This window comes from Thamnophis sirtalis, unplaced genomic scaffold (genome assembly GCF_051295495.1).
Source record: "Thamnophis sirtalis isolate CommonGarterSnake01/CBP01778 unplaced genomic scaffold, rThaSir2_p1.2 scaffold_1, whole genome shotgun sequence".
NCBI lineage: Eukaryota > Metazoa > Chordata > Lepidosauria > Squamata > Natricidae > Thamnophis > Thamnophis sirtalis.
This window is the reverse complement of record NW_028261381.1, coordinates 146,586,546-146,862,824: the sequence shown is the minus strand read 5'-3', so window position 1 is coordinate 146,862,824 and position 276,279 is coordinate 146,586,546. Positions and strand designations below refer to the sequence as shown.

At 40.0% G+C, this 276,279-nt stretch overlaps 3 protein-coding genes across 8 annotated transcripts; 2 read left to right on the top strand and 1 right to left on the bottom strand.

The window, feature by feature from the left end:
• The first annotated feature begins 15,052 nt into the window (after window positions 1-15,052).
• On the top strand, window positions 15,053-35,380 carry ZBTB42 (zinc finger and BTB domain containing 42). 2 transcript variants are annotated; one of them, XR_001312934.2, is made up of 5 exons: window positions 15,053-15,290; window positions 23,329-23,584; window positions 24,342-24,638; window positions 33,156-33,418; window positions 35,090-35,380. XR_001312934.2 is itself a non-coding variant. In XM_014056353.2 (2 exons), the coding sequence occupies exon 2, from the start codon at window positions 17,029-17,031 to the stop codon at window positions 18,457-18,459; it is 1,431 nt and encodes a 476-aa protein (XP_013911828.1). In that variant the 5' UTR covers window positions 15,062-15,290; window positions 17,015-17,028; the 3' UTR covers window positions 18,460-23,171. The 2 variants fall into 2 exon arrangements, 1 of the variants encoding a protein (XP_013911828.1); XM_014056353.2 differs by lacking the exons at window positions 23,329-23,584; window positions 24,342-24,638; window positions 33,156-33,418; window positions 35,090-35,380 and adding an exon at window positions 17,015-23,171 and having other exon boundaries at window positions 15,062-15,290.
• Window positions 35,381-58,111: 22,731 nt separating this feature from the next.
• CEP170B (centrosomal protein 170B) lies at window positions 58,112-130,478 on the top strand. 5 transcript variants are annotated; one of them, XM_087727062.1, is made up of 19 exons: window positions 58,112-58,385; window positions 64,977-65,117; window positions 71,457-71,546; window positions 78,643-78,723; window positions 85,284-85,340; window positions 87,919-88,057; window positions 98,598-98,714; window positions 100,337-100,813; window positions 101,861-102,630; window positions 104,574-104,759; window positions 105,608-105,740; window positions 107,485-109,257; window positions 113,798-114,044; window positions 116,508-116,667; window positions 119,876-120,019; window positions 120,201-120,289; window positions 120,995-121,088; window positions 121,569-121,620; window positions 124,357-130,478. In XM_087727062.1, the coding sequence occupies exons 2-19, from the start codon at window positions 64,998-65,000 to the stop codon at window positions 124,590-124,592; spliced, it is 4,965 nt and encodes a 1,654-aa protein (XP_087583188.1). In that variant the 5' UTR covers window positions 58,112-58,385; window positions 64,977-64,997; the 3' UTR covers window positions 124,593-130,478. The 5 variants fall into 5 exon arrangements, with proteins under 5 accessions (XP_087583188.1, XP_087583181.1, XP_087583211.1 ...); XM_087727055.1 differs by lacking the exon at window positions 58,112-58,385 and adding an exon at window positions 58,835-58,950; XM_087727085.1 differs by lacking the exon at window positions 58,112-58,385 and adding an exon at window positions 118,218-118,256 and having other exon boundaries at window positions 62,120-65,117.
• A 5,996-nt stretch (window positions 130,479-136,474) lies between these two features.
• Window positions 136,475-231,704, bottom strand: AHNAK2 (AHNAK nucleoprotein 2). Its single transcript, XM_087727049.1, has 8 exons — window positions 231,286-231,704; window positions 166,567-166,634; window positions 165,438-165,533; window positions 163,615-163,677; window positions 161,049-161,190; window positions 160,250-160,431; window positions 141,981-157,611; window positions 136,475-141,196 (listed from the first exon to the last, which is right to left on the bottom strand). The coding sequence occupies exons 1-8, from the start codon at window positions 231,338-231,340 to the stop codon at window positions 137,598-137,600; spliced, it is 19,836 nt and encodes a 6,611-aa protein (XP_087583175.1). The 5' UTR covers window positions 231,341-231,704; the 3' UTR covers window positions 136,475-137,597.
• Between the last annotated feature and the right edge of the window lie 44,575 nt (window positions 231,705-276,279).

Sequence of the window (276,279 nt, the reverse complement as noted above, 5' to 3'; positions counted from 1 at the left end):
TCTTCATTCTAATCTATCTCTTAATGTGGTGTCGGATGAATGCTGAACCTGCTGGCCCAATCATATCCTTTGTTAGGAAAAAAAAGATTAATGGCTCAGCATTGGCAGTCAATTATCAGAATATGAAAGTTATCAGATCTGAGAAAGAAACTCCGGAGTAAAGAGAGGGGCGTAATACTTGTTTTGCTATAATTATATCTCATATTTTCTCCAGGCTCAAAATGGCGTAAATTGCTCTTCCTGTTCCAATACTTCCCCTCAACAATAAACCCTGAAAGCAGGTTTATCTGAGAGCATATGACTGGTAGTCGATGGCAAACCTCAAATCTAGAAAGTAGGCTTGTCTGAGAGCATTTGACTGGGAATGGGTAGCTCATTTATCTTGGTTGCTGAATTTATCCCTGGCACATTACGGTCAGAGATGGGTTCCTACCGGTTTGGACAGGTTCGGCCAAATAGGTAATAACTTGGCAGCCTGAGTCGCAGGAATTGGCAGCAACCCAGGCCTGCCACGCCCCCGAACCGGTTCTCTTGGCACCATAGGTGCTGCCATCTTATTTTTGGCTTCTGCACATGCGCAGAAGCATTTTTAGTACTGTGCATGCCCCTATAGCACGCATCATGATTACAGTTAAGCAGCCCAAAGTTCGTTGTTGCTAGCAATCCACCCCAAGATAGGTCAGAAAGAGTTCTAAATACTCAGGAAAAACAACAAAAGCATCCTAATTTCAGAACCATCAAGGAAGAAACCACACCTCCACTAGAATTGGCAGAGCAAGCTTCTATGTGTAGGCATTCAGCAAACTTCATTCTCCCATGTACTGATGATGTTAGGTAGTAAAATGTCTGCAGCAAAATAGCCAAATCAAGAGAACACCACAAACTTAACAATTCAACCCTGACCTCCATATATTCTCTACTCTTGGAACCACATATGGGTGTCAAATGCTTTAGAAGGCAGGGGAGGAATTTGCATGCAGGCAAATCTCCACTAAGGTACACAATATATAGAGAAAGCGAACCCTGCAAGGACAAAGAACTTTACAAACCCCTAAACACATACCTTAAATAGAAAGGGGAGAATGCTAATCAATCCAGCCGAGAAAGGACAAACTAGAAAAAGGAGGAATGATAGTCAAAATGCTATGGATGTGTTCTCCCAAACTTCTCTGAATACCATAGTTTTTGTGATACTTTATGATACTATTTTGTACTGATGAAATTATAGTTTATTGGTATATCAGTGAACTATGGTCTAGGTATTAATGCAGCATCTAATATAGAAGACTAGCAAGTTTTTCCCCTCCTTGTTTTTCTTTTTGTTTGGGATTGGGATTTCAGTTTGTTTTGGTTACTATTGTTATTATTTATTTGAATGGAAAGATTGTATTAATTGTGGATGTGAACATGTAAAATAATAAAGTGATTAAGAGTGGATTAAAGTAAACACGAAAGTGAAATGATGACTTCATCTGATGCTACAATACTCTTCACACCCATAGATCCAGAACTAACTAAAGACTCCATTGCAACATTTCTATACAACACACAGCCTAACATACAAAAATTGAGATACTTGGATTCATAGAAGTTATGGACCCTTGCAGACATTTCTGATCCAGGATTTTATCTGGATGCCTCTTTCTTCTCTTAACCTTTTGATCATGTTTTCCAGCTGATATGGTACTTATTTTCTCTATACTGTGCTAATGATTTCATTTTCAACCTTTTTAAAAATATTCACCTACACTTAGTTGCTGCAACTGGTGCTTTGAGAGAGCTGTCTCACTTGTAGTGAGGATTTGAATCTTGATATCACCTCAGCTTTCATCCATGATGTATTTTTCTCTACAGGGGTCAAAAAATGACTTGAGACCTTGCAGCTTTTCTCCTGGCAGGGGAATTAGCTTAAAAGAAGTCATGATGGCAGTTTTGACAGTGTAATTGAAGCCCTAACCCTGTTTCACATGCATTGTGCTGGTGACACACATAAAAAGTGGGGCGGAGGGTGCAGTTTGATCATGCAATCACGCTTGCCATCTAACAATCCCTTGGTGTTCCCACTTCTGGCACTCCCAACTCCATGACCTCTGCAGTGATGTCATGAGTTGAGCATCCGAAGGAATGGGTAAGGTTGATATACTGTAGGCAGGGCCATTTATGCTCATAAACAAGGTTTGGGTCTTCTTGAGGGTGACGTGAGGGTTTCTTCATTTTTCTTCTTTTTAACTACATCATTCATATTTTAGAGCTTAAGCTGTAATGTATCTGTATCTCACACTTCAAAGTGTTGGTAAGTCATGCTGCAGTTTGGGGAGCAACATGACAGAGAGGCTGAAGAAAACAGATTGGGGACTATGTCCATCTTGATATCACAGGTTGCTCTTCTTGGATTAAGCCATAATGTGGTTTGTTTGAATTTGGCCTAGTATGAAGTGTGAATTTGACCACAGTGTGTTGTAAACTGTAATTTATGATTTTGCATTATTCATTAACCTGGCCCTTTCTGCTCTATTCAATAAATGGGGACTTACAGCAATGCGTGAAAACAGCTAGAATGTCTTATGACTGTCGTTGTTCCCTATTTTGGGCTTGATGGCTGCTTAGCAAAATCTGTCTTTATCTACCATAAGTGGGGTCTGAATATCTGTCAAAGAAGACTGTATGTGCCATCTTCAGATGTCCTGCCTTTCTAAGTCTATTCACAATTATGAAAAGTCTTCTTACTCTTTGAGTATTCTGCTCTAAACCAGTGGAAGGGAAGGAAAAGGTATTTTGGGACTGACATCTGTACATCTGGGACTAAAAAGAGAGGGGAGCTTCGCAGTTCCATTCTATGCACGTTATGGTGATAAAAGTGTATGATTTTCTTGATCTCCACGGTGGTACCTGATCATACAGTAATTAAAAACACAATTACTATCACTAGCGCAATAAATCATTTGAACCCTGCCTAAAGTCACTTGTTGAGATGGTCAGCTATAGAATCAAAGAATAGAATAGAATTAGGAATAGGAATAGACCTTTCAGATTTTGGTTACCATATCTCTTGATTTATTAGATGGAGCTAGCCATCTAAAAATAATCTGTCAAAAGAGCAGGCTTATATTAGGAAATTACATGGTAGAACTGAAAATGTCCATAAAATGAGCATGACTTCACTCAGCTAATACGTTAACGGAGATTGTATAGAGGTGATTGATATGATATGGAGATACTTCTGGCCCCTAGATTCACCAAGATTTGGCCTTGACTGAATAGATCATCATCATCTATATCATTTTAGAAGTACATTAAGGCTGTGCTGACAAACTCCCTAGCGCAATTTTAGCCTAGCATGGTGTGTGAACTCAGCCTGTGTACTCGGTTTGTCAGCTAATGTGTTATGTGAACACTGCAGCTGGGTTATTTATTTATTTTTTCTTATTTACATACCAGCCATCTCATTCTCAAAGTGGCTGAATTGTAGAAATTTTCAGTTCTGTTGGCCACTTCATTGTTTAGCATGTTTTAAATTCTTTTATTTTATTGTATATTCTATATACTATTATAAACTTTTATTCATTAAACAGGAAGCCATGCCCATGTAAGGTTGTCATCACATTTTCCTTCAATGTTTTTCAAGTGTTGTCCATGCAAAACTTTGGTTTTCCATCTATTTAATCTGTCATCCAGCTGTTTTTCTTTATATTCTGCCTTTGTTTCTGTTGTTTTTATAATGGTTCTCCATTTTCACAGGCTGCAGCAATTTTTCTGTATTTTGGTTCACATAATCATTCAAACTTCATTTTTCGTCTTCTACAGTTTGATGGATTTGCAATAGCCCTCTGCCCCCTATTTTTCTTGCAGGTACAACTTGTCAATGTCACTTCATGGGTATAAAGCGTCGTACATATTCAAATGTTTGCGTGTTTTCTAGTCCAAGTTTTCCAATTCAGACAAAGTTCAGTTGATGATTCCAGCTGATTAGTGTATCACTGGAACTGCCCATAATGGCTATAATTATGCATTTAGTTTTGATTTTTATATTTTGTGGACCCTTCTGATGTATTCCTTTTGTGTTGACTCTTTGACTTTTCATTCAAGATGTTGTCTGCTTCTAATATGCCTAGGTATTTATAACTATCATCCTTTGGTAATGCTTTCATTAGGTTTCCATTTCCCAGTTCTATTCCTTCTGTTTTTTTCCATTTTTCCTTGCCGCATGGATATTATTATTATTGTTGTTGTTGTTGTTGTTGTTGTTATGTATCTATGCTTTTTTAGCATAAATGGGGGGTTATGTAAATGCATAAATAAACAAATAAATAAAATTGCAGGTGAGTCATCCAAAAACCATCTGAAATTACTTTCCTGCAATGGCAATGACATTACAACTAAAGTTGTAAGCCGCCCAGAATCGCCTGTGGTGATGCGGGCATCAAATAAATTTAATAAATAAATAATTTACCTACTTTTCGTTACAATTATGACTGTTCTAAAGCAAAGTGTAAATAAAATAAGTTACATCAGTGTCAAACCATAGCATTATAACATTTGAGAATCAAATGTTAAATCTTATTTAGAGGTAAAAGCAAAATACGTATTACACTAAAATATGGTTTGTTTAATAATATATTACCAAATTCATTATTTCACACTCGGGTGTGTATTTGTGTCTGCTATAAACAGAGCCAGTGTTTATCATGATGCTGCAAACGGTTTCAGCTTTGGTTGTTCTCCTTCTACCAGAGACAAAAACAGAGGAACGTTTATACACACCGCTTTATCTCCTCCCCCACTGAATAACTGTCAGGTTGTCTTTAAAAACACAGATGCAAAGCCAAACAAAAAAGAAAAAGAAAAAAAAATGTGATACGTTCCTTGTTGTCAAATTTGACCTTGGAAAATCTGATACCTGCCTTTCTAACTAGTATTTACTTCTCTAAAGGGGTTGTACTTTTTTAATCTTTGAAACCAAACAACTAAATAACAAAAACAAAGGCAGGGCAGTAGAGACGTTACTGTAACACCCAGTGAAAAAGCTCAACAAAACAGAAATTCATCACCAACATAGTGGAAAAACAAGGAAGAGAACTTCAGTTCCTGGCAGATGGTTCTCAAGAGGAGGAACATTGTGTGACCACTCCTCTGTTTTTAATACTTTGAATACTTTATCCACAAAGGGAAGGGCTTTTGATCAGTAATAAAACAGAGGCTTTGCATTCAAAAAGTCCCAAGTCCAATCCTTCACATTCCAGTTCTATGATGATTTTTAAGTATCAGACTAAAAGACCAAGATGTGGAAACTGGAGAAAACAATGAGATACCATGGACAGTGAGCAGGAATTCAATTTGGCTTCAGCTTAGTCTAATGTATGAAGCCAGTCATTGTGCCTTATTCAACAAATCATCATTTAGCAATATGTACATACTAAGGCAGTTGTTGCGCAATGTGATTAACAATTTTTAGCATCAGTGAGGCAACAGTAATCTTTTAAACCAAAGGTGAAAAAACAGGCCTAAACCTTTTAGCTATTGTTTGGCCTAATCACATTATATCAGTGCTTCTTGGAGATCATATATTTTCTAAAAATGGATCTCTCCAAGTCTGAACTTATTCTATGATAACTTGTGTGTGATATCTTAGTGGTGACCAGTTGGGCCATTCTGTTAATGTCATACTGTTGAATGCTGTTATATCTGTTTGTACTATGGACAAACTAGGCCTTCTACTGATATACTGTGCAGCATCTTGCCCTGCAGGAGCTCTTCTTCAGCTTTTGGATCTTATTGTTAGATTCATGGAAGAGCCCCCTGAGCAGGAATTCAATTCAGTCTTGTGGATTGGGTTATGTGCCATTTAGAACTTTTGTCGCCTCCAGGCAAACATGTTGTCTTGATTCTACTCATGTTAGTGGTCACATGCCAGATCTAGATTTGAATTAGAAGGAAACAGCACATGTTCACATACACTAAACATGAGAACATTGCCACCAATCCTCTGCAATGAGCAGGTCACTGTCTGTCCAAGCCTGCCCCTCCCCCCCAATGTTTATGTGAAGCTGTTAAGAAAGTTTGTCTGGGGTGAGATATCATCCTTATGCTGTACTTTGTTACCAATGTGGAAATATGTGGAGTATGGATTATGTGAGGCTCTTGAAGGCTTGGAATAAGTTCAAATAATATTAGCAAAACAGAATTGCTGTTTGTCTAGATACACTTTGACACTCAGATGATCTCTCTGTTAGCTCTGGGTGGGTTTGCTATTGTTGAAGGAACATGGAGTCACAGCTTCTGCTTAACAAGCTGGTAAAGTCATGATGGTCTTTTGTCCAGCCAAGGCTGGTGGAGGAGCTGCTTGTAGATTACTATATTCTCTATAAAGGACTTATAGAAGTGCTTTCTGGCATATTCCTCTGTATTATATTGCCAAATAATACAGTATTTTCCCAACAAGGTGCCCCACAGATGCATTGGGCTGCAATTTTCATTATCCCCAGCCAGCATGACTAAGCCAACTGAATTCAATGAAATAGACATCTGTCAATGACACTGTAAATCTACCAAGTCACCTTGAAAACTAAACGATAGAGAGGCAGAGGAGAAATGTTTTTAAAAAATGTGTGCACAAATGATTTTCTCACTTCAAAATTCTGATAGGAAGAAAGAAGCTGTATTGCGGGGGGGGGGAAGGTTTGTGGAGAAGCTGCATCAACAGAGAGATAATATCAAGATCATGTGAAGTGTTGCTACATCCATTTTGTTTTGCCAGCCATTATGTCTCCTGCATGGTCTAGCACATGACACAGGTAAAGAATAGGAAGTACCTGACTCAACTGAGCGGGATCTAGGTGTCCTAGAAGGCAACCACTTAACTATGGGGCAGCAGTTTGCTGCACCTGTCACAAAAGCTAATGCAGACCTAGGTTGCATCAAGGGAAAGCTTCAAAATCATGTGAATTGATAGTACCACTTTATATTGTATTGGTAAGACCACATTTGGAATATTACATCCAGTTCTGGTCACCATGAAACAAAAAAGATATTGAGAATATGGAGACTCTATAAAAAGTCTAGAGAAGAACAATGAAGATGATTAGGGAATTGGAGGCTAAAACATATGATGAACAGTTGCATGAACTAGGTATGTCTACTCTAACAAAGACAAATACAAGGTGTGGCATGATAGCAGACTTCCAATATTTGAGGGATTGTCACAGAGAAGAAGGGTCAACCCATTCTCTAAAGCACCTGAGAGCAGAACAAGAAGTAATGGATGTAAGCTTATCAAAAAGACATCCAATGTAGAATTAAGGAGAAATTTCCTGAAAGTGATAACAATTAATCAGTGGAATGGCTTGCCTCCAGAAGCTGTGAATGGTCCATCACTGGAGATTTTAAAGAAGAGATTAGACAACCATTTGTCTAAAATGGTATAGGGAAGTGATGGCTAACCTTTTTGTTGTTGGGTGCCAAAAATGCGAGCATGCACAATAGCACACACGCGTGATAGCACAAGTGCGTGCTAGCATCCATAATGCATAGCACACTCACACATGTGCATGCGTGCACAACTCCCCCCTATGCTCTGCACCGCTCTTCTCCAAGCTGAGCTTGGTATTTCCTCTGGGGGCAGGGGAGCAGGAAAGCCTCCGGAGCCTGGGGAGGGCAAAAAGATAAACTTCTGGTAGGCCCGTTGGGCCTGTTTTTCATCCCCCACAAGCTCCAGAGGCTTTCCTGAAGCCTGGGGAAGGTGAAAATAGCCCCCCCCCCCCGAGACCAGAAATGGATCGTTTCCAAACTTCCAGTAGGCCCGTTGGGCCCATTTTTCACCCTCCCCAGGCTCCGGAAGCTTTCCTGAAGCCTGGGGAGGGTGAAACGGCCAACAATAAGCTGGCTGGCATGCGCATGCACATTGGAGCTTATGGCTCACATGCCGGCAGATATGGGTCCATGTGCCACCTGTGCCATACATGCCATAGGTTCGCCATCACGGGTATAGGATCGCCTGCTCGTGTGAATTAGAAGACTGCCACGGTCACTTCCAATTCTGTTAGTCTGTATTCTGTGTTCTCTAAGATCAAACTAATGACAAATAAAGCATTTAGCCTTATAATTGACAATGAAGATACTGAAGTGGTGGGTCCCTTCTATCTTTTAGGATTGAGAACAGCAAAGTAGTCAAGAAACATGCCATGGTCTAACACCTGGTAAGGTAGCAATGAAGGCTGGAACACATATTCAGATGCTGGGATGTATCTAGACTTTGTCTGCTACTAAGAGCAGAATTATGCAGACAATATTTTTTCCTGTGTCACTCTATGGAAGGAAAAGTTAGACTTTAAAGAAGCAGATGGGAAGCAGTATTGGTGATTTTGAAGTTTGATGTTGGAGAAGATCCTGAAAATCCGTGGATAATCAAGATAACAATGGATCAAAGAAAAATTCAATCCTGAACTTTCATTTTATACCCAAACAAACAGGCCTAAATTCTTCTATTTTACGTAAAGCCCCAGCTCCTTTGAAATGTATAGAAGGAAAAGAAGATGATCAACAACAAGGTGGATGGATTTGATTACAACAGTGATAGGTCCATCATTGGAAGACATGAAGAGCTACCTAAGGACAAATTATCCTGAAGGACATCCATCTATTTAGTTATTAAGATTTGATACGGAGTTGAAATCATTAATCAAAACTATGGTTTAATGTGTTGCCCTAGCAGTTTAGATATAGTTAGTCAATAAAGTTAAATAGGTTAGTATGATGTGATGAATAAGTCACATGTCAAAAAAGTTGCTAAAATTATGCTGCAGTTATTATTGAAATTAGTTTTGGAGTAGTCAATTTTTTACCACTGAGCTCTCAGATTGGTTGGAGTCCAAATATGTTGCTGTTTTGGTTGGATGGATGGATAGTTTATCACAGCTCTCCCAACAGATGTGCATTATTCATTCATTAATGTTCAAGTTATTATATTTTATTATCTACTAATTTGCATGTTCCCTGATGTTTAAATTACTTTTATTTCTTTTTTAACTGTTTCTTTTTTAACCTAAGTTCCATGATGAAGGGTAAATAAACAAAAAATCAATTTCCAACCCGGTGGAGCTTAAAAACTGTTAGATTAATGGTATGTTAATGAATTTATAGAATATCTATCCCATAATTTTCAATGGCAATTATTAAACTAATCCTGCATACAACAACAAAGGGGAAAAAAACTGTGGGGAAAACAAACTAATACATTACTGTTGACATGGGTAAGTTTCTGAGATGAGAAAAATCCAATTATTGTATGTGAGAGAGGAAGGTTCTATAGTCGCTTAGTTCAAACTCTGAAACAAGTCTGTTTCTTTCACCCTAAACCTACTTCATAAGGTTGTGAAGAGGATATAGTGCAAGAAAGAAGAAGAAATTCCACATGCCACTCTGAGATAAACTATCTTGGATATTATGAGTTCAGACTGCATTTATACTTCTAATTAAGGTGTGTTTAAAAATGGGTTCATAAATAAACCTCAAATGGCTGGATTCACAAGCATAACAAGCAAATCACTTGGCTGAGTTTACTGTGTCTTTGCTGGATGAATGTAGAAGAACTTGTGCAGTTTGTATGAAGCTAAAATAGGGTTTGGTTGTTTGCAGCTCAGGCTGTAATGCAAAAGAACCGTTTTGGCTTAACATAGTATATCACAGAAGTGAGTACACCGCTCCACATTTTGTAAATATTTAAGTATATCTTGCCAGCAGTTTAGACATTAATGGCTGTGCGCTGCATTATTTTGAGGGGACAGCATGTTTACACTGTTATACAAGCTGTATACTCACTACTTTACATTGTAGCCATTGTCATTTCTTCAGTGTTGTCACATGAAAATATATCCTTAAATATTTACAAAATGTGAGGGTATAAATGGGAATAGGTTTCATGTAGGAGCATACTGTATAGGCCATTGATTTTCAGCACTTTTTAATGATAATTTTTATTCCCCCCCCCAAAAAAAACATTATTAGTTAGACTCCGGTGGTCTCTAGCTCTACAATCTAGAGCTAGCATCTCTTATGTAGTATCCAGCTTTTCAAGACAGAAACATAATATATCTTACACATTAAGTCAGACTAGGAGTTAAATTATGATTTGGATGAGTGCCTGAACAAATGTTCCTGCATTGTCCAAATAAGTCATAATTAGTCTGGGATAAACCATACATTGAACACAACCAAACAGAATATTTTATTGCCTTAAAGTTTTAATTTTGATCAAAATATGTTTTCAGTGCTGTGGACCTCTTAGTCATCCCTCAGAAACCAGGTCTTCAGAGATGTCTTATGACCCAGCCATTTCTCTCTGGAGAGCTGCCAAAACATGAGCCTAAGTAGTTACAGCAGGACAGTGAGATTTTTATTTTATATTTTTAATCTGGGATGAGATTTGGTAGCTGGAATAAAGCCAGCAGGCAGAGTGGGGTTTTAGCATCTGTTATGTTTTAATTCAGATTTTAATTAGGTACTTTACATTTTTAAAGAAATTGCTATTCAAGCAGGACTTTATTTTCTAACATCAGCTCATCACCAAAAAGATATCTCCAGCATGGTAGTTGAGTAAACCTCAATTTAATTGACTAGTGAAGGAAATGCTACCCATTAAAGCAAAATGTTGAATGGGATTTTATATAGGAATAAAAGATATAGTATATGACATATTTTGTTTGTTGTGTTATCAGTCTGTTAAACAAAGATCTATTAAATTTGAGGGTTTACTCTGTAGAGGAATCTATTTTCCCTGAGTTGCCCATCTATATGCTTTCTAATAGAAAATTAGAGAATATACTTTGTCCACATTATTTGCAGCATATTAGTTTTCTTATGAAATAAAGGCATCTGATAGCCCTTCACCATAATGAAAACTTCAGAATGCTCAAGGTACTTTTTGCCCACTGTAACTCCAAAATCAAGGGTCTTGCTTATAGTTGCTAAAAACAAGCCAAATCATAATTAAGGGATTCTGATCACCTCACTGTCCTCCTTAATTATCTCAAGCCAAGTATAATAACTTTGTGCATTCTGCTACAAATCTTGGTTTCATTAAGTACACTGAATAACTTAGAATGGGATAGATTCACACATTTTGCTAAGCCATAAATTATACATATGGTTGGATTCATACAAGAAGCTAGGTCAGAATGAAACAAACCTTATTAGTGCAATGCATGATGTGATGACCCAGGGCAAGGCAGCCAGCTGATAGTTCAAACTCCCCTTTATTGCTCCAACTTTCCCCCAAACACCCCCACGTTTATGGCAAGCCCCTGAGCAAAGCGCTTACACACAGCTCCAGCGGCCTCTGGCTGCAAGTAGTTCAGCAAAACGCTGTTAGCACGGTTGCTACAAGGCAAGAAGTCCAGCGAGGCAAAAGAACAAGGCAGCAATAAGGCAATGAGTCTAACAAGGCAAAGGAACAAAGGCAGCAATAAGGCAAGAAGTCCAACAAACTCCAGACATCAGCAATTGCACACAAAACTCCACAAATTCAGCACTTATTCCCGACAAGCACCCCTCCCCATGGTATCTCCTTAAGTCTCAGTCCCTTGTGAATAGGGACGGGACGCTCTCCTCCTGAGTTGTTGGGTTGGCCTGCGTTGCTCCAGCCTCCTCTCCACTCTCCGTGTTCGGGGCTCAGGAGGGGGTGCTCCTTGCTTGTTGCCTGGGCTCCATTGCTCCTCATCTCCACTGCCTGCCCTGTCTTTCCCCTCTCTCAGTTGTCCTTCCCCAGTTTTTCCCTGCTGGCAAGCCGTCCCAGGTCTGAGGGACCTGGGGCTGCCTCATCCTGATCCTTCCTGCATTCTTCCGGAGCCAATGAGGCCACCCCTTCAACCTTTGTCAGCCCCAGCTCGTCCTCCGTAGACTCAGGCTCCGACAGGGCCATGACATAAGAATTCATTCAATCAATTACAAACTGTTGGTCCCAATCCCTATATAATTGTAGCTAAAATGTAAATATTGCATAGCTTGTCCCTAGTTAAATATTTGACATCTACTGCTTGATACCTGTAAGCTGCAATTACTCATAAACACTACACAATATGAGCTCAGAAATGTTGAATAAAATACATTTTGCAATGAAACTACAAATGCTATAATATGCCCCTAGTTCAAAATAAACCTAAAGGATTTTAACCTACGTATAGCTTTATGCTTACATTTTGCCTTAGGCAGAAACTGTGATGAACAAATTCTGCATGGACTGGTACATATTTTGTATGTACAAATTCTGAATATAGAGGTTAATACATGGATTAAGAACAGTACTGGCCCATGGAAATATAATATAAAGATATTTATGTGACCAGGGTCTTGTTTAAATTGGAAACATAGGTCAGTGGTATAGCATATATTTTTCACTTAAAATATTTATTCATGCAATATTAAACACGGCTTTTTTCTACCACTGGAATCTCACACATCTGCATAGATTCCAGTGCCAGTGAGTTATCTATAGAAAATATATTGATATATTGCTTTAGCCTTTATTTAGTTATCAGGTAGCCAAAAACTATGTGTGGCTATTCAGTTCTTTCTGTTGCAGATTACAGCTTTCCTTGCATTTATTGCAACCCGAGAGGTCTTAACAAAGGAGCCAATTGGATTCCCCCCCCCGATTTATTATCACCACCACCTTAATACCATGAAGACACATTTGAGAAAACATAAAATATCCTGAAAAGGTAGAAAAATAAAAGTCTTTTTTTTGCCAGGGAAGCAAACACTTGAGAAATTGTAGGACAGTTATTTTAATATTGTCAGAGTTTTTAATATGAGATGGGTTGCCATGCAAGATAAGTTTGCAAACAAACCAGCAATCACACTCCACAAAAATACGTTCCCCAACCCACAACTCATTGGCCAGTTAAGCCTACTCGATGACAGTCACATGGCGTAATGCCAACCACGTGGTCCGGTTTGCAAACTCACGTACGCGCGTCTTTCCGGCAAAGGCGCCCTCAGTTTCCTTTACTATACAGGACTGCAACGAAGACCAACTACTAAGACATTTGTAAGCGAGCATTTTGAAAGGAGCCAATAGTAGCGGTAGTTCGCTACTAGCTCCGCCCTCCCGGGCAAACTGACCAAATTGGGCACGTGTAAAAGTTGTTGAGGGCGGGGAAGTTCAGAATCCTTCCAGTTTATCCGTTGTGCTGCGATTAGCGGAGCTTTGGGATTTATAGAAACCCAAAACATTTTGTATGGTGGTGGAAATCTCTTTAGGATGCAAGTAAAGCAAGTTATCATCCTTTAGGATGCTGCGGGATTATTAACATTATGTTTTAAGAGTTAGTAAATCTTAAATGTGCGCAAGCATACCGCTAAGCGTCCAGACCTAATGCGACCAAGTAAAGGTGCAAGCGAACCTTTTCTTTTTAGGGAAAAGTCTCATCAAATGCTTCGAAATTTGAGCTCATTCCTTCCCAGGTAAATTGATGCAGCCCTTGACCGTGTAGGTAGGATTGCGTATTTACGTTGGTTTTAAGACCAGTTGTCAAATAGACAATGGGAAGACACACTAATTTTGCTTGAAATTCTTGTGGCAATTGCGTTTTAGGATAATTTTGAATTTGAAGAAATGTGCTATTTTTTTTAAAGCAACCCAGAATAAGACACGTAAGTCATCCGAAAGAATAATGTTCTGTGTGCTCAATTGCAGCCCATCAATTCTGTGCTAATTTACTTAAATGTTATCCTTCTCTTAAGTAATCTGGGATTGCGCTCAATGTCGTTCCTTAGTTCCAAGCGATTCCTTTACAAGGTGGTATTTCTGTCTATTGTACTTAAAACACAGGTTGCACCAATCATGTATGACATCTCATCCTTGCAGCCGATTTGTGTGTAAATCACTAAACTGGAAGGCTTGCTTTTCGGTAATCTTGCAACACTGCAGCGCAGTAGCTCAATACACATACTTGGAACTGTTATGCAGTGTTCCCATTGATGATTTTTGTTAGGATATAGGATTGCAGCCTTCCTGATTTCAATTATATAAATGTCCCCGCACTGTGTAATACTATTTCAAAACCTGAATTAGGACCCATAGCAAATGACGTTGGGCAATAGCGTTACTCCGCGCACTTGTGAGGGGTCAGTTTAAAAAAAAAAAGTCCGCGCGATTTTGCACGTGTCTGTCAATGGGCTCTTGTGTAAAAGCGCTGAGTGTTATTGAGCCCCACTACCGAGGCGGGTCTCGAACAGAAACACTGCACCGGTCGGGAGTTTCAGCAACTGCCAAGGGGGCAACGAACCGCTGCCAGTTGTCGAGAAAAGTACAGGAAAGCACAAGCCCGAACCCAACACAAACTCCTTGAATTAAATTCGCTATTTTGCTTCTCGTCTTTAGCAGCGGGTTTCTTTACTTTAGGAGGGAGGGTTCGGGGGGGGGGCGAGAAGGAAGAATTCATCCTTCACTTTTCCGTCTGAAAACAAAACACAGGCTATTTTCTTTCCGAGGTCTTGAGAGTGAAACATTGCGTACAGATGCTTGCATACATTTTTTTTTCATATATATAGTCCCTTTTTGCTCAAAACGCGGGTCCTTTTTGCAAACCTACAACCCGTTTCCTAAGCGCAAACACCCCTGGCCACGAACGCCTCCCTCCTCGTAGCCTTTTAAGCTGCCAGCGAGTTGGGACTGGGACGGAGGGAGCCCCCCCTTTCCCAGGGTTGAGTTAAGAGGAGGGAGAGAAAAAAAAAACCGAGCAGGATTTACAAATGCAAAGAAGCAGCTGAGGACCCACAGCAGCTGCTGTTGCCGCCGCTGCCCAGAACAGAAGCCCTGGCAGGCTGGCTGGCGGCGGAAGGGAGGAGGGACTTGTGTATGTGTGTGTGGTGTGCTTTTTTTTTTAAGCGGGGGGTTGCTAGCAGCAGCAACAGCAGTCAGACGACAGTGCCTACAACCGGCCGCAGGCGCGTCAGGAGCAGCGCCTGGAGCTCGGCTGGGATCGCTATTGTGTGCGGACCGAGAAGCGAAAAGAAAGCCCGCGCGCACTCTCTCTCTCTCTCTCCCCCACCCCGGGCCTGGAAAGTATCGCGAGAGCGCCCTGGCTAACAACCTGCTTCGCAACACACACAGGAGCGCTGCCGCTGGGTTACCAGCAACAAGGAGCAGCTACACGGAGCAGCCGAGGGAGGGGGAAGCACATCTGGGGAAGGCGTAGAGTTTGAGGCAGGGAAGTGGAGGAGAGAGAGAGAGAGAGAAAAGACTCGAGCACATGCCGTGCTCCAGCGGCACCTCTGAGCAGCGCCCGGCCAAGCGGGTGAGTAGCCGAGCAGCATTTTTCCAAGCTGCAGGTTTCCCCCATCCCTCACCGAGCCCTCCGTGGAGGGTGGGTGCGGAAAGGCCTTTCGGTTCCCCCAGCAGAGATCCTATTCGCTGCTCCTCCGGAGTGTTCGGCTTCCGCGCTATTTTGGGCCGTTTGCTGGATGCGTTTGGCTCCGCCGGGCACCGAGCACAAAGGGGGAAGCTGAACGGATTGCCTTACAAAGTTAGAAAGAACTGGCGGTGTGACTGTGTGTGTGTGTGCTGTGGCTACAGCAGAGCAGTCGTGGGATAGATCATCCAAAGGCATCTTAGCCCTAGAGGGCGATGTGCTTTTTTAAAATTGAGGGGGGTGCGGGGGTGTTAGAGAAGAAGGATCCTTAAAAGTTTGCAAACTGCAAATCCCGAACTTTGTTTTATTTTCCTCTCTTCCTTCCCACCCTCCCTCTCCCTTCTGCTGCTGCTGCTCTTCCGCGCACCTCTCCAAAGGTCAAGCTGTGTGTCCTCCATTAAGAGTAACTAGTAATAAGATTGTTATTTAAGCAACTTTCCTGGGGTGGTGTGGAAAGAGGGGGGTGGGGGAGGCGGCGACAGGATTTAGATTGAGGGAAGGACTCTGTTTAAGTTTGAGATGTAATAGATGGCTATAAATGGGGGGGGGTTGTTGCTGGAACTTTAAAAGGCAGCAAGCTGTGGTTGGCTGGTAGCTAGATTTGAAGTAACATATGGCATTAAAAGGGGCACAGCTGGAGGTAGCATTTCCATCGCAGTGAAGTCAGAGCAGCTGACTCTCCAGCTTGCGGTGTAATTAGCAAACGGAGCACTCCTCCCATCCCTCTCCTCCCTCCCAGACGCTCTTTCCTTTCTTTTTTTTCCCCCTCTCCCCCCCTTTTTTTTCACACACACACACAAGCATTCTTCCGTTACTGGCTAGCGAAAGCCTCTTCTCTTCCCAAACATTTGGGTGATGGGGGGAGGGGAGACCCGAAGCAAAACGCTTAGGCTGTTCTAGAACTTTTGGGAGGGGGATTCATTTTCCTCCCCGTGAACCCTTCGCTCTGTCTTCCCCCGCTATTCAAGGTAAGGTCCCTGAAAATGTTATGTTCTCCCCAGAGGAGCCTTAATTACAGGCAGCTGAGGAGGAACTGCAAAATATTGGGAAGGGGTTTTTTGTGTGTGTTTTTGCTTTTAATAACTTTTCAGAATTGCCTCTTAGTTTTATGCCTCCTTATATAACTGCGATTTCTGTTTTGAAGGGCAAGTGATGGTTTCAAAGAACAAAGCCAATGTGGTTATGCTTTTTCTTGGATTAATAATATTTTGAAGTGTGGGGTGCAAAATGCATTTTTTTAAATCAAGCAGTTATGGTGATCCCTTGGAGTTAAGACTTCCAGGAATGCATAAAACTCCGAAGTCAATCTCCTCCTCTTCCCCCCCCCCTCCGTTTTAAAGCCTTGAGTGGCAAAGGTTGGAGGCGTTACTTCCTTAGAAGCTTTGGTTTACTTAAGAGTCAAGTTTTTCCTGTTTTTCAAGCAGGTGTTCTGATGTGGGGAGGCATTTTTTTTGGTGGGGGGGGAGGTAAAATTTGCAATCAGTTAACAGGTGAACTGTTATCCTCAAGGTTCCAGTTATCCCCTCCCCAGCCAATCTGTTTGTTTATTAATAGCTGGTTTGAAGCCCTGTGGTTTAGAGTAGCATTCAAGTTTTTCCTGTTTTGAACAGGTTATGAAGGAAGAATGGAGTTCCCAGACCATAGCCGGCAGTTACTGCAGTGTCTGAGTCAGCAGCGTCACCAGGGCTTCCTGTGTGACTGTACTGTTTTAGTTGGAGACGCTCAGTTCCGAGCCCACAGAGCCGTTCTCGCTTCTTGCAGCATGTACTTCCATCTTTTCTACAGGGACCAGCTAGACAAAAGGGACATTGTGCATCTGAACAGTGACATTGTGACAGCCCCAGCCTTTGGCTTGCTGCTTGAATTCATGTACGAAGGCAAGCTGGAGTTCAACAGCCTCCCGGTTGAAGATGTGCTGGCTGCAGCCAGCTACCTTCACATGTACGACATTGTGAAAGTCTGCAAGGGCAAGCTGAAAGATAAGGAGTTGTGTGGGGATGAAAAAATGAACGGCAGTGGGATCTCTTTGGAAAGAGACATGCGGGTCCTTGATGAAGGAGTGCCCTTGGGGCGTGAGCTCAGCCCCGGGAATAAACAAAAATTGATTGCTTCAGAATATGAAAGATCAGCTGGAAAAGAAAAGGACAGTAGCTATCTGGGCTGGTCCTCTGAATTTGTAAGTATCAACTCTGCATTAGCAGAAGCAGAATTGGACACCGTGGCAGCTGAGAAAACAAGAGCCAATGTCTGTAGTTCAGTGGGACCTTTGTCCCAAAGATCTCTTAACCACTCCTTGGCTTCATCTGGCATAGAATGCGCTTTAGACCTGTCTTTCAAGTCTGTGGCCGGGAAGGATTCCTTCCACCCCTCCTATGTCTTTGGACAGCTGGCTTCCAGTGGTCAGCAGCAGAGTAGCAAACCCCTGATTAAGGATGAGCCAGAATCTTTATCAGATGGAGAAGAAAGTGAGGTAAGGTGCCTAGAAAATCAGCATTTGGGGAATTCTGCCAAGAGCCTGATGACCGGATTGGGAAATGTGTTTGCAGGGAATGGCAATTCCCAAGAGCCAGAGGAAGACTTAGATCACGAGCGGGAGGTGAGTGAAGATGACATGGATTCCTCTGACATTCCATCCTTGGGGGTCTTGGTTCCTCCAGGTCACATCTGTATTTGCCCGCTCTGCAGCAAAGTCTTTCCTAGCCCGCATGTCCTCCAGCTGCATCTCAGCTCTCATTTTCGCGATAAGGATGTTTCAAGAACCAGGCTTTCCCCTGATGGTTCGGTGCCTACTTGTACCCTTTGTGGCAAGACTTTCTCCTGTATGTACACCTTGAAAAGACACGAGAGAACTCACTCGGGTGAGAAACCGTACACCTGTGGTCAGTGCGGGAAGAGCTTCCAGTATTCTCACAACCTGAGCCGCCATGCAGTGGTGCACACGAGGGAGAAGCCCCATGGCTGCAAGTGGTGCGAGAGACGATTCACCCAATCAGGCGATTTATACAGACACATCCGTAAATTTCACTGTGGCCTTGTAAAGTCACTGGTGGTTTGAGAGAAGTTGCCAAAAGGCACCATTTATTGGATTTCTTTACTTTGTTGATTCACTTCGGGCAAATTATATTTTGAGGGGTTGGGAGAATGTAATTCTACATTTCATAGAGGGAAGGCTTCAATTGGGCATTTTCCCTATCTTTAGGCCTACTGTAGGCCTGCAATTACCCTTAATATTCTGTTTGTTTTTGGAGTAACAAGCTGAATCTCAATCTGAATTTTTGGATAGAAGCTGATTTAATCTCTGGTTTACTGTAATTGGTATGCTTCTGTCTTGGTGGATGTGCTTCTGATAAGTTGGAAACATGGTGAGGAAAATAGAAACCTTGATCAAAAGTGCTCCTTGGATGAGATGTACTAGATTTGCCTGCATAACAGCTCCCCCCTTCCTTCCAGTTTAGCACTCGTATCTGCAGTGCAGATGCCTCAAGTAGGCAATTTCAGAGTTCTAATGGCCCCAGTTCCTTTCCTGCTTTGGATGTAGCTTTTTTTTTTAGTCAGTGTTTTTAATCTATTCCAGACAAGCAAAAATTCAAAGGGGAGGGGGAGGGATAGACTTTTTATTTATGAAGTGTGTGAGAGAGAAGAAATCTGAGTTCATGTGCCTCATGGGGACTCTCTAGAATTCTTATAATTTTCATTATAGTTTGAAGAGGCCTTGAAATCAATTTAAGGTGAGGCTGAAAATTCCCCCTTTATCAGCAGGTGATAGTTTTATTCTTTTGAAACTCTTCCTGCCAAATCATCAGCCTCACTGGTGCTGCTACTCTTTTGCCTTTGCCAGTACTTTGGAATTTCTCTCTGAATTTACATTTCTTGTGAATTGTAGTGAAACACTTGTTCTCCACTTTGGTTAATATTGTTGCAGCTCTGATTCATCGGTGGCCCTGATTGTGTGTCGTTTTCTTCCCTCTTAGCTATCATGTATAGAATTGTGGATGTGAACTTTGGCTTTTGTATATGGAAAGCCAGAGTGGTTACTCATACCCTAATATGAATTACCTGCTGTGAAATGGATCACGGGTGGAATGAAATGAGCTTACCTGTGCATTCATACCTGGATTAATGCTGAAGGAAACGTAGGCGAGAACCTTTCAAGGTGAATCTTGAAATAGTGTAGGAGAGAATCAAAATGCAGGCATTATAACTCAGTGAAACACATTCATACTTCCTAGTGTAGACCTCTAGTTTTCCTTATAACAAAAGCACTTTTTTTCAGGTAAATGATGGGGGTGAAATTGGAATTTTAAAATTTTAAATTTTCTTTGCCTATTGAGGCTGTTGAGAGTTCCTGATTCCCAAAAGAGCCCTTCCTTCTTTAAATTACTCGACAGGCATGGTTTTTAGGATTGGGGTGGATGCGTGGGATTTCACAGTCAACAAGGTACTGCAGATCATTCAGTGGTGGAAGCATACTGTAATAGTTTTACTTTGACAATGAAAATAAGTGGTAGTATTTGAAGCCTTGTTGCCTTTTTAGTCCTTATTTTGCTACATGTAAAAATCCAGCCCTCACCATCTACTATAAAGTTATTTTTGGTCTTAGATTGCCAACTGTGATTAATCCTTCCCATACCATTGTTGTTTGATTGCAGTCATTAGGAAATGGTGATTCCTAGGCTGACTTTTATATGTCAAAATTCTGCTAAAAGTGCAAGTTCAGACTACACTATTCTCCCTCCCCCACTAAATAATTCAAATTGAATCTCATAGGCCTGTTTTTATTTGAACCAGGCCAATGAAGACATTTCTGTATGAAGCATTCATAGTTGCGGTGCCCATCCATCTGTTCATACATAAACAGATAATTTGTGTATTAAGGATGAATGTTCTTCCTTACGCATTCACACATGCTTTACTCCCATTAGCAGCGACTTAGACCTATCTCTAAAACATCTGGCTGCTGCAGGAAGTCAATTGATTGGAGGGGGGAGGGGATGCTATTTCTTGGAAACTGAAGAATCAGCCTTTGCCTGACCCTTAAAGCACATTTGGCTGGAACAGCTGATGGGCATAGGGTTTGAAGAAGAAAAATGGATTCAAATGAATGGGGCCTTGAAAAGTTATGAGAGAATCAGATGAGCATGTTGGAAGTGCAGATGGCAGTTGCATTAATGCATAATTTCCTTCTGAGGGGGAAAAACTTTGTTATTATATGCACATGGCTTTTTTTCATTTTCAAAAAGATAGTTTTTTGAAAAGATCTCTTCTGCATTTCAAATTATAGGGGAATCTGTTGGTCTCCAGAAAACACAGTGCCATTTCGTGGCAATGAACATTGTTAAGGCTAAATTAGTGTGAGTTGTTCCATAGGACTGCAAGAGAGCAGGAACTGTTCTCTTGGAAGCAGATGTGCCAGCAAAGAAATTCAGTTTACCTCTGAAGCCTCCCCACAGCTGCCTTTGCTGTAGAATACTTTGTATTCTTATTGGTATATTAGTTCATTTTCATAGATCAAATCTTGTAAAATGCTACTGATTCATAGATGGGGAAGGCTTGTTACTGATTTGCATAATTAACTCCTTATAAGCAAAGCATTACTGCATGGCTTTCGGTTTTGTGGTATTTTGGAGAGATTAAAACAGATTGAAATGTTGTGGTAACTTTGGAACAAATTTGGGATGTTCACTTATTTCTATCTAATTCCAGTATTCTGTTGCCTGTCATGTTATTAAACATGCCTTCAGATATCCACAAAATATATTTTTGCATATGTGAAATATTTATTAAAAGAAAGAGTATAACTGATTAGATTTCTGAGAAGTTTGAATGGGACTAGAGAAGGATTGCCAAAACAAATTTACTGTCATTTTGGATGCACTGAAATGTTTTTTTTAAAGGCAGGTAATATTGTTGCAGAAAATATTATTCAGCACTTCCCTTTTAATTATTAGAATTCCCCAAAAGGGAGGTTGCATACGTTGCCGCAGGGGATTGTTATATGCTCAGCCAAAATTGTGATTGTGGGTAGTTGTTGGGATTTTTTTTTTACAATAATATATCCCACTGCTGAAAAGGCATGTAAACAATAACATCTCTTTATAGCTAGAGTTAATGTAAAGCAGTGTCTCAGTTTTAATTTTTTTCCTTCCTGATTTTATACATTTCCCTTTGAATTGTAGCCAAAATATTTAGGAAATAGTGCTATGAAAAAGGATAACTGCTACATTAACTGCAACATAGCTGTTTTGCAGGGGGAGATGTTATGATAAGTGACTCCTTTTTATTCAGATAAAAACTTATGGTGCAAGCTTTTTTAACTCCTATTTTAAATGATAGCGGCCATAGTGTGTGAAATTTGACATTTATGGAATGTTTGGTTGTAGGTAATTGATGACTGTATAAACATTCTTACTAACAAGGTGCATGGTAGAGCACCATATTCCTAAAACACGTGACAACAGTACTGTGTCCTTTCTTCATATCTTTCTTTACCTGACCCCTTGGCCCTGATTGGAAATAGCACTGAACAAAACCTTCAAGTTAAGTTATTTCTTTTCTTTTTAAAATTTTAAGTTATATATCTATATATATTTTTCTCCTGATGATACTTGATATAGTATTTATTAGATTTTTTTTTTAAATTAAGGAATGCTTGCTGTGGAGCTTTTTCAGAATAACAGGTGTGAAATTGGTGATTTTAATTTTATTTCTGTACATGTTTTACAAAGTGAATGTGTGAACATGTGAACCAGTACACAGAATGTAGTGCTCTTTATATGCTGATCCTATGTTGGGTGGAAAGGTGAAAGAATACCCATCTCTATGGAGCCTTGATTGTTTGCAAAGAGCTCTCATTTCTTGACTGCAGGGGAGAAGGATGAAGAGATGCTTTTTCCCAGGCACAATACAAGGGGCACTACAAGGAAGGATTTAAGTACCTGGGTCCCTGAACCTATTTGCCTCTTATCTTGGTACTTGTTGAAGGATTTAAAATTAAGTGCCATAGGATACCAGTGGGTTGGATTTAAGGTTTTTTGTTTCTTAGCCAAGTTTAATTTTTTGGCGATGCTCTCTTGCTGCAGTTAAAAAAGAACAAGTGGCAGATGCATACAGCTAAGGGATTTGTTGAAGTGTTGTATTTTTATTATTCTTTCCCAAAATTTCTGGGTTAATCACTTCTTTTTTTTAAAAAAACGATTGCACTTTTATTTAAATATCTTTTTCATTCTTTGGATTTTTTTTAAATCGTTGCAATAGTTCTGAGCATGTTTTGTTTGGATTTTTTTTATGTTTCTTTACTCCACAGAAAATTACTAAGCACTGTATACTTAGGTTTGTTCCTTAATATTCAGCAGCTAGTCTGATTTGCAGAGAGCATAACTGGAAATTTGGGGGCTCTGTTCTGATTTTATTCATTGGAGTCCAAATTTTATCATAGTATGGCTTTACTTAAAACACTGAATTTGTCTTCTACTTCAAACCAATACTGTGAAGTTAATGTTTGAAAGAAAAAATCTGCTATTTTAAATTGCTTTTAATCTTGGTGCAGTTCAGATTCAAATATGTATATTTAAAGACACTAATTTTTGTGGGAGAGTTTTTATAGTGTATAGTATGTAGAAAAGCTATTGGATTGAACTATATTTTATTAAAAAAAGTTCTTTCACTGTTTTATAGTGAATTATTGCCCACATCCTCTCATTGTTGGTTCTATGCTGTATTTTAGGCTAGGTTCGACAATCGCATAAAAATGACTTTGACAAACTTTAATGTCTAGTTTCTGTGTGGTTTTGTTCCTTTTTTAAAAAAAATAGTGTGTTGGTATGTGCTTTTTTTAAAAAGGAAAAAACTGTGACAATCGTGATTAGAATGTCTTTACTGAATAAAACACACTAGAGTTATAAGTGAAGTCTCTTATTTATTTCAGAATATTTATATTGTTCAGAATGAAACCTTCAAAAAGTGATGTTTCCAGAGAAATGATATAGAAGATTCAATACAAGAGGCAAGCGGAGAAAAACAGTTTTCAGTCATTCAAACTGAAGAACATGTGCAAGTCAAGAAATAAATGTTCAAGGTTATACTAAAAAGGCTAAATGTAGGTGAAGCTTGCAAAAAAAAATCATTTGATGAAGTGTGGGGTCGGTGGTCACTAAAACGTCCTGCATCTCATGGCCATGAAGGTAATTAGTTTTACCTGTGGATACACTAGAACTAAGTAGGAGATGGAGATTGAAGCTGCTTTCTAAATTGGGCTGATCTCAAGCCACTTAGGGCTTGAAAAGTTTACGTCAACAAACTCTTAGCCTCAGGTAGACAGGAAAGGTAAGCCTTTCACACTTAACACACAAAGAAATAAGAATTTGTCCTGCAATACACTCTACATGCTTCAGAAATCTGCAGCCAGTCACAGATGTCTGCTTGTTTCCCTATATGATATACATGCTTATGAATACTCACTTGAAATATGCTAAAAATATACAAAGTGGCGACTTATATGAGAATACCATTCACCTAAAATTTCCTGCTTCGTGAATATTCATAGAACACTCGTGGGAAAATTCTCTGCAAATGTATATGAAAACTTGCATGGTTGCTGTTCAATCAATAATAGGCTTCGATCACAATTGCGAGAATTGATGCAACACTTTTGTGATATGATCCATGCTTCATAAATTGCACAACTGAGTCACCTACAAGGCTGTCAATCCATCCCTATTGCGATTCACTGTAATGTATGAAAGTGGTCACCCTCTGATATGAAATTGGATCACATCCATCACAGACTCTTTGGCTGTTGAATAACTATCTGTGTGATAAAAAGTCTTAAGAAATAGGCCCAGAAAATGATTAAAAGTGGTTTGCAGGAGAGAAAAATGGATATACACGAAGTTGGGAGGGTTAAATTTTATTCCCTGCTAATTGTCCTCTGTGCTACAGGATTTGCCTTAGGAGAAAAACACGGTGTTCTGTTTTCCATGTGACTTGTAATCCAGTCCTCCCAAGCATTCCTGAATTAACAAGGCTGGGTAGGTCTCCATAGAAAGAAGCCACAAGAGAACTAAACAAAATGAGCATCTCCAAGGACTGAAATTAAGCTGTCCACTTCCACCACCACTACAATTTCCAGTTATCTTGTTCAAGAAGTATTACTGAAATAAAGGGCGAGGTAGATGTATGGGATTAAGGAAACCATCAGAAAGTGCCTGGCAAAGTCGCAGTGGATTGGTTGAAATGGTGAGTATCTGTCCAGTCACCAGGGTTTGGAGGCAATTTGATGATACCTCATTGTCATAAATCAGGGCTGAAGAAAAAAGTGCTCTATAAAACAGCATTTCTCAACTTTGGCAACTTTAAAATGTGTGGATTTCAACTCCCAGAATTCTCAACCCTGTATGCTGAGAGAGAATTGAAGTCCACTTGTTAAGGTTGTGAAACACTGTTGTACACATTCAGTATGGCTTTTTTTTTACTGCAATGGCATTTTATCAAAAGCAACAGCAATAGCAGTTAGACTTATATACTGCTTCATAGGGCTTTCAGCCCTCTCTAAGCGGTTTATGGAGTCAGCATATTGCCCCCACAGTCTGGGTCCTCATTTCACCCACCTCGGAAGGATGGAAGACTGAGTCAAACTTGAACAGGTGAGATTAGAACTGCTGAACTGCAGATAACAGTCAGCTGAAGTGGCCTGGAGTATTGCACCCTAACCACTGTGCCACCTCGGCTCTCTTCTGCAATCTCTGCAGAAGTATAGATCTAAGGTCCAGAGCTAAATCTCAAAATGTTGCCTGAATTGGTTCAAGTTCTGGAACCATAAAACTTGTTTTTACTGCTCAGAATGGCAGGACAGTCCAGCGTTGACCCTTCAAAGACTGAGAACTCTGCCATTCTCGACACTGCAGACAAAGGTATCCTCATGCTATTGGGAAGTTCCTTTTATCTCTCGTTATTTTTTTAAAAAACTTACCTTGTTTTAACTGAGGGAACGAATTTGTTTATTGTAACTCTACCCTGCCCCCCCCCCCAAATCTTTGATTTTATATCACTTCTTCAGCACAGCTGCACACTTCTGTACACACATCTGGCACTTGTGTCCCTTCAGAATGATTTACCCTAGAAAATTAAGACTTGCCAACCTGGTTTGAACGAAATAACAAAGAAGTCCATTAATATTCTTGGCCATTTATGTGCTTCAAAGTGACAGCTTCTGCAGTATCTCTGTAAGAAAAGGCTGGCACAAGTTATAGTGGGAGGAAAATCTGATGTAGCAGCAGATTCCTAGCCAAAAACAATTTATGCTGGCCAGAACTGACAGCCTTTCCAAAGGCTAAGGGGTCATTGGCGGAAAGCTGGCATTTAAGCCACCTGCTTGCATTCATGCTAAGCCTCCTGCTGTTGCCCTCTGCTGGGTGCCTCCTCCAGTAGCTTCCTCCAGCTCATCAAGCAACTTCAGTTCATGACACAAACTAGAGTGAGTTCCTTTCCTCCAGGACTTTCTCCTATTGATTTTCTGTTCTTTGCAAATGGTTGTTAGGGCTGTCAGATGATGAGTCAGCTAAGTCTCACTGCGCTGCCAAAATGCAGCAAGGTCACAGGAGCCAAGGAGCTTCTTTGTGTGATGTTTGGGTTCCTTTACATTATTTCAGCTTTCCTACCACTCTTGCAGGTGTTTGAACATGACAGGTTTCACATGTTGCATCAAGCCATACTGTCGTATATTTGATTCAGAGTAAGATGTGTGCCATGGTTTTTATTTTATTTTTATTTAACATAATATGTTCAGGTCTGTGTTCTACTAAATTTTGTTCTGGTTTGTTTTAGCATGTTCTCTGCACTCAGATAAAAACCCAGATTATAACAAAGGTATTTTGCCTTGGCTATAATCTGTAACTGTGGATTGCTTAGTTCAATTTAACTGTGTCTTTGCATATCAAGTTAACCAAGACTTAGAGCTAACATATGGTTACGGAGACATAAATCCTGTTGTGTCCTCTGATTGGCTACTGCGTGCATGCCGGCTCGAGGGAAGAGCCTCGTGTTCCTATTGGTTGTCTGTCTGACAGGTCGGATATAAAGAGCTGTCAGACTGGAGAGTTCGTTGATTCCGTTACTTGTTTCAGTTGGGTTAATAAATAGTTACCAGTTATTGTCGGCTCCTCTGTTCATTGAATCTCGAAGTGAGAGACATAAAAAATCCTCCCCCCCCCAAAAAAAACCACACAGAATGCACATGTGGTCACAACGCTCATCTCCTCCTGCAGCAAGAGCTCCACTTCTCCCAGGGCTCTCATCCCAGCAAAGATGTCAAGTCAGGAATATGGTGAGAGTGGGAGAAGACTCAGCCTACCCTCTTCCCACCCAGGTCCTCCAACTCAATTGGAAATGTAAGCTTTTCTGTGATTTACAAAGTGTCCCCTCTTGCACCAACTGATCCCATCAAAATTCCTGAGATACCAAGGAAAGAGAAGCCGGGCTGTGCAGCCCACAGTCTGACATATGTTTGCTGACTATGTAGTTGGATAATGATTCATGTCAATTGATTAGGCAAGGTCACACAACATTTAAAAAAAGAGCCATAATGTGGTTTGTTTGGATGTGGCATAACATGAACCCAGTTACTAAAGACCTGTTGGTTATACAAACACACATTCACATTTCACTCCTGCCATTTTAGAATAAGAGTATTGCATGAAGTACAGGAAAGGAATAAGACATCGTAACTAAAGAACTGAAAGAGGGAAAAGAAGAAATAAATTGACTTGACTTTAACTTCATTCAATTTCTCTCATGTTTTCCTGTCTCTAAAAACTACTCTTAGCTATGTTCGTAACTGCTTTCCATGTTGCCTTAGGTTCTTTTAATTCTCACCTCTTGTCTTTTTCAGGATCTCATTTATTCCATCCATCACTTTCCTATTCTTAGTTTTTATCTCAACCCAATTCTTCTTCCTTCATGTATTGTTTTTTTCACTTTGATACTCTATCTCAATGGCCTCCAATCTTTTTGGCACCAGGAACCAGTTTTGTGGAAGACAATTTTTCCATGGATTGAGGGGGTGGATGGTTTCAATTTCACTTGCTCATCCCACCACTCACTTCCAGCTATGCGGCCCAGTTCCCAATAGGCCATGGAATGGTACCAGTCCGTGGCCTGGGGGGTTGGGGACCCCTGCTCTATCTGCCCAAAGCAGCACATCCACCTATTCCTTTTCTACTGGATGCATTATTTTGAACCATACCTGCATGACCTGACTTCTAGTTTTACTACATGCACTTTTCATAGAAACACAACTTTTATGTTTTTCCTGATACCATTTCATTTCCACATGAGGGAGGGGGCAAAAGGGCTCTTATTTGTACTTATTTTGACCTACCTTCCTCCTAACTGATCATGTGCTGCCCATTTTCTACCAGAATTTGCATGTTATAACGTGTGCATCTATTATCTTTAGGAAATATTTTACCAATATTCACACATTCATCAACTTCCTATAGTTTTCTGTTTTCATTAACTTGCAGTAATGCTATTTATTTAGCTGTTGTAGCCCAGTGGTTAGAATGCAGTATTGCAGGATAATTATGCCAACTGCCAGCAGTTTGATTCTTACCGGCTCAAGGTTGACTCTGCCTTCCATCCTTCTGAGGTTGGTAAAATGAGGACCCAGATCGTTGGGGGCAATATGCTGACTCTAAATCGCTTAGAGAGGTATGTAAAGCAGTATATAAGTCTAAGTGCTATTGCTATTTAATTTTTCCTCTCCATGATTATCTTTGGTTTTGGTGCATTCATTTTCAGGTCCACACTTTATTGAATCATATAAACTTTCTAAAATTTCTTGGAAATCATTCAACTGCTTAGCAACAAGATATCTGCATATAAAGGCACACCCCACATTTACATTGTCAACCAATACACTTCAAGTACTAGTACAGTCATTGTATGTTTATCCCAAAAACAACCAAAGGAATGCCACTTATCCTTGTCTCATTTCATGCTCAGTGTTGGTTGCTAAGCATTCCATTTATTCTCTGACATGCTTTACTTTCATCATACATCTCTTGCAAATTCAATAACCAAGTTCTGTATTTGATCAATTCAATAATTCAAGGCTGTTCATTTTATCCCTCAGATTCTGGAAATAAAGCACAGTGTAGTGAACTTTATTTCTCAATTTGTACATTACTGCTAAACAGGAAAAATCTGGTCTCTGCATTCCTTATTTGCATAAAGGTACACTGCACTGTTTGTTCACTCTCCCCTTTCAATCAAAATTATGCTAAACAGCTATCCAGGCACATTTACAAATTTAATCTCCCTTTGGTTTTTTTGCATTCAATGCTTTCCTTACGAGACCAAGACTGGGAATCCTTGCAAGCAAATCACATTTATATCTTAACATTCCTTCACCTAACATCACCTAACTGAAGCTTTGCTTTTTTTTATGATTCTCACGGCATTTATGAGGCCTATCATTACTTTCCCCTGGGCACTTACAGCGTTCGTTTTATTATACTCATGAACATAATACTATATACAGTACATCTCTTTTTCCTTTTCCATTCCATCTCATTTAACAGTTGTTTTTAATCAGCTTCACTTTTCAGAAGGTGCCTTATTTAACCTTTGTCATTCACTTCCAAAATTATTTGTTTTTGTTTCCTTCAAAATTGCTCTGCATTTTTTTTCTGTCTGATAATTGCCATCATTCTTGATACTACCAAAAATGATCTATCCTGTATTTAGACCTCTCACCATCTTAATATATCTCACTAATTCTACTGCATTTTCATCATAAACAATCACTTATTTTTTCAGATTTATATTTGTTCTTCTATTACAGTCACATATGAATAGATTTATTAATCACTGTAACTTTGAAAAAAGACGCTCTTCTAAGCAGATATTCACCAATAATCTTCATTCTCATTTATTCATACATCACCACATCTCTTCTGTTTTTGTCCTCCAGCTTTCACAATTTTCTCAAAGCAAATGGCTCGTTTTTCTTTAACCACCAATCATTGGTGGATTATGTGCAACTATCACTAAACTGCAGATTTCTGCTTTCATTCATACGCACAATAAGATTTTTCAATGACTTCCATCTCTTTCAAGTCTGAACATTTTTCTTTTACTAATGTCCACAATTTCCCTTCTATACTTATTTTCCTATCACAATTGTCATATTGCTTTTTTAATCCTTCTTTAGCTTGAGTTCCAGACATTTACCAGAAAATGACAAAAGAAAACTGAAGTGTTTGGAAGAACAATGGGACTTAGGAAGACAGGAAGAACTCTATTCAGATCTCCAGCTAGACAAAAAATAAAAGTTTATTGTGTAATTTGGACCACTTGTTATTTCTTTTCTATTTACCTTTCAAGATTGTTTTGAGAATCAGTGTTGAGGAGGGTAAGTAAGGGGGTTAACCAACATTGTTCTGAGCTGCTTTACAAAAAAGTAAGTATTTTAAAAATATTCTGTTCCTATGTTCCTTATTTAATACTACTCTACAGCAATGTATTCACCGAATATAAATTTCTGGTTTGGTACTTCTTAAATCATAGCCCAAAGCCAAGATGTTTCAGGAGTTCAATAATTATGTAGCTGGAGCATCGTTTAAAAGGGAGGGATGAAAAAGCTGAATGCTTCTGACCTATTTGGAAAATGCTCAGTAAGCTAAGTTGATATAAATTCAACTGCTTTTGTGGGAATGCTGAGCAACAATTCACAAGCTTTAATATCTTATATTAGAAAGCAGAGTTCAGAATTCTCCCACTGGGGGAGAAGAGAGAGGAAAAAGATTGAGATGAAATCACAGAGGGAGCTTCTTTTTAAAATAGAAATTAAAAGTAAATTTCTGAAATGCACTTCAATCGCATATAAAACATTTAAACTTTTAGGGGATTTTTCCCCCCAAATCAGCTTTTTTTGGATTAACCTTATTAATGAGACTACAGTATATTGTTTAGTGTGCATCTCTTGCTGAAATTCAAGTTACAGTCTTAAATTCTTACAATAATATAATGAATCCTACACTTCTACACCACAAGATTGCATTATCTATTGAATTTTAGACTAGTTCATATATTAAAGCATAATACCTGCTATACTGAATTTACCTACATATGTCTATTAGGAGGGGCTAAATACAGATTCAATCATCAAACTGGGGCTGTGAAAATTAGAGCAGGTCATTCTTCAACTTAACCCCCTCCAGATTAGTTATGTTAAGAAATTAGCTTCCAAAATTCCCAGCCAGCATTACAGTCTTAACTCATCTGGAGCTTTCAGAAGAATAGGATACATAGTAGAGGAGAGGGTAATTCAGTCTGTCTGTGCAATTGGTTGACTTTGATCCTGTTTCTTGTTCACTTTTTGCACATGAAATACCCCCAAATTAGCTTCCTAACATTTTCAAGTTAAAATGGGCTAGGTATCTTGTAGTAGGAAGAAACTGTCTTAAAGATCTGAACATCCATTGCAAATCATAGCAGCCAATGGTAAGCTTGATAGACAAAACAGCTTAATATTGTATAAGGTATTTTTCTAGTTTCACTACCCATGTGATCCTGCTGACTACCAAGACAGCCTTAAGGATCCCCTGTGTTTTCCTACTTCTTCCTAACTCTCTCTTTAATGAATAAGCTCTTTAAACTGCCCTATTCCTGTTTCCTAAGAAGTGCTGGCATCTGGACAGATTGCATTCCTTTGGACCCTGTGATGGAAAGAATGAGCTCAAAAACAAAGAGTCAAATGCTTAGATTTGTACCCAGAAATCTGATATTCCAAAAAGGGTTTTATAGGTTAGCTGGGTGCTTGGCATTAAATAGGAAAGAAGCTAAATATGAACACACCTAGTGTTCATATTTACCACTAACTCATTGGTTTAAGCATCTGTCGGATGACCAAAGGTTTTGGCCACATTTGTTATTTTGATTAATTCAGTTAAAAATAGAAATCTGGATATTTTCCAATTTTATTGTTTATGGAAAAAGTTGACAGTTTTGCCCAGGTTTCTAAATTATCTATTTAGGTAATCCTATTTAATCAGAGGTCAGTTATTAAACACAGTGACATCAGAACATTACATGGCTCACCAATTTTTAACTGATCTGTAATGTCAGGAAGAATTGGAATATGTAAACCATAGATATGTAGCAAATCAAAGGACGAGTTTTACTTTTGTAACATCTAGAAAATTGACAATTTTGAATAATGCTGGAAATTACCGAGAACAGCACGTAGTGGCAGTATTTTAAATGCCTAGTTCCTACCATGAGATCTGTTACTAACATAAAACCATTTAAATGTATGAATAATAGTTAAGAATAAATATATGCAATGTTAGTGGAAGATTTCATAAATAGGTTTAATGATTATTAAGCCTGGCTTAAGGGTGTAGTAAAAAAAAGTTACAATTAGATTCTGAGAGGGCTGCTTTGTTGTTTCTTAGGCAGAGAATTCTATAGGTAGGAGGCATCCATTAAGATCAACTTTCGAGGTGCAAACTTCCTATACAAGAGATAAGCCCACATATTTTACATTAAGCTACAACATGCCTTATTCAGCTTTATTATGGATTTGCTACACTTACATTCCATTTCATAAACGAATAATTTGTGAACTCAGCTTTACATTGTATTTACTTGGCACACTAAACTGCAAACTAGACATATTTAACCTCAAGTGTTGTGTGAACACAGCACGTATACTTATCATGACTTAGTGCCATATGGATTCAGAAACCTGGGCTGAATTAATGAATCCCAATCCAATTAATTTATCACAGCTACTGCAGCTTACTTACCAAACCATATCTAAAATAATGGCTGAGCATGATTTGTCAATCCAGCTTTTATTAACTCTTAATTATATAAGAGATACATAGGAACTGAATACTACATAGGTAGTATTCAGCGGGTTCTCTCCAGTTTGGGTGAACCGGTAGCAGTGGCTGCAGGAGGCTCTGCCCATCCGCCCCAACGTAATGTGCTAGTACTTCACATGTGCAGAAGGTGTGCACACTCACATTTGCGAACTGGGGGGGGGAAGGTAAATGAATCCCACCGCTGATAGGAACATATACATTTACCTTGCCTAAATCTATCCATTTGGGTTTATTTGGTAGCAATAACACGAAACGTTTATGTACAATCATTGTTAAGAACTAATTAATTGACACCTCAGCATCTGTTCAGATGACAAGCCTACTGGACATGTTTCCAGCAGAACTTCAGGGCAAGTGGTTTTCTATTAGCAGGAATCCCACCCATTATTTCCCAGGTACTTAAAAGAATGAGTTTGTCACTTTCCCCTACAATGGCCATTCCCTCAGTTTTTCTTGCTGTGAAAAGCAAACCTGGTAAAGAGGAATGTGGATAGTGGATGGAGTGCCTGCTGGCTGCTGCTCTTTCAGCCCTCTTTGGCCAGCTGGAAGGAATGGTGGTCCTTGAGACAAGAGTATGGTAGAATGACTGCTGCCAACTAGGAAAGGAGTGAAAATAGTGGTTGTGTAAGTGCCCTTAATTCCAGCTCTTGGAATAAATAATTAAATGCTTCAGTCAATGCATTAATCAAGAAGTTACCAAAGTTACCAGCTGTGTGTGTGATTCAATTTAAGCCAAGGAGAGTGAAGATCATAGTTAGTCTCACTCCTTTTGTGAGCTATTAAAAAAGAAGTAAGATAAAACAGAAAAATCACATGCTCGTTCAGCAGCTATGATTAATTTATTTATTCACATTTGTTATAGCCATTCAACTCCAATGGACTCTGGATTTATAATGGTGAATAATAATATTTTTCCAATGATACTTCAAAGATTTGGGAAAGGACAAAGTGCATCAGGGAGTCAAAGAAAGTAATCTACAGAGTGAATTATAACAATTTCTCATTCAAATCAAATTCACCTTCGGCCACAGAAACTAGTCAACCTCCTTCACAAGGTTGCTGTTATGGGGATCAAATGAAGGAAATCGCCATTAAGCCATCTTAACCTCCTGGAGGAAAGTCAAGGTATGAATCTAATAAAGTCAAGTCATTCTGTCACGTACACAAAAATACAATATGAAGCACAATCATGACAAACACAAAAATTACATATCTTCTTTGTCATCCAGGATTCTGCTGGATGAGCCTACAAGCCAACAGCGGTGTGGACTTGTTTATATATATGATACATTTGGAATGCCTGATTTATTTGGTAATAAAGGCGAATCAAGATCATGCAGGCTTCCTTTCTTGCAATTAATTGCCTGTACTTTGTTGCTCCATGAAGAATCTTGATGCTTTAAAGAGGGAGCAAGCAAGAGACTTTTATTATTTTTTATGGCATCAGTGGAACAGTCTGGCAACCCCAGTTTTACTCCCCAGCCCTTCATTTACACACCTTTATTCTGTTTTCTCTATTAACAAACAGCCACAAAACTCAGAGCAAAGAACATGAGACAATGCATCATTGTGCCAACAATTCTTTCTCTTGCTACTATAAGGATTGGATTCTGCTATAATTTTCTATTATGGAAATGATCCAAGAAGCAGCAGCAACGAGGGAAAAAAACTGCAGCAGCTCTTTTAAAAAGGAAAATATGGCCTAGTGTTGAGCTCTGCTCCCAGTGACAGACTTGCAAAGATGTTGGCAAGAATATGGAAGATGTTTACCATTGTGTCCTTCCAGAATGTTTTGATTTGGCTTGTCCATCCAGACAGGCCAACTGCCCTGAAATTAACTGGTGGCCTCCTATCCAAGTACTAAACAGGCCCAACCCTGATTCATTTCCCAGGCCAAGCCAGGCCAGGCAGCTGCTACTACCATCTGGCTTCAGAGGGAACAAAAAAAAAATTACAGGATTTCAATTTACATCATTCCTCACCATGGATTCTGTCTGCTAGAATTCATGAGTTGGAGGAGCATTGATGCAACACACCCAGGTATCTGCAGTGTTAATCATTGTTAAGAGACTTAATCATAGATATTGTGCCAGATGACCTGGCAGAATATTACCAGCAATCTTGGTAGTACTGACTGCCAGACATTTTTGTTAAAGTAGACAAAAGACATTTTTGTTATCCTAATTAAGATCACAGCCATTTCATGGGGGGTAGGAGTGGCTAAACCAGGGGTGTCAAACTCACGGCCAGTGGGCCGGATGTGTGCTGGCCACCCCCACCCCCAGTTTAGCAAAGGGGAAAAAAGTCCCAAAACGTCATATGACAATGTGACAATGTGAGTTTGACACTCCTGGGCTAAACCTTTCCTCAGTTTCCTCCCATAGCCCCAGTACCTGTAGGAGATATGCACCTTTCTAATATACCTGAGTGATCCAGAAAGTGAAGCGAAGTAACATTTAATACATATACTCCCCTTTTCACTTGAAATGAGAAGCCATGATTCGGACAAAAATCCATAAGGCAGACCTTGGATTTAGAGTATAATTAACATTCTTCTCTCGCCTCACCATAGAACCATTTCTCAATTTGGTTTGTCATAACAGTGTATATGCAGTATTCTTGAAGTTCAGGAATAACTGGAAGACCACATATTGCCCATCACTGGTGTAAATAAAAAACGGATGCATGAGGCAACACAAAGGCAAGTTGCATAAAATCTAGTGAGTTGCACTTTCCTTCAGAAAGCATAAATTTCATTTCCTTGTACGTAAACTGAATTCTTTTTCTGTTCTGCAGATGGAGACCAAAGAGGCTTCTTGAAGACTTGTTTATCCTTAAACAAAGCAACATCTGGGAGTAACATATTGCTATTTGTTTTCTTTCTACGGTGATACTCCCCCCCCCTTTTTTTACCTTTAAAAGTTTAACAGAGTTGGAAGGGACCTTATAGGTCAACTAGGGTTCCACCACAAATCCGCGAAGCCCTTATCCGTGGAGACATAAGCGCGAAGACTAATTCGTGCCGTTTGAAGCGCTAAGGAAAAATGCGACCCTACCGCGATGACATAATCGCGGAGGGCAAATCCACGCATTCCCAAGCACTCAGCATCCTAAACCTAACCCTAAACCTAACCTTAAACCTAACCCTAAACCTAACCCTAAACCTAACCCTAAACCTAACCCTAAACCTAACCCTAACCCTAAAATAAACCCCTAAACCTAATCCTAACCCTTACCTTAATTTAAATCCGCTTTCTGCCGCTGCGCTGTTTTAAAGCGCCCTTCTGTCGCCGCGCTGTTGTCACGGCGGTGATGACGCGCGGTGATGACGTCGCGGCTTTAGCGACGTGATTTTATCACCGCTATTTTGATGAGCGCGGTTTTGTCGTGCCACAGTCATCTAGTAGTCAACCCTCCCCCTCAAGCAGGAGACCTTACACCATTTCTGACAAATGGCAGTCCAATCTCTTCTTGAAATACTTTGGTTAAGGTTCTTGAAAACCTTAACTACCATTGCATGATATTTGACATGGCACTTAAAGCTATTCTTACTAAGACTTCTACTTATTTTTGTGGTTTCGGACCTCATTAGAAAATCAGTCAAAGTGGGCTAAGCCTACATAGTGTTGAGATAACAACAGTAACAATTTTGACTGTAACTTTGCAGCAAGTTATGCATTAACCACTGGAGGGTGCATGAGTATTGGGTAGCAAAAAAGTAAACTACAATATCTATAGGTGTGTATGCAAAGGAAGCCTTTATTAATGTGAATGTCCCCATATAAATAATAATTTCCTTCTGTCTTTTAAGAAAATGCAATTGAGCAGCAACTTTTGTGGCACCAGTTGCATGCAACTTTGGAATGCAAGTCCTTTTATTTTCTAGTTTCTGAGTTCTTTAAAACAAATTATATATTATAAAAATAAAACATTATTGAATATATGCTCATCTGGAAATGAAAATCAGATAATACACTTTGTAAGGGTTTCTACAATAGCACCATGATAAAAGCTTTTTTGTGGGGGCAGGAATAATCTGCAAATGGAATGGATGATGATGTGGCTGAAGTAATTCAATCAGACCATTGGTTTCATTTTTCTCTGTTAAGTACAATAGAAATGTCCCCGCCTCAAAGCCACGGACCCCAAGATTTCCCAGGATTCCCTAAGGAAATGATTAAATTGTACAGAATATAATATTAATTGCATTAATAAATTAAATGAATTTATATTCAACTTTTGGGAACGTGTTCCCTCCAACCCACCTGCATATTATTTAAAGGCCAATTGTTGCACTGATTCCAAAAATGTTGTGCATCTTTTTTCTACAATTAGTAATAGAATTTTTTCCAGATCTTTCTGAATATGCCTGCAAGTAAATTAAATGTGGAGTTTTCTGCAGATAAATGGCAGATGATATACCACTGAACTTAAAAATAGCCTTGACTCTTATGAGAACAGAGCACTTGTATTCTCTTAATCTGGCATTAGGAGTTATTGCATTGTGTGAATTCAACCATGCCATGGTCCTGATCTTAATTGTCCTCCAAGTGTTCCTTTTTAAAAGAATGACATTGACCAATATTTAGCCACAAACCTTCAGCACAACATTTTCATCTTCAGCCTTATATCAGGTGGATCCTTCACTCACGTTGACATAAGAAAAGGTATGAAGTCATTTAACCTTGAGTTATAACTAACAGTTAAAGCAATTAAATCCAAAGGGTGAGTTAATGGGCAGCATCAAACATCCTGAGAAACATCTGGTATAATAAAAGTCTGCATTTTCACTTAATGAATAATTGATTCACATTCTTTGAAGCAAGGTTAGCTCACAAGTGGAGATAGGATATTGGCATCCCTCAGAATATTGAGCATTCTTTCTCTCTGTTCTTTTCTACTTTCATAGCCCTCTGAAGGGAGACAAATTTAGTTTAAGTATAAAATCAGAAGCAGAAAGAAAAGCTGGCTTATTGCATTGGAATAAAATCTAAAAGTAAGTTGTTGAGAATTGGTCACTTCAGTTTAGTACTGTCAACATGGAGTCTTACAAATACTGACAATAGAGTCTTTCCTGACCTGATTTAAAGGTTTCTATGGAGATTCTCAGTCATACAAGTCATTGTCCCAAAGATGCTTTTTTCAAGAGACAATGGGACTGTCATTGTTTTTCCTTGAAGATGTTTCGCTTCTCACCCAAGAAGCCTCAGAACTAAAGAAGCTTCTTGGACGAGAAAGCATCTTGTATGAGAAATGAAACATTTTCAAGGGGGAAAAAAGCCCAGTTGCCTCTTGAAAAAAGCACCTTTGTGTTTAAAGGTGGTGAAAATTTGGTCTACAATTATCTACATGTAAAGTCTATACAGTATTGCTGAGCTACAGTCTTTACAAGAGCAAGTGCTGCCATCTTTGTGTTTTAAAATACAGTCACCTACATGCATACTTGAAAGGTAAAATCACCAAGCCTGACTTTATTGAATGAGACTAAGTTCTGGTTTGATCCTAAAGTTTTGCAGGTGTTTTAAGCTGGAAAGAAGACAATGACTATAGGTGAGATGCATACACAGTGAGGATAGGAATATGTTTCTTCTACTTAGTTGGCAGTGAATTTGGACTGTGCACAAGGAATTTCTTTATTCCACAATGCATAATCAACTTATGAAAATCATAAATGTAGAATTAGCAGCATACGGCTTTAAAGAAAGGGTTAAAAAATTAAAAGCCATAGCATCCTATATGACTGATATGACTGACGATATGGAACTGTCTTTTTCAAAGATTTTTAGTCCATAACATTCACTGGATGGGTTTCTCAGGAGCATCTGTTTGACTAGGAGAGAGGATGCTACACTAGGGTCTTTGGTCCAGTAGAGCTTTTCTCATGTTACTATACAGATTTCAGGGAGGAATGTGGGTTGGTTGGCTTTGAAATCAGCATAGGGAAAAGCATGATACGCTTTTATCTGAACAGTGCTAGAAATGGCTACAATTTTATTTTAAGTAGAGTTGTTGATGCATTCTGGCTACTGAATGCCAGATCACGCTCATGACTCAAATCACGGAGCATAATGAACTGGGCAGAATCTTTGGCTGCCAGCCATTGATGTGAATGAGGAGATTCTGTAATGCACTGAAAGGACACTAGTAAATATTGACAGGAAGTGACTCAGGGATTCAGTGAGACAATAAAGAAATAATTTGTCCAAGGTCTGGAAAAGCTGACAGTGAAAGCTAAGCTTAAACAGTTTGCTTTGTTTTAAAACAAATCTGCCCCATTATATCAGATGAGGCATTAACCTTATCATTCCTAGGATGCCATGGCACTTGATAAACTGAGCGACACATATGAGCTTTCAGGAAGATGTTTCGGCATTCCATGTGAAATTATCAGCCGAGCAGAATGTGCATTATTCATTTATTTGTTAAACATATACAAGATAGCAGGTATGTATGAACATGAACTTGAACAAAGGAAATGGGAACAGGTGGACAGGGACAGTACAGTAGGCACGCTGGCGCGCTTATGCACGCCCCCTTTACGGACCTCTTAGGAATGGTGTGAGGTCCACTGTAGATGGTTTAAGGTTGAAGCTGTGGGGGTTTGAGGATGTAACAATGGAGTCAGGTAGAGCATTCCAGGCGTTGACCACTTTGTTTCTGAAGTCGTGTTTTCTGCAATCGAGTTTGGAGCGGTTTATCTTGAATTTGTATCAATTGTTTCTTCGTGCATATTGTTTGCCCATGCATTATTGTGGTTGAAGCTGAAATAGTCATTGACAGGTAGGACATTGTAGCAGACAATTTTGTGTACTATGCTTAGGTCCGAATATATATATATATATATATATATATATATATATATATATATATATATATATATATATATATATATATATATATATATATATATATATATATATATATATATATATATATATATATATATATACACACACACACACACACACACACATATATACACATATATACATATATACATACATACACACACACACACACACACATAATTCTGATTTACTATGACATAATTAGGTAGCATCCACACTGACTCGCTCAGCCCATCAAGAAAAATACAAAACCTAGATATGTTTCTAAGTTATCTTTACAGAAACCTTCATTTGCCAGAATGGTCTGTATGATTGTGACTAGAACAATAATGAGCTCTCTGCCATAATTGAGATTGGTCAGGAAGGCAGAGTCTCCCTTTACTTGACCAACTAAGATAATTCTAAGAATGATGTATGTTCCCCAAAACATATGGAAAAACTCTGAAGTGGTGCATATTTTATCAATGGCCAGAATTGCCTCTCCCTCTTGTATTCTAAAGTGAGTGGTGTAAATTATGCGACAAAAACAGCTACATTCATGTGAAGAACAAAGCTGGTAATCCCACGGTCATTGAACCAGTTTTTGGTGCTTTTGCCAAAAGTTGCTCTCATCAGAAAAGAGGACTTTGGACCAAGGAGCAACAGGACTTTGGACCACTGTGCTTCATTAAGACGCAGCCATCTACCAGGAGATTTTGGAGCACTTCATGCTTTCTTCCGCAGATGAGCTTTATGGGGATGCTGACTTCATTTTTTAGCTGCCCACACTGCCAAAAGCACCAAAATCTGGTTCAATGACTGTGGGATTACTGTGCTTGATTGGTCAGTAAACTCACCTGACCTGAACCCCATAGAGAATCTGGGGGGCATTGCCAAGAGAAAGATGAGAGACATGAGACCGAACAATGCAGGAGCTGAAGGGCTCTATTGAAGCATTCTGGTCTTCCATAACACCTCAGCAGTGCCACAGGCTTCCATGCCACGCTGCATTGAGGCAGTAATTGCTGCAAAAGGGGCCCAAACCAAGTACTGAGTACATATGCATGCTTATATTTTTCAGGGGTCCGATATTGTTCTATGTACAATCCTTGTTTTATTGATTGAATGTTTTCTGAGATGGTGGATTTGGGGTTTTCATGAGCTGTAAGCCCTTCATGGTATTGGACCTGGGTACTTGAGAGACCGCCTGCTGCCAATTACCTCCAATAGACTGATCAGATCCCACAGATTAGGCCTCCTCCGAATTCCATCCGCCGGCCAATGCCGACTGGCGACTACCCGGAGGAGAGCCTTCTCTGTGGCTGCTCCGACCCTCTGGAACGAGCTCCCCGTGGAGATTCGAATCCTCACCACCCTCCAGGCCTTCCGCAAAGCCCTTAAAACCTGGCTGTTCCGACAGGCCTGGGGCTAAAGAGTTTTTGCCCCCCTTCTCGAATGGTATGGTTGTTGTGTGTTTTTAAATTTTGTATTGTTATGTCTCGTCTTTTTTATCCCCCTGTCTGTACCTCCTTCCCTGATTGAATTGTGAGCCGCCCTGAGTCCCCTTCGGGGAAAAGGGCGGCATATAAATGTAATCAATCAATCAATCAATCAATCAATAATCATCACAATTATGACAAATCATGGCTTGAACTATCTTGCTTTGTATGTAATGAGTCTTATCTCATATATTAGTTTCACCTTTTAAGTTGCATTACTGAAATAAATGAACTTTTGCACGATATTCTAATTTTTCAAGTTTCACCTGTAAATGTTTACATTTTTTAAAATTTAAAATTTAAATGTTTACATTTTTCTATTCTATCATAAACATTATTAGATCAAGGCACTTAGTTACAGTTTTTCTCAAGTATTGCCTAGTGCTATCATATCTGGATTGTACAATTCCAGATTAGCACTACAACGCAGAAAAAGAGTTACTGTTTTCTGTGTCTCGTTGCTGCCATTTGTAGCCTGGAATGTTAAGGCTACATACAGCAATTCTGGTCCTGTCATTCTGGTCTTAAGCAATGTCTATTATGCTGTAGGGACTTCATGATAAGAAGAGGATTCATATTGCTGATCTGGAAATCTATTGCTTTATCAGCAACTTTGATGTCTGCTGTAAAAACCAACTTGCTTGTACTCTTTCAAAGAAATTTAAAAAATGCAAAGGTCTCTGGTGCTCTCTCATTCAAAGGACATTGAAGGTCACCACACATGTGAAAGTCAGCAATACTACTATGTGAGAACATCAAATATCACATTCACAAAGCCAAAAAGGGAGAGACAGGGATACTAAATACTCTATGTGCAAGTCACTTATTCCTCTAACTCTTCCTCAAATGTTGATAGTTCATTTCTGCCTTCAAGCATGGCTTAAAGTCAAAAGGATCTAGAGTCAACTGATCCTCCATCTTTTATATATTACATAAAATACAACATACTAAGGTAACAAGTGGATTGTTATGGTAAATGTGCTTTGTGAATTCAACTTCTGCCATTTTTAAACTATGGTGTATCATTTAGCATGATTTATACTGGAGTCAAATTTATTTAGTAAACCATGTTTTAATGTATTGTGCAAAAACAGCTTTAAAATATTTTACTTATTTATGAATGTGTGCCTCACCCATTTTAATCAAATATCATCAGTTTATATTTATTATTTATTTATTCTAAAAGTGTTTTTTTAACCTATGGTGGATTCCAGAGTGGAAAGTACGTAAATAAACATACAAGTCAATATATCAAGCATCAGTAACAATGAGGCTGAAAATAGCAGAGCCATACAATTATAGGGAAGAACAGAATGAAGAAAGTGAATTTAAAATGTTGAGGCAGATCTTGACTTGTCACCCTAAAATTTTTAGTGTTAGATCTCCTTCAGCTTTAGTGGAACACCAAAGAAAAGGTTCTTTCCTTTGATATGCATAATTTTAGACCTGTAGCTAGTGCTACTTGAAAGGGGATTCATCTGAAAAATCTGTTCAGAAGGAAGGTTCGGCCAAGGAATTACTGTACTTGAAGTATTTATTGATTTATGGTTTCTAAAAATGAACAACAGCACCTTGAGCTGGGCTGGCAGCCAAAATAATTCATGCAAGATCGGTGCAATGTGTTTCGATCTAATAAACACAGTTAGAAATCAATTGCCCAATTTTTACACTAGTTGAAAATTCCGAATCACTTACAAAAGCAGCTCCACGTGGACTATTACAATATTTCAACCAGCAGTTTACCAGCTGATGAATCTCTGCAGTGAAAAATCACTTTTAGAAACCGTGGTCTAAATTCTAACTAGTTCTTTAATTGGCAACAGGAGCAGCCGCTTAAGCAAGGGCTCATATCCATTCCATTGTTTTTAATTGTTAATTTAAAGGATCAGGACAAAATAGGTCACTTAAATACACACAAACACAAGCTGTATTTTATTAAAGTCACAGAAATATACATATGAATATGTATATTCGTTCTCCTCTTCCAATTTGATGTCCTCCAGATAAATTACAGACCAGGGAGGCTTAGTCTGCTGGGAATATTGGGAAGCTAATGAAAGTCAAGCAACGAAGGCAACCTATTGATGCCTACTTCTGTGGTGCTTATGGTGGTTCTCCAGAACTATCCTCGGCATTCTGTCTGGAAATGACTTTTTCGGCTTTTAAAAGTTTTTTCTGTTATACACTTGACTACCCCTACAAGAATATGCCACAACACTAAGACTTTCTGGGTACAGAACTCTAAAAATGAGTAAATATAACACCACAACTGTAACATGGAGGAGCAGCAGCCAAGAGGCAAGGTGGATTATTTCACTTGTCACTAGATCAGTATCATTTACTTCTACAGCTACTTATTTAAAAAATTACAAAAATATATGTATAAAAAGGTTTCTCACACACACACATTATGAAATTTTATACTACAGTTTCAATAAAGTTTCATAGATACCCAAAATCCATATCTACAAGCAGCCTATTTGTAAGTCACGAGTTACATCAGATCTTCAATCCATTAAATAATTGGAGAATACATTTATCTTTCCTCATTTGAAGAGTAATTTCTTGGCAATAAGAGGGCACAGATCATCTATTGTAGTGATAAATTTCTATGCAATGAAGTATGAAATTCAAAAGAATATGAACTTTGAAAAAAATATTAAACTTGCAGTTGTATTAGTATACAGTATATCTGAAGGAGAATGTTTGACTGAGTATTTTAAATCTTTATCTGATTTCACATCTATCACTCCCATTATCTTTAGAGAGCCAGTATTGTGTAGTGGTAAGACACCTTGGCTAGAAACTGGGAGTCTGTGATTTCTAGCCCTGCCTTAGGGACAAAGTGGGTGATCTTGGGCCAGTCACTTTCCCTCAGCTCTAGGTAATGGCAAATCACTTCCAAAATCTTGTCAAGAAAACTGCATGGATGTTTTCCATGCAGTCACCAAGAGTCAACACTGACTTCGAGGCACAGACAAATTTTCATTGTCCTTGGTCCCTTGTATTTTTATTGGTCTATTTTTTGTTTGTTTGTTCTATTTCTGTCTTGTTATTTTCCCCCACTGGGAAATTTACATTATAGATTCAGTATTCTTAGCTACTTACAGCTTTTTTCAAACTCCTCTTCCATATGTTATGTTCCCTTTTCACTCTAGCTCAGAATTAAAGTAGCCATATATTTTTCTGTCTCACATATAAAACGTTAACCCATATTAGTTTGTACAAGTATTCCTGTGAGGTATGCTTGACATATAAAAAACCCCAATCTGTTTGGGGCCAGGATACAATATAATTGTCATTATTCTTATAGCATGTATTTAGTTTCTCTACTAGTGTCATCTTAGAATTACAATTGGGTAACAGTTTTTGAGGTCTCTACTGGGCTGCTTCCAAGTCCTTTGAAGGGTGACCTTGAGACTACAAGTTGAGCACATTTGGCTTAATACATATTAGAATGTATTTAGCTTCCATTAAATCTACTTAAAAGCACTGCTAACTGCTATTTTCACCTAACCATACAACTCAATCAGTTAATTGGTCAGATTTCCATCAAGTCAGGCAGAAACTGTTATTCAAGAAAGTATGCCCTTTCTAAGCCATATTTAAATGAATTGCAGGTTAGAATGAGTGGTGGACACCACTCGGTGATATGACCCAATTTAATTGATAGTTGTTTTTTCTCCATATTTTCTTTGTGGCATTCATTCATTCATTCATTCACTGTTGCATCCTATAAACCACCTAGGATTCTACTGACTGGGGTAACCTGTTAATTAAATAAGATGAATACATAATACATTCAAGAAACAAATCAAACTTTGCCTCAGGTTGAAGATAAATTAGTGGATCAAATTGATTCAGTGTGACTAATAAGTGAGTGGAGATTTGAACCTGCATCTACCAATCCCTAATCTACAGCTCTTAATCACTAAACTGCAATGACATAGACTCCGAATTAGAGAATGACAGTTCCTTGGTACAATGGCTAAGAAAATGGCATGACCTCTATGTGCCAATTTCAAAATGGAATATATTTTCACTGGTCTTGGTTCATACAGAAGGAGCTATTTTTATCAAGACTCTGGACTCTTGGCCATTTATGGATTTAAAATGTTAGTATCAGCACTTTGAATTGAATTGATCCTCTATTTGTATCAGTGTGATACATATTGTAAAATTAGGGCAGGATGCTCCAAGCAGTTAACTATGCAACTTCCAATAACCTTTCGAAGAGATTAGATGATAAGTTTACAATAGGAACTCCTTTATGATACAGAAATTCTGTTCTCCACTGTAATTCCTACCCTTATCTCAAGTCTGAAAACCAGCTTGTTATATGACTTGGATGCCAATAAGATAGCTGCTCTTTTAAGCTCGTTTTGTTTTGCTTGTGGTGGAGCAGGTTCTATGTGCTTATAGATCTTTCCTTATGCATGTCTAGATAGTACAACATTTCAAATTGTAATTTTAAAAAATGTGGCTTAGCAAGATATGGAAATTTATCCATTGTATGGCCTCTGGCACTGCAGGTTTCTTGTCTATTTTAAAACCTCTTTTTGGGGCCATTTGCAGTGCAGGATCAGGATCCTAAGTTGTGCAACAATATATACAAAGGACTCTAATTACAAGACAAGTCATAGCAGGATTAAGATGCTTAGGCATCCATGGAGACAACAGGTCTCTCCCTCTTTGCATGGTATTGGTCTAAACTGCATCAAGCTTAGGCAGGTTACAACATGCCATCATGAGCTCCTGCCCACTTTAAGGGTGTAGAAATGGTTGGAGAATTCCTCATTCCCTTGAAGACATATGGAGAATTCATTCACAAATTGGAAAATTTTAAAAGGCCATTGGTATCTACTGTAACTGCAAGGTTTGTTAAGATGAGAGGAAGGCCGAATGATGTTATACTTAAGAGATGCAATATCAGGAGCAGCCCAACCTAGAATAAAGACCTTGCTGTCTAATTTATTTATCTAAACATCTGTAACCTCCTTTAATCACCAAGGCAGCTCTAGGTGACATACAACTATACAGTATAGACCACTGATGGTGAACCTTTTTCGCCTCGGGTGCCAAAAGTGTGCGCACTAACACACACGCATGTGCCCACCCCCATAATTTAATGCCCCCTTGTACCATGCCCCCAGTGCATGCACACATGATGCCCCCCCCCGCTGCCCCACGGACAGCTTTTTTGCAGCCTGTGGAAGGCAAGAATGGCCTCCCCCGCCTTCCGGAGGCCCTCTGGAGGCTGAAAACGGCCCGTTTTCCGACTTCCAGTGGGCCCAGTAGGTCCATTTTTCACCCTCCCCAGGCTCCAGAGGCAAATCCAGAGGCAAACAGGCAAATCCGAAGTTTGGAAATGGACTTTCGGGTTGCCCATTGGGCTGTTTTTCTACTTCTGGAGGCTTCAGTCTATTCCTGAACTTCTGGTTTGTGCGCTGGGTGGTTTTTCGCCCTCCAGAGGCTTCAGTGAAGTGGGCCAAAAATGGCCAAAAATCAAGGCCGAAAATCAGCTGGCCAGTGCACGCATGCGCATTGGAGCTGACAAGGCAACACCTCACATACCCTCAGAAATGGCTCCATGTGCCACCTGTGGCACGCATGCCATAGGTTCACCATCACAGGTATAGACGGTACTCACCGAGGACCATTTGCAAATGGACACTAAATGAGGCAGTTTCTCAGTGAGGACTACCTATACTATATAAGTGTATGTCACCTAGAGATGAAAAAGGAACTTTGTGACCAATCCTTGCAACAATCACATTTGCAGGTCTATAAAATGAAGGAAAGCTGAAATAAAACCATTAAGCACAATCATGATTTCACTTAGCAAACTCTTCTCTTTTAACAGCTGAGTTGTTGGCTCCAGTGATGGTCACTAGATAAGAATTACCTGTACCTACATTTTCTCCTCACTGCAACCATTTTCTGAAGTGTGACATGAAGCCTAAGGCTAAGGCTATATTTCCCACCAAAAATTTCTTCCTTTCTTCCTAAAAGTCAGGTGGGCATTTTTTACATCTTCCCTGCAGGAAATGCAATATGAACTTTACTCCCATGAAGTCATCATACTATCTTAACAACCTCCTCATATAACCAGAGCCTACTAAACTTCTGGAAAAGCAAATTCTTCTTCTTGTTGTTGTTAGTTGCGAAGTCGTGTCCGACCCATTGTGACCCCATGGACAAAATTCCTCCAGGCCTTCCTGTCCTCTACCATCCTCTGGAGTCCATTTAAGCTCACGCCAACTGCTTCAGTGACTCCATTCAGCCACCTCATTCTCTGTCGTCCACTTCTTCTTTTTCCTCTCAATCTTTCCCAGCATTATGCTCTTCTCCAGTGAGTCCTTCCTTAGGTGGCCAAAGTATTTGAGTATCATCTTCAGAATCTGGCCTTCTAAAGAGCAGTCAGGGTTGATCTCCTCTAGGACTGACTAGTTTGATCGCCTTGAAGTCCAAGGGATTCGCAGGAGTCTTCTCCAGCATCATGGTTCAAAGGCAAATTCTAAAGAGCAGCTAATTTTTTATTTTCACAAATATCAAATTAAAAGTATTTAATTTATAAGAATATGGTAACTGGAATCTTTCATTTGTCTTTTGCGATGCACTTGCATTAATGTAAATGCATCTAATTTCATAAAAATACATGTAAATTGAAACAGCTCAGACATAGGTATACTTTTGCTTAATAATGAGTCAAGAGCACCCTCTTGTGTATTTCTATAGTAATATAAAGATATACTCTGCTTTGCCAAGAGTGTATATTCATGATTTCACATTACTTTATATTCTGAAAGTCACATAGGCCATTCCTTGGAATCTACTTTATCCCACGCCAAATATTTTATGTAGCCCAGGAAAATAACACAACAGGAGCAATTTTCTACTTTTGTAGATCTTAGGCTGAGAAGACTTTTTCGACCCTGTCAGGAATGGATTTTTCAACCTTCTGCATGAAACATAAAAATCCTTCCCCCCAAAATCACAAAATCAGAGTATCATCTAAATATACTGTATAACTCCTGAAATCCAGAAAGCTATTTTCCATTTCTAAGAGCTTTTACCCACATACATAACTGTTAACTTGATTTGAGCAAACCACACGCACTTTTATAAAAATATGTTGCTAGATTTTGAGAAGCAGCTATATCTGGAAAAGAGGAAGAACAGATTGGTCTTCTATACATTGACTCACCTGTAAACATGAACATGTTCTAGTTTTCTTGAGTGTGGAAGATTTAAAGGCAATATTATCCACCTGGCATAAATGTGATTTTATCACCTTCCTTGGTGTGTACTAGGCTTACTGTACACAAAAGTCCTGTTTAGCCAACATATTTTCAATTTTCTGGCTACATTTAGGATGCCAAAATGGAGACTTTGATTAGAAAGGCCAGGATTGCTTTGCTCAAAGAGGCTGTTTTCAGCTATATTCTAAATTCCATAAAACCAAGGATAGTGTGTGTTTGTGTGGGGAGAAGCAAGGACTCGGATGGGGAATAAATAATGAATTACCCAGGCTGGCTATACCAATTTGGTTTGAAATTGTATGTCTCTATATAGTTCTTCCTTTCACTTTCCTATATTTTCCATTTCCTCATAAACTGCTTTTCACATGTGGAAAATTTGCTTGAATGTTCACATTCACTTTCTTTACATTTACAGCAGGGGTGGGTGCTCGCCAGTTCTAGCCTCTTCTATAGAAGAGGTTCCACAAATCTACAGTGCCGTTTTGAACCTGTTCCAGCTCCCTCCCCCCACCCGTCCACACATCAAGTTGAAGAGCAAGAGGAGGAATTCTGGGAGTTGAAGTCCACAAGTCTTAAAGCTGTCAAGTTTGAACACCCCTGGGGTTTTTTTTCTAAAGGGTTAGGGATGCAAGGGTCTTGTAACTTGACAGCTTTAAGACTTGCACACTTCAATGCCAGAGTTTCTGAGCCAACATTTTGGTTGCTAAGCAAGAGCGTTGTTAAGTGAGATTCACCACATTTTACAAGTTGGCCATGTCCACCCAGTCACATGGCCAGCAAGCCACTCCCACAAAGCAGGCCACACCTACAGAAGAGGTTCTAAAAAAATTGAAACCCACCCCTGATTTACAGTGAAGCTTCTGCACAGGCAAAATCCTTTTACTTGGACGAATCTACCAATGAGGCCAATATTTTATATATTCTCCTAGTTTGCAACAGGGTTTAGAGTGAAGTTGTGGAAATGTTCAGTAAATGAGTATAGTTTAAGCTGCCTCTCCCCAACATCCATTCTAATTCAATTGGAGAACAAGCAGCATCTGTTTAAATTTTTAAAATAATGTATAAAATAGGCCTGAGCTTTTTTTTAGTATTGTACATATTTCCTAAGTATATAGGTACTTAGCCTGCTAGGCAGGCCCAGAAATTGATTTTAACAGATGGACACACAAACTGAAAAGTTAAAGATTTTTCCACAGGGAGAATATCTAAGAAGGTCAAATTACTGTCATCAAAAAAATCAAACTATTTTTCTTTGCCATTTAGAAAAAAGATAAATATTTAATATCCTGTAGATTTATAGATCATCTATGCAAAAAGGTGAAGGCCAAACAATACAACACTTTAAACAATACAACAATAAAACAATACAATGCTTTAAAAAGCAGTGTACACTGCTTTTAAAAATAAATAAATTCCCTTCTGCTTCTTCTTTGTGCTTAATATTGCCAATCACTTAATTATCTAAAACCCCAAACCAAACCAAAGCACCAAAAGATCTGTCCTATCAAAGCAAAATTAAAATGAGAAACACTCACTTCTATTTTAGAGAAATTTGTTATCTATGACTGATAGCTGTGCCTGGTAGATAATAAATAATAATAATTATTCAGTAGCCTTTCCCCAGTTTGTAGTCTGTCTTTCTTATACCAAGATGACCTTTGGATGCTATCTGTAATAATCTCTTTCCCTGGAAATAATTTTAATAGAAAACACGATCAAACTCTTCTGCAACAAACCCTGATGATACAACATCTTCATGATATGTTGTATGATAGAGTCTTCAGCTTTATCAAACCATAGTCTTTCCAACTGAATTTTTATGGGATTTCTTTAAAAGATGGGAAAACATGACATTATTTGTAAACAGAATACCTTGTGATTAAGTAAAGAAACATTGCTTATGTATGTGCAGCACCTTAAATGAAACTGTGTTGAACTATTTTTTTTTCCAGGTTTAGGATTGCATGTTTGCCTTTTGTAGCATGCTAGAAGGATACCCAGGATGAAAATGGACAGAGTTGGACCTAAATTTGATTTTATCTAATTTAACTGCAATTATGTTAGATTAAATATGATTAAATCCCAATTATTATTCCCTTTTTCTTTCCCATCATATTAACAATCTTAATTACTAGCCTCCAAGGCCAGTTCCAAGATCATGGTTCATAATATTAATTATTGCCTTCCTCCTTTCAAATGGCTAGGGATTTCAGGTAGTATGACATAAAATTAGCTACTTTTGAGGAATAGTGACCGAAAGCCTAGGGTTTGACTGCATTTGATTTAAATATGTAGAAATAGCACATTAAAGTAAACAATAGCTAATTCCCTACACAGAGATGCTATCTTATATTTTTGGCAGTGATGAGTAGCTCAATTTTTCTTCTCTTTTCCCAAACTACAGAAAGTTTCCAACTTCCTCCATCACCAGCAGAGAAAATATAAACTTCTCCATACATTGATAGCTAACCCCGTGACCTGTCAAAACCGCGCTAGACTAAACTGCGCCCGATTAAACCGCGTCGCTGATGTCATCAACAGGGCGATAACAGCCAGCGCGGAGAAAGAAGGGCGCTTTAAATAGCGCTTTGAAAGCAAGCCGATTCAACTTAAGGTAAGGGTTAGGTTTAGGTTTAGGGTTAGGTTTAGGTTAAGGGTTAGGGTTAGGTTTAGGGTTAGGTTAAGGGTTAGGTTTAGGGGGGTTGGGCTTAGGTTTAGGGGTTAATTTTAGGTTTAGGGTTTACAGCGTGCTTCTGTCTCCGCGCTGTTGTCGCCCTGTTGATGACGTCAGCGGCGCGGTTTAGTCGAGTGCGGTTTTGTGGTGGAACCAACTAACCCTTATTGTGTATCCAATCACCAGCTTTTAAGTTTCTATTAATCAGTCTTGCTGGACTGTTAACAAATAATCTCCCTTACAAAGATTGTTCTTGACCAATTAATTTAAAAATAATTTTGAAAAAAAAGTCCTACACATGACAGACATGTGCAGTTCAATAAAAACTGCTCTGCGCATGCGCAGAACCGAAAAACAAGATGGTGGCACCTATGATGCCGCCCAGAGAAATGGTTCAGGGGCGTGGCAGGCCTTGGTCGCTGCCGGTTCCAGTAGGAACACACCACTGCTAACACTACCAGATAAGGTAGTAATGGTCTGACTTTTCATACATCTATAACTAGGTGTAGAAACTTCAAACACAACACCAAGAAACAAAAAGAACATCATTTCACAATCCATTTTAAAATCATTATTAAAATACACAGCCTTAGTAGTTCAAAAGATGGTTACCATTTAAAACAATTGTTAAAAGCTATTGACAAAGGGCCATAAAAAAGAAGTGTTTATTGTTTTTTAAACTTTTTGAAAGATCAGGTTGCTGACTTAAATCTGGCAGAAACTGGTTCTTTAAGATTGATTGACAGTAGGTGAGAAAAAGCTGTCAGCCATGTTTGTGACTTTTTCAGTAGGAAGAATTACTGATGGCCCAAACCCTGATCAATTTGGGCAGACAGACACATGAACTACAAGTAGCTTCTACAAAGAGCAAGGCCAGTAGAGTCAGCACCAGCAAAGCAGGTGTTTGCATCAGAAGCAGAGGGAAATAATTTGTTTAGAATTCTTTATTTTATTTTTTTATTTATTGTATGCCACCTGGAGTTATGATTGAGCTGGGCAGACAAAATTCAATAAATAAATAAATACTTTTCAATAAATTATCTGGGGACACATAACATATCTAATCTGGTTACTGGGGGATCTGGATTCAAACAAACACAGTAAATCTAAAACAAACCAAATAGGGTAGGTCAATTCTATGCCAGTAGAAAAATTAAAACATTTAAATCATGTGAATGTATTGCTTTATGTTAATAGAACTGCTAAGTCTTTAACTGATCTGGTTAAGTGTGTTGTGCAAACATACCAATTAATTCACTATCTTACTGATCTCTATTAATAAATTCCCTGCCACTCTGACATATGATTATTAGGGGAAAAAAGGAAGTTTAGCTTGCTTGGCTAATTCTTGTGTATGGACAATGACTGGGAATAACACGGCCCTTTAATTAGCTGAAAATTATCAGAATTGCCTGCCTGGCTGCATCAGGGCAATAGAGAATGCTGGTGATAGCAAAACTCTACTAATGACTTTTTTAAATGCAAAGGTGATGTGAAAATACCCCATTTCCCCTAAGAGCAATTCTTAATAGAACAGCGAATTACCTAACAATCTGAGTTAGATATAGCTTATAACAAGTTATTACAAAATTTCAATATTTTCATCTCGTATTCTCATTTTGGGGATTTTCAGGCAGAGTAAAATAGTGTACTCTTCTGAACCTCAGAAATAATGGCCCTATTAGTTTTTCTGCGGGTTGAAGTGCATACATTTGGAAAGCACCCACATTGGAAATGTTGATATTAAGAGATTTTGAAAGGGTATGCTGGTTAGGAGTCTACATTTTGTGTCAACGGAATCTTTAGGAGTACATAGAACATATTGCATCATCCACTAACAACAAACAAACCAAGATACAGAGAGCTGCAGTCAAACTGGAAAATACAATGCTGGTAAACATCAGGATCTCCATTTTTTTAAAAAAAAACTTTCAGATTACAGAAGATGAAAGAAAATTAGATTGCTTTCCCCAAAAGAAGTGCCTTCTGGGAATCACCTGCCCAAGGAAGCACTCTTGTCATTATGTGTCTTGCAGGGAGGTTCAGGTCTTATTTCCCACTATCACAAAAGTCAAAAAGTAAAAATCAAGTGAGATATTTTTAACAATTTTGCTGAATCCTCCAAAGAACGTAGAACTGAATGGACTATCACACATGAAGGCAAAGCAATGGCTTTAGAGTGCTGCTGAGACAACACCCACATTTTGTGGTCCTATGTAACACGTGAGCTTCCGCTGACACAATCTGGCGCTATCCAAGGTCCTGCTTCCTGCTGTCCTCTTCAGATAGGGTCTCATCTTTGTCAGTTGAGTCTTCTGTGCCACTTGAGGACCTCTGACTTATCATTAGCTTTCCTGTCCAAATTTAACTAATCCACTTTGATGAGATTTTCTTGATTATGTCTGACACCACTGGCTTCCCTGAAAGCATCATAAACTGTTGTTTAAATGCTTCACTGCTATAGCTGCACTTTGAAAATAAATGCCAGGGATGTGGGCCAGAAATGTTCTATTTTAGGCAAGGCTTTGTAGTTTCAAAGTTTTTTTATGTTTGTTTTTCAAGTGACTGTTCTAAAATACCGATAAGCTAAATGTACACTGCTAACACTGATAAGCTACTATTCTCTGTTCCGCAATCCTGTTTACAACATTCCAATACCAGTATTTTGTCTCCATCAAAATTTGAAGTTCCTTTAATATAATGTCCTAACCTCATAAAATATATCAGGTTTAATTTTTTTTGCATTAAAAATAGAATTCAAATATTTATTCGACTATAAATAATGAAAAAATGTCATATTTCAAAACATGTTTTTACGGGAATTTTTTTTCTCATTCAATTTTTCTCAGAAAAACCACATCTTGAAACGTACACTAAAAGTTCAAAGAGTATTTTCAAATGTTTAGTGTGATACTTAGGGAAAGGTACCGTATTTTTCGGAGTATAAGACGCACCGAGCATAAGACACAGCAAAGTTTGAAGAGGGAAAAAAAAACAGTTTTTGCACTCTGCAAACCTACCAAAAACGGCCCGTTTCCCCCCCCCCCCCAAGGCATGAATAGCCTTTAGGGAACTTGCAGAGTGCTCGGGGGAGGGGGAACAAGCAAAAAGGGCCCATTTTTTTTGATAAAAAAGGGCATGAATAGCCTTTAGGAAGCTTATGGAGTGCTCCTGGGGGCTGAGGTAAAATTGAGCATAAAATGGGCCGTTTTTTGCTCATTTCTGCTCTCCCCATCCCCCAGGAACTCTCTAAAAGCTTCCTAGAAGCTATGCACGGCCATTTTGGTGAAGAGAGCAGGGTTTGGGGAGGCAAAAAATGCTGTATTCAGTGTATAAGATGCACCCAGATTCTCAGCCTCTTTTTGAGGCTCTTATACTCTGAAAAATATGGTAATTCCTTACAGAAATCTTCATCTTCAAGAAGAATTTATATTGACCAAATGTACCTTCATATTGATTAGTTTTTATTTATGTTGCTTGACTTCCTCCAGCCGAATTACTCACTTTGAATAACCTTCAACCAAAGCAACCATTTTCTTTAAATATCAGCTGTCACAAAGCAAATACTAAAAATAAAATAACATTCAAGATCTGGGGCCAAACTGGACTAATTTAAAATAGTTTTGAATTAAGGTGATTTAAACCAGCAGGATGACAATACTTTAATCGAGTGTTTTTCAAACTTGTGATCCTTAATTATGAAGACCTTTGAAAGACTACTGCTCGGCCACCTGAGAACCACCACAGATCCGCTGTTAGACCCCTTGCATTGCCTGAGCATATAGATTGACAGATGCTGCTGTTAATATAATTCTGCACTACATCCTACAATATCTTGAAGACCTATGCAAGGTTCATCTTTGTAGACTTCAACTCAGCATTCAATACCATAATTCCAGATATTCTTCTATCTAAACTAAATCAGCTAGCTGTACCTGACCCTACTAATAAATGAATCAAAAACTTCCTAACAGACAGGAAGCAGCAGGTGAAGCTAAGCAAAATCACATCAGATACCTGTACAATTGGCACCGGAGCCCCCCAGAGCTCTGTGCTCTCTCCACTTCTCTCTATACACCAATGACTGCATCTCAAAAGATCCCTCTGTTAAAATACTGAAATTTGCAGATGATACAACAGTGATTGGCCTCATTCAAGACAAGGATGAATCTGCATACAGACGGGAGATTGAACAACTAGCCTTGTGCTGCAACCAGAACAATCTTGAATTCAAAACCCTAACCTAACTCAAAACCATAAAAATGGTGGTGGATTTTAGAAGAAAACCTCCTATACTACCACCTCTTACAATACTAGACAACACTGTATCAGCAGTGGATATCTTCCAGTTTCTAGGTTCTATCATATTTCAAGACTTAAAATGGACACCTAACATCAAAAACGTCATCAAAAAAGCACAACAAAGAATGTTCTTTCAGAAATCTCAAACTGCCCAAGAGCTGCTGATTCAGTTCTACAGAGGAATTCTGTAGTTTGTCATCTGCACCTCCATAATTCTCTGGTTTGGTTCTGCAAATAAACAAGACAAACATAGACTTCAACAGATAATTAGAACTTCAGAAAAAACAATTGCTACCAATCTGCCTTCCATTGAGGACCTGTATACTACACGAATCAAAAAGAGGGCTGTGAAAATATCTACGGACCCCTCACATCCTGGATATAATTTGTTTCAACTTCTACCCTCAAAACGGCACTATAGGGCACTGCACACCAGCGCAACTAGACACAAGGACAGTTTCCCCCCCGAATGCCATCACTCTGCTTAACAACTAATTCCCACAACACTGTCAATAATTTACTAAGAATGTATTACTATTATTCTTCCTTCCTAGTATCCATCTCTCCCCACTTATGACTATAACCATGTTGCTTGTATCTTTCAATTTATAGTTTCTATTTGTTTCCTAGTACAATTTGATAGCTTATTAGTAACCTTCACTATCACTAAATGTTGTATCTTTTTATTCTTGATGAATGTATTATTCTCCTTATGTACACTGAGAGCATATGCACCAAAGACAAATTCCTTATGTGTCCAATCACACTTGGCCAATAAAGAATTCTATTCTGTTCTATTCTATTGTATTCTATTCTATAAAAAAGATGTATGGACTAACTTTAAACCATGCTGGGGAATTATGGGAATTGATGTCCACATATCTTAAAGTTCTCAAGGTTGAGAAACACTGCCTTAATCAAATGTATCACTTCATATATTTCTTAAATTTAAAAAAATTCTGGAAGTAAATGGGTATCCTCGAGCAGCTTATTGGCCATCTTGAGTTATACAGTGATAGCTGAACAGCATGATTCCTTCCCATTTATGAACATTTTTATAGCCATCCATCTCACAAGCAGTGATTCTGGGTGGTGTACAAAGATATAAAAGAAATGTAAAAAAAGGAGCAAATGGAGCTGTACAGTTGTGCAGAATCATCTCCTCTCCCCTCCCTCAGCCAGTCCACAAAGCCCAAATGTTTGGGAAACTCTGGATTAGATTAGCAAAGGAGCAGCCTCAAGATCTCAATAGTACCCTCAGACCCTCATGCCTGATGACAATAATAGCAATAGCAGTAGACTTATATACCGCTTCATAGGCCTTTCAGGCCTCTCTAAGCGGTTTACAGAGAGTCAGCATATTGCCCCCAACAATCTGGGTCCTCATTTTACCCACCTCGGAAGGATGGAAGGCTGAGTCAACCCTGAGCCGGTGAGATTTGAACCGCTGACCTGCTGATCTAGCAGTAGCCTGCAGTGCTGCATTTAACCACTGAGCATGACAAAGGAGTTCTGGACAAGCTCAACCTTATTTCCATAATGTGGGTGCCTTTGCAGGGGAGCCCCATCTTTTTGAGCCTGCCAAGTGTAATTCTCTAAAAGCTGGGACGTTCAGCATGCTGCTGGATCTGATTGGGATGGGAAGATGTAACTGGGAAGAAGTGGTCCTTCAGAGAACTTGGCCCTTGCCATGAAAGGCTTCAAAGGTCAAAGCCAGCACCCTCAACTGGATGCAGAAGCTGGCTGGTGACCTATGGTGCTCACAGTGCAAAAGTGTCACCTGTGGTATTCTAGACACACACATAACTGATCATGCTATCCTTGAAGAGTATCAAGAAGCTTCAGGCTGGTGAAAAATGTTTCACCAGCCTGAAGCTTCTTGATACTCTTCAAGGGTCCTATGTAGAGCACATTGTAGTAATCCAATTGGGAGGTGACCAGGGCATGAGTAACTATGAGCTGAGCTTTCCAATACAGGAACACAACAGGTGCACAACCAGTGGTGGATTAAGGCTCACTGGTGCCCTAAGCACTGACAAATCTTGGTGCCCCCCCTCTTTTGTACATACTGTACAAATCTTCATTGGTTTTTTTTTCCTTTCTCAACTTTGTGGTACCCCCTTGGGCCTCGTGCCCGAAACAGGTGCTTAATCTGCTTAATGGTTAATATACCACTGTCCACAACCTGAAAGCATGCAAAAGCCCTTACAGGCACATCTACTCATCAGAAGGAGTTGTGAGCCCAAAGCAGTGGTGGGTTTCAAAATTTTTAGAACCTCTTCTATAGGTGTGACCTGCTTTGTGGGAGTGGCTTACCGGCCATGTGACTGGTTGGGAATGGCTTGCCAGCCATGCGACTGGGTGGGCGTGGCTAACTTGAAAATGTGGTGAAACTCACTTAACAACGCTCTTGCTTAGCAACCAAAATGTTGGCTCAGAAACTCTGGCATTTGAAGCAATCAAGTCTTAAAGCTGTCAAGTTGCAAGACCCTTGCACCCCTAACCCTTTAGGGGAAAAAACCCAGGGGTGTTCAAACTTGACAGCTTTAAGATTTGTGGACTTCAACTCCCAGAATTCCTCCTCTCACTCTTCATCTTGATGTGCAGACGGGCAGGGGGGAGGGAGCTGGAACCGGTTCTAAATGGCACTGTAGATTTGTGGAACCTCATCTATAAAAGAGGTTAGAATTGGCAGGAACCCACCCCTGGTCCAAAAGGACTCTCACGTTGCACACCAGGTCTGTCTGAGGCACTGCAACTCTATCCACCACCAAAAGACTGCATAATTCTGGAAAAGGGCCGAACATCTAAAGCCCTTTAGCCTTGCCACGATTCATCTGAGGTCTGATGCTTTCCACCTCCTCCAACTGCGCCCCCCTCCAATTATTTGCCGCCTGTAAAGCCCCCACCCAGCTTTTCTTTTTCTTTTTTCTTTTCCCACTAGGACGCCGCGTGCTCCTCAAGGAATATCCCGCCCCCGGGGCTGTTCCAATCCGTCGGTCTCGCAGTCGCAAGCAAGTCCCGGAGCAGCTCCGGCCAAAGCGGGGAAAGCAAACCGGTCCCGCACATCCCGCCTCTCGCATCGGCGCGCCCCAGTCTGGCGGGACGAGGTTTCGCCCCGCCGTCACCTGACCTAACCTGGCGGTTTGCTGCCGGAGCTGCCCGGAAGGGAGAATTAGGCTGAGCAGAAGGCGCAGAAAGGCGAGGGCGGGGAAGGGGGAGGAGAGAGGGAGAGAGAGAGAGAAGGCGAGAGCCGCCCCTTGGCGTCTGGAACCTGCTGTGCAAGTCAAGGCGGGGAGGCGGCGCTGCCTGCTTGGTTCGTGCCTGGGCAGCGAGAACGATCCGGGCGCCGAGGAGAAAGGGGAGAGAACCCGAAAACCAAATGTGGGCAAAGGCATAATGGCAGCGCCTAGTCGAGGAGGCTGAAGGGGGGAGACTCGAGGCTGCTGCCGCCGCCACGCTGGGCTGGGCCGCTCTCACCTGGCGCAGCGCTGAAGGCAGGAAGTCGGAGCCGCTGGTGCGAGCAGGGTAAGGTGGACAGGTAACCGGGAGGAGCCTGACTTTTCGGGAAGAAGCAGCCCTCGTCTCTCCCTGCCGAAGGAAGTCCAGGCCGGCTCCTCTCCTCCGGCAGGAAACAGCTGATCCTGCCTTGGGGTTTTTGCCCGAGGCCTCCGCCCGCTGAAGCAGCAGCACCTGGTCGCTTTGCGGAGCGCATACCCAGGCGGAGGCCTCCCTGCGGGGATGAGCAGCCGGGCCCGGGATTGCGGATAGAGAGGGGAAGGGAAAGCGAAGGTGGGGGGGGGGAGGACGCCGTAGCCTTGCTGCAGAATCGGACCGCGGGGGGGTGGGGGTGCGGCGCGGGTGGAGCTGGTGATGTGAGAGAGGCAGACGGCGCGGGGGGTGGTGAGGGGAGAACTATCCCTGCCGGATTTGGGGGTTGGGGGGGGGGGAGGAAGCAGATGTGAATACAACAAAGAGTCTCGTGATGCCGTCAGAGGCTCTGGCTGGGAGAGGATCTGATAGCGGGCAAGGCAGGTGTGGCAGAGAGGAGACTGCGGGTGCAGCCGTGTGAGTCCTGGCCAGGTAAACGGAGGTAATACATCCACTTCCCCTGCTGGGATGCGGAGCTGTGGGTGTCGCTGGGCGTGCCTGTGTGGAAAGAACAAGGAAGAGGTGTGCAAGTTGCAGGATGAGGGGGAGGGGGGATCTTAGTATTTCAGTGACTACAGGTAGGGCATTGTTTTCCATGAAAGCAGGTGTAAGAAAAAGGTGTAAATCTCCTGCCAGGTTTATAATTTGGGATTAGTGATACTTTGGAGTCCCTGTTTGCTTTCTTCCTTTCTAGTTCTTCTGCCACCTGCTCTGCCGCCACCTAGCATAATTTTCCTTGAACTAATCCCCTCTGCCCCTTCTTTGAGGCGATGCTTGCTACTGCCTCAGTCTTCTTTCTAAACAAAGAGCTCATGGTGCTCCAACCTAGGTTTTGGAAATGCGAAGGTTAAAGGTGCTTCATCTTTCTCCTCTGTTCCCATCGCCCTCCCACTGATTTGCCAAAGGTTTTCTGAAAGAAAGGCAGTTTAAGCTGGCTGGCAATTTTTTGTGGTCACACCTTGGCTTGACTGTTGGCGTGGCTTTTTCCTCCACCCTTTTTCTCTTAAGGTGTGGATAGCTGCTGGCAGTGGCTTCATAATGGTGAAAGATCTGGGATGAACCCTGGCCTAGCTAGCTGAGTTGGCATTTGGTGGCTGCCAACCAGGCAATCTCCCTTGAGCATGTTCTTTTGATCTAAGATCCTTCCTGTCCTTCTGTTATTAAGCTTTTCTAGTAATTTTTCATTTACGCCATTCCACAGCTGCTCTTTCTTGCATTTTGCTTTATTCTTATTAAACTCTTTCCCCCCTTTCCCCTTCTATCAGATGGATTATTGAGGCCTGCCTGCCTGCCTGTGTTTTCCTTTAAATCTTCCCCTCCTTTTCAGAAAATGTCCACAATAAGCACTCTTGGCTGCTGAATTTGCCACCTCTGAGGTTTAGCGAGATGATTAAAGATACAGCCACTGAAGGGGGGCAGGGAGGAGATAAAATAAGCATTGCAAGCTTTGATTACTGCCCTGACTTGTGTCTGCATTGTGGGGCCAATAAGAGCCTGCTTAGCATGTTTATTCCCTTCCTTCTAGTAACAGATGCAAACATGTCTTTGCAGTTAGTTGCATATATTAGAAGAGCAAGCAGATTGAGAAAGAGAGATGCTGTGTTAAAAAGAATAAAAACCAAACCTCCTTTTATTATTTCAAGTTGGATTTTTAGGAAGCATCTTGTGAAGCATTTACAGTAACACAGCTGGTATTTTCATAATCCTTTCAGGGATACATCAGGTTCTTATCTTTATAATGGCAGGACTAAGGGAGAATGAACAGACAGATTTCCACCTTGATGCTTTTCAGTTGTGTTGAATAACAGCCTCTAATAACTCCAGCCTCTTGGGTTGTGTTGTGTAAGTACCAATAAGACCATTGAATATATAAGCTGGGGAAGATGACAGTTCTAATTCACACAATTGGAGGGTACTAAGTTCAATTTTTTAATTTCTATATGGAATGTTGGAATACTATATGGCATTCTATATGGAACACTGGAATTTCCTGCCTAGGCAGGGGGTTGGACTAAAAGACTTTCAAGGTCCCTTCCAACTCTGCTATTGTATTGTATTACTACCTGGTTAATATTACAACAATGACAGCCACATGAGTTGCTACTCCTCTATTTTGTGTGGTAGAGTACACCTATTTCATGAGTGCCAGTTTTGTACATTTTTCTTTGAGAAGCTGCTGTGAAATTGGCAACATAGAATGCTTGTGTTGTGGGATGTGAGTTACAGTTCTAGTCTTTCTCCTTATGAATTTGCAACCACTTTGAATCTGACTTGTTCTAGAGCTGAATCTCATAGAATACAATCAAAATATATTTAAATGGGAGAAAGTTCATTGAGGCTTAGTCCTGCTTCAATGTTTCATTGGTGACCTTACAATCTCTTTCTTCATACTATGCTTACATTCTAAAATTGTATGTAGTTCTTGCGTTCTGTGCTTAACTTCTTCAAATGTGTCTTTTCATAGGTCACCAATGAAACAGGTACTAAAGTTATAGGTTAATGGGCTTGCTTTTAGCAATTTGCTGCATTAAGTTTGTGCCACAGAGAATAAATTTATTTCCATGGAAACACTATAAATTCTTTTAGTGTTCCAGCCCCCAATGCTTTTTAAATCAACCTATGGAATGATCACAGTTATTTGAAAAAATGTTAACAAAGGTGAATAAAAACACAGTCAAAGGATAGCCAAAATGGTCCTGAAACTGAATAGAAAAGTTACAATATATCATTTTCTTTTAATTTAGAAAAAAGTCAATTGAGATGAGGTAGGCTAAAGACAATATATTTAAAGTCTTTCAAAATATTCATGGTTTTGAAAACTCACCCAGTCTCATTCATATTCCTTTCCTGTAATGCAAGGTCATTTGTCTAGCAAAATAGAGGAACCTTTGGGAACTGTCCCAGCATTTAAAGAAAATTATCAATGTGAATGGCTTTAAAAGGGGATCAGGCAAATAATGGAGGAAAAAGCACAACTGCATACTGGTTTAATAGATATAGATTACCTCTATTATTAGTTGCTAAGAAATGTGTGGAGAGGAGTTATTGTCCTCATGACTTGAGAATGCTTGGCAGATATCTGTTTTGCAATCCCTGGGAATAAGATTCTAGATCAGTGTTTCTCAACCTTGGCAACTTGAAGATGTCCGGACTTCAACTCCCAGAATTCCCCAGAATCCGCTGGCTGGGGAATTCTGGGAGTTGAAGTCCGGACATCTTCAAGTTGCCAAGGTTGAGAAACACTGTTCTAGACAGAGAATTTAAATCTGGCTCCTCTTTATGTTCCTAAACTTAGATTAAAAAAAATACTTATGTTTCATTTGGATGTTGACAACATTTTCAGTTTCAATCTAATTTTGGAAATGCTGTTATTCAAATATGATTATTAAACACATTACCAAATTTGAGCTATCTCCTTACCAGATTGTTTCATGCCAATGAAACAAATATATTTAACATTACTTCTGTAGAAGTTGTTTTCTTTGACTATTTTTGGGTTGTTTTGCTAATTTAAAAATATTATTTTTACTTTATTGCTGTTTTTAATTTTTAGGAAAGAGAGTGCATAGTTTTAAGCAATCAAATAAATATTACATAGAAAAAGAAATCCCTAGGTAATTAGATATTTTCTAGCAATTCATCCTCCACCACAGTGGCTTTAGGCCTCATAAGATTGTTATAGGGAGAAATAAGATGGAACATTATATATTCTTTGACCACCTGTATGAAAGGCAGGATATGCATTCAATAAATAATGAGAATATTTCGAAATGCATAAAATTGTTTTTTAAAATAGATACACCTAATTCTGAGTATTCTTAGCCTACACACAAGTATTATTAAGATAATTAAATTCTGCATGATAGAAAGTTAGGAGACAGGAGTTGTTTTTAAATTATTTAAGGTGTGTTGGGAATGAATTTATAAGTAAAATTGTTCATACAGAAGATCTGTTATTGCTGCCAGTGCCAGTATTCCTATTTGATATGCTAATTTTCTTCCACTGCTACTTCCTGGATATGTTAATTTAATGCCTATTATTTAAAGAAAGAGAATATAAAATTGTTGTCACCTTTTCCTTTCAAAGAAGACCAACATGCAGAAATTTATTTCTGATTGAATATGCTTGTGTTTTCTATGGTTATTATCCTTTATTTCTGTAAATTGTACTAATTTATATTTTGTGTATGCTTCCCTGAAATTAATTTTTGAAATTACAATTTATATTTAAAAAACAAACAAACCCATTTTCATTTTTTTACTTGAATGACTTGCCCCAGAGAAGATTATGTAGCCCTTCTCCTTCAAGTATATGGTGAGAGCATAGGTGTAAATTAAGCCAAGGTTTAACAGAAAGTCTGGTCTTTCATGTGCATGTTTTTGAGCATGGCAATTACTGAAGGTTGCAGGGATCTATGTCATGATACTACACAAATGATCATGAAGTTTGGGCTTTGGAGATTCTGGGTGATGTTATTCCTTAGATTTATATTTTGCCTTTCTTCCAGGAGCTCAATTTTGATGCATGTAGCACTAATTCTCATGATTTTTAGCTATCCAATCTTGAGACACAGGTTAGTGTGATAGAAAGTAAAAGATCAAGTTACTTTGTGAACTTTTCTGGCTGAGTTTATATTTGAACCTAGGCTTCCTTAGTCCTGTCAAACAAATTAATTATTACATATTTTTAAAGAAAGACTAATACTTTAATGCTCCATTATTTTGGAAACAGAGTAAAAAATTAGAATTTTTTTCTTGGGACTGTTTTTCTGAAATTTAGCAGCATAAATTCAATAAAGCTTGAAGTATGACCAACAGTATTCAGAGTCTACATTTGACTGGTAGGTTGTGAGTTTCTCCACTACTGTACTACAGGTTAGATATATAGATATAACCGTGATGGTGAACGTATGGCACACGTGCTGGAAGTCGCACACAGCGCCATCTCTCTGGACATGCCAGCTGTCCCCTGTTGCTCTTCTGGGTTCTGGCGCGCCAGTCTTCGCGTGCACAGGAGCACCGGAAATGGGAAGACCAGCTCCCTTGTGCTCATGTGCACTCTGGGAAGCTGAGCTTCTGGTTTCTGCCGATGGCCAGCTGGATTTTGTGTGCATATGCCTGTCAGAAATTGGAATACCAGGTGACCAGTGCACATACGCATGCCGGAAACCAGAAGCTCAGCATCATGGCACGCACATGCACACCAGGGAACTGATCTTCTGGTTTCTGGCACTCCCTTTTCGGTACTAAGTTCTGAAAAGGTTCACCAACACTGAGATATAACAAACCTGGATATTATAGAATTTTGAGAGTGGTATATATTTGAGAGTGATTTAAATGCTAAATATACCTGGCAAGATTTAATTGCAGGTCTAAATACCATTGTAGAAACTCTTTGAATGACTATTGGCAAATCATTATCACTTAGATCAACCTATCTTATAGGACAGTTATTGAGAGAATATTTGGGTGCAGGTATACTATGTACACTGCCTTGAACTGAAGTAAATATAAATTTAATGAATGAGTACTTTAAATCTTAATTGATTGGGATTGACCACATAAATAAACATGAACTCCATAGACATTTTCCCTCCTCCAAGAGTAATGAGTTAAAAGCAAACCCTGAGTTATAACCATAGCCTTTTAAAAAGAGGAATAAATCGGGATTATCAGTTTAAATGGGGATTAAGTAGTCACAATTGTTGACTACAAGGCTGAATTTATACACTGTGCTAAACCATGTCAGCTACATTTGCACAACATACTAGATATGTTTTGTTGTTTTGTACTTTAGCATGTTGTATAACCTTCAGTTTGTGTAGATGCCAAATAATTTAATTTGCTAACAAAATATAAATGTATCATTAAAGGAGAATATTTGTAGCTCAGAGTTGAAATGGTGCGCTCTACTTTGGTGCTCTCTGAGCATGATTGTTTTTTTGCAGATTGTTTCATTACTCAAAAGTAGGTAACATCAGCACCAAAGACCCCTCAAAATTAAATGTATAGTATATATTGTATCTTCTTTATGCTCGGTTTCTGAATCTTGTACAAGATGCACTACTTTCCCTTCTCTCTTAAAGCCTCATTCATTGCTCTGCTGACATACTTGACTGTTTTGTATTGGACTGAAAATTATATTCTATTAAGACATCAGAATAATCAACAGACAAACTGTCTTGTCTCTCTCTAATGTGTTTGAGAAATTAATTTCTCTATTGGTAATTTTTTTCAGGGCTTGGCTTCTGGTGAGCTTTCATTCATAACCAATTTCATTGTATACATGATGTACAATGACAATAAAGGTTATACTATATCAACCATTGATTGTTATTGTAATGGGACATAGACACATATAGTGTCTATCTTCTGAAATATAAACATGATGGATTTTTAATCAGAAGTAATTGGACTTCTAGAAAGATTATTATTACAAACCTAACCAGATTTTTCTCTTTTGCTCAGATAGGATGGTGAAAAGTTAAAATGCCAAACAGTAAAATGAGCACGACATCATGGTTCCTGGTGAGTGGGACAGGTATTCGCCATCGGCTTCCTCGGGAGATGATATTTGTTGGCAGGGAAGACTGTGAACTCATGCTCCACGTAAGTGCATTCTCTACATAAAAAGGCAGAGTTTTAATTCTAACCATGAGAGTAGGATTTCAGCTAACCATAATATACACCATGATTCATATTCAGGTTTGAAGCAGGAAGGGATGATTGAGGTCCAGCCATAGGCACCCATGTTGGCAGGCCTCAATTAATGACCATCTGCTTAGCAATCCTTCAAAGATATGATGGGAACCCACCCCCTACTTATAACCCAGTTCCAAAATTCTGATGGTTGGGCCAATCAATTTATAATTTTGCTGAAAACTGGCATTAGCTTCCAGTTTTCAGAAACAATGCTCCATAGTGAACAATGAGTTTGCTTAATAACTGTGGATTCACTTAATGATCTTGCTGATTTATTTAATCACCTCTGCAAAAGTTGTAATATTGAATCAGTCATGTGATAATCCACTTTATGACTGTCATGACTTACAGTTGTGGACTTCTACTTCTCAGAATTCCCCAGCTCCAGCTATTGTCTAACCCATAGTTTGTCATGATCAATACAAGCACAGAAAGCTTTGGGACATGATATTTCCCTCCTTTTTTGGTGAAAATATTCCCCTTAGATCAGTGGCTCCCAAGTTGGGGCCCAGGCCCCCCAGGGGGGCAATTTGATTTTTAATGGGGGCAATTTGAACCTTGTTTAAACCAAGTTAATGGCCTTTTAGGCTTCCTCCCCGTGAGTAGAGTTCACTTTTTGAGTAAAGTAAGAATTATATTGGGGGGGGGGAGAGAAATCAGGATTTTAAAGATGCTTAGGTGGGTCATGGCCAAAAAAGGCTGGGGACCACTGCCTTAGATGAACCAGAGTTTGGTTCAGACAACATATTATACTGCTTTAAATATAGTGCCTGTGTTTCTACCTCACACTAAGCCATAATGTGATTTGTTTATGACTCATATCAATATGTGAACTCAGCTAATTTGATGTGTAAAAATGGTTTATTGGATAGTGCAATAGTGAATCCAGCATTTTAGTTTTTAAAAAAACAGTACTTAAAATAAGCCATGGTTTATTGCCAAGGTAAACCGAAACAATTTAAACAATCATAACCATATTTCTATGGGAGGATAGGTGAGATATAAATTACAATATATAGCTTGAAATTAGTTTATTTTAATTCATCTTAAAAGGTTTACTAGCATTTTGTCTAATACTTTTTTTCTTTGCTTGCGATAACAAACATAATTATGAAGCATTATGTTTGTTATTGCAAGCAAAGAAAAAAAAATTATTAAGTAGTCTTTAAGGCTGTGCCAAATGAATTGGGGAATATGTGTGTTAGAGGCTTGCTAGGGTTTGTTCTTGGGCCAGATGTTAAGGCTTGGCATCAATTTCTTCTTAAGAGCTTTTGAGAATATGGGGCAATAATTGAGTTGGTTTAAACCAGGGTTTTCCAATCCTGCTACCTTGTATGAACTGGGGAATTCTGGAAATTGGAAGTCCATACACCTAAAGTTGCCAAGATTGGGAAACACTGGTTTAAACAAAGATTGTAAGCAGAACAGAATACTTAATTACCGGTATATATTTACTTATAGAACAACCAACAACTGCTTTCTTTTTACTGTGATTTACTCCTAATCTTTCTATAAGCTTTCTGACCCTATTTCACAATTTGAAAAAATTCAACATGCTCATTATGATTAAGAAGGATGAAATAATTATATAGTGAAAAATGGGAACTTCGTTAAGCCTTATGTTTGAACTAGTTGTGGACAAAACTCCAGTTGCTGTGTGTGTGTGTGGGGGGGGTATTGGCCAGGAATCCACTTCTACATCTACTCTGAATTCTGTGTTTAGATTTGGAAATGCTCCTTGGCTTGTGGCGTTGACACATGCTTGATCTGTACTTCAGGCATTCCAACTTGCACTAAATAACCAACACTGAAGGAAATTTATTCCACAAATGGATAGTTGGGCTGCTGTTTTAAATACTTGTCCACTGAATGACATGGAACTTTGATCTGAATTCTTGTGCATGGCGTAGCAAAGCATAGGCCTCTGATAATTAAAGTAGCAGAAATATGTGATGGGATATACTGTTATACTTTAAGAGGTAGAGTGAACAATTATATCAGCTTAAAGTTGAGCCTTGTAAGAAAGCAGCTTTGTATCTTTTGTTTTTATTCTGTGTTGAGCTTGTGTAGCATTTTAACAGGTAACTTGTAGATCTTCTAGATTTCTAAGTAATCTACCTTTCAATGCCTTTTGCTGCATCAGTCAGCTCCCCCTGCCCATTTCCTATGTTGTTTTGGGGATAGAATGAGAATGAGAATGAGGCAAATTTTCCTGCTAAGTACTGTAGCCTAAATCATGCTGGGCAGCTGGAGGAGTTCTAGAAGCATTATGATTTCTTAGAGATCAGTTTCTCATCCTTGAGAGAAGATGCAGGACATTATTAATTGGGTTTTCCACAGATTCATAGAAGTCCTGCGACTCATTGCAATATTCCCTTCCTTTTCTTGCATCTATGCAACATGTGAATGTCTTGTTTTGAGAAGAGTAAACTTTGTCTGTAATTCACACTAACACTGATGAGGTAATCAATTTCTTTTAAAAAGAACACCATTCTCCTGAATAAACCTAATTAGAAAGTGATGGAATACAATATGCAGATGAATACAGAGCTACTGAGTAATGTCTCTTATTTTGAAGTCACAACCCCTGGTATGCCCCAATTATGGGAGGAAGCTAACTGCTTCCATTATCTGTCAATCGGCTCGTCACAAGAGTCCATCACGACAGAAACCCAATATTTTTACTGTTGCCTTTGTTGTTATATTTATGTTGATAAATAAATAAAGGAAGACTAGTATAGATCTATTTCAAGCTATTTAGCTCTTATCAGCTAACCATACCCTTACTGGGATTCAAACCTGTGCTATATCACATCTTAGGCAGACGTCTTAGCCATTAAGCCACAGGTCTCCTCCTTATCAGCTGAAACCAGGGAGGAAGGTATATATTTAGTGTCACAACCCCTGGTATGCCCCAATTATGGGAGGAGGCTAACTGCTTCCATTATCTGTCAATCGGCTCGTCACAAGAGTCCATCACGACAGAAACCCAATATTGTTACTGTTGCCTTTGTTGTTATATTTGTGCTGATAAATAAATAAAGGGAGACTAGTATAGATTTATTTCAAGCTGTTTAGCTCTCATCAGCTAGCCATACCCTTACTGGGATTCGAACCTGTGCTGTATTGCATCTTAGGCAGATGTGTTAACCATTAAGCCACAGAGTTCGACTCCTTATCAGCTAAGCCAGGGTGATAGGTATCTAGTAAGGGTATGGCTAGCTGATGAGAGCTAAACAGCTTGAAATAGATTTGTACTAGTCTCCCTTTATTTATTTATCAGCACAAATACAATACAAAATGTAACAAAGACAACAGTAAAAATATTGGGTTTCGGTCTGGATGGTCTCTTGTGACAAGCCGATGGACAGAGAATGGAAATAGTGAACTTCCTCCCATATTTGGGCATACCGGGGGTTGTAACTCTAGATAGATAGATAGATAGATAGATAGATAGATAGATAGATAGATAGATAGATAGATAGATAGATAGATAGATAGATAGATAGATAGATGATAGATAGATAGATAGATAGATAGATAGATAGATTGATAGATGATAGATAGATGATAGATAGATAGATAGATAGATAGATGATAGATAGATGATAGATAGATGATAGATAGATGATAGATAGATAGATAGATAGATAGATAGATAGATAGATAGATAGATACATACATACATACATACATACACACACACACACACACACACACATACACACACACACACACTTCACTATGGAGCACACTCTTTTTAGACATTAAAATAACCTCTGTGGCCTTTTGTTTTTCTGCTAAACCAGCTGACAAAGCATTACTTTTCATCCTCTTTTAGTGAAAAAGCAACAAAAAGTGATAGTAATTGAAAGCCTTGCTGCTGTCCTCCTAGTAAAATTCTCCCCATCTGATATTCTGGGTAAAGATTAGGAACTAAGTTTAGGAAAGATGGAATGTAGCTGAATAGAGAACCCGAAAACACTGGAAGAGAAGTGACATTGGCTATTCTCATGGACCTCCTCCTTGAGTAATTTGCTCAAGATGCTGTAAAGATGCTGATTTCTCTTGCTGGGTTTATACTGTGAATGTTTCCACTCCCCTTTCCTAATGCAGGGAGAAAAACTAATAGTTTAAAAATGCTCCATTGACAAATTTAAAACCAGTTTTTCAGTTTATATCCCTAAAAGCAACTGGATTGGCCGGTAACATTTTTCTTTTTGAGGTAAAGGATAAATCCTGTTGGAGTACGGTAACTTCACTTTGCTGACTAACAGGATAGGTAGGACTGGGGCATTTGGTATCTGAGGGTTGGATCTCTACATATTAGTGGTGCAGTGTTCTGATTTCAGCCGTTGGAGGGTGCTAGGTACATGAATGACTGCTTTCTCCATTCAGAATCAGTCTGCCCTAGTCATGTTCTGAGAGCTGCTGTTTGCAATCCCGCAGTTTGGTTTCTGTGGGGCTTGGGCTCAAAAATTTTTTTGCAGTGAAGGTGTTCTTTAAAATAGCCTCCTTTAGGAAACAATATAACATTTCTTCCTTTAGCTCTCCAAAAATTGATTAAACGTGTTTTTCTGAAGAATGTTTGGAAAATAATTGGGGTGTTTTCTCTTTTTGTTTCAGTATGTTATTATGTTGATGCATTTTTACTGGGAAAGTTTTAATGTTCCTTTGTAATTTTCTGTGGATGTTTTAGCTTGTTGTAAGCCACTGGGAGTTCTTGAAGATTACATAAATCCACACAATGAATAAAAGAATAAAACTGTTAGATTCCCTGTGCGTTTTCTTGGGAAAACAAGATCGAACTAGTCTCTTCAGACATCATTAACAACATTTCTTTTATCCCTTTAGCTTTCTTTCTTTTTTTCTTGCTGCACACTGCAGCCTCCTACTTGTAGTAGGAAATGTCTCTGATATTTCTAGAACTTGGACTGTTATATATATATGTGAAATTTTGAACTGACTCATTCATTCAACACAAATTGTAAAAAAATAGTTGGTATAAATGCTTATTTTCTGCAATATATAAGTAATAAATTCATGCATTCAGAATTTAGAAAAGAGGAATATACATAAACATGTATTCTGAAGCCTGAATTTTCCCCAAAAAGATGGAATTTGCTTTTTAATGTTGTATTGGTTTGCCTTATAGAGAGCATCACTGGTTAAGTTCTCATAGCCCGCTAAATAATAAAACTGTACCATATCATGCACCAATCACAAAGAAAATAGAATACTTTACCGTGTGGCTTTAAAAGTAGCCTGGGTCATGTTGAGTCTCACAACATACAATGTCCATTTTAATTTAACCATATGCAGATCCAACTGAAGTATGTTTGGGCTGAATTGTATTGCTTAGTAGGTGGTGTGTTGGTGGCAGGGAGACTGACATAGCTGAATCTCTATGGGCAAGGGGGAGGGTGGGGGTGATGGTCTTTGGAAGTCCCTTTCCAGTCCAGATTTGTGAAATGATCCAGGCAATTAACATCATTTTAAATATAGGTAGCTAGTAGCCAGATAAAGGAAACATGTTCATTAAGGTTAAGATCTGATTAAGTAAATGCCAGGATGGGCACTATTGTAAGATATTCTAGGTACTTTTATGGAGAGGGTTCTACTATTACCCCCCTCCCCCCCTAATGAAGAGATGCAATGGGTTAGTTGCTAAGATGCTGAGCTTGTTGATCAGAAAGGTTGGCAGTTTGGCAATTTGAATCCTTAGTACCACGTAACAGTGTGAGTCCTGTTACTTGTCCCAGCTTCTGCCAACCTAGCAGTTCGAAAGGACATAAAAAATGCAAGTAGAAAAATAGGTTGGTTTGGTTTCCACTTTGGTTGGAAGGTAACAGTGCCCCGTGCGCCTTCAGTGTTTAGTCATGCTGGCCACATGACCACGGAGACATCTTCATACAGCGCTGGCTTAGAAACGGAGATGAGCACCACCTCCTAGAGTCGGGAACAACTAGCACATACACTATATTGCCAAAAGTATTCGCTCACAACTGCTTCTGATTATGTGGATGGGTAAGCGAATACTTTTGGCAATATAGTATATGTGCGAGGGAAACCTTTACCTTTACCTTACTACTAATAAAGAGTAATATTGTCCAAATCTGATAGGTATTATATCTGTTAAAGAGGTACATTTCCCTTTGTGTTAATATCTCTCTTGGTATATTATTGGGGCTATTAAAACAATCTCTGTCTTATAACTTCCTAATTTAATCTTGTTGGTCTTCCCAGTCTCGCAGTGTGGATAAGCAGCATGCTGTAATCAATTACGACAAGGAAAAAGATGAGCACTGGGTGAAGGATCTTGGAAGCCTAAATGGGGTGAGTGATGAGCCCGAGTGCCAAAGGCTGTGTATGTGTATGATATCCAGGTTTCATTTTTGTAAGTGGGATTTTCAATTCCAGTTTGCTAAAGTGAAATGAAGCATCTCGGGTTGGAGTTAATAGGATAGGCTTTAAAAGAAAATACATTAAATATTTTGATAAATCTTGTGAAATCTCAAGATTTATGTAGCTGCTCCTTTATTGAGTTGATGCTTAGTTAGTTTTGCCACAAGCTCAGATTAGCTGTTCATAGACTGCTCTAAGCTATAATATGACTTGCTTGATTTTTACTTAGTAAACTGTGTGAAAGCAATCAGTATTTAATAAACCATTGTTAAACAATATATAGTTCAATGCTATCCAAATAAGTCGATCTTCTGTACTTTCAGTAGATTAATGTAAATTTATACTCACTTGGAAGGCTTATTATGAATTAAGACAAGATACTAATCTAAGTTTCTTTTCGGCCATCCTTATTCCTTGCCTACTGGCTGACCTGCAATTACTTGTTTTTTTAAACCAGTGTTAGATGTTATAGCTTGTTCCTAAGAATGTCAAACCATCGCCCAGTGTTAACCCTTCAAGTAGGCATGATCAGGAAACAGGAATTATTAGAAATGTTAAAATGCACTTAATGCAGTTCAAGTATTTTTTCAGAATCTGAAAACCCCTCTCCTTTAATGTACCAGCTTACACAATCAAAATAGTTTGCATTTCTTTTTAACACTTTCTAGTTTCTCAAGACTCAGATGTATTTTCTTGTATTAGCTTTGTATTCACCTCCTCCTTTTTTTGAGTCAAACTCACATTTTTACACCTAGCTTGTTTGTGACTCAGCATGATTCTTAGGTCTATTGATTATGGCTCAGCATTATGTATAAACCAGACTATTAAAGAATTTGGAGAGTTTTATTATAGCTGGAAGATAACAGGTTGGGAATGCTTGTTATAGCAGGTAAATAATATCACTGATGTATTGGATGATTTACAGTAATGAATAAGTGATTTTACCTAAAAATTACAAAACTAGAAAATCTGAGTTTTGACCAATTGAGGGTATCTGCCAGGAGAAATGTGCTGCTTTCGGAAAAATCACACATTGTTCTAATAACATAAGCAATTGGAGATACTGCTATTAATAGGAAGCTGACACAGAATTGCTCATATGAGTTTGTTACTCCTTGTTAAAGAATGTGGCTGTTCAGTCTGGAGTATTGAATCTGGAGCTGGGAAAGAGATATTTTGTGGATTTGTGTACTTGAAATACAGGTATTGAATTTAGAGTAGGGTATGAAACAAATGACTCATATGAAATGTGTTTAAATATTACCTTTGTCCTTGTTCGAGTTGTTTACTGTTTAGGATAAACTTCAGAGTGGCAATAAGAGCAACACTAAAACTTGATTTTTTTAAAAAAGACTGACTTTTACAGGTTAATTTTTGTACAAAATGAGTAACATAAAATCATTATTCAGATATTTCAATAATCATTTATCTGCCTCCTTTATAGCATGTTCATTAGTTGCTAGCTACAAGAGGATTATCACTGGAATTATTTTTCATGAGGCAGCTAGCAGTCAAGAATAACATGCAGAACAGATGAAAATAACACCATATTGGGGGGTGCCTCAAAGCCCAATGTGGAAAACTTTAGAGTAAGCAAGAGCCTCAGAGCTGAAAGCAAGGTTGCACCCAGCTTTTCAGTTTTTTTCTCCCTTTTCCTCCCCTCCACTTTGAAAAAGTTTTAAAGGTTTTCTTGTTTTCTCAGATTACATTAAGCCTTTTTAAGGTCATCCACTACACTTTTTTTCCTGCCCCCAAATTATGGGAAAATATAATCTGAGGCCAATGGAAAGGAATATAGGTGTTCTATCTCTTAAACTCTCACTAATATTCACTATCTTTCAACAATCGAGAGCAAGAATGAGGTGACATTGAGGGTGACACCACCTCATGGCATTGAGGATTCCCTTGCTGAAGCACTGCTGAGTAAAGGTCCTAATCAGCTGGAGGTGATCTGCCTCCTTGATCAGATCCCATTTGCTTCTCAAGCAATTGTGTGATGGCTTCCTGGATTAAATGACCTTGGCTTTGTCCAGCAGGCATCTCCTTGATATGCTCAATAATCTTAGGACCTGTATTTGAGAATTTCAGGATACTTGTGGGGAATCTTGTTCCCATTGAAACAAGTTGATGGACTGCATGAGTCATTTAGTTTGGTGCATTGTACATAAAAAGGAGAAGAGGCCAGTGCTGGGAAAGATGCTGAGAGCAAAAGAAGAAGGGGACGACAGAGAATGAGGTGGCTGGATGGAGTCACTGAAGCAGTAGGCGTGAGCTTAAATGAACTCCGGGGGATGGTAGAGGACAGCAAGGCCTGGAGGAATGTTGTCCATAGGGTTGCGATGAGTCGGACATGACTTTGCAACTAACAACAACATAAAAAGGGAAAAGGTTATGTTTCAAGATAAAGAAATTGTAGGAGGAAAAGTTTAATAACTGGTATATTTGTATTAAAATAATAACTCCTCCCCCCCAATGAAGAAGAAGCTGAATGAATTGAGACCAGTTATAAATCCAGAATCATAATAGTTTGGAAGCAACGTGTGCAGTAAAGACCATTTTCTCTGTCTGCTTCTGCAAATGAGATATTCTTAGAAAAGCTTCTGATGTTAAATAGGGTTTCTAAGATAGATATCCAATTAGAGCTTTAACATTTTGAACCAAGCCTATTAAGCAATTAATGATCTGTGCAGATCATTCACAGATCATTCACCATAGGTATAATCTGGTCATGTTTCCATTTCCTGATTAGCAGGGTAGTTCTTGCTTCTGGCCAGTCCAGGTAATCCTCCTCATCCTCCATTGTAGTACCTCTAGTTGACCCAAGTAGATCTAAGCAATTTGAGGAATGAATGATATCTTTTGTGGGAAAAGTACCTTATTAGGCTTATTAGGCACACGAACAAAGGCCTTGGGTGTATCCCCAGTATCTAATTTGGGAAAGCAAGATCCTTGTTACCTCTTTCATTTGGAGAGCACGCCTTTGTTGATATTCTTGGTTATCTCAATGGCTTTTAGGTGTTGTAATCAGCCTTCCCTATTCAGCATTTTTCACATGTGCTGACCAGTTCTAATGTTCTTTTAGATTGCAAATTATGATTGTTGAAAGCCAACATATTTGCAAACTTGTCAGATTGATGAATACTGCTATACAAGACCACATTTTTCTTGTGCATCTGGCATAACCTGAAGTAGATAGCACTGCTTTGCAGTGTTTGTGCCTGCTTGACAATTACACTCCAGAAAGTAAAATAATCTTATCATGACCTTTATAGTTTTCTTGTTGGTGCCAAAGAAATTTTTTCTAATCCTCTTGGTTTGTAGGTCTAGGCATTTGTTATTTCAAGGAGATTATTAAGAGAGTAAGAATTCATCATACAAAGTAGAAGTCAAGATGAAGCGGGACCATAAGGAATTCATGAAAAGAATATCCACCTCCTACCTATTGTCCAGAGATATCGATTTGAAGGGAAAAACTTGCTTCAACCATGGAAGCTCACATAATTGACAGAAATTCCTAAATATCTGCATTGTTTGCTGGGATTGCAAACCTCTGCAGCTGCAACAGCAGTCCAGTCCAGGAAAATATAGATTTAGCTTTAAAAATTGCCACAAGTTCTCCATGTCTGACATGAGCTTAAAAATATGTTTTTGCTTTTGAATCTGAAGCATTGCATTATCTTACTGTACTGTATATTTAGAGCTAGATCTGATTATTTTGCATATTAGTATTGGCTATAATCTCCTGACCAGGGAGATTTTAGTTTATGACAAAATTGAGTTGGGGAGGGGTACTTTAGATATTTACAGAGGGGAATGGTTGAAAGCAGATGGTGAATCGGCTGCTGGCAGTGGCAGTGCTCCTTAAAAGCTTAATAGCTGTCATCACTTCAGTCTCCCATCATAAACAGAGAAAAAGGGAGAGAATTTTTGGCCCCTGAGCTACAAGTGCCAGCAGCTTCAGGCATCATGGTCAGTGGTATGTATGGTTCAGTATAATCTTGAAAGTCTCAATTGTGTCCCAAACATATTGTGTTCCTTATCCTTTCCTTTGTTTTGAGAGGATACTATGCCATTGCATTGAACAGTCATGAGGAACAGGATAAACTTCAATATGTCTACAGTGTGGGGACATGCACTGCACACCTGCAACATCTGGGAGTCACAGAAAGTGCCAGATGTTCCAGGAGTGCTGCTAATGTTGGTATAGAATGTACAGCTCTGACAAAAAGATGGACATAGGGATAGGCAATGAGCATCTATTTGCTGTGAAAACCACCCACATTTAGTGAGAAATAGGCAGTTTCATCTTGGTCTTAATGTTCCAGTTTCTTTTTGAGCTCTGTTTCTGCAAAGGAAGAACAGAAAAAAACATCTACAAAGAAGCAGAGCCTACACTCTTATATCTCCCAAGTTAAAGGTAGGAGCAGGAAAAAGATTTTCCGGAGACTCAGTTCTAGCCCATTATTTGAACTGCAAATTGGACATAACCAGGGTTAGTGAAATATAGTATAGAAAATAGTACAGATTAGTGGTGCAATTCTGCCTGTTCTATCCGGTTCAGGCAAATCTGTAGTGGTGGCGGCGGGAGGCTCCACCCATCCACCCGGAAGACATTACTGTGCATGCACGGAAGGTCCTGTGCATGCATGGAGGTGGTGCATGCACTCACATTTGCAAACCGATAGTGAAGTTGATTTCACCCCTGGTACAGATGCTATTATGGATATGGCTAACTCCCAATTTGGAATGACAAAAAAAATAAATTCCTGTGGACAGAGGAAGGCAGGTGAAATAGATTGTATGAGCCTGTTTGGTGGGCTGCATCTTTTAGTTGAGGGGGAATACTGTATCTGCACTAGGTGTTTGTTGATAGTTGATGTCTCTTGACTATAGTGAGGGTGAAATAGTTAAGAGTTCTCTGGAGAGAGCCTTTTACTTGACATTTCTCTTCCTCACCCACACTTTTAAAACAGGCTCAAATGAAGTTAAGTCTGCACCACCTCTGAAGGCCTCACTTCAGATAATTTCCTGGGCCTGGTTGCTGCCCCTCTGTAAAACATTGACTGTGTTCAACATTTTCTAGTTTTGTGTATTCTGGTTCAAATCTGCTTTTCTTGCCACAACTCGGCTCTGTTTCCAATCACGTTAAACTAATATCAGCCAGAAAAAGATCATGTTCTCTACATTTGCCTTCCTGGACCCTAGGGTAGTTTTTACTTAAAAGTTTGGATCTCATATCTGGCATCTGAAAACATTTTGCAAAGCAATCCCATTTATTGAAGAGTAGCAGTTATCTGTTATAGCTGGCTTATCAAATTGCAGAGTATTTCGTGTTCTATCTAGCTATCAAGGAGGATAAAGCCATTGATGTTCACTGCTGGTCAGTATACATAAAATATGTAACTGATTGCAAATTCTTCAGCTGGATGTTTTTTTCCCAAACGCTCCCCCCTCTCTTGCAGTCCTCTCAGATTGCCTGACACATTTTACAACACTGAGGATGCCTCTCAGTGAATCTTACATCATTGATAAATGTTTGGGTGCAGCACCTTGGTGCCAAAAATAAAATATATTTCTTAGTAAAGTGTTGTGAAGAGATGGAATAATTACTTTAAGCTGTTGAACTGTTTCAACTGTTAAAACTGAGATGGGCAATTTTAGAGCTCAGGACTATGTGCTTGTCTTTGATGCTAATAAAGTTTAAAGTTAAGATGGGAGTAATACAGAGTGGTCATAGCTGTGTTGCACTTAAGGTAAGGCTTCTTCAGGTTTTGTTTTTTTTAAAAAATCCTGTTAGGAAGGGCTTACTATGTTTTCCCGAAAATAAGACAGGGTCTTATTTTCTTTTGTCCTCCGAAATAAGCACTTGGCCTTATTTTTGGAGAGATCTTATTATTTTTGAGGTGCAGGAGGCAGCAAGCGTGTTCACCTCATAACTGCTGCTGTATTTTTGGGGAGGGCTTATTTTGGGGGAGGGCTTATTTCAGCGCATGTGCTCAAAAGCCCGATTGGGCTTATTATCCGGAAAGATCTTATTTTCAGGGAAACAGGGTATTTATAACTTTTTATGCCACCCATCTCACAAACCAAAGTGACTCTGGGAAGCTTTTTATTTTCTGAACAAAATTAAATCTTTTTAAAGTAGTGTTCACTATTTGTTTTTAATATGTTTCCTCTCTGAAAGTGGAAAGAAACCATGTCATCCGTTTTCAGCCATTGTGGACAGAGAGGGAGTCAATCACAAAAAACACATGTAGCTTGGAATGTTATATTATCTGACTTGTCAGAGAAATCTTTAGTACAATGCAATTCTGCATGAAGACAGTTCTCTATATTTATCATGCTTAAGTCTCTCTGGCTTTGAGATGTACCATGACAGGCAGTATCAAGGAAGAGATGCTTGGTCCAAATTCCTTTTCAGCCATGGTTTAATACAAGTGGCTGTTCCTTTCTGGGGCCCTCTTTCCTGTCTTCATTATGTGGATAATCCTAACCAGCCTGTTATAAATTTGTATCTGTTATAAAGATTACTAACATTGTATGTTTTTAAATGCTTTTAAAAGTATAAGTTAAGTTTGTGAAGTTGGTTCCTTTGAAGTTTTAGAAGGCTTGTGGTTTAGCCCAGAAAATGCAATAAGGGAGCTTTTATGGTTTGGAAAAATAACCTTGTGGTATTGCCTCAGTTGCTCTGTCAAATGGTTTGTATGACTGTCAAAAAGCGATTGCCTGGGTTCTTTTTGGTTCTTTTTGAAATGCAGTCGATCAGTATCTTTTGCTGAAGCTGTTTTTAGTGATAGGAGAAAGGGGCCGATCGACCAAGCACCAAATGATGGGGAATTGTATGTGGGAAGGAAAGAGGTACCAGTTGATCGGCAGAGGATAGACAGAGATTTTGTAAAGCTAAAGACAGTTTCCTCTCTAAACTTCTTCACACTGATTCCTCCTCCTCCTCCTCCTCCTCCTCCTCCTCCTCCTCCTCCTCACATATCACTTGAATGATATATTTTTTTGTGTTTCTTTTCCATAGACCTTTGTGAACGACATACGAATCCCTGACCAGAAGTACATCACGCTAAAACTGAATGATGTGATTCGTTTCGGCTATGATATCCTTTTGGATGTGTCATAGAAGCACGAGTGCATATATCGTCAAGGTTCAAGATTTATTATTTTAAGAAAAACACTGTCTTGTTTTTTTTTTATAAAATTGAAATTAACTAAATCAGATTATATGAATTACATCCCACTTGGAAGATCACCAGGACGAGCTCAAGAAAATATATGCTCTTTTGTTGCTGTCATTCTGAGTGTTAGTCTGGTATCAAATTAGAACCGGGGAGATTCAGGCTTATGTCCCATTCAGCCATGAACTGTAGTTTTGATCTTGGGTTATTTCTCAGCCTAAAAAATTTTGTTGGGGTGGATGGGACCCTGAATTTCCCTATTTCCCAGATTTGATTTCCCAGATAGTCTTATTCAATGACAGCGTTCATATTTCATGCAAAGTTACCTATGGTTTGTTTGCTGTTAGCGTATAGATCTGTGATGGTGAACCTATGGCACACAGATGGCATGCAGTGCCCTCTCTGTAGGCACACGAGCCACCGCCCCAGTTCAGATCCGCTGTACATGCGTTCACACCTTCCCCTGGCCAGCTGATTTTCGGGTCTCTGCCACACATGTGTGTGGTCCCCTGCATGCAGTAGACACATGGGGGAGCATGGGGGGTGCAGCATCCCCCCCCCCGTAGCCCATTTTTGGTCCCAGGAGGCTGCAGGGAGGCTTACTAAACCCAAAACGTGGGGGGCGCAGGCATGCTTTCAGCACATGACGACAAAAAGGTTAGCCATCACTGGTAGTCCTCACAACTATGTTGGTTGGATCAGTATTTATGTCACTAAGTGATGCAATTGTAAAGTGTGATGTCATGTACCAGGTTGACGTAGTTACACAAGGATTGCAAGGGTTATTAAGCAAGGACCTCCCCTGACCGTAGCTTCAGACTTCTTGATAACTTCCCTATTGACTTTGCTTGTGGGAAGCCAGCAGAGACGTTTGCAAATCATGATTACGTGGCTGCAGGGATGCTTCAGTGGCTCAAATTTCAAGGACCAGTTGTAAGTACTACTTATATGAGTGATTGCTGAACAAGTGGTTTCTAACAAGAGCCACCTGTGTTATGTAAATGGAACTCTTAACAAAAAAAGCAGCTGATTAATAATATTTGGTTCACTGAGCCTTCAATAAAGAAGTTTGTGGAATTTATCTTTGGTGTCTTGGGGGGGGGGGCTTGGCAAAACTGAAAGTGGGTTCAGTTTGAGCTTGATGAAACAGCTGCTTCTTATTAGCTTCAGTGTAAGAATTTTCCTGTTGAAAGATTTTGATGGTTCTTCTCTTGGCAGTAAAAACATTCCTAGTTTTTGCATGTGTGTTTATATCTTCTAGATAAGAATTGCAATCTACAACATCTTACTTGCCATTAATTATCAAGATATGTTCACACTTAACTCTTTTTGGAAAGATTTGCAAACTGTATCTTGGTATTAAATCAATATAATCCCATGATGGCAAACCTATGGCACATGTGCCAGAGGTGGCATGCAGAGCCCTCTCTGCTCACATGTGCTTGTCTCCATGACGTTTCTTTCATGAGCTTCTCTTTCCCTGAAAACGACAAAACAGAAGCTCACAAAAGAAAAAGATCTTACCTCTTGTTGCCCTGCCAGTGTTGGGATGCCCCACCTCCTGGCGGCCAGCTGGTCTTTGAGTCGCTGCTGTGCATTCACACATGTCCGCGTGTGCACACTTTTGCGTGTGCATGCACACCTTTCAGTTCGGGCATGTGTGCACGCAATTTGGGCACTCAGTGTCTAAAAGATTTGCCATTACTGGTATAGTCAATGATGGTTCTGATGAACAAATAGTCTGATGTGGACAAAGAATGCAGCGTATTTGTAAGTGCAAGCTTTATGAGGTTGGAAACTTTACCCTTCTACTTTTTGATTTATTTCTAAAATGTGTCTTCAAAATATAATACATACATTTTTCCACCTGAGAGTTACTGGGAGATCACAGTTTATAAGTGCAATTATTGCTAATTGCTGCTACTCTTAAGATGCAAGTTGGTCTGGACAGCAATAAGTGGACCAATTTACTCCACTGCTGGAATTTGAAGGGTATTTGAAATTTTTTTTATGTGATTGCTCTTGGTTATGTTATGCAAATTTATTACTTTCTCTTTCCCACGCCACTTTCTGAAATAAAATTCGTCCTCTATCCTTCTTTATATTTCTTTGCTTCCAGGTTTAAGATTTCAGACTGTAGGAGACTAATCCATCTCTTTTTATGTTAGTAAGGGAAGAGATTTAGGAGGTGTAGAATATGGTTTACTCGCTCACAGAACAGCTTGATCCCAGATTAAGTAGCTTGACACTTGCAGTTTCATTCTCACCACAGCTTTCCCATCAGTCTTCTCTGAATGAGCAATCTGGATGCAAAACTCAGGTCAGGGCTTAAATTCCTCTTCCCCACTAATCAACAACTTCCAAAATTATGCCTGCGATCTACACCATTTTTCAATTCTGAGTTTTTCTCCTCTTGCTTTGTTGAGTTTAGCATTGTGTTGTGTTTTGGGGTGCAAGCCCAGACACTGTTGTTATATATATGCTTTTCTTGGCAAGCAACCCTTCCCCCCCCAACACTAGATTAAGGCACATTTGACATTTTGGTAGTTCTTGGCAGCAGGCACAGGACTGTCTGAAATTATGTGTGTGCATCTGTGTGTGCTAGGGAAAGAAGAGAGGAGAGAAAACTGGAGAGTTTTACTGAAATGGAATCACTAAAAATGAAGTGATATGCTTCCACAATTCAGCTGAATTCATTCCTCCCTTTTCTACTGAACTGTCAGCGTAAAGAAACAAAAAAGAGAAAACCACCCCCTCTTCCCTTCTCCCTTGGATCTTTATGGATTGCTCCATTTTTACATTCCCTGAATCAGCAAAGTTCCCATGCACAGATCTGTCCACTGTAGCCAACAAGCAGATTTCTCCTATTCTACCAGAATATGGCTTGTCCTTGTTTTGTTACTGTTTTCTTTAAAGTAACATTAACAATCTTGTCTTGCTTTTTCTGGCATCCTTAATTTCCTCCTATTCCCCACCCTTTTGAGAAAATGCAGGCCAACTGTGTTCTGGAACTGTGACCTGAGCTTGTGCATATCTTACTGTTGTCGTTTTTCATTACAATTACTTTTTTCCCCTCTGTGGGGATGTCCCACATGCTGAGTGTTTCTGGTTAGGAATAAAAAGCTTGGTTGGTGTGCAATTCATACTAGGTTTTCAAGATTGAAAATGGATCCAAATGAGGTATTGCTTGTAGCAGTTTGCTATTTTTGTTGGAGGATGAGCAAGTTGTGGCATCTGTTGTCCCTTGATTAGCAGTTTGATTTGTGTGCTGCTGCTGACTAAGCAGCGATCCCCTCCTTTCCCACCACTCCACGTGCACTCTGATCAAAGTTTGCTGGAAGAGGATGATCATGTCAGATAGAATTGGAAATGCAGTAGTGGCATTCCTTTGCTTGAACATAACTTCAAGTTCCATTGATAGAGGTAAGTTGAATAGTCAAGCTTCAAGACTTTATAAGGAGCAGATTTATTTGAATAACAGTTTCAGTTAAGTCAATTAACTGAACCTGGTTTGTCAGTTGCTTGAATGAGATTTCCAGGTCTCCAAATGCATTCCTACAAGCTTTTCTATAAAAGATCAGAATAGAATATAATAGAAGAATATAATAGAAGAATAGAAAATAGAATAGAACAGAACAGAATATTTGTCACTTTAAATGCAGCCTACATAGGGATGCGGTTGCTCAGTGGCTAAGACGCTGAGCTTGTTGAGCAGAAAGGTCAGCAGTTCGGTGGTTTGAATCCCTAGTGCCACATAATGGAGTGTCAACCACATGACCACGGAGATGTCTTCGGACAGTGTGGCTCTTTGGCTTCGGACAGTGTGGCTCTTTGGCTTTGAAACGGAGATGAGCATCACCCCCTAGAGTCAGGAATGACTAGCAAATATGTGCGAGGGAAACTTACCTTAATCAGCCTACATTAAAATGAAGTTTTGTTGCATTTAGATCTCAAAAGAGAACCTTTACACATATATGGCACATAGAAACATCACAGTCTATGTCCCAAAGGTGCTTTTTTCAAGAGGAAACTGGACTTTCTGGTTTTTCTTTGAAGATGTTTCGCTTCTTATCCAAGAAGCTTCTTCAGCTCTGCCTGGATGGTGGGGAAGTCAGAGCAGAAGCAGCTTCTTGGATAAGAAGCGAAATGTCTTCAAAGAAAAATCAGAAAGTCCAGTTGCCTCTTGAAAAAAAGGACTTTGGGGATAACCATGATCTGGATGACTGAGAATCTCCATAGGCACACAGTATATGATGTTTCAGTGAGATCTTCCAGAAAATCCCTAAGAATTCTCGAATTCTGAGCTTTTTGCTGCTTAGATTTTCTTTTTCTTTTTAACTAAGAGCTGTTGCATTGTATATTAGAATATTTGTCCATTCTTTCTTTGGACAAACTGGAATTTGCCTTTGGTAGTGTCACTGCAAGCACCTGCCTCCTTTCCTTCAGATGCTGCAGTGCCTCTGTGGAGATAGAACCAAAGACTGATTTTTATAGGAAAGATCCACCATCCTAGAAAGAAATACTTTGGTTCTTGAACACTGCAGAGCAGAAGACAGAGCTCTTGCCAGGAGCTGTCATTGAGCAGAGATTGAATAAGGAGATGCTCTCTGTGCAGTGCAGACACAGAACGTAGCAGCAGCATTGGCTCCCCAGGTGTGCACCACAGACAACATGACATTCTTGAAGAATTAAGACACTATTTTGGGCAGCATCCAACACTCTCCCTGCTTGTTAGAGCAGGCAGGCACCTCAGTGCATTAATATTTCTTTTCTACTGGAAAATCGTGAGCTATGAAGGAAAGAATAAAGCTGCACCTGATGTAACCTGTGAAAGGAATGACAAATGCCCGTGATAGGCATAACAAATCTCAGAAACATCTCCATTGTTTAGCAGGAATAATTCTATCTGTGACCTAAGCCAAGGCAAAGATCACATTTCTAAAAGCCATTGCATTTATTAATCAAATTTATACATTGCCCATCTCAATAATCTGATTGACTCACAGCAGTTTTAATTTAATTTTAATCAGCATATCTTTTCCCAAGAAACTGTTGCTAGAGAAATGAGTATTCTTTGAGTGGAATAGTGAAGGTGGGGGTGTTTCAGTTTTAATTTGGACAAAAATATTTATGGTCCAGTTAATAAAAGTTTGGGAATTGCCATGTGATGATGATGGTATTGGTCAGGGACCGCATATTGCAGCTGGAGTTTTCCTGTTGATGTGCCAACTTATCAGTCATTGTTGTAATTAGATAGATGTGTTACATCCTGCTGTCCTTTTTTACTATTCATTTCTGGTAGTCAGTGGGACATGCAGTAGTATGTTTGCAACCTTTCTGGGATGTGTAAGTTGTTCCTTTTTGCTAATCGCTATTATTAAGAAAGACCCCTTCAACTCTCAATAAGAGTCCATTAATGAACCATATTGCGAATATTGTATTTTTCGAACTATAAGATGTACCACTGTATAAGATGCACCAAGATTTTGAAGAGGTAAGTAAGAAAAAAAAAGTTTGTTGCCTTCCCTCAGCCCTGCAGAAGCCTGCAGAGTGCTGCTGGGGGCTGAGGGAAGGCAAAAAAGCCTCTGTTTTTGTGAAAAACGGCCCGTTTTTTGCAAAAATGGGAGGCAGGGGCGGGGCTTCAGGAGGCCAAAAATGGCTGTATTCTATGTATAAGATGCGCCAACATTTCCACGTTCTTTTAGGGGGGGGAAGGTGTGTCTTATACTCCCAAAAATACGGTATGTGTCCAAACTGATGCAGTCATTGAGGGATTCCTGAGTTCCTTCGGTCAGTTAGTATGTAATGTATTGTGATGAATAGTTGTAAGAAGAAGTAGGGGAAACAAGGAAAGAAGTGATATTGTATCTGTATCATCAAATCTCATTTGGTGTTGATTCACTCATTCTTTCCTGTTGGAGCACCTGATAACTTGGGCTTCCCTTCAGGAAAGATTTTACATTCAGTCAAGTTTTAGAAAACTCATGATTGTTCCTCTATTATTATTAGAATTGATATTTTCATTCTAAACAAAGGAAAGTGCTTATAAGAAATACTTTACTACACAACAAAAATGACCTAAGTAGAGGCTTTGCAATAATGCCAGATAACTAAATTCTCTTTTATGATGCCCAGTTATAAATCGTTTGATAGGGAAAAAAATCAAGATGTATCTGTTTTGCCTTCTCAAATGCTGATCAATGAATCAGTAATACTGCATGCACCATATGTTAACCCTTTAATAATTGCTTTATCAGTCATGGTTTTTCCACCTCTTTTGAGATTACCTTTATACCCTAGCCTTCCCCCAACATTGTAGCCCTGAAATGTTTGGAAGCTTTCAGGTGGTGAAATGTTGCCTACCTCTGTTTAAAATAATCCCAAAAGAGATGGGATTTGTTTATTTGTGTGAATGATAGATTGCTTGAAAGTTACTGTCTAAATTCTCCTGAAGCTGCATTTTTCCTTAATACTTTTTCTACATGCAAACTTGTATGTCCTAGAACACATCAAGCACAAGGTTCCAGAAGAAGTGCTAAAAGTAAGTATTTGTGTTCTTTTTTAAGTGGCAAAGTGAAGAAAAATAAAAAACATAAGCTATGGTTTAGTGGTAAATTCTACTGGGAATTTAACTGACCTGCAGCAGTGTTACAACACTATTTTATTTTTGCCACCTTTTACATAGGTTGTTTTTTTTTAAAAAAAGAGGGAAAGCAGGAGAGGAAGGAAGGACCAGAATTTTCAGAAGGACTGTAGTCCAAATTCATTAATATAGTGAAAGTTCAGTATAGATTTTATGCATAAAAATGTTAAGTTCTATCCTAAAGAACTTTCTTTTAAATAAGGATCAACCTATAGAACGTAATAAAAAGTGGCTGTCAGTTTTAGAAAACCTGTAATACAGGTCTGGGTAGCCAAGTAGTTAATTTGGCAAATTGCTTTGTACTTATTATTTTTGTTTGTTCGAATGCCCAATTCTGACTTTCTTAAGGTATATAATTTATTAGATGCATTAGCTGCTAAAAACTGTACTTTTCCAAATCTTGCAGTGCAGTTCATAGTTCAAGCAATCTTTCCCAAAATATAGTATATTCAGGTAAATTGCAAAAATGAATAATTTGAAAATCACTGAAATCCGAGTTCATATGTATAATTCGAATGAACTTTTCATGTGCTGGTCCTCAGAAAACCCAGCATGGAACCAAACACGGTCAGTTTAGATATTTTCTGGCTTAAGCTTCTTTGATGTGAACGATCTGTTAAACCTGAGATGCAGATTTGTACTACCTCTACCATATATTTGCACAAAGCTTTCCCATGAGAAATTACCAACACAATATGCTGAAATAATTTTAGATCACAGCTAATCCCTCCCAAGGCAATTCCGTGCTTTGCCAAGATCAGAGTTATAATTTATGCTTCCACCTAGCCCTTAGGACAGGATTCCTTCACATTTTCAGGTTTTTACTAGTAGCCATGAGTTCTAGAGACTTGCTTTATTAAAACAAATCAACTAAAAACATTGAAAAATCTTGGCTTGCACAAAGTAGGGCTATAATCTGTGTTTTGATTACCCAACTCTGAGAAAATATGCTTTGCAGGAAAGATGCCATCTTTCATTGCACTCATGCCATTGCTGGTCAGAAAGCATGAATTATGGGCTTTATAGCATTGCTGATTGACAACCTTAACCAAATTTCACTGAGAAGCTAATGGGGCAGTATTTTGGCAAAGAGCAGCCATGGATATAGTAACTTCAGCAGTGGATTATATCAACACAGTGCTCTTTACCTTTCTCTAAATTTGCCTATATTTTCACCCAAACAACCAGGAACTCCTAAAGTTTATCTGTTGGTTTTGTCTCTGAAAATATAATAAATTAAATGAATTCAGCTGCCAAGATACTGAAATGAACTCATTTGTGTACCTTGCCTCTTGTTTTTTGTATGTTCACAGCAACAGTGTCAAGCTTTTCCTGTATGTCAGGATTTGCCTGGGGTAGATTTGCATGTAACTCTACACTAAGATTTAATGTTACATGCAAGAAAGTAGTTGCCTAAAGGTGTGGCCTCCTGTTCTATATTTGGCATACTTTATAATTTAGTTTCATCCTTGTATAGTTCTAACTTGTTCTTACTAGGACCAGTTTGGCCTAGTGCTTAAGGTACTCAGGCTAGAAAGGAGCAGACCATGAGTTGAAGTCCAAGCCCAACTTTAGCCATGAAAGCCAGCTGGATGTCTTTGGGCCAGTCACTTTCCCTCAGCCCAACCCACTTCACGGGATTGTTGGTGTTATGGGGAAAATAAGAGGAGGAAGGTGGGCTAGATACGTTTGCTGCCTTGAGTTATTTGTAAATATTAAATGTGGAATACAAATAAATAAAACAGCCGAGGTGGTGCAGTGGTTAAATGCAGCACTGCAGGCTACTTCAGCTGACTGCAGTTCTGCAGTTCGGCTGTTCAAATCTCACCGGCTCAGGGTTGACTCAGCCTTCCATCCTTCCGAGGTGGGTAAGATGAGGACCCAGATTGTTGTTGGGGGCAATATGCTGACTCTGTAAACCGCTTAGAGAGGGCTGAAAGCCCTATGAAGCGGTATATAAGTCTAACTGCTATTGCTATTGCTAACATCTAAAATTTCATTGAGTAATACTTAAAGGAATTGTCAATTTTTACCAATACTGATTTTTCTGCTGAAGGCAGTGAGCAAGGTAGTCCTAAAAAAATATGAGCACTTTATCTTCCTGAATCAGAAGTGGTGGGGAGAGGATGGAAGTATTCTGCTTAAAATTAGACATGTCTGGAAGAACAGGAGCCACTTGTGTTTCTTGTTCCTTCTGCTTTTGTATCATTTCAGGAATTACTGTTCAGTGGCCAAAAAGATAATTGCTGAAGCCTCCTAATTCAAAACTTGTTACTTTTCTAAAACACAAATTGTGTGATACAGAGATTAGGATTGGAACCAAAACTCTGGAAAAAAAAATAGGTGATACAATATTTCTCAGTTGTTTTCCTGGTATAAATTCCTTTTTATCATCTACCTTACAAAATAAACTTTCTTTGGGAGGTCCTGCTCATTTTGGAGTATGAACACCAAGTTTCTTGCCTTTCCCTTTTAGCATGAGAAATATACCAGCCAACTTCAGATGAGCTTTAAAGGCACAGCAATGAAAAGAGCAGAACAGCCAATGGAACATGATGGAAATATTGAATTGTCGCAAACCAAGCTGGAAAAAGGAGAGAAGAAAGCAATGACAGGTACCTGATTAGAAAATCAGTTAATTAAGATATGGGAAAGGCCTTTCTTCTCTTATAAATTCTGATTTATATTTATTTAGGTTGGAAAGAGGCCTGCATCCTGCAGTGGATAGACAATAGCTATAATGATGGTGATTGAATTTATTTATATAGACATCCATCTCACATAAGTGACTCTGAGCAACTGACAAGAATTAAAACACATAAAAATTTACCAAGTGTAACTATCAGTGGCCAATGATAAAATGCCCTACTCATTGAAAAATACATAGTTGTAACATGTATCAGCTCATCTAATTGATGCTGCATGAGTAGCATTATAGTATAAATGAGAACCACTACCTCCTTTGTTTCTTCCGATTGAAGTTGAAATTAGTGCTTGAAGAGGGTTATCAAAGCTTGTTCTTTATTTTCCAGAGGGAAACTGGGATCCAAAGGGTAAAATGATAGATTTTAATAGATTATTAGAAAAAGCATCTTATGTGTGCACCCAGTGTATACAGTATGCTACATTCATGTGCATATTGATATGAAATCACCTTTGCAGTGGGATCAATAATTTAGTCAAAAGAGAATTGAAGTGCTGTATTTATCATTTTTAAAATATTTGTAGACTGTCTTTAGAAACAAAACTGTCACTGCATTCCTTGAGCAAGGGGCTAGACAATGTAAGGAAAAGGAAAGAAGTCCCTGCAGATTTTATTCCACTAGTCAACAGGGGGATCTCTGTTTCAAGGGCCATTGATCCAGCGCTGTCCAAGGATGTTTCCATGGTCATGTGGCCAGCATGACATTACAGAATTGTGTTTTCCTCCCCATCACAGTGCTATCTATTAATGTATTTACTTTCGCATGCTTTCGAACTGCTAGATGGGCAGAAACCAGGCGAAGATGGGAGCTCACCTGGTTGACTGATGCTCAAGTCTCAAACCCGGGCTGTCGATTTTTCCAGCTGACATGCCGAGTGTCTAAATCCCTGAGCCATCACGCTGCCTAGATAATATAAAGGATCCCTTAATATTGCAGTTGTTTGTATTGTGTATTTTCACCACAACTTACTCTGGCTGATAGTTCCATCTTTACTTGAATTGAAAGTCACATTCAAATTAGCCCTAGTTGAACATTAGATGGTTATAAAGTTCCCTATATCTATCTTTTCCATTTTTTTCTTGCTGTTTTTCTTCTCTTGCTTGAATACCATGTACATGCTTATTATACTTTTTTTTTTTAGTAGGCAAATGAATAGGTGTTCCAAAAAAACTGCAGGCTGGGTAAACTCGTCTTTCTCTTATAAGTCATGTATAAACAGTTTAGATTAGTGTTTCTCAAACTTGGCAACTTTAAGGTGAGTGGATCTCAACTACCAGAATTCCTCAGCCAATCATGGTGGGGAATTCTGGGAGTTCACAAGATTCAGTTCACAAGGTTGAGAAACACTGGTTTAGATGATTCATGGGGCAGAGAATGCAAAATTTCTGGTGAGCTTATTTCCATAAGAAAGTACAATCAAATTGAATCACCTGTTCTTTGGGGAATCAATAAAAACAACTTTATTTTAATTTTACTCGTTGTCTTCCCATCAGTCTATCATTGATACTATCCAGTGGTGGGATTCAAATAATTTAACAACCGGTTCTCTGCCCTAATGACTATCTGGGTAGATGGGGCTCGGTGATCATGTGATTGGGTGGGTGTGGCTAACTCAAGGTCACTCAGGTTGATGAGTGCTTTGCCTTAACTGTTACAATGTCATAAGGGTTAACCGGAGAGGCAGTTTCTGTAAGCAGGACAATAAAGATATGACTAGAAACAACACTAGAATGTTTCCTTCCTGCCTTCCTTACAGGATTAGCCCTGTAAAGTGGAAAAAAACAAAAGGAAATTTCTTCCAACAATTGTTCTCTGAACTACTTAGAAAGTTACCAACCGGTTCTCCTGAATAGGTGCGAACTGGCTGAATCCCACCACTGGTACTATCAATTATAAACCATCTCATAAAATTTTAATATTTAGTTTGTCAGCTAAAAATGCACAAAGCAATAAAAGCATAACAATTCATTAAGAAATTTAAAAAACAAAAAAAATATATCCAACATTCCTTTTTTCCCCTTGATCTATCGTAACTGGCAATATAGTCAACTTTTTGAACTTCACAGAGCATTTTTAAAACAAGATGTTACAGCAGAGCAGCTTTGCAGTTTAATTTTTTTAATGATTTCTGTAATAATAATACGTGATTTGTGTTGCATTTAGGCTTCAGAAATGGCTTTTCTCTGTTGTAGAAATAAAACATAAATAGCATGGCAAAATAAATCAATATAGCGGAAGATGATAAGTTGTGTTCCTAGGAATTCTTGGAAGTGATTTCATCTGGTTGTGTTTGCATTTTCAAGCCCACTCTTCCATGTCTATGTGGCTTCCAGAAAGGTATTTTGACCTTTTGAATGTAACCAATTAACTGTTTTCCAAGAATAGATCAGTGGCTGAAAAGTGGCCCATCTAAGTATACATTACTACCCAAGTAGCAATGCAGCGACCCAAAATTCAGAAAATGGACAATAATGAATGGATCTCAAGACTGAGTGTTATGCTATGTATACAAGCAACCCCAAAAGAAAAAAAATGTGAAAAGGAAATATAATTACCAGTGTCCCAAAATGGGAAGGAGATCTACTCATTCGTAGTCTTTACTATTCTGAAACTTTGGCTAAACTTTGACTATCAAATTTGTGCTATTGTTGTTATGGAGTTGTTGTTATGGCATGATTCATTTAAGTAAATCATGTAAGTAAATATTTAATTTTGGATTAAATGCTTTGGAACTAAATTAAGGTCTTTAAAATTGAGGGGGATGGGAAGGCAATGTAAAAAAGAAGCTGTTTTTAAATTGTGTTTGAGATAATTCTGTTCTTGGTTTGTTCTTACTATAGTAGCTGGAATCTTGTTAATTGGGGCAGTATATAAGTATTTCTAAAAACTAAATAAATATAAACATAACCTTTGTCTTAATTTCAAAAAAAAATGTGAACTCTCATGCTCTTAAAGACAAAGACATGAAGAAAGAGATGTTTAAGAGGGTCATTCTCACTGGTGGCCCAAGAATTTTTAGGCTCTAAAAACATAATTGATGACTGGAGACAATAAAGCTACTTAAAGAAAAACCCAGAAAAACTGCTGGTGCCATGCAAACCACAGATGCTCAAAAAACTCATGAAAATATGTCCTCTCCTTCTGGATAATGATAGAAGAAAAAAAATAACTACCTCATATATCTTGCCCGCTATGTATTTAAACTGGCGTGTGTGCATGTGTGCGTATCCATGTTCATAGATCTGCTTCCTTATTATTTTTATGCTCTGGTTAAACAATTCCCCCATATGTGTATGCTCTATCTGTGATGGGCCTAGTAATTGCAGGAGGTAACATGCTGCATTGCTCACTAGAACAGTGATGCTTAAAGTGACCGAGCCTCAAATAATGTAATTACCACCCCTGCCCTCCAAAAATCATTCAGACAGTTGCTTTTTCATAAGTGTCTTGACAGTGGCAGTCCCAAAGTGGATCCCCAACTCACTGACAAGCAATTACAAATTGCTCCATTACCCCCAGAATATGCCTGAATTACCCTCAGTTTAAGAACCAGTGCAGTAGAAGGTGGTTAAAGCGCATATTCTCAGCCTGAAGAAAGTAACAACTTGGTGGAAGAAGCTGAAATGCAAGTCAGATTTCTGCAGTATAGTTAATTTTACATTTTTTCTTTGGCAGTTGCTTAGGATTACATGGATACTTTTTGTGTATGATTGACTGTTTTCTAACTAAAGGTTTTAAAGGATTTAGTTCTACAGTATGAAAAAATGGATAATGAAACTCAAATACCTTGGCCACTTAATGAGAAGGAAGGACTCACTGGAGAAGAACCTAATGTTGGGAAAGATTGAGGGCAAAAGAAGAAGGGGATGACAGAGAATGAGGTGGCTGGATGGAGTCACCAAAGTAGTAGGTGTGAGCTTAAATGGACTCCAGAGGATGGTAGAGAACAGGAAGGCTGGGAGAAACGTTGTCCATGGGGTTGCAATGGGTTGGACACAACTTCACAACTAACAACAACAAATGAATAATGGATCAAAAAAGATGAGCATTCAAGATTTCTCTAATGCAAAGCTATGCATGCAGAAAAAAGGAACTAGGAGTTGGTACTGACAAGCATGGTAAGATTAATTACTCTGTGCTATGTTCAACAATACTAATACAGTATTGTATTAGTATTGTTATTTGGAACAAAACTAAAAAAAGTTTTGTTCCAAATAATGATGACCTCCAGGTACAAATAATGTTTCTTCCTATCCTAGATGCTGGCCCTCTATGACTGTACACAAAATCTTTCCTCTTATGTTAGGTGGATTAAACTGAAAACATGTGTGCATTTGGACTTTTAATTCAGTAAAATCAGAGTGATATACTGTATTGGAGTAAAACAGATATGGATGAGCTATCAATTGAAAGCTGCCTCTGGAAGGTTTTTTGTTTTTTTAAATATTGTAGCTGCTCTTCCTTACATTTGATTAAACAGTATTTTTAGCACAACTGCATCCAACTGGAGAGAGTTGGCAGAGTGCTCTTTCTAATCTTCCAGTTCCTTGTCACTAACTTTTTAGTAGATATGGATGAGTGTTGCTGTCTTTAAGCCTTCCTAAATTAACATGCTTCCAACTCTCCTTCCTTTAATTTCAATTGTTTGCTAGATTGGGTTTTTTTTTGTCCTTTGTTCTTTCTTTTTGATCCCTGCCATTATCCCATTTACTTTGGATTTCCTACTTCAGCAGCAAAACCAAGTGCAGTGTCTCCAGATGATATAAATATAGGCAATTCTCTCTGCTTTCTAGAGTCTTCTTAAATGAAGCAATTTATAATTGCTATACTGTATATCTCCAAGATATTTTAGTTGAAGTTTATTGACTACATCTGGAATCAGCAACCATTTCATGCAAAATAGTGACTGAAATATTGATTTAATAGAGGTAGGATAAAAATGTCTACAAGTTAGCTTCTTTTTTGCCAACAGTTCTACAGATTACTGTGGCTTTCTCCCCAAATGTTTTTTTGGATGTGCCTTTTCTTAAAAAAAAAAAAGTTTATCTGTCTAGCATGCTCAGCATTCTTGATAAGTTGGTCCTCTCTAGTTTTGGTATACGATATGCTTTGTGGAAAAATGGAAGGACATTTATTTCACGTTTCACTTTTAATGACATGATTTACATTGCCCTTGTAAAACAGTGGTGGCCTGCTACTGGATACTCAGTTCTTGGTATTCCTACTTTGTAATAACCTCAGATATCTGGGATGAGAAATATGTCTGCTTAAAGAGTTGCTAGTAACTCGAATAAATACTACTGGATTTGATGAAGTAGAGATGTGACTCGACATAAGGGGACTTCATATATTTGTTCATTAATGTGTACTGAAACCACAGCCCTGAGAGCAGAGACAATTCTAGTTAGACAATTAGAAATGTACCAAGGGAGTCTACCTCCCTCCAGGCTATGGACAGGCACAAAATAGTTTTGGATAATTACTGTCGCCACCTCTGAGAGACAAAGCAGGCTTTCTCTCAGTCTCAACACAAGACTCCTTTCCATCTTTTTCTCTTCCTTTAAATTCTCTGTAAGCAAAATCTACCACTGAATCAGGAAATAATCTGCCTCCCTGATCATCAGTTTCAGTTGAGGACTTTCTGCCTTTATACTAGGTTTGCTAACATTATTTTCTGTTGGAAAAGTTCACCCTTTGCATTCTTTTTCTCTTCAGCATAAGTTACATTTTAAAAATTGATCCATTTATCAGATTTGGGGACATGACACCTCATTTTCAGGAATAAGATTATTTTGGTTCTATCATGCTTGCCAATAACTTCATTTGATTGTCAGTAGTGCTTTGGTCATATAAAGATTGACCTTGAATGATGAAGTTTGTGGTTATTTAGTGTAAGAACATAAGAATAGCCAAGGTTCACTTTAGTTCAGCATTTTGTCTTACAGTGTAGTCAACTGAGTAATTCTTTGGGTGTGTATGTATACACATTTGTGTGTATTTCTTTCTCCCTCCCTGCCCTCCCTCCCTGCCCTCCCTCCTCGGATGGCATACACTCTATTTAAGAACTTCTTTGGCACATTGCTGGCACTTCAGACTGAGTGAGAAATGTGGATTAAGTACATTGCTCTAAGAACCTATGCTTATTGTTCCATTTTTGTTGATTTTAATTTAATCCCATGCTGATCCTACCACCCCAATGTTTTTAATAGGCAACAGCTTCGAGAGTCAATCTGTAAAGAGGTTGCATGCCTATTGGTTGCTTTCACTTTATCACACTGACATAAATGCTTGTAAGTCCTCGCTTTATAACCCTAATTGGGACAAAACTCCATTGCTGAGCAATGTGGTTGTTAAATGAAGTATCAGGTGACAGTTTGGTTTAGTGATGGCAGTTCCAGCAAGACTCCATGCAGTTATTAGACGAGGACCCATTTTTACTCCACACCCAACCCATTGTTGGAAGAAGCATCCACCTAACTCCCGCCATCTCTACCCATTTGACCACCTGCCTACCCACTGCCCCCAGCTTCCCCTGCCACTCAGTACTGTGTTGAGAATCAGTGTTGAGAATCAGTCAGTGCCATTGTTAACCAACACAGAATGAATGGGTGTTACTTGTAGTTCAGTAGTGCCCGATTGACCTTGATCCTATCTTCAAATAGATCTATTCCCTACCCTGCACTCCTTAAGCTGCCTGCTTGAACTGATGAGGCAAGAAATGTGCTTGAGGGATTAGTGCCATCTGGATAGATTGGTATAAAAATTGTGGTGGAGGAAGAGGGATAATTAATGAGCTATATTAAAAGAAACCAGCTCTAATACAGAGCAGTTAAAATGTCAGAGCAGTTTAGTTACTATTTGTTTAAGCTACAGTGAAAATTGAATGATTCATATTCAGAGAATGGATATATATTCTGTTAATCTTTTGGCCCTAAGTAATAGTCCCAAGGCATATGATATAATTACCTAAGCACAGCTAGACTGTGTAGCTGGGTGAAGAATGCTTACAAATTTACCCGTCTATGTTATGGAAGGAAAATAACTGGAACATAAAGAGTTGGCAGATGTGAATTCTAAAAACATATTGCAGATTTCATATAGAAAGACTGCTATTGTGACTGTGGTTAAAGCACCCAGTTAACATAAGGCACACTGGCTTGTGTGTCTTCCATTACACCCCTAGGTCTCTGGAATGATCTTTACCCTTGTGCATTGTACATGTGCACCCTTCCGAGCAAATAACCATCAACTGACAGACACTTTGACCTGTTGTCTTCTAGTTTTCCATCCACGATGTAACTAATCTAAATTCTGCATTAGAAAGATGGGTCTGAAACGCTGCAGTGGCAAAATCATGCGAGGGGGGTGGGATGGAAATTGGAGGGCAGGAGTGCCTGTTTCTCTGTTGGTACTATGCTGCCAAAAGCCATATCATTTTAACCTCATATTACTGCAAAGAAATAGTGATAATAGAGTTAAAAAGATTTTTAAAGAGAAAAAGTTGTTGCTTAATTGGGCTTTTCTTCCCTGTTAATAGAATTACATATATATATATATATAAATAAATGGCTAGCTGATGAGAGCTAAATAGCTTAAAATAGATCTATACTAGTCTCCCTTTATTTATTTATCAGCACAAACATAACACACACACACACACACACACACATATATACATACATACATACATACATACATACATACATACATACATACATACATACTGTTATGTTATGTTATGTTATGTTATGTTATGTTATGTTATGTTATGTTATGTTATGTTTATATATTACATATATGAAAGCTAATTTAGGGTAAATGTCTCCAGAAGAATTCTCTTCATGTTTGATTCTTCCCAAGATGAAAAAAATGTACTTTGCAGTTCAGGTTTTTAACCATACTTTTCCTGGCAAATGCTCTTGGGTGTAGCCAAGGTGGCACAGTGGTTAAATGCAGCACTGCAGGCTACTGCTAGATCAGCAGGTCAGCGGTTCAAATCTCACCGGCTCAGGGTTGACTCAGCCTTCCATCCTTCCGAGGTGGGTAAAATGAGGACCCAGATTGTTGGGGGCAATATGCTGACTCTCTGTAAACCGCTTAGAGAGGCCTGAAAGGCCTATGAAGCGGTATATAAGTCTACTGCTATTGCTATTTTGAAGATAGGGAGATGAGGTCCTGAATTGGGATTAACCAGGCAAACTTGGATTTACTTAACAAAGAATAAAGAAAAAGTATAGCATGAATCTTTTGTTTGATCTGTTGTTATTATATTTACAGTTTTATTCTGTTGTATCCTTCTCAAAATCCTTGGACTGGGGTGTGCTATAAAAAAATAAATGCATAATAAGATACAGAAACGGCAATATGCCCCAATTTGTTTTGCTTTTCCATTTTTAAAAATTATTTCTATCCTGATTGAGCTGGAATCTTTTTTTAATTGTGGACTTGGACAGACTGTTGGATAAATATTTATGGTCAAATTTGAGGTTATTGTTTGTTTTGTTTGTTTGTTTATTATATTTATATGCCGCCCTTTTCCCCCGAAGGGGACTCAGGGCGGTTCACAACTCAAACCAGGGAAGGGGGATACAGACAAAGATTAAAAACGGCACATAACAATGCATAATTTAAAACACAACAGTCATACCATTCTAGACGGGGGCAACAGCTCTTTAGTCCCAGGCCTGTCGGAACAGCCAAGTTTTAAGGGCTATGCGGAAGGCCTGGAGGGTGGTGAGGGTTCGAATCTCCTGGTTATGCTAAGCACATGGTAGACCTGGACTGCTTTTCTTCTAATTCCAAAGAATCAACAGAGCCTTGACAATATGACTTCATGTATTTTCCTGTCAGCAGTAGCTAAAAATATAGAGGAGAAACACATATTGTGGTGACTGTAAGACTATTGACAATATTAAAACTGCCTATTTGCCAATTCATAGGAATGTCATGCAGACTCTTAGGAAACGGGATGGGTTTGTTGCAGTGACAATTTTTTTATTTAAATCATGGATCACAGATCTGTTTTGATAACACATCTTTCATTCTAACCGCTGGACAAATTAAAGGATCTTATTATCTCTTTTATTGCAATTTGCATTGAGGCCAGATGCAGGTGTTACATTGATTCATTTTTAATTATGCCAGTATGATTACAAGCCAACCTTGCATCTCTTTGAGGAAGATGGGCACTCCACAAATGTGAACAATAAATAAATGAAAGGCACTGGTGACTTTCTGTAAATTCTCTTTCTTAAGTGCAGATAATTTTTGACTTACAATTGAGTCCAAAATTTATGTTGTTAAATGAGATATTTGTTAAGTAACATTTGCCCCATTCTACAACCTTCATTGCCACAGTTGTTAAATGAATCATTGCAGTTGTTAAGTTAGCAAAACAATTGTTAAGTGAATCTGGCTTCCCCATTGACTTTGCTGGTCAGAAGGTTGCAAAAGTTGATCACATGATCCTGGGACACTGCAACTATCATACAGAAGTGGCCAAAATTGTGGAAACCTTTTGGGAAAAGTGTATTTGATGACTAATAATGACTTTTTTTAGTAGTACCATAAAATTATATATCAAGAATGTAATGCAATACAGTTTGTTCAATCATCTGTATTCTATGAAACGTTATAGCCAAATAATCAGAAAAGGGAAGCACAACTTGCTTAGGTTGATGTCAGGTAGCTTTCCTTCATCTGATTTTAGCCAATGAGCATCAGTGTTTAGAAAGCCAATCAGTTGTCATCTTGCTTTGGCAATGAACCAATCAGATCACAGTAGGATTCAGTTATTTATGTCATGTATTGAATCTGAGAGGAGGACATTTGTTAGTGTGTTATGTGATTGCTATCAAGTTGGTGGTTTTTTTTGTGTTCTTCCATTTAGTGAGCTTGTAGAACGCAATAAAATTAAAGTAATTGTGCAAAGAATTGACAGGTCACCCAGAAAGCGATGTAAAATAGTATTATTAAGTGAACAAGGCCTCAGTTATAAAGAAATTAGAAGAAAAAATGGTGGAAACTTAGCCAAAGGTGGCATTCCTAACTTTGATTTGAAACCAAAGTTTGAAATTGTTTATAGCAATAGCAATAGCAATAGCAGTAGACTTATATACCGCTTCATAGGCCTTTCAGGCCTCTCTAAGCGGTTTACAGAGAGTCAGCATATTGCCCCCAACAATCTGGGTCCTCATTTTACCCACCTCGGAAGGATGGAAGGCTGAGTCAACCCTGAGCCGGTGAGATTTGAACCGCTGACCTGCTGATCTAGCAGTAGCCTGCAGTGCATTTAACCACTGCGCCACCTTGGCACCTTGGTTTAAAAAGTATATCAATATTTCCAGCTAAATAACAAGTGAATGGTTGACTTTTTAAGGTTGATATTTTGTTCTTAATTAAAACACATACTTCTCCCTGTTTGTTTCTTGTCTACATTTTTTGTACTCAGAGGTGACAACTACTTATCGCACACCACTCTATGGCCGGCCATCATGGTGGGGAGAGGATGATGCCAACCATAAACTGGATTCAACAGGTGAAAGAAGGCCAGAAGAACAATATTCAGGTCAGTATAGCTTATCTCCCATTTAGCAGCAAAGTCATGTCTATCATAAATAAGCTTTAGGATCCAGCCCTTCCATACTTAGTATCTCTATCTTGCCCTTATTTATTAAGATACTCCTGTCTTGCATTAGGATCTACATGTGCATTTATTAGGAAGGAAGGATTGCAGAGAAGCCCATCCCTTCAAAACAACATGAGAATGTGGGCCCATGGGGTACCTTGACCTCTGCTTACCTGAGTGACGTGTCCATGCTCTTAACCCTCAATAAATGTTGTTTGCAGTTCCTACCAGCAAAATACTGCCTTTTTGCATGCAGCAAAAAAACCCAACCCCAAACCCTTGTCTTTAAAGCAGAAAAGGGAGATGGTGTTGGAGAAGTAAGGCACAGATAGAAAGGAACAGTATCCCAAAGAGAAAGCAGTGTGTGAAAGGAGCAAGAGTAGGCACAAAGGCAGCCACTGCTACAAGGTGAATCTTAGCATTTCTAATTGGTGCTGTCTTGGCTGGATGAATTATGGTACATTTTGCTTTCTAAAAAGTGTTTGAAAACTTCCCAAGGTAGCAGAAAATGGCTGTCCAGGTAGTAACAGATACTAAGCAGTTGGATCATGTGATATACATAACTCTTCAGCTACAATTCTTGCCAGTGTATTTCCCATCCTAATTCAAAGTGTTGCTGTTTATCCCAAAGGTGCTTTTTCGGGAGGCACTTGGACTTTCTTTGTTTTTCTTTGAAGTTGTTTTGCTTCTGAACTGAAAAAGCTTCTTGGATGAGAAGTGAAATGTCTTCAAGGAAAAACAAAGAAAATCCAGTTGCCTCTTGAAAAAGCACTTTTGGGACAACCATGACCTGGATGACTGAGAATCTCCATAACAGTGCTGGGTTGCAGGCAGGTACGCCCTGGTACGGGCATACAGGAGCCTGCCCGGATCCTAGGTACTATTCTGGTACGGTGCTCCGGAAGGCCCACCCACCAACCCACAATCCTTACCTGTCTTTAAAGTCTTTGGCGCTTATGCGCACGGCGCATACAGCCGCTGTGCGACGCAACGCTGAGCAGCTGGAGCATCATGGAGGTGTTGCTGGAAAGTATGCCGCATGCACGTGCTGCGCACGTCCATGTGGACAATGCCAGGCCCATTCCAACCGTACCCGTTGGAACGGGATCCAGAACCCACCACTGCTCCATAAACATTGGCCTTCTAACCTTTAAGTATTTATGGACCAAGATAGATTGCCTTAATCCATATTGATATATATGTTTATCTACTGAGACCCTCTCTTAGCTGCCAATCTGTGAAAAAGAGTAGAGTAGCAGGAACAAGGCTTGCATCCTTTTCATGCTCCTGGAACTCAGGATCAGCTGGGATGCAGGGATCTCTCTTTACAGTCTTTCAGAAGAGCCCCAAAGGAACTTTTTTAAAAAAAGTTTTTTCTCCTGATAGTTTTCTAGGTCTGCTTGTTGGAATTTGACATGATGTGATTCATTTTAATATTTGTCTTGGATTGGTTTGTTGTTTGACCTGCATTACTTGTTACGTTATTAAGTTATTAAATTGTGAAATTGCTGACATTTTATGGGTGTTAAACTTAACTGAGAGCCGCTTTCCTCCTCCTATAGAGAAAACAAAAGACTTAGTCCAACACGAAGAAGAAATCAATGGTAACATCAGTGGCTACAGAGAATCTCAAGGCGAGACTGTCTACGCATTCCGTAGGGAACCCAGCTACTTCGAAATCCCAACAAAAGAGTTCCACCAGCCAGTAAAAACTCCAGAGGTTCAAGTCCATGAGATCCCCACCAAAGATGTCGATGTGGCAGTGATACCTGTTGTGCAGAGCCATGCCTCTTTTACCATTGAGTTTGATGATTGCACTCCAGGTAAAATGAAGATAAAGGACCACGTCACTAAATTTTCCCTCAGGCAGAGACGGAACCTCAGCAAGGACGCTGGCCACGTGGAAGTTATCTCCGCAGAGAATAAAGTGGCTGACTGGCTGGTGCATAATGATCCAAGCCTCATAAGAAGGCAGTCTCCCGGAGATGATGTATATAGTACAAAAAGTGACCTCCCTGTTCATGTGAAGACTCTGAAAGGTAAAACCTCTCACTAAAGGAATGGATGCTCTATGCTTTGTTTGTTACATGTAAAAATAAAAATAAAACAATAAAATTCAGAGCCAGGGAAATTTTGGAATTAAAGATATAGAGAAGGAACACCATGTAGAAATCCAGACAAAATAGGTTCAAACCTCTTTTCCCTTTCTGAGAAAGGGTAGCATGAGAAGTTCTGCAGGCCTTGTTTCATTGTAAAGTTTCCAAGCATGCTTTGGAACATGGTTTGAAGATACAATCATGGAATTTGTTCAAATAATCTGAACAGGAAAGCATAGGAAACTACACATGGATTCCTGCATTGTAGGGAATTTCTAGTAAAAATGTCAATAAGGTGTTTCTTGGGTTTAATATATATTTCATATCAGTTGACTTATCTCTTTAAAGTAATATGTTTGTTGTAAGGAAGTGGCTTTTCAGGTCATAATTTCAAATAGTTACATCCAAAAAGACCTACTTTTTTAAAGTAAAAACAAAAACAAAAACAATGGTTTAAAATTCCTAGTGCTTTGTAAATGTAATTGGTAGCCCTTAATAGACAAATATATATACACTAAACTCTCCTGTTTTGTCTTTTGATAACGTACAATCGGGTGAAACGGTGTGTCACAGGGCAGCAATTTTTGAATCAATGTATCTCAAATGGACTCCCTTAAATAATATGTCTCAAATCCCATTGGACTGAACTTTGATAAAGTTGTGGCCACTTCAGTACTGACATGCCACCACAGTCACCTGTGGTCATGTCATCATTTCTAACGTCCCTGAGTGCTTTTCACAAGGAGAGTCAGTGGGGAAGCCTAAAGACAGTTGAAGGTTGCTGTCACTCCCACTGATTTTTTTGGTCTGCCCATGGTAACTCTCTTTATCTGTTTAGGTAAGGAAATTTCTCTGAAATGAGGACCCAATAGGTCCTGGGTTGTCTAATGCTATCTAAAGGAAGGGGCAAGGAGACATTACTGACGTAGTGACATAGAAAGGAATCATGCCTTATCGTAGAACAATCTGATCTGTGTTCCAATTCTTTAGGTAACAGACATGAAGATGGAACCCAAAGTGACTCAGAGGACCAAGTAGCACCTAAGCCAGAGAAAGAGACAGTTAGCAATGAGCAAATGATAGAGCAAGCCAAACTCCAGCGCCAAATTCGACGTGATCCCCAGGAAATGCTCCACAACCAGCAGGCCTTTGTCATTGAGTTCTTTGATGATGACGTGCCCCGGAAGAAAAGATCGCAGTCTTTCACACACAGTGGCCATTCTACCCAAAATGAGGTCGATCCCACCCTGAAGACAAAAGTTGAAAAACGCAAAATTACAGTGCCTGCTGAGAAACCAGTAAGTTCCATGCCCTCCCAACATCCACCTGCAACAGGGACCAAAGGGCCAAGCAATAATCCATTCACCACTCCAAGAGCAGGCTCCTTCAGGAGGGAGAAGGCAGATGAGCGGATCAGCCCTTCCCCATCCTCCACATCACGAACACCTGTAAAAAGTTACGGGAGTGTTGGAAGGAAATCAAAATTAGCTCAAGAGTTTGCTGCTGAATGTTTAAGGGAAAGCGTTCAAGCGACTCAGCCCAACATTGAAAAGCCCCCTCCTGCACCAACACCACTAAGCTCACGGACAGTGATTGTCCCAACAGCACCAGAAACAATTCCTCCACCAATTGCTGATCCTAAAGTGGCCAAAGCTAAGAAACAGGAAGAGGAAGATAGTTTGAGTGAAACAGGCACTTACACTATTGAAACTGAATCACAGGATAAAGAAGTAGAAGAAGCTCGAAAAATGATTGATCAGGTACGTTCATATTTCTTAGAAACAAAAGGAACTAGTGCATTTTTGTCATTTGGAGATTGGTAACCAAAACTTTGGGGTAAGAATAGTAAGGCCTGGTACATCCACTAAAATGCTGCTGACCAACTAAATTAATGGGATTAATAGCCTTTCCTTGGCTCCCTCTTGCATTTGCTCATGAGTTTACTTACTTTTGCACTGCATTAAATATGGCAAATTCTAAACTAGTTTTCTTTTCATCATTGGTTTGATAGCGGCCAAACCCTTCTTTGATGAAAACCCAGATTAACCTTGTGCAACTAAAACTATTGCAAAAGTCACCCTTAAGTAAGGCATTCATGGAGAAGGGCCAAAGGATGTGAGAGCCAAGGAGTTGGGATAATACAAACCCTGTGGCTGAACCTGACTGAAAATGTCATGTCTGCACTGGAAGAAAAAGTTGCAGTAGCTAAATCTTAATTCTCATGTATAGCAGGGGAGTTGACAAGCTTGCCTTATCAGGGAAATGGGTGGCAAATAAATTCAATTATTAAAAAAATAATTGCATGTAGAAAGAGAAAGGGTATTGGGGCTGTGTTGTTTTACATGCAATATTCGAAAGAACTGGATTTCTATTTTTCTTAGCTAAGCTTATGCAGCTTGTAATCTTCCAGTCAAATGTGGCTGATGAAGCATCTTGACTGCTACCTGCTGGTAGTCAAAAGATACAATGCTGTGTTACTAATCTCACTTCTGTTAGGAAATAATGCAAATTTTAGAACAAGCCAGGTTTAAAAAAATGTGAGAGAGTGCTTAGAAACAGGGCACTCAACCAAGCTGCAATTGGTAGACAAATAGGCTTAGATCCTGTTTCATTTCCATGCAATTAACTACTTTCCCGGGAATTCAGCTATGAAGAGAATTTGGTATAGTAGTTATCGTAAGTTAAAACTACATAGGAACTGGGAGATCGTAAGTTTTAGGCTTCTCTTTGGCATGAAAGCCTAGTCAGTGACTCTCTCAGTCTTATCCAACTCCCAAAGTTGTTGAATGGAAGGTGGGATCCTTTTGCATGCTGCCTTGAGCTGTACTAAATAAGGACAGGAGGTTGTAATTACAACAGCTGTCTCCCACTTAGGGAAGTGTCTAACTTTCCTGAGATACAAACCATTGCCAAGCAAGATACTTCATTTCCCCTCGTCATCCCCACCTGATAATGTTATCTAGTATAGGAATGACATTTACAACTATGAAATACGGCTAACAATGCAACAGGCTAACTTGAAATTACACACATTCTCTGCTATGTGTGTGTATTCTTATGGCTTGTTCAAGGAACCCTGTGAACTATTACAACAGTTTTGTCTCTTTGGGGTTTGATAAACCTGCCCTTGCATGAACTGCATGAATAGGGGGATTGTGAACACCTGCACGCTGGTTGATAATTACAGTCTAGGTAGGCATGCATAATAATTGATAGCTGTATCAATTTGGAATGCATTTCCCTATTTGTCCTAAAGTCTAAACTAATACTTCCTTATGCAAAAGTAGATAAAATATGGTTAAAAAAAGATGTGAAAGGAGAAGCACCCTGATCATCCCCAGTAATTTAAATTGCAGTACCGCTTTCATATCCTCAAGCATCTCAGCCTGTGGATTGTCTTGGGTGGACTTGGAAGTTCAAAATATCAGGAAGGCAAAGTTTGCCTTTCCCAGTTTTTACGTGGTGACATATTTCTCTGATTCATCCCATATTAGACTAATAATTGCAAGAGTAACATCCTTGTCACCTGATAGCTGACATTGAACCTCATTTGCTTGCTTCTGGCCTCCCAGATCTTGATTTTTTTCATGCCGAGATGAAAAAAAAATCTGTAAGAAAGTGACTCTCAACCTGTTAACTCAGAACTGAAGATGAATCAGTATGAGGATGTTAAGTGGGGGGGATTTGTTTTTCTCGTCACCAGGTTTTTGGTGTTTTGGAGTCTCCTGAATTTTCCAGAACTTCTTCAACCTTCAGGCCAGTTATAAAAGGTGAAAAAGAAGAATTAGGGCACAATCACTTGTTTGGAGAAAACGGCTCAGCTCCAAAGGTGACGATGATGCAGGTCATTGCGTCCAAAGTAGCAAGTGGTCATCATGGAGATATACCGGTACAGTGGATATGTATAAATAATATTTATCTTCTTGTTCACCTGCACACTTGACTTGAATGTTTAAGTAAATAGAACTGCAATTAATGCATTTTTAAAAGAATGTTTTCCTTTTGATGTAATTTATGGTATTCAAAAGTTTGGATTTACAGTATTTTTCGGTCTATAAGATACACTCCCCCCCACCCCCCCAAAGTGGGTGGAAATGTCTGTGCATCTCATAGAGCAAATATTGTGATGGTGGGAGGGGGTTGGTGTCACTGCTGCCGCCGTTTGCCTCCAGGAAATGCTGGAGCCTTCGCTGCCGAGCAGCTGATTGGCGGTTGAATCGGCCTCCCGGAATACCGCCGATCAGCTATTCTAGGCAGCGGCAATCTGGGAGGCTGATCCAACCGCCAATCAGCTACTCAACCACAAAGGCTCCAGCGTTCCCAGCAGAGGTAGCACACATGGAGGAGGCAGCAATGGCAGCGTTTCCAGTCAGGAAAAACCTGAAAGGACAGCATTGGGAACTGTAGAACAAGGGAGTCAAACTCGCGGTGTCACATTGTTGTCACAACTTTCTCCCCCTTCACTAAACCAGGGAAGGGCGTGGCCAGCACGTGATGCATCCGGCCCATGGGCCATGAATTTGACACTCCTGCTGTAGAGGAATTGAAAAGGAATTTTTTTTTCCATTGAAGCTTCCATTGATCCCTCACTTTCCTTCAAAACTCAGACCTCAATCCATCTCTGTGCTTCAGCAAAGCAGTTACTTATGAATATCCAGCTATGATGGAATTTTAAAATGCCACACTAAACTTTGGACGATCTTGTTTTAACCATGTCACATCTTTCATCTTTTGCAGGTGTCATCTTCAGTCCAAAGCAGCCAAAAATGGATTTCAAGATGGGCAAGCCTTGCAGATACCTACCCGGGCTCAGGTTCTGCCCCTGGAGCTGTGGAAGCCGAGCAGGGTCCCCACTGTCAGGTTAGCACAGGTACGTAAAGCAACTGATATCATTCTAGCATTTCAAAGGATTTTAACTGTATAAAATCACCTTGTTTCTGTACCCATTTTCCATTGTTTTAAATTTAGGTTTATATTCCAAACTTAAAATTCCTAAACTGGTTAATTTTGCTGGTAAGAATTCCTTTATATAGGTGGCAATATCAAACTTTGTGATACTTGAAGAACTTTCCCCATATCCAAATGTGAGTAGCTTCTGTTTTGGAATTCAAATTGGCTAGTAATGAAAATCTTTCAGTATTGAAGTGATATAATCAAAAGTAAATTGCAGGTGTGCTTTGTATCAATGTAAACTTTTCAACTCAAGGTTTATTAGTTTAAATTTATAGGCTGTCTATCATTGACTTTGGTTGTCTTAACAAGAATTAGCATATACTACATTGCAATATTTTAGATAGAACATAGATAATTTAGAAATGGACACAGCTGACACACTAAATTAAATGAAGTTTTCCGTGTCATTTGACAACCCTTTGACAGCATATAGTGAGTTGTTGCATTCCAATATAATTTGGGATCCCTACTGACAACAAAATCTCCATCCTTTCTTGATACAATATCAGGTTATTCACCTCTGCCATCTCACCATCTCATTTAGGCAATATTAAAGAGTATCAACCAGTCATTTGGAGTTAGATTTTATAAAATAGTAGAGATGAATGTCACTATTAACATTTCACTCCAGAGGACCCTTTCCAATGACACTACATAAAAACAGGACAGAAAACTGTGGAACTTCACAGGTCCATTATCTGTGGGTTCACTCACTTCATACTATCTGGACACAAACTAATAGGAAAGATTGGAGATGTTGCAATTGCAATGACTTCAAGTATCAGTTCCTTCAATTTGTTCAGAAAAATGCCATAACCAATGGTATTATACGTTGGCTTGAAATTTAACAGACTTCATTTGATGACGTTTAAAACTTAAAAATGTTGTATCCTACAATTTGAGCTTGATGAAATAGCCTGTTAATGCTGCCATATTTTACTCATGTCAAAAAAATTCTGGAAAAAGGAGAGATGAAATGCCTTCAAAGTACACATTTTAAAGCAGAGTTTAGTTGTTCTCCATGCATCAAAACACTAAATACGGAAATAAGTTTTCTATGTTAATTCCCTTCTTTCATGCCTTTTCTTCTCTCATGGAATGTAATTGAATTTATTTATGAAGCTTTCTGGAATATTTTAGAATTCTAGAAAATCAGTTCTAAAATCTTGGAAAGAAACTTCATGGAGAGAAAAAGCATGTTTCAGTAGTACTTTTCTCTATAGAGCTGTGATGGTGATCCTATGGCATGCGTTCCAGAAGTGGCACACAGAGCCATCTCTCCGGGCATGTTGCTCTTCTGGATTCCGGGATACACATGTGCACCAGCCAGTTGGTCTTCATGCTCGCATGTGTGCCAGAAACTGGAAGACCAGATGACTGCCGCGCATGTGCACACCAGAAACCAGTAGCTCAGGGAACTGCTCTTCTGGTTTCCGGTGCTCCCGCATGTGCGTGCTGGGGAGCTGCTCTTCTGGTTTTGGGTGTTCCCTCCGTGCGCGCTTCTGTTTCAGCGCTCAGTGCTGAAAAGATTCACCAACATTGCTATTGGGACAAAGCTAAGAACACAAAAAAGACAAAGACTACACAAAGCTGTCTTATCTTTGCATACAACAGGACATCTTAATTTTTGAGTTTAATGACTGTCTCCCTATCGTTCTCAGAAAAGGATTCCAGTCCCAGAATGGGAGAGTCTGAGATTTCAGTGGCATCACGGACCAGACGACTTCTTCCTCAACTCCCTCCAGGTGAAAAATTGGAAAGTCCAACACCGGCTATTTTAATTTGTCACGAGATCTTTCCTGAAGTTTCCCAAAGGAACTTTAGTAATGATTCCAGGGAAGAAATATATGTGGATTCTGACACTCGATTGTTAACTCAGGAAGATTTGGATCCAGATAGCCTTAGTGATACCAGCAAATCTGATGATGGTATCAACTTGGAAAAAGGTAGGAAAAGCCAAGATGGCACCAAAACATCTGAACAGAGTCGAATAAGGGCTGAAAGTGCAAAGTCTAGAAGCTCTCAGTGTCCTATGCCAAGACTTTCAGGCTTGAGAGCACTAAGTGATCCCCTGTCAGCATCTTTTTATATAGATGATGAGGCAGAAGAGATAGGGGTTCCTTCAAAGCTTCCTTCAAGCATACCTCCTCATCCTCCTGAAATAGACAAAGAAGAACCTCCTTTCAAGTATGGAAAGACAGCTGCCAAAGGAATGAACAATACATGTCTTTACTCAAATGGGAAAATGGTTATGTCATTACACCAGGGACTACCAGAACAACAAGCTGTAGCCACAAAAGAAATTTCATCTTTTGTTAGACAAGAGAGTTTTACCAAAGAGAAGTCAAGCAGCAACATTCCTCAAAACAGGCTACCGCATATCTCAAGCCACCCTCTACTTAAAGATCTTGAGGTCACACGAGCAAATCGTATGGACTATAATCCTGAGACCCATCTCCTTCTTAAAGACACTGAAACTGCCCTGGCAGCCTTGGAAGCCAAAATTCTTTGTCAAACTCACCAGCTCGATGCTCCCGAAAATCCTCCTGGGCACTTAGAAGACTCTCTATCTGGAGAGTCGGATGTGGACACAGCCAGCACGGTCAGCTTGGTAAGTGGTAAAAATCTGCCAAGTCACCCACCAAAGCAAAAATCAGTGTCACCTTTACAGAAAGAGAGGTCGTCGTCCACGCCGTCTGGCCAAGAGCAAAATATTCAAGCTAGTGCACGCGACAGGCTTTCAGAAAAACGGAAAGCAATCCCACCCGAGACTGGGAGCAAAGGTGAAAATGCAAGGCGTTTTCAAGTGAAACACAGCGTAGGAACAAGTGGGTCTCAGGATTATACAGATGATGAGAGAAGTAGCAGCCTCCCGTATTTGCCTCCGAGTGAAATAGCCTCTTCTGATCAGGAACAGCTCCCCTCAAGGCCTCTTTCTAGAAAGAAGCCTTTCTCACAGTCAACCAAAGAAGATCACAGCAAGGTAACCACAACGGTGCAAAAGATTCAACAAGTTCTTACCAGGTCAAATAGTCTATCGACCCCAAGGCCCACGAGAGCCTCCAAACTTCGCCGAGCCCGATTGGGAGATACCTCAGACAACGAGAGTGCTGACACGGAGAAAACGGCAGCACACCCTGAGGGAACCACAGCATCTTCCAAGCAACCGGTAGAAGCCAAGAAGCTCTCAAGGCTTGACATTCTTGCCATGCCAAGGAAACGGGCAGGATCTTTCACGGTGCCAAGTGACTCTGAAAGTGCCCCATCAAAGCCAACCTTTTCTGGGCGCAGTGCAGAGTCGTACTATTCTACCCGAAAACCGCTTGTGTCAGAAGCTAAAAATGCTGTTAAGAAAACAGCAGCAGTGGTAGCTGCTTCCAAGCAATCTTTCAGCAGGACACGTTCCAGCAGTGTGAAATATGCTTCTACCTCCAGTGAGTAATTGGGTCTTTGCACTTTTTTTTCTTTATAATTATGATTTTCCAACACAAATCGCCTAAGTTATGCAAAGGATAACAGAGATGTCTCTAACCCCATGTCATAATATAATCCTGCCTCATATTTTTACTTTTTGTATTTGAATAATCAACACATAATTCCTTTCTTATTTGTTTATTTCAAATCTCAAAGGCTATTGCAATGCAACTGTCATGTTCAAAGTCACTGTGTCTCCATCCTGCATGTCCAGTCTCTTATAATTTTCATCTGGATAGCTCCTTAGATAAGGCACAATGTTCTGCTTATGGCTAGGAAAAAAATGGGTTGCATTTCCTCAATATCCTTCTTTTGAATTTTCTATGGCTCCTCAAAGTGCCAAAACTGCATATTTCTTACATTAAGCAATTTATGGGGAATCATAAATCACCCTCCAGTATCTTCTAAATTAGAATTCTAGATTATACTGGCAAAATCGATGGGATATAAGTCACTTAGTAATGAGACCGGCAGCACATAAATTTAATAAATCATAAAACAACAACTGTATAGCTTCAAATGGCAAAGCAGCTATAATTGACATGGTCTCCTCTGTAGAGGATTATATTCACAGAAAACACAATTTGTCAGTGTAGTCCATTTTCATCAGATATGCACACGTAGTTCAAGTCATATCAGTGTAGGATGAGGTAAGAGTAACAGAGTTGGAAGGGACCTTGGAGGTCATCTAGTCCAACCCCGTGCTCATGCAGGAGACCTGTACTATGGATTCAAACTGCCAAACTGCCGACCTTTCTGATGGACAAGCTCAGTGTCTTAGCCACTGAGTTTCTTAGCCACTACGCTCTCCAGATATTTTGGATTGCACCTCCCACGATTTTGGCCAGTAGCAATAATGTCTGGAACCAATAGGAGTTGACATCTAAAAGTTTTGAAGACAAACTTCCTGCCAAACTGCATTATTTTACTAACTAACTCCTGTGTTTTTTATTTAGCACTATAACTTGGTGTTTCCCCAGGGAATGAGTTTGGAATATGCAGAACCATTTATTTATAAGGAATTTCAGTTTATCTCTTGTGAATATTTAAGGCAAGCGTTCAAATGAATTAAAGCCTTTCAATGGCACCACATATAAAGGGACTACATAAATAATAGTGCATGGACAGTAAGGACCCAAAGTTACGGATCATGTATTTTGGGGCAAAGCTGCTTATTTCACTTCAATCTTAATTTTGCCCACTCTTTCTTTCAAATGAATTGGTTTTTGTCTTCTAGTGTTTTGCAGCAATGGCTAACAAGTTTCAGTGTAGAAGTTAAGATTGGGAGTCCACACCAATCACTACATGACTAATATTTCTACCCTAACTAATGTCCTGTAGGTTGTGGACTTTCTACTTCTCCTGCATTGACTCTAGTTTGTAGAAGGGCAGTTCTACAAGTGTTTCAACATTCAGTCTTGACTAATAACCTATATAACATGGTTTCATCTCTTGTGAATTCATTTACACAAAGAAGCATAGATAACTTTAAACCCAGTGTTGTTTTAGGTAAAAGAACCTCACACAGCAGTTCTGAATCATTACTTTCCAAAAACAGATTGGAGTGCAGTCCAACAGTTCAGGAAGTTGCAGATAGTCCTCGATTTATAACCATTTGTTTAGTGACTGAAGATGCAGCAGCACTGTAAAAATGACCATTTTTCACGCTTACAAGCATTGCAGCAGCCCCATGGTCATGTGATCAAGATTTGGATGCTTGGCAACTAGCATGTTTTTTGACAATTGCAGTATCCTGGTATCATGTGATCACCTTTAGCGACCTTCTGACAAGCAAAGTCAGTGGGGAAGCCAGATTCACTTAATAACTATGTTACTAACTGAACAATTGCAGTGATTTACTGTGGGAAGAAATGAGTTTTGCCCCATAAAGTGGGGCAAAACTCACTTAACAACTGCCTTGCTTAAGCAATAGAAATTTGGGGCTCAATTGTCGTATGTCAAGGACTATCTGTACACAGTTCAAGAGAGCTGTTACAACAGAAAAAAAATATCAATGGATTAGTCCTTCAGTAAATGCAACCAGTAAATGCAATCAGGGGCATCTGATTTCGGCAGGCCTTTGCCTTTAACTCTTCATCATTATGTACAGCGTGAAGGCCACACACAGCCCCACAGATTTAATCTCTTGTATATAACATGTGAGACTACCAAGTTACCCTTTTTGCAGAGTTTTCTTTTTCACTCACTGCCTGTTTACGCAATCAGTAATGCTGAAGTAATTAATTCCCCATTGTTTGTTAACAAGTCTTAATTGCTGGATTAAACAAAAAGTTGAAGTCATTTGCAGGTTTCTGTTCTTTGCGGAGATAAATAGCCATGTAGTACCAGCCTGTGTCTGTTGGCTTGAGCGTTTAGTTTAGTAGAGATTGGAGATCAGGGTAAATCCTATAATTCAGGAATAAAAGCTCTTTTGAAAGGCTTGATTTTCATTTCTGGCATCTCAGAAAATGAACACTTAAAATCCCTCTCTAGCAGTTGGAAAATTGTGGTAAGTTAATGTAGATAGTGTCTAAAACAAGCTAGATTTGTTAGCTTTTGGGTAGTTTTCTGGGTTTCAGCATATAATATGGTGGTGTAAACTGCAGATTCACTCAATAGTGAGATGGGTGGCATATAAATTTAATAAATATAAACAAGGCAATTCAGAATCAAACGGGTCATTCCATAGCAAAAGGGAAAAAAATTATGTCTTATTAAAATAAAGGCTTTGGCTCACTGGCTTTCTTCTAAATTTTCTTTGCTGCCATGCTGTCACAGCCAATATAAAGTGTAGAATGCAGACTTAGATTATTTTCAGGTCCAGTCTAAAGTGTTGAATTTTTGCTTTCTTTTTCATTTTTGCAGTTTCTATAGTCAACAGTTTAGCTGTAAACATCCTGCTGAGAGGATTGAACCATTGTTTTATTAAAATTATCATCTCCATCTTCAAACCTCTTATAAGCAGCTTTGGAAAGTTTGAAACCACCGAATAAAAAAATAGCAATGCCGAATTGAATACCAATTTAAGTAACTTGGTAGTATGAGGGGGTCTAGTATAAGGAGTGGGGTTTGCGTCTTACCAGCACTGATGATGTTACCTAGATTGGGTAATGAAACGTCTGCAAGAAAACAAACAATCTCAGAGAGCACCAAGGACTCCTCATTTCAACCCTGAGCTACAAATATTCTCCTTTATTGGAACCTGTAGTTATTCCTGACTGTGTAAACAAGACAAACATTTCTGCTTTTCCTGCTGGCCTTAGAGCTGCTTACTTGTACTTGGAAATGGAGCCATCTGAAATTAATGATTCCTAAGGTTAATACATGGAAAACTAACTTGCCTAATTGACTCTCTTGGGGCCTTTCGTGCACATTGAGATGAAAAACCCATGCCACGTGTAGAAAAATCCTACCGTGTCAAAGTTTATGGTTATATGTATATCTGCCTTGCCAAATATTTTTGTTCATTGATAATGATTAATTTAACTTATGACAACAGACAGATGGGGGATGACCATTTTACCACACATTTCATCACACATTTGTGCTTGATCTGATGAATTATTCCTACTGCTTGAGAGGTTGTTATAAATTGGTTCTTAACCATATAGGAAGAATTGCTTCTCCCTGGTTGTCTGCCTGTAGCTCTATTCAAGTGTTGGCTATATGAGGAACTAACAAATGTAGAACGTGGGTCGGTGTGAAACAGCTCATCCCTAATATTATGTGCCCATCTAACTCTACCCATAATCTTTGCACATTAGATAAAACTTCAGAAAGGAAATCGACTAAAGGTTCCTGAACAACAGGAATTGGCAACATTAAATTTGATGGAACCACAAAATTAGAAATATACTGTAAAAGATAGCTGATCTCAGAAGATCATTAAATTTCTGGTGATTTTGTATTTTTTTCATATTTTTCAAGACTTCAGGCAAGGCGTTTGGTGTTCTGATCTAAAATCTTTTGAGGTGGTATAGTACATGGAAATTCTACTAGAAATCTCTAGTGAAATTTGAAATGAAATTTGAAGATTTTGTGCAGTTTGGAGCATTGTTTTATTTTTTCAGTGCTTGGGTCATTGCAGTGAAGTGCCTTGTCTTGCCCGATTGAGGGGCTGGGGAAAGGGATCCAGTTGAGCATGTGATCAGCTCAGCTTCCAAATGGAATAATATCTCTTCACTGGGGAGCATGTTTTATCAAGCAATGATGAAAACATTAGCAAGTGGCCACCAGATAATTGGAAATGAAGCGTATGACAGATGTGTGATAAGTGTGTGATAATTGAGTCATCTACATCCATTCCAGCTAAAGTGCAAGCTATTTGATTTTCACCTATTAAAAATCTCTTCCATCTCATGCTATGCACATAAGTTTTCTTACTCCTCCTTTTCTTGGGCTGATTGCATTTGTGTTATGGCTTTTTTGAAGTCTTGTCTTTACTTTTCTTCAATTTTTTCTTCCTTACCACCATCTGAAAACCAATTCATTTTATATAAGCTTCGAGGCGGCGGCATCAGGGCTCAGATTATACTTCCACTTCCGAGGAGGAGTATGGCTCAAATCACAGTTCCCCTAAACACAAACGCTCCCATGCCTCAACAGCCACCCAGACTCCCAGGACCCGCAGCTCCGGGTTGAATAAACAGAAGCATAGCAGCAGCCGAGAGATGGAAGATGAAGATTATGGTGAACAGGATCCCTACAATTTCATTGTGCAGACTGCAGAGATAGCAGAAATAGCCAGGTGAGACACAGTTTGGCAATACTTTGAGCAACAGACCAAACAGTTGAAGTGGGCACAGGTGAGAAAAAATCACATTGAATCCAAAGAGAAACTACTCGTGTTTTCCTGAAAATAAGACCAGGTCTTGTTTTCTTTTGGGCCCCAAAATAAGCACTAGGCTTTATTTTCGGGGGTGTCTTATTCCCTCCCCCAGGTACAGGAGGCCCACTTCTACTTGCTTCTACTTGCTTGTGGTGGAGCAGAGGCCACGTTGTGCACCAGTGCCACTCCTGCAAGGCAGGGTGGTGTTGGAGCTGCCCCATGTACCCTGCACCAGCTTACCTCAAGCCCTCTCAACCAGGCCATACATGCCCCAACACTGCCTTGCCTTGTGACCATGGCACCAATAGGCCACTCAGCCTCCTGCTCTGTTATGGCTGCGATCAAGCAGGAGTGGGCCAGTGGCCATGTAGGTCTTATTTTAAGGGAAACAGTAGTTTGGTATTACATTTACATTTTTTACATTTACATTTTTCCTTTATTTGTATGCCTTTTCCCTGGGGGGACTCAGGGCGGCTCACAATTCAAAAAGGGAGGGGGGGAAAGACAAACAGTATTCCAATATGGAAACAATACAACATATATTAAGTGAACCAATATGGTGGGTATGTTGTACAGTGATTTTACAACACTTTTTAGCACTTGTTTTAGTGGTGCCTCATGTTTCCTACCATTCACAGCACAAGCTTGTCATAACTGAGAACTGCTTCATGTTACCGTGCATATAAAAAAATAATAGGAAAAAGAAATTGTGCTTTTCCATTCAGCTGCTGCTTCAGCCCCCTGTGCATCTCCAACCCAAGAATGGATAGCCTGTGTTTTTGGCAACTCTTGGGACCTCCACAGATTGGATTGGTTGAAGATCAGCAGCGCACATTCTTTTGTTTGTATTTTCAGGTGTGGGACTTGTAAAACTCTAATATAGGCTCTATAATAGGCAATCTTTAGTCCTGCCACTTTTTATCTGCAGCCATTACTCTTTCCAGCTTCAAAAGCTGTTAAGTTTTTACCTCCTTCGATATGTTTCAGTTTAGGAAAATGCAAATGTACTGCATCTAATTAGCAGTTTAAAATAGGAAGTTGAAATGGTTATGTGGCAGGTAATACGACTATTGGGAAAAGCTGGAAAACCTCAAAGCCATTGCTTTTACTTCAGCAGTTGATTGGGAAAATGGTCTCCTACTAGCTCAATGGTCAACTAAAGGTCTCTTGTTCTGTTGGTCCCATTTCCCTGCTGGACTATAGGACAGACCCGTGCTTCAAATCTGAAAGCCTGAAAGTGACCGTACTAAGTTGGATATATCAAATTTAGGTTCAAGATATAACTGTTTTCTAAATACTTTGTAATTTTTGATGTTTTATGGCCTGGTTGCATACTCAACCCCAATTTGACTCATTAGATCACAGTGTAATAAAGATTTTGGGCCTTTTCCATTGCCATTCTGGCTGAGGTTGGTGAGAATGAAAATGTCAGCATCACTCCATTACATAATTAGGAAAGAAAGACTAAGAGACTCCATGGGAAGGAAATCCAAAGTACTTTTACTAATTATAAATGGTAAGCAAGTAGTTGCGAAGCAAAGTCTACTTAATTAGGCGCGAAAGCAATTGATATATAGAATAGCCCATTCCCCACCCCTTAGGATCATAGCTCCAGTCCTTCAAGTGTCAGGTGTGAGATAACTTCAAAAGGCATCACGAAGATGGAATGTCGAGGCCGTTATTCTACGCGGGAAGGTCTCACGCATGCGCCATCCGAGCATCTCGAACATCCTAGAAGACTCCTCCAGCACATCAATTAACCCCTCCCAAATACCAGCCCTCCCTCCCCGTTTCATGGCAGCTGAAGCAACAGCAAGGCAGAAGCTGACAGAAAACCTGGAAGGCATTTGTTGTCTCTCCTTTATAGTAATTTTCTTCAGCACATAAGTACATATCTTCAATAAAACACTCTTTTTATGACCCTGTAATCCCTTAATTCGGGGTAGAGTTTGGGCACTGAACCAGCTGAGCATTTACTGCCCAGATGCCTTTCTTATAGTTACATGGCGTTTGCAGCAGATATTTTTAATTTGCGCCTGAGGAAAGAAACATTTGCTGCTACCTAGGATTGGACACTCAACCTTCTGAATGAGAGATCAACATCTTCACTACTAGGCCACCACACCGCTCAAATACACCACTCTTCAATATCAAGCAGAATTCATTACAGGAGAAACAATTTTTATAGTTTTTAAATAGCAAAACTAGGCACTGTGTTTTTCTAATTGAATATAATTAGTATCCATGTCAGGAATCCTCCTCTCTGAACTTTTTAACTGCTATTTATTTTGTACCTAGAAGGAGACAGAAAGTTCCTTCTAGTTGTGAATAATGCATTAATCTTTATCAGACCTACTTAAAGAGTTCATACCATTCTTCTAGATTAAGCCAGACCTTGGTAAAAGATGTAGCAATCCTTGCTCGAGAGATTCATGATGTTGCTGGAGATGGCGATTCCCAGAGCTCATCTGGAACAGGCCCAAGTACTGCCCACAGTTCGGTGCCTAATACCCCTGCTTCAACCATTTCGGCAAGAGAAGAGGTATGGGAGCTGCTTAAGGTTGTCAATAAGTGGTGCAACTTCATTGACCAGAAGTCCATAATATTCATATTATGGTTGAATCATAAGATTCCTAATAAGGAATATTATATAATAATGATATCCATAATAAAGCATTCAAATATTTTCATATGCAAGCAAGGTTATCTCTATACATGGTTGTTCTTTACTGAAATGGTAAACTTCTTGCAACATCCCTGTGTTGCTAAGTAGTAGAATTTGAAACAGCTGATTTTAGGATTTCTGTCAGTCATAAGGTACTTTCCAGTTTGTGGCAAAAAAAAATTCACCCTAAAACTCCACAACTTGGAAGAGAAGGGTTTTTTTTAGTGATAAACCATTGTGTTAAACTTGTATAAAAAGCACAACCAAGAAAAACATGACTCATGGATTTAGTCAGAGGTGGGTTGTTCCTGGTTCGGCCCGGATCGGGCGAACTGGTAGTAGCAGCGGTGGGAGGCTCCGCCCACCCACCTGGATACTTCTGTGCATGCGCAGAAGTGGGGCATGCACGTGCATGAGCACACATGCAAGCAAACTGGTAGTAAAAAATGGAAGTCATACCTGATCCATATGAACATTGCAATATTGGATTTTTTTAGAATGTGCATGGGTGAAGGGACAGCATTAAAACAAGCTCTGGAAAAGTTAACACTTCATTGATAATTGGAGTAAGAGATTACAAATATTTTGTAGGAATGTGCTTCTAAATTTTTCATCAGAGGACCTTTTGCATACTGAATGTATCAGCTTGTTTTTTTAAAAAAATGTGTTTAAACCATTACCTATTATTTCATTGGCTTTATCCAAACCCAAAATTAAAACAAACCCAGAAGATAGATTGTTTACATTTAAATTACCATGTCTGTTCACCATTAAGATCCAAAGCTATCTCTTATAATTATGAAATAAGCCCAGTTGGGACCAGATTAACATTTAGACATTTAAATGGAATTGATGGCCAAATTCTGGTTTTTATTCTGGAGAATTCTGCCCCTGATCCCTTAACTCCAGCCTTGGGCAGTGGGTTGAAGAAGGGGACCTCTAAGGTCCCTTCCAACTCTATGATTCAGTCCCAGTACTACACTGTCCACACATCTGGGTGTGGTAAACAAGAATGTTTGAAACCCAGGCTGTGCTTTGTATTACTTCTACTACTATTAGTGTATGGCATTGTTACATTAGCTACAATGCTACTGCAAAGTAGTTTGCTACCAATTTACCAGCTCTGCTCATGCGCTTCCCAAGTTATGCCACAGGAGGGCAAGCTAGTACCAGCTGCGTTTTTTTGTGTTTAGGTCTACCAGATCTAGGTTGCCAAAATTGAGGTGACCACTAGATGGTAGCAGGGAGTTATAGAAATCTTATGGTTCTCTGGTGGCACTAGATGTGATGGGTATTGTTACTTCTTTGATTTGATTTGGCCTTTTTGATTGTGCTATACTCTACTTTGCATTTAATTCTTCCAATCTTATGGTCAGCACTGACTGCTCTGTATCCCTCCCTCCCCCTCTTCCTTTCTTTCAATACAGATTGCTCATTCAGCTTTGCAGGCAGCAATTCCATATCAGGTGCATTTTCCATCCCACTTAATGTTCTGCTTTAAAACCTTTTAGTGTTCTCTAAATATTTTTTTCTCTTTTTCATTTTTTTCATTCTTTTCAGCTTTCTCACTTTTTCTTTTCCTTCTTTCGATCTTAAATTTTCTTTCACCAAGATTTAGAGCTAAATCCCTATCTTTTCCCCCACCTAGTTATATTCAAATAGACATTGAACTTAAAAAGTTGATGCCTAAGGAATTACAGATAGTCCTTGACTTGTGACCACAATTGAGTCCAGAATTACAGTTCTGAGTCATGCCAGTTGTGAAGCAGGTCATCATGTGACCGACCTGATTTCATGACAATTTTTGTGGTGCACGTTAAGTAGATGGTCATAAATCGAACACCATGGTTGTTAAGTGAACACTGTGATCACTAAACAAACCCATTGTTCACCCATTGGTTTATGCTGGAAACTAGAAGTAACGAGGGCGCTGCAGATGGCTATAAGTGCAGCCCAGTTGCTAAATGCCTAAAATGTGATCACATGACCGGAGAGATGTGATGTGGCCTGGATGCCGCAACTTTGAACCCAAGTCATAAGTACCTTTTGGGGTGTTCATTGTAAGTTTGAAAGGTCACTAAGCGAGGACTACCTGTACTCAGTTGGGAATCATCATTTCTTCCCCCCCTTATCCCTAGAACTTACCTCCACATGACCTGCGTACATTGGATAAAACCTTGTCATGATATGGGCAAGTTTAGATGTCACTCACTTATTGTGCTTGTTGAATGCGCAGAAGGGAGGGCATGTGTGCTACCTTTGCCCTTCGGATGTTTATGCATTGAGAGAAGCCTTGTCTGAGCGACCTATCATATACAATTGCAACTGCATGCATATATAGGCTTAATCTTGCAATTGTGAACCCTGCCCTGTTTGTATTCCTTGTTTACTTTTCATGGGTTTCCAGTCAGTCTTCCAGGATACTGAAGTTGGAGGAAGAACCGCTAGGAATGGATCCATTGTAGGGGCTTTAGCCAAATTGCAAATATGTATTTCTAAAAAGCTCCATGAGTAAAAAAAAACACGGTGTCTTACTAGGATTATGCACATGGAAATCTTAAGTGCATTTCACATTCATATTTCCTAAACAGCAAACAAAACAAAAAACCCTCTCTAAAGGAAAGTTTTAATTGATAAAATGACTAAGTCCATTGAATGTGGACTGTCTTCTACACTTGCATAATTTTTAATGTAACATTCTTTGAAAAGAGATTCTAATATTTTGGAATGATCGAATAGTACTAATAATATGTATTATATTGAAAGCTGGTGAAAATGACACTCCTATATTGGATACTGCAATATTCAATAAAGATGTGATATCATTTCTATTGTGAATTTTGGAAGTAAGCAAACAAAACTACTTAATATTGAGTCACTGGGTAAATTGTGCAATGCTTTATAGAAATGAAGGAGACGAACTCAACACCATGTGTCATTTTCAGTAGCTTCTCTGCACGTAATGAGTTGCTCCCACCTAGATGAAGAAGACTGGTATTAGAAGATCACACCATCGTTGCTTGTTACGTCTTTCTTATATTGTCAACTAGATAATTCAATTCAGCATTTATTTTTTATTCTTAAGCTGGTACAGCATATATCAGAAGCAAGTCTAAACTTCCAAAAGGTGCCTCCTGGTTCATTGGGATTCCGTGATTTTGACCAAAATATGAATGACAGCCGGGAGGAGGATATCACAAAAAGAACACGGATAAGAAACAGGGAAGAGGCAAGTGTATTTCCATTTCATGGAAGTATAGGAAATTAAATTCATCCATGTCTAAGATATGGACGTGTGAAACTACTTCCGAATGAGATCATCAGTTCCATGAATAACTGGGTGAAGGTTATCGAAAAGACTTACGTTAAAAATGCTATCTTTGAAATTTGTTTTGGTAATTGTATTCCAGGTGATCTTTGACAATTTGATGCTAAACCCTGTGTCCCAGTTATCTCATACCATTCGGGAAAATACAGAAAATTTGGCAGAGAAAATGAAGTGAGTGTATGGTGCCAATCTACTGTAAATGGCTCTCTCGTGTAAACCGCTTATGGATCCTGGAGACTAGCATTTCATACCAGAGTTAGAAAAATGACATTGATTAATATTGGCGGCTCTCAATTTAGGAGAGAATTAAAATGGGCATTTGTATCTTGGTTAGGATATTAAGTTTTATATTATAGTCTTGAACATGGCTCCTTGAACTCTTGGAACTTATTTCAAATAATCATGCTTGGAATCTATCCAATAATTTGAATATTAATAATTAACTTATTTTTTAAATCAATTAAAATATGCTTTCAAATGGCCAGTATTTTAGTATAGATAATTTGATAATTTGGTATAGATAATTTGTAGCATTCAGGTATACTGAAACGTGGGGTACAGAGATATACAGAGATTGTGTGATTAAATCACCACTATAAAACATTTTATTTTTATAAAGTGGGATATAAAATTCTGTTAAGTGGGTATCCATATCAAGCCAAACCTGGGTGACTTTAGAAAAGCTAATCAGGGTCAGACCTGTTACTACTTGGATGGGAGACTTACAAGAAAAGTCATGGTGGTCATTTAAGGAAACATTTAACTCCCATCTGAATATGATGATGTATTATTTTATAGTTGCAATAAATAAAAGCACGTATTTCTGAAGGTTTGTTTTAAACTCTGGAAGTAACAACGTTAATGTATTTGTATCAGAATTCTGTTCCAGAATACTGAGAGAACATGGGAAGAAATGGAAGCCAAAATTAATTCTGACAATGAAGTGCCAATTTTAAAGACATCAAACAAGGTGGGAAATCATTTTCTTAAATTATGTGCTTTGCAGTCTTGCTATGAAAAATATGCATTGATGAACTTGTTGGATTTATATATACAAACGTTTAAGTTTTGAAATAAATCTGAAAGTCAAAAATCAAAATGTGGGATTAGCTCAGGATTTGGATTTTAATCTTATTTCTTTTGCATATTTTTACTTTTGAGGAAGCATGCAAGTAAACATATATTCTACTGACAAAATTCACACTGTGGAACTCAGCACTTGAATTTTAATATAATAGAGTGAAAACCAAAAAGAGTTTTAAAATTGAAATCAAGTTGTAAATCTTTAAAAGTGAATTTAAAGAAAATATGTAGGTATATGTTGTTTTAAAACAAGATTGAACAAGTATGAAACTAGGTATAAATTGGTTTAATTGAATTTTTTTAAATGTACACTATACAACTGGCTTGTTTTGCTAAAGTTCATCAGTATTTAATTTTTTAAATCTAGGAAATCAGCTCTATTTTGAAGGAGCTTCGCAGAGTCCAAAAACAACTTGAAGGTTTGTAATACTTGCTTTCATAGTTTTTTTTTATATAAATGATTAGCCTTAAATAGATATGATTAAGTTTTGAGAAACAGAAAGCTGGAGATGTTGCAATATGCCATGTGTCGGAGTGTAAAACAAGACTTACTTTGGTCTTCAGATAAAACAAACTGTCTGCCGAGCAACTTCAAGGGAGGAGAACTATATGTCTGCACTCAAGGGGTATTGGAAGTTTCAACTGGTATAGCCATGATGGCGAACCTATGGCAAATGTATCGGAAGTGACACGGAGAGCTGTCACCTGTTGCTCTTCCGATGATCTTCCGGTTTCTGGTATGTGCATGCGTGCTGGCCAGCTGGTTTTCAGTTACGTGGGAATGCTGGAAATGGGAAGAGTAGTCACCCGGTGCACATGCGCGTACCTGGCGGCTGTTCTTCCAATTTACAGCAAGTGCATGCGCACTGCCCACCTGCTCTTCCAGTTTCTGGCGCACAAGCACATGTGAAGACCAGCTGGCCAGCACACGTGCACACATCTCTGTGCTGGAACCCGGTTCATCTTCCCGGCACATGCATGGGCACCAGGTGGCTGTTCTTGTGGTTCCCGGCACAGGCATGAGTACCAGCCAGCTGGTGTTCGTGCATGCATGCATGCCAGAAACCAGAAGACCAGGTGGCCAGTGCGCAATCTGCACACCAGAATCCAGAATATTATCTTCCCAGTGTGTGCATGCGCACCGGATGGCTGTTCTTCCAGTTTCTAGCATACGCATGTGCACCCGCCAGCTGGTCTTCGCAGGCACACGTATGCCAGAAACTAGAAGACTAGGTAGCCAGTAAGCATGTGCATGCCGGAAACTGGAAGAGCAGCTGCCCTGCGAACGCATGAACACCAGGCTGCTCTTCTGGTTTCTGGCATGCGTGCGCGCACATGCTTCCATTTCGGCACTCGGTGCCCAAAAGGTTCACCAATACTGTGGTATAGAATGCAAGTAGTTGCTTGGTGCAGATGCCATCACTGCTTCATGAATTGCACTGGTTGCCAGTATGCTTTCATCTACAATTCAGAAGGCTTCAATTCAATTCACCTTTAAAACCCTTCATGGCTTAGGACTGAACCCATTTACTAATGGGACAGTGTCCCCCCAAGTCTCTCTACCTGTCTAGCAGGAGAGGTACACTCCCAAGCAGTGGCGGATTCCGGATCCCGTTGCAATTGGTATGATGCAACAGGGCCGGGCGTCCACCACATGGCGCAGCACACACATGCATACGTACCACCTGCAACGTTCCAGCTGCTTGGCAGAGCATCGCGCAGGCACCGTACGCTCTGTGCACGTGCGCGTAAGCCCTGATCGGCTCAAATACATGTAAGGAGGGCGGGTGAGCCCTCAGGAGCACTGTACAGGAATGGTACCTGGTGCTCCCAGCAGGCACCGGTATGCCCATACTGGGGCATACCGATCGTATCCCACCACTGCTCCCAAGTATTCTCAGTTAAGGAGTATTCCATAAGGCTTTTGAGATTTGGTTTTGTCCCCAAGCCCGGGGCCCAAGCCATATGATAGCAATAGCAATAGCAGTAGACTTATATACCGCTTCATAGGGCTTTCAGCCCTCTCTAAGCGGTTTACAGAGAGTCAGCATATTGCCCCCAACAATCTGGGTCCTCATTTTACCCACCTTGGAAGGATGGAAGGCTGAGTCAACCCTGAGCCGGTGAGATATGAACCGCTGAACTGCTGATCTAGCAGTAGCCTGCAGTGCTGCATTTAACCACTGCGCCACCTCGGCTCTTGATATGATAAAGTCTGTCTTCTAACTACGGTATGTGGATACAGTAATGAGTTGAATGATGCCCAACTACTATGCATTTTATTTTTATAGTGTGTATTTTATGTATTTCATTGTAAGCCACCTAGAGTCACATATATGAGAGGGGCAGCAATATAAATAAAATAAAATCAATATAATTCAGTCTTCACAAAGTAGTTGTTACAGAATGAGCTTTCACAGCTTTAAATTATCTGCCTGGAGTTTATGCTGCTGAAATACAGTAGTGGCCAATATTGTGGAAACCTTTTGGGAAAAGTGTACAGTATTTTTGAGGATTGATGGCTAATAACACCATTTTCTTTTGGAGTAGTACCATAAAATTATATATCAATGTAAAGATAATTTAATCAAGAATGTAATGCAATAACTTTTATGAAGGATTTGCTTTTAGAATAGCAGTTATAAAGAAGAAAAGTGAAACACATAGAAAAAATGAGATATACAAAAATTATCACCATGTCAGTTAATAGTTGAGTAACCTTTAGCATGAATTACGGCCTTACGTCGTCTTCCCATGGAGTGAACCAACTCTTTTAGTTCTGCAGCTGTTATAATATGGAACCAAGATTGAATGATTGCTTCTATTAACTGGGTTTTATTGCTGGCTATATTTGGCCATAACGTTTCATAGAATACAGATAATTTTACAAACTTTGTTGCATTACATTCTTGATTAAATTATCTTTCCATTGATACATACCTTTATGGTACTACTCCAAAAAAAGTAGTGTTATTAGCCATCAAACCTCAAAAATACACTTTTTCCAAAAGATTTCCACAATTTTGGCCACTACTGTAGAAGCCGTTCACTGTCCATGCGCTCAATTATTGCTGAAGTTTCAAACATCAAGTGAAAAAATAGGTTGGAATTTAGTAAGAGAGCTGATCATGCTTCTTTGTTTTTCTTTTTGGCAGTTATAAACGCCATCATTGACCCAAGCGGAAACTTGGATTTGCTCACCAATAACAAGAACTGTTCTGTGTTACAACCTGAAGCAGCTAAAGTCAGGACTGCCAACAACACTTCTGGATCTGTGTTGGAGTCTTTGTCACCTGTCAAGAAAATGAATTACACTCCGAAATCGAACTTTGGGTCGACTGGCCTGCAGGATAAAACATTTGTTCCAGATGGGGAGAAATATGTGATCTGACAGAATATTTTCTATTGCTTATCCTGTAGTATGTCATTTACTGTGACGTTTAGTATTGCATATGACTTGTGTGTGAGTGGTTGTGGGCAAGTCCACGTGGAACAGTTGTTTAGATTGTTAGCACATTGCACAAAACGGGGGGAAAGGTACAATCTCTGCTATGTGGGCAGTTGAAGTTTGGGTGAAGCCCTTTGTGGTGAAGAAAGGCTAATGGTGTGGAACAACACATCCACAAGATAATTTTTTTAACAGAAAGCAGTTCGGTGTGCCATTCTTCTATTGTGCCATAACAAAGCAGACCCTGCATATTCTTCATTCTCTATTGCCGAAGCTCTGATATGTTCTCAGATATAGCCTGTTCATAGCAATTGGTTGAGTTGTATATAGGATCCATTTTGAAAATATACTTTTTGAGACAGTGGATAGCTGGTGCTGTATAATTAATTTTAAATACGGAGTATTCAAATGGTTTGTTCGGGATTTATTTTTCATACTGTCAGGTAAAGTTGAGGCAGCATAGCTTGCTTTTACAAATTCAGGAGCGGTTGCCTGGAAAATGTCTTTGAGGAGGAAGCAGAGATGATATTGAATAATTTTGCTTCCAGTCCTAAGCTTTCACTGTTCCACTGGTTAAAAGAGTGGAGACAAGAGAGCTGTGAATATGGCTGCATGGTTTTCTGTATGTGATTCATTTGAAAAATTCCAAATAAGTAGTTCTGTAGGAGAGGATTCAATGACCAAATCAGGATTTTGTATAGCCAGGTTGCCAAATTCGTACTGTATCATGTTAGTCTCCATGTAACAAAGGGTTTGTGTGCTCTGAATATTTTTTTTATATGCTATCTAAAGAGGGGCATAAGAATAAATGTTCCACAACTGGGCAAGTAGTCACCATGTCTCCCCAGCACTTTGATGGTAAGGTTTACACAAACCCTTTAACCATGGCCTGTTAAATAAGCTAGAATAGCTGAACTGACACAAGACCCATCTATAAACCATTGTAGTAACATGATCACAACTTGCTAAGCCACCATGTGGCTTGTTTGATTTGGGTTTAGCATGATGCTTAAACTTAAGCCCAAGAGGGGATACTTGGGCTTAACCCAGTTGTGTGGATCTCGTTTTGTTTATGTGGATGAGCCACTCTGGACCACGCACAGCTTGGTGCAATTTATGACTTAGTAGAATTTTGGGTGGGGTCAGTTTAAATGCATTCTTTAAAACTTTAAGCCAATATTCCCCGTTTGTGTGTGTGAGTGTACATTGAGGGGGAGGGCTCTGCAAAGCTTAAGGTACAGGTACCAATTTTGCCTATAAATTGCACAGTAACACAATGTATTTCCAAATCATGGCTCAGGCTACTTTAGTGATGGCAGATATCATTTCCCTTTTGGGACTCAGGCAGAGCAGAAAAACTATAGTTTAGCTGCTAGGCAGAAAAAGTTGTTCATCCTGGCTTATTGTGTAGTATGGATCTAAGCTAACCACAACTCAGCCCGTGTATACTTGGTCTGAATCTCACTGACATCCATGCACTATTTAAAGAGCAGAAAGGTACAGGCCTTTTCTGTATCTCTAGGAAAACAGTTTTGAGCATAAAAAACAAACTTTCTCCATATCCTTCTAATTTCAGGGTTTGCGGGTGGACCTTCAACAAGGCATGCTCAACAAGCCCCCATGAGATGATCCTCTCATGCTTGGTTCAGCATGAACCCACTCAACATGGGGAAAGTAGCATGTTGTATCAATAGACAAGTGTTTCTCAGTCATGACTTCTTGAAGATGTGTTTGAAGCATTGATAGTTTGTAGCTTGAAGTTATGCTGACGGGGGAATTCTGTGAGTTGGACTTCACACATCTTCAAATTGCCAAAGTTGAAAAACACTGCAGTTGACATTATGCTGAACTTTTGGTTCCACCAAAAAGCGGATTTCTCTGACTTCCGAGCTGGCCATATGGAATCCCATATCCCTTTCCACTCCAAATTATAAGATGGGAACTATCAAAAATTATTTGCCACAAATAATGGTGATATCGTAGCTGTTGCCTTAAAATTGCTGAAATGAATGTAGTTCCTGGGATATATCTTGGAAATTATAAAACACAGTTTTAGTTTAATGTAGTTTCTAGGAGAATGTAAGTAAATTAAATTGCTCCAATATTCAGTGTTATCCAATATTCCTGTGCTGGGAATTTGAGCACCTAAGAACAAAAAGCATGAATTTGTCCAACTACAAAACAATTTCTAATATTGGTGCCATCCTTTCTTGAGTCTCGATGCTAAAACTTGTTTGGCTGATGATGTGTCAAGTGAGTAGTGCAGTATTATAATTGTATTATGTCTGTCCTTTATAAACTTAAAACCAATATCAAGAATAACTTTGCAAACATTTTAAAATGCCTGTTTTTCCAATTAAAATGAATTGTCCATTTGTCAAATCAGCAATGGTTTAAATAGGATGAGACTAAGAACAGCACTGTTAACTATTTGAAATGTTTATTGATATTAGTTGACACAGGGAAGTCTTTTATAACATTCACTTCATTTTTAAATAATTGTTGAAGGCCACCAGATTAAATACAGTTGATAAGTGAATTAAGTTAAGAAATGAATACAGTTGAGAAACAAATGCAGTGTAGAACTACTGTATTTACAATAATTTATTCAGGTCTGAAAATGATGGATAGTGTGGATATATCCTACAGAGCAGCGGTCCCCAATTTTGGCGGCCTAGCGGGGGCGGGGGGAATGGGTTTGTGAGAGTAGCAAGCCGGCCCGCAGCCAACTTGCATGAGCGGTTGGGCGGTGCACACATCCACATGCACAAACAGCTTGAGCAAGTTGAGCTGTGTGCATGGGTGTATACGCGCTGCCCCACTTCTTCACACAAGTTAAGGGTGTGCGCATGTGCACCAGCCCACTGATCTTGAGGTCTGCTTCTGATTAGGTCACAGACCGGTAGTGGGCTGCAGTCCGGGGTTTGGGGATCCCTGCTATAGAGAACATATTTAAAATGTTAAATTCTAGTAGAAATAAAATTGGTTTGGAAAATAAATGAAAAAAAAATCAATTTAGTTGCTCTGAGAAAATCTTTGCTATCCAGTTGGATTTTACTTGATTGTGCACGGGTTAAAATAATGTAAATGCTGCTATTGATGTTGAGGCACCAAATAAAAGTTGCCAGTACTTTTCCCATTAGAAACTGATCCAGTTATAGATTCATTTATACAGCTTCTGTTTAATTGTACCTGATGGTTGCTTGTAAACTTGTCTCTGAGTCATAGAGATGTCACATTTCAATTCTTACCACTCATCAAATTTTTCCATCGTCGTTAAGAACCCAAATCTTGTAAACGCATCAAAATTCTTCACCTTAACTACTGATGTCACACTAGTCCAGATTTGCCCGCACCAAGTCTACATTAGATTATCTTCCAAATATACTGTTGCAGAGAAGAGAAAGGCTGTGTTTGACTAAGCTTATGAAAAAACCCTAGAAAAGCACTTTTGTATTTATGCCATCTTCTCAGTCAACTTTCCCCAACAGAATAAATTGTAAATTCATAGAATGTAGAATTCTCAAAGTTCCCAGGCAACATTTATCTGGGGAATTCTAGAAAATGCAGTCTTAACACACGTGGAAGGACATTCACATCTGAGCATATGTTTCATAAATTTTCAAGCCTAAGGTGAGGCGTTTGTCCTAGTCCAGGGCTACATCTATGTATGAACATCCAAAGGGCATGGACATAGAAGTCTGGTTTGCTCACAAGTAGCAGAAAATACTTGGGCTTACCCTACACATAAAATTAAAAACTGAAACAAACTAAGGCTATACAATTAATATATTACAAACAGATTGCATATTACTTCTGATACACTTAAGTCAAAGAAGAAGCCATGTGGCTTTGTTATTCTTATATTGGATCCCTCTAGTGCAATTTGCATACAACCTGTTAAACATTTAATCCCAGTATGTGGTGCAACCTAGGTCCCATTTATTTGACTTTCTGATTAAGAGAAAGTCAAATAACAGGACCTACTTGCATATACCCAGTTTTGTAAAATTTAATTAAAACCTTTATATTTGGCTAGCCAGTTTCAAAAGATTACAAAGCCAAGATCATTTGAAGTTCGGTTCCACCACAAATGCGCGCACAACAAAAGCGCGCCTGACTAAACCGCGGTGACAAAACCGCGCGACGAATGAGCGACTAATTAGCCCTAAAGCATGCCGACAAAAGCGCGCACTTTTGAAATCGCGGTTTTAGCGCCGCGGTGTTGGCGCGCTTATGACGTTAACGCTTTTGACGGGTCACGTTGAAGTTCAGTGACAAATGTTTGATTTCTTCAGAGTAGGTAAAAAATTTGGGGTGGGAGGAGCAGCTTATCCCCCCTAGGTTCAAATGAGTGATCAAGATTGAATGAGTATGATTCATTAAGAGAATGTTTATCTGTTTGAAAAAAATGCTGTCATTCTCATACTGGTGGTAATAACACTATCATATAGTCTGAGACTGTGCAGTAACATAAATGTGCTAAATAAATACATATCTAAAAACACTGAATAAAAGCAGTTAATGGGGGCAATTTTTGCCCATCTCAAAGTTTTTGTATAGATTTCAAGCAGAGGTGTGTGTACATATGTTTCTGCACATTTGCCAATAGATAGTCCTTGCTTTACCACAATCAAGACTGGCAACTCTGGTGCTATGCCACACAATTAAGCAAGACATCACATGACTACAATTTATAATTTCACGCCAGCTTCTTCATTGACTCTGCTTGTTGGAAGTTAGCTGTGAATCATGTAAATGGAAATCAAATGACCCTGGGATGCTGCATAAATTCAAAGACTGTCTATAAAGTTACTTTTTCAGTACTGTCGTAACTGCTAAATAATTGCTAAACAGGGCAGTTGTTAAGTGAGGACTAGCTATGGCTGGGTTCAATTCAAATTAGGAAAAATTTCAGAGGCAAGTTTTCAAGAATGACCAGCTGTGTACATTAGCAGAAGGAATAACTTGTTCTCATTTCACCTAAGAGAAATGGATTGGGCGAGTGTTTTTCTACATCACATGAAAGCAACCCAATACAACCTGTGTACCCAGGAAGGCTTTGAAACCAATTGGAAATGATAAATCTCTTTACATGATATCTTAGACCTTAAATGCACACTTCTGTTTAAGCTGTACAATGAGTGTCTTAAATATATATTGGTACATTTAAAAAAACGTAATGAGTGTGTGTCCCCAAGTTATACTTAACATAAATCGAAGGAAACATTTGCCCTGAATGTTTACAGATACCTACTTTTGAAAGAAGTGGGAGTGTAATTTGCTACTGATTTTTCACTTTCGTAAATGGATTCCTCCCTCCCTCCCTCCCTCGGCAGAAATGAATTCCTGATCTTGCCACTGTTGAAGTCCAGAAAACTACTTGTTCACTTTCTGTTGTGTCCCCTGCTCAGTGGTGCCTAAGCATCTGCTGATTGTTACTCTGCTGAAACTGTTTTCCACTGTTAAAAACATTTTTTCACAGCTATCATTGTATCTGCATGCCACACTGAAGCAAGCTGAGCTGTACGAGAGTTACTGAAATTCAGCTTTGTGTAACTCAAAACTTTTTTCAGTGACTTCCATTTTTGGTTCATCTTTTACTTCGTTTTGATGTCCTCTTTGAAATACTGTGTATAATTATAAGATCCATCTGATTCCTGCAGACCTTCAATGGGATGCTTCCCTCCCCTTGTCTTAGATTTTGTTTTTTAAAAAATCAGTAATTTATTTTGCTTGACAGGCAGTTTATCTGTACCATTTTGTTTCTGAAAAATGTGGATGTCTTTCAAACCAAAATAAATGGTTATTTTATATAATTTTATCACACATTTGCTATAATAAATCATTTTCATACTAGGTTTATACAAAGTTAAGAGGGCTGAGCTAATATCTTTGGAGGCCTCAAGTTGGGAAAGGTAAGAAATACAACACCTGTTTGAATCTGTAGAAACAGATTTTCTTTTTAAGGTTTCAGACATCTTTCTGACTATAAAATGCTGGGGAGCAAGGGCAGGAAGGAAGGAAGGAATAAATCCATAGCAAGCAAGAGAAGGATTGGAGAATTGCTGCTGCTCTGTCTTCCACTACACACTGACCTAATGCAAGTGAGCTTGGTGTAAACATTTTTAGGCGCCAAAACAACACCATCCCTATGGAAAAGGGCGGGGGGGAATAGAAACATGCTAGAAGGAACCGCAAGACTGCTCTGCTCCTCTAAAAACCCCATGAGAGCTTTATCTGATATATAGAGGCACAATATTGCATATTTAATGAAATAAAACAGGACAATTAAAGAATCTCAGATAAAAAAACCCTTTGGTGGGTGCAATCTTGAATAAAGACTACTGCATGGTGCAGAATTTAGTTTTCAGGTTCATTGGGTGATTGTTGTTGCCTTTTTCCTCACCTTAGTCTCTTCATCTCTAGGAGTCTCCTTGAACTTCCACTGAATTTCCAAATTCCTAGATTACTGCCTGCCTTTCCTTCTCTGTCTCCAGCAGTGGTTTAGGATCTATGCGAAAGTGAGTTGCAAGATTAGATCAGTAGAGAAAGTCCTATTCTGCTAGGTCAGACTTAGGCATTTTATGGTCCCAGGCCATATCTGGCCCTTTGGCTCTCCCTATCCGGCCAGCATGAGGTCAATTGGAAGTTAGAAAATAAAATGTGAATAAGTAAGCTGCAGGGAGTGGGAGAAGCAACTCCTTTAGTCGGCTAGCAAGAGAAAGCTTTTCTGCACCTGCAGCAGAAGAGCAGCGGCCAGGCTGAGGCAAAGGGAGGCATGGCTTCATGTTCCCCTCCTCCCTCAGCACGTGGGAGGCACCAGCAGCAGAAGTAAGCTCATCTTATTGGTTTGGTCCTCCATAACAGTCTCAACTTTTCGTGTGGCTCCTTTAGACAATTCATTGCCCATGCCTGTGCCAGGTGGAAAATTCATCAATGAATGACAGAGATGCCCCTCCTCCCCTTCAGTACAAAAAAGTTGGCATGAAATCCGGGTGGATTGCCATCCTCCATATAAGCAGGGTTTTTCCTCCACCAAAAAGCAAGCCAAATGTGTCTGTCTAAAGACAGCAAGAGGAAATTGCTTGACTGCATGCGTGTAACTGCTGAACAGGCCTGTTATGTATCAGATTAGCCTTAATCTCTAGCTTTCATTATTACCTAATAATGATTACCTCCTCATTGTAAAGGAGAAATTCAGTCAATGAAATAGAGCGGGAAATAGTTTTATATGTTTGTAAAATCAGCCTTCTGATAGTTGCCAAGAGATCTGGTTTGATTTATAGGCCCTGTAGAGCAGCGGTCTCCAACCTTGGCAACTTTAAGACCTGTGGACTTCAACTCCCAGAGTTCCTCAGCCAGCAAAGCTGGCTGAGGAACTCTGGAAGTTGAAGTCCACAGGTCTTAAAGTTGCTAAGGCTGGAGACCACTGCTGGAGAGGCCTGAGATGGGGCTAATTTCCAAAATGGTGAGCATGGGCCATTGAAGACTCTTAAGAGTCTTGGTGTGAGTTTTCTCTCGAGATGGCCTAGATTAGGAAACAGGAGGCCCTCATTATGGAACAAAGAAGGCTTTGCAGATTCAGCCCCAATTTCTACACTTACGAATGTATCTTCTTTTGGACATGTTGAGAAAGAAACTTGTATTTAGGATTTTGGAGGACTCTCTGTTGGTAAGTAAAGATACAACAGGAGAAAGCTGTGTGTTATAAATCTTTGTACCCACCCAACCCACAGCCCCAACTGCCCTTAGTTTTATTTTATGTTTTAAAAAAGTGGGGGGGGGGGAGTTAGTATTTGAAAGCAAAGTGCTAGCCTCTAGCATTAATGTTTTTTTTAAAAATGGGTCTCATAGTCATTGTTATAAAAACATGACTGCAGTCCAGGTCTTTTTTAGAAGACTGTGCAGTGTGTTTACCTGAATTGAAAATGGGGGTATAAAATTGATAAAAACATAAAGGCACGGTAAGAAGTGATTGAGAAGAACTTCAGCTAATTGTTTTTGGATAAATGAGTGTTTTGCAATCAACCAAACTTGCCACACCAGTCACTTTGAGAATAGGCAGTCACCTCTGACAGATATTTTGTGAGAATATCAATAAAATCATTTCAACAGTGCGCCACCACACACCAAAATGACCTGCTCTCGATTTTGATCTGGAACGGACTAATAACTCATTCTAATCATTATAAGTAAGGATATGAAACAAATAAGGCTCATTCATATAATACAATTCAATTAGTTCAGATCAATGTGAGGCCTCTCTAGGTTGAACAGGCTGTTTGAGATTGTAGGCTTTCTGATCTAGTCTCAGAATTTTTTATTTTAAATGGTTTAAAGAGCCCCCCCATCTCACATTGACGACTCTGGATGTCATACAAAGGTTAATGTATTATATTCTGCTCCTTGAACATTAGGAAAGCTATTCAGCCAATTCTTTTCCTAGTCCTTAAACTTAAAACGTTGATGTCCAACAGCACATGAAACGGGATGTCTGAGTTTCTTACATACTGGCAATTTTTATAGATTGCTAGGATGCAAAGGGTGCAGGGAAACTATAATTTTTAGCACCACTTCTTGTTTTTAATTAGTATTTTAATTTTACTGCCAGAATGAGAGAAAAATAAACAATTGGTGATGCGAATAGGTTTGGGGAAGTTTAATCCATATTTTCCATTCATAGTTTCTTCTGCGCAGGGGTGGAGGAATCCAAAGGAAAACGGACATACTTTTTCGGGGAATATTAGGATTCTTCTGAGAGTATCTTGAAATATGTAATAGTAATTAAATGTCTTCTCTGTTCTAGGCTTTACTTTCTTCATTTTCTCCCGATGCTTGCATCTTTGATCTTGTAGCTATTTTTTATATTATCTATGGTGCTGAAAAATGTATATACATCTCTATTATGGAATATTTTTCTAGCAGCCATTTCAAGCATTCTTCAATGTGTCAGAGGTATCATTAAATCTGAACATAGGTCCTCACATAATTTGAATAAATGGATCTCTCCCACCAATTAGTTTGTATGGATTGTATCACTACTGACTAGGAATGGGAGCAATGACTGACTATTTTTTTTTACAAATATATAGAAAACTATACCATGTTTTCCCAAAAGTAAGACAGGGTCTTATTTTCTTTTTACACACAAAATATGGCTTGGGCCTTATTATGAGGGGAGGGTTTATTGTTTTGGAGTTGCCGGGCGGCTGCTTTCTTGCGAGTGGGCTCCTAAAGAGCCGGGCACAGCCTCATGGGCGAATGGCTATGTTGCGCTGTCTCAGCAGCACAGCATAGCAGCCTTGAAGCGACCACATTCATTTGCAGCCATCCGACAAACCCCCTTTCCAGCCAGGCACAGTGCCATTCACTGACCTAGGGGTATCGCCAAGCCGCATGAGCGCCTGTTCACTGCCGCCCGGCTCCCGCGGCTTGGCACCTTCGAAATGGCAGTAAGTGGCACGCTGCACGGCTGAAGGGGTGGTTGCGCAAACGGCTGTTCCGCTCTTGCTCATGTGCCTGCCAGCCTCACAATGCATGGCCCAGCTCTCTCTGCAGAGCCAGGGCACCTCTGCTGTCATTGCTGCCGCCGCCGCATGGCTTTTTTTGCAGCTTCCAAACCGAGTCTTCCGGCAGTGGCCACTCTGGGCGTATGCTCTATGGTTGTACGCTCTGCCAGCAGCTGGCCCAGAACCATAGAGCGTATGCCCAGAGCAGCCATTGCTGGAAGACTTGGTTTGGAAGCCGCAAAAAAAGCCATGTGGCGGCAGCGGCAGCACTCTGGCTCTGCGGAGAGAGCTGGGCCATACATCGTGAGGCTGGCAGGCATGTGAGCGAGAGCGGAACAGCTGCTCGTGCAACCCCCCTCCTAATAAGAGGTTTTATTATTTTTGAGGTGCAGGAGGCGGCGAGTGTGGTCACCTCATGGCTGCTGCTGTGTTGCAATATTTTGGGGGAGGTCTTATTTTCAGGGAAACGCTATAAACTCATTGTAGTACTCCATTTTGATATGAACATGCTTTGCAGGGCACAAGAAAGGAGTAAAAGTAGCTAACAAACATAATTAAGAGTAAGAGATAAGAAACAAAGGCAACATAGCTAAAGTTAGCTTATACTAAGTCCATTCATTGCATATCTCCGTATCCTTCTACCTTTACTTCCAGTAAACTGCATCATGTTTTCTCTTCATTTCTTTAAACTGCTCATCATTTTGAGGATATTATCAAATATACCCAATCTCAACTTTCTTGGACTTATCTTTGTTTTGGTCCCTTCACTCTGTTTTCACTTAGTTGTCCTGTAATTTGATCTATTGTTTCTATAGGACTAAACGATCTCATTGTTCTTTAAACTGGTCAATTCTGTTTTCAGTCCACGTTCATTCATATCCATTCATTTGTAATTCTCTCTTCTAGTTTTATCACCTTAAATACTTCATTCCCTTTGAATATTCTGTAATTCAAGCCTATTTACTTAATCATTTGTTTTCTCTAAACAAATACAGATGCAACAAGCTTTCTTTTCCCCTCAAGGAATGGTTGAAACGTGAAACTGTTTTGTATATGAACACTTTCCGTATTTTGCTTGTTGGCTTTTTAATCCGAATTCTGTCAGATTGTAGCTTCTTCCAATTGTCAGATATAGATGCAATCTTCATATACAGTAAATAAATTGTATTCCCATCCATATTTTAACATTTCTTGTTATATCTTTGCAGCCTCACCACTTTTTGACACTTGGACAATATTTGATATCTTTTTTATCACTTTTTCTTTAACACTAATCTATGTTACAGCATTCATTTTCATTCCATTCTACAACATACTTTATTATTGTTCTGCCCATGTATATCTAAAGTACTCCTGCTAGCAGTTTCTCATTTTAGTTTCATTTCAAATAATTTCATCTCTTCTGTAGCCAGGCCTCATTTAGCGATGGCCCCAGTTAAAAACTGTTTGCAAATGCAATTATTTATGGTAGTAAACAGTAGTGAAAAAACAGTTTTCTGACAAATGTCCACATTTTTGTTCACATTTGTGCCCCCTGGCAACAATGCATGATTGAGAGTGAGGCTGGCGTTGCTGAATGAGAAGCCTTTATCTGAGTGAGAACACCAGCAACCAGAAATCTTTGCAATCTCTCTCGCTCTTTCAGTCATGTAGTTTGCTTAGTGATTATTTTGCTGAAATGAATTGCAGCCATTAAACCATAAGATAGTGTATTTTTAATCCCATTTACTCTCCTGCAGGGCCAGTGGTGGGATTCAATTTTTTTTACTACTGGTTCTGTGGGCGTGGCTTAGGGGGCATGGCAGGGCAAGTATACTGTAAAATCCCCATACTCTCCCCACCCCACTAGCCTGCTTTCCAGCTCTGTTCTCCTGTGCAGGGCAACAGAAGAAGACCTAGCCACTCAGCTGGGACTCGGGAGGCAGGGAATAGATGGGGGCGGAATCAGCCAGAGATAGTATTTGCCGATTCTCCGAACTACTCAAAATTTCTGCTACCGGTTCACCAGAACCGGTCAGAACTGGCTGACTACCTCCTCTGTGCAGGCCTTTCTACCAATGAAGTTATAAATGCCTAGAGTAGAACATGTCAACCCCAGCTTATTAAAAAGGGGAAGAGAAAGAATTGGAAAGAAAACCCGAATAGGCAACTCTTATTATCAAAACAGAGTCCTCGCAAAGACCTCTGAAAACACAGGGGGCTTTCATACGATCAGTGGAGATTATATTGTGGAATTTAAAAAGTTTGGCTTCCATTTGAAATCGCTCTGGGATATGTTGCTTCTCTTCACAAATACACTAGGAGTTCTGACCCTATGACTCAAGCATGGGTTTATTTAAGACTTCCAGCATCGTCAGATAAGCACATCCTCATGTGGCTAAGATAGTATTACTTTTATAATCAGATGATTATCACAATACAAACAATACTGCTTTTATTGCCATATTGGCAGCATAACCAGAATATATTCTACATTCTTGTCATAAATTAGTATAATTTTTAAATAGATATGTATTTTATTAGTTATATATTTATAAAAAGAGAAATCAGCACAATATAATGGAAAATATGGCACTAAGTCACCACAGGCAATAACTTAGATTTATAATACACAATTGCTGTAGCTCTCAATAATTCACCTGAACTGTGATAAGATGATGGGCTTTATTTACCAAGCATGCTACTGAATCAACCCATTTTCTTGGCTTGTAGAAATGGATTGGGTTCACATCACAGAAAAATTAGAAAAAAAAATGTTTAAAACTAATCAAATTTAGGCTGTGCAAATCCAGATATTATTTTTGACTGACTCAATTAATTTTATTGAGTGAAAAAAGTCTCAAGAGTGTAACTTTTATAATATTTGTTACTTCCATTTATCTAGTTTACAATAATCTGAGTAGTCTAAGAATGATATTTTTAATAAGATAGCAGCGTAAATGTAGTTAAAAAAATAAAATCTAAAAAAGGAGAAATATATTTCTATTTCTCTCAGCACTAATTTCTTATTACTTTTTGCAAATAATCCCACACAAAATCACTGTAATTTTCAGAACGGTATATTTAATCTCTTGCTTTGCTTTGGTTTCTCTAAAATAGATCTGGCAAAAGAATATCTTTACAGAAATTAGCGGACAGTATCTTGGTTGGTTTCACTGGAACTATGTATATCTTTAATCAATGGTAGGGTTCATCATCTGTCTGGATTTTCTCATACATGTATTTCATACTGCAGGTAATACTTGTTTCTGTGAAGACATGAAAGACTATTCCTTGAACTTATAAACACTATTGCAATATAAAGTATTTTAAAGATCATTTTAAGGTAGCATTATATTTATTTTGCTGAAATGAAGGCAATATTATTTTCTGATTCTTTAAAAAATATTTTTCAAGATGATATTGTACTTTTATTTATATGGAGGAAGAAACAATTTTATTTTGATGAGTCTTCAGGAGTCTGTTTGGCTTCGGCTTTCCCTTTCTCTAAGAGGATCAATTCAGTTCTTGCTGAAGATGAAACAATGGGCTCGGATGGTATATCACCCGAGGTTTCATTTTCTTCTTTCTCTTTGAATGATAAGGTTTCCTGAGCATCAAAGAAAGTTTCGTTTTTGTCTGTTGGACTTCCTTCACCCTTTCCTTCTTTTGAATCTGTTTCCTTTTCTTTGCCCGTTTCCTTGTTCTTTTTTGTTGGAGATGAAAAACCTAACTTGGGAAATTTAAACCATCCTGTTTTTTCAGTTTCTTTGGCAGTATCACTGTCTAATTTGGATGAATCATCAGGCTGAACTTTTTGTTGAGCTTCAGGTTTTGAATCTGATATTGTGTCATCTGTAGTGGGAGAAAACCCAACGCTTGGAAACCAAAGTTTAAATCTACCAGATCTCTTACTATCTTTTTCATCTGTGACCTCTCCTGTGCTACTTATAAATGTTGTTTCCTCTGTAGTTTCTATAGCAGATTTAGATATCTCTATTGACTCAGAGTGACTCTCTGCAAATTCACTAGAAGACTGTATATCAACTGTAAAGGATTTAAGTGTTGTCAGTGTTGCAGCAGATGATGTTCCTTCAACATATTCATAAATTATATCCTTATCTTTATCAGATGGTTTCACTTCACTCAAACCAGTTTTTGGTGCTGCTTCTCCTGTACCTGAAAGTTGATGATCCTTATCCTCAAATATTTCACCCATACATTTTGTAGAAGATAACTTGACTGGTACATCTAAGCTCACGTGTGATTCCTGGATTTTCACTTTGAGAAGCGAAAATCCAAAGGCAGCAGTTTGAACATCCGATGGAGGAATCTCAGATTCTTTGACTACTTGAGTGGAGAAAGATTCCTGTATTTCAGCAACATCACCACAGCCAAAGGTAGATTTACTTTCCATCTTTATTTCTCTACTTTCAGCAATTGATCCTTTAACCTGCACTGGTGCACTTGAACTAAATGGGTCATCAGGCTGAAGTTTAATTTCAAGTGGTGCTCTTTGAATATCTGGCTCCTTCAGTGTTGTAATTTTAGCGATGGACTTTTGAACATTACTGTCCATAGCCTCTATTTTCTCTTTAAGAAATTCAGCACTGAATTCCTTTGGCACTTGTTTATGCACATACACTGTTGTATCAACAAAAGAAGAGTCTGTAGATTGGAATTTACTTCCAATTTGTGGTCTCTGAATGGCAGGTTCAGACAACGTTGTAATTCTGACTTTTGATTTCTGAATATCATCTCCTTTCTCTTCAGGGAACATAGCCTTGAACTGCAATTGAGAAATATCATCATCAGCAGTATCCTTTATATCCATTGTCTCTTCTGAAATCAGTTTTTCTCCTTCAGAAATTCTATGTGTGAACTTGAGCATTTTGAATTTGGGCATTTGGAAACTTTCTTCTGCATCTCCAGGTTTTTTATCCTGAACTTGGATTTCTGATGTTTCTCCCTCCGGTCTAACTAATAACACCTCAGTCTGCACTTTTGATGAATCAACCTGAATTTCTACACCCTGAGATTTACTGCGCAAGTTGGCAAATTTTGGTATCTTGAATTTAGATCCTTTTGTTTTACTTGTTTTCTCTTTCTCTTCTGCTTTCACTTCACTTTCTTTAGGCAAATCTTTTTCAAAGCCCTCAACTGGGAAATCAATGATTTCAAAGTCTTCATCAGTGATTGAAACATCCATTTTAACTTTGGAAAGAGTAACGGCAGGCTCTTCTAAGTCAGATTCAATACCGGGAACAATGGCATTGCTCTTTGTGGTAGACCATCCAAACAAAGGCACACTGAATGTTGGCATTTTGAATATACTTTCTTTTCCCTGAGAATCCTTTTTGGGTGACTTCTTTTCAGTCCCCATTGCTTCAGGTTGTGTATCAAGGCTTTCTGGGTCTGTAATAGTAGCATCGATTTTCTTTCCCATAGTAATTTCAGTAGATGGTATCTCAGCCACTATCATAGTGTCTGATATAACTTCTGGTTGCTGAATGGTCATCTCACTTTTAGGGATGCTGCTATCAATATCCATCTTTGGGATAGTGCCAATGAACTCAGTATGAGAACTTTGTCCTTCTGTGCCATCTTTAACTATATCAGCATACATTTTGGCCTCCAGGTCACTAGGTTTCCTGCCAATTTTTTCTGAGGACTGTAAAAAACTGCCTTCACCCACTTTGGTGGTAGACTGCTGTTCTTTCTGCACTCTAACATCCTCTTGAGGAAGCATGACTTTTTGTTCCGAGATGTTTTTTTCACTGTCAAGTTCCCTTGAGATGGTTACAACTTCAGGATATTTTACGTCAACTTGTAATTCAGTAACATGAGCTTCTCCAGTGATGTCTTCAGTTTCAGCATCACTTTTTTTTGGCTTTGAAGTTCGACCAAATGAAGGCATTTTGAATTTGGGCATTTTAAACCAACTCTGAGATTCCTCAGTCTGAATTTCTTCAGAAATTCCTTCATCACTTTTAACTTGTAAGAGCTGAGCTTTTTCACCAGGTTCATCAGATTCTGTAGTCATTTGAAACTGAGAGGTATCAGATTCCGGTTTTGATGAAGTGATTCCACTGCCTGACAGATCTGAAATTGCACTTTCTGACAGTTCTGAAATGCCAAACTTGGGCATTTTCAGTTTTGGCATCCTAAACTCCCCCTCTGTACCATCAGATTTCATACTTGCACTGTCCATATAAATGTCACCTTTGACCTCTGTTTCTAAACATGTCTGTTCAAATGAACTTTTTGTCATGGACACCTTGGGTAAGCTTATATCTGTATCTGTCTGTAATGTTTTGATTTCTTTGATTTCACCTTTCAGCATTTTTACACTTATTTCTGTTTCCTCTACGTTTCTTGTAGTAAAACTGCTTTCTATGTCAGGTATTTGCACCAAAGCTCCATCACCTTCAACTACTATATCTACCTCTGCTTTTGGTACCTTTGTCTTAGACAGTGAGATTTTGGGCATAATTAAATGAGGTCTTTTTACTTGACCTTTTTTGGTGGCTATGTCTACATTTCCATCAGTATGAACTCCTTGATCTTCTGAAATAGTTACTTTTGGTTCTGTGCCTGAATCATCTGATACTATGCCAAGATGAGATTCTTCCACAGGTTCTTTTATACTTGTTTTAAGGCTTGCTTCCTTTTTAGGGGACCAGCTCAATGATGGCAATTTGAATTTTGGCATTTTGAAATGTCCTTTTTCTTCTCCATCTAAACTTCCTCTCTTAGTTATCTGTCCCTTAGCTTCTGGTTCCTTAGCTGCACCATGTAAATCCTGAGTGCTTATCTCTGACTGTGCGACAGAAATATCAACAGATGGTATGCCTACTGCTGCAGTCTTCACATCAGCTTTAATAATTTGGGACATTTTTATTTTCTGTTCCAAGACATCCTTTTTTTCACCAAGTACATCCGACTCCATTTCAAGTGTTGTAGCTTCCACTGCAATATCAATAATATCCATTGTTGTTTTCAGCTGGGGAACATCCACGTCCTTGAATAGGCCAATAGCAATATCTGGAACTTTTCCTTTAGAAAATGAGATCCCAGAGTTAGCCATTTGAAATGTTACCTTTTAATTTTCTTATATATAACTTTAATTTTAATTTCTGTTCCACTTACAAATATTTTAGTCTTTCTACTTTAATTCCCAATAGTTTCATTTTAGGAATCTAAATTCCTTTTACTGATTTATCATTAACATCATCTGGTTGTAACTCTCATTTTAAAAACTGTCATCAAGTGAAGAAACTAAGATTTTAGGTAAACATATTTCCATATCTACTGTAGAAGCTTTAATTGCTGGTCTAAAATGTTCTGTGCTTGTAACTTTAACTTTGGTCATTTAAATACTTTTTTATATCATTGTCAATTATTTATTTATCTAATGTTTCTTGTGAAATAACTTTTTCTTCCTTAAAAACAGACACTGTCATGTCATTATTCAGTGACAGCACACAGGTATTTCAGCTTTATAACCTTTCATTTTTGGAAAACTAGAATGAAGCCTTCTAATAGTTGTTTCCTCCATAATCAGTTTTAATTAAAAATTCTATTCTTTTGTTTAAACTGTAAATGAGAGAACTTCTCTGCTTGCATTAACTGCTGGCAATTTTTCAGCTTCAGGTTCATCAGCTGGGATTTCAGATTATATGCTTTGGGGTGGCCTGCTTCTATGGAAGGTAGGCAGACACCGAGAGCTGTGTAACAATTTTCCTATTGGTAAGGAAAATTCCCAGTAAGGGCATTTGAACCTTTGAACTTATTATCCCACCACCAAGATCAAAAATCCTCCCCTGCACAATAATCTTACCTGAAGAAGCTTGTACTTCTACGTCAGGAGCTTGGAGTTCCACAGTGACTGGGACCCATGGAATTTTTACTTCAGGGGCTGCTATTCTGATGTCGCCCTCAAATTCATCTGCCTTAAGCTGGAGTTTTGTAGTGCTGAGCTCAACATTTGGAAGAGAGGTGTGAACATCAGGCATGCTGGCATCTGAATCTATTTTGGGGCCCTTGATATCAGATTTAGAGAATCCCATACTGGGCATCTTGAACTTTGGCATGTGTATTTTCATCCTGCCTTTCTCACGGCTACCTTCTGCTTCCTCCACTTTGCTGGCAGCCTCAGAATCAGGCAGTTCAGCTTTACCTTTGGGAAGGGAGAAGTCCGCCTCAACCTTTGGAAGGGAGATGCCTACTTCTGGTGTAGTGAACTTGGGGGGCTTGACACTAGGCAACTTCATCCCAGGGGCTTTGATATTGCCCTTCTCTTCAACTTCCACATCCAGGCTTGGGGCCTCCCTGTCCACTTCTGGAACAGTAATGTCAGCTTTGAGCTCTGAAGAGGGCAATGTGAATTCCATTTTAAGTCCTGTTTTGGGGAGGTCTCCTTCCATGGAAGGTATGGTGATTTCTCCCTCTGAAAAACCTTTTCCTTTGGGCCTTGAAATTCCAACTTGGGGCATTTGAAACTTGGGCATTTTGAATTTACCATCCCCACTTTCAAGTTGAACATCAGGCACATGCACAGCCATGGAGGAAGGAGGCTCAATTTCTGGGTGAGGAGATCTCACTTCCAAGGAACCTTGCCCGGTTGGAATTATTATTTCTGGGACAGAAATATCAATATCACACACAGATTTGCCCAGGTTCAGCTCAGGTTTGGCAGGACTGAGATCAGCTTCGGGAAGAGAAACGTCCACTTTAGGCATACTGACATCCACATCGATTTTGGGGCCCTTAATGTCGGGTTTGGAGAATCCCATCCTGGGCATCTTGAACTTTGGCTTGTGTATCTTCAGTCCTCCCCCATCGATGGTGCTTTCAGCCTCTGGCAATTTTACAACCGCTGCAGCATCAGGCACTTCAGCTTTTCCTTTGGGAAGGGTGATGTCAGTTTCAACCTTTGGCAAGGAGATCCCCACTTCTGGCCCTTTGAGTTTGGGGACCTTGACGCTAGGCATCTTCACTTCTGGCATTTTGATTTTGCCCTTATCTCCAATCTCCACTACCAAGCTAGGGGCATCTACCTCCACTTGTGGAAGCTTAAGATCAGTCTCAAGCTCTGCAGAGGGCAGTGAAACCTCTGCTTTCAATTCTGTCTTTGGCAGCTCTGCTTCCACAGAAGGTACGCTGATTTCTGCCTCTGGGATACCTTTTCCTTTGGGAAGTGAAATTCCAAATTTGGGCATATGAAACTTGGGCATGTGGAACTTCCTATCCCCTCTTTCCAGCTTAAGATCGGGGCCCTGCACAGAAACCTTTCCAGAAGGAGCCTCTACGTCTATTTCAGGAGCTTTGTGTTCCAGGGAGGCCGAGCCTGTTGGAATCTTTACGTCTGGTGATGATATGGTAATATCTGCTCCCTTCACCTCTGGCTTCTCAATGTGGAGCTCAGCTTCCGGAAGAGAAACATCCACGTTAGGCATACCTACGTCCACATCGATTTTGGAGCTTTTGATGTCTGGTTTAGAGAATCCCATGCTGGGCATCTTGAACTTCGGCATGTGTATCTTCCGTCCTGCCCCATCGATGGTGCCTTCAGCCTCTGGCAATTTTACGGCCGCTTCACCATCAGACACTTCAACTTTCCCTTTGGGAAGGGTGATGTCAGTTTCAACCTTTGGCAGGGTGACCCCTACTTCTGGCCCTTTGAGCTTCGGGACCTTGACACTAGGCAGCTTCACTTCAGGCATTTTGATTTTGCCCTTATCTCCAATCTCCACGTCCAAGCGAGGGGCATCTACCTCCACTTGTGGAACCTTAAGATCGGTCTCAAGCTCTGCAGAGGGCAGTGAAACTTCTGCTTTAAATTCTGTTTTTGGCAGCTCTGCTTCCACAGAAGGTACACTGATTTCTGCCTCTGGGATATCTTTTCCTTTGGGAAGTGAAATTCCAAATTTGGGCATATGAAACTTGGGCATGTGGAACTTCCTATCCCCGCATTCCAGCTTAAGATCGGGGCCCTGCACAGAAACCTTTCCAGAAGGAGCCTCTACGTCTACTTCAGGAGCTTTGAGTTCCAGGGTGGCCGAGCCTGTTGGAATCTTTACATCTGGTGCTGATATGGTAATATCTGCTCCCTTCACCTCTGGCTTCTCAATGTGGAGCTCAGCTTCCGGAAGAGAAACGTCGACGTGAGGCATACCGATGTCAACATCGATTTTGGGGCCCTTGATTTCTGGTTTAGAGAACCCCATGCTGGGCATCTTGAACTTAGGCATGTGTATCTTCCGTCCTGCCCCATCGATGGTGCCTTCAGCCTCTGGCAATTTTACAGCCACTGCACCATCAGACACTTCAACTTTCCCTTTGGGAAGGGTGATGTCAGTTTCAACCTTTGGCATGGTGACCCCTACTTCTGGCCCTTTGAGCTTCGGGACCTTGACACTAGGCATCTTCACTGCAGGCATTTTGATTTTGCCCTTATCTCCAATCTCCACGTCCAAGCGAGGGGCTTCTACCTCCACTTGTGGAAGCTTAAGATCGGTCTCAAGCTCTGCAGAGGGCAGTGAAACCTCTGCTTTCAATTCTGTTTTTGGCAGCTCTGCTTCCACAGAAGGTACGCTGATTTCTGCCTCTGGGATATCTTTTCCTTTGGGAAGTGAAATTCCAAATTTGGGCATATGAAACTTGGGCATGTGGAACTTCCTATCCCCGCTTTCCAGCTTAAGATCGGGGCCCTGCACAGAAACCTTTCCAGAGGGAGCCTCTACGTCTACTTCGGGAGCTTTGAGTTCCAGGGTGGCCGAGCCTGTTGGAATCTTTACATCTGGTGCTGATATGGTAATATCTGCTCCCTTCACCTCTGGCTTCTCAATGTGGAGCTCAGCTTCCGGAAGAGAAACGTCCACTTGAGGCATACCGATGTCAACATCGATTTTGGGGCCCTTGATTTCTGGTTTAGAGAACCCCATGCTGGGCCTCTTGAACTTTGGCATGTGTATCTTCCGTCCTGCCCCATCGATGGTGCCTTCAGCCTCTGGCAATTTTATGGCCGCTGCACCATCAGACACTTCAACTTTCCCTTTGGGAAGGGTGATGTCAGTCTCAACCTTTGGCAAGGCGATCCCTACTTCTGGCCCTTTGAGCTTCGGGACCTTGACACTAGGCATCTTCACTTCAGGCATTTTGATTTTGCCCTTATCTCCAATCTCCACGTCCAAGCGAGGGGCTTCTACCTCCACTTGTGGAAGCTTAAGATCGGTCTCAAGCTCTGCAGAGGGCAGTGAAACCTCTGCTTTCAATTCTGTTTTTGGCAGCTCTGCTTCCACAGAAGGTACGCTGATTTCTGCCTCTGGGATATCTTTTCCTTTGGGAAGTGAAATTCCAAATTTGGGCATATGAAACTTGGGCATGTGGAACTTCCTATCCCCGCTTTCCAGCTTAAGATCGGGGCCCTGCACAGAAACCTTTCCAGAGGGAGCCTCTACGTCTACTTCGGGAGCTTTGAGTTCCAGGGTGGCCGAGCCTGTTGGAATCTTTACATCTGGTGCTGATATGGTAATATCTGCTCCCTTCACCTCTGGCTTCTCAATGTGGAGCTCAGCTTCCGGAAGAGAAAAGTCCACTTGAGGCATACCGATGTCAACATCGATTTTGGGGCCCTTGATTTCTGGTTTAGAGAACCCCATGCTGGGCATCTTGAACTTTGGCATGTGTATCTTCTGTCCTGCCCCATCGATGGTGCCTTCAGCCTCTGGCAATTTTACAGCCGCTGCACCATCAGACACTTCAAGTTTCCCTTTGGGAAGGGTGATGTCAGTCTCAACCTTTGGCAGGGTGACCCCTACTTCTGGCCCTTTGAGCTTCGGGACCTTGACACTAGGCATCTTCACTTCAGGCATTTTGATTTTGCCCTTATCTCCAATCTCCACGTCCAAGCGAGGGGCTTCTACCTCCACTTGTGGAAGCTTAAGATCGGTCTCAAGCTCTGCAGAGGGCAGTGAAACTTCTGCTTTCAATTCTGTTTTTGGCAGCTCTGCTTCCACAGAAGGTACGCTGATTTCTGCCTCTGGGATATCTTTTCCTTTGGGAAGTGAAATTCCAAATTTGGGCATATGAAACTTGGGCATGTGGAACTTCCTATCCCCGCTTTCCAGCTTAAGATCGGGGCCCTGCACAGAAACCTTTCCAGAAGGAGCCTCTACGTCTACTTCAGGAGCTTTGAGTTCCAGGGTGGCCGAGCCTGTTGGAATCTTTACATCTGGTGCTGATATGGTAATATCTGCTCCCTTCACCTCTGGCTTCTCAATGTGGAGCTCAGCTTCCGGAAGAGAAACGTCCACTTGAGGCATACCGATGTCAACATCGATTTTGGGGCCCTTGATTTCTGGTTTAGAGAACCCCATGCTGGGCATCTTGAACTTTGGCATGTGTATCTTCCGTCCTGCCCCATCGATGGTGCCTTCAGCCTCTGGCAATTTTATGGCCGCTGCACCATCAGACACTTCAACTTTCCCTTTGGGAAGGGTGATGTCAGTCTCAACCTTTGGCAAGGCGATCCCTACTTCTGGCCCTTTGAGCTTCGGGACCTTGACACTAGGCATCTTCACTTCAGGCATTTTGATTTTGCCCTTATCTCCAATCTCCACGTCCAAGCGAGGGGCTTCTACCTCCACTTGTGGAAGCTTAAGATCGGTCTCAAGCTCTGCAGAGGGCAGTGACACTTCTGCTTTCAATTCTGTTTTTGGCAGCTCTGCTTCCACAGAAGGTACGCTGATTTCTGCCTCTGGGATACCTTTTCCTTTGGGAAGTGAAATTCCAAATTTGGGCATATGGAACTTGGGCATTTGGAACTTCCTATCCCCTCTTTCCAGCTTAAGATCGGGGCCGTGCACAGAAACCTTTCCAGAAGGAGCCTCTACGTCTACTTCGGGAGCTTTGAGTTCCAGGGTGGCCGAGCCTGTTGGAATCTTTACATCTGGTGCTGATATGGTAATATCTGCTCCCTTCACCTCTGGCTTCTCAATGTGGAGCTCAGCTTCTGGAAGAGAAACGTCCACTTGAGGCATACCGATGTCAACATCGATTTTGGGGCCCTTGATTTCTGGTTTAGAGAACCCCATGCTGGGCATCTTGAACTTTGGCATGTGTATCTTCCGTCCTGCCCCATCGATGGTGCCTTCAGCCTCTGGCAATTTTACAGCCGCTGCACCATCAGACACTTCAACTTTCCCTTTCGGAAGGGTGATGTCAGTTTCAACCTTTGGCAGGGTGACCCCTACTTCTGGCCCTTTGAGCTTCGGGACCTTGACACTAGGCAGCTTCACTTCAGGCATTTTGATTTTGCCCTTATCTCCAATCTCCAAGTCCAAGCGAGGGGCTTCTACCTCCACTTGTGGAAGCTTAAGATCGGTCTCAAGCTCTGTAGAGGGCAGTGACACTTCTGCTTTCAATTCTGTTTTTGGCAGCTCTGCTTCCACAGAAGGTACACTGATTTCTGCCTCTGGGATATCTTTTCCTTTGGGAAGTGAAATTCCAAATTTGGGCATATGAAACTTGGGCATGTGGAACTTCCTATCCCCGCTTTCCAGCTTAAGATCGGGGCCCTGCACAGAAACCTTTCCAGAAGGAGCCTCTATGTCTACTTCAGGAGCTTTGAGTTCCAGGGTGGCTGAGCCTGTTGGAATCTTTACATCTGGTGCTGATATGGTAATATCTGCTCCCTTCACCTCTGGCTTCTCAATGTGGAGCTCAGCTTCCAGAAGAGAAACGTCCACTTTAGGCATACCGATGTCAACATCGATTTTGGGGCCCTTGATTTCTGGTTTAGAGAACCCCATACTGGGCATCTTAAACTTTGGCATGTGTATCTTCCGTCCTGCCCCATCGATGGTGCCTTCAGCCTCTGGCAATTTTACGGCCGCTGCACCATCAGACACTTCAACTTTCCCTTTCGGAAGGGTGATGTCAGTCTCAACCTTTGGCAGGGTGACCCCTACTTCTGGCCCTTTGAGCTTCGGGACCTTGACACTAGGCATCTTCACTTCAGGCATTTTGATTTTGCCCTTATCTCCAATCTCCACGTCCAAGCGAGGGGCTTCTACCTCCACTTGTTGAAGCTTAAGATCAGTCTCAAGCTCTGCCGAGGGGAGTGTCACTTCTGCTTTCAATTCTGTCTTTGGTAGCTCTGCTTCCACAGAAGGTATGCTGATTTCTTCCTCAGGGATGCCTTTTCCTTTGGGCATTGAAATTCCAAATTTGGGCATTCTGAATTTTGAAATTTTGAATGTAGTATCCCCTCCTTCAGGCATAACATCAGGACCCTGCACAAAAACCTTTCTGGATGGAGTCTCTGTTTCTTCATCAGGAGCTTTAAATTCCTGGCTGGCTAAGCCCATTGGAATCTTTACTTCTGGGGCTGATATAGTAATATCTCCCTTTATCTCTGGTTTGTCAGCATGGAGGTCAGCTTCAGGAAGAGAAATGTCCACTTTAGGCATATTAATATCCACATCGACTTTGGGATCCTTGATGTTTGGTTTGGAGAATCCCATGGTAGGCATCTTGAACTTTGGCGTGTGTATCTTAATCCCTCCACCTTCAATTGTACTTTCAGTTTGTGGAAGTTTGATAGTCGCTGCATCATGAGGCAGTTCAATTTTTGTTTTTGTTAGTGAGATATCAGTGTCTACCTTTGGTACAGAGATCCCTACTTCTGGTGCTTCAAGTTTAGGTGCCTTGATGCTAGACATCTTTACCCCAGCAGTTTTGATGTTTCCCTTATCGCCAACTTCTATGTCCAGGCTTGGGACCACTACCTCCCCTTTTGGCAGTTTAATGTCAGCTTCAATTTCTGCTGAGGGCAGAGTGACTTCTGCTTTTAGTCCTGTTTTGTGGAGATCAGTTTCCACAGAAGGTACACTGATTTCTGCCTCTGGGACACCTTTCCCTTTAGGCAGTGAAATTCCAAATTTGGGCATTGAAAATTTGGGCATTTTGAACTTGCTATCTGTACTCTCTATTTCAACCTTGGGGTCTTTCACAGTCATCTTGCTGGAAGACACCTCTATTTCGAAGTCAATTGGTTTTATTTCCACAGACGTTTGCCCCATTGGAATTTTTGTGTCAGTGGAAGAAATCATGTTGCCTGTAGGTTTGCCTACTTGCAACTTACTTTTGGTAGCTTGGAGCTCAGCTTCAGGAAGAGTAATGTCCATTTTAGGCATACTGACATCTACATCGACTTTGGGGCCTTTGATGTCTGGTTTGGAGGATCCCATACTGGGCATCTTGAAATGGGGCATGTGTATCTTCAGCCCTCCTCCTTCAATGGTGCCTTCAGCCTCTGGCAATTTTATGGATGCTGAACCATCAGACACTTCGGCTTCTCCTTTGGGAAGGGAGACATCCGCTTCAACTTTTGGTAGGGAGATCCCTACTTCTGGCCCTTTGAGCTTTGGGACCTTGATACTAGGCATCTTCAATCCAGGCATTTTGATTTTGCCCTCATCTCCAACCTCCATATCCACTCTGGGGTCCACTACTTCCACATCTGGGACTTTAATGCCAGTTTGTAAACCTACAGAGGGCAATGTGACTTCCCTTTTCAGTTCTTTTTTGGTGAGGTCCAGATCCACAGATGATACAGTGTCTTCTTCGTCTGGGACACCTTTCCCTTGGGACACTGAAATTCCAAACTTGGGCATATGGAACCTGGGAATTTTAAATGTAGTATCTCCGTTTTCGAATGTAATCTCTGGCTGCGGCAAAGCCAGAGGCATTTTAATTTTGCTCTTCTCCCCAATCCCCATTTCTAGGGTGGGGGTCTGTGCCTCCATTTTTGGCAACTTAATGTCAGCTTCAAGCACTGCAGATGGAATTGTGACCTCTAATCCACTTTGGGGGATAATTGCTTGAATGGATGGTACAGTGATTTCTACTTCTGGGTCACCTTTCCCTTTGTGCAGTGATGTTCCAAATTGTGGAATCTGGAACTTGGGCATTTGAAACTTCCTATCCCTGCTTTCCAACTTAAGATCAGGGCCCTGCACAGAAACCTTTCCAGAAGGAACCTCTACGTCTACTTCGGGAGCTTTGAGTTCCACTTTACCTGACCCCATTGGAATCTTTACGTCTGGTGCTGATATGGTCATATCACCTTTCGTCACCTCTGGCTTCACAAGGTGGATCTCAGCTTCAGGAAGCGAAACGTCCACTTTAGGCATACTGGCATCCACATCGATTTTGGGACCCTTGATGTCTGGTTTAGAGAATCCCATGCTGGGCATCTTGAATTTTGGCTTGTGTATCTTCAGTCCTCCCCCATCGATGGTGCCTTCAGCCTCTGGCAATTTTATGGCCGCTGTACCAACAGAAACTTCAACTTTCCCTTTGGGAAGGGTGATATCAGTCTCAATCTTTGGCAGGGTGTCCCCTACTTCTGGCCCTTTGAGCTTCGGGACCTTGACACTAGGCAGCTTCACTTCAGGCATTTTGATTTTGCCCTTATCTCCAATATCCATGTCCAAGCGAGGAGCCTCTACCTCCACTTGTGGAAGCTTAAGATCGGTCTCAAGCTCTTCAGAGGGCAGTGAAATGTCTGCTTTCAATTCTGTCTTTGGCAGCTCTGCTTCCACAGAAGGTATGCTCATTTCTGCCTCTGGGATACCTTTTCCTTTGGGAAGTGAAATTCCAAATTTGGGCATATGGAACTTGGGCATTTGGAACTTCCTATCCCCGCTTTCCAGCTTAAGATCGGGGCCCTGCGCAGAAACTTTTCCAGAGGGAGCCTCTACGTCTACTTCGGGAGCTTTGAGTTCCAGGCTGGCTGAGCCTGTTGGAAACTTTACATCTGGTGCTGATATGGTAATGTCTCCTCCCTTCACCTCTGGCTTCTCAACATGGAGCTCAACCTCAGGACGAGAAACGTCCACTTTAGGCATACTGACATCCACATCAATTTGGGGGCCCTTGATGTCTGGTTTAGAGAATCCCATGCTCGGCATCTTAAACTTTGGCATATGTATTTTCCGTCCTGCCCCATCGATGGTGCCTTCAACCTCTGGCAATTTTACTGCCGCTGCACCATCAGACACTTCAACTTTCCCTTTGGGAAGGGTGATGTCAGTCTCAACCTTTGGCAGGGTGACCCCTACATCTGGCCCTTTAAGCTTCGGGACCTTGACACTAGGCATCTTCACTTCAGGCATTTTGATTTTGCCCTTATCTTCAATCTCCACGTTCAAGCGAGGGGTTTCTACCTCCACTTGTGGAAGCTTAAGATCGGTCTCAAGCTCTGCAAAGGGCAGTGACACTTCTGCTTTCAGTTCTGTTTTTGGCAGCTCTGCTTCCACAGAAGGTACGCTGATTTCTGCCTCTGGGATATCTTTTCCTTTGGGAAGTGAAATTCCAAATTTGGGCATATGAAACTTGGGCATGTGGAACTTCCTATCCCCGCTTTCAAGCTTAAGATCGGGGCCCTGCACAGAAACCTTTTCAGAAGGAGCCTCTACGTCTACTTCAGGAGCTTTGAGTTCCAGGGTGGCCGAGCCTGTTGGAATCTTTACATCTGGTGCTGATATGGTAATATCTGCTCCCTTCACCTCTGGCTTCTCAATGTGGAGCTCAGCTTCCGGAAGAGAAACGTCCACTTGAGGCATACCGATGTCAACATCGATTTTGGGGCCCTTGATTTCTGGTTTAGAGAACCCCATGCTGGGCATCTTGAACTTTGGCATGTGTATCTTCCGTCCTGCCCCATCGATGGTGCCTTCAGCCTCTGGCAATTTTATGGCCGCTGCACCATCAGACACTTCAACTTTCCCTTTGGGAAGGGTGATGTCAGTCTCAACCTTTGGCAAAGGTTGGGACATCCCTATTTTTGGCCCTGTGAGCTTTGGGACCTTGACACTAGGCATCTTCACTTCAGGCATTTTGATTTTGCCCTTATCTCCAATCTCCACGTCCAAGTGAGGGGCTTCTACCTCCACTTGTGGAACCTTAAGATCGGTCTCAAGCTCTGCAGAGGGCAGTGACACTTCTGCTTTCAATTCTGTTTTTGGCAGCTCTGCTTCCACAGAAGGTACGCTGATTTCTGCCTCTGGGATATCTTTTCCTTTGGGAAGTGAAATTCCAAATTTGGGCATATGAAACTTGGGCATGTGGAACTTCCTATCCCCGCTTTCCAGCTTAAGATCGGGGCCCTGCACAGAAACCTTTCCAGAAGGAGCCTCTACGTCTACTTCGGGAGCTTTGAGTTCCAGGGTGGCCGAGCCTGTTGGAATCTTTACGTCTGGTGCTGATATGGTCATATCACCTTTCGTCACCTCCGGCTTCGCAAGGTGGATCTCTGCTTCAGGAAGCGAAACGTCCACTTTAGGCATACTGGCATTCACATCGATTTTGGGACCCTTGATGTCTGGTTTAGAGAATCCCATGCTGGGCATCTTGAATTTTGGCTTGTGTATCTTCAGTGCTCCCCCTTCGATGGTGCCTTCAGCCTCTGGCAATTTTATGGCCGCTGCACCATCAGACACTTCAACTTTCCCTTTGGGAAGGGTGGTGTCAGTCTCAACCTTTGGCAGGGTGACCCCTACTTCTGGCCCTTTGAGCTTCGGGACCTTGACACTAGGCATCTTCACTTCAGGCATTTTGATTTTGCCCTTATCTCCAATCTCCACGTTCAAGCGAGGGGTTTCTACCTCCACTTGTGGAAGCTTAAGATCGGTCTCAAGCTCTGCAAAGGGCAGTGACACTTCTGCTTTCAGTTCTGTTTTTGGCAGCTCTGCTTCCACAGAAGGTACGCTGATTTCTGCCTCTGGGATATCTTTTCCTTTGGGAAGTGAAATTCCAAATTTGGGCATATGAAACTTGGGCATGTGGAACTTCCTATCCCCGCTTTCAAGCTTAAGATCGGGGCCCTGCACAGAAACCTTTTCAGAAGGAGCCTCTACGTCTACTTCAGGAGCTTTGAGTTCCAGGGTGGCCGAGCCTGTTGGAATCTTTACATCTGGTGCTGATATGGTCATATCTGCTCCCTTCACCTCTGGCTTCTCAATGTGGAGCTCAGCTTCCGGAAGAGAAACGTCCACTTGAGGCATACCGATGTCAACATCAATTTTGGGGCCCTTGATTTCTGGTTTAGAGAACCCCATGCTGGGCATCTTGAACTTTGGCATGTGTATCTTCCGTCCTGCCCCATCGATGGTGCCTTCAGCCTCTGGCAATTTTATGGCCGCTGCACCATCAGACACTTCAACTTTCCCTTTGGGAAGGGTGATGTCAGTCTCAACCTTTGGCAAAGGTTGGGACATCCCTATTTTTGGCCCTGTGAGCTTTGGGACCTTGACACTAGGCATCTTCACTTCAGGCATTTTGATTTTGCCCTTATCTCCAATCTCCACGTCCAAGTGAGGGGCTTCTACCTCCACTTGTGGAACCTTAAGATCGGTCTCAAGCTCTGCAGAGGGCAGTGACACTTCTGCTTTCAATTCTGTTTTTGGCAGCTCTGCTTCCACAGAAGGTACGCTGATTTCTGCCTCTGGGATATCTTTTCCTTTGGGAAGTGAAATTCCAAATTTGGGCATATGAAACTTGGGCATGTGGAACTTCCTATCCCCGCTTTCCAGCTTAAGATCGGGGCCCTGCACAGAAACCTTTCCAGAAGGAGCCTCTACGTCTACTTCGGGAGCTTTGAGTTCCAGGGTGGCCGAGCCTGTTGGAATCTTTACGTCTGGTGCTGATATGGTCATATCACCTTTCGTCACCTCCGGCTTCGCAAGGTGGATCTCTGCTTCAGGAAGCGAAACGTCCACTTTAGGCATACTGGCATCCACATCGATTTTGGGACCCTTGATGTCTGGTTTAGAGAATCCCATGCTGGGCATCTTGAATTTTGGCTTGTGTATCTTCAGTCCTCCCCCTTCGATGGTGCCTTCAGCCTCTGGCAATTTTATGGCCGCTGCACCATCAGACACTTCAACTTTCCCTTTGGGAAGGGTGGTGTCAGTCTCAACCTTTGGCAGGGTGACCCCTACTTCTGGCCCTTTGAGCTTCGGGACCTTGACACTAGGCATCTTCACTTCAGGCATTTTGATTTTGCCCTTATCTCCAATCTCCACGTCCAAGCGAGGGGCTTCTACCTCCACTTGTGGAAGCTTAAGATCGGTCTCAAGCTCTGCAGAGGGCAGTGAAACGTCTGCTTTCAATTCTGTTTTTGGCAGCTCTGCTTCCACAGAAGGTACGCTGATTTCTGCCTCTGGGATATCTTTTCCTTTGGGATGTGAAATTCCAAATTTGGGCATATGAAACTTGGGCATGTGGAACTTCCTATCCCCGCTTTCCAGCTTAAGATCGGGGCCCTGCACAGAAACCTTTCTAGAAGGAGCCTCTACGTCTACTTCGGGAGCTTTGAGTTCGAGGGTGGCCGAGCCTGTTGGAATCTTTACGTCTGGTGCTGATATGGTCATATCACCTTTCGTCACCTCCGGCTTCGCAAGGTGGATCTCTGCTTCAGGAAGCGAAACGTCCACTTTAGGCATACTGGCATCCACATCGATTTTGGGACCCTTGATGTCTGGTTTAGAGAATCCCATGCTGGGCATCTTGAATTTTGGCTTGTGTATCTTCAGTCCTCCCCCATCGATGGTGCCTTCAGCCTCTGGCAATTTTATGGCCGCTGTACCAACAGAAACTTCAACTTTCCCTTTGGGAAGGGTGATATCAGTCTCAATCTTTGGCAGGGTGCCCCCTACTTCTGGCCCTTTGAGCTTCGGGACCTTGACACTAGGCAGCTTCACTTCAGGCATTTTGATTTTGCCCTTATCTCCAGTATCCATGTCCAAGCGAGGGGCATCTACCTCCACTTGTGGAAGCTTAATATCGGTCTCAAGCTCTTCAGAGGGCAGTGAAACGTCTGCTTTCAATTCTGTCTTTGGCAGCTCTGCTTCCACAGAAGGTACGCTCATTTCTGCCTCTGGGATACCTTTTCCTTTGGGAAGTGAAATTCCAAATTTGGGTATATGGAACTTGGGCATTTGGAACTTCCTATCCCCGCTTTCCAGCTTAAGATCGGGGCCCTGCGCAGAAACTTTTCCAGAGGGAGCCTCTACGTCTACTTCGGGAGCTTTGAGTTCCAGGCTGGCTGAGCCTGTTGGAAACTTTACGTCTGGTGCTGATATGGTAATGTCTCCTCCCTTCACCTCTGGCTTCTCAACATGGAGCTCAACCTCAGGACGAGAAACGTCCACTTTAGGCATACTGACATCCACATCAATTTGGGGGCCCTTGATGTCTGGTTTAGAGAATCCCCTGCTCGGCATCTTAAACTTTGGCATATGTATTTTCCGTCCTGCCCCATCGATGGTGCCTTCAGCCTCTGGCAATTTTACTGCCACTGCACCATCAGACACTTCAACTTTCCCTTTGGGAAGGGTGATGTCAGTCTCAACCTTTGGCAGGGTGACCCCTACATCTGGCCCTTTGAGCTTCGGGACCTTGACACTAGGAATCTTCACTTCAGGCATTCTTATTTTGCCTTTATCTCCAATATCCATGTCCAAGCAAGGGGCATCTACCTCCACTTGTAGAAGCTTAAGATCGGTCTCAAGGTCTTCAGAGGGCAGTGAAACTTCTGCTTTCAATTCTGTCTTTGGCAGCTCTGCTTCCACATAAGGTATGCTCATTTCTGCCTCTGGGATACCTTTTCCTTTGGGAAGTGAAATTCCAAATTTGGGCATATGGAACTTGGGCATTTGGAACTTCCTATCCCCGCTTTCCAGCTTAAGATCGGGGCCCTGCGCAGAAACTTTTCCAGAGGGAGCCTCTACGTCTACTTCGGGAGCTTTGAGTTCCAGGGTGGCCGAGCCTGTTGGAATCTTTACGTCTGGTGCTGATATGGTCATATCACCTTTCGTCACCTCCGGCTTCGCAAGGTGGATCTCTGCTTCAGGAAGCGAAACATCCACTTTAGGCATGCTGACATCCACATCGATTTGTGGGCCCTTGATGTCTGGTTTAGAGAATCCCATGCTGGGCATCTTGAACTTTGGCATGTGTATCTTCAGTCCTCCCCCATCGATGGTGCTTTCAGCCTCTGGCAATTTTACTGCCGCTGCACCATCAGACACTTCAACTTTCCCTTTGGGAAGGGTGATGTCAGTCTCAACCTTTGGAAGGGAGATCCCTTCTTCTGGTGTTTTGAGTTTGGCGACCTTGACGGTAGGCATCTTTAGTCCAGGCATTTTGATTTTGCCCTTCTCCCCTATCTCCACATCCAGAGTTGGGGCCTCTATCTCCATTTCTGTCAGCTTATTGTCAGGTTCAATCTCTGCAGTTTTCAGTTCCGTTTTCAGTCCAGTTTTGGGGGAGTCTGCTTCCATGGAAGATATGGAAAGTTCTCCCTGTGGAATATCTTTCTGTTTGGGAAGTGATATCTCAAACCTGGGCATTTGTAATTTTAACATTTTGAACCTAGTTTCGTCATCTTCCAGTGTAATGGCTGAGCCATCTGTACAAATTTCATCTGATATAATATTTGTTTTCAATTCCAAAATTTCCTGGCCTGCTGTTGCCTTTATGTCAAATTCTGAGATGTTTATATCAGCAGTAATTTCCCCCATCTTAAGTTCAGGTTTGGTACCCTTATGGTCAACTTTGGGAAGGGAGAAATCCATTTTAGGCATTTTGATGTCCATCTCAGCTTTGGGAGCTTCAGTTTCTGGTAATGCATACTTGGTAGCAATATTTGTTTCTTTTCCTTTTTCCTCTTTCTGATATTGGGTTTCAATTTGTACTTTTGAATCTTTTTGCTTTTTTTTCCTCGTTTTTGGAATTTTTTGTGAAACTTTGATCTGAGAGTCTGTAATGTCTTTTGTTTGAATTACTGCTGTTTTCATCTGTGTTGTTGTAACCGTAGGTTCTTGCTTTGTAAATTCTATATTGGATTTTAATTTCTTCTCTTTGGATTTTGTAATAGTTAGTTCAACATCAGGGTATTTTCTTGTATGTTGTGGAAGTGGAAATACTGTGTCTGATACACCTCTTGTTGGCTCTTTTTCTTTTGATTTTCTGTCTACATCTAATGAAGTATACTCTTTTGTCGTTACCTCTGAGAGTTCCACAGCAGTAGCATTCTCATATTCTTTGAATGGATTTATTTCATATGGTTCTTGTTTACTTTTGTGCATCTTAAATCCAATAGTTGGAAACTTTAGTTTCTTTTGACTTTGTTTTTTAACTTTTCCATGAATTTCTTCTGGCTGGAATTCTGTATCTGTGCTTGTAGGAGAAACATCTGGAATTCCATGTTCATATGCATCTGATGTACTTCGAGATCTTCTGGGCCCCAAAATCTTCTTTCCCTTAATTGACTGGAATTTTGGCCACGAGAGTCTATCCTTTTTGGTTCTTTTTGGTCTTCCCACTCTTTGTTTTACAATTAAGTTTGCTTTATCTTCCTCTGATATTGTCTTCTCAGATATTTCCATTGTATCCATTCCCTGGGGAGAAAAATTCTAAAATGAATATGTTTGTTTAGGAAAAAATGCATATGGTATTATTTATATCATTTATTTTTTAATTATAAGGATTATAGTATACCATAATCAACTCCCCAAATATATAATTTGAATTAAAAGAAATACCATTTGTGCAAACAATTTATTTATATATATATATACATATATACATATATACATATATACATATATACATACATACATACATACATACATACATACATACATACATATATATATATATATATATATATATATATATATATATTAGATTTTTTACAACCCCTGGTAAGCCCCAATTATGGGAGGAAGCTAACTGCTTCCATCATCTGTCCTTCGGCTCGTCACAAGAGTCCATCACGACAGAAACCCAATATTTTTACTGTTGCCTTTGTTATATTTGTGTTTTTTAATTTGTGCTGATAAATAAATAAAGGGAGACTAGTATAGATCTATTTCAAGCTATTTAGCTCTCATCAGCTAGCCATACCCTTACTGGGATTTCAGTAAATGAGTCATTCAGTAAATGACTCTAAATATATATATATATATATATATAAATATATAAATATAAATATATAAATATATAAATATATAAATATATATATATATATATATATATATATATATATATATATATATATATATATATACACACACACACACACACACACACACACACACACACACACACACACACACACACACACACACACACACACACACACACACACACACACACACACACACACACACACACACACATATATATATATATATATATATATATATATATATATATATATATATATATAAATATATAAAGTCACAACCCCTGGTATGCCCCAATTATGGGAGGAAGCTAACTGCTTCCATTCTCTGTCAATCGGCTCGTCACAAGAGTCCATCATGACAGAAACCCAATATTTTTACTGTTGCCTTTGTTATATTTGTGTTTTTTTTAAATTTGTGCTGATAAATAAATAAAGGGAGACTAGTATAGTCTGTATGTATGTATGTATGTATGTATGTGTGTGTGCGTGTATATATATATATATATATATATATATATATGTGTGTGTGTGTGTGTGTGTGTGTGTGTGTGTGTGTGCGCGCGCGCGCACTGATAAATAAATAAAGGGAGACTAGATCTATTTCAAGCTATTTAGCTCTCATCAGTTAGCCATACCCTGGGTTCGAATCCCAGTAAGGGTATGGCTAGCTGATGAGAGCTAAATAGCTTGAAATAGATCTATACTAGTCTCCCTTTATTTATTTATCAGCACAAATTAAAAAACACAAATATAACAAAGGCAACAGTAAAAATATTGGGTTTCTGTCGTGATGGACTCTTGTGACGAGCCGAAGGACAGATGATGGAAGCAGTTAGCTTCCTCCCATAATTGGGGCTTACCAGGGGTTGTAAAAAATCTAATATATATATATTATCCACTATATCTCCACTAAATGATCCTAGGTGGGCAGCCCTGAACTATGAAGGTTACATTAAAGGTGACAACCATAAACTTGAATTGCATCTGGAAGCCAACTTGCAATTGGTGCAGAGGTATCAGTATCAGTGGTATATGGCAGTGATCCCCAACCCCCGGTCTGCGGACCGGTGCCGGGCCATGGAGTACCTGGCACCGGGCCGCACAGCGGCCGGGGGCCATGATCGCTGCAGCGGCCGGGGGCCATGATCGCTGCAGCGGCCGGGGGCCATGATCACTGCAGCGGCCGGGGGCCATAGTTTCTTTCTGTATGCAAATTAGGGCTAACTGGCACAAGGGGTGTTACTGGACCGCTGGTGGCACTCTGACGTCACCAGCGGCCCACCGCCCCCCTGTGTCCAGCGCCGCCCTTCTCATTCCTTTTCAGCGCTTCAGCGCTGGCCGATTCCTGAAAAAAACCTAAGAGCGCCTGCGCAGCTACGTAGGGCTAGCGTAGACAGCGCTAGTAGCGTAGCCTTGCGTAGGCGCAGTTTGTGCTACGCTATCTACGCTAGCCATACTGAACAATCAATGTGTCGTCGCGAACAACGCCCCCCCACCCCTGCGCGCGCTCAGCGGGCCACGGTAAAATTATCAAAGGCTGACTGGTCCGCGGCGATAAAAAGGTTGGGGACCACTGGTATATGGGGTATGATTGTTTTCACCTTTTAATTAATTTTAAAAATTAATTTTTTATCACATTGTCTCTTTCCAAATTTTCTAACTTTTATATACTGTTTTTAACTGTTAATATTTCATTGTACACAGTCAATAATTTCTTTCTGAGGGAGATGGGCAGTTCAAAAATGTGATACTTTTTCTCATCTAAATCTCAGGGATGCAATGCTTAGAAGAAAACCGCAATCAATTCAAACAATTCAAATAATGTATATAAGAAATTATCCATGCAGCCTGACTTTGGAAGACCCTGTATTTTCATTGTATTTATTCTAGGGAAGAACCAGAACCTAAGCAAGCCACCTCTCCTCAAGATTTTGCTTCAAAATTTTATTTCCCTGTGGGTAGGGTGGGGAAACTTTTTTTAAAAAGTTCTAAAATTACTTCACTAACGGGTAGTTTTCTATTATGTACAGCTTAATCCATTGTATAATTCAAGAACAATATATTACCTGACTTAATTTTTCCTTTTTGGACTGTGTTACGGAATGTATTGCTTCCAACTCATCTTTCCCAACAAATTTTCTTTTAAGATTGAACTGTACTTTGTATGGTTCAGAATACTGTAGTATTTTAAGTGCATCTTCATATTTGATATTATCAAAAAAGATTGTGGCACTCAAAAGCTGATCACCTGGAAAACAGAAACAAGGCATTCAGACTATCAGATAAATCCCCCAGTTCCTTGTCTGAATTTGCAAAGCATACTACTTTTCACTCACTTTTTAGAAGTATATACAGGCTGTTCCCAACTTACAAACATAACTGAGCCCAGAATTATGGTTGTAAATTACACTGGCCATTAAGCAGGTTATGAAGTGACCATGCCCAATTTTACAGTCTTTTCTGTAAGTGAATATGGCAGTCATAAAGTGAACACTGCAGTTGGCAAATAAACACAGTAAACTGCAGTCATGAGACTGCAAGATGTTGCAAATGGCCATAAACACAGGCCAGTTGCTGAGTGCTCAAGATGCAATCATATGATGGGGGGTTGGGTTGGGGATCTTCAAATCCAAGTCATATGGATTTTTGTGGGTCAATTATAACTTTGATCCAGTCGTAAGTCAAGATACTTGTACTACTTTGTCCCTGCCCTGCAGCGTGTTCATCGTTCAATAGGTATGCATACTTTTAAAAAAGTACTGTATGGTTATTACTTTTTTTAATGTATGCTTTAAAGATATCACAATTGTCTTAGTTAATCGTTTTAAGAGAAAATGTAAATATCATACAAGAGCAATACTGTACCTTCTCTTAGACTAAATAGGTTGGATGCTGGGGACTCCTTGAGCACTTGCTTCACAAATATGCCATCGGCTCCCCCACCAGCTACACTGAATCCACTTGCGCCAGATTCCACATCGGTTTGTAATGTCACTTCCATAGATTCCTAGTCATTCCAAAAGGTATGCTATGAAATCTCATCTCTAAATTAGTTTATTCTTCAATTCATTTATATCATGATGTCATTCACACTGTCACTAACATAATCCTAACCTTGACCATACTACATTGCCAGAAATAGCACATATTAAATTTACCAAAGAGCCACAAACATTTCCTAGCACCAAAAGACAAGTAAAATTATAAAACAGATAACAAGGGTTTTTTTAGCAATTAGATTTATTACCAGCTTGCTGGATGTATAATGTGCATAAGCCTACATCATAAGACCAGAATGTAGGATTTGACAGGAACATATTAATATTTCTTAATGATCCGTGACAGGCAGATAAAGATTTTTAGAAGATATAAACATCTCTCTGGTATTTTTAGAATAGAAGACAAGTAATTTTAAATGAGAATTAAACAGTCTGCAATGATAAAATATCTAGCCAGATAAAATCTTCCATCTAAAATGTCTACACTTAATATCATACATATGTATGATAATTTTTCAAAAGCCACATGTTCCCGAACCTCCCCCCCCCACACACACACCGGCAGAACACTGATCTTCATTCCTCTGGGTCTTATGACAATACAATTTACAGTTACCAGCAACTCATAAAACTATAAAATATATTTGTTGAAAATAACTGTATTGATTTGCCTTCTCTTCCATGTAATAAGCTTTTAGGTACCTGCATTACTCCTTAGTTTTCTGCCCCCCCCCCCGCTCCTCAGCTAATTAAACCTGACTCCTTGATTTCTTTATTAATTTCTCATACAGCTTGCTTTCCAAGCTTTCCATTGTTTCCCAGTCTGATATATTTTCTCTCAACCTATTCCAGTTTCTCCATATTCTTTTTAAGGGGAGGGGAGACATATGGCCTGATCAAAGAAATATTGCTTCCTGTAATTAGATGCAATACTTCTGCTAAAGCACTAAAGCAGTACAAGACTGCATTGAGTATTTTAGCAGTTGCTTAATTCTGCTTGTTCAACTAGTACTTATAGATCTTTCTCACAGTCCTTAATTTCTAGTACTTAATTTTGAAAAATACTAGGGTAATATAATTGTTTACTTAAAAATACAACATTAATGGCTTCTTCCAGATGGGGTTTGCCAGTTTGGATAGCTCCAATCACTTATTCGATGTAAAGGACCAATTCTAGCTGCAGCAGTGCTATCAGTGCTGCCTGGGCCAATCATTTGCTGTGAATGTGTTCAGGGCTGTGTGTGCAGAGACATTAATAAAATGCAGAATGTGATAGTGGGTGCAGAATGCATGCAACTTGCTTATTTTAAAATTATATTAGAGTGACAGAATATTAGTGTGATTATGTAATAGTGTAGTGATATTTCCGTTTCAGAAGTTCAGTTTCAATTACAAAAAGTGACTGAGTGAAAAGTTCACATTGTTTAACATCTATACCTATCTAATGCAAATTAAAAAAAATCAATTGTCATCTAATAAGACCCAGGATTTTGAAGAACTCTAACACAGTGCTTTCCTACATTGAAAGTCACACCTGAAGCTTAACAGGTACCCAAAAATTTGACCAACATACCATCACTCAGGCTGGGGGGACAAAACTTACACCCCTCAGAAAGGGCCCGCAACTTGGGAGTCCTCCTGGACCCACAGCTGACTTTTGACCACCATCTCTCAGCTGTGACCAGGGGGGCATTTGCCCAGGTTCGCCTGGTGCGCCAGTTGCGGCCCTACCTGAATCGGGAGGCCCTCACAACAGTCACTCGAGCCCTTGTGATCTCCAGGCTGGAATACTGTAATGTGCTCTACATGGGGCTGCCCTTGAAGAGCATCCGGAGACTTCAGCTAGTCCAGAATGCGGCCGCGCGAGTGATCGTGGGCGCACCACGGTTCGCCCACATAACACCGATCCTCCGTGAGCTGCACTGGCTACCTGTCGATCTCCGGGTGCACTTCAAGGTTCTACTCACCACCTATAAAGCGCTCCATGGTAGTGGATCTGGCTATTTGAGAGACCGCCTTCTGCCAATTACCTCCCTGCGTCCCATCAGATCGCATAGAGTTGGCCTCCTCCGTATTCCATCCGCCAGTCAGTGCCGACTGGCGACTACTCGGAGGAGAGCCTTCTCTGTTGCGGCTCCGACACTATGGAACAATCTCCCCGTGGAGATTCGTACCCTCACCACCGTCCAGGCCTTCCGCACAGCCCTCAAGAACTGGCTAGCCCGTCAGGCCTGGGGATAAGTCTACTTTCGCCCCTCCCGAATGCTGAGTGAATGTTGAGTTTTACTGTTTAATTTATTTTTGTTCACATTTCTTTTGTATTGTCCTACACTCCCTTTCCTTTTTGATTGTAAGCCGCCCTGAGTCCCCTCAGGGAAAAGGGCAGCCTATAAATGTCCAATAAATACAAAATACAAAATACTTAATCTCACCTGTGAATCACTCATTTTGAAGGTGGAGTCTCTTCTTTGTCTGTTCTCTATATCTTGCTGAAGCTGGAAATAAACATGCAATCTTTAATGCTTAGTTGTATGACATCGAAGGGGGTATGGACCAAACGAAGATACCTCAGAAATCCATATATCTCAGATGGTAGCATAGTTCCACTGATAGTGTTTGGACAAAATGGCAACAGAGCACTGGGAAGAAATCAGTCTAACAAGAGGGGATGGTGAGAATGATATCATGCCACAAATGGCAGAACTGGCCTCCAAGGAGAATGGTGGAGGGGACTATGAAGTATACCCTGCACTTCCTCAGATACAAGGATAGCTTTTCCAGGATCATCATTTGCCAATATGGGTACCCCACCTTAGCAGGCTGAGGCAGTTTGGCCGAAGACCCTCCACCACACAAAAGCAGGTAACATATAAACAGGCTTTAGATATTTCTAGTACCTGATGTAGTTCATTGCCTTTTCCCCTCAGTTAACTGCCTTGTAATCAACATGTGGGGCAAAAGTTCTGCAGTTTACATGAAGCTAGCCTTAAACAAATCTGTCATAGCCCCCTATTGTGGCATCACTCCTGATTTATACTGACGACAAGAGTACACTATTACATTCTGGTCGACTAATGGAGGAGACATGCTGAGGTAACCTCAAAACAATTCTTTATTGAGTTAACAGCAACAGAACAACTATAGAACAACTTCAGCACCATGCTCTGCTTGACAAATATTTATAATAAAGTAGTCAAACTGAACAACCAATGGGTGTGCAGTAAAAGTCCCGCTTCAGCCAGGCGCGTCTCAGCCAATGAGACCTGTCTTTTTGTTATCGGGCTGACAGGTCATAAGTCGAGGATTTGGCACCGGTTGTAGATCGAGGACTTTACAACACCCTTGCCTCAACTTTTGTTATAGAGAGAATACCGTTCTCTGTGCTCCTCCAACTTCATAGACTATCATGCTTATGGCTTTCCCAGTTGACTTCAGCAGAATGTGTAATACAATGCACATTTACCACTCTCTGGGCCAGCAGTGCTACATGTAAATGTACATCCTATGCTGTCTTGCCCATCACTCTCTGCTGGCAACTCTGCATGCAAATGTGTAGGGGCCCAGTTGGTGCAGTGGTTACAATGCAGTATTGCAAGCTAATTCTGCCAACAGCCTGGAGTGCGATCTTGATGGGACTCAAAGTTGACTCAGCCTTCCATCCTTCCAAAGTTGGTAAAATGAGGATTCAGATTGTTGGGAACAATATGCAAATAATGCTGACATTGTAAATCGCCCAGAGAATGCTTTTACCATCAACAACTGTGTGCAAATGCACACACAATGCTTACTTATTTCCTGCTCTTCATGCTGGGAATTTATAAGTACAGTCATCTGCCTTTTCACTTCGAAAGCTGGGAGTTTCAGCACCTTCTATCTTTCCCTGTGGCTGGACCACAAAAACTGGTGTACTTTGGATAAGAATTACTTTCTTTTAAAAAGAGACAACTCTCTAAATTTACTTTAAAAGGAAAAGAAGCTATTTTTTTTCATTACGTTAAGCAATCTTGCAGCTTTCTTTTTCATTTCTGAATCATTACATCATATGCAAGTGATAATAAGTGATGGCATAACATTTTCCCAGGATACTCTTGCAGAGTATACAGGGAATGAAAAATGGGTGCTCCTTAAGCCAACCAGTATTAATTTTGTCTTTAATTTTAAGGAGCTAAAGAAGGCATAAAAACTCTGTCAAAGGTTTACAGCTTGTTGCCGTAACTGAAACGTATGCTATGAACTCTTTCATTTTGAGTCTTACCTTTTTGTTAAAATATTCATCTTCTATGCAATATTCATACACTGGAGAAGATCCTTGTGGCCTAGGTCTTATACTTTCAGTTGTCACTTCACTGATCTATAGAAACAGAGAAATACCATTAGCGTACTCTTATTTCCTGAATTTGCTTTCCTATTATTTACATGGGCTTAAAAAAAATTATTATTGTGAGAAAAAAAGGGTGGATTAAATATCTTTCTTTAATTTTATCCAGCAGGATACTGAATAATGCCGAATTCTTATTTAATTAGCCAAATGGATATAATAAAAGTAGTCCTGGGACTAGAATTTCTATTGTTAAATGATGTGGCTATAAACCATAATGTCAATTAATGGCTGAAATTCTGGTACTTCCCATTGTCATTAAGTGAATCACCATGGGTCATTAAGCAAGAACATCACATGGCTTTCATTTATGACCTCCTGTCAGCTTTCCCATTAACTTGACTATAAGATGTTAGCCAAATGGTTGCAAATAGTGATCATATGATGTTAGGATGTTGTGGCATTGTAATTGTGAGCTAGGAGCTGATCGTGATTGCATGCCTGCAGGGATACGGCAACCAACGTAAGTATGAGAACTGGGCATAAGTACTACCTGTCCAGCACCATTGTAAGTTCAGTCACTTTCTGAACAAGCGATCATTAAATGTATCCTGTATCTCCTTTAGAAGCTCTACTAACATGTGCAATGGACTTTCTTGTTTTAGAACGCTCTAGTTTAGTTTAACTTGTGACTAAAGTTGTTCAGGTTCAACTTAATCAAAAACTTGATAATGATTTCTGAATAGTTTCAATTAACATTGTGTCAAAATCAAATGAAAATCATAACCCATTAAAACTATTATAACGTTATAATTGAATATGCTTAACTGTATATTTAATACTTAACAGTATTAAACATTTGTTTCAAACAAATAACTTTGTTTGGGCCAGGTTGAGCAGAGGCTTTCAAGAGCAGATTTTGATTAAATTCAGGAAGAAGAATGGTTTAATTTGGTTTGTTATTTGATTAGATGAAGCTTGATTTCTTGCTGTGAGGTTCTATTGCAAAGGAAATGAAGCTTTGCAATTCCCAATAAAAACTAATAGAACAATCTGGATTACTTACAGAATCATCTTCTGCATCGGCCTCACCATCTGCCTCTGAATCTTCGGGTCTCAGCTGTCTACCTGATGCTGGAATTATTTTTAAAAAAGCATCAAAATTGTTCCATCCATCATAGCAATTAAAAAAATGCATAGCTTGATGTAAAATTACATTTTAAGTATTATTGCTGATCTAGTAGTAGCTGTTAGGACATCTAGTTCTGCCCTCCAATGGATATTTAATGGATGTGCATTAATGATTTTTCATTTAAAAGATGTCTTCAATCAATAGCTCATGGGACATAAATAAGTATTATGAAGTAGCAAAATAGAGAAAACTCATCTTACAGATCTCTCTTGGTTTGGCTTGATTAGACTATAAATATCACTGAATTCCTTATGCAAAATTTGGGCAATAAATGGTGACTTGCATTTTCAATAGGACAACTATAAGGATTATTTCCAAAAATTTAATAACAGGCCAAGTTTATTTTTTTTAAAAATCTTCCTGATGTTTCCTGTTTTGTATAAGAAACAATCATAGTTAAGTCTAGTATAGTATAATTAAAACTATATCTTCAAACAAACTCAATTCATTCTGCGACCTGAGACTCTGTGACAGGATATAAATATAATAAGTAAATATTATATTTTTGTATATATGTTTGTATTTGGCACAATTTATTCTAGTTCCACTATACATAGGAAGCAATGAGGAACATGCAAGTCACCAAAGTTCCATCTTTCTCTATTAATAGACAGTCAGCTTGGTTTAGTGCAATTCCCTGCTGGCTGGGGAATTCTGGGAGTTGAAGTCCAGACATCTTCAAGTTGCCAAGGTTGACAAACACTGGTTTAGTGGTTAAGATGCCAGGCTAGAAATCAGGAGACTAGGAAGTCTAGGCCTGCCAATAAAGGAGAGTTTTTGTGGCTCAGGGTTGAAATGAGGGGTCCTTGATGCTCTCTGAGCTCTGTTTCTTGCGGACATTTTGTTACACAAACTAGGTAACATCATCAGTGCTAGTAAGGAGTGGGCTTTGCTCTCAGTTTATATTCTAATAGTTTGCCCTGTCAGTGTTGGTGAGCGTGGCCTTAGAGATTCTTTGGGCTGCTTGCTGTTGGCTTGTTTGTCAGTTCCTTGATTGTTGGTCTGATGTTAATCTTGGAGTTAAACTATTCTCATCTGGGTCCTGATTGCTGGTGGGGAGTGTTATATTCGGGGTGAGAATGGAAGCGAAGCCAGAGTGATTTCAGCAAAGGTCTTTTTATTTAGTTCATACGAACAACAGCAACAGCCTGGCTGCCAGCACTCCTTTTATAGGAAGCTGTCAGCCGGTCAACCAATCAGAACAAAGTATTTTCCCGCTTCAACAGCGGGCCTGAGTGAGAACTTCAGCAACTAGTTTCAGCTACTCATTTCAATATGATGAGGCAGTTGGAAAGAATTCTAGAAGCCATGCTCTGCATGTTTTCTCTAGATTGTGGAGATTTATTTTTAAAATCTCTGAGATGAACAAACAATTACAAAAATGAGATAAAATTGAATGCCTAAAACTTAGGATACCATTTTCCTTCTTAAAACTCCTTCAAAATCAAAGGAGGAAATAACACTGATTTACCTCAGACAAAAGATAAACATGTCTGTTTTTTTTCCAAAACCACACCTTAAGCCACACCTTTCTAAAAGAAGCTTTACTTATTATTGCCCTGATCTACTGAGGGCTACTGTAGTGGTTTCAAAAGGGATGCTGGTGGCTATGTACACAGCCCTTGAGTTGCTTATGTGTGCTGTGCCCCATAAAAATGAACCAATCAGCTTTGTTTCAGCTTTAAAAAAAGCTCCACTTTCTCTCTTTGAAACTATGCTTTATAGTCTTATGATCTAAAAATGTTCTGATCTGTCTTTACTCCTACACTTTTCTTGCAAAATTATTCCTTTGTTTTGTAAGCAGTCCAGTGGCCACTGGGAACAGTTGCAGTGACTAATTTCGTCATACTTGTGAAAAAGAAGCTGGAACAAAACACCAGTTGTGAAAGATTTATGAAAGAATGAAAACACTACTAATCTTTGCAGAACGAAAAATAGCCTAGAGATTTTTGTCCAAATCTTAATTTAAGTAGTAAAATACTCAAACTTGGATTTGTTTTATTTCTGATTTTCAAAAGCTTGTACCTTCGAAAACCAGCTGTTAGTAAATGTCTAAATGCTTGATTACTCATTTTGAGGGGGATTTCACCAGCCAGGATCATACTTAGTATCTTACAGATTTGCAGGTCTTGTTTGTTGTAGGTTGTAGAAATCCATTTTAGTATTTGTCTGGCACTCGTATCTACAACTATACTGGTCCTGACCCAGATTTTTATCTCTCTACAGCCTACAGCAAAGACCCCAACCCCTAAAAGTTCACTCTAAAAACTTGTTGAAGCTAATGTTAACTTAATCAAATCATAATGACCTCTCTCTTTATAGTTCTTTAAGATTATGAAGTATAGATTGAAATTGGCCTGATTATAGTATGATCAACTAGTACTCTTGCATTATATTGTAGTCATCAAGAGAATGGAGTTGTTCACCCAAGTTTTAGTAATCAGTATGGTTATTTAATTCTAGATCAATGTTTTAGATCAATGTGTAGTTGTAGGCTAGGATAATGGCTTTGGTGAAAATACAGCTGATTGTGATTTAAAACAAACAAAACCAGGAAAATATTAAATCAAAGGAATTATTAGCACATTACTAGGCTAATATGTACACAATTCTTGTTTTCAAGTTAATAATACATTTTACACTATGTCACCTCTTTGTACCCCCTTAATCAGCTAATATAGTGCATGTGCAGATATCTCTTTTAAGTACTCAAAACTGTTGTAGGAAGCATCAGAAGGGAGGTGAAATGTGTTAGTGGAGTTGCCTAGTTTCAGAAGCCAGTGTGAACCAGTTTTTATTTTTATTTTCATTTCTCTATTTTCTGCACTTTCTATTTTTGCTTTTTATCCTTTTATTTTCTACTTTGTATTGTCTTTTTAATTGTAATGTTTAGTTAAATTATTATGTAATAAAGAAAATATACGGTACATCTCTGTGTGTGACCATGTAATTATGCTATGTGAGACGTTTCATTATCCAACTAGGTAACATCATCAACACTCCTATAATATCACTGATAATGTTACCCTGTCAGGTAATGAAATGTCTGCAAGAAAACAACTAAGCTCAGAGACCACAGTTCAGACCTGAGATACAAATATACTTTTTTATTGGTATATTACATGAGCACCCACACAATTAATATAATTATAATTCCATTTTGATTTAGGATCACACTTACACTTTGTGGATACATTTTGAACTGGGGCTTATATACTTTAATATTTATTACCAGTACCAATTCAAAAGAATACCAATTTCATAAGATGTCTCTGAGTGAACCAGTAAAAGAATGGACTTGGCATAACATGCAATAAAATTAAAAATTAAATTGGTTAAATTTTGCAGAAGTGTTGAAGAGTAGTGTTATGCTATTCAGAATGAACTCATTCTTCTTAATCGTTCATCTAAGATCAGTGCTTTTCAAAATTGGCAATTTTACAATATGTGAATTTCTACTACCAGAATTTCCCAGCCAGCATGTTGCCAAGTTTGAAAAACACTGATCTAAGATCATTTGACACAGTTTATCAATGAGAAAAATAGAGTGACTGCTTTGCTCCAAACTATTGTCCTGGCCTATTTCACATTCTCAATTTCTGAAAATAAACTCAAGTACCAACAGAAATAGTGATTCCCTACATTGTATTTTCTAGCACTTCTTTTACATAAAATATTAATCCCCATATTAAGTTTAATATCCATATCAAGCTGGCTGATGTACGTACAAATAAATGCAATCTAAAACCTAAAATGGTTGGACAACTGGCTTATGAATTCCTTTCCAAATTCTACACAGCAGCTTCTGTCTAGGTTGCAAAGCCAGGAGGGAAATGAGAAGCTTAAATATTAATAACTAATTAATCAACCAAAAACAGAGCATTAAGCAGGCAGAAGTGTTCCAAGCCACCCATTAGGATGCACTGAGGAAAGAGGATAGGACTTGCAAAAAGTTTGGCAAAAAAAGCAGACCTTATCATAGGTCCTTTTTTTGCCATGAAAGACTGAAGCTCCATGTCAGAAAAGTCTTAGACTATGAATTGTCTGCACCTAAAAGTTGCTCTTAAAGGCAGAGCAATGGTGACAGTGCACATATGTCTATTGTCAAAGCATAGCCTTGTAAAAACCAAATGCCTCAGACAAGTTTAATTAAACATGGAAACTTTCTACAGCAAGTTTGCTCATTCTGTGATCTGAGGGGGGGGGGGAAATCGGTCTATCAGTAATGGTTGATGCAATCAGAGTTGTGGAGCCCAATCCAGTTCCTGTTTAAAATTACAAAAATGTGTAGGGGCAAATACTCAAGAACATCTGGTTGGCTGCCATACATACAAGGTAACTCAGAAGCTGTGCAAGCTTGTTCTGGAGAGAGTTAATAATTGACAGTATTTTGGCACTTCTGTTGGACTTTTTGTGGTAGGTGGTTCAGCTTGCAGTTACTAGTTAATTTTTCCTACAGTGTTCTGGGACCACAAGGCATTGTAAGGAATTTAAAGCACTGTTTTGGCTTTCTATTTGTCTGCTGCTTTCTTCAGATTCTTCAATATATTTTGGTGATTAAGGTGGACAACAGGATACCTCCCTTTATTTTATGCACAGCAGCTGCTCAGTGTAGCTATGGAACAGTTGTGGAACAATATCCCTTGTTGCACCTGAACATGTACTATTAGCAGGCTCTGGGATAAAGCACATGGTTTTACCCATTCCCTGGCCATCAGCATTAATTTCATGTAGTGGCTGCTCTACTTACATACTAGCGGGGTTGCTTCCAAGTAATCGCACATCTGTGAAGATGGGAGAAAGGGGAGGGGGAAAGAAACCAGATGGCACTTTGCCAGGGGCTCCTTTAAGCAAAGGGCTTGCTGTAACTTAGACAAGAATTTAGTAATAATGCCAGTTAGAAAACAAAGCTATGAAAACTAATAAATCTCTGACTTGGCTCTACCCAGACAATTTCTCACCTGCCAGAATTAAAACAGGCCACTTGCCAATGAATGTAGATTGGTATGAGATGTTCACAGAAGTACTTGCTTTGATTTTTTTTTTAAAAAAAACTTAATCCAGGAGCTTTGATCACTGCTAGGTGGACTATTGCCATACAGCTACGGTTAGAAGTGCAACTATAACTGAGTTGCAAAAGCAACAACAGCAATTCAGTAGGTCTCCAGATTTTTGCAGCACATGTTTGGGACAGGCCAAAACTACTGTAAACAACTACTGTTGTTGAGAGGGAGGGGGGCTTATAGCAGGAACAGGTGAAACATTTTTTTTTACATTTTCTTTCTTTAGAAAGAAACATGCTTATGTATTCAGCTTGTTGTATTTTGGGTTCAGAAATGGTAAAGAACTTAATTACTGTATATCTAACATTTCTCACTATATTTTGCTTTGATAAAGCTTCTGTGCTAAGTTTCTAAAGAAAATGGCTTGGAACTGTTAGGGACTAATGACACCAAATTTGTAAATAAATACAAGGAAACTATGTCAATATGACAGTAAACTGGTGGTGGATCAGTCAATCCCAATTAATTCAGCACTAAGGGAACCATCCCTTTGTTGCTTCATTTTTCTTGTTTTCTTACTCCACATCCACCAAATAAGCAAGAAAAATGAAAATTGATGCATTCCTCTCCCACACCAAAATGCACAATTCCTATATTTAGGAACAAGCAAGCTCAGGAACAGCAACTGTTGGTGGCCACCAGAAGCACTTAAATTTGCAGAGAGGAGCCAAATGCCAAAGTTGGTGGGACTTGAAATGTTCATTGCTTGCTGCCAATGTCCTAGCCCTAAGGATCAGATACGTTGCTTGCCTATGTTGGGTGGAGGTGGAAAGAATGTGATCACCTGGCAGCACTGACTCAGGGCTTCCTACCAGGTACAGCCATCATTAGACATTCATTTGTAACTCCACCAAGTAAATGAGTTGCACTTGGGAAGAACGACGGCAGAGGACTAGCAATGAGCGCATGTGCGAGAAACGGAATGGCGGCCAGGGCTCCTTCATCGCAGAAGATCTGGCGAAAAAAGCTCTAGGAGCCCGTGGAATCAGCCTCTCATCGCCCTCACCAGGGTCCTCCGGGATGCTAGAAACTCGGAGGACCTGTACGAGCCGCGAGCTGAAGAAAACTGACGCCTTCGGCCGAGCCGGGATTTTAAGTTCTCCAACGCGGCTGGGCGTCCTTGCTGGCGGGCGCGGCGGCCGCGGCGGGCGCGGCGGCCGCATGGCCATGGTGGAGGAGGGGGCGACGAAGAGTGCTTTATGGTGGTTTCGGCGGTCCCAGCGGTGGCTGAGCACCTCAGGCGATAAGCGTAGCAGCTCCAGGGTGGCATTGGGAGCGGAAACAAGTAAGGACGTGGCGTGGCGGCCTCAACAACGGAGGGGTTTTTCGCCCCCCCCCCTTATCTTCATCTCCACAAGCTTGGAAGCCTGGAGAACATCTCGGTGGACAGAGTGGCGGACAGCTCAGAGAACTGGGGGTTTTTATGGTGACTTTGGCTGGGCTGAGGACTTATCATCAGTGGTTGGAGTTGGGAAATACGAACGGGGGCTTTGTCCGGCTGAGGCAAAGCGGGCGGCTGACTGGATACGCCGTGGCTGGAGCCTTCTCCGGATGCCCCTCCCCTCCATATCTAACTCGGCTTTACAGCGACACCATTGTTTTAACAACATTACTCCCCTCATCAATGCTGTCCCCCTCTATCAATACTGCTGCTGGCATTGTTACCATCTCTTCCAGCAATATAGTCCCCCGTCCCAGCACTGTCTCTTTTACCAACGCTGCCTTGGTTACCAACACTGCTCACTTTATCAACGCTGCCTATTTTATCAACATTGGTTCCCTGCCGCTTGGGACTTCGCCTATCAGATTTTCCTCACCTATAGACCTAGGGCCTGTGATCCTGTCTGTCTTAGCCCTGACTATTACCATCATCACCACTGGTCTTATTCCCAGAAGGACATTTTGGTCTGGGCAACAGATGGACAGTTGATAGCAACGAACCGAACTCGCACCTAAAAACTTTTAAGTAATTGCGCAACCATTTTAATTTCTATTCTTTCTTTTCTATCTTCTTTTCTCCTCTCTTAGTATGGGCTATGTATGAGGTATGTATGAGATGAATGAATGTCCCACTTTTTATGATTATATTGCTGTATATTTTTGTGTTTTTAACGATTACGTGGGGACTGTTTGGGGGAGTGTATGAGTATGTGTGATTCGGAGGACCTGCCGGGAGTTGCGGGGGCTGGAGGGGTGGTTGGGGGGACCAGAGACACGGGAGAGGGTCGGGGTATTGCGGTCGTAACAGGGAGGGGCAGATACGGCGGGGACTTCAGGGCAGGCCATTACCGGGGAAGGAGGGTTCGCTACATTACAGAGATCCCTCCTTCCGGCCCTGGGAGTCCCACTCCAAGACCAGATGGCGGGAGTAGTCAGGACCCTGGTCTCAGGCTGTTGTCGCTAAATGCCAGGTCTGTTGTTCACAAAGCTCCTCTCGTCCGGGACTTAATTATAGACGAGAGGGCAGACCTGGCATGTATTACTGAAACCTGGCTGGGCCCAGAGGGAGGAGTCCCCCTTGTAGAGCTGTGCCCAGAGGGATTTCAGGTGCTGCATCAGCCGAGAGCCCAGGGAAGGGGTGGGGGTGTGGCCGCTGTTATCCGGGAGTCGTTAGTTCCTCGCAGGGTCCCTGCTCCGGAGATTGTCGGGTGTGAGTCTTTGCTGCTAAAGTTGGACCTCAAGGGTCAAGTGGGTTTGCTGCTAACGTACCTACCTCCCAACAGCGTTGCAGCAGCCCTCCCCTCGCTCCTCGAGTCGGTAGCCGAGCTGGCGATTGAGTTCCCTAGGCTGATGGTCCTGGGGGACTTCAATTTGCCATCGCTCGGTGAAAACTCTGATGGGACGAGGGAGTTCATGGCTTCCATGACAGCCATGGGCTTGACCCAAGTAATTCGAGGCCCAACCCATACAGCGGGACACACGCTTGACCTTGTATTTCTCTCGGAGCAGTGGATTTATGATCTTGGTCTGAGGGGGAGTGACATCATACCCCTGTCGTGGTCAGACCATTGCCTGCTGAGGCTCGACTTCCGGAGGCCAAACCCCCACTGTAGGGAGGAGGAACCGACCAGGTGGTTCCGCCCCAGGCGTCTTATGGAACCAGCAAGGTTCCAGACAGAGCTTGGGGTCATTCCTGACACTTTCGCCCACAGTCCGGTGGAGACTCTGGCTGCTGCGTGGCACTCGGCAGCGTCAGAGGCCCTCGACCGGATTGCGCCACTGCGGCTCCTCCGAGGCGGCGGATCCCGGAGGCCTCCTTGGTTCACCGAGGAGCTCCGGGAAATGAAGCGCCGGAGGAGATGCCTAGAGCACCGTTGGAGGTCCGATAAGTCCGAATCGAACCGAGCAATGGTAACCACCTGCACCAGGGAATATACTAGGGCTCTTAGGGCAGCTAAAAGATCTCACATAGCCTCCCTGGTTGCATCCGCTGAGTCTCGTCCAGCCGCCCTGTTCAGGATAACCCGCTCCCTATTAAACAAAAGGGAGACGGGGGAACCCCTGCAGGGCAGAGCGGAAGAATATGCCCAATTCTTAGCGGACAAAATTGCTCGGTTTCGGTCGGACTTGGACTCCACACCCGCAGTTCCAGCCGAGACACAGGGGGACCAAGTAGAACAGCTCTGGGTTGAGTTTCAGGACGTTATCCCCGGGGATGTGGACAAGGCCATAAGAGCTGTAAGTTCCTCCACCTGTGCTCTGGATCCGTGTCCCTCATGGCTGGTTGCTAACTGCAGTGAGGTGACACGAGGCTGGATCCAGGCGGTTGTAACCGCCTCCCTTCGGGAGGGGAACTTCCCCGCCTCATTGAAAGAGGCGGTGGTGAGACCCCTCCTGAAGAAACCATCCTTGGATCCAGCTGTTCTTAACAGCTATCGCCCGGTCTCCAACCTCCCCTTTTTGGGGAAGGTTGTTGAGAAGGTGGTGGCCTTTCAGCTCCAACGGTCCTTGGAGGAAGCAAACTACCTAGACCCCTTCCAGTCTGGCTTCAGACCCGGTTACAGCACAGAAACCGCGTTGGTCGCATTGATGGATGATCTTTGGAGAGCCAGAGATGAAGGACATCCCTCCATCCTGGTCCTCCTTGACCTCTCAGCGGCTTTCGATACCATCGACCATGGTATCCTTCTGCGACGACTGCGGGAGGTGGGAGTGGGAGGCACCGTGCTACGGTGGTTCTCCTCCTACCTCTCGGACAGGTCGCAGTCGGTGTTAGTGGGAGGGCAGAGATCGTCCCCAAGGCCCCTAAACTATGGGGTGCCGCAGGGTTCGGTCTTATCCCCCCTGCTATTCAACATCTACATGAAACCGCTGGGAGAGATCATCCGCAGGCACGGGATTAGATACCATCAATATGCGGACGATACTCAATTGTATCTGTCCGCCCCGTGCCAAATCAATGAAGCGGTTGACGTGATGGGCCGGGGTCTTGAGGCCGTTATGGACTGGATGAGGATTAACAAGCTTGTGCTCAACCCAGAAAAGACCGAGTGGCTGTTGTGTTTCCCTCCCAAAGATTTGGCCAACATTCCAACACTCAGGCTGGGGGGTCAAATTTTACACCCCTCAGAGAGGGTTCGCAATCTGGGAGTCCTCCTGGATCCACAGCTGTCATTCGACCACCATTTAGCGGCTGTGACCAGGGGGGCATTCGCCCAGGTACGCCTGGTGCGCCAGTTGCGACCCTACCTGAACCGGGAGGCACTCACAACAGTCACTCGGGCCCTTGTGATCTCTAGGCTGGAATACTGCAATGTGCTCTACATGGGGCTGCCCTTGAGGAGCATCCGGCGACTTCAGTTAGTGCAGAATGCGGCCGCGCGAGTGATCGCGGGTGCACCTCGGTTCACCCGCATAACACCTATCCTCCGCGAGCTGCGCTGGCTACCTGTCGATCTCCGGATGCGCTTCAAGGTGCTTTTACTCACCCATAAAGCCCTACATGGCAGTGGATCTGGATACTTGAGAGACCGCCTTCTGCCGATTACCTCCCTACGACCTATAAGATCGCATAGACTGGGCCTCCTCCGCATTCCATCGGCCAGCCAGTGTCGGCTGGCAACTACAAGGAGGAGGGCCTTTTCAGCAGTCGCCCCGACCCTTTGGAACGAGCTCCCCGTTGAGATTCGTACCCTCTCCACCGTCCAAGCCTTCCGCACAGCCTTGAAGAACTGGCTCGCCCGTCAGGCCTGGGGATAAGGACCGTTACCCCGCCCGAATATTGAATGTATGGTGTTGATTTTATTATATGTTGTCGTCTTAATGTCGTATTCCCCCTCCCTTGGTTTACTGTGAGCCGCCCTGAGTCCCCTCAGGGAAAAGGGCGGCCTACAAATTTCAATAAAACCTATAAAACCTATAAACCTATAATGAATGGCACCAAAAGGATGGAAACACTGAGACAGAGCTATTGAGTGGGTGTTGTAAGCAGGTGTTATTTTTGTAATTGCAACATAGGGTTACAGACTGGCTAAGCCAGGGGTGTCAAACTCATGGACCGCAGGCTGGATGCATCACACACTGGTCACACCCACCCCAGGTTTAGTGAAGGAGAAAAAAGTTGTGATATGTCATGTGAACGCTGTGACAACGTGAGTTTGACACCCCTGACCTTCAAAGATAGGGATAGAGCTTTGTTTTTTTGTTTTTTATTCAACATGATCTACCATGACATTTTGATTAATAGGGAGAACTTTTTCATCATGCAAGTGCTGTTGATTTTTTAAATTATTATTAAAAAGTCCATCTCAATAAATCCCATCTAGATCATAGTAAAATTCTCCAGTTGGCAAATAATGAAAAATCCAAATAAATACCTAAACTGAACACATAGGAAGAAGATTCTAAATACTCTTCTTGACAAAGAATCAGAAATCAATAACAAACAAGAATTCATATCACAGTATGACAAAAGTTTATTCCAAATGCCAGAGATAAAATTACTCATTCAAATTAAAGAAAGGACCTAAACAAATTTCCTAAATGACACATAACTATATAAGCTTCCTTGTACAGAGAGTTCCAGTGATAAGATTTTTACTGCGGAGAAAACTGGAGCAGCTACATCCAGAATGTGACCTACATAGTCTTCTTGTTTTAGACAAGCGGAGACCTTGTAGAGATTGAATCCAGGGCACTTGTATTCCCTGACATGCATACTGAAAGATTGATTAAAATGCTTCCTGTGAGCCTGAAGTCTTTTTTACATTTTGTTTCCAAATGTAGTACATGCTTAGTCCTATTTCCCTGTTCTATCAAATCCAGAAATTTGCAACCAGGTTTGTGTGCAAAATTCTGAATTGCGTTAACACAATAATTCGCCAGAATCTAAACCCATGATGGCGAAACTATGTCACGCGTGCCAGGGGTGGCATGCAGCGCCTCTCTGTGGGCATGTGAACCATCACTCCAGTTCAGCTCTGCCGCACATGCACATGGACCTCCCAGTAGCTAGTTGGTCTTCAGGTCTCTGGTGTGCGGAGGATGGAGCGTGTGCAGATCCCCCACATGTGCATGGGGGGATGTGGGGGTGGGCAGGATGTGCATGCATGGGGCAGCGTGGGGCAGAGCATGCATGTGCAGGATGGGGCGTGCATTGTGGGGGTGGTACACATGCACAGGAGCGGGAAGCATGCACAGGGGACACATGCGTATTGCATTTCGGGGGTTCAGGCGCTCACACACACTCTTTGGGCACTCGGTCCGGAAAAGGTTAGCCATCACTGGTCAAGACTCTTACCTCAAGTTTTTAATAACTGAGGGTAGAAAGGTGCAGCAGGTACAGCTTATTCCCAAGGTTGGATTACACCCCAAGAGTGTATTTAGGGCCTTAGACCTGATTGTCCAAAAGTATTCTGGAAAATACAGGGATGGGAACCCAGCCATGCCTTTTACCTGGGATTAGCATGAGCTGCTTTGAGGTGTTCTCAGACAAGCATTATGTTTGCATTCCTATGTGCTCTGAATCACCTTGTAGAACAAACCTGCACAATTTATAGAGGGAAAAATGTAGATGAATTGAAAATCCTGAGCTGAAAAGGAACACTAGGTGCACCAAACAGCTATTTGGCGTCTAGCAGTGCTGGAGTCACTAATAGCGGTGAGGCATTGGAGCTGCTTCAGCAGTGCATCTTTTGGGCTGGTGGCAACAGTGGTGGTAATTTTATTGGTTTGTTTTTTTAAAACCAGCAGATTGCTTGGCAGACCACATATTCTTTAGACCTGTTTTAGAGATTGAGTCCAGGGCACTGCCTGGTTCCAATAAGGGCTTCATCTACTAGCAAAAGCAGCATAGCATTTTGCAACATTTTTGAGGACTAATAAACGGATGATTGTCTAAGCTTCTGTGGGTGCAACTATATTACCAGGGTCAGCACTATTTTTTGAAACAGATCCATAATTCAAATATGTGAACAGATTCCACTTAACTGACTGTTGTGTAGCAATAGCGGCTCTTAGAAATTAAGCAAACTCTGGGCAATGTCAGGGGGGAAAAATGTGTTTATAGCTTCCTGCCAGTTTCTGACTCATGCTTTTGTTTGTTGCTATAGAACCAGCCACAAATCCATCAGTTGAAAGGCATGCTTATGACCAACTTTGTATCTCTGAGGTCTGAAAAATGGAAATTAAGGAAACAATACAAGGAGATGAAAAAGGAAACGCCTACTTAGGCACCAAATCTCCTGAAATCTTAAACTCAGAGAGTGAGAAGTATTTAAAGATGGGAAAGAGAGGGAGAGAAAGAATGAAAAAGAGTATATGGGTTTTCCTTTTTTCTTTTTAATCTTTGTTTTAGAAAAGGAAAAAAGAAAATTAATCTATTTATAACACAGAATATGTAAAAAGCAGTTGATAATGTTTACTGCTATTCTAGGTATTTCTCAGAACAAAAAAACAACTTCTAATCTCCTTCTGGCTTGACTGTGCTGACTGTCCCCTGCAGCCAATCAAGGGACCAGTCTACCTAGTCTCCGAAGGGCTGGGGTGGCACTGGTCTACTGAACCTCTGGGCGTAGCATGGCAGTACTGAAACAACCACACATTTGCCAAATTTCAATCCCATGGAACTCTCATTGGATTCTGTAAACTAGCTCATCTGACGTTTCAAATTGTTGAGTTTTTGGTTCAAAATTATGAACAAATCCCACTGTTTGACCCAGTTAAAGTTATAGACATAAAAGTTTTGGTAGAATAGAAATAAGCTACTTGAGCAGGCTAGTATAGAGATCAGTGTTTCTCATGCTGGCTGGGAAATTCTGGGAGTTCACACATCTTCAAGTGGCCAAGTTGAGAAATACTGACCTAGATGAATAGATAAAGATTCTTTTAGAAACAGCTTTAATTTCCAGCTCTGAACGTCTTAATGGAATCTTTTCTCATACATTGGAGAAGCAGTTAAGTATAAGATGGAACTTCAATTATAGATATGATTCTATAGTAAAGAAAAGACATAATTAAGCTTTTTCCCCTAGCACACCTGTTGATATAGATTTTGTACAAAAAGCCTTGTAACAAGGGCTTGTTATTATGGTTTCATTTTGAATTTGTAGGAACTTAGCATCTACTTCTCTCCTAGAAGAATGAAATATTTTAGGAAATATTAAAAAGGCAGAATAGTTCCCTTAAAAGAGAAATAGAACTCTATCTATGTGGAACATAAACTCAGAGCCTTGCTGACCCCCGCCCAGCATATATTTTGGTGCCAACCTGTCTACAAGACAAAGGCTGGGCCAGTTTATCTACAATGCAAAAGACATAGCCCTCAGGACATGATAAGATTAGCCCTCACTCAAGATCCAAACCAGCCATAATAGGAATTGCCCAAAGCCCCTTCATGACATCACACCCAGAAAGATTCAACCAGGCCTGGGCATCAAGACAACCTACAAAGTTACCCCTGCATGGGCCCATGGGAGTCTGATAACCAATCAGAGTACATTTCTTACACAGGAACAGGAAGCTCCAAGGCGGGGCTCAAGAGAGGGTATAAATCTCTCTCCCTCTCTCACCCATGTGCTCTTTTTTGCCCAGGATCTCAATGTGGTCCTGTCCACCATTAAACCATCTTTCCAAATAGCCTTAATGTTTCCAGTGTCTTTCTCCCCATTTGGAACTGAACCAAGATGGACATTTCTTCCAACAATTTGGCACACCAGATGGGACTCCAAGCTAACATGACCAATGGACCTGGCCCAGGTAAGCCTCCCTTGCTGGCAGCAGACCTGCTGAGACTGTGGGTGAGTTTTCCTGAATGTTGGCCATTTGGAACAAAGGTTTTAAAGAGGTTTTGAATGTTGAGCTCAAAGGCTGTTTGGAAAGAAGATGAGTACCTCTAAACTTTAACTTTTAAAGCCCAGAAAAGTGTGGGAAATGTGTGTATGCCTGTATGCGTGAGTGAGAGGGCCCTTCTCCCAGTCGCAGTTGGATCTATCTATCTATCGATGTTGGGGTTTTTCTCTGTTTATTTCTCTCTCTTCCTCTCTGTCCTCCATGCAACCATGTGGTTTGTTTCTTAACATTTGTGCCTTCCCTAATTTAACTAAGATTTATGGTGGGAATGACCAGTGTGTGTGTAAACCCGAGAGTTCTGTTTTCCTCTCTTTTTTCTCCTTGTTTGTATATGTGTGTGTCAAAGTCTCTGTGTGCCCTCAAGGTAATTGTAACTATAAAATATCTCCAATCCAAAAGACAAAAATGTAAATTGCTACAATAATAATAATAATAATAATAATAATAATAATAATAATAATAATTAAATAGTTAGAAATAATGTTGATTTAAGCAATGGAAATGCCTTCACCCTGAGTTTGCCTGGCCAGTAGGACAGGGTTAAGTTTCCTTCCCTCTCTGTACCCTTAAATATAGCCCAAGTTTATGAGGGAACATTTTAAGTTCATTTGCAGAAAAAAATCGTTCTTACATTTACTGTTTATAAATGCAAAGAGTTTTTTTAATATTGCTCTTTGTTATATTTAATGGATGCCAATTCTCTGCTGAGATGGAACTATCTGTCCATCTTTTTTTTCTGAAGCATATGAATCCAGCTTCCCCCGCCTCTCATCTGTGTCACCATCTATGTCACCATTTTAGTTATAACTGGTCTATCTGTTTAATAACTGCAATACTGATTTTTTTTCTTCCACAAACCCTGCCCACAAGTTATCTACCCACCCCCACTCTATCTCTCCATCTCTTATCCCCCAACAATGCCTTTCCTGGGTGGAACACCAGCAAAGGGGGGAGAGGGGGCATTGTTCTCATGTCTTTCAGCCCTGCACTCTGTAACCTGAATCCAGATGCTGTCTCCATTTGAGCCAGAAAATTGGGTTTTCTAGAAATTCATCATGGCAACCAGAGTGAAGCAGACCTTCCCAAGCCTGCCTGCCTGTCTGATCACCCTTACCACCAAGCATAATGCCATCCAGCAGACATGAAAGAAGAAGACTTGAGAAGAACAAGTAGAGACTGGTCTTTTTTCAATCCCCAGAAGACAGCTGTAAAAACTGTTCTGACCCCCTCCTCCATCCAGTAACGAATGCCGAGACAAGCTTAATTGGAATTTCACAGCACTTTATTAACAGGAAACATAAACCTTGGTGACTGAAAGCCAAGCACAACAAACAGATAAGAACCTTGGCAGCAACTCAGACTTCGACAAAGACAGATAACAGCTTCTCCAGCGTTACGAATGAAGTTGAATCCCAAAAATCAGACTCCTCCCCGAGTCCCTCCTTAAATACAATCTTGAGAGGAGCCTAATTACAACCAGCTGTGTCAAATTATATTTTGTAACTGTGTAGCTGTTTTCTCCGTTGATCTGCCCGGCGTTGCCGGGCATCCAGGACCACCTCCCTTGCCTCCTCATCACTGCTCCAAGGCCTGACATCAGGAACACACTCCCTTTGGCTCTCACCGCTGCTCCATGCCTCAGGTGCCTCCTAGTGGCCAACCAGCCTCTCTGCACCCTGCTTGGAGTTGGAACCCTGTCCAGGGTCCTCCACCTCTTCCAGAGCCGACTCATAAGGCCCCTCGCTGTCAGAGTCTGTTTGCAGCTCCAATGGCTCCTGCTGGGCCACAACAAAAAACTATGGAGGGAGGGTGGAAATTCATTGTAAAGCTTTCTTTCTTGTCTCATTTATGTTGTAATCAGTTAAATGAACTCATGAAGGGATGGCATTTGAGAGTGGTTGACACAATAAGTTCTGAATACCTTAGATTTCTGTCTGGTGGGAGGGAAATTTGTTCAGAATGTTTGTATTGTCTGTATTCTATAAGTAGTATTCTAGAAGCATAGATAAGCACACACACAGAGACACACCATTCAGAATTAGACTGAAATTAACTCCTTCACCCACCTCCACGAAAAGCTGGTCCTAGCTTGCTGTTTTTTTGTTTTTGTTTTTGCTCTGTGGCACTAAGACACAAGCTGACCCTTTTAATTCCATGGGGGAGGGGGAATTCCCTTTGGGCAATTCCCACACTTGAAGAATTAGCAGAAAAGAGATTTCCAAAACCCAAGCCCTGACTGTGACTCACAAATGATGCCCCCCAGTTGCCCAGTAAAGCAAAAAAAATATGTTGCATTGGTGGTCTCATGAGTAGGAGTCCCAGGGCTCATTGTGTGTAATTGTAAAAATATTAAATAGCCTGGATTATACGCTGACTAACCTCAATTTGAAATCAAAATTCCTGGATGCACTAAAGTAAGAGCTAAGGCAGGTTCAGTAACCAATCCTTGGAAATGGGCAGCCTGTAAAAAAACCTTGGCTGTGAAGAATTTTGGGACTTGTGCTTGCTTGAAACCTGACTGGAAGCTCACAGAAAGTGATAGCTGACCTCTGAAAATAATTGGCATTAAAAAAATTGGATACTGTAAATTTCTTTCCAGAATTTTTGCCCTGGCTGCTAGACCTTCATGGCTGAAAGCTTTCCTTTTGGAAGCCACTGAAGGAATCCTTTTCTGCTGCCATTATGCCTTCAGTGCCAAAACAGTGCAAATCACCCATCAATGCTCCCTGATCTGATCAGTTTTTTAATCTTTTGCCTATAACATGTGTTCCACCCACATATTTTGGCATAAAGGAGGGGATTTTAGGAAGTTAGCACCCACCCCTCTCCTAGAAGACTGAAATATTTTAGGAAATATTTCACTCAATATCACTCAAGATCCAAACAAGGACAAAGACATTAAGCCATAATAAGAATTGCCCCAAACCCCTCCATGACATCATCACCCAGAAAGATTCAATCAGGCCTGGGACTCAAGACAACCTATAAAGTTACCCTTGCATGGCCCCATGGGATTCTGACAACCAATCAGTACATTTCTTATACAAGAACAGGAAGCTCCAAAGCAGGGCCCAAGAGAGGGTATAAATCTCTCTCCCTCTCTCACCCATGTGCTCTTTTTTGCCCAGGACCTAAAGCCGTGTGGTCCTGTCCACCATTAAACCATCTTTCCAAATAGCCTCCATGTTTCCAATGTCTTTCTCCCCACTTGGAACTGAACCCAGATGGACATTTATTCCCACAAAATAAAACTCTTTTTCAGCTTACAAACTTTCTGCCAGAGTCATTGTTACACATAAGGGAAAAACTAACAGCTCTTTGTTGACCTTAATGTCTGTTTTCCCAGATTTTTCCCTATGGTGTATTCCCAAATTAACTTCAGAACCAAGCATATATCATTCTCTTGGGGACAGTTTTATCAGGTCCATGTTTTGTCAGCTTTTTGACATTGGAGATGTCCTGCCTTTGAAGTTATTTTTCATTATCGTACTTTTAAAAGTGATTTTTTTTCCCTGTTAAAAATATAGATTGATGTGTTATATATAAAGCCAAGAAATGAACTTAAAAAGTCATACATCTGATGATCACATTATTCCTACAGGAAATGTATATGAAAAGGCAATTGAAATACTGGAGTAATATTGGCTCATGATCCCTGGCCACAAAATATATTTAAAGGGAGGGGGCATGGTAAAGAAAAGGTTGAGAACCATTGAGCTAGGATATTGCTGGAATCCATTCCATCTGAAGCAGAACAAATGGTGAAAGAGAATTAATTCTGCAGCCCAAATTTTTAAAAATATTTTGTGCAACCTGCTTTTTGTGCAACCTGCTTTAAAATAAAATAAAATCCAGAAATACCAGAAATTCAGCTTTTATGGGTGCATTGGAATTTTACTCCTGGCAGCTTTTTTAGAGATAATACTATCTCGCAGAAGTTATTTTGTTGTCAAAAGGACAAGGAGATGTAGGCTATAGATGTTTTATTATTTCCTTATAGGTAGGTTGTACAGGGCGGGGCATAACCTTTTCCTAGGGGGTCACAGCAACACTTGTAATAACAACACAAATAATTCATACACCATTCGAAAGCCCATCAAAAACTGAGTTTATTGACACGATTTAATAGTCAGTATGACCACCATTAGCCCTTCGAACAGCATTCAAACGAGGTGGATAAGAACACAACAAATCTTCAAACAGTTCCGTTTGATTTTCCAGATTTTTCAACACAGTTTCCAAATTCATTCTCAAAGTTTCAACCGAATATCGATTTTGACCTTGCTCCTGAATCATCAGAGCTTCCACTTCATCCTTAATTATGGCCCCAATGTTCTCTGCCGGATTGAGATCTGGCGAATTTCCCGGCCAGACGTCATTGCCCCAAAATTCGACATTGTTTTCCTTTAACAATTGCTGAGTCGCATTTGCACGCATGCAAGGAGCTTTGTCATGAAGAAAGACAGCCTCACCAACCACCAAGACATTGTCTGGATCACTGAGAAATGGAATGACATTCTCCAATAAAATTTTCTCACGGAAATAACTGCCATCCCAGGATTCCCCTTTATCCTTCAAAACCCAATGCAGTTTCTTGGCTGTGAAAATGACGAAAATCCCGATGCAAGTCGAAAGGCAATGCATTTTATTCTGTCAATGATCCTTTGTTCTTCCGAATCGAATTTTCCAGCCATTCTTAAAGCAAATTTAACATTTAATAGCTCATTCAATTCAGTTTTTTATGGGCTTTAAAATGAGGTGTCGCGGAAGTTGTAAACTGCTGTCGATCTTGCTGTGACCCCCTAGGAAAAGGTTATGCCCCGCCCTGTACAATTGTACAATTTCAGTTTTACAGCATATGTCTTAGACCTCTCCTACCTCTGGCAAGAGCCCTATTTAAATCAAAGCAACAAATTCTTCCAGGGACAACATGGCCTGTGACTAGCTTAGCTAATGCCATTACTTTAGAACAGACCTGTCCAACTTTTGACCCACAAAGAAGAACGCTATTCCCCAGCTGAATATGTTGCTTTTTGTCTTTGCAGCTCCAAGCTAGCATCAGAAACAATTTTCTTGAGCCACTGGAAGTCTGCCAGCCATAAAGGCATTTATTATTTAGTACCTAGATTTATCATTTTACTTTATATAATTATCTGATCTTTCCAGTAAAAATAGTGCCCCCAAATGAAATATAAATGCGCGAATTAGAATTAATCTTACAAAGTACCTGGAAATATAATTAAGAAGATCTGTGTTAAAGAAAGAAAAAGCAGCTTCATCTCTTAAAATCTTCTTTGGTTTTAAAATCAAAACCCTTTGATAAAGGGAAAACAACTTTACCTTGTTGGAAATAAAAGTATGGAGTTATCTGCCACCAACAATCAACTATTTTTAAGCATGCTTCTTGTCTTCATGTGTGCCATATACACATACACGTATACAACAAAGTAAATTTGGCAAAGCACAAGTAGGTAGACAAAAGAGGGGGGAAAGTGTTTGTATGTTCTTCTGTTCCATTAAGTACATTTTAAATTATACAAAAATTAAATGCTGCAATCAGAATATATTATGTAATGTCAATATATTTTGTCCTTTCTGGATGTATGTAAGTTCCTTTTTGAGAAATCTCATTAGTTTTGTTTCCACTTTTCACTTCCTGTCAATTACATAGCAGTATCAACTGAACCTAACCACTCCAGATACATTTGGATAGGAAGACATTTATACATATTTTTAATCTATAAAACCAAAGCACCATCTCAACCATCAGGAAGTTATGAGTGGAAATTGAGTTGTTGGGGAATGTGAAAATTAGCTATTAGTATTCTATTTGTAAAAAGTAATTTGAAATGACTGTGCAATAATAAAGTTTGGATCTCATGAAACCTTGGCATTTTTGTGTTAAATCTGACAAAATCATAGTGATTTCACTTGATTTTTTATGTGACCCCAGAGACAAGTTCCAGTTGATACTCTGGATCTACTTTGCCAAATAGTAGAATACAACTAAGGTGTTAATCATCCATTATTCTATAGGTAGAGGACTTTTCTCATATGTCATTAATAAATGTGCTCATGTAAGCTAAGGAAAAAGAAAAAGAGAAGGGCCTTTTCTGATTATCTCAAAACATGAACATGTTTCTTTTGATATTGGTGGGTGGTCCTCGGTGATATTTGTGACAGATCTCCTCATTTCAACCCTACAAATATTCTCCTTTATCTGATAATTGTGCCTAGCCTTTTGCCTAGAGTAGATGTTTTCCAGAGAAATAATAAACCAGCTCTTAGTTGTAGTATCTTAATTTAAATTATAGCAATTATTTCCACACTTGCAACTGAATATATATACTACTGAAGGCCAGTTCATTTATTTCTGGTTTCTTTTTCCGCATTTCTTCTTTTTTGCTGATGAATCAACCAAATGATACTATGTACTCTGCCCAGGGTGCTTTAAAGCTGGATATACACTTAATTTAAGATCTATGTTTATATTGTGAAATAGTCCATCACATAAAACTGAATCTAATATTAGCACCTTGTATGCATCAGCACTTTTTTACCCATAGAAAGAGGAATAGGTATTAATTATAAGGTTGCAATTAAGAGCATGTGCTGAATACAGAGGAAGAGAAGCAAATATAAACAGCCTCAGGAGAAGGATTATTACAAAGGTAAAAGGTAGCAGAACATGAAGCATTAACCATTCCATTCTCAACAGTCAATGGTATTTTGAGTTTGGTTCCCATGTGGCCACTTTAAATATGGACACTGTAAATTGCATAATGCTCTTACACATAATATGCACAGCGACTTCCTGGCTCCTAATAGTCTTTGCTCCACATTATAACTCCTAGGATGTTCTTCCCTCCCATCCTGAACTGTTTTTGCAGAACTATGAAGCTGATTGAAATAAAGATTAAATATCCTTTCTGGTGATGTGAGATAGCCATGTATTAATTTTTTTTTTACCATGATGGGGAATGTTATTCTCATCTTTCAAGATGGTCCTTCGAATGCCCAGTGTAGTCTACAGCTATGGGCTTTCCACTTGAGAACAACCAATGTTTTACTACCTCTGCTTGCTTAGAATGCCTGGACCTCAGCCTCCTCTATTCATTGGTAATGATAGTGTTTCTCAACCTTGACAACTTTAAGACAGATAGACTTCAATTCCTAAAATTCCCCAGGTAGCCATGTTGCCAAGTGAGAAATAGTGGGTTATGGGCATGGAGATGGTGATGGCCTTTGATTGTATGGACTGAGTCACGTTGTGAAAAAGTGTTTCCTCAATGACCACAATTTGTACTCAGTCTTGTACTCATAAAAGAAGATGCTTCTTGAAGCACCTGATGGCCTTTAAGAAAACAGTGGTCCATCATGTCTAATCTGGCTCCAAAAGGTATAAAGGTGATGAGCCAGGGAAGGAGGCAAGGAAAGAAAAATGGCTTGAAAAGAGCACATGCAATTGTAAATGGGCAGTAAATGCTCAAGAAAACCCTGCTGGCATTCAAGTCCATTCTTGAAGGAGCCTCTTCTTTAGGAAAACAAGAGTCATGGAATCTCCGTAGGTTTCCAAAAATGAATTCAATGATCTACTTAAAGTATTTCTGTACTGTCTATTAGAGCAAAGTGCTTCCAAGACAACTTATACGAAGTAAATACATATATAAAATATGATGTATCTTAATTGAAGATGGATTGGCAATAAATTGATCTTCATAAACTTTTTTTTGCAAAATCTGCTGTTGATATGTTTTTCTAATGGCTTTTCTCATATTTGATGGACTCTGTCTCCAGTTACTACAATTTTCCTACCACCAAATAGCCTCTATAACTGCAGAACTGCAACACACACACATTGTAACTTCTTTCTTACCTGCATAATACAGTTAGTACTCAACTTATGACCTCAACCGGGACTGAAATTTATGTGGCTAAGTGATACAGTTGTTAAGTGGGTGGGTCTTGATTTTATAATATTTTTGGCTGGGTTGTTAAGTGAATCTAGCTTCCCCCATTGACTTTGCATGTTGGAAACTAACTGGGAAGGTTGCAAATGGCAATCACATGACCACAGAAAAATGAAATGAAATTCTTCGAGAACAGACTACGATACTGTTAGGATATTTCATTCATTCCAATAAACATCTTTACACAAAGTCTATAAGGACAAAGACTAAAAGAGATACATTATGAAGAAAGTTAAAAACATCTAGTACTTTAAGTGAAACAAAAAAAAAATGCACTAAAAAAGCATCAATCTCAAGGAACAGCCAAAATGGAAATAAAGGGGGGGGGGAAATCCCCCAGAAATCTTATACTCGGGTCTATTCAAATAAACTGTAGATGGAAATCCATGTCAGGTTTCTACATGTTTACTTAAAAACTTTCACCCTTAATACAATAATCTGCACCAGAACTGTTTGAGTTTATTACTCAGATTTGGTAACAGTCCACTTTTTAAAATATTGGCATTGCTTTCTTGATTTTAATAGCTGCAAGTTCTTGTTCCCACACCCTTTTTCTTCATTGAGTTTATTTAGCTATTTAGTTTCTCCAATATTTGGCCTCATTAGAGAGACATAAATATTAGTTTCTGAGATTAGGGTAGTGAGACACAAAGCTGGTAATTTTACATTTTTAAGGTAGAACAAAGTTCTATAGTGATATAAAGCAGTACAGACTATTTCAGGCTGAAAATCCTAGCATCACTTCTTAAACTCTCTAATTTAAAGACCTCTTTAAAATTCCTTGAGACCTTGGTTGAATTAATTCAACCTAATAAGACCCGTTGACCAATATGTATGCGCCAAATTCTTAGATTACCATTTAGCAATAGCAATAGCAGTTAGACTTATATGGCAGTTAGACTTATATACCGCTTCATAGGGCTTTCAGCCCTCTCTAAGCGGTTTACAGAGTCAGCATATCGCCCCCACAGTCTGGGTCCTCATTTCACCCACCTCGGAAGGATGGAAGGCTGAGTTAACCTTGAGCCGGTGAGATTAGAACTGCTGAACTGCAGATAACAGTCAGCTGTAGTGGCCTGCAGTACTGCACTCTAACCACTGCGCCACCTCGGCTCTTTATACAATATCTAGAATAACTTCCATGGAAAATAAACTATAGCAAATTTTGGCTTCAAATTATATTTTCTGTAATCCCAAACCACTCAATTTCCAGTGACCTGTTAAATTTAACCACCTTATTAATGAAAGTAAATCGTTTTTATTCCTTAGCTGGCAAACACACCTCTGGAAATGCAGCTGTCAAACATATGTTAGCAACACCAAGGTAGAAGATTAAAACTGTTGATATGGCGTTAAGCCTCATACTATGCCAATTGTACAGCATCCTTGCATAGTGATGGCACAATTATTTGCTATGAAGTAAATATGAAAAGCTGATGTTTCCATTTCATAGCTCCAGGATTTATTCTCATAAATGCTGTACTTTAATGATTGGAATATGCTCCCTTACCATAGTGAAAACAATTCTGTTAACCACCTTTTTCCTGTCTTAAGGGAAAGGCACACTTTCAGACTTTGTTTTTTCCAAAATTCTGTACAAACATTTGCTGTACTTTTTTTTTTTTGTGGTATCTTAGGACCTTCTGCATTTGGCTGATATTAGGAACAGGAAATATGGACAATTAAATAGAAATTACAGCAGTTTAAAACTATGTTTTGGACTTTTGCTAGTAGAAGGAACTGAATCAAACTGCTGAACCTGTAGAAATGCCCATAATCAATGGAGACAATCCTCAATTCCATGTTCTCCATCCATTATAGGTATGAGATTCTATCTACAAGATGTTTCAAGTTAGTCTGTGGCATCATACTAGTACTTTGGGAATGTGCAAGCCACAATCTGTATTGCAGTTGACAGATACTGCTGCAGAAGTCTGAACAACCAATAACTGAGGGCCAACCTGTGTGTTGCAACTGTTGTGCTTTACAGGATTGCATCACTTTTTCCCAGTTCTTGGAGAACTCAGAGTGAGAGCTATTAGGCAATGACACAGTCTACCTGCAGTTGTAGGTATTCCATCACTGAAGATTTTCAAGAAACGTTTGCACGGCCATTTGTCTGAGATGGTGTGAGGATTCCTGCACTGGGTAAGTGGTTATTGCTCAAAGAACACCGAGATCAGTGGTGGTTTCCTACCAATTCGGACTGGTTTGGCCGAACCGGTAGTGGTTTGGCAGCCTGGGTCACTGGAACTGGCAGTGACCCAGGCCTGCCACTCCCCTGAACCGGTTCCCTGGGCGGCACCATAGGCACCACCATCTTGTTTTTTGCTTCTGCGCATGCACAGAGCAATTTTTATTGTGCTGCGCATGCGCACATCAAGTGCCCAGAAGCGAACCATCGGTAGTGATTGCCGGAATCCACCCCTGACCGAGATCTCTTTCAGCCCTATGTAGCTATGACTTCTGCAAGAACTGAAGGATTGCAATTAAAAATATTACATATCGAAAAGGCTTTCTATCCCTGGTGGTGCACTATGCACATGTGTTTCTTAGACAATTGCATGGCTGGTAACTGGTGAGCTGGTCTTTAGAATAAGCGAGTCCCATACTGCAGGGATGGGAAACATTTAGGGATCAGGGACCACATATATTTGCCTTTTTAGAAAATTATTCAGTGATGACATGGTGTACCTGGATTAGATAAAATAATCTATTTTTTCAGTTTAGTTTGAGGGGCTGGGTTATTGGCTTGAGGATAGAATTGAAGCAGGAATCCTCTGGGAAGTAGATGTGCTCCCATTCCCAACAAAAACTCCAAATCCTGAAAAATGGTCCAACATCACCAACAAAACAATGATTTCAAGCCATTTGAGAGGTGGGAGATTTTAAGGAGGTGGGTGACTCTCAGATGTTTCCTGTTCTAAATCCCACCCCTAAAGTCCTGGAGGGGGAAAAAGAATAGCAAGATTGGAGTTTGCAACCATTTGGGAGGTTTTGGAAAAGACTTGAAGAGTGGGATTTGGAGGTGTCTCCCAATAGACTCTTCCTCTCATGCCCACTGTTAATTTTGAAAACAAAATTTAAAAGCCACCAATATTTTACTTCTGAAATTTGATAATCTGATTTTGGGGTTCTTTAAACTGGATACAAGAGGGCACACTCAGCATGCGGGTCATGCGTTGCTAACACTGCTGAGCCACTAGAGCTGATCAGTCTATTACAGTGTTTTTCAACCACTGTGCCGCGGCACACTAGTGTGCCGTGACATAGTGTAAGGTGTGCCGTGGGAAAAACACTTTATATATAGTCAATATAGGCACAGAGTTAAATTTTTTAAACATTTTCTAATGGTGGTGTGCCTCGTGATTTTTTTCATGAAAAAAGTGTGCCTTTGCACAAAAAAGGTTGAAAAACACTGGTCTATTATATACATTAAGTATGGATCCACTATAATCTTTGCTGTCAACCATTAATTTGGGGCATTTCGCTTAAAAGTCCAGTGTGGTTTTCAGGTAAGACCAGAAGGTTACATCTTTAATTCAAAGCTTCTCCAACGAGAAAAATATTGAATATTACCAGTAAGAGTTGGTGGCAACTAATTTAGTGATATGCAATGCGTAAGAGAGACAATGGTGGAGAACATAGGCCTCTCTGAACATGGTCTAAAACACTTGCAGACATCAATCTGTTGAGTCCCTAATTTACTACTCCATGGGAGCTGGAATAATATATCCAAATAGTGAAGCATCTTGGTGAAGCTGTTGCTTCTTTCAGCCAAATCAAACGAAGAAGCCAAATGACATTTCGGAAAGTCATATGGCTTTCACTTGTTGACTTTATATGAACAATGACTGCATTGTTAATATATGAATGAACGCACCAAAATTAAATGGGACAGAGATGCAGGAACTCAACCATATCTACAAATCCAGCAGAGTTTAATATTTGCAGATTGCGGTGGTGATGGTACAGGATTGAACATAGTATTTGCTACCTTGCAGTGTTACTCCAGCAGCTACCGCTCCTTTTGTTCGTGGCCATAGTGCTCAGAATTTGGGGCGTGAAAGTCCTGGTCCATCAATCAGAATCTCAAGTTGGACTTGGGAGTGTGTGGGCGCACTCTGTTTCTGTGAAACATTTTTTTAAACAAGAGTGCTACTCTTGATGTACCAGGTCACCCACAGCCTCAGAAGTTAAGGAACAATAAGCTCTCAATTCTATGTCAAGTTGACTATGTCAACTGCATATAAAGAAAATATGTATAAAATATTTTATAGATGGTATTTTGCACCGGCAAGACTGGCAAAAAAGATAGATCTGCTAAATGTTGGAAGTGTAATAAATTATCTGGTTCATATTACCATATTTGGTGGACATGCCCAAAAGCTAAAAAAATATTGGATGAAAATACATATTTGCTTGGAAAAAATGATAGAGCAACACATAGACTTGAAACCAGAGATATTTTTGTTGGGCATTATACCGGGAAAATATGATAAAAAGATTGTATATCTGGTTTAACATGTACTAACCGCAACCAGAATTTGTATTTGCACAGCAATGGAAAAACAATAAGATTCCGTCAGATGAAAATATAATTAAGAAAATATTAGAATGCGCAGAAATGGATAGATTAACACTTACTATTAAGGATAAAGAAGAAACTGAATATTTTTTTATATGGGATGTATTTTATCAATGGCTAGACAATAAAAACAGAAGTTAAAAAGCAGGAGACATAAAAAAAGAAATATTAATATGGAGAGTTGTTAAAGAAGATGTTATGTATTATTGTTATTATATTATCAATATTAATGTGATGAATTCTACAACAAATATGTGGATTATGATTGTTTAAAAATAACTGTACCCTGATTACATAGTTTGACGGAAATTGAATGTTACATAAATAAAATAAATAAAACATGAAAAAAAAAGAAGTTAAGGAACAATAAGCTCTCAATTCATGGTCCTTATTCATCCTAGAGAATAATTCACATTGTCCTCATTTAGCAGACACTATTGAGACCAACAACTCAGTCATTAAATATAATGGTAACTAAGTGAAACAGTGACTGTGTTTCTGATTATGGTCTAGCTCTCCTTTATTTTCCAGACCTGCAAAGATTGCCAATGTGAGAATTGGTCACAAAGCTACGTTTTAAAAATTGTCGTTATAATTGGAGTAACCAATACCATTGCTGTATGAGGCAGTCACTAAATAAGGACTACCTGATGAATATAGGCCTGCTTTCCAAGCTAAGCCTAACCAACTTGTCTGAATATATTTTAATATTTTATTGTGATTCCTCAAATCCCAAATTTGGATGCACAGGAATAAAATGTTGATCTCATTGTTTGGAATAAGAACTGAACTAAAACAAGAAGGATAATATATTTTAAACTATTTTCCACTGTCAGAAAAGTTAGAAGAACAGTTCCAGAGGAAACATTGGTCAACTTTATTTCCAATCTAATTTACTACACCATAAAAGTTGTTGTAGTGAACACTGGAATGTTGTCATCTCCGATGAACTATTTTTAAGGAGCAACTAAGATAATCTTTACCACACTTTACTGAGAGAACGTTAAATTAGCCCTCCGGCCAGAGAACTGAATTTTCTTTATGAAAGTGCCATACCAAAAACATTTAGCAACCCACCCTGCCCTGGATATCAAAGAAGCTAGTTTTATCAGTTACTCAACTACATCGCCCCAAAATTAAATGCTAAAATAAATACAACTCGCAAGAAGTGTGAAGGAGGATTGTTACTCTCAGGGCAATCTTCTCCAGAGGCCTGTCCAACAGGCACAGCAGGAAGAGAATTTGATGAGTGTCCATCTCAAGAAAAATGGGGGAGAAACCACCTGGAGAAAGGCACTGTCAGTAGCCGCCTCTTCATTTGGGGGTATTTATTTGTTTGTTTAAAGTAGAGCCGCCAATCTTATAACCAAACTCTGGGCGGCTCCCAATCAAAAGTTAAAGCAACATAACAACCATATTAACATTGTAAAACCAACGCATTAAAAACAAAAACCTGGCGCCAAGTCATACTTCTGATGTGCAGTCACCTATTGAGGGAAAGGCCAGATCTCCAAACGTTTAAGGAAGGTTGGGAAGGTAGAGCTTTGCCAAACTTTGGGAAGAGTTTTCGATAGGGCAAGGGCTGCCACAGAAAAGGCATGCTTCCTAACTTCCATTAGATGCCAATATTTAGGGGGACGGACTAGGAACTTGTCCACAATATATGTCCTGGTAAGATCGATAGATTTTCCTAGGAGAAGGTTCTCAGATAACTTGGCCCTGTGCCACCTATGGCTTTAAAGGTGATGACCAACACTTTGAATTGTACCCAGAAAGAAACAGGAAGTCAGAGCAGCTTGTATGCAAAGGTGTTATATGAACAAACATAGCCTCCCACCCCCATTACTGCCATTTCATTTCCATTGAGGTTTCTGGTTAGCCTTTTTAGTAATCAAAACAGAATAGTTTGATCTATGAGGCTAGCTCAGCGGCCCCTTGAATCCTTTAGGAAACTAAAAGGACCGTAGAATCTGTCCTTTTTCCTAAAGCATTTGGCGAGGGAGATTTAACTGAACCAATGTACAGTAGCTATAACTCTGGATAGATTCTTATTGTTTTAATGAAAAGCACATTGTAAGCTGCCTGGAGTCATATGAATAGGTGGCATACATATATTTCAAACAAACGAACCATAAAGCTTATGGGGGCACCCCTTCAGCAGCAATTTTTAATAAGATCAAGGATACATAATGGGTAAGGTGACCAGACGTCCCGATTTCAGCCTGAAAATCACGCTTTATAACAATTTTTCCCGTTTCCCGCCGCGTTTTTAAAAAGTCCCAATTTTCTGGCTTCATGTTGAAAGCCCAGTGGATTTCCTTAAGAAATCCTAACCGAGGCACGACAAAAGACACCTTGTCTAATCCCTCTCTCTGTCTCAGTACTTTCATTGAAGATATTAAAACGTTAAAGCAACAAAACGGACCTCTCCCCCCGCGCTGCTTTTACCTCATTTTATAAGAAAAAAATGATCTAATACCATAGAGCAGCAGGAAATGGCTAGAGAGGCTACTTCCTGGATTTTCCGGAGGGGAGGGGCATGGAGGTTGGAGGACTGCTCCGAAAAATGGTGGCATTTTTCTCTGACTAATTTCACCATTTCAATTTGCTCAGTTCTTTGTATTAACATCTACATCATTCTGGGTTTACTTGGAGTGCAAGCCTGTTGGTAAGTGGGTTTTTTTCTTTTATTTTTTAATGTATTTTAAAATAATATTTTATTTATTGTGCATAGGATTTATTAAAATAGTTTTATTCTGTGTGGATTTAAGTTAAGAACTTCCTGTTATTAAGCTTTCCTCAATTAATCTCTGAGTAGATTCCCACCAACTTCAAGATCCCAAGGACACATCTTGGAAGCTACACCTTTGCTTAGTTTATAGATGATGCCTTTTCTTAAATATGAAAATAAATACATTTATTGTTCAAATGTGTACATCTCAATAGAAATGACTCTCATGGGTGACAACAATCCACTAAAATAATAATATAAAACAGTAATTACAAAAACAGGAGCAACTGTTATGAAAATTATTATTAAAAAATAAAGAATAAAAATGGAGTTATTAAGTATATTAATTGCAGCAACCACAATACAATACCTTGGTCCTTCTTTTCATTAAACTAGACATACCAAATTCCAAGGAATTAAAAGACGCTTGGTCCTGGGAGGAAAGCTATGGGAAATCTAGACAGCATCCTAAAAAGCAAAGTGACCAGATTTTCAGTAAAGAGGGACACCTTTGACCAGCTGCAGTTATTCACTTAAGAACTGTGGCAAGAAAGGTGGTATAATGGGCTTAGTGACCAAAGTTACAATGGCATTGAAAAAAGTGACTGATGACCATTTTTCACACTTAGCGACCATTTTCACACTTAGCGACCGTTGCAGCATCCTCATGGTCACGGGATCAAAATTTTGATGTTTGGCAACAGTTACAATTTATATTTGTAAATTGTAGTTATGTTGAAATAACTACTATAAATACTATTTTTGCGTTGTATGAAAATTTTTGTTGCTCCGTATAAAATTTTTAATCAAGCCCCCCCCCCCCCCCCCCCGGTCAAAGGTGTCCCTGTTTACCAACCTGAAAATCTGGTCGCCTTAATAATGGGATATTTCATTTGTAGACCGTGTACTGAATTGCTGCAAAGGACAGCATTTGAAATAGCAGTGGGGTTACCGGCAAGAGAGGCAGTTTGGTGCAGTGGATAAGGCACAAATCTAAAAACCGGGAGACTGTGAATACTAGTCCTGCTTTAGGCACAAAGCTTTTTTAGTTGGTGGATCTGTAAACAATAAAATTAAATATCCACTGGCAACGATTTCTGCCATTTAATTGCTTCAACATCATCAAAATAAAACCAATTTAAAAATGGGATTTCTCTGCAAATAGTTAGTTACACTTACTTAAGCTTTTTTTTAAAAATGAGTTTGTCAAAGCACTTGATGGAATGGCACCTATTAGGCCTTCCTGGTACTCCAAAAGTCTGGCTATCAAATCTTTGATCCAAAAGTCCAGATGACCACTAGATGCCAGCCAAGAGTATGTTCTTTGTTGGCATGCGAAGGTCTGGAGTGTTACGGCCCAGAGATGATAATAATCCTGCTGTTTCTAGAAGCTGACGGATTGAATAGTTCTGAAGGGCCTCTTGTGATCTACGAGAACTTGGCCAAGAATCCAGTCTGACACACCCATTTGTTACGGCTTGTTTTGAAAGGAGCATCCTCTATATCCCTGACACAACTTTGCCTGATTAAACTACCACTGCTATTTCTTATTCTTTCCTTTATCAGGTTCTAAGGCAGCCCCAAACTTTGCAACTTTAAGATTTGTGGACTTCAACTCCCAGAATTCTGTGAGTTGAAGTCCACAAGTCTTAAAGTTGTAAAGTTTGGAGGCCTCTGTTCTAAGGGCTGCATTATTAGCTCACTTGGCTGTCTGTTGTCTGTTTCATTGGCTTAAGAAATTCAAAGAGGGAAAAGGGTGAGGTTTTATGCAGAGCTGGACCAGCAGGATTCAGCCAGCTGACTGATCAGCTGAAAAGAACCCATGCTATGTTTTACTAGGATCTTGAATTCAGCTAGAAGCAGTGACTTAGAAAACTGACAGCCTTCTAGTAGCCTATGAAAAAACTCACCCTGATAAAGACAGTCGTGTACTTGATACTGTAAATTAATAGAAACTATTAAGGTTGTGCAGCAGTACATTATAGAAGGGCAAAAAAAAGCACCTTTCTTTTTACGGTATTCCTGAAAGGCACTATGTGTAATCTAAATCTGGATCTCTGCGCAGCTTCTGAACTTATATCTTCTCCATATAATTACTGTATTTTGGGAGTATAAGACGCACCAGAGATTTTGAGGAGGCAAATTAAAAAAAATTTTTTTTCACTCTGCAGAACTCCCAAAAATGGCCCGTTTTTCACGAAAAAGGGCTCGTTTTTTGGCAAAAAAGGGCATGCATAGTCTTTAGGAGGTTATAGATGCTCCTGGGGTCTGGTGGGGGGACAAAAACAAGCAAAGAACAGCCCATTTCCTGCTCATTTGTGCCCTCCCCAGCCCCCAGGAGCACTCAGGAAGCCTCCTAAAGGCTATGCACAGCCATTTTTACAAAGGGAGCAGGGTTTTTGGAGGCCAAAAATGCTGTATTCAGTGTATGACGCACCCAGATTTTCACCCTCTTTTTTGAGGGAAAAAGGTGTGTTTTATACTCTGAAAAATACAGTAAATTGGGATGATTTATTTTTATAGATGCTAAGTTCTGGTTATCTGTTTCTGGTTTCCACTGATATTTTTCTTGCAATAGGGAAAGCAGAGAAGGAGTTGATGTTCCCAATCACAGATTGTAGTTGCAATACAACATTCTCTGTCAATCAAGCCTTCACCAGATGTATCCATCCACATTAATATGTATTATAATAGAAAATATATTGGGACTGCTGGCGACTTGCTCAAAATAATTACAAACCACTTGAGACAGGAAGTAGAACTACAATATTTATATAATCAAACCAGGGATGGGTTCCTGCCAGTTCTAACCTCTTCTATAGAAGAGGTTCCACAAATCTGTTTAGAACCGATTCCAACTCCCTTCCCCCCGCCCGTCCGCACATCATCAAGATGAAGAGTGAGAGGAGGAATTCTGGGAGTTGAAGTCCACAAGTCTTAAAGCTGTCAAGTTTGAACACCCCTGGGGTTTTTTTTCCTAAAGGGTTAGGGGTGCAAGGGTCTTGTAACTTGACAGTTTTAAGACTTGCGTGCTTCAAATGCCAGTTTCTGAACCAACATTTTGGTTGCTAAGCAAGAGCATTGTTAAGTGAGTTTCACCATATTTTACAAGTTGGCCATGCCCACCCAGTCACATGACTGCCAAGCCACTCCCACCCGGTCACATGGCTGGTAAGCCACTCCCACCTGGTCACATGGCTGGCAAGCCACTCCCACCCGGTCACATGGCCGGCAAGATACTCCCACAAAGCAGGCCACACCTACAGAAGAAGTTCTAAAAAAAATTGAAACCCACCACTAAACCAAACAGCCTGATTATTACTATAAAATACTTTACTAAATGCAAACTGAGAACATGCAGTTATCAAGTCAAATTTTTACAAAAAATAAACTAGCTGAAAAATGCCACAGTGTGTCCAGAAGGTAGAGAAGGAAGAGGAGTTAGGTATGAATGATATTCTAATAATCGGATAGTAACATGCTCTTACAATATATTTATCTATGGTTGATTTAAGCATAGTTTATTCAAATAATCTGAACTTGTAAGACACAGTGGACATAAATTACATAGGCTGGATTAAATGAAAATGTTAGGTTAAAATATGGCTGATGAAATCTCCGCTTATCTTGATTAGTTTGTATCTGTTGTATTATCCTAAACATATTTACTGTACAGTACTCAAATGTCTTTAATGTATAAATAGGCATTCAACCAGTATGCAACCAGGTGAAAATCTAGATTATAAATTTCTTGCATGTATCTATGGGCTTTCAATAAAGTCATCTGATCATGTGAACTTGTCATCTGGTTTGATGCATGCTCAGGTACATTTAGCAACACAGTAGGTGTACAAACACCTGAAGCTGCTACCTGTTTTATCTCCATTTACCCAGAAGAAACTTCCACTGCTTGCAGTGAAACTTCCAAAGTGTAAAACACTTGCTGCAATCCATTTCACTCCATGTTAACAATAGATAGCATCTGTCTGTAGAGATTCTCACTCATCCAGGTCATGGATGTCCCAAAGGTGCTTTTTCTGGGCACAGCTGGACTTTCTTGTTTTTTCTCTGAAGACATTTAGTTTCTCATTCAAGAAGCTTCTTCAGCTCTGACAGAATAGTGGGGAATGGAAGGATTTCTATTCCTTGCAGACAGCTAGTTATTTGCATCCTTTTAGAAGGTTGTTGAAGCACATGGAAGTTTATCTGTGTTCTCAGGGTCACCTGAGTAGTGCTCCCGGTTCCTGTAGTCTGCAATTCCCCCCCCCTCTGGAAATCCATTCCTAGTCCCACACCATTCAAAGGGTGTTCATCCCAAATTGTATAGCTAAAAGTCTGTAGATTTTTAGTTATAATTCTCCCCACTCTCCTGTCAGAGCTGAAGAAGCTTCTTGGATGAGAAGCTAAATGTCCTCAAAGAAAAAACAAGAAAGTCCAGTTGCTTCCAGAAAAAGCATCTTTGGGACATGAATATCAATATTATTAATTTAACACGTCTTACTCCTAAGTAAACAAAGATATAGGCGAGCAGCCCTATTCACATATTTTTTACATAGTGATACTTAATTAAACATTCAAATTTAGTGTTAAACCTAATCCAGTAGATCTTTTACAGCAATCCGCTGTAGTAATATTTCTAATCACATCAATTCATTTAGTTGCACAGTATACAATTGTGAATTAGAGTAAAAATATACAGTTGACACCCTTTTGCTTTTCTTTAAAGATCATAAGAACTGCAGGAATGAATTAAGTAAAATCGGTGTGTGTTAATTTCTTCAAATATGTTACTAAAAACAAAAGTGGAACTAGCTGATTTACTCTCACACAATTCTACATGGAAACCATCAATGAAATCTATCAGATCCCCCAAAGGGGGAGGGAGGAGATCTAATGAGGCCTTGGCTTGCAGAGGTCCTATGAATGGAGGAAGCCCACCAGCTTTCATTCAGTTCCAATTATGGTCCTTTACCAACAGGAGCTAGGGAAGAAGATGGAACATTTTTTGTCTTCCACGTGTTTGTAGTCTCCTAGTCCAGGAGCTATAGCCACCATGGCCAACGATCTACAGAATGTAGAGTAAACCAGGACGATCCCACATTCTTCATTCTCTGATCCAGAATTTATATAGATTGAAATACTGAGATTGGGATTCAACCAACAGCAGTATTACCAGAACATTATGAATATTCAGAGGGCAAATGTTTTTTATTGAAAAAATGCCACCAATGTTTCTTCTACTAGATCTGCAATTGCAACCATAATACAGCTTGAGATATGTTGTGTAAGGCTGCAATCTTGTTCAATTACTTAGTTATAAGCCCCATTAAAGTTATAGGATTTGCTTCTGAATAAACACTGATGCAGTTGCATTACATCTCAGTTTATCCAGTTACATGAATGAGCCTACTGTATAAGGCTATAGTCTGTCACACAATTATCTGTGAGTAAGCCCCACAGCAGACCTATTTCTGAGTAGACATTGTGAAATTTCTGCTGTTATAATTCTATTGACCAGGAAGTCAATCCCATTCAGTTGAATGAGATTTTTGATCTAACATCTGAATAAAGCAGGCTTTGCAAATGCCTAGCTCTGGATCATTTCCAGTAAGCCAATATTTATTGCGTAAATTGGTATCACATGTTTCAGTATTGCACAGTTGTTTTTAAAACTAGGAGTGATTGTCTGCAGAGGTGGAACTAAGAAAGATCCAAAGAAAAGGTGGCCATGATTAATTAAGATGACAGGTACAAAGAACATAAATCTGACAATTCTTGCATTAGAAATATTTGGGGAGTCATTGCTGATAACCCCAGAAAATAAATTGGCGTTCTGATTGCCGTGTGGATGAGCCAGAGGTTATGTAAGTCACTTGGTTAAAGGCAGGGGTGGGCTTCAAAAATTTTAGCAAGAGGGGGAGGTGTTTTTGCCCTTCCAGGGCTCCACAGGTTCTCCTCGAGCCTCCAGGAGGGCAAAAATGGCCTCCCCAGGCTTCGAAGGCCCTCTGAAGGCCTGAAACAGTCCCAGTCTTCCTGAACTTCCAGTAGGCCCATTTTTTCAACCTTCCCGAGCCTCTGTGCGCACCCTGCACTTACCTACATCCAAAATGGGCTGCATGGGGACTCCTAGGAGGGGTGGGCAGGGCGGGCCCAGCCAGGAGTGGGATTTGGGGTTCTCCAAACTGCACAGAATCTTAGTTAGAGGTTCTCCCGAACCCCTGCAAACCCCCATCAGCCCACCCCTGGTACAGGACTCTCTTTGTGGAGGTGAGCATGAAAGCTGTCTCTGCATACAGAGCCAGCTTTGCTTGTCCAGGAGATCCAGGATTCCAGAACTGCAAGCAGATCATAGCTTGAATGCCTGGAGAGCTACTGCAGATGAGCTTAAACCAACCATGGCCATGATGGTTAGGGAAAACACGAGTTGTGATCTAACACATGTCATGAAACCATCTCAGGGAAAATTGTAGATAGAACATGCCTGAGCTAGAGGGAGGATTGATCTGATTGAGGATAAGATTCCCCTACCCCCTCCTGTGGGTTTGCATAAAGCAGTTTCTCAATCTTGGCAATATCAAGGTGTGTGGACTTCCATTCCCAGAATTCCCCAGCCACCAACCTCTTAACGTTTTCAAAATTGAGAAACAACTTCCCAAGGCAAAATGACTATATTGTAGCCACACCTGCCACAGCCATTCTGTTTCAGAAGTTCTCTGTCTTCAGCAAGCTGTCCCAAAAGGTACAGTAGCACTTTTCTAGAGCTGGATAAGATCGATACATAGGCGTATGGACCCCTTCTACAGGTGGAAGGTAAGCTTCCAGGGTATTCCAATTAAAACTCAAGTCTGTCCTTCATTTTTTTTAAAAAGTGTGTTCTGTGCACCGTGTGCTTCCACATAGTAGCACACTGGTTTTGGAGGTCATTCACACCACAGTGTTCAAAATGCTGAGAACTGACTTTTGCGTTCAGTAATAGAGGGATGGTCTAGAAAAGACCACACTTTATGAATGAGCTTCATTTACACACAGCACATCACAGAGGCCAAATTCCAGACTGAGTATTGTTTCATTTTTCTTCTGCAAAATGAACTGTCTCAGAAAGTTACCACAAAGAAATTTGGGAGGGATGGAATCCATCCTGGCCAACCCCCTCCCCCCTCTCAGAATTGGGCCAGGCTCAATAAGAGGTCCACATACAAGACACTTCACAGCCAGTTCTTAATTCCTAAATTCAAGAGACATATATTTGACAGGAGCAAATTTATTGCACCGTTTTGGACTGCAACTCCTAAATCTCAGTTTAAAAAAAACCAAACCTCCACGCCAGGCCATTTTCAATAATGTGCTTTTAAAACTTTTTTTTTAATTCAAAGAGTCTCATTTCTAAATTACTAAGGTTGTGTGTGCGCACATTATCCCGCTATGATCTTTCTCGCTCTTTCCCTTCCTCTAGCGCTACAAAACTTAAAGAGTGGGTGTGCCTCTTGTTCTCAGCTGGCAACTCTGGAGCCCTTTACAATCGGACGCGCCATGTCCTTGAGCATTGCGTTTTGCACGCGGGCACACAGATTTAAAAAGCTCATCTTATCTTGCAAGGTTTGTGTGTGTGTGTGAGAGAGAGAGAGAGGGAGAGAGAGAGACCACTCAAATGACCTCAATTTAGATACAAAGTTCTGAAAAGTTGCTCTGAAGTTGCAAGGCATCGAGACACGCTAATCCCAGGCAGCCCCTCCTTTTTTTCCCCAAAGCAGAGCTTAGCAAAAACTGCCGCCTACCCAACGAACCTTGTTGCTACCGCCTCGTCGTGCGGATGGGCGAGGGGGGAAATGTCTTCTCCCGTCCAAACCGCGCAGTCCTCGCCCGCTCGGTGGCGGTTCTCGCAGCCCGCGGAAACCCAATCCCCGCTGCAGGAAGACTACAGCTGGACTGCTTCCTTCAAGTTGGAGCCACTTACAAGTCTTGTGCCGAGGGTGAGTCACCCTCCGCCATGGAGGAAAGGAGGCTGGGGCGATGGCTGTCAAGACGGACTCTTCTCCTTAAGCCTACATTTGCAAGCACCAATGTCGATGCAGGGGTGGAGAGAGCGGGAGGGGGAGAAAGAAGCAGGGATCCCCGTGATGCGAAGGCGAGGGCAAAACAAATGTCTCTTTTCCCGGGATTCATTTCAAGGCTTGCCTGGGGCCAATGAGTCATGAATACACTTCTCTCTCCCTCCCTCCCTCTTGCTCTCTCTCACACACATACTCACACACATACCCATTCGTGTAAAGCAGATCCACGCAAACTCTCATTACAAGGAGCGCAGAGTAGCTTTCTGTTACACTTTTACAAAAAATCTGAGCCTTCCAAAGATAAAGCGGTTTCTTCGTTTTAAGAAAGTCACTTCAGCAGCAGTCATTCCGGAATACAGGCTCGCGGTCTCCTCCTACATTACTGGGTCTCTGGCCAGCCTTTACCTGCTGTGGTCCCATTTCACCAGGAGAATGCACATGTCCCAATCACACCTATCCTAAAAATGTGTTGTGCGTGGATGTTCAGCGGGGATGGGTCTTTAAGCAGCTGCTTAAGTGATAGGTGTCCCATGAATTAGCTATAAAATTCTTCAACAGAGCAAGGCAAGATTGTTTTTGTTTCACAGCTCCATCTCAACTCAAGGGTGGTTAAGCCCCCAGGAATGCCAGTCATAGGACAAGTTTGTTGCCCCTCACTTAAATTCCTCCCATGGTCAATAACATCTTGCATGTTTGAGACCAGTGTTTTCAACCTCAGCAACTTTGAGATGTGTGAACTTCAACTCCCAGAATTCTCCTGCCGGTCAGTTTAACCAAGGTGACCAGTTTCAACCACTGAACGTTAAGCACATGTAATTTTAATAATTGTAAACAGCATTTTTTTTTACTACATCCCAGGACCTGGCAAATATCTTGGTCTTCCTATATATTGTTGAATTTCATATGGCTGTCCACCTCAGTTCAGTGACTCTGGATGCTAACAATGCATAAATGCATGCTATAACAGGATAAACAATATTATAGTGCAATGAAACTCCTAATAAACTATCTCACAGCTGATCACTGTCCATTGTGGAAAAGTCAAGACTTCAAAACCTAATAGGGCCAGGACCAGCAGAATCTCAGGCATGGATAGTGCTCTCTTGAGTTGAGCAGCATTTCTTCCAGTTGGCTAAAAAGTTGTGGACTGTTCTCCCATCATGTTCCTTGTTCTCTCACTAGAAAACCAACTAAATGGTAGGTCCAACGTAACTGCATAGTAAACAGTCCCTTATGCCAGTCAGAAAACAGCTAAGGAATTGTTAGAGCAGGGATGTCAAACTCCAGGCTTGGGGGCCGGATTTAGCCCACGTGGTTCTTAGATCTGGTCCGTGGGACCACTGAAAACTGAACTTGGGAGGGCCGCAGGCGATCTTCCCGAGATGCATTTTTGCTGGCAGAGGGGTGCAAGAGGCTGTCACATCCAAAAACGGAGCTCAGGAGCCTGTTTTCGCTGGCAGAGTGCTTGGGCTACCACAGACACTCCCCAATAAGTGACATCAAGTTGGCCACACCCAGCCCGGCCCCCTGAGGTCAAACACAACCCTGATGCGGCCCTCAATGAAATCAAGTTTGACACCCCTGCATTAGAGTGTTTTGATTTCAGGAGTAGAGAGAAACTCAGTAGGCCAAGAAAGAGGATTAGGAGCAAATGAGAAATAACATAGCTTCACAGGCAACACACAAAATGTCTTTACAACAGTTCCTTTGAAATAGGAACTAATCTGATTAAAACCTGAAGTTAATCAGTAAAATGTGAAAAAACATGTTGGAAGCCCTTCAGTCTGAGGGCACATAAGGGTGATGGTTATCTTGAATAATAGACTTGGAAGGGACATTAGAGGTCTTCTAGTCCAACCCCCTTGCTCCGGCACGAAACTCTATACCATTTCAGACAAATGGTTGTGCAATCTCTTCTTAAAAACCTCCAGCAATTTAAGGCAATTCCAATGAATTGCTATTGCACAGGAGCAACCATAAGACTGAAGTCCTACACAGCAGCCTTTTCCAACTAATGCTTCTTTGTGAGTTGCACCACAGCTTTCATCATATCAACCAGAAGTGGAACCAGCAGGTCTGAGTGTCTATAATGACAATTGCAATTTGTGCAATTGTGACAGGCACTAAATTTGGGGATGCAGTCCTTTTCACCTACTTAGTGCATTTTCCCTTTTGGTCAGTTAAATGTTATTGAAGATATGAGTTTAAATGGCTTCTTCCTTTTTGCTTTCCTGTGTGAGATTATTTCTGCAATTGCTTACTTATAGATAATATGATTCTTTTATTTAACTTTGGACTAACTTGGGTTATTAGGAACAGTAAAGAGTTTACCAAAATTGCAGCTCAAGTGCTTTCTTTAACAATTTATATCATCAACATCTAGTACTGGGCAGTCCCCAACACTTCATATGATGGTGTAAGCCAAGGGCCTCTGAAAAACAGATACTGTTAGCAAAATATACAAAAAGTCCTTCCGTCTGGCTTTGCACATTTAGGGGCCATCAGATCCCTCAGAGCTGAGACTTTGAAACCATAATCTTTTTGTTTGCCAGCTACAAAATACTTTGAATTTGGGTTTGATTTAGCCATCTTGACTATTGATAAATCCACCCATTTTTCAGGTAGGTAGAAAATACTCTTCATGCAACAAATGGATAACAATGGAATTCAACTCCATCTGATGTAGCCATAATTGGTGGCCTAGGTGGCTATAAAAAAAGATCATGCAAATGTACTAATTAGTTTGTATACTAGAAGGTTTTTTATCTTTAAAATATGCATAGATGGCCCTGCTAACTCTCATAAACATAAAAGGGGTACTAAGTTGGTGCCATAGCCTTCTGTAAATCACTTCAACAATGTGATGCATTCTTTTGTGCAAATGATGCACGTGATGTCAATTGCCTCCTCACCTCCCTCTCAATACCCATGTATAATGCATATTGTACACTTAAAGCCACACTGCCTGAATCCACCATGATATCAGTATAAACACTGCTTGTATGTGTGAAAGCACACACAGATAACCAGGGCAAGCATGAGCTTTCCAAAAGACACAGTTGCTTTTATGCTTCAAGGAGGGATGCTTTATCTGCATTGACATTTTTTATGATTAGCAATAACACTTAGAGACTTATATACCACTTCACAGTGCTTTACAGCCCTCTCTAAGGGATTTAGAGTCAGCATATTGCCCCAGCAGTCTGGATCCTCATTTTACCGACCTCAGAAGGATGGAAGCCTGAATCAGCTTTCAGCTAGTGAGAATCGAACTGTGGGCAATCGGCAGTCATCAGAATTAGCCTGCAATACTGTATTCTAACCACTACGCCACCTCTTTTAAGTCAGCCCCACTAATGATAAATATCAACAAGCCAGACATGAGGGCAATGGGTCTCGGCCTTCTCAGTAGTAGCCCCGACCCTTTGGAACGAGCTCCCCGTGGAGATTCGTACCCTCTCCACCGTCCAGGCCTTCCGCACAGCCCTTAAGAACTGGCTAGCCCGTCAGGCCTGGGGACAAGGATAGCCGCCCCTCCCGAATGATGAATGTATGTTGCTTATTACTTTTATTATATGTGTCTACGTCATTGTTTGTATTCCCCCTCCCTGATTTTATGTGAGCCGCCCTGAGTCCCCTCAGGGAAAAGGGCAGCCTACAAATGTTAATAAACATCTAAACATCTAAACAAACGTCTCTCCTCTTTTACTCCCTGCCAATTCAAAAATTATTCACAACTTGGAATCAGCATATATAGCCATCAGGATTAGTAACTGGAGATTGACAATTTTAATGAATTAAAAGCAGTTTATTGGCTTAATCCTTGACCTGTTGCATTCTTTTAAACTCAACAGTTTAAGAATTTGATATCTGTCCCATAGTGACACTGGGACCCAGAATCAGGCTACTGCATTTGCTTTAAATATTATTCTGACTTCAGGCTCCAAGCTACAAATAAGTGAGAAATGTTGCTGAGCATTTGCAGGAACTGGTTTGTTCAAGTTTATTTCAAACTTTCCTCTAGTGATTTCCCCTTTAGGAAAGAGGAGGGCTAATGGCAGATTAGTATCTTTGATAAAATGCCAGAAGCAAATCAGGTTCAGGAACATCATTTTGAAAGAACTGCAGTGCTGAAACCTTTATCCCACCCTAAATGCAGGGGGAAACAGAAAATACTAGCCCGTGCAAAGTGGAAACAGAGCATTAGCGATCACTTGCCAATTCTTACCACAGTGTTTCCCAAACTTGGCAGCTCTAAGCATGTAAACTCCCAGAACTCCCAGCTAGCAAATTGCCAAATTGGAGAAACATTGCAATTGAGTGATAGATTTTAAAGGGCAATAGTAAATGGTGCTTATCCTTTCCTGAAATGCATTTCTTTGTTATTAGGGGAAATGCTTCCTTGTTTAGATTATGGATTTGCCATACTGAATCTACAATTTCGAAACCCAAATTGACGTTCATATGTGAGCATGTAATTTGTTCTGATGCCGAAGCATAAATTGTGCATGCAAAAGATCTGGGTTCTCCCTTGAGCTCTCTAGCTTCTAATATTCCTAATATTTTTAACACAACCATATTGGCTGCTGGATTTTAGGGCCTCCTGACAAGAGGATCTTTGTAGTGCCTAGGTCCATCTTTTTCTTGCCACTTCATTTATTCTTCTTCCATGAGTTCAACCCAAGGACAAGAGGAAAATGAGTTTTAAGTTCCTTTTACTCGTTTTTATGTAAAATGATTTTTCCACAGAGATATTTAGGCAAATGCAGCATATTCTCAGAGATTGGCAAAAAGAGTCTTGTTCAACCAGGACTGGGGAAGCCTGCGATTGTCCTGCTTATAAAAATAGAAATCTTATTTCAGAGTTTTTTTTTTTTTTAAATGCTAATATGAAATAGTATTTGAAATGGAAGTTGATATTCCCAGGAAAATCCTCATGTCTGTCTTCAACTACCTCATAATTCTGTAATGGCGAACCTATGGCACGTATGCCGCAGGTGGCCCAGAGAGCCATTTCCGAGGGCACGCGAGGCATTACCATATCAGCTCCAGCACGCATGCGCATGCTGGCCAGCTGATTTTCAGCCTTGATTTTCGGCCACTTTTCGCCCTCTGGAGGCTTCAGGGAAGCCCCTGTAGGGAGAAAAACGGACCAACGGGCAATCCGGAAGTCCATTCCTGAACTTCTGGTTTGCGTGTTGGGCTGTTTTTTGCCCTCTCCAGGCTCCTAGAAAGCATCTGGAACTTGGAGAGGGCGAGAAACGGCCCTATCGGGCCCACTGGAAGTCAGAAAACAGGCCGTTTCTGGCCTCCAGTGGGCTTACAGGGATGGTGAGGGAGGCCATTTTTTCCCTCCCCCCCCCAGGCTCAAAGAAAGCCTGGCACACATCCACAGGGCAGTGTGGGGGGTCACATGTGCATGCACAGGGAGCAACGTGCGGGGGGGTCACTTGCGTGCACGTGTGCTTTTGGCACCTGAGGCAAAAAAGGTTTGCCATCACTATCATAGTCCATTTCTATGGAGATTTTCGATCAACCAGGTCATGGTTGCCCCAAAGGGAGAAGCAGCAGCAGCTTGGATGAGAAGTGAAACGTCTTCAAAGAAAAACCAGAAAGTCCAGTTGCCTCTTTAAAAAGCAGCTTTGGGACACTCATAGTCAATTGTTGTGGAGAAACCTGAGGAGAGAGGATAGAAGCTGTCTTCAACTTACAAATGTAATGGAGCCTGGAATTTCCATCCTAAGTTAGGATGGTTGTAAGTTGAGGCACCCACATGACTGAACCCAATTTTATGATTTTTTTGCAGCCGTCATTATGCAAGCACCATGATTGTTAAGCGAACATGGCAGCAAACACTATGGCCATTATCAATGTATCCCTATGAGCATTTTTATTACTGGCAAAACTGGAAAAAACATCATAAATTGCAGTCATGTGACTGTGGAACCCTGCAGTGGGTCAAAGGTGAGCCAGTTGCCTGAGGTATGGTCATGTGATTATGGGGATGTATTCAGCCATTGAAGGACCAGGTTAGAAGTAGCTTTGAAATGGGGGGGGGTCTGTTGTAACTTAAAATAGTTGCTAAGTTGTTTATAAGGTGAGGGCTACCTGTATTAATGTACACCACCTTGAAATCTGAGAGCAAAGATGGGATGTAAATCCAATTAAGCATAGATAATAAAAACTGCTTTTTGTTCCGCCAATGCCTCCTAAGCTCAAAAGATCTCTGATCACTTATCACTGAGTTTAAATAAGGAAAGAATGTTTGCTTTAGAATTTTTTTTGAAAGAATAAGAAAATTTGGAGAAATTCTTAATGAACAATGGTGTTCTTGCTCTTCATTATGCAGTAGCCCAGTGGTTCCCAAACTTGGCAACTTTAAGACTTGTGGACTTCAACTCCCAGAATTCTCCAGCTAGCTCTTCTGGCTGGAGAACTCTGGGAGTTGAAGTCCACAAGTCTTAAAGTTGCCAAGTTTGGGAACCACTGCAGTAGCCTATGCAGTGGTTAAATTCAATTTTTTTTACTACTGATTCTGTGGGCGTGGCAGGGGAAGGATACTGCAAACTCTCCATTCCCACCCCACTCCAGGGGTAGGATACTGTAAAATCCCTATTCCCTCCCCATTCCTAGGGGACGGATATTGCAAAACTCTGGGGCCAGCCAGAGGTGATATTTGCCGGTTCTCCGAACTACTCAAAATATCCATTACCGGTTCTCCAGAACCTCTCAGATCCTGCTGAATTTCACCCCCGATCCTATGATGTCTGTATACGTTCTCTCTTTCATTGTAAAGTCATGTTTTCAGTCATTTGCCACTTCTCTGGTGAATCCTAAAACAAGATTCTAGGGAAAATCTCCCCTATTGGGACTCCTTTAGCAATTGTGTCATTGTCATCACTGTGGAAAATCCCTGAGTAATTACTCATTCAGTTTTTCTGCCCCCAGTTTAAGTGGAGAATGTGGAAAGAATATTTGTGCACAGTTGCAGTTTTAACATACAGTTTAGGATCTGGGGCCTGTCCTGAATTGTTCACTGTTTGGTTTCATTAGAACCAGCCTCAATATAAATCTAATGTCAGTTATGATAACTATATTACTTTAATATTAGTTTTACATATGCTGAAAGAGTTATCTTAAATACGAAGAACTAGGGCAGGCAATAATTAGCTCATACTCTGAAATGGTAGAGCCCTACATCAGTTTCATTGCACAAATCTTATTTACTTACTGAAATCAATTAATTGCCTGCTGCCTTCCATGTCTGTGAGTTTGTCATTTGGAATGGCCACCTACAAAATTCACCCACACATTTTGGAAAGCTAGATTTGGTGTTTGTAGAATTGCCATTGGCTATTGTGCATTCCAATGCAAAGCTGCATCATATATTCTCCAGCAATGGAGACAAGGTCAGTGTGTTGGAGTGAAATAAATTAAGGGAGTTACTGATACAATCTTTTTAACATTTATGTACCAGTGGCAGTGAATTATCTACTGTACAAAATACAAGAAATGGCGCAGGCTTTGGGCTTGATCAGAAGTGCATAATTTGAGTTTCTATGTTTCCAGGGTACCATAAAGCTTCCAAAACCTTGTATCAAATTGTAATTTAATACAGTTAAAGGGAAAATCTGTTAAATAGCTATCTAAAAGATAATATATTAATTATTATAATTAATATTAATTATCCTGAAGTACAAATGACTTTAAATCCAATTCAGTGTTGTTCAGTTCCCTTGCTAGTTCTTGGACAAAAAGTCTGTCCCTGGTGATTCTCAGATCAGAAAAAAATGGCTAAATTGACCAGAGTGAGCTAAACTGAACAAAGAACTAAACCAAAGTCAGTGCCACGTTTTTTGGAAGCAGTTTACCATTATCAGCTCCCTAGGGCTGGAAGAGAGTGACTGGCATATAGTCATCAAGTTGTCTTCATGGCTAAGGTGGAATTAGAACTCATGGCCTTGAAGTTTCTAACCTGGTGCCTTAACCAGTACACAATCACAAGAAGGAACTCATGACTGGTGATGTGCTTGACTCCTCCCTCAGGCTCAGCCTGGTAATCTCATATAGATATGTTACATAGCATGGGAAGATCTAGTGTAAGCAGGGACGTGCAGTCACTAGAGGCAAGGGAGGCGGGGCCTCACCAGTCTTCTCAGGGAAAGGAAAGACTTTTAAAGAATTTTTTTAAAATAATTAAAGCCAGGATAGTTGCTACCAGATTTCAAGTCACAGTGGCTTGGTGTCTGCTCTCAGTATTAACTAGGAGGAGGCCAGAGAACTTGGGGCCTCCTTTGCATAAGGAATTTTTCGCCTTTTAAAAGTTAAGAAAGAGTTAAAAAGCAAAAAATTCCATATGCAAAGGAGGCACTGATTCTCCCGCCTCCTGATCTGGGAGCAGCGAATCATGCCTTGCAGTTGGTTGAGCACGCTTACATTGGGCGGGAGGAGTCAGTTCTTCAAGCAAACTTCAACCCAAACGGAAAGTAAGTGGAGCACTGGCCGGAGGGAATGGCGTGCTGCCTTTTTGGCCCTCAGGTGCGTGTCTGGAGCGATACTGCTGCCACTCGTGGGAATCGCTAGTGTCAAAGACGGAGTTAGGGCCCACGCCACTCTCGGGGTCGCTCAGGCAGCAGAGAAGGGTGCAGCCATCGCCCGCCAGCAGGGCCTGTCGGAAGGCCTGCGCCCCTCCCCGCACCATGCGCGTCGAGATGGGTTCCATGGCTGCGCCTCTTCCCCGGAGGGAGATGGACGATTTCCCCGGAGGGAGATGGACGATCTCCCCGGCGGCGGGAGACTTTAACCCTGGAACACCTGGCCTGGTGCCTGGGGAAGGGCAACGCCTGGGCCAGCAGGAGCGGCATTCAAGTGCACCAAGGGGAGCCAGCGTGTGTGTGGGGGCTTCCCTGCCTGATCGGAGCGGCCGCTGAGCAAGCGCTTCCTCAGCCAGGGGACCGCAGGAGCCATCGCAGCTGCTCCCCGGGGAGGACCTGAACACTCGCCCTCTTCTCCCTCATGGAGCGTGCGCGTGCCAGCCGGCAAGATGAGCGGGCCTCCACTTCAGGGCCCTGGCGGGAGGACTTTAAAGTCCCGACCCGGTCCCGCCGGGGCCCTGCCGCCACTTTAAAGCCCCGGCGGCAGGGCTTTAAAGTCCCTGTGCCCGCGTCCGCCATAGAGCGGGTCCTGGTTCTGCTCTATGGCGGATGCGGCGCCAGGGCTTCGGCGGGGCTTTCGCTCTTGCCTCACCGGCCATGAGGCTCACCGCACGTCTCTGAGTGTAAGCATATTACAGATGAAATGAGCAATAAGATTTTGGCCAACAATCCCACACCCCAAACAACATCTCTTCCCTATCAGGATATTTCATAGAACCTCTATGTTCAGAGAAAGTATTTTACTGAATACCAGACACTGGAGAATAATGGAAAAAAGAGCATTGTCTTCATGCCATTTCAGATTTCTCTGAAAAAGTAGGTTAGCTACTTGGAAAAGACAGGGTTGATGTATTTTTCAACAATCTCAAATAGGGACAAGCAATCATGTTTTTAAGTTAATTTGTACTACAACTCCCACAGTCCTTTGCTGAGGTACCTGGGATTGGGAGAAACTGAAGTATATCTAAGAGTATCTAGAATATGTATGTGTAGGTATACAGAATATAGCTTTCCTCAGGTTGCAAGTCTTGAGTGTCAACTGAATGGGCAACCTAGTGATCATTGTTTCCATATTTGTTTTCTAGCTGTTGGCTCAGTTGATGTCTAGTTTGGTTGATACTATCTTTGTTACGTAAACTGAAGTTGGAGATTAGCCATGTCATTACATTCTGTACTCACCCTTTGCTTCATCATCCTGTCCCTAAAACTGAAACTAAGCAAAGATATGCTACCACACCCATCTTTAAAATGAGACATTGTCCCATAACAACTCTCTCATGGTTTATTAATTTCATTACTCATAAGAGTGTTCTATAAAAGAGGAAAAAATGCATGCGTTGGTATAGTCAAAATAGTATACAGTACAAAAAGCCAGTAGCTGGAGCTGAATCTACTTTGTATTCAGGCCGATAATTAAAATTTTGATTCATGATTACCTCTCCTTATACAAGAAAAAAAGCTTGGCTTGTGTCTAGACAAATGAGTATTTTTAGATATCTTACATAACTCTACAGGTTGTTGCAGAAAAGCAAAGGAACAGGACAATAAAGTACTGTAGTATGTTTTAGCTAGTAGAAAGTTTTTAGCTTTTCGGTATGACTAAATAAAAGCTGAGATGTAAAAGTTAATTTTTGTAGATAGTATAGATTGTAGTTTCCTTGTGCTTCCATAATATAGAAAACATCTGCAGTATACGATGCAAATTCTCTCTTTATGCCCATCCTATATACATACTTTAATAAGTCCCCTACTCAGCAGAGCAGGTAATGTTCTTACCTTTCTATTGATAGGTACAGGCAGCCAGGAAAAGCAAACTCATAGTTCTTATTATCATAATCTTAAAATGACACTTCCCCTATTTAAACTGAAATTATTCAAACAGGGAAATTGTGATAGAACAAAATCTTTCAACAACCTGTTCAGAATCTACAGGGCAATTAACCTTATTTAAAATTAAAATCTATGGGGAGGAGGTACAAAATTCTGTTTTGACTTTAAGATATGTTTACTGAGTTTTGTTGATATTTCTCCTGTAAGTAGCCATATTCCAATGTTATGCAGTAAGTATTTATCATTCTCAGGATCATGTTGCAGGATCCAATCTGAGTTGGTCACCAGGACTCACAGGTTTGTTCTTCCAAGCTTTTGGGCTCATGCTGGAACCAATCAGAGAAGTTCTTGATGATTGGTTCTAACATGAGCCTGAAAGCTTGGACGAATAAACTTTTGATCCCAGTGACCGACTCAGATTCTAGAATATTTATGCAAAACAGAAGGCATTCAAATTAGCATTTGCATTAATATTTGAATAGAAAAACAAGCATTTGAATAGAAGAAAAAGAAAAAGAAAAAAACTGAACAGAAGACAGCTTTCAAAGAAGAATCAAACTGACAGTCTTTTAAAGATCAAATAAAGTTTTCTTCAAAATATTAGTGCTGAAGAACAATGTTGAAGCATTACATGTGTGCAAGATAAAATGAATATCTATTTAATTACAAAGACCATAAGAGTTACTTATTCATGGATATTCAGGGTGAGAACAGCAAGTTACCGACACTTGAAAAAATAAATGATGGGTTTGAATCAATTGATATTTGCACATACATGCATGCATTTGCAAGGATTATTCAAATGTTTGTCACAGTATGAGGCATTATTAGTAGTGGTGTAGTTAGATTTTGTAATTAGGAGAGGCGGCTACCGCTCGGCACTTAATATAGACAATCTCTGTAGTCTCCAGCTAAAAATCAGATAGGAACAAGTAATCCTTTTGAAAATTGATTCTAATCCATTCAACAGAGGAAGATTCTGAGACTATGGAAAAATTCTGAGATTGCTACTCTGTACAGATGATGCTAAGATAGCGAGACAAATCAATTTATTTGGTAAAATGGCAATCTCCATTTTTCCTAATTATATGGCTTCAACCAAGGATTTGTCTAAGCTCTCCTATTTGGCTGATGCTCAAATTTATTGTAATTTCCTTGGAGGAGAATGGAACATATTTCATTACTATGTATTAAGCAGAGTATTTATGAAATGAAACATATACACCGTATCTATGCATCTTTAATTGAGCTAAATTTGGAATTCATTTTTGCGACAAACATTTCCTTGGGAACAGGGAGCATTAGATAGAAACTGCATGTGAACTGTGAATTTTTACTGAAACAATACACCTCAGCAGTTTTAAGATGTGTGGACTTCAACACCCAGAATTCCTTGGCAATCAGGGCTATCTATGGAATTCTGGGAATTGAAGTCCACACATATCTTAAAGTGTTTTAAGGTTGAGAAACACTGGACTAGAAGATTCTTTCTCAGTACTTTTTGGAATGATAAATGAAGCCATATCACTGATTGTGAGCCACCAATCAGAAGCGATATAATCAATCAACAAATGGCAACATGAGGTCACAAACTGAAAGCACTGTAAAAGCAGCTTACAGAATGTCAAAAAGACCAAGTGCTGCTCTAATTGGGCTTTTATCTTTGTACCACCTTGCATATTTTAGGAAATAAGTAAAACCCTTGTTTGTTCCTGTTATCGGGGTGGAGAGGAAAGAGGGCAGAAGGATAAACAATGACTGGATTTCCTTCTGGCTAGAATTTACTCTGCAATGGATCTAATTTGCTTCCAGCAGAATTCTTGGTATCCCCACTCCCCACCTTTTTTTCTTCTTCTTCAAGGAAGTCTTAACTCCTAGTGACTGCATAGACAAGTCTCTGCAGTTTTCTTGGAAAGATTTCAGAAGTGATTTGCCATTGCCTTCTTCCCAGGACAGAGAGAGAGAGTCCTGCCCAGTGATTCAGCTGGTTTTATGTCTAAGGTGGGACTCAAACTCATGGACTCCCAGTTTTTAGCAGGGTGCCTTAACCACTGCAGCAAACTGGCTCTCCGTTAACCTTTATTCTACTCTACAAGTATTTGGTGAATATTTCCATTTTCTCTTCCTCCCCCTTTTTAGAAAGTCATGATGCTTCCTCTTAGCAGTTCTCTATCAGGATTAGTGTTGGGAACTACAAATTCTAAAGAATAGCATCATCATTATGAATTGAGGGACAGCTCTGAGAAAACTCATCATATCCCCCCCCCCCCCCCGCAATCAGCAATGTCTATTCATACTGACACAAATGGGCAAATGTCATTTTGCTTTCATCCTTGAAATTTGTTACCCTCTAAAATGAATTACAGAAAATTCCCAATTCTTTTATTAATAATATTTTGATTCATAGAATTAGGACAGAAAAAATATCACATGGTCACAGAATATCACATGGTCTTCGCAGCATGGAATGAATTTTAATGTCAAATGGAAGAAATGAAAATATCCAACAAGCATTCTGCAATTTACATATTAAGGGATCCATCCATCCTTGTCCAGAAATAGCGATGAATGGTGAACCACGCCTGACAGAAAGTACATTAAAGTGTACCATCAGAACAGCAAAACCCAGATCCAACTGAAATGTCACAAATCTTCACATAGCAATGCCATGGAGCTGTGTCATAATCAGCAATTACTGTTTGGAGTCCATGGGGGTGGGGCAGGGAACAAAATATGCAAAATATGCCCTTGTGACCTCTAGACTGGACTACTGCAACGTGCTCTACATGGGGCAGCCCTTGAAGAGCATTCGGAGACTTCAGCTTGTCCAGAATGCAGCCGCGCGAGCGATCGTGGGTGCACCTCGGTTCACCCACGTAACACCTATCCTCCGCGAGCTGCACTGGCTGCCTATTGGTCTCCGGATACGCTTCAAGGCGCTAGTCATCACTTATAAAGCCCTTCATGGTATTGGACCTGGGTACTTGAGAGACCGCCTGCTGCCAATTACCTCCACTAGACCGATTAGATCCCACAGATTAGGATCCTCCTCCGAATTCCATCCACCGGCCAGTGTCGACTGGCGACTACCCGGAGGAGAGCCTTCTCTGTGGCTGCTCCGACCCTTTGGAACGAACTCCCCGTGGAGATTCGAACCCTCACCACCCTCCAGGCCTTCCGCAAAGCCGTTAAAACCTGGCTGTTCCGACAGGCCTGGGGCTAAAGAGCTGTTGCCCCCATCTCGAATGGTATGACTGTTGTATGTTTTTAAATTATGTATTGTTATGTTTCATTTTTTTTATTTTTTGTCTGTACCCCCCCTTCCCTGATTTGATTTGTTAGCCGCCCTGAGTCCCCTTCGGGGGAAAAGGACGGCATATAAATATAATAAAATGAAATGAAATGAAATGAAATAATAACATGATCATGCAAATGCCGTGTCTTATGGTGTTGCACTATTGCAGCATTTTCATGTTGATGTCATTATGCAACTATAATTTGTCATCATTTGTTGTCATTGCAGTTTGTTGCATACTACGTTGATAATGTATCCTGGGTACTTTTGATTGCAGTGGGAGAGAAATATGTTCAATAAAAATATTTCATTAATATACTCTACATGGTATTCTTACTGTTTTCTCTCAAGGCCTATCAAAGATATTTTGCTGCAAATGATACCTTACAATTGCCCAAATTAAGATAAATACATGGGGCAGAAAAGCATCCCTTCATTATGCTGGCCCTGGCAGTAAATACACTACTACTTATCAATAATAATTCCAATTATGGAATGAGCTACCCCCAGAGATCCTGACCCTACCCACTCTCATGGCCTTCCGAAAAGCTGTCAAAACCTGGCTTTTCTAGCAGGCCTGGGGCTGTTGACTTCTTGACTGAAGTCCAGCCCCGCCTAGATTGGGTGCATGTTGTGTTTTCTTTTTAATCTGCTGTGTCTTATTTGTTTTTAATCTTTTTAATATTTCTTATTTCTGTAAGCTGCCTGGAGTCCTCCGGGATTGGGCGGCCTATAAATTCAATAAATAGAAATAGAAATAATTTAATTAACTAATAATTTGCTGCCTATTATTGAGATCCACAATCTAGTGAATGGCCAGGGCATTCTATTTTTTCTCTATCTTATATTTTCTCCCTTATGTTCATAGTATTTTTTCACTATTGCTCCTTAACCTTTTTTTGGGGGGGGGGGGGAGATCATGTCTATGATTCACTCTTTCCATTGGTCACTTTTGATTATGAACATCTGGGTAGAGGCTCTCTTAATTTCTCATTCAAAAAGCATCAAATTTCTTCAAAACTAAGGCCAGCAGCAGGTTTGAAGTAGTAACAGAAAGTACTGATTGGCTAGAATGCATCTCTTTGGGCTGAAGGTGCACAATCTTTTTTTTTTTTTTAAAGTTTCCTTGATTTTTAAAAAAATCAGATTTGTGGGCAGAGAAATTGGAAGGACGTTCCAATAGTGGTGATAGTAACTCTGCTAAAGGAGGAAAACCTTCTGATGTTTTTCCTTTGGAAGCCAGAAGTAGGAATTTCTTTTTCAAGAAATCAATAATAGGTACCATATAATGAATGGTAGCATGTCCACATATCCCTTGTCCATTGACATAAGAATAGGAATCTTCCACCTTATTTCTCCTAAGTTCTCTTCTTGAAATAATTTCAAAACCCACTTTCCCCCCATTAAAATTAATCCCGATGAAGAAAAAAAAAAGGATGAGTAGAATATGAAAATAGCAACTCTTCTCTTTTAGTGTTGCTTCTCAGAATTTGAGAATCAGTACTGAATGTCTCCAAGCCAAAGGATTCTGTTTGGTCATTTTTATTAGATTTTAATAGATTATCTTTCCTCTTCTACTATGAATTTCTCAAATCCTATTTTGAAAAATACATGCCAATAAATAAATCAGTAAACTAATGGTTGTGCAATAAAACTGCTGTTTCTTCCAGTTTCCTGAGATGATTCTGGATTCTAGGGTTAAGATAAGCGCATAGTGAAAGAATACATCTTGCAGAGTTCTAAATCCTGCACTGAGAAATTTGGGCACAAAAAGCAGGGGTGGGGTGTGAGATAGTCACGCTTCCTTAAGTCGTTAACTGAATGGATCAAATTGAGGACAAATTGTTTGCTGCAAGTTAAATCTGTAGATGTGGCTCAAATGGATATGATTTCCACTGCTTGAATTCAGTTTTTGGTCAAATGTGAGATAAAAAAAAACAGTATAAAGAAAACCACTCTTACCTCTATCAGATTCAATTCCCTATCTATCCACTGGCTTAATCTTCATTCAAAGTCCACCTGCAATGCTTTTCACATCCTTCTGCTAAACACATCTTAATCCCCCCCACTCCAAGAAGCAAGTTTGGAAGTCTTTAGATTTTTTTTTTCCTGGGTCAGCCACCATCATTTCTGATTTAAATTACCAAAATGACCACTGTAGATTTTTTTTTCAATCCCGGCATGGGACAGATGATATTTTTAATCAGAATTTGAGATTGCAGGAAGTTTCATATGATGCAAGAAGTTTCATATGATACCATATAGATGGGTTTTAGTAAAACCAGTATTTTGGAGACGCATGGCAATAGCAATAGCAGTTAGACTTATATACCGCTTCATAGAGCTTTCAGCCCTCTCTAAGCGGTTTACAGAGTCAGCATATCAAGCCATATGTGGCTTGATCGCACATTTACTCTTCAGTCAGTTTTATTTTTTACAGTTTTGCTTTGAGGTAAAAAAAAAAAAGCAGCTCCAAATAGAAGATATTTTTTTACTGACTGGGAAGGTCTGGTTCTAGGAATGAGGGGATCCAAGCAAGGCCAAATTTTGAGGCCCTCTCACACACAAAATCTTAGATTAATATTGGAGGTGGATTCCTACAAAATGGGTTGCTAAGTGCTTCCTCTCCCTTACCAGGCATGCAGGCGTCAAATGGATCGGAAGGAGAATGTTTGGCCTGCTACTTTTCAATTTCTAATATACTCCCCTCTCCCTAAGGGGACAATGGCAGGGTAATGTACAAAGGACATGGCCTGGGCAGTGGGGTGGTAGACCAGTTAGGCACTTGCTGTGCAGTGGGGTTGTCAGCTTCTACTTGGCTTGCTTGCTATCGGCTGCCATAGAAATGGGGAGGAAGGGCGCTTGAGGTATTTGGGATGGGAAACCTATGGTGCTGGAGGAGTTATCAGAGGGGAGGTTGGTTCTAACCATCTTCTGCACATGCTGATGGCCTGGGTTTGGACTTGGTCAAGGTCAACCGTCTCTGCATACTACCTGAATGAGGATTTTGAAGATGTACCCCACACGACTCCTTAGGGAGTTGCAGATTGGCCATTGGGTTGGGGTAATTGGGGGAAGGGTGCTGGGTAAATGTTTGATATATACATGTTCGTGCCTTTTTAGCTCAGATCTTGCTTTTCTTTCGCTGCTATCGTTTCATGACCTGTAAAAGTATCTTTAATTCCACAAACAATGGAGTTGGGAGTTTTCTTCCTCGGTTATTGAAGGAGGCACGCCTGACAGGGGTGGACTGTGGCACCCACAGATCTAGAGAAATACCAATGAAATGAGGATGCTTAAGGAAGACTGACATGTTTAAAGAAGAGACAGTGATGAGAAATGCTTTCTAATGGCTAAATGCACCTTCAACTAAGGAAGAAAAGAGATAACAGGAGAAGTGTTATATGTGTACCCATAAGATCTATACAAACTACTGCAGATCTCTCTCTTTTTCTGCAACTATTAACTTTCTAGGTTTACAAAAAATCCCGAAACCTTCAATATCTCTACCACAGTGACATAGAATGCAAAATATATCATGACTATCGTTTCAAATTTTTATCCATACAGTTTTGGAGTATTTTGGCCAAGCCAGTTAATCGGTGTAATTCTGCCTCCCACCCTTCCCATTCCAATCTTTATCTCCCTCCCTCACATACACAAGAACAGCTTTCATTTAATTCCCTCCGTAGACATACATATGCACCTTGAAGGGGGAGTGAGAGGGTTACAGGATGTACCAGATCTGGACTGCAAATCCGGCCAAGTCGAAGCTTCTGTACTTTTTTTTTTTTTTTTGCTATCGCCTTGTGATCATCCGGATTGCAGCTCAGCAAACTAGTAGTCCTAGCTTCCAAGTCACGTCCCATCCGAGGCGTCGGGGAAACAGACTCTCCTTGCCTTGGCTGCAGCGAGGGCGGGGAGATGGATGAGCAGGACTGAAAACATCCAACCCAGCCCGCAGACAGGAGGGCACCGCCACCACCTCCAAATCCTTGGAAGACAGTAAGCTGCCCTCCTTCCTTGTTGATGAAATTTGACCCCGTGCAGTCAGGAAAGGAGGCAGGGACATGCGCAGTCGCACGGTGCAACCACACAAGCACGTGGGAGTTAGTCCTGGGGTGAGCAGCTTCATCGTAGTGTCGTGGGATCGCTTTTCTGTGCTGCTGCATTTGCTACCGTCCCCTTAAATCCCGCCTGCAGCTGAGTGCGTCTGTGTTTGTACGTGGGGTCTTTGGGAAATCCACCCCAGTTGTGCTGTTATCCAGAAACCTCTTTATGAATAGCCATACTCTCTCCCTCTGAATGCTTGAGTTAATTGCTGAGGCATTGATGGAGGAGAACGAAGGTTGGTGGGGCCTGGGAGCTGGAAAGTGGGGAAGGGAAGGGTTTTTTTCACTCCAAATGGCACAGTAAGGCAAGTCATTGGCTTTATCAACAAAGACCTGCATCACTGCAAGCGCATCACTGCTTGCACCATTCAGGCTACAAGATTCAGAGCCAGTGCGATGTGAAAAGAAGTGTGAGACCAAGATCTGAGATACCCAGATTCAAGTTCACCCTTATCTATAGAAGCTTAGACTCCTTTATAGCAAAATCAACTACACAAGGTTGTTTGGGTTAAAATACAAGAACAATTCTAAATACGCTGCTTCAAGCTCCTTGAGGAAAGATGGGTTATAAATCCATGTAATAAAATAATCCCTAGCGTTGCGTAATGGAGTGAGCTCCCATTACTTGTCCCAGCTTCTGCCAACTTAGCAGTTCGAAAGCATGTAAAAATGCAAGTAGAAAAATAGGGACCACCTTTGGTAACAGCGTTTCGTATGTATTTGGCGTTTAGTCATGCCAGCCACATGACCACGGAGACGTTTTCGGACTGTCCTAGCTGTTTGACTTTGAAACGGAGAGGAGCATCACTCCCAAGAGTCGGGAATGGCTAGCAGTTATGTGCAAGGTGAACCTTTAATAAAATAATGTGATTTGCACTGAATACTCCTCCAATCAGTACTGACCCATGCAAGATTTGGAGCAGTGCTGCTGTAGGGGATTCAGCCATTTAGTTTTATTTCCCAGTGCTGGTAATATTGTAGTTGATCCAGGTTTATCATCTTTGGAGCTCATATATTTCTCAGATCGTAGATGGCCTTTTAGATGCTTCTTTGCATTCATTTTATGGACATTATAAATTGTCATTGATTAGGCGAGTCAAAACATGCAAATCAGATTCACTTTGGGTTTTATAATCCTGAAATGGCAACATCTTTTTTTTTCTTCAAGGAGTCTCACCTTGTCATTTCCACAATTATTTTTTTCTGCAGAAAGATATTTGACAAAGGTATTTTACATTTCAAAAGAGGGTTGTGCTGAAAAATGCACCTTTTATATATGTGATAAAATAATAAGTGCCACAGTACATAATAAGTGCCATTTTAATCATCATTGTTTAAATTTTCTAAGGTCAAGCCATTTACCTAATACTGTAGGGAATGTATAAAAAAATTCCCCCAAAGTCTCTCTCTTGCTCTCTTTTTCAATTGGTGGATATCTGTTTGCTAATTGGGCTTCTGCAAAATTACTGCATCTAATTTGTTTAATGACAGTCTGCAATTCCTTAGAGAAAATTTCACCATTGCTTAATTTTATATTTGACTCAGTGAAGATGGTTCTGTGAGTAAATTTAAATGTATTTTCTCAAGAAATTTAATTTCCTAGAATGAAAAAGTCACCTTTGAATGAGACCTTGACTTTTCAGCAGCTTTTTATCTTCCAGTTATTTAGTGGAATGACACCACCACCACATTGCATCATCATTGCAATAATCACAACTGCTGTTTGTTAAGTTAGGACACACCAAAATCCCTGAACAAATTCTTTTTTGGTGAATCTTTGTATCTTCTATAATACAGTGTGGTCATGCCATTGGTTTGTTTGTAGGACAGGTATATATTTCGGGTTTTGAGAGCTAAAGCTATGTTGAAAGACAAATAAAATGTTGATGCCAGAATTCACTGGCAAAATAAGCCATTACTACTACTGCATCTTATTGGTTTGAAAACTTTTTTTCTGTCTATCTACTAATGTTTTCGGTAAGATTCCTTGGATTTAAACTCCATCATTATTTTTTTTACCAAATCAGCTAGAGGTTACAGTAAAACCTTTTGTCCTCTATAGGATTGGCAGGCAAACCTTGATCTTGGTAGTTCTATCATCAGTTACTTATTGATAATGAGAAGTGACATCTTTCTGGATGGAGAAATTATGGAAAAGTTTTGCTTCTTTCATTGCTTGCTCAAAACTAGATCTCTTGAACAAATTCTAAAGGAAATATCTTATACCTATATCTTACTTCAAAATAGCTATGATTTTTGTATTGTTTCATACAATTTTCTCTGTGTCAACTGTTTATAATTTGAATTTGTTTGAATGCCTTGCAATAAAAAGTAGAGCAAAATATTTGAATTAAATAAATACATTTGACTAGGTGAAATGTTAATCAGCACTCAGTTTGTTTCTCTTTTTTTCACTTGAAGAAAATGCAGCATTGTGCAAAATAAGAGTTTTTTCCAAGTTCAGTCATGAAGCTTTTAAAAGAACAGTATACACTATTTAGGGCTCACTGCATTCCATTTCAGCTACAACCACTTCCTTATTTTCTCTGAACAGTTGTGCTGTAGCAGAAGATCTTATTGTTTGTGCCAATTTTCTTTGACTATATTCCTTTCTATTTAACATACAGACCACACTTTGTGTCTTTTAAGTTTGGCTACTTAAAATGACCCCCCCATTTTATTACAAGCAGTGGGAAATATTTTGTTTATCCCAAAATATATAAATAAATAAACCTGCCTGCTGAACTGTTTCAAGCAGAGCTAAGTGATTTGTTGAATGGTTCCAACTTGGATACAGAACTTAACTGTAAATAACTACATATCTACTCTTCCAAATTTTCTATCTCACTTTTCAACAACATTTTAAACATCTGTATATTCACCAGCATTTTCTTAGCTGAAGAAAATAATAGAGAAAACATAATGTAAAATAAAAGCTGTGGGAAATAAGCTAGCGTACCATCTAAAAGAAAGTACATGGGGATACAAGAGTGGCTTCCTTAGGAAGAAACTCGTAAAACTAGTTTTCCATGACAGAGGGCAGCTATTATCCTCAATTGCTGTTTTGAACTAAAAAACAGGTTCTAGTAGGAAAACTTTATCAATAGCCCTCTGGAGTATTTTTTAGAGTCTCATCCTGGTTTAAGCATACCTGGCCAATGTCCAAATGAAACAGTTTTTGTTGTGAAGTAGGACAGACATGCACGAGAGTAAATAATAACAGAAACTTACATAGAAGGTTTACTTTGTAGCTTCCTTATTTTAGCCTTAGGATATGTTCAAATTATTTGTACTTATTTGGCCTACCTGTTACCTTGAGTTTTGTTTGAACAAACCTGGATGGATCCAAGAAGTCTTGGATATATGTTTGCATGGTAGAGAGATGCTGCCAACCATAGGGTTACCCGCTCCTGAAAACTCTACTTTGAAGACAAGCGTTTATGACAAATACTATTTAATCATTAACATATCTGAATAAGGTATTGGAGATGGCATTACTGAAATGGCTATTCTTGATTAGCTTGATTCATTGCAATCTAGATTCAAGCCTGCTTTGGGAACTGTAACGGTCTTAGATGCTCTGATGGATGACCTCCTGTAGGCAAAGGCAGGCTTCTGGAGCAGTGGCTTTTCATAATGCCACATTATTCTCCTGAATTAACTCAGATGGATTTCAGAAAATGGTCATCCTTGAGGCTCAATTTGCATCTGAGATAAAGGAATACTTTTTATCATCTTTGGCTGGAACCTCTGCTACAATAGCAAAAGCAGCATCACACAGGCTTATATACTGCTTCATAGTGTTTGACAGCACTCTTTAAGTGGTTTACCGAGTCGGCGTATTTCCCCCAGCAATTTGGGTCCTCGTTTTATTGTTCTCAGAAGGATGGAAGGCTGAGTCAACCTTGAGCTGGTGAGAATCAAACTCCTGGCAGTCAGCAGAATTATTCTGCAATTATACTGTGCTCTAACCCCTGAATCACCCCGGCTCATCAAGTATATTCTTTTCTGGTCAAGGATGGCTTAGCTACCACTAGATTTCTCTGGGTCCTAAGACCAGCCTCTCAAATATTTTTTCTTCCATCTCAATAATAAAAGTTATAGAGTTAGTGCATGTGTTTGATAGGGCAGGGTATCTGCAATTTGTTCTTAGGCCTGTTGGGGAGAGAAATAACAGTATAGCACCGTGATGGTGAACCTATGGCACAATGTCTCTGCTGGATCGGGCGCAGTCGCCCCAGGTCAGATCTCCATGGCGTTTCTTTTGTGAGCTTCTGTATCCCTGCAAACAATGAAACAGAAGCTCACGAAAAAGATCTTACCACTTGCCACGCTGCCAGTGTTGGGATGGCCCGCCTCCCACCGGGTCTCTGCTGCGCATGTGTGCATGTCCGCTTGTATGTCCTCACATGTGCATGTGTGCATATGTGCGCATGCCAGCCCATGCGTGTGTGCATGTCAGGCCATGTGCACATTTGTGTGTGCGCACCATTCCATTTGGGCACGTGCGCACACACAGTTTGGGCACTCAATGTCTAAAAGGTTTGCTATTACTTGTATAGCAGTTCTGGACTCTTGTGGGTGGAGTGGTATGGCAGGCTGCATCAACACTAGGTCTAGCAGATCAAGGCTGCAAAAGTTTCCCTGAGTTGCTTTGAATCATTTTAGATAGGGGCATAACGTTTCCTGTACCTTTTGCTGCCATCTGATGGTTCTCCTGGTCAGTGTGAGTTTAGCATGACCTCTGTAACCTGTTTCTCTTTCCTGCTTCCATTGTGCTGCTGTTGACTTTGCAGCGGACAAAGCTTACTCTCCTCCTCCTCCTCCTCCTCCTCCTCCTCCTCCTCCTCCTCCTCCTCCTCCTCCTCCTCCTCCTCCTCCTTTCTGGAATCCCCCCCTCCCAAAATCCTGCTGAATTTCGCTGCATCTTCACCATACTCCCAGCACTGCTAACAATTCTTATTCATGTGCTGTAATGTAATATGCAGAACAGTCATATGCTGTGCTGCTATCTTGTGGTCATCCAGATGTTTGCAACCCAGACTATTAGCATTAATTGAAACAATTGCAGGGGCCTCCATTTACCATTTGACGGCTTTATTAATGGCATATAAACCTCTAAACAATATGGAAAACAGGCTAGCTAGGAAATGTTTCCCCTTGCTATATACATTTGAATGACTTAGATGATCACCCAGAGAGATTCTATTGCGGGTATTACACAAATGGGTGTTTTCAGTAGCAGTGCCAGCTCTCTGGAATATTGCCTCCAGACATTGGATGGTTGATGAGAATTACTCTATATTTCTTTTGTATTTTTTAAAAAAAAATTTCTCCATTTTCTTCTTTATCATCATTTCTGTAATTATTTCTGATAGAGAAGAATATTTGTAGGGTGAAATGAGGGATCCTCCTTTTCTTTCAGATGTTTCATTACCCAAACTAGGTAACGGCATCAGTACATCAATGTTATGATTTCAGAAAGTGTATGTGATTTGCTGCTTTGTCAGCTTTTGCTTATAAGCACTGGCTTTTTAAATGGTCCTTACAAGCATCACTGAGCTTTCTCTTAAATAAGGGCTATGTCTACAATTATAGATTTTGTTTATTAAGCTGCTATCTCACAATTTCTTAAATGCCTTTTCAAAGATAGAGATATTTTGGCAATATCCATTTTTATGTAAAAGGTTAATACACTGAATAGTTAAAGATGGTCTTTATATAAAACATGCTCTGAAAAGAAAACAGATTTTCTCTTGAGCAGTTTTAGAGTCACTGCAAAGTCATAGTCATTGTTTTCCTGCATCCTAAATGTCCAGTAACAAAACAGATTCTTGTTATTTTACTCCATTATATAAAACCAAAAAATATTTTTACAGTGTAAGTGAGAAACAACAACTTGTTACAATTCTCTGTAATATTGAGATAAGCAAACTATTTGCTATGCAACATATCTACTGCAGCACAAAGAAGCACAATTGTACCGGTGATACAGATAGAGTAATTTCAAGCCTCCAAAAGTAAAAACTGTGAAGGTAGAAGAATATCTCAAGGAAGGTTAATATAGTCAAATTCCCTTGCAGAACAATGACCTATCAGGAACCAAAGAAAATCTTTTAAACTACAGTTGTCTGATTTCTTACTGAGCTAGTTGTTGTTACTGGAAATTTTTTCACAATAAAGATTTGAGAATAAAACCATCTGCTTTTCCTCTCTCCAACTATGGATTTCCCAAAAGTGGTTGGCTGATTCAAACATGCCTGTCATCCCTTGATGATTTGCAGCACAAGCCGACTCCACGCTAAACCATGATACAGTTGAGGTGAGATGGAAATTCTGCCTGTAATGTTCAAACAGCTTGCTCTACACTGCAATTAAAATGCAAGGACTTGGATATTAGTTTGATGACCTTTTTACATCTGGCTGTCTGGACCATGTATGAATGCAATTATAGAACACAGTGGGATGTTTACTCAGGTATGTGTGAATGAGATATTGCAGCAATTATACGAAGTCAAGAAACTTACATTTTTGATTCAATCAGAGTTTTGTTTAAATACTTTGTGGGACAGAAACTTTGAGATGCAATGCTGAACAGAATATTTATTTATCATCTCATTCATTTTACAGACCAGGCATAGTGCATTCTCAGATAAAAAGGTATTTTATGTAAACCAGGAAAATAAATACTAAAGCAGAGATGCCAAACCTTATATTCTTAGGATATATTTGGTTTTCAGTACAGATGTTTAATTGAGTTTTGTGGCTGCAATCTTAGTCTTTTCAAGTTGAAAACCCATGATTCCCTAGAATAATTTTGTGGTTAACTAATGACCAGAGCTTCATAAATAAAAGAGCATAAGCTCCCTGTTGGGATCAAGTTATTAACTGGAGATGGGCAGGGGTTGATACATCAATATATTCTCCAAGTCAGATCCGAATGACTGTACTCAACTCCGCCATAAAACAAGAGGAGGTAGTAGATGCAGTCATGATTTTATGTTCTGCACTGAGACTCTCATCACAGCTATTGCATTACTGTGAAATTGAGAAAAGTATTTTTTATCTTAGTTGGATTATTTGCAGGGGAAAGGGTGTGTCTTTTGGAGCCAGATATTTCCCTCCTCCAAGTTAAGACTACCATTTGGTCATTATCCTTGTTGTAAAACCTGGATATTGTGATCATGATAATTAATCAAAATATTATCTTGGGACTTGGCAAGAGTTCAGCTAATATTTTGCTCCTCCCAGTGCAAAAATGCCATTCTTTCCATAAAGGGCCCATAAAGTAGTAACAATCAACAGGACTGCTCAAACAGTTATTTCTTTGTAGCAGTTCTTTGAGAATCAAGAACTGATAAAGTTAGTCTTATAAATTCCAGGGCATTAGAAACAGGATTATAAAATACTTTAAAAAAAAGCCAACAACCAGACATTCAAAATCATGCATTCAATAGGCTCCCTTTTAAGATTTAAGCAGTGGCCTTTTAGCATGTATTATTCTTAAAATCACTTAAAAATCAGCTACGTGAAAGGGTTTTATGTAAACTTTGATCTTGCAAGAAACAGAAATCATTCTAAATGATCAGATGTTCAGCTTAATATTGAATCTCTCTCTCCCCCTCCCCCTTCCTCCCTACCTCCCCCTCTCTCCCTCTCCCAGCTTTATATTTCCAATATATCAAACATATAGCAGGCTACCAACTTGTTAAACCACTACCTTTCTTTTTCTCTTTTTAAAAAGTTGCCTTTAGAATAAATTAGTCATGGACTGTTGCATTTATTATCTTTTCCCACTTGGCAGTACTTTTTGGATTGTTATTATCATGTGAAAATGGTATGTCTTTTACTTTATAATATGGGACAACTCTTGTAGCAATATTGCTCATAAATTTGGCAAACAGAGAGAGACATTTTTATTGTGGCATCTTCTGATTAGAATCCACCAGATGGAGAGGATTACAGCCTCTATCATCTGTAGTAAGCACAAGTTGAGGTGGGATGTTTTACTGGTAATGTAGTAAAATGATACATGTGATACACGTAGCTATTTAATATAGAATGGGTTCAACATATAATGATACAATATAATATAATTGGGCAGATTCTGTGGATGTTATTTATACTTTTTTCAACTCTACCAATTAATCTACTTCCATTATTCGAGCTATTCCAGCTTTTACAAAAACACACAAAGAAATTAAGAGAAACCCTGGGGATGCACACAAAATATGATTTTCCAATCACCCCCCCCCCCCCAGCCTTTTCTAACTTGTTTAATATTAAGGTGCAGGACTTTTGTATAGAGTTAAAATCCAGAAAACTCATCTTTTAAATATTAAACCCTCTTGTTTACCTCTTTTCTGAAGAGGATTCTGGGAACAAAGTGACATTATTTTCAAACTTCTAAAATTTATGGAAGTGTAGCCTTATTGCTGTCCAACATAATGCTTTTACTAGTACTCTCACATATACCAGAATGCTAACTTTATCTGCTGTTGCTTAAGACTTTTGACACCACTTACTAGAAACACTGTAGTCTGCATATATAAATCATATACCACATTTTTCAATTGCAGTTAAAAAAAACATTTTACTTTATTTTTAAATCATGCCATGCATGGTGCACCAACAGATTTATTGCTATATATATATTAAAAAGCTAGTGAAATTGAAAGCATGCAGTCTGAGGAAAAAGCGGATATTCTGATGCACAGAAATATTGCTATTAACTTAGTTATACATAGTTCCAGAGCTCTGAAACACGGATTCACAACGTAAGGAGGCAAGGTGAAGGGAAAGTTTAGCCAGCCCAACTGAACATTACAGGATCCTCTGGACTCCTTATCTGATTCATGCAGTATCTGGGATTAGCCACACCCTAAAAGCTGCAGGGATAGTTTCACAGAGGCCGACTTTACAGCTAACAAACACAGTTTAACAGAGCGCAGGCAATAGCAGCAGCAGCACCATAGGAGAAAGTATTAGAAGGGGAAAAAAAGTAAGCCCACCACTGGCTGGAGATCCTTGCCAGTTAGGAAGTACGAGATGAAAGCAGTCACACATCTTGGTAGATTAGGCTGGCACAGCAATAACAGAGAGAAAGAAGAGAGAGAAGAGAAGAGACAGCTTCTCTGGTTCCTTTGAGAAAGGCTGCCTTGAAGAATCAGTCCCAGTGCAGAAGACAGAAGCGTTGAGTGTGTGTGTTTTTTCGGGAATGCACTAAAAGTGCAGCTTGGTTGGAATCAACTGCTGACACAGCCCCCAGTCGGCAGAAAAAGAAAAAAAAGACGACGCTCCCCTTGGATGAGCCCCAAGTGGTTCAGGTCGGCTCTGCATTGCTTGCTTGCTTGTTCATAGCCTTGCAGAGCTGCTGCTTTAGGTCATTGCAGAGAAAGGGAGTGGTGCGTTGGATGCAACTCCTCCTTGCAGGGACCAGCCAAACTGATGGAAGATTCCCAGCTGATGCCCTCATTTGATTGGCTGGCACTCGCTGGTTAAAGTGGCCGGCTGGGTGGGCAATTTCTGTTCCTACCTATCAGGTGGGGTCTTCAGAGCAGTGGGGTTACAAGAGTTTTTCGGATGATCCCCAATCTTCGAGACAAGGAGGGGGAGGGAAGCGGGGGAAGAACAAAGAGAGAGGGAGAGAAAATGAGAACAGGTCATTGTTTATATTTTCAGAAGTGTGGATTCGTTAAACTTGCAGGCAAAGCAACAGAGATGTGTGGCATCTTAGAAGCTGGTATAACACTATAAGCTTTCTTGGAGGACTGTAAAGCACAAAGGCTCCTGCGATAATACATTTGTTAGTATTAAAAGTGCCTCTTGGCTGTTTGGATTCATGTAGGTTAGAAGAATGCTTTTCATTTGAAATGAAAAGCAGATGAAACAGACTGCACAAATTCCTTTGGAAAAATATATTTTAGATCTCTTGCATATAGTCCTCAAAAGAAAAACAAAGGGGTGGAGTGGAAGATGGTGGTTTGAGAACATCTAAAAAGAAAGAAATAAATTCCCCCCCCCCAATGTTCAAAAAGGCAGAATTTAATCTAATCAATGGAAACTCCAGAGAAAAATGTGGCTCAACATCTAAACAATAAAAACTGTAAGGGAGTGGAACAACAAACTCTCTATCCCTCCTTCTCCCCTCCCCTTCCTCCCTCTGTCTGTCTGTGTGTGTGTGTGTGTGTGTGTGTGTGTGTGTGTGTGTGTGTGTGAGTGAGGGAAGGGGATGAGCATTCATTTCTTCACTGGAAGACCTTCAGTAGAAGCTGGATAGATATTTTGAGAGAGTTATATCTGCATCCTGACTTAGGCTAGACCCCTTATTCTACCCATACTAGCTAGAAAACACACCACGAATAAGGCGGGATAAGTCAAGTGCAAGAAAAATTTAAAGCTTTTTGCAAATGTAACACTGACTTTATAAGAGATAACTCTCCCCCCTTTTGATTATATAATACTATTAGACTTGGAATTTTAATCTTTTCAGTGTGAATAGGCCCCAGAATAGGGAAAAGTTATTTTAAGGCCAGGAATGCCACCAATATATCACCATCTTTTACTTGAAGGCATTCTTGGCTCACTCTCTTAGCTCCTGGGATGCTGCATATATAGTTGCTGCACCAATATTAGGACACTTAATATTATTTAGGAACTTAAAAATAAAATATCTTTTCTTTTTTAAAGTGAGGAAAGGGTGTTTGGGTGAACCAAGCTTTTATTCCTGGCTGGCATGCAAATGCTGATTGGCTGGCAGTTCCCTGCAAGATCTTTTTTTCTGTTTTTAGATGTGGTTTTTAGATGTGGTTTTTACATACTGTAACCCACTTTGAGCCGCCACCTTGAATGGGCGAATAGGTGACAATTTAAATTTAATAATAAATAAATATAAGTAAAACAGATAAGATTGTGTAGATTCTCAAACAGTGCCTTGATGCCTGAAAAGAGCCAAAAGTATTTAACATGTAGATCAACTTTGTGTTTGGAAGTGGATTTAGAAGCATTATGAAATGGAAAGGCTGGGGGCCTGAAAGTTGATTTGGTTGTGATACTGAAAGTTTCTTAGTTTGTTGTGTTGATTTATAATTCATGATCCCATTGTTATTTGTTATTCCTCCCCCCCCCCCTTTATGGCAAATAGAGCAGCACAATGACAGGGCAACCAGTATAACAAACTATCTATTTTAGTTATTATGCATGTGTTACATCTATAACTTCAGAGTTAGGACACTGAATGCAAAAACTAATTAGGGTGCCACAGGACAGACATCAGGAACCAGAATATGGCATCCTGAAGGTGTTAAATGTAACTGTCATTGTGGGAGTGGGTTCAGCTTGATTGTCTATCATTATTTCTTCTGGCATGTGTAATAAAGATTGCCAATTGACCAAAACAACCTTTAGTTTTAGCAGCAAGATCTGATTTACCCAAAGTAGGTAAAAGTGGCTTTTCAAAATATTCAAATTATTCAAAAAGTTTCAGTAAGGTAAAGGTAAAGGTTCCCCTCATACATATATACTAGTCATTCCTGACTCTAGGGGGCAGTGCTCATCTCCGTTTCAAAACAGAAAGGCCAGCACTGTCTGAAGATGTCTCGTGGTCATGTGGCCGGCGTGACTAAACACTGAAGGTCCACGCAATGCTGTTACGTTCCAAAGGTGGTCCCTATTTTTCTACTTGCATTTTTACATGCTTTCAAACTGCTATTTTGGCAGAAGCTGGGACAAGTAACGGGAGCTCACTCCATTACGCAGTGCTAGGGTTCAGTACATTCCACATTTTTGCGCCTTCAAGTCACTGTTGACTCCTGCCAATTGTCTGGAGAAGTCCTTACAGATTTCTTGGCAATATTTTTTTAGACGTAGTTTGCTGATGCCCCCTTCTTAGGTCTGAGAAAGTGTTGAACTAACTATTGGGAAGAAATTAATGCATATAAAGGCCAACACTAGCTAAAAACTGGCAGTTGTGACTTCACATTGTCAACAGATAATAAGTAATAATTTTGAATACCATCAGAATTAATGTAATATTGTTTGTAGACATTGTGCTTCTGGAAGTCTCTAAGGAAAAAGAACCCTATCTTTAAATTCTTCTTTCTTCCCTCTTTCCAAGTATTGTTGTTTATTAGCTAAAGTTGAGATGATGATGACAACAAAATCAACTTTGCCTGAATTTCTTGCATTACATCCATTACATCTTCATGAATTGAAATCTACATGCAGGCGATAGTCTACCGAAGGTCTGCATTAAAGTCTGCAAGGGGAAAATGTCATTTGATCTCAAATAGTACAAAGAGCTTTCCCAAAGTAGAAGTTGAGGAAGAGCTGGAAAAGGATAGAGGAAAATATTTGCTGGTCCTTGGGGAAATGTATTTCTACCTTACTGACAAGCATGTAAACATAAAATACTGGACTATATATACATAATTGATTATTATCATTATGCATCATGCATTTATGAACAGAGATATATGAATAGGAGATCTAATCTGCAAATAAAGCCATTGGCTATACAATGATACTCAAAATGACATTATGTATATGTTCTTAAACTTAAACTGCAAAAATTCTCATTCCCAATAAAAATCACTTGGCACAAATCTCATTGGTTTACAGGGAACATAAAGGGATTTAAAAGACAAGAGAAGAAGGCTTAAGCAATCAGCCTCTCAGCACCATAGATGATCCAGTGAGACTTAAAAAAAAACAGCAACAACAAGCACTGCAGCAATGACAGAGAGGAAATATTTTAATTCTGAGGTTGGAGGAGGGGCATTCCAAGGATGTTTTTGCTTGTCCCTCTGCCTACAGGCTGAATCACACCCAATCTCCTGGGAGAAGTCTGCCAGTTATTACTCTTTCCAAAAATTCAACTTGGTTTACATATCATGTGATGCTGATCCACCACAGGTCCACAGGGATTTTGGTGCAGGAGGCAAACTTCAAAATACCACACAAACAAGAAGGACAATAATAGCATTCAAACTCTCAGTTTAAATTGGAACAATACTATTGAGCTATGTACCAGGTTGTTGGGAGGTAACAAAACAATGAAGAGGAGATTGCTTCAGATACTCTTTAGTTGCAATCTCACTGCCCAGGGATAGGTGCTTGAAGGTGCATATTCCTGCTGGCAAATCCCATGATGCACTCCAATCCAATGTTTGGTTTGGAAATGTGCACTTACAGGTAGGAGGAAAAAACCCTTTAAAGATAAAATACTGTGGGTGTGTGAATCTCCTCATCAATTTGCATTCTAGTTTGTCTGTGTTTGCTGACTGACTACATTCGCAATGGCAGCCTGAATAAGCATGCTCCAGTTGTAGATGTTTGCCTGCACTCTCCCAAAATTGGTTAGAGGATGCTATGGTCTGGAACAGTTTCCAGGTTGTTTAATCTGTTTAGAATTAGAGACAAACTTCCAACATTGGAGGTGACTCCAGTGTCAGAATCCAGACTTCTGCTCCCATTGCTACTCTGTAAGGCTGGGCTTCCCAAATTTGAAAACCCCAATGATAATGGAGCCTACTCTCTTAAATTTCTTTTGCTACAATGTACTGTGGCTAACTGCACACTTCATCTCTGAAAGATAACTTTTAGAACAGTGACGGCTAGCCTTTTTGGTGCCGAGTGCCAAAAGCGCAGGTGTGAAAGCCTCCAATGCTCCACCCTATGCATGTGTGCATGACACATCCCACGTGGTCCCCACCCTGCACATGCATGCGTGACACCTGCTTATGCATATGTGATCCCGTGTGCAACCCGCCTCCATGCATCAGTGTGCATCTCCCACATGCTCCCTGCACCCCGTGCATGTGCGGCAGAGACCTGAAAACCAGCTGGCCGGTGGGAAGCATTCTTGCATGTGTGGCGGAACTGAGCTGGGCCGACAGCTCACTTGCCCACAGAGAGGGCTCTGCGTGCCACCTGTGCTACGCTTGCCATAAGTTCCAGAAGAATGTACTAAGCAAACCCCTTATGGCCTTTGTGTAAAACAGAAAAAATGAGTTTATGATTTATGATTTGGATGATTAGACAGGATAAATTATAGAATGAAAAGAGTTACGTGGTAACCATACAGTAAGTAGTAAATTCATAATTCTACTTATAACTGTTGCAAAGAAAATCAAAAGCTACTTTGTATCTTTTTTCTATTTTTCTTTTACTTCTTTTTCCTCTCTTGCACTTTTAGTTTTCTCTTTGATTTCTTTCTTTTCTTTTCCTTATCTTGTATTAGTTTGTATTTTCTTTTATCTTCCTTTTAAGAACATTTAATACAATCATACAAAGAAATATAAGAATTCACTGAGTAGATAGTCTGATAGTGGAGGCAGAAGGAAAGCCTCTGACATCTAGCATTAATCACATTTTGCTTCCAACGCTGAAAGATAATTTTTTCAGTGCCATATACAGAGGCTAACTACAATAGTTGAGTAGTAAATGTTGGCAATAGGAGACAGTTCTTCACTGCACCACTGTGTGTGTGGGTTTGAGTTTGTGAGTGTGTCTCTCTGTGTGTGAGAGAAAAGTGAACAACAGGCTAGCCCAATATCTCTATTTTCCTCTTGTTCTCACTCCCCATTTCCTTCCATAAGAGGAACTTCTCACATTGCCTAATGGAAGAGTTGACCCTGCTCCATCTCTTTCTATTCCGTGCTTATTGTCATGAGGTCTAATTGACTTATTTTTTGTGACATTTTTAAAATGAATATTCATGTTTGCTACAGATAGCTAAGTAATCCTCTGGAACTGAAAAAACTGTATCGAGTTTCCATTTGCAGCTGTGTTAGATAAAGAAAAAAAAAACATTAGAAGTATTACTTTCCATCCTGAAACAATAAAAATATCTCCTGAATAGCTATGTTCTCTGTCCTCCCTTTCTTCTTTTGTCCTCAATTTTTCCCAGCATTAGGGTCTTCTCCAGTGAGTCCTTCCTTCTCATTAGGTGCCCAAAGTACTTGAATTTCATCTTCAGGATTTGGCCTTATAAAGAGCAGTCAGGGTTGATCTCTTCTAGGACTGACTGGTTTGAACACCTTGTAGTCCAAGGGACTCGCAGGATTCTTCCCCAGCCCCATAGTTCAAAGACCTCCTCCAATTTAGGACATGGCAAAATTGCTTGCTTTGCTGTCAATATTGGACCCTAGAAACCTTTGGAGCACTTCAATAAGTATCTACCTTTACCTGTTCCTGATATAATGTGAAGTAGTGGCCTTCTGGATAAAGTCAGTAACAATACAAGACGATGGGAAGAGCCGCTATTAACTTTGGTATTTTTAGTAGGCAACCTTGGTTGCTGTAGTAGCATTGTTTTGCTATGTTCATTATTACTGGAATTTCCTCTTAGCAAAACTGTTTTCTTTTTCTTTCATTTCCCACAAAAAAAATTTGCAACATTACAATCTATTATGTTTCAGTTAGCTTAGATGTGTAAATGATATTTTGAGATTTTCATTTGATTACCAGGGGGAAATGATGATATAAACATGCTGCTCAATTACAAGCAACTTAATTATATTTCTGCTTGCAGTTATATGTTGTAAAAGTTGGTTGAACATGAAAGAAGCCCAGGTGAGTATCTTGAAACGGTACCATTTTTTAAAAAGGTGGCAAAAAGTAGAACTTTCAAAGAGATAAATCTATGATTTATTACACATGTTTAGCTTACAACCAAGATGAAAGGAGGGAACTTCTGAAGGTAGTGAACACTTTGAAGAAAGTAGTCTTCAAGACAACAATTCTTGACTCTATAGCTGTGGTGGCAAACCTGTGGCATGTGTGCTGGAAGTGGCATGCAAGCCGTCGCCCATTGCTTTTCCAGGTTCCGGTGCACTGGCAAGCTGGTCTTCACATGCACGGGAAGAAACCAGAACAGCAGCTGTCCTATGCGCATGCGTGCACTGGGAAGACGATCTTCTGGTTTCTGGCACAAATGCACATAGGAAGACCAGCTGGCCAGTGTGTATGCATGCACTTGAAACCAGAAGATCATATTCCCATCATGTGCATGCGCACTGGGAGGCTGCTCTTCCAGTTTATAGGTTTTTTTATAGGTTTTATTTGCATTTGTAGGCCGCCCTTTTCCCTGAGGGGACTCAGGGCGGCTCACAGAAAACCAGGGAAGGGGGAAATACAACATTTGAGATTACAACACATAATAAAATAATGAACAACATGCATACAACATTCGGGCGGGGTAGGAATCCTTATCCCCAGGCCTGACGGGCGAGCCAGTTCTTCAAGGCTGTGCGGAAGGCTTGGACGGTGGAGAGGGTACGAATCTCTACGGGGAGCTCGTTCCAAAGGGTCGGGGCCACTGCTGAGAAGGCCCTCCTCCTTGTGGTTGCCAGCCGACACTGGCTGGCCGATGGAATGCGGAGGAGGCCTAATCTATGGGATCTTATAGGTCGTAGGGAGGTAATTGGCAGAAGGCGGTCTCTCAAGTATCCAGATCCACTGCCATGTAGGGCTTTATGGGTGATCAGTAGCACCTTGAAGCGCATCCGGAGATCGACAGGTAGCCAGCGCAGCTCGCGGAGGATAGGTGTAATGCGGGTAAATCGGGGTGTACCCGCAATCACTCGCGCGGCTGCATTCTGTACTAGCTGAAGTCGCCGGATGCTCCTCAAGGGCAGCCCCATGTAGAGCACGTTGCAGTATTCCAGCCTAGAGGTCACAAGGGCCCGAGTGACTGTTGTGAGGGCCTCCCGATTCAGGTAGGGTCGCAACTGGCGCACCAGGCTGCTCTTCCAGTTTCCGGCATGTGCATGTGCGCCCGCTCCTGCTTTTGGCACACAGTGCTGAAAAGGTTCACCAACACTGCCCTATAGTATTATACAACTTATTTCAGGTTCCAAGTTCCTTTTAAGGAAGATTTGGAAGAAGGTTATAGAACTACAGTTTACAGCTGAAAAAGATTCTAGGTGGAAACAGAATTATCTAGATCCTTTTCATCCAGGACTCAAACTCAGAGTGTTAAGAGTGCAGCTTTCCTGGACTCTTAAGACCTTGCAAGTATGAATGTGCTTTCTTTCTTCCTCGCTTTATCTGGGTGAACCAGAGACCAGCCTGAGTAGATGGACTAACTGTAAAGGGCTATGCTTGAGGCCCATAGAAGACAATAAATAAGAAGATTGAATAGGATCAAGAAGATCAGTAGAGGCTCCTTAGAAGACTATAAATGTTTGCTGGAATAGATTTAGATTGCATTTGTTTACACAATTGCCTGGAGTTAGGCCCAACTCAATACCACTTAACCAACTATTCCCAAAGTGCATCTTGAAAATATGGCATATAGTACTGTTTTTCTTCCCTTGTCTGTATTACAATGCAATTTCTCTCACTGTAGCGTTCTCTGAATGGCTATTAATGTACTGAGTTGTGGCTTCAAATCCAAACTCTTAAAATAATCAGTTTTTACAGTGCCAAGGGATCAAAGCAAAATGATTTCATGCATTTGCATAACATATACAGTATATATATATATTTCATTTAATTTCTTTTGGAAATGTAAGGTTTATAGGAACTGACACATACCACTAAGGTGGTAGTTGACTATATGTGAATCATGCAGACTGCACAATCTAGAACAGACAAACAGATCATCATTCTTAGTTGTATCATCAAATAGTGATGGATTAAAATCATAATTTGTTATGTATCCAGGAATTACAAGCATATTCATGAGCTAAGTAATTTTGAATTTCAACATAATTTGTCATTCTAATTCTATTGTTTCTGGTCCAAAGAATGACTTCATTGTTACACATCAAACTATGTGAAGATTGTAGGGCACAATTGATCAATCATCTTCTGGTGATGTGGGTAGAAGTACCAAATATTATGGGGACTACAATCTAAAAGAAGTGATCAAAATCACAAGTACAAAATAAATTGACAATTGTAACAAATTGATTTGTATGGATATTCTCCCTGTATATAACCATCAACCCCATTTATCACATTAAAAATGATACTTTTTCTGCCATATCTAAGGCTTTTGTGTCCCACATAACCAGATTGTGACTACTTCCCTACTTGATACCTATAAAACCTGTTCTTGATATACTTGACTGTTCTGTAAACATTCAAGCTGCCTTCAGTTTCAGGTCCAATTTGTTCAGTCACATATCATTTTCTGATTGTGTCAATTTGTACAGCACCACCACTTCATACAATTTTCACATTTGGTATCTAAATCTCTTTAGGAAGTCTGTCTTGAAAAAAGATGCTGGGCTGCCAACAAATGCATCTCAGATCCCCAAAGGGATCAGTGGATAATGACTTAATCAGCTTTATTGAAGTGCTCATGTAACACAATATGCTTCTCTTGTGCATGACAACAAAGCGTGACAGCCATTGGTCTACCAGGCCAATTCCACGAGCAGAATTAGGGCCTTTCACATAACATCCATCCAGTTGCCTTGCGTATTCAAGAAGTAAATGCATTTTGGCAGTCTTTCTAGAAAATATATCTCTGAAATTTGCCTTTTGGTTGGTGTTACATTAGGGGATAAAATTGAAGTCACGGATCAAATGCACAATTTGGATACAAAGGAACAGAGAGAACTGCTATATGTTGAACCAGATCATTGGTACAGCTAGCTTGATAAGTTCTATAAAATAAATGAGAAACCTAGTATCCTTCAGAAGTTTTAGATGACTTGATAATCAGAGTAGAGAATACTGAACTGCTTGTACATCTGGTCTGATCTGATTTTATTCAAGATGCTTTCTTCTTTCCTTGTATATTGCAAAATTCCCTAATACAGATCCCTTCCCACCAGTGGTGGGTTTCAAAACTTTTTCGAACCTCTTCTGTAGGTGTGGCCTGCTTTATGGGAGTGGCTTGCCGGCCATGTGACCGGGTGGGAGTAGCTTGCCAGCTATGTGACTGAGTGGGCGTGACCAACTTGTAAAATGTGGTGAAACTCACTTAACATCGCTCTTGCTTAGCAACCAAAATGTTGGCTCAGAAACTCTGGCATTTGAAGCACGCAAGTCTTAAAGCTGTCAAGTTACAAGACCCTTGCACCCCTAACCCTTTAGGAAAAAAACCCCAGGGGCGTTCAAACTTGACAGCTTTAAGACTTGTGTACTTCAACTCCCAGAATTCCTCCTCTTGCTCTTCATCTTGATAATGTGCGGATGGGCTGGGGGAAGTAGCTGGAACCAGTTCTAAACGGCACTGTATATTTGTGGAACCTCTTCTATAGAAGAGGTTAGAACTGGCAAGAACCCACTCCTGCTTCCCACCTACCCCCATTCCCATTCATGTCAGAAGCACTGTTTAAAGCACTTCCGGGTTGAAAGGATTAGCCAGTGACATCAATAGTGACATCACTATTGCCCGAAGGATGTCTGTGGGGACACCTTTCATCTCCCCATCAAGGAGCTGGAGCAAATCATCTCACCATGCAGCAGCAGCCCTTAGGTCTTGAATGTGGGCCTCCAACCCAGCATTTTAACCATATGAGCCATAGCATTATAAAATACAAAAAAATACATTGAACAATATTCTGGCATGATCTGTAAAGCAAGAGTGCATCCTTGCTGTTACTTGAAAGCCATACCAGGTGTGGGATGTTGAGATTATATGGATTGGGCCCATTTTGGAAGTAGGTTCGCAAACTCTAAAGATCAAAATGGGATCCTCCAGGATTTCCAAAGCTTAAGGCACCTACTTAGCCCCCACTCCCAGTGATGGCGAACCTTTTTTGCCTCAGGTGCCAAAAGCACATGCACACTATCGTGCGTGCTCGCATGCCCACCCTCATAATTTAATGCCCCCATGTGCTGTGTCCCCTGCGCATGCGTGTGTTACCCACCCCTCATTGCCCTGCACATGTGTGGACAGCTTTCTTAGAGCCTGGGGAAGGCGAAAACAGCCTCCCCCACCCACCTGGAGATCCTCCAGAGGCTGGAAACTGCACCTGGAGGCCGGAAATTGACTGTTTCGGAAACAGTGTTCTCGAACTTCCACTTTGCACATTGGGTGGTTTTTCGTCCTCTGGGGGCTTCAGGAAACCCTCTGAGGTTTTGCCAAAAATCAAGGTCGAAAATAAGCTGGCATGCACACTGGAGCAGTGCAGTGCAACACCTTGCGTGCCCTCAGAAATGGCTCCGTGTGCCACCTGTGCTACTTGCACCATAGATTCTCCATCATGGCCCTATCCTATCCCAATGGGAAAAAAAAGCAAAGGAAGTGTGGAACAATCATTTCAGAGTATCTCTGGTGGCAGAAAAAAATATGTGTATATTTTACATCTCTGTTATAAACCTTTGATTTGCACTAATGTCCAGATGAATAAATAATTTTCAGTGGAGAATGGGTGCTTGCTTTGCATGCAAAAGTTCCCACAGGCTTGGTGTCTGCACTCTCCCATTAAATAATCCAGATGTGCACAATGTAAACCTCAGGGCTACAAGTGCATTTAATGTCCCCTTGCAATAAATTAATTTAAATTTAATTGGATTTGGATTTTGGCCTGGCACTGCCCATTTTAAAAGGTAAACCGCCCAGTGGTTAAATGCAATCTTTGGCACACAAAAAATGGGCAAACCTTTCCTGCTGAACCTTGGAAGACTGCTGCCACTCTGCATAATTCTCTTGAGTTAGGCACACAAACTAATGCCCTTTCCTCTGTTTTTAGCCATGATAATTTTTAGTGATATTCTTCAAAATGAGTTCAACAACACTAATACAAAAACTATTATTTGTGCCAGAGTATTTGTGTCTTTCAGAGAGGCCACCCAGTGTGGGCCAACTGTACTTCACGAGGAGTGATGTTCCATAGAGAAGGGACTACCACCAAAGGGCCATTTTTTCTGGTCCCACTAGATATACGTCCGTGATCGATGGGACCCATATCATACTCTGCCTTCTCCTCCTGGTTAACCAGGTGGATGTAATAGGAGAGAGGCAATGTGTGTATGTTCAGACTTTAATAATATAATCATGATTTCTTACATTTCCATTAATTCTTAAGTAGAAAACTACTACCATTGGACTTCTTTAACATTTTGAAGTGTGAGCAATTTGGACGGCTTCAATGTGATGGGGAGATGTATAACAGGAAGCTTTTCAGCAGTTTTGCCATTTTACCCATAAGGCTTGTTTGTTTGATTGTTTAGTCAATTTATACAACAACCCATCTGAAATATAAGACTCTAGATAGCTAATAATAAATAAAAGCAAGATAAAAACAACACAACAAAATAATAAGATATCCAGCGGCTGAGATAACAAACCAACCAACACCATTAACGTAAGCATGGCTCCAGACTCTGTAATAAAATCAGGACTTCTCGTTAGTTAACACAAAAATACCACCTGAAATCTGAAATTTCTTGAGCATTCGGAAAACAAGCTAGAAGATAAATAAAAGTATCTTTGACAGGGGAAAACATTTTCTGAAAAACTGCAAGGCTGTTTTGGCCCATCACTACATTTTCTATTGCAGAGATGGGATTTGTCTGTTTTTCTATGCATTTCTAGCTTTCTTTTCTGTGGTAAAATGAGTCTATTAAAAAGAAGCCTTCTGTAGTGTTGGGGGAACATTTTGATTAAAAACATGGTAGAGGGAGAATGGATTAAATTCCTCCCCACCCCGATGCTGTTGGAGAGCACTGTTCTGGTCCAAGCAAGGTTTCTCTCCTATCTTTGGTCATCTAACCACCACTTCAGAAGAATGGGATGGCAACTTATTGTGAATGTGTGTTTCAGTGCTGGAAACCGTTAATAGCCACTAGCACGCCTGCATCCAATGAATTATGAATCCATTTCATGCCAAGGTTGTACTCCTACGTGCTGCACCAGAAAAGTACTGCAATTGCCCCCAGGAGATCATCATCTAAATCTGGCTCAGGCAGTGATGGATGTTAATTTTACCAGAACGCACAGACCTTTAATCATTTTTAAGGCATTCCTCTCCTCCAACTGCCATTCTCTGGAGGGGGATTCTGGCATCACAGAGGGAAATATTCTCTAGGCTGCTCAGACTTGCTTTGCGCTGAGAGTTTGCCTTAGGGATGGGGTGGGAAAGAGAGACTTAAAAAAGAAACCATAAAGAGAAATGAATTTCCTATTGATTAGTCATTTCTTTCCTCAGTGCTACCTATATTGCACATATGGAATGTTTTTATATGTCTTAAATGCAGATACCAGGTGGATGGAAACGAAATTCCTCTCGGGCAGACAGCCCAAAGATTATGTCATCTAATATTAAACATGGCACGGAAACCTGACTTTTTTGTACATGTTTGCATTAGTTTGTTTTAATATATAGCTACAAGAAACAGCTGTAGGTGCTGTAAAATGTCTGCAATAAAATGGCGTAGCTTAGAGCATTCCTTCTGATTTGATGGAAGAGGAATTTGATTTATTGCCTATTTTTGTTCCCCAATGGAGGAGAGAATTTTGGAGAGATTCTTATTGGTCAAATTTAGTGTTTCTACATTTAGTTAATAAATGGGTGTGGGTTGTTTTTCTGCAGCAGATTGCAACCCTTTGACATCTTCTACTTGAAATGATTTCCAGAGAAAGGCATAAAAGAGGAATTCTGTCCACTGGGCTTCTTCCATATCAACGTTCTTGCCTCTTCTAAACAAGAGTCCCATCATAGAGAAATAGTTGGAGAAGTTCTCTTTTCCCTGGAAAAGTATGGGCTATCCAGTTCCATTGTACATGTTTTTGGTGAAGAACTTTGAGAGGACCTTTGGGCCTGATTCAGGGGTGACATCAACTTACCTTTGCTACCGGTTCACAAATGGGAGCGTGTGGGCATACCACTTCTCAAAATCCACAGGACCTTCCGTGCATGCGCAGAGCATCAAAAATGACGTGATGATGTCCGGGTGGGTGGTGGAGCCTGCTACAGAGTGCGCCTGCAAAGGTAAGTAGAACAGCGAGGGGGAGAGAAATCCACGGTATTTCTGGTGATCAGCTGTACCACATGATTTAGATTAGCTAGAAAGCAGGAAATCTGATTATTCTAGCTAATATAAATCGTGCGTCACAGCTGATCACTCGAACCGGTAGCATATTTTTTTTACTACCGGTTCTTGCAAACCGGTCCAAACCAGTAGCATTTCACTCCTGGCCTGATTCCAGCTAGCTTGTCAGTCAACCCTTCCCTTGTCAATCATACTCCATTCCCGTTCCATCAAGAATGTCTTGCGGGGAGGGAAGAAGGGGGCTGAAAAGATCAAGTTGATGGTTATGGAACCCCTCTTGGTAAGAAAAGCATTTTGATCTAATTCTTACAAAATTGAATATCAAGTAAATGCTAACCAGAGACAACATTTTATCAAAAGTTTCTAATGTTTTCTAATAGTTGTTGTAATAACACTGTTTGAATGTTTTACTAATTTTTGTACACATTAATTTATTCTCTTAATGCTTTGGGCCCTTTTGTGTAGGTTTTATCTTACTTTCAATATCTGGTGGTCAAAACAATAAATAAACAGATAGTGATAGCCATACATGACATCATTTCACATTTTAATTTTGTTTTCTCAATAGTTATTTAACACTGAGAACCAATGAACATGCCCAAGTCCTAAAATGTGTGTGTGTGTGTGTGTGTGTGTGTGTGTGTGTGTGTGGCTTTAAACTTACATATTGTTTTGAATGAATGCAAACCTTTGCATTTCTCTGATTTTCTGAAAATTCTCATGCATCAATAATATTGCTTTAAGTACATGAAAGACTAACAGTCAGAAAAAAATGGTTGCCATTTGTATAATGCCAGGGTGACAAAGCATTTTTAGCCCATGGGTCACAATTGATGTTGGCAAGCGTGTTGGAAGGGGTTGCATGCCAACAGTGGGTGTGGTGCTGATAGATATGGTGTTAAGAGAGTAGAGCAACATTTCCACATCTAGTCGGAACACAGATGAAACCACACATTTTAGCACACTCTGTCAACCATCTTGGAATGTCTTCAGGGTTGTCCCAGCGAGGGTTTCACCTGGGTTGTTACTTGGAACCCTGACACCCTCAACACTCCACATTAAATTGTTCTGCTTTCCATATTTCAGAAAGTGGGAATGTGAAGGATTAATAATATAGCTTTCCCCAATCTGGATGGGAATGGTTGAAGTTCTAGTTTGACAAGTCTGGGGTTAACCCAGTTGGAAACGAGTTATTTGATGTGAAGAGATGTGTGTGTGGTGCATGTGATTATGTTTGTTCATCATGACAATGTAAATGTGATTGCATGAGTACCCAACCCAGAATCTGGGTGGTTCCAAACTAATCTTGAAAGTCAAATGTTTTATATATAATTCATTTTGCCTGGGCTGACTTGACACTATATAACCTTGTCCTTGTGACTCTGTCCACACTGTCCATAGAAGCATCAAATGACTTGAGGGAGTAATCTGATTTACAGAAGTTTCTTTTATGAAGAGATTGGCATATGGCCAACAATATACTAGATTTGCCATGCTGGTCAGCAGTCAGCACAGTTGAGACCCCAAAGCAGGCCAGTGCTACAAAAGGATCTTTCAGTTAACATCCAAATAAAAGCATTGTCTTGTAGTAGGTTAGCTTTCGGTTGTTTCAGTAGCTAACAATTAAAATACCCCCTCTTGAGTCAGCAATTTCAGGAAATTGGTTGTAACAATTAAGACCCACACCTACATCCGCCCACAGTCAGAAATCTTGGAGCAAGGAAATTGGCTTGAAATTAAGCAGTGGAAGTAAAAGTTTCCATTAAAAACAGACCAAGCATGAAGAGAAGTAAACATCCCTTGCAGCATATAACTGAATTCATGTGGTTATCCTGTTTTTAACTTTCAACAGGCAGTGATCTAGAAGTTTGAAAAGTCAGCTTACACGTCATAAAATCAAAGGGATTTCAGGACTTTGGCTGTCATTCTATGTATCTTGCATAAGAATCAATCCCAAATGAGAAAAAAGGTGAGCAATTGGTGAACAGGTATAGCAAAAATTTTCTTTTTCCCCAGAGCAACTATGGCCCAAATCCACATTGCTTGGGTTTAGAAGAAAAACCTTCTCTGAGTTTTTTTTTCTTTTTAGTTGAAAATGGCTCTACCACCGTTTAATTTCAACCGCTGTTGAAATTTATTTTGTAAATAGGACATTTAGGCTGGGAAAATGTTGCTCAAATTAAACCTCTCCTTTAATATGTCCTGATTTAATTCTGTACATATACTTCTTGAACAGTTTTTTTCTTTGAAACTCTGAGATCCCAGAAATGATGTTTCCGTATTTCAGCTTTTAATTGCTCATATATGAAGGTGATCTTCTGGCCGAAAAGAAAAGAAAAGAACAAAGTGTTCTTATCTTTGTTTATGCCTCGCATAAATATGTACATGCAGACAGTTTCCCCTCTCCAATATTTTGAAATCCTGCTTCCTGAGACTTTGATAAATGTTCCCCCAGTTCTACAGGCATTCTGATGCTCTTGGTCCTCATAAACAAATTAACAAATGTTTGTGTCCTTGGTTATTGAAAGGTCACAACACAAATGTACTGAATTTGACAATTTATCATTGGCTTAACTGTAATAGATGTCATTCATAATTAGCTACCTGGTGCTCTATCCCCTTTGTATTCATAGCCCCCAAATTTGTAACAGATTGGGTCATTAACAAAAGGACACTGGCACAACAATTGACTCCCTCCTCTACTAAGACTCAACAATGGCATTGGTACTGCTAATGGTTTTAAATTTATAGTGGTGAGAATTCTAATTTTGTGTTATTTTGCTTCAATTTTTTTTGTTACTCAGTTGTCTATTATTTTTGGTCACTTTCAGCACCAACTTACTTTGGTGACAAAAATAAATATATATGGTGTGTGTGTATGTGTGTGTGTGTGTGTGTTCCAGCATAACTCTTGATTGCCTCAAGCAATTTCAACCATACCTGGTACACAGATAATTTACCCTCTGGAGAAAAATATTGTGAGGGTAAGACATCCCTAACATCCCTTGGGGCGTGTGTTTTGTTAAGATACAGCCTGTTGTGCCATACTGCCATACTGCCTTCTACTGTTCAGTGCAGTGCAGTTGCTTCACAATACTCCACAAGGTGGCTCCCTCTGGTAAGGGGGAAAATCCAACATTAGAAATTACATTTGGTCTGGACATTTCCCCCCTATAAATAACACCAGGTTATCGGCTAGTATCTATATACATACAGAACATAGAGGGAGGGATGGAAGGCAGAGGGACAGAGAGAGAGAGAGGGAGGGAGGGAGGGAGGGAGGGAGGGAAGGAGGGTGGAGAGAGAGCATGCATCTGCATACACATATATAGACATTAAAATAGGTTTTAAGATTGGAAAAGATTGGAGATGATCCAGAGACTGCAGTTTTTAATTCTCCATTCTGACCCATCATTTCATGAGAAAAAAAAGCCCAGCCTCTTTAACTATTGGCATTGGTCCAGCTAGCTTAACAGATTATTATTTTGTATAATGGAGAGATTTAAGCATGTTCTTCTCAAGTTCTATCAGATCTTTCAGGATCAAAGAAACCAAGGAAATCTAAGAAAATTATTACTGTTATCATAATTCCTAAAACTGGCTTGCATTTCCCATGCAAAGAGGGTGGAGTGGGGCAAGAGATATAATTTAGCAGATGCATCTAAATGGAGCAGATGTACTGAAAGGTTATATAGCACTGTCTTTAATTATCTTCTGCAGAGTGAAAAGCAGCATGATCCTTATCCTTCCTAAAGAGCATAGAAGTGGTAATCCAATTCCACTCAAAAGAAAACTACCTCACATATTAAGCAGTTGATAAAACAGAGTCAGTGGCAAACCAGAATTCTCAATTAGGGAGGATAGCAAAATGTTTTTCTCCTAAGGTTGAATGCCTGCCACTCCCACCACTTAGGAAGTTTTTGCTAGCATGATCTTGTTCTCCCTTATCATTTGACACATCTTCTGCCTTGTATATAATAACTGATTTTTCGCCTGTAATCCTTGCAGTACTGCTACCTATGGATTTATTGTCAAAAGCAATAGATGAGGCCTCTTACATCCTCTTAGTGAGCACAGGGAGCAAAAGGCCACCAAGAATTTCCTGCATGACACGTGTAAAAAGAGGTTTTAAGAGATAGTGGCGTGCTTTTAGGAAACCCATAGGCAAAATCTTAGAATGAATGCCCCCTTATGACAATATCATTGTTTCCAGCCATTTGTACTCGGTAACATTTATTTTAGCTAAGGATAGAGAAGGTCACAGTTGAGAGGCACTGATAGGACCAGAAAAACAGAGAAGGAAGAAAGAATTCAAGGATGGATATTATGCAGAGAACGATACGCTGTTTCCCAGTCCTATTATTTCCCCTTTGCTGTATGGAGAATGTCTCATTATTCCAGTGTGTGGAGAAGTAATACGTAAATGCCCATTGGCCTCCGTAAGTTGAACTTGGGTGAAGTAGAGGGAGATACTGTTGGAAGAAATATCCATCTGGTTCAGTTCCAAATGGGGAGAAAGACACTAGAAACATGGAGGCTGATTGGAAAGATAGTTTATTGATGGACAGGACCACATGGGTTTGACGTCCTGAGAAGCTGACTACATGGAGGAGAGAGAGAAAGGTATTTATACCCTCTCTTGGGCCTTGCCCTTGAGCTTCCTGTTCCTGTGCAAGAAATATATTCTTTTGGTTGTCAGACTCCCAGGGGGCTATCCAGGGGTCATAGCTGAGGTTGTCTGAGATACGTTTGGTTGAACCTTGCTGGCTAAATTATTGATTTGTTTCTACTTATTGGAGTTTTAACCATAGAGAATAATTTTTCATGTTTAGACATGTTTAGTATTTTTTTTACAGATTTCAATAATTAAAGAGCGAGAGGATGGAGAAAACATACAGGACAACATGGAAATAATTGGTGATGATGCATTTTTAAGCTTCCTATTGTGGAAAGTGTGTGTCTGAGTGTGTATATGGATATATATGGATATATATATATATATATATATATATATATATATATATATATATATATATGTATGTATGTATGTATGTATGTATGTATGTATGTATGTATGTATATATATATATATATGCACACACACACATACATACATACATACATATACATACATACATATACACACACATATACACACATACATACACACACACACATTATATATATACATACTGTATATAAAATATTAATATGCCTCCATCTTGGTTCTCCTCGACCTCTCAGCGGCTTTCGATACCATCGACCATGGTATCCTTCTGCGACGACTGCGGGAGGTGGGGGTGGGAGGCACCGTTTTACGGTGGTTCTCCTCCTACCTCTCGGACAGGTCGCAGTCGGTGTTGGTCGGGGGTCAGAGATCGACCACGAGGCCCCTATTATATGGGGTGCCGCAGGGGTCGGTCCTGTCCCCCGTACTATTTAACATCTACATGAAACCGCTGGGCGAGATCATTCGGAGGCACGGGATAAGATACCACCAATACGCGGACGATACGCAGCTGTATCTGTCCGCCCCGTGCCAACTCAATGAAGCGGTGGACGTGATGAACCGGGGTCTTGAAGCCGTTAGGGACTGGATGCGGGCTAACAAGCTTGTACTCAACCCAGAAAAGACCGAGTGGCTGTTGTGTTTCCCTCCCAAAAATTTGGCTAGTGTTCCAACGATCAGGCTGGGGGGTCAAAATTTACACCCCTCAGACAGGGTTTGCAACTTGGGAGTCCTCCTGGATCCACAGCTGACTTTTGATCACCACCTGTCGGCTGTGACCAGGGGGGCATTTGCCCAGGTTCGCCTGGTGCGCCAGTTGCGACCCTACCTGAATCGGGAGGCTCTCACAACAGTCACTCGCGCCCTCGTGACCTCTAGGCTGGAATACTGCAATGTGCTCTACATGGGGCTGCCCTTGAAGAGCATTCGGCGGCTTCAGCTAGTCCAGAATGCGGCCGCGCGAGTGATCGTGGGTGCACCTCGGTTCGCCCACATAACACCTATCCTCCGCGAGCTGCACTGGCTACCTGTTGGCCTCCGTGTGCACTTCAAGGTGCTTCTTACTACCTATAAAGCCCTTCATGGTAGTGGATCTGCGTACTTGGGAGACCGCCTTCTGCCAATTACCTCCTCTCGACCCATAAGATCCCACAGATTAGGCCTCCTCCGAGTGCCATCTGCCAGCCAGTGTCGGCTGGCAACTACGCGGAGGAGAGCCTTTTCTGTAGCAGCTCCGACCCTCTGGAACGATCTCCCCGTGGAGATTCGTACCCTCACCACCCTTCAGACCTTCCGCACAGCCCTCAAGATCTGGCTATCCCGCCAGGCCTGGGGGTAAAGACCATAGTTTGCCCCCGCCCGAATATTGAATGAATGTTGTTTGATCTTAGTTATATATTGTATTTTTATGTTATTGTATGTCTTCCCCTCCCATAAGTTGTTAGCCGCCCTGAGTCCCCTCAGGGAAAAGGGCGGCCTATAAATAAACGCAACCATAACCAACCATAACCATAACCAATACCAATTGTTATAATATTGTTGGTTTAGCTATTAGCTATAGATTGCTTGCTTGTAATTTGTTTTGTGAATGCATACATTGAAAAAAAAAGAACACACAGCAAAATACCAACTTATGAAAATTTGTCTCAGTGTGAGTCATGGTAGAAAAATATACAATACACCTACATTCTGAGTAACAAAATTAAGTGTTCATTGTCATACTAGTTGATATTTATATCTAGTTTATACCTAGGTATAAATATCAATTTTCTCATGTGAAATCTTTAATTACAATTGAGTTCTCATGCATGGTTAAATAATATCATATTATGTTGAATTAATGTGCTGACTTTTGCTGACTGCATTTTGTGTAATGTTGATTAATTCTGCAATGTATCTTTGAGTAGCAGTTTCAGAACTAATTTTGAGTAAATTGATATGCAAAAAATAGCCTCTGCTTCTTTTAGATATACCCCTTCCATATGCCCTGTGCTTTGTTTTTTTATAACCTTATTAAGACCAGTTATTATGCATTTCATCACTGAAGTTTAAAACTGTAGATGTATCTGGGTTTCAGAAAATAGTAGAAATATTCTTCATTCTCCTCCTTTCCATCAAAATGATATCCAGTTATGCATATAAAGAGGCACCATGTGAAATGATGGAAGGAGATGATAAAAAGTTAATGCAAACTAAATCAAGAATTGTCAAGATAGGATTGACAGAGATTCTTATAACATTTCCAGGATTAAATTCAAGTGTATAATAGAGTCAAATGCATCTTTATAAGATTTATAGTCAAATGCTACATTTATGGATTGGGTTGCAAGTATTCTTGAAAAACATTTCATTGGACATTTCACTCAATTTTGAACTATAGATGAGGGCATGACTACTACTATTGCTTAATCACTACTCAAAATCACATATTCAGGAATAATCGTAGTATAACAGAACAGCAGTGAATAGGATACAGTACAAAATAGTAGGGAAAGGACCTTTTCAAAACACATATATGCAATCAAATTACTATGGAAGGTGGCCCCCAAACTATGGAGATTCTACTTGAGTAAGATCAGTGGTGGGTTCCTCTCCCAGTTACTACCGGTACACTGCGCATGGGGCCGGGCATCTGGTCATACATGCACACTGCACACACATGCACACCCTGTGACACCCAGCTGCTTGTCGAAGGTCACGCAGGTGCTGTATGCTGTGTGTGCATGCGCAATTGACTGATTGCTTTAAAAACATGCACAGAACATGGGCAGGCAGGTGGGCCAAATGAGCCACCATACTGGTATGGTGGCAGCTGCTCCCAGCTACTACCGGTACGGCTGTTCTGGGCCATACTGGCCGGAACCCACCACTGGGTAAGATTCAAGCAGTCCTGGCAGTGATGGTTCAGAAATATCACAAATTGTATAATTGAATTTAAGTCAGGGGTGTCCAAACTTGGGAACTTTAAGACTTGTGGACTCCAACTCCCAGAATTCCCCAGCCAGCCTGGTCCACAAGTCTTAAAGTTCCCAAGTTTGGACACCCCTGATTTAAATGGACCTAAGTGGACTTTACCTGAATCCAAATTACAATATCCACTCCTAAAAATAATTACATACCTATGAAAATTGCAGAGCCTCTGAAAAAAAAAAAAAAGCAAGATTACATGACAGTTGTTCCCTAATTAGAACATTGTTATGCCCTCTATGAAATATCCATAGAGATGAAAAACCTAATCCACTGCTACATTACTTAAATAATAATACAGATAGAATACTTCTTGTTACTCGTTTCCTGATGGACGTCTCTGCTTTGTATTTCATTTATGTTCTGTTACGCTTAAAGAACCCTGAACACAGCCATAGCAGCAAATTATAGTGTACTATCACTATGAAAAATCAGATGTAGTCAAGCTTTATAGCTTCACAGTTATGGTTGGATGATTATTAATGGTAATGGAGAAAAACCTCTCTCACAATTTAGCATTTCTGAACTATGCGTTTACTGTGCGCCTTTCACATTGATAGCATTAACTCGGTCCATAATAACTATCGTGATTTCTTGACACCTTTCTACAATTGTGATTTATAGGCTTCTATAGTATCAGCCAGACATATGTGACAGCATAAAGCCTATCTTCATTACTGATATATTAACACAGTGATAGCTGTATGGTACTATAAGAGCCTATAAATTACTATTACAGAAAGGTGTCAGTCCAGAGTGTACTCTTTTGCAATCTTTGTGCAACAATGGTTACATCACTAGACAGATCTTTTAGTGTCACATTCATTTCATTATTAGGGTTCTGGCAACCGTGTTGTTTGTTCATTTCTTGTAGGAAAACAAAGTACTTGGACGGCAACTAGAAATTACCATTACTTTGAAAACAGGCATTATTGATCGTCATGAAACATGATCAGGAAAGCATATTAACTGAAGATTCTATATTGAAAACATGATTTACAGATGGATAGTTGCCCCAGATCTTTATACTGAGTGCAGAGGCTGTTTCTTATTTGAAGCACATCAATCTCAGGACTGTATTATTTTGGGACATACTGGCTCCAAGATGTGACTGGTTATTGAAAGCATTTGATTCTAAAACAGCATTTGGTTTCTACAAGATAATATAATTATATTCACAATGAAAGGCATAGTTATTTCCAGGTTGCCCTTGAGTAACATCTACTATATGTTTTCCAGCATAGATTTTTTTATAGCTGTTATTGCTGGTTAAAGATTGCTTTCTCTCTGTATGCCCCTTACTTTCTCTGGTGCTTCTCCCCCTCTAACTCAGTTGGTATGCATAGTAGAGATATCGGAGTTGTCATTTAAAAGGACATTATGGAAAAAAAGATTCCTTGACAGATGGTAATAAGCATTATGGTATAATTATTGCTGGGAAATGATTACATAATTCTTGTATTGCCATGATGCAAGCTTTTGACCCTTCTATTAACCTGCCTCAACCAAACCTCTTTTTTTTTGGTTCTCTGCATTATATATTAGAAGTGTGCCATGCGGATACTATTTTTATTCCTTCCAGATAGAAACTCCATCGTTTCTATATCATCTTTGATATCCTAGCGGTCAGGGTTCCAAATAGCATCCAAAAGTAAATCAGAGTCCAAGGCAAAGTATTCCTCAAAGTTCCAATTTATTAAGAGAGCCATGTTGGCACATCTGGGAAAACCCGAATCTGAAAGCTTCCCGGTTTTCCCCACCCAGTTGAAAGTTCAAGATCTTGCCCCCACATCCACAAGTCCATCACATGGTCCAGTCTCTCACTGCCATGCCATCCAGTTCTGGTCAGGTGCAGAGACAAAGGATGATCTTGGATTTCTAGAAAGAATTTTGTTATGGCTACATCGCATCACATTCCTACAACCCCCCCTCCCATTTTCCCACAATAGAAAATGCATAGTAGAATAATAAAAAGTATGGCAAGCCAAAGACCCAAAAGAAAAGATTGCTGGAGTCCTGACATAGTCCTCTTCTATGTTTTTCTACTCTTTCTTTTTCCTCTTTAATTTCACTTCTGGTTCCAGAGAAGCTATTCTGCATCTGGGGATTGTTGTTGTTTTCCCCAGAGCAGAGGAACTGAGAAAATAGCATGTTTTTATTACCCTTTGTTTTGTTATGGATAAGAGCTGTTCCATGTTTATGCTATGGAGACAAATGGCTTATGTTACATGCATAGCTCATTTTGTAATCAGGGACAAAGACATCCTCAGTGAGGAGGAACAAGTAAAGTGATATCTACTGGAAATGAATGGGACTCAAATTAATGCTACATCCTTAACAATAGAAGTTTGAATGGGAAGAAATGGTTACTTTATGATCCCAGAAAGCAGACATTCATAGAACACACTGAATTATGCTTACCAGTAATTTATAAAGTTTGCATTTGGTTTAGGATTTTGGCAGTTTAGTAAATCAGGTAAATTCAACCATGTAGTTAATTTATGTATTGTATTGGAGATTCCAGAAAATGATTTAATTCAGTAATTCATCAGACAGAAAGGTAGGTTATGAATCTAAAACAGAAATTAAGAGTACATAACACATTCATAGAATATTATCGTTCATTTCCCACCCTTCAACAAAATTACATAGTTTTATATCCATGCAGTTTGATATCTGCAGATAACATTATTGTTGAAAAGTTATTCATAATTATAGCCAAACCAAAACTCTGCCAACCAACAGACATACAACTTGCAAGTAAATATTTTGCATATGTTAAGGGTTTCTTAGTAAGATGGAATTTTTTTTCTTAGCAGATGTTATTTTCAGCAAGACATGGTTTTAAATATTGTTTTGGCTGGAGTTCAATGCCCTTGTGTTGAATTATATGCACTTTAATATTTAGCTTGCTTGTGCAAACACTGCAATTATATTACTATATTGTGCTAAGCAGTTGGCCATAATTTTCTGGGAACATAGCAGTGTCTTCCAAATCCTTGTATATTGTTAAACATGTTGGGCTAATCCAGCCATTTCCCCCTTCAAGACAAAGAAAGATGTGTAGTGAATTTAACTCAGTAAGTAGACTGTCTCTCCATGTGGGCTTCCTCATCACCTTTCATATTTTCTCATTTGTACATAATAAACTGGTATTTTAATCATGACCATTTTCTATCATATAATTTTACCATCCTTCATTCACTTGATGAATTTGCACTCTACATAACTCTTTTGAAACTTTATAATTTTGCAATTGGTGAGAGAGTGCTGTACTTCGATGTCAGCTGAGTTTTCTACTAGACAAGTGCATCTGTCTCAGTTATAATCCAAGAAGTTTCTGAAGCATCTTCCATGTTTCAGTTACTCTCTAGTCACAAATAAAGGTAAAACAAGCAATGGAGATCAAGAAGAAGGCAATTAACAGGGGTCACTATTATCTTTATTGCCCATGTTTAGAAGAAAACGGCATTGAAATAGTCATTTTAGAGCCCAAATCTTAGGAGTATTTTTAAAAGTGAAAGTTATCTAACAGGCATTTTGATGTAGAACTTCTCTTAAAAATAAGATATATGTTTAATAGTTTTAGAATCGAAATTTCCTATGTACAATAAACATTTCTTATTACATATTTTGCTGGTGAATATCATACACACATAGTTAAACATTCAGTATTTAGTACAATGATGACATTTTTGGTCAAAGTAATGTATTGTTGAAGCAAAATAAGTTACTCTGATTTTATAATAAAATTACAGATGTTTTGTTTCAATTTCAATTGATGATTACTGGACTCTGGAATTTTGCAGATGTTTCTATTTAGGCCCTCTTCCAATTTGAAGGGATATGGAAATCTATTCCTTCTCATATATGCACAGAAATACTGATAATACTAGCAGTAATAACATACAGGATGAACAAACCTACCTTTCCCTCTATGCATACCAGTACATAGTGAGAAAATATTTTTTAATGTAAAAATAATAAAAAATGGCTTGAGGGCACTCACAGCAAGGTTACATCTTGATACAATATGTAACAAGAACTGAACAAGAAGAATGACTTGCAAACTACATATAGCGGTTTATTTATTTTTATTTTATTTTATTATTATTTTATTTTATTTTATTTTTTGAATTTATATTGCTGCCTATTTGCCCATGGCCTCTTAAGAAACAGAAACTTAGTAGTGGTGGTGGGAGGCTCCGCCCACCTGCCCAGGCACTTCTGCGCATGTGCAGAAGTGTCATGCGCTTGCACGCACTTGCACACAAGCAAAACACTAGTAAAAAAAAAATGGAAACCCACCGCTGACTTGCAGCATATTCAAACTGTAAGGACAGTAACAATTAGCAGCCTCATTTTGGATCCACAATAGGACAGATGGAGCAGCAAATGTTTAGACCGATATAACCTTCTCTTGGCTAAAGGACAGGTGGATTTCGCAATAACATGGCTCTCTGAGGGTGTCCAGTGGTTGTCAAGGTGATCATTGTTTTATCCATTAATAAGGTCCCCACACAGGCAACTGTCCTAACCTTGGAAATTTGGATGCCAGCAACACATCAAAAGTGCACCAGGCTGGGAGAAGTTTCATTATATTACTGTATGTGATTTATGGTCATGACAAAGAATAGGATTTGTGTGTGTGTGTGTGTGTGCGTGCGTGTGGGTGTTCAATAAACATGAGGATTGAACCGATGGCAATATTTTGCGCTGTTTTAATTTTCACACAGTGCGTTGAGCTACCGCAGACAAAATAATTACTGATTTTTATTTCTTCTTTTATGTCGCTGTCTGTCTGCGTAATATTGAAATTAGCAAATGATGTCTCCAAAGAGCTGAACATTAAAAACATTAACCTCCTGAACGCTGACAGCCCCTTGGACGTTTTTTCTTCTTGATTTCAAGCCTTTTCCTCTTCTCTCTCTCCCCACCACTTGACCTTGGCTTCATTTGTCCCAGCTGCACTTGCATCCCATTGGCTGCAGGGAATTATGTGATTTGTCTCTGAGCATGTGCAGCATCATCACACCACCTATAGCCCGGGATGGCATCAGCAGAATCACGTGAGTCATTTCAGCCAATAAGAGTAAGCCAGTGAATTGTTTCATAAGGCTAAAGGGCTATGAAGCTACAATAAAGAAGGAAAAAGACTGCAGCTCAGAAGAGCATAAGTTTTTCTTTAATGAAAATGATCTGAAGATCAGCCATAGGAGTCTCTTAGGTTTATTAAAACGTTCGGGTTTGAGAAGACAGAAATATGGCACCAAGAATATTGGAAATGATATAAATGCAATTGGAACGAATGCTTAAATTCTGCTGAAAACTGAAAGATGCTTTTTACCCAGTACTTCTTTTGTGTGAATTATTTGCCTTCTTGCAATGTCTATCTCAGTTTTTGTAAGACATTTTGCTGCAGTGGAGCAAGTGGAGCACAAACATGTGAAATTCTTGTCTTAAATGCTGCAGAAAGTCTGATCTCAAGGTAATTTTATGGCCGGAAAATGCTAGCAGACGGTGTGTGGTTTACTGGAAGACGTCAGCTGGTCTAATTCATTATTTATTGTGCTGCATTTTATGGCTAAGCTCTGAGCAGCAGCATAGCTACTGCCAGCTGTCTTAGGAAGACATGTATGGAGTGGATTAAGAATAGACATGCATCTTAACGCAATTTCAACGGACCTTTGGCCTTCCAAAAGAATGTCCAATGAATGTCTGTCTTCCTGAAGAAGGACAAAACAATTGGAAGGAGATGCGTAGGTTTGTTCCTGGGCACTGTAATTCAGCCATGTTTGCCCTCGGTTTACTATGCCTAGAGATGGAAAAAAACCGGAATGTTTCTCACTATCTAGCATGCCAGGATGCTTACCCTATCCATTTCTGCATTACAGAGGGAGAAAGGTTCCTTTTTCAACACTTTATTTAATTATTGAAGAAAATTGATATGGCTACTCAACTCGCTCTCAGTGACTCCAGGTCGCTTATCAGGATAAAAACCCAATATAAAAAAATAAATAAAAAGCAATAATTCCCATCTCCCTGGTGACAACAGTTAAAGCCATTTGATAGACTCCATCCCACTCTGGGCTCCTCAGAGTCATTGGCGAAACTAGGTCTTCAGGACCTTGGGAAAGTATTCACAGTGGGGCCCCAATCTCATCTCTGTGAGGATGAAGAGGGAGGGAGCCAACATGGAGAAGGCCCTTCTTCTTGGTCCTGCTAGATGGACTTCTTAAATGGAGGGGACCCATAGCATTCCTTGCCTCCCCACTCTGGTGGATAAGTAGATGTGCCTGGGAAAAGATAGTCCTTCAAGTAACCTGGTCCCAAGCCACAAGGGCTTTGAAGAGGACAACAAACACCTTGACTTGGACCCAGAAGCAAATTGGAAAAATTGACAGGAGAGATGACACGTGCACATCTAGGCCTATACAAAAGTACGAAGGTAGCTGCACTTTGAATCAATGGAAGCTTCTGGATACTTTTTCAAGGATAGCTCCATGTAACTCCACTCTCTTTCAGGGCTAAGCTGATGTTTATCTAGCTGTTGAATACTTTCTTCAAGGCCATCTCTCTATTCTAAAAGAGAAAAGTGAAAACCAGTGGTGAAATTCAATTTTTTTTACTACCGGTTCTGTGGGTGTGGGTTGGTGGGAATGACAGGGGAAGGATATTGCAAAATCTCCATTCCCTCCGCACTCCTGGAGCCAGCCAGAGGTGGTATTTGCTGGTTCTCCAAACTACTCAAAATTTAAGCCATTGGTTCTCCGGAACCTGTCAGAACCTACTGAATTTCACCCATGGTAAAAGCCCAGTCCAATGACTAACATAGGAAGAACTAGGGATATCCACGAGGATGTTTAAAAAAAAGGAAAATAGAGGCTACAACTTTGTGACTGAAGTCTGGCTTAAAGCATGCAAAAAAAGGGAAGGGCTTTGCTTCCATTCTGGTTGCATCTTGATTGTTTTTGAAACATCTACACACCCACACATCCACACCCACCCACCCACCCCTATCTCCCAATGGATACCCTGATAAGAATATTATACATTTCTCTTGGTTCGTATTTAAAGCTTTACTGGAAGCTATGAGTCTTGCTGACTCAGAATGGGGAATAGAGAGGGCAGCAATGAAGTAAAGGAAATTAGCTTAGCTTGAAGCCATGGAGCTGCTACCATGCAGCTGGGCATGGAGCCATTGCCCAGCATTCAGGCATAGAGCTAGGCATTGGGTGGGCACGGAGGGTGAAATACGTGGTTCTGGGAGAGCTGCCATGATAGCATTGATGGTGAGGAAGAGAAGGAAGATAGTCAGAATATAAGGCTTTCCAGTGCTGATTACCTCAGCCATAAATTTGACCTCTTACTACCTGGCTTATTCTGTTGGTCCCCTTTGTACCCTCCCTCTGCATTCTCCTTTCCTTTTCTTGGCATAGGTAAGCTGCAGTAGAGACTTGGAAGTCACATTTCACTTGAGTCTAAGAGTTGGAAAGCATTGTGAAGCAAGAACAAAGCCAATAAAAAATGATTTGCCCGCAAAGCTCAGCACTGAAAAAACAAAACAAAATCCAGCTTCTTCTGGTTTTGAATAAAATGGTGCAGAAGCAGAAAAAAAGCTGATTCATCCATCAAAACCTGCTGATGCCATAGGACTGGAGAAGACCAGAGTTACTGCAGGAACAGCCCACGTTGACTTGCTTGGTGATTACTCATTTATTAGAATTTATGTTGATCACAGGAGTCTTCCCTGAAGTGAAATAAGCCTGTCTCATCACATCATTAAAACATTTGGACTATTTGTTGATATTCTGCCTTAGTTATGTTCCCCTCTTTCCATCTTTTGTACTTCTCCTTTTTGTCTTTCAGTTTATCAGAGAGTTCTTTGTGCAGCCATACTGGTTTCAATTCCATTGAAATCTATGGGTGGTAAACTAGCTGCAACAAAAATTCCCATTCAATATTGTCTCCATTCCCCCCCCCCCCCGCCGGAACCAATTGTGGGTTTTGGCCAATACAGCCTGGTACAGGTGTACCAGTAGTAGCCAGGAGCAGCGGCCACCATACCGGTACGGTGGCTCATTTGTCCCACCCACCCGTGTTCCATACCTGTTTTTTAAAAAAATATTTTTAATTTTCAAAACAAACACAACACATAAAATCTTCCTTCTTTACATACTGTAGAAAGTGTATCAGTTGGTTACAAAAGGCTTTCGTGCATCTTTTCCACAGTCATCAAGCATAATTCATATTAACTTAAGTATTTTAACTCAGATATTTATACATGTTACCCTTATCATACCTCCATTTTTATTTGACTATAATTGTTTAAACGTCCTTCATCATAAAATATACCAAGATTTAATACATAACCACAAACTGGCATCTCATTTAAAATTTCTAAAATCTCCCAATAACACTGAATCCTTATGTCCTATTCTAGCTAAATATCTATAATATTTAATAAAAAAGTTTTCTAATCCTCCTTTCCAAATCACTATTTGCAGTTTTCATCCAGTTTCCTTATGTTGTACCCATACATATATATAGGTTGTCCTCATTATCCCTCCTTTATTTGACTATATCCTGTATCACAACATTTTCCCCCTAATAATCAAAACTTAGCTGTATCTAACTTAGTTCTTTTTTATTAACCTTTGAATATAATCCAAAAGGATTTCTAATCTTCCTTTCATGGGTACCATTCAATATTCATATACAATTATTACTTATCATAACACTACACATTGTATGCATTATCATTATCAATTATTTATTTAACTATATCTATTATCACTAAATTTCACTAAGTATCTTTCCAATAACAAAAGAATCTCTTATCTTTTGTCATTTGTGGTACCAATCGTCTAATCATCTTCTTGATCAACTTTATATGGACTTCTCTTAGCAGCTCCTTGCTTATAAGATCTCTCATATAATCTTGATGCCCACTTTCTGTTTCCTTATTCAGTTTGTCTTTGATTGTCAGCAGTGTTATCAATGCTTTTGCTAATAGAATTTCTTTCTTTAAGTCCATAGATTCTTTAATTTTATCTTCTTCTATATCTTGACCTTTGGAATAGATTTCCTCTCCATTTAATTCCTCTTTCAGTATTCCATTCTTTCCATTTTCAGGAACAAACCAATTACCATAGATATCAGCAGGTTTAATCTCTTTATATTCATTTTCCACTTCAGTTTTTTGAGTTTCAATTACCCCGTTTTGCATTTGATGAACATCCTCAATTTTTTCATCATATTTTCTTGTTATGTGCTCTAGATATTCCAGTTTTTCTCTACTATATTTGACAATTTCTGTAGTTCTGAAAATATATTTTGCAAAGTTAAGACCTCTATTTTCTCTTGACGTTGTGCAATTCTAACAAAGACAGCTGCTCTAGCTTGGAAGGTTAATAAAATTAAAGCATAGATTCACAAAGTACGTTGTTTTCACTTTTCTCTGATTGAAATATACTTCAAAGGGACATCTCTGTGTTTCTCTTCTTATCACTCTGTAGCCAAACAGTAAAATCTTGTGGTGCCAAGTCAAAACAATCGTGAAAAAAAAAGTTCCATTTTGAATACACAAAGCTCTGATCAACCTCCCAGCCTCTGAGTGGAAACACTGTTAAAGAGTTTCTTTTTGTATCTTTTTTGTATTTCAGGTTAGAAAAAGAGGCCCAATCTTTAAATGAATTAGAAAAATACCCACAGCAATAAAAGAGGAAAACTTTATAGATTACAAAGAGTCACAAAGAGAAGGTAGAAAAAGAAAACTTAATCCATCCATTTCAAAAGGTTTGCATAGATTTGATCCATGAAAATAGCATTTAAAAAATAAGATAACCACCGTCCAAAACCATTCCAAATTTAATTCTGCCGCTTGGTTCTTCTATTGTCCAATTTAAATTGATTTTTAAGTTTTTATAGGCAGTCTCTTTTTTAAAACAATAAAAAAAATCCTTGACTGGATTTTTTGTCGCCGGCTTGAAGAACTTCTCTAGCTTCTTTCAGGGATTTTGCGATATCCCCGAGATCAGCAAGACGTATTCTTCCTGTTCACCGTCTCTTCGAGGCAGTTTAGCGGCAAAAGTGTTGGCTGTGGTCTCAGAGCATTGAGACCACACAACCATATCGTCACAACATTGGCTCCTCCTCCTTCCATACCTGTTTTTAAGGCAACTGGCTAATTGCGCAAGCGTGCATAGCATGCAGTGCCTGTGTGATCTCTGACAAGCAGCTGGGTATTGCAGGGGCGGTGGAGTGCGCATGCACATGCAGCATGTGTGCACAACCAGGACACCCAGCCCCATGCACACCATACTAGTAGTGATGGGGAGAGGAACCCGCCCACTGCCTGGAATTCTCAGAAACAGTTTCAAGTTGACCCACTGTCAACTTCAAAATGCTTTGAACAAGAAGCAAGGAATATCAGACACTGCCTCATTTTAAGTAGTTGTAGCTCCCAGAGCATAAACAAAGAAGGTCATGATTCCTCTCCCACTCCCCCCAAAAAAGGTTAAAATGGGAACCAAAAGAAATGGCTAGAACTGCCTTTCCGTAGCCTCAAAACATATTGTGAAACAACCCAACACACAACATTGAGTAGTTGCACTGCAAAGCTATTGAGCTAATATTCCTTGTGAAAGATTTATTAGGATAATTGCAATTCAGACACCAGGCTGTTGACTGAGGTAGAGATTAATCTGTAATGAGAAAATGAATGACATCTGAGCGCTATAAAGTTGCCACATTTTTACAACAGTGTGTTGTAAAAGGTAAAAAAAACCCACTGCAGTTTCAATCATGCTATACAGCTGAGTCAGAAATTAATCAATTCAGCTCTCCAGCACTTTCCAGGAGTGGGGAACTCTGGATCAATTTTTAAGCTGGTGGTAAAGAACCATTATTTGAAATTTCCTTAACTTAAGAATCTTGGATGCAGCAATGTTGAGTTTTGCTTTTCAACATTAAGACAAAATGAAAATGAACTCAGCCATCTCTTCTGCTTTCACAAAAATCAGTCCCATGATACATGTTTATTTTCAGTTTTATTTTCGGACTCATCCACTTTCAGCCATCAATCAGGAGGTACAGATAAACAAGACCTCCAACTTCCATGGATGAATTACACTAGTGTTCAGTAAGCAGGAAAAAAAATAAATGTTTTTCTGCAGCACACAAAGTCAACTACTGTCTAAGCCTCAACCCTGTGTTCTTATAAACATTTTCATGCTTTGTTAAAGAAGGAAGATTTTCAATCTGGTATCTGCTTGGTTACTCAAATGATAGGGTCTCTCTGCTTCCAGATTTTTAAAGAATTTAATTTCTCCTTGGGATGACAGATCTGAGTTGGTTTCCTATGATGCCCAATCCAGGGATGGCAAACACATCTGGGGCAGCACTTGGAGGTCATAGTGTCCTATGATGCCCAATCCAGCTGTGGCAAGCATTTATGTCTGGGATGGCACTGGGATTTGCCCTGGGCAGAGGGCAGCTGTAGGATGCAACATGCAAGGGGTTGATGCAAAATATTCAGATGTGAATCCTGTGTGTGATTTACTGTTTATTACCAGTTATTAGAGAGGCCAAAAACAGATGGCAAGTATACGATAACCACAGCTTAACCTAAGATATAGAAAACTATAGAATTTTCTGTTAGCTGAAAACAAAACTGATTCTAGGATTGACATGGGCAGTACCTACTTTTGATAAATAAACAAAAAATAATAACATAGCTTCCTATTATTTTGAATGTAGTCTAAAACAGATACATCACTATGAAAAATTATGTTTAACTTCCTGCTTTTGGGTGGCTTTCAGTCTCCTGATGAATCTTAAGTGGATCTCTTGGTGACTGAAAGCTCCCTCCTAGGGTCTGAGAGGAACATTTTACCAAGTGTAATCCCACTAAATCTTGGCATGTCACACAAACCAGCTCATTTTTATTAAAACAATATAGATGATTGATATGCATTCGGTCTTCGGTGCCCTTGAAATATAGGCATAAGAGGCATCTATACTGACAGCCATATTTATAGAAATCTTCAGTGCTTAAGAACTTCAGAATTGCTTGTTTGCAGTTCCACCTCCTAAATCTCCTTACAGGATTAATCATCCCAGTTTTTGCCAAAATTATGTCATCCACTAAACTGGAAGAACAGACATATACAGGTACTCCTTGACTTATAACAGTTTATTCAGCGACAGTTCAAAGTCACAACACCACTGAAAAAAGTGACTTAGGACCATTACCCACATTTATGACCGTTGCAGCAGCCCCATGATCACATGATTTACATTTGGATGCTTGACAAATAATTCACATTTATGACGGTTGCAGTGTCCCAGACTCATGTGATCCTCTTTTGCGACCTTCTGACAAGCAAAGTCAATAGGGAAGTCAGATTCACTTAACAATCATCTTACTAATTTAAGAACTGCAGTGATTCACTTAGCAAATGTTGAGAGAAAAGTTGTAAAATGGAGCAAACTCATTTAACAAATTTCTCACTTAACAACATAAATTTGGGGCTCAATTGTGATTGCAAGTTGAGGTCTACCTATATTAGGATCATCTTTTTCAACATGGGAGTCACTAAGGAAAATAGAAACCAAAACGTTTGTCTGAAAACCGGGGGGAAATAAACTTATGTTTGCTACCGGTTCGCAAATGTGAATCTTCCGCGCATTTGCAGAGCGTCAAAATGTGATGAGCCTACTACCAAGCACGTCTAAAAAGGTAAGTAGAAGAGTGAGGGGGGGGGATCCACTGTGCCAGGCGATTTACGTTAGCTAGAAAGCAGGAAATCTGACGATTCTAGCTATTATATATTGCATGTCAGCTGATTGTCGGAAATACCAGTTCGCCCGAACCGGTAGCATTTTTTTTTTACTACCGGTTTGGGCAAATCAGTCCAAACCAGTAGCATTTCACCCCTGCTGAAAATCATGAGAACTATGATCTAAGAGATTCAAATCAAGGAAGGCTATCACACTATAACTTTGCAATATAAAGTGAGGCCCAGGAAACATTTCAGTCTTCTAAAGGAGATTGTCAGGGTAAAAGAGATCCCTGACAGGAAAAATGATCAAAATGACTGCCATAACTAAAAGCAAAAAGAGAAAGTCTTATTCTAAGAACTCAGTAATAGGAATCTCCCTTATATCAGATCACTCAAATGATCACTGTAGTTATCTCTTAATCACTATAATTGATCAAGCGAGTATAGAGATTGATTAAGTGATTATAGTGCTGAAAATCACTACAATCACTATATTCTGAGCTTCCTGCATTAACTCAGAAAGTACAGGAGCTTTGAGACTGTTCTACAGAAGAATTATTGAGCACAGAAGTTACTTCTATAACTGCTATAACCAAACAGGACAGGAACAGACTTCAATGGTTATTTAGAACTGCAGAAAAAACAGTTGCAACCAGCCTGCCTTCCATTAAGGACTACTGCATGGGTCAGAAAGAGAGCTGAGAAAATATGTACAGACACCCCATATCCTCAACATAAACTGTTTCACTTCCTCCCCTCAATATGCTGCTACAGGGCATTGTATGCTAAAACAACTTATCATAGATACCGTTTCTCCCCTCTCCCCCCATGCCATCACTCTGTTAAACACCCAATTCCACAGCCCTGTCTTATGCCTAAGGATATTTTACCCATGTAGTAGGGCTGCATTAGTATTATCCTTCTTTATGTTTCCTATTACCTTCTATTGGTATCTTTTGATTTATCATTTTGTTATTTGTATGTACATGGACAGCTTATGCACCAGAGACAAATTCCTTGTGTGTCAAATCACACTTGGCCAATAAAAAAATATTCTAATTGGAAATAATCTCCAGAAATTTGATGGTTTTTGTCATCAAATGTTCAGGTAAAAATCTGCAACATTTTATACATAAATCAAGTTGTTACCTCAAGCTTGATGATAGGTAAACAAAAAGAACTGTGACAGAAGTTAATCTGTTATCATGTTTAATGTTTCCTCTTCCCACTGCTTATGAGGAAGATGCTCCATCCACCCCTGCTCCTTCCCATACCCACTTCCTTCTGCTGCTTGCCTTCAAACAACTGCCTTAGAGAAATCCTTCTGGGCTCCTTTGGTAACATGCCTTTGGGATAATGAAATGGCTGCTCCAGGTGAGCTATGAATCAGCAGGTGTGCCTTTGATCACAGCCTCTTGCAGTCCACCATCTATAATAGCTGCTTTTTATTTGATTTAGAATTGAAGGACCTTTGACCCAAATTTCCCCATAGGATTCTTGTCCTTAAATGTCAGCAGTTTAATGCTTGATGCATTTATCATCAGTAAACTAAAGATTATGCTTTGTTTTGTATTGGATGGCCAATATAGATTTTTCTGGAACTGATGCAATGTTTTGAAATGTTTTTAGCATTTTATAATGAAAGGTTAAAGTATTTTATATTTGTTGACTAGCAGCTTATTAGATTTTGTTCTTGATCCCTGACAAAAATCAAATCAGATGGTAACATTAGAAATTTAGGCATATGTTCATTCAGGGGCCATGAAAATCTATGGGCTCTCTTGTACAAGGAAGGAAAATAAATGAAATTGTAAGAGGACAGGAACAAGGATTTTTCACAGAGAAAACAAAAATTAATACATATATTGACTGTGTTCATACAGCATAGAACATCATAGTTGTTTAATCATGATTTGTTAAATAAATCACAATTGGTTGTGTTTGCACAATCCATTAAATTATAAGGTATATAGTTTACAACCACAGTGGCTGAATTCACAAAACATACTTTTTGTGAATCCAGCCAGAAAAAACAGACCATGTTATGGTTTGCTATATTTCAAATCAAGCCATTGGGACGCACAAATGAATGAAATAATTGCTGAAAGAACTGGGCAGAAAGTGACCTTTCCATGTTAACATTTCATCTACTTGGTTTCTCTTTTGACTCTTCCACAGCCCATCCAATTTAGTGGGGTCCTTTGATGCCCAGAAGAACGTTTCTTGGGACATCTTAAAGGTTGCTCCCTTCAGTAATTTTCAAGAACCATTCACACAACTGTAAATGAAATCATAAATAATATAATGTGGGAGATGACCAGGCTGAGCCAGAGGGAGGGGTCAAACACATAATAAGTCACAAGTCTCAGCACGCCCACAAGAGATCTAAGGCCAGCCCACCTTGAATGCCTCATAGATTTTCACGTGTGTGTGTGTGTATGTATATGTATGTATGTATGTATGTATGTATGTATGTATGATAGATAGATAGATAGATAGATAGATAGATAGATAGATAGAGATAGAGATAGAGAGATAGATAGAGATAAAGATAGATAGATAGAGATAGATATAGAGATAAAGATAGGGATAGAGATGTAGATATGTAGATATGTATGTATGTATGTGTGTACATACATACACACACATATACATATACATACATACATACATACACACACACACAAATATATATATATATATATATATATATATATATATATATAGATATAGATATAGATATAGATATAGATATAGATATAGATATAGATATAGATATAGATATAGATATAGATAGATATAGATATAGAGATAGAGATAGAGATAGAGATATAGATATAGATATAGATATAGATATAGATATAGATATAGATATAGATAGATATAGATATAGATATAGATATAGATATAGATATAGATATAGATAGATATAGATATAGATATAGATATAGATATAGATATAGATATAGATACTGGTCTTGTTGTATTTGGGTCTTTTCCTGTGTAATATTGAGATTGTCTTGGCAATGTTTCGGCGAAATCCCACTCGCCATCTTCAGGCTGGTGTTTTCGGCTTTGGGCTTGTATGAGTAAGGCGTGGCCAGAGCTGTACATATAGATATAGACATAGACATAGACATAGACATATATATATATATATAGATAGATAGATAGATAGATAGATAGATAGATAGATAGATAGATAGATAGAGCATCTGTTTACATATAGGAAAGGAGATATGAGATGAAAAGATTATTTGCTGTATTTTAAGTGAAGGTGATAGGAGGTTGTTAAGATTGTTTATACTTGTAATGAAGGGAGGTTTCATTTCTTTACATATTCTTTTCTTATTCTTTGTGATACTCTTATTTTTCTTTCAATTTTCTTTTTCTTTCCATATTATTTCTTTTTTCTGTTCTATATTTTATCTTTATTCTTTTATATTTTGTAGTTTGTATTAGTTTTTTTTTTATAGCAATAGCAGTAGACTTATATACCGCTTCATAGGCCTTTCAGGCCTCTCTAAGCGGTTTACAGAGAGTCAGCATATTGCCCCCAACAATCTGGGTCCTCATTTTACCCACCTCGGAAGGATGGAAGGCTGAGTCAACCCTGAGTCGGTGAGATTTGAACCGCTGACCTGCTGATCTAGCAGTAGCCTGCAGTGCTGCATTTAACCACTGCGCCACCTTGGCTCCTAATCTCTTTAACTTAATAAACTAATTATATTAAAGGAATACTGGATGGAGTCCTAGCTCCCTTGCATTAGATGTGGAAAGACACAATCAGAAGAGCCATCATTTTTGTGAAAAGGTTCCCTGTCTCTTTTGTTGCCTAGTAATCCATAAATTGTTGTATCAAGAGATTCCTAGTTTTATTTCATTAATTCCAAGACTCTTGCCTATTGATCACTGGGTATGCCTTCGATAGTCTTGGGAATGGTATTTTGGGATAGCCCAAGCCATGACAGCAAATTGTCACAAGATCTTGCTATTCCAACTGGTCTAAGTATAATTCCACCTCTGGCCTTGAGAAGCCAAGACTTCAGCTGCCACACAGTCAGGTGGATTTTGGGATTCAAATAATATGGTTGTTGAGGTACTTTGATTCATAATGGTCCTGGAACAGTTTTGGGGTAAAAACGGCTTCCTTCTCCTCTGCTAGTACTAACAGAATTAGTAAATTCATTACAACACTATATCTTGAATGCATTGTGTAAATCAGTCCAGAGTCTAAATTTCTTTTACAGAATGACTTTTGAGAATCTCACTGGAAGGCACATAGAGCCATCACCTGGACAAACCGTGTGATTGCATTTATGTATTATTTTCCATGTAGTCATGTTAACCAGTAGTGAAATGCATTTTTTTTACCACCAGTTCTGTGGGTGTGGCTTGGTGGGCGTGGCAGGGGAAGGATACTGCAAAATCCCCATTCCCTCCCCATTCCTGGGGGAAGGATATTGCAAAATCTCCATTCCCACCCCACTCCAAGGGAAGGATACTGCAAAATCCCCATTCTCTCCTCACTCCTGGGGGAAGGATATTGCAAAATCTCCATTCCCATCCCACTCTGGGACCAGCCAGAGGTGGTATTTGCCGGTTCTCTGAACTACTCAAAATTTCTACCAGTTCTCCAGAGCCTGTAAGAACCTGCTGAATTTCACCCCTGACGTTAACATTTCACAGCAAATTCAGTGGAACGGGGCTACCAGAATATACATCTAGCAGAGCACTACAGTGTAGCAAAGAGTTAATTTTTTATGTGTCTCTTGATTCTGTGGTAGTTATCTGGATCTCACAACCCAAACCTGGTAGCTCTAAGAACCTCTTTTCAAATGCACCTAAAGATGGCACAGTCATGCACCAGCAATCCTTTTGTTTTGTGCCACTGCCCGTAACATTGCTTTCATCTGTTTCTCAAGTCCCACAAGGGGCAGCCTTAACAATGTGTTTTAGGACATAATACAGTGATTAAAAAAAAAAATCCTAGGTCTGAATCATATTCTTGTTTCTTCAGATATTTAGAAACTTACGCTCTCTTTTGCATTTGGGTTGTTTTGCTTTCTTACTTGTTTGTCTTGTGTTGGTTTTGAGAATCATCCACAAAACTTGATCTGACACACCTTTAGAAATAGGTCACAGGGAAACGTGAACTAGATCGCCACCATCATTCTGTTTTTGTTTTGTAACCCTTGTTACAGAGTTGCTTGCACAAACCTCCCAAGTAGAGTGGGGAGTGTCCTCCAGAGCACCTTTGAAAGTGATTGATTTTTAATGTGGCAGAAGAAGTAATGAGATGATTTACGTGACTGAATATAAACTAAATCATGTATTTTTCGGCAAGTTTCAATAACATTTTGAAGGTGGACCCTGGTATGTCCTTCAAAATCCAAATGTGCATTTCAGGGAGAAGGAGGATCCACGTCGCGATGTTACAACGTGCTGTCGCGTTACTATGAGACCACCGTTGACACTTTTGCTGCTGGGGGGTCCATTGAGACCTAAACCGACCCGTAGAGATGGTGATCAGGAAGACAAAGCCTTGCTGGTCTCAGGGATATCGCAAAATCCCTGATAGACCCATATCTTGGCTGGAATTCAAAATCTATTGGAAGGATATGGGAGAATTGAGAAGAAGTTGGAAAGACTAATCTTCCTCACAGCAAAAGATGATGGGGTTGGAGTCCCCAAAATTAAAGGGGAGAATGAAGATATAGAAGATAAGACAATAGATGAATTTATTAATGGAGCAAATGTGGGTGAAAATGGAAAGAAGGGAATATGGAAAAGGGAATTAGACGAACTGGAGCTCTACCCCAGATTCCAGGACACAGAAGAGAAAAAAATACTAATGATGATAGACATAAGAGGAGAATTTTTTTCAGAAGCAAGATTGACAAACAAAGACAAGTTAACTTTAGTAGCAACTGGTGGGCAATTATCTAAGAGACCCTTCAAGCAACAAAGTGCGGAGAGAAGCCTATAAAAACCTTATAAAGGAGATAAAAAGAAGACTGACTCCACAATTGGCAAGAGAGATAAGACTGTTTTATTACTGGAAAGATACAGATTGACAATGAAAGTTGGTAATAAAAATAGTTTTTTTTAAATTAATTGGTGATTAATAAGTAGGAATTTTGTAACTCCTAGATTGTTTTAGATTGTTATTAAATGTTTACTTGCTAACAATTAATTAACCATAAATAATAATGAAATGATAATGGATACAGCATAATGATATATACATGTATTGATTTAGTAAAAGAAATTTGGATATAAATTGTAAATTGTGACTTGGGAAAAAGACCTATAAATTTTATTAACAAATTTTCATTTAGAACTTGTTATAAAGGTGTAAGGTTTTTTGGGGGGTGAGGGCCCTGATGAGAGGAGATGGGGCATAAATAGTAAATGATTTTTAGCCAATTATAATAACAACAAGGAAATGTCAATGGACATTGTTTAACAATATATACATGCTATGGTATTGGCAAAAGTAATTGGATATAAATTTTAGTCAGTGAGTTGGAAAAAAGAGGGGGGGGGGAGGCTTAGAAATTTTATTAATTGACTTTTACTTAAAAGATGCTATAAAGGTGTAATGTTATTGGAGGATTTTTTGAAATAGCTAATGAATGCCATTATGTGGTTGCGTCTTTAAGTATGAATGATTTGAGGTAAAAACATGTTCAAATAATTGTAGTCAAATGAGAATTGTGGTACATTGATAGTAAGATATACAAAGATTTTTGACTTAAAGTGTATAATCTAATATGAACTATAAGTAATGACTGGGGAAGAAATGCCTGAAAGTTATCTGTAACCAATCGACACGCTTTCTACAAGATGTAATGAAGGATGATTCTTTTTTTGTGTTTTTGTTCAATTAAAATAAAATAAAAAATTCAAAAAAAAAAATCCACATGTGCATTTCACATTAAAAAATGTTATACACCAGAATTAAAGATTTGGAAAGAAATGCAGAACTGTGAAAAATCTCACTCTCTTTATTATTACTCTCTTGGGAGCCATGGTGATATGAGGACTGTTAGCTAGAGATGCCATGGTCTCATAGCTACCTTTGTTGATCTGTTTGCTACAGTAGTTTATTCTGATCATTGCCATTCAGCCATTCATGTAGAAAAGGCAGGGCAGAAATGTGGCATTTCTAAAGGTGCTATGTAATCTTCATTTACTATTGACACATTTGGGAGAATCTTTATCCATATGGTGCTCAAAAAAACCCTTACATCTAAATACTTGTAAGACAGAGGAGATGGTGCTAGATTTCCGAAAGCACAGAGAGGAGCCTGCTCCACTGTATATGGAGGGGGGATGTGTGGAGGAGGTTTCCTCTTTGAATTATTGGGAGTGTTTATTAGTCAAGATCTCAGAGAAAAACAACACATCCCTGGTGATTGGCAAGGCCAAACAGAGACTTCATTAAGGAGTCCTGCGACAAAATCAGGTGGAACAATGGCTGATTACCTCTTTCTATTGGTCCATGATAGAAAGTGTCCTCACATATTGCATTACAGTATGGTATGTTGGTTTAACTGATGCAGACAGGAAGGCACTACAGAGAGTGATCAATTTGGCACAAGAAACCGTTGGTTGCCCTTTAACACCACTGTATGACATCGCCGGGTCTTGCTGCTTTAGCAGAGTAAGGAAGATGCTCAGAGATGATTCACAGCCTGGTCAGTGTCTCTTCGCACTTCTACCATCAGGCAGAAGCATAGCTAGCTGAACAAATAGGTTTAAAAATAGTTTCATTCCTTGTGCCATCAGACTCTTAAACACAACCACAATCACTGGAAACGTATGACTAGTTTTTCTTTTTGTTTCTTTCTTTCCTAATTATTTGCATAAGGATTATTCTTTGTACTATTTATGTTGTTTGTATTTTTTGTCATGGATTGCACCATTGAAGCTAAAACCAATTTTGTTGTATACATGATGTACAATGAGAATGAACGCTATAATATACTATCTTCTTTTATGCCAGGTCTCTAACACAGGCATAGTTGTTTAATGCCACATTCCAGATTTTTACAATCCAGAGTTTCCATATGCATTGAATTAAAACAACCATCTTCAACAAGTATGTTCATATGCCAGTATCAGAAGTGGGTTCCTACCAGTTCGCACCTATTCGGTAGAACCGGTTCGTCAAATCTACCGAAACGGTTAGAAGAGGTTCCACCAGTGGACCCGGAAAGCAGGCCACACCTACAGAAGAGGTTCCAAATTTTTTTGAAACCCACCACTCGTCTTGGATATGATTATTCTACACTTTCATGCTCATATTTATAAAACTCAGTGCCTCTGGGAAAGGTAAGGATGACTACTGTGTTTGTGGTGCAATCAGAACATTGCGTGTGTTGAAGTTGTTTTAACGCAAACCAAAGATGCCTTTTAAAAAACAAGTTTACATCATATTCTTATGCATGCCAGTGCTGTGTGTGAGGTAATTTAAAGTGGTCCTGACAAGTGTCGTCGGCATCTTCATATCCGGTCACATGGGTGGCAAGCCACTCCCATCCAGTCACATGGGTGGCAAGCCACTCCCACAAAGGAGGCCACACCCACAGAGTAGGTTCGAACAATTTTTGAAACCCACCACTGGCCAGTATGTTCATGCATCTGGCATTGCAAAGCATTTAGAGCATTTTAAGAGATAGGGTGGCCACTTCTTGAGGACAAGTGGTTTCCCTCCACAGTGCAGAGGATTATGCTAGATCAGGGTTGTTAAACTCGATATCATTGATGGCTACATCAGAATCTTCTAGTCCAAACCCCTACTCAATAGACCCTATACTATTTCAGACAAGTATTTGTCCAATCTCTTCTTTAAAAACTTCCAGTGATGAAGGAGCCACAACTTCTGGAGGCAAGCTGTTCCACTGATTAATTGTTCTGTCAGGAAATTTCTTCTTAGTTTTAGGTTGGTTTTTTCCTTGATTAGTTTCCATCTATTGCTTCTTGTTCTGCTTTCAGGTGCTTTGGAGAATAGATTGACCCTCACTCTTCTTTTGTGGTAGATCCTTATATGTTGGAATACTATCATGTCAACCCTTCTTTCTATCCTTCTTTTCATTAAACCCAATTCCTTCAACTGTTCTTCATATATCCCCTAATCCAACCCACTAATTATCTTTGTTACTCTTCTCTGCATTTTTCCCCAGTCTCAACATCTTTTTTATATCATGGCAACCAAAACTGGATGCAATATTCCAAGTGCGGTCTTATCAAGGCATTATAAAGTTGAATTAACACTTATGTAATCTTGATTCTATACCTCTATTAATTCAGCCTTGGACTGCATTGCCTGTTTTGGGTGGCTTCAGCACAGTATTTGCTCATATTTAAGGGATTGTTCACTAGGAGTCCTAGATCTCATTCAGTTGAGAGTGATTAAGCCAGGTATCTCCAAAGTCTATACTTGTGCATTTGGTTTTTCTTGCCTAGGTGTAGAACCGTATTTTTTTGAATTTTCATTTTGTTAGATAGGGCACAGTGTTGAAGTTGGTCAAGACCCTTCTGTATCTTGCTTGAGCTTATCTTCTTCAGTGTTGGCTATTCCTGCCAGCTTGGTATTGTATGCAAATTTGATGAGTTTACCTTCTATTCCTCCATGTAAATCATTGATGAAAATATTGAAGAGTACTTCTGTATCTTATGTTTATCTTTTGGATAAAAGCTTGGTTATTCCAAGCTAATGCTTTTAGGAATTTTAGTAGTTGGGATAAAAACACAAAAGGGCTCCCCCCCCCACAATAAAGCATGTTCTTTATTCTTCCCCTTTGTGTTTATGCTTTGACAGAGTCAGGTGAGGTGCCATATCCCTGTGTGTTTTGACAGAGATAGAGGGGAAAAATCATTAAGATCTTTGTGTGGCTTCCTGTAAGGATGCAGCATCTATATATTATTGTAAAGACAATTATCTGGGCATGCCCATGAAGCCAATAGGATTCAGGTGCCATTTGAAGGGGAGCCTATCTTTGTAGAAAAGCCAGTTGCAATGAAAGCCCTTAGAATCAACTTATACTTGGACTATATCATTTCATGTTGCAGATTCATACTCATTGGATTGAGTAATCCTGCTGCTGGGAAGCTAAATTAGTAACTTTATAATAATAAGTGATAGAGGTCAAACATGGCTTTATACATTGTGTTAATGTAGAGCATCTTTAACTATAATTTCCTGTAGAAAATACTGGGGCTTCACTCAGATGATATGCTGTGCACCATGATTTGCAGAATAAAATGATTCTAATTACCCT

What these genes read in the sequence shown, in the direction of transcription:
- AHNAK2 (XM_087727049.1), bottom strand. Translation starts at nt 231,340, where the DNA reads ATGTGTGACTGCTTTCATCTCGTACTTCCTAACTGGCAAGGATCTCCA. An exon ending in GCAAGGATCTCCAGCCAGTG is followed by an intron (nt 166,635 to 231,285) that starts GTGGGCTTACTT and finishes AAATAATTCCAG; the next exon opens with CATCAGGTAGACAGCTGAGA. An exon ending in CCTATTTAGTCTAAGAGAAG is followed by an intron (nt 160,432 to 161,048) that starts GTACAGTATTGC and finishes TCTGTTTTCCAG; the next exon opens with GTGATCAGCTTTTGAGTGCC.
- ZBTB42 (XM_014056353.2), top strand. Translation starts at nt 17,029, where the DNA reads ATGGAGTTCCCAGACCATAGCCGGCAGTTACTGCAGTGTCTGAGTCAG.
- CEP170B (XM_087727085.1), top strand. Translation starts at nt 64,998, where the DNA reads ATGCCAAACAGTAAAATGAGCACGACATCATGGTTCCTGGTGAGTGGG. An exon ending in GGATAAGAAACAGGGAAGAG is followed by an intron (nt 120,020 to 120,200) that starts GCAAGTGTATTT and finishes ATTGTATTCCAG; the next exon opens with GTGATCTTTGACAATTTGAT. An exon ending in AGTCCAAAAACAACTTGAAG is followed by an intron (nt 121,621 to 124,356) that starts GTTTGTAATACT and finishes TCTTTTTGGCAG; the next exon opens with TTATAAACGCCATCATTGAC.